Consider the following 212,716-nt stretch of genomic DNA (forward strand, 5'->3'; position numbering starts at 1 on the left):
TACCAACTGAGAAATCAGCCAGGTAAGAAAATTCTAATAATGAGGAAGGTCATGGAATGTATGTGGGGTGTATCTCAAAGAATAACAGTAAGGGATTAATTCACTTTTTTGCATGGAGACAATTGTCCATATACATTTTACTTACCGAAACTTTCAAGCAGTGACTGTGTATAAGTACATGCAGTCTGCACTGTAATGGTTTAAGAATAGTGTTGGCTTCTCTTGTTTTACTTGTTTAACTTAGAGAAGATAGAAAATTACTAATTTTATTAGGTGAATTTTTTAGTTAAAAGCCTGGTTAAAGACTTAATGCAATTTCTTTTCTGTATGGAATACTATGTATGAATGCATTTCCAGAAGGGATTAAATCTCTTCTTTTTACTGAAGTAATGACTCTTTAAAAATTGACTTTCAGGGCAGAAGGTGCAAGAAACAAAATGTGAAAGGGAATAAAAGTATCCCTGCCATGGGTGGTGGGGAGTGAAGACAGTGAGTTTTCACACAAAGCTGAGTATTTTAAGCAAGAAGTCGGTGGAGTAAGAAATAGAATTCCTAAATGAGATCACTCTCTTCCACTGAACTGCAAGGAGAAAAGATATTTCAATGGCACAGATACATGGGATGGCGTGCCCTCAAAGACTGTGCATTTGCACTGGCCATAAAAGGAGCTTTGGTAGCTAGCTCAGGTTTAGTTACCAGTGGAACTTTCTGTGGGAACAGGTAAGTCAGAAAATGAAAAAGCAGAACAGATTCTGCAAGCCAACAGTGAGGAATGCTGCTGGGATCTGGTATTAGAAGTAATGCCTATGGATGCTCAAGAGTCAGAGGTTTTCTGCTTTTTTCTTTGTGGCTGGCAAATGCAGTGTAGCATTCGTAGTGTAGCAGTTCTCCTAGGAAGACTGCTCAAACTCTTCTGAAGCCTAGAAACCATCTGATTTAATTTATAACCTCATTTTTTTATGACTAGTTTTTGTGTATTTTTTCTTGTACAAACTTCGGTTCTTTACCTTATTTTCAACAGCTACTTTTCCTCCACAGATTTTATACCCATTTTCTGAGTTAGAATATTTTCTCCTAGATTTAACTTTGTTTGCTTAAATCAATTCAGTTCCTCTAGACTCAGACTGCAAGTTCTTAATTTCTTTTACCATCTTAGTATCCCTTATTGCTCTGTGTTCCAGTCTGAGCTTTTTTTATAAAACAGATTCAACACTGTTTCTAAAGATCCTTTCACCAAGTTCCATTACAATGGCATTAACAGTCTTCATCTCTTTTGGAAGCTCCTCAGCTACTACATTCTAGGATTACATTTGTTTTTCACATTTGGGGATTGTTGTCACCATGTAATTGAATAAATCAACCAATTTTTAAGCCATTACTTTTATTTTCAGCTGATGATTTTGCAGCTTTCTGCAGGATTTGAGCATATAATTGTGCAGTTTGCACTCATAAAAAAAAATCCACTTTTAAAGAAAATAAATATTTATAGTATGTGGTCTCTATATTTTGGTCCCCTTCCTCTTCCTCTTTTACAAAGTAGTTTTTGAATCTAATATTGAATTTGAAACATACTTCACAGAGAGTTGTGGTTTGAAAATAATTAATTGATATGAACAATTTCTGTTCCTGCTTGTAGTCTCTGTGCTCAGTAGTTTTTTTGCATGTTTTCAGACATGTATCAGCTGTAGCAAGTCGTGACTGCAGTTACTGCACTGGTATTTGAGCTCTGGCTTATTCCCTTGGTTACATTCAGGCATATCTTGCTGGATGACAGGGAATCTTGCCTTCTTACATCAGCTATCACTGAAAACCAAGTATTTAGGTACTCCCTCATTTACCTAGAACAAGAGAATAAATGGGTATCTTGTAAGAAAATTTTGCCTGAGAGCTAAAATGTTAAGTAATCACTTAAAGAAATATGAAAGTACCCTCTTGGTGCCCCAAAATCAGTGTGCAAAAATTTCCAGGCAATAAAGCTGCAATGTGTTCTCAAAAACAGCTCACTCAGGAACTGCATCCACCCAGAGATGGCATTTGCACCCTGTTTGGCTAATTCTGTAAACTAGTAGTACATTTATGTAGGAGATTTTTTTTTCTCTGTTATTTTTACATTTTGAATGTAAAAGACATTTTATAAAACAGTAGGCGAGATGTTTGCCAGTAACAAAAGATGAGATCATTTCTTACTGGCACAAAGAAATGGGGAATATGAAGAATTTGTTAACATGGAGAGTAAGGCAATTGGAAATTTTTTTTACAATCTCAAAGTTGCAGCCAGAAGGTGCAAGCAATTTTTCATGTATATTTTTCCTCACATTATTATAGAGGAGGGTGTAAATTATTACTGTTGAAGCAGAACAGTAACACCCATTGTAAAAAAAATCGTAGAGGCTTATGTAAAATAAAAAAGGTCAATCATACCAGCTAGTCCTTCTGTTAAATAGCAGTTTAGCCGATCAGCTTCATAGTCAGTTTGTCAGACAGGCTGAAAATCAGCAGAAAACAATATAATACTATCTTATAATATATATATATAATATAATTTGTCAATTTGCTTTTATTATTCATTAGCTTGCCTTTCATGGACAATTTACATATTTTTGGCATTCCCAAAACAAACTGAAGTCTTGTGGCTTTGATGTAAAGGATTTAACAATGCTTTTATTTAATTTTGTATCAGTACGAAGGTACCGCTAAGGTGCCTGGAGTTCTTAACAAACATTTTTATGCATCTTATTTTCTGGTAATCTAGTGTTGTTTGTTGTTGTGTTTTGGTTTTTTTCTGTGTTTGTTTTAACTGGGGAGTAGTGCTTTGTGGAAAGGAAGGGTTTCAGCTCAAGAGGTGATGTACATGAGAATGTAAAATGAAGCAGAGGACATGATGAATCTCTTGATGTCTTTAAGCAAGATTTTATGGAAAACAATGTTTAAAACCTAATCTTCAGAACGAAAAAGGCTACTGATTTTTCACTCAGTCTCTGATTTCTGTATTATGATCTCCTACTTACCTCTTGTTTTCTGAGTAATTGCTGCTTCAAATAATGACAGATTATTTACAGTGAGGATTTTTCAGGCATGGACATTGTGCAATACACTCTCTTGGGCCTAGAAATTAAGAAACAGAAAAGGCAACTTTTCAAATGGGACTTGATTCAAGGGGCAGAGGTGTGGAAGGGTGCTCATGGGTGTCTGGCAAAGAAAGAGTTACTCAAAAGGCTTGAAAGAAAATAAGGAAGGACAATATTTTGGTTAATGAGTGATAGATTGACAATATCTGCAGTTATTTTCTGAACAATGACAGTAACAGAGATTCTGCTGCTCATTTTTAGAAATGGCTTCCAGATGGGATTCATGTTTTACAGTCCAAGATTGAATGTGATTTAATCAGTTTCTATCAATAAAAATATAATATTTCAGAATATGAACTGTGTTGCTAGACTTTTCTCTACTTGTAGATAGCCATTTATTCCCTTTTGTTAATTTTCATGTTTACTACAGAATTTTTGAAGATTTTTAAGTGTAATTTGAAAGAAATTATCAATCTGGTGTAATAACTAGGTGACTGTAACTGTGTCATAGTAATATTCTGAATACTAGGTTAGAAGACTGAGGTGTTGGAAGATACAGCAAATTCATTCATTTGTTTTCTTTGTAGCACTGGAAAAAAAAAACCAAAACAGGTCAAGTTATAAGGAGCCTTAAGATGGTGGTATGCTGCTTCAGTGAAACTTAGGTTGTTTTTCCTGGGTTTGTAATTCTTTAATGGGGAATAATTACATTCAAAGATTTTACTTTTTAATCCCTACACTATCTTTTTGCATCGTTAACTTCAATTCCCTGTTCATGTAACATTTTGCCTTGAAATTTCTGAAAAAAAATATGTGTGCCTAATAATACTGAAAGAGAAAGCTTTGGAGAAAGCTATTCTGAAGCAGGTTTTTCTAAGTATATGAATAAATTTGGGTTTTAAAATGCTGATTTTTACAGGTGGGGTCACTAAAGTATTGACTCAATGACCCACCTTAATTTGTTCATGAACTGGTGCAACGCTTACACACAGAATGCATTAATGGCTAATTCTCTTTATTTTTACAATTGATCCTTCCCTGAAAAAAAACAAAACAATATATTTTGCCTGTATTTTTCCAGGGAGAAAGAATATCTTTGACTTTTGATGTACAGATAAAATGCTTTTCCTAGAACTAGTTAATTGTTCTTTAATAGTTTAGCAATTTAGTATCAATGGAAACTACACAGTGTCTTTTAAAACTTGCTCATTGGTGAGTTGAATTGTCTTTGTGAGTGGATTATAACTACAAAGTTAATACAGTTTCTGTGCAGCAATCAGAAGGATATAGCAACCTCTTCATGCTTCAGTGTGAATCAGGCATTTTAATATACACTATAAAAATCAATGGAACTTCAGCAGTGATACTTTTCTCCAAAGTACTAGAGATTCAATTAAAACAAATCAAAACAAGAATATGTACCCAAAACAGTGTGTGCCAAGTATAATGGAGTAAGTAATAAACCTGCAAATTACTCTAAGTTAGGTGTATCCAGAAACACTTCCCACCTTTGCAATTTTGAAAGGAATTCAACTTTCTGGCAGGTAAAAATAAAAATTGAGACTTATTTTTAAATGCATGCAGAAAAATTGCTAGCTATACTTCTTAGTTATAGGTTTAGCTTATGGTGCTAGACATGAAATAATTTGATATTAAAAGCAATACTACGGATAGTGTGTCTTGCACTGTATTTGAGAATAGCGTTTTTAGCTTTCAAACATAAAACCTTTGCAAGTGAATGCTACTGATGTGCTCAAATGCCTTTTGCTTTCTCAGTAGTTTCTATAAATTGCCTCCTTTTTCAAGGGGAAAAAGGGAAAAAGGATTGGGCTGTTTGTTTTGTGGTGGGAGTGTGAAAAGGAGATTGTTTTAAAATTAGAAATAGAATGTCATAAGTAATCTCCAGTCATGAATTTCTTTTCCTAGAGAAAAAAATGAGAGGTATTGATGGAAAGTATTTTGGACTGTAATGTGCGGGTATTAATCGGGAGAGGGAGTTTGACTCTTTCTTGAAGAGTGGATTCTTGCACAAGGTGTGAATATGAACACAAAAATTCACTACATAGTTAGAAAGTTAAAATACTTCATTACTCAGATCCCAGTTATTACTGTGTTATTACCCCATCTCCTTAGGTAATCACCACTAATAATTCTGGATACTTCCCTGCATGGTTTTTACAAAACTAACATAAAAATAAAGGTAAAAAAGAAGATGTATCATTTTCCCCTGTTACATAATTAGAAAGAAAGCCAAGACTGACATCAGGGCGTTTTCTCTTTTTTGTAGGTCATTTCAAGGCAGAAATTCAAGCACCTTGGAGCAATCACTGGTTTTGAAGAGACTGCTTCTATCATTTATGGTGGTATGGTAATATTATATGGGAAAATGTGAAATTGTGAGAGAAGTGGAGATCAGAATAAAGCCAGATCGCTACAGGGTTTGAGCAGCAATTGGCTGTAAAATTAATATGAAGCAACAGTTGGATGTTGCAAGGTTGAGCATTAATCCCAGTAGTGCCTGGTAGAAAAATAATGTATTTATCTAAATTTCTGCTTCATAGTGATTGCACTGTGTGAGCTATTAAACAAAGCAGAATAAAAACCCAACTCTAAGTCCACAGAATATGTTTGATGAATATGACATCTTCACTCAACTTGGATGAAAACAAAGTCCTGCATAGATGAGAACAGGGATTATAGCTCCATTCCAAAATCTTTTACAGTAGAGCTTCAATTTGGGGAGGAAAGTTGCCTTTTTATCAGAATTATTTTTATTGAGAGAAGCAGAAATGCGTGTTGCATATACATGTCTTTTTGCATAGCGTACATTCTGATACAGTTCATTCAGCCAATTTTCTGGTATTGTTCTCAAGATCTGTGCCATGGATATTAGAGTCCTCCATATGGGTACATTTTTCCTCTGATTATTTCCGTTTCTCTTTCTGGTAATAACTGTATACATTCAAGTATTTTCATTTAAATTTAGGATCATTAAGGTTCTCATATAGGATCTGGAGCTCTGCCACAGTTAAGTAGTTAGTTATTTTATTGTAGAAGACTTGCATGTAGCTCTTACATCTTTATATTTTAGCTCAAGCAGAGACAGAGATTAAAATTATCTAGTTTTTAAAATTTTTACTTTTCTATCCAATTTATGCATAAATTAATATTTCAGCTTATTACAAGAGGTGTTGATTTTCAGCAAGCCTTCAGCTCTGAATGTAAAATTTGGGGGCTGAAGCAGGCCACCTTTTCAGAATGCATGTATATGTACTCTGTTCAGATTTGGGAAGAATAACATTGAATAGTTTGAACGTCATTTTTTCCTGGAATATCAAGTTAGCATTGTACTACTTTTGTATTGAAAAGGTTGCTGATTACGATGCCAAAAGCCTGTCTTACTAGAAAGCTTGAAATAATTTCTGAGAGATGAAGAGGGATTCTGCCCCTCCTGCAAAATTGTATATGGCAAGACTTTAGTATCTGCACCCACTGTCAATCCAATAGGTGGATTTCTGTCATTGATTTCATGGGAGAAAGGATTTGGTCTATCAACAATACAGGCAATAAAAGTTCATTTTTCCAGAGTATTTTAAAAAATGTAGGTCCTGTGACATTCTAAAACATACCTTAGTTATATTAATGACATTTTTCTTCTGCGATTTCAGTGTGAAAGCTTTGTGATCTGTTAGGATTTTGGTAAAGCCTTTCATGCTGGAAACAAGGATGCCAAAGTTCAGTAGAAATTAGACTTAAGAATCTGAATAAATCTACTTCCAATTAGCAGTTTGCTAGTGCTGTCAGTAAATAAATAAAATAAATAATAAAAGCATATTTGACTATGGCAAGCCTAAACTCATATGCTTTAGTGATTCGTGTATTGTAGTCTTTTGATATTCTGGTTCTGTAACACCACTGAATTTTAAGCAGTGACATTTAAGAATTAAAAATGTTTTATGCCATTAAAATGAATAAGTGCAGAGTAAAATTTGGGGATCTGAATCTGCACATCTTTATGCATGCAGTCTTTTGCATCTACTACTAGCTGTGCTGTAGTGTACTGCACAGTAAGTCCAATGTAGAAATCAGTGCCAGAGCTGGCTCATGGACTGGGAGCAGGGTAGCCTATTTGTGCAGTGCTTTGTCAAAGCTAATTTACTTTGCTAAAAACCAGGGTAAATTAGACAGTGTGCAGCATTAAGCAATGTGGTTAAACTACTTCCAGTTACCCGAGCTGGCTCCTTTTGAGCTGCTCTGGGTATCACTCCACAGCACCATGTTCTGCAGCACAGATAGGCCCTGACTAAAACTGATGTGTGTGAAATTTTATTCATGTAAAGAAGGATTGATGAATCATACCCATCCTCTCTTCTGCAGAAATTCAGTCCTCAAATACAGGCAGAATGTACAACTAAGCATGTTTTCAAATAACTGCAGTATAACTGTCATTCCATTTGACCTCAGAAATGTGATTCTCTGGGTAAACACAGAAAATGGAGGCCACAACTGATTGTAATTAAATATAAGTAGCTAAGCACAGATCTGTGGTATAAATAGATGTGTTACGGCTGACAGTTAAAGTTTGAGTTCAGTTTACGTGTGAGCCTTTGCATTACTCATGTAAATCAATGTTCTCACTTACAAGAGAAACCTCATAATTTACCACTACCCATAAAGTAGCCTTGCTGTAATCAATAGTGATTCCTATATGGAATTACTGTGCAGAGCAACGTTTCTTCCATCCATATCCTCAGTATGATTACTGTATGGTTTGGCACCATGACAGAAGAATATTCAGTGAGCTCAGTAGTTTTCTGCGTGGAAGGACTTAGTTGTCCTAATTTGGTACAAAAATTCCATTCAGTTTAAAGTAAGCAAAACTGGAATTAAATACTCCACATGGGGAAGGACTGAGTAGAATCTTCAGGGGGGCAAATTGTTTGCAATCTCACTCTACTGAGACTTTACAATTAAACATAGCTTTATTTTATTCTCTGTAGAAGTAGATTACAGTAATTAGAAATACTTGATGTTGTGTGCTATACTGGTAAGTGTGAAGGATGATCTGGTGATATCCACATAATTATATATGCTATGTTTGAGACTGAGAGCAGACAAAATACATCTCAAAACATTTTACAGCTTTCAGATTCTGTGAACATGCTGCACTGCACACACAGATATGCTGTACTCAGCTCTTGAGTCTGCCTAACAGGATTGGTGAGTTTGGAGGGGTTTCTGAACCCCCTCTACTTCTTTTTGGAGCCTGGGGGTGCCTGTGTGGCTGTGGGGCTCTAAGGCACTTTCCAAGGCTTCTCATGGAGCCCCAGTCCCTGTCCAGTGGAATTTATTTCTATAAAACATGCTGAAGCTTTGCACAGTCAGGCGGTGACTCTGGAGCATGCAGGAACCCAGGTCCACTCTAAGGTCACCACTTTACTGGATGACTCCACAAGGTCATGGGCAATTGCTAAGTACTCACGAGCCCAGGACGAGTGAGATCCATCCTGGAAGCAGCCAGTGGTGTCAGTAAGTGGTAGGTGTGCTCAGGGCATCTGGACTGCCTCAAGGAACCAAGTCCAGACTTGTCTTTTAGTGGGGTTAAAAGAAGCTGAAGGTAGAAATTGAGAGTTTGATGTACTTACAGATACCTGAGCTTTGAACTTAGCAGACTGACAGGACCAAAACAATGGAGCCAAGTGAATTCAGATTTTACTGTCAGCAAAGCAGAGGTTTTCTGAATCACTTTTGTGGATTTGGATTGCCTGAATTCCACTTTTGGTGCCTTGCATGTAGCCTGAGTGTATAATCTGTGTTCCAACAAAAATACAGGTTACATCTCAGATAAACAAAATTTAGAAAATAGCTGAGTTTCCACTGTAGTATGGAAGTAGTAGCAGTATGTAGTATGTAGTGTTTCTGATTACTAAAGCAAAAAAAAAAATCCTATAATTTTCTAGTCACCTATGTAACTAACACCTCTGGTGGAATGGAGCATACTTCTTCCAGTTACATAAAACAGGCACTCCCAAATGTATTGCTTTAAAAATCTGTGATTAACCAGTGAGGGAATAGAAGAATTTTCTAATAAAATACGGTGAATATGCAAAATAAATAGCACTCCTAAAGAGCAAATTGTAATTGTCCTTGGCACTGGATTACAACATCAAGGAATGACAATATCTAAGCTGACAAAACTACAGTACAGAACATGCTTTTTTGTTCTCATTGTTCCATTTCACATATGCCTTTGCCCATCTTAATAGAGGGATGGCTTCCATACAAAATTCATTTTTTCAAGTAATGAAAATGTAATGATGCATAAGATTCGCAAAACAAACCATCATGCTTTATTTTGTGTGTAAGCAAAAGAGTAACTCTTCACTTCAAGAAGTATCTTCCCATAAAGTCTCCTATTGTCCTTTTCAACTTTTAACAAAAGAGCAGTGTAGTATTTTTATTCCTTTTAGCTGTACTGTAAGCTTTTGTTTTGCACCTTAAAACTACGGGGAAAACACAAGCTACAGAATTTCTAGTTTTGCATATGGCCAGTAAAAGCTTACAGGTATTCACAGTATTGCTTTAATAGGGACTTCTTCAGGGACTGCTCAGTGATGCAATAACATTTCCATTTAAAAAGATAACGATAGACAAGTGCTAAACAGTAACTTTACTACTTCTCAGCTTAGCAGATATACCTGAAACCCAGCAATTGCTCACAAATACTGCACTTGTATTTAACTAGAAACATAACTCTTATTTTAGATACAAAAAAAGACAAGTTGAAGAAGGACAAACCCCTTCAAGCTGTTCTTCAGCCACACAAAGCTTTATCTTTGTAATTGCTGTCTCCGCTTTGCTTGCCTGCCTTGTTAGGATGGAAAGTGCCTGCTTTCTCAGTGTTGAGCACAGCACAGCTCCCACTGCCTACAGCTTGCAGCAGCACTTCTACCAAATTACACTCCTCCGTACCAAGCACCACAAAAAACGGAGTTAACAACCATGTGTGCAAAGTGACTCCTATCACACAGGGAATCTGTGGCAAAGGCAGGGATACAATTTGGTTCTCCAGAGCTGCACTCATGCTTTAATCATGAAAACATGTTCTCTTCTCTGCAGTTGTCTGCTTCATTCACTGTGTCCTTCCAACAGCTGCAACAAAGTACAGGTTGTACAGAGCACATTCACTTTTATTATGTGTGATTCGTCCTCCAGCACAGGTCCTTTCTGTGCGCTACACAACACAGGAGGCCATGGAACACTCCTGCTCAAAGGAATCACACAGAGGAACAGATCCCTCTGCCTCCCCATTGGCGTAATCCACCAGGGTCCTTGTCCTTTTTCTGCCTCTTCTGCCACCAGGAGAGTTGGGTGCATGGGAGTGATGGGATTCCTGATCCAATTACTGAGTGTAATCAGGCCCGACTGCAGCTGCAGTGAGCGGCAGGATCAGGGAAAACTGTTTTGAACGCCAGTAGCCCCAGGGCTGGAGCGTGCCCAGATGTTTCATGGAATGGCTCTGGCAGACCAGTCACACACAGGTGTTTATTGGCTTGAAGTAAAAGTCAGCAATACCAGGAATAATTCATCCACAACTTGGCTCTTCAAACAGAACAGGAACGAGCACAACGTGCAAATCTAAACAGCAGATAAAGGCGGCTCTTAGCTGACACAGACACACACACACGCTTCACCCATGGAGCTGCTTGTGGGATGAACTTCTTATTTTCCTGGAACTAACCCATTTTAGGTATGAAAACTGATTATGCATATTGTGAAAGGCATGCAGCCAAGCAACTGTACAACTCTTTTTTTCACTAATATCTATCATTTTTAGGAACAAAGCATGCTGCTGCTAAATGCAAGTACAAGTCTGCTTAGACACATGATTGACAATTTACTTTCTCTTCATGTTTAAAAGCTATTCCAAAGCAAAACAGACCTAACCAGATCAGAAGTAGCATTGTGTACTTAGCTTAAATATACTGATTTTCATACTAAAATTACCTTGAAGTGCAAAGACTTGCTGTATGTGGCAAATCAAAGGACAAATGTAAGAAACTATCGCAGAGAGGTTCACTACTCCGCACAGCAAAAGCTCTGCTCAGCCTCTCCGTGACCTGGGCTCCACACAATTTATTGGTTATCTTTAATAAAGCAAAATCCAAGTGCCTTTTCTGTTTTGTTACTTCCATTTTAACACCAGCAGTAGCAGACAGACAGGCAAAATTTAGTTTTAGCCTGGGAGCTAAAAGAAATACTTGTAACATACATATGTACTGTTACAGTCTGACTTATAAATGCTTAGTAGTAAAGTCAGCAGGAATTGAGCACTAAAACTGGAGAGGAGTAAATGGAAAGAGATCCTGCTGCATTTGCAGACTCGTGGTAATAAGGAAAGCACTCCTGCTCTTGGAAACTTGTCATGTAAGTGAGTAAGGGGAGAGGTCAGGCAGTGACAGGCTGCTCTGCCAGCCTGAAATGGGGGTTGCACCAAATCTAAAAAAACGAAAACATGCATTTAACTTAAAATGAATGCTATTAAAACAAATTATACCCATCATTCAGAAATGTAATCTGAAAGTACCGTAACTCCTGGCTTCTGTTCAGATGATATCTGGCAGTGTGCTGTGTATCATCCACAAAGTATCTTCCTGAATCCCCAGCACTCTGGCTTCAGGAACCGCTCTAAATCTCACCAAATTCTGATGATTCTGATGTCATTTTCTAAGCATTAAGTATTCTTGCAAGTGACATCAATCATGATTCAACCTGGCCTCTCTTGCCGTATATGACAAAGGCTTCTATTTTTAATTTTTCAGACAAATACAGCTTGTATAACTTGTTTTTGTTTTTTTTGCCAAAAATATGTCAGTTCAGATCTTGCTATTCTAAGCATATTCTGTTCTTTTGGGATACTTGTCAGCTGGCCTATTTATATCAGGTTCGTAAGAAATTAAATGTTTTTCTAGAAGCAAAATAAAAGACTTGAAGAACAGAGCTTCCACCTTGCATTATTAATAGAATTTGTGAAAATCTGTGGTTATATTGTCAAGAAGTACAGAGACTAATTGCCCAGAGCCAACAATTCACTCAGCATGGTGGTTAAAGTGCATAAATGGATAAAAATGATTTGTATTAGTGCCTGTAGTCTCTTGTAAATGTCAAATACTTTCTTGACATTCTAAAACCCAGGCTGTACAGTGAAAGTGGGAGAGTAGCATTTCGTATTAGTTTAAAAATGTATAAAACTGATTATTACCCCTTCTAGCACTCAGTATTTCACTGCTTCATGGAGACCTTAGATGCTGATTGTAACTGGCTCTACTCTTTCAACTCATCATGGCTCTAATTTTTCTTCCAACAGAGCAGAGAATATTTTACCTGAGATAAGTAAGATTTTACCTCCTGTGAAAGAAGATACTTAAAGAGGTTCCCCACAACCAGATTTCCCACTTGGAGAAAGTTGCAAATGCTCATTTCCCCTATTTCCCATGCATGGCAGTCTTGCCATTCCTGTGAACTTCCTGTTCCTCTTCTGTAAATCCCCATCCCATGCATTTATCTCCATGTATGTCAGTACAGACACTTCAGCTTTATACTGTTCACTTTAATCACCTTGCAGGGTTCAAAGGACACCTGAACATATACCCATCTCCCAGTCTTTAAACACTCACTGAAAGTTCTAGTATAAAGGATTTATGATGTTTCCTTGGATCAAAACATTTGTGTCCTTACCATACGTCCGACTTTACTTTTTTACTCTTCTAAAGTAGAACAATCCACAGGTGTAATTGAACTGACAGAAATGTATTTTTTTATAATAGATCACTTATATTTTGTACAACTGACATTTTACTCACTGTTCTCATTAGTACCCACATTAATTTCCAAAGAATTGTGAAATTAAATCATTAAAAAACTACCAGCTGCACAAGTCTTCTGAAGCCTCTGAGTCTGTCTTACACATTACAAAAACATGCAAGGCTGAGGGCTTAGAGATAGTCTTAAGAAAAAAAAAAAATAATTGAAAAGGAATATCCAGGTGTTTTTTTAACTGCAAAATACAATAAAGTAAAGTTCGGAAAGTATTACACACAAATATAACAAAAACCCCAAGATACGCCATTTACAAGTTGAGCTGTACAGTGCTGTGCCTTTGTGTGAGCTGAAATCAATAAAGCAGACAGAGCTCACTCAACAGGGTTTGTGAACTTGCGACAGCTCCGAATGTACAAATGTACAACTGGCAGCTTACAGGCTGCTGAGCAACACTAGAAAATCTTAAGAAGAAGGTTAACTAAGGTTAATTTTTCTGAAACACTGTTTTGTAGATTTCAGTAATAATTGCCTAAAGTGACAGCAATTAATTTCTGCCTCCTTTTGAGAACACTTGGGAAATGACTTAAAAGCGTGTAGATTTATCATGACCACACTGTAGGTGTAAAATAAATGAAATGCTGAAAGGACAGCTGAGCAGCAAAGGCCAGGGCCATCTAAAGCAGTCCCACAATTTCCATTAAATAATTTAGACAAAGAGTCAATAGATTTATCAGACACACATATTTACTACCACATTTGATGGGACTCTGATGCATTTGCATTGAAGTCTGCTCCCAGATACTAATCCAAAGATAATAACCAGACAGCTCTCACACATTTGATTACTTGCTGAAATATTTATCATCTTTCCTGATTGCATCTTATCTCAAAGCCAGACCCCGAGCTCAGGGAAGTAATCAGCTTGGTTCCTGAGTAAGAGCTGCCAACCCCATTTTGAGGAGTGTTACAGAAGTCGGAGACCACACATGAAACGAGGCACTAAGATTCAACTGTAAAAGTCAGCAAGACCTGGCATTAGATTACAAGGTCTTGAGAGCAAAGGCATTCATTTCCCAGGCACAGAAAGACAAGAGGTAAAACTCTGATACTGTTAAAATAAAAATGAAACTTTTCTAACTTCACTTGCACTGCATGTTTATTGTGTTCATCCACTGCCCTCTCATCTGTGCCATGCTGTTAAACTGCAGGAACAATCCTGTGCGCTCAAATGGTACAGATGAAAGTCATTTGAGGCTAACTACAGGAGGAGTTCCTACTATCTCTCCTTTAGGGATTGAAGTGGTGTCAGCTCTCTGCTGGTATTTCACCCTCGTCCCAAGCACATGATAGAGAAAGCAGCAGCAGCGATTAGGTACTCACAGTGAAGCAATCCAGACTAAGCACTTTCCAATAGCACAAAATGAGGCAATTTACCAGGAAGAAAGGGAGTTGCATTAGCATGAAAAAATTCTAAGTTATTCACAAGATGCTAAGAGAGAAGAAAGAATCATCAATCCTGAGCACTGGAACCATGAGGATCCATAAGGATTTTACATGACGCTCATGACCCCAAGCCAAGTAACCACTGCTGTAAGCGGAGCTGAGAGGGGAGCAGAGCAGTAGCACCGGCTCCCTGCAGAGCTCGCTCAGATTTAGAGAGAATCTGGCCTCTTGCGTCTTCCACTTACACTTTGTGACAGACAAATTAGCATAGCTGGGAGCAACCCAGGAGTTCTTACAGAAAATCTGAGCATGAGTGTCTCACCGTGGGTACTTAAATGGGGTTGCAGGGACAATAACAAACACCAAATGTATAAATGCACCACATTCTGCCAGTGGCAGCAGAGTTAATACCAGCCATCACCACCCCTCTGGTACAAAGTAGGTGAACGTGAAGGAGGCTCAGGATTAAAAGTTCAACCACCTTGTCAGCGATACACAGACACTTCAACCACACCCGTCTCGGGACTTGTTGGACTCGAACACACTCTCAGGTGTAGGCAGGTTCTAATACCACTTTCAGAAGATGATTTCTCGAGACCACAAAGAGCTCCATTCAGTGACACTGTGAAGGGGAAGCACATGCAGCGTCTGCCATGAGGCAGTCAAGAACTACACACTGGAATGTGTTACCTGACACAGGGGTAACGCAACTGCACCCTGCTAAGTGCGGCTAAGTGAAGGGCCCAGAGGTGGTGACAGCCTCTTCTTGTAGTGCAGAGGGAGTGAATGACACCTTGCTGCTCAAATCATCTTCCCATGCTGTTTTCACCCATAGGTTGCTCATTTTTGTGCAGACTTGGAGACTTGCCGGTGTTCAGAGTCCAGCAGTGTCCCAGCTTCTTCCTTCCAACAGTTCCTGGCTAGCCTCTCCTTTCTGCTTCACATTGCCTTTGTTAAACTATTGGCCCCTGACATGGAGAGGCTTTTTGAGAAGACTGGTTAGGAAGAAAGGAAACGAGATTAAACAGAATAGGTCACTTGAGAACACTTGCAGAAATTTTGTCTTTATTTGCTTGGTCTGGTAGCTCTGGAAGATAGGAACTCCCCATGTTTTATGATTACATTTATATAACAAATAAAGTCTTTAATTACAGCAGCCCATGCTTTCAAGGAGGCAGTAGGGAAGCCAAAGAAAAACAGAAGACTTTGCAGTCAAGTAATAATGTCTGATAATCAGAAGTGTCACATAACCCTCTGAAAATTAAAAATGGAATAATAAAATATTTTCCTCATTTACTTAGTTACCGTGTAATCTTATCAGGGATACCATCCCTCATTTCAAACACTGGTGTTACCTATGGCAGTCTCTCCTGTGGCAAAGAGTGGCACCTCCTGCTTTGCTTGGAACAGCTTCCCTGCAGCTCCCCCGCCGTGCTGCAGCATCCCCCGAGCCCACACGCTGGCTGACACTCATGGAGAGCGCGGTGTCAGGAGCAGGGTACGAATGGAGTTGGATTTTTGAAGGGAAAATAGAATTTGATACTTCAGTTCCCACAGGGTACCACCACAGAGACTATTTTCTGTAAAATGAAACCAGTGGAGTGATGTTTTACACCACAGTATCACATAAAAGGCAAGACAGTTGGCCCAGTGATACTCCTACACAGACAAATTCCTGTGTCTCTGGACAGGTTCACATTTCTTTATCTGGCAAGCATAAAATTGTAGTCTGTGTGCAAAGTGGCTTTTTTATTTAAGGAACAATTAAGCCAATCCCACAAGATTTCATGTTTAACTAGGTTTGTAGTGAACAAGTTTGTAGTCTGCATTCAATCAAGCTTTTTTGACTTTCAGAAAATAGGGGCAAACCAGTATATAAGAAATGTAAAATTCTAAGTTTCCTGAGATGTGTGAGTCCTGCTGGAGTAAAACTATATATCTATTTGCTAAAACTTTGGTATTCCAGAAGTAGACTTCTTTAGTCTGCCCTTAATCTTCCAATTATGCAATATAAACCTGCATTTTTCATTAAAATAAACCAGTGTGCACTAAAGCACTTGATAAATATATAACAATATGTACATGTGCACACATGCTTAGTAAAAGCTGCTGTTGGCTTGAAGGTAACATCAGTTCCACTCATGACAAGATGCAGGCTCTTGGCCTTCAAAGTCTCACCTACTCAAAAGTGTGGTCAGGCTGTGCTTTTTTCGCTGTGGTTTGAGCTAGGGTTGAATCCAGCTGTGGCCAATGATGATCTGAATTCAATGAAGTCAAGAGAAGACAATAATTCAGATTCAGTTCTGGTTTTTGACAAAACAATGGTTCAAATCAATCTTTGGTTTTGGTTCTACTTCCTGCTTAACAGCTTTGTAAAGAAAAACATCTGGAATAATAACGCAGCAGGGCCAATAAGTGAGGCTGCTCTTTCATACTGTCCAGATAGCACCAATAATAACAAAGCCTTCAAGCCAGTTTTCAACAACAATGGAAAAACCACAACCAAACAAGAAAACTCATTTTGTTTTTTACAGTCAGCAGTGGCCAGGACTGCACGTGGGACTTGGAGGATTCCTGCCTCCATTGGCACCAGGCAGGGAAATGGGCCAAGACCAGCCCTGCTGTTCTGGCTCTGCAGGAAGGCGGCACAGCCCATACACACGCCTGATTCTCTCCTGCAGTCAAGTTGGCTGCACGGCTGCCAGGGCCAGGCTTCTGTGAGCCCTCAGCAGTGCCTGGGCACTACCCAGCATGGGCTGAAGCCCTGCCAGGGAGCTCCAACCACCTGATCCTCCTGTGAGATGCTGAATCTTAGATCTGACAGCCCCCTTAGGCCAACACTGCCTCTGTGCCAGCTGGTAGGACGAGCTGCGCCCAGTGCATCTCCTTACACCTTCCCACTGCTTTGCCATCTCTCCCACTTCTTTTAGTGAGCTCCTCTGAACCTGGAACTACATCTTTGCTCCACTTTCATTTAGTGCATGAAACATGCCAGCCTCCAGAAGCTGCATCAAAGTAGGTTTAGTGGGGAAGTATAAACCATACAGAGCATGCAAAGCTCTGTAGAGTGGTCTCAACCCATGCTCACATCTGGCCAACTGCCTCACCATGCATGTCAGCCTTGATAGTGCAACATGACTAAAGTTAAGACCAATTTTTTATAGTTAGCTAAAAACAAGCCACTAATGGAAGTCTAGGAAAGGAAGAGGACACACCAGAGGAAACAACCACAGGTCAGAGAAAACAAGCAGAACTGCTGCCAATGGCCATTGCCTTAAACAAGAGCCCCTGAAGCCAACACTGGCTGCATAAAATTTACAATTGCTCCTGGTCTTTTTTACCACACGCTGCTTTCATGCATCAAACAGGCCACAGGGACCTCTCAGAGCAATTCTGTTTTCAAGGGACAAAACACTGTTCAGGTGTTCTCCATCTGGAAAAAACACTAGCTCTTCACTTCTGTTTCAGGAACATACCACCCCTGTGTCCATTGGGAAGGAGGTAAAAAATGTCCTTGTATCAAATTTTTGATGTCTGTTTTTCAAGATCAGTTAATTGTCCCTTTTCTCCCCCTTATATGACTGAATTACTAAATTGAAACTGTACAAGGGGGAAGAGGAAAACAAAGAATGAAATTGCCAATGACTAAACACAGGTTTGGTAATTTTGAGTTAGAGCTGTGATTGCTGTACTCTTGTTGTAAAAGTTAATGAAGTTAGAAGAAAGTAAAGCAGCATCTTGGCCAACATCACCAGGATCTGGAGTACTCCTCCTTCTGAATACATTTCAGCTCCATAATTTGGACAATTTTAGCTTTGTTTACCAATGAAGATTTACTGGTGCTTATTTGTATTTACCAAGGAAGGAACAGAAACCACAGCACATTTGCAGCCAGGTCTCTGCCCTCCTGTTCACTGATTTACTAAACCGAAGATGCATTTGTAACATTCCTAGTCCATCTCTGCCATGACCACAGACCCTCCCTTTAAAACACATACCCAAAGTTTTTATGAGGCATTGTATAATCCTACAGAAAGCTTTTAATATCTTTGTTAAAACACAAATCTAAATTTCACTTAAGAATTATCAGATTCCTTCTGGTTTTTTTTTTAGCATATTTAAGTTCTGAATATTAACACAGCAACAGAAAAGAGATCTAATTACAAAAGGAATTTTGACCTAATTTTCTCTATTTCTTATCAACAGGTTTTCAGATACTGTTTGAGCCATTTGAACCCTCTTGAAAATTCTGAGGATATTTTTCTCCACATATTGAAATGTGTAGCTGGCAGCTTCTGCCACTGAGTCCTTAAAAAATTTGTTTAAACAGACGTAAGTGTACAATTGAAACAGAAGCAAAACAAAGTCTAAATAATCAAACAGATTTACCTTCTTTGTTCAAATGTTGGATTTCAGCTACAGAAAATACCATAGTATTTTATTATAGAGAGGTAAAATCATTCCATAGAGTCTTCCAAATATCCAACTTGTATTTCAGACAGAGGTATCAAGAAAGGAAAATTCTCCAGCTGTCTAGAACTCCAAATTCTCTCATTTGTACTGCCATTTAACATAGGACAAAATTTAAGACCAGATGTTAACTGTTTCCAAATGTTTTTGTGTGTTTTTCTGCTGAAACCTTTAACTGTTATCTATCACCAGAATTCATAAACAACAAATACACCTACAGTCTCCCTTTAATTTTGTGTTCAGACATTTTTCTGTTGAATGCTTGGTATCACACATTAATCATGGTAATATATGATAAATACTTAATGACTGAGAGCAGGAGGATCTTGGGCAAATTTCAAGTACAAATGACTTTAAGCACTAATACACAGAAATCCTGTGGGGAAATGACTGTAGAGAGAGCAGTAGCAAAAATAGACTAGATTTAACTTCAAATCTCTGAAGAAACTACTCATCCTTTGAAACAATCTCACAAAAGCTCAATATGAGCTTTACCAAAGAAAAAATTCTCCACACACAGTAGAAACCTGAACTGAAGTACATGTGGGAAATGCAGAGTAGTGCACTGAAACAAAACAGAAGGTGCTTAAAAGTTTTCTCTCTAACCCTAGTATGTGTTAGGCTTTTTTTTTTTTTTTTTTTCCTGGAAAAGGCATAACACAGAGCAAAAAGTAACTGAGTTCAAGCATTACTTTCTTTGAGTCCTACAAATGAGCACAATCTCCCATGGGACTTGTGCGTGGCCTAGAAGCTTATGTGTCTGGTGAAACACTCCGAGTCAACAACTCGGATAACACTCCGAGACTTTGCAAGCCAAGATAAGATGATATTTCAGTTTGATCCACTGATTTAAGTTTTCCCCTCAGAAATAAAATGTTTCATTATGGGGTGGGCTACAGGAAAGGGTAAACATCAATTCTGAAGAAGAGTTTGACAAAAATGAAATAGTAGGAGCTGTTATCCTTGTTCTAGGGTGCTTTGGTTTTCCATTTAAGATAATTGGAGCATTAAAGTTAATAGAGTCCCATGAAATAACTTATTACTTAGGCATTTTACCTTTTAAAGTAATTTTGCTCATCTTGAGAAAAGAAGGCTCTGAGGAGACCTTACAGCACCTAAAGGGGCTACAGGAAAGCTGGAGAGGGACTTTTTACAAGTCAGTGTAGCAATAGAACAAGGGGGAATGGCTTTAAGATGAAGGATGGTGGGTTTAGATTAGGTATTAGGAAGAAATTCATTACTGTGAGGGAGGTAAGACACTGAAACAGGCTGTCCAGAGATGATGTAGATGCCCCATACCTGGCAGAATTCAAGGCCAGGCTGGATGGGGCCCAGAGTAACCTCGTCTAGTGAGTGATTCTGACAATTCCAGGGGGTTGGAACGAGATGATCTTTGAGGTCCCTTCCAATGCAAACCATTCTATGAGTCTATGATACGTTATGGTGCAATTTACAATAAAGAAAAGAACACCTTCAGTGGTATATCAATAATTTATTGTGTTGCATAAGAAGGTATGATCAGATTTCAGGTAAGACATCAACCAAGGACCTGATGGTGAATTCAAGTATAGAGCTTGGTACAATATTAAAAAATACTACCCTTTGTTTGATTACAGCAAACAGCTAGAACACAATAAAAACATATGGACTTGACTGTCAAAACATACGTTTGTCTAAAAAACCCACACAGCACAACTTGAATATGTGGAATATTGGAAACATGCTTAGTTATCTTCCTTCCCAAATTCTTATGAGTCAAAGGAACAATCCACCCCCCTGTTCCCCTTGGTATCCCAGAACAGTTCAGCACACAGGCTCAGCATGCACCCTGATAAGCAGGCTCCTGTCCCATTGAAACTGTTTGACTAAGACATTTTTTTCTGCCTACTACTGTCATCTCTGCCTGCCCATGGAGGGCTTTGATTTTTAGCTTTTAAAGCTAACTGATGTAATATTGTTGATTTTTAAAGAGCAATTTAGTAATGTAATTAAAAACATTTCTGACTTGTCGAAGACTGTGCACGTTTTACTCTGTTGTTTGGATCTATGTTTTTGAGATTCCCTTTCTTATGCAGGTGTTACTATTCAGGAATTAGCTCCTGGCTCAGAGACAGGGCAGGCAGCCATTGGTCTGGGATACTCCTGCCAGGATGTGCCGCGGATCAGAGGGTCAGTGTCTCTGGGAATGCAGCAGAGCACCACGCTGCTTACTGCTGCCCAGGACAGCAGAGCTGTGCACAAGATCCTCCCAGACCACACCGACCCAGGAATGGGAATTAAATTAATTTCAAAAAGGCAGGAAAACAGCCTGCAGGACCACCAGAACGGTCTGTACCAGGGATTTTGCAGATTATTCTAGTGTCTACTTCACAAAGAGAAAAGCAGGTCCCTTATGCAAGCGTGACTGTAGCCCCAGACTGTGGTGTTCCAAGACAGCCCAGGTTAGAAGCAATGTTAATAGTGTTTTAGTGAGGACTAAAGCCCCTCCTGTTGGCAATGGCCAGATCCTGAGAGATGCTGTGTGTCCTCTCCATTTCAAGAGATGGTGAAGGCATTTGGCATCTCGCAGGCAAAGGCAAACTGGCCTGCTAAATTCCATATCCCCTGAGAAATAGTTTGATTTTCAGTAATTAAAAAAAAAAGAGAAAATGTTTTCTTAACTCAGATAATCTCTATGCAATTAATTTAATAAACAAATTCCTATTTATGTTACAAACAAGTTTAAGTCTGCCAGAAAAATGGTGAAATTTGACAGAAGTTACAGTAGAGCTGTTCAAGCAGAGCACGTATCCATCCTGGGATTCAGTACATCTGTAACTCTTGCATAAACATTTCCAGACTCCCAGGGATTTTGCTGTTGTTTCTTGCATTTCATTTGTTTTATAAGACTCTAAACTAAATGCAATGGCCCACAGATTAAATACATATTTAGAATAAAACTGCAAAACCTCATGGCTTTTTCAGCATATGAACTGAAATAAAATATTTACATGGAATGTTGAGCTCCATTTACAGAGACTGTTTCAAATTACAGACATAGTAATCTCTTTAATAAATGATCACATTGACAAGAAATTTAAAAACTTAACATCCCTTTTCAACCCTTTCATAAATATATAAAGTTTCACTAAATTATTTTTTCTTTAAACAAGAGAGCTATATTCTCTTTACAGATTAACATGAAATAATGGTTTCCTGTTTGAATGCCACAGATGGGATGATCTGAAGTCAGCAAGCTCCTATACACATTCTGTACTTACAAGACATATTCACAACACAACACACAGGTGTTACTTGGTCTTTACATATGTACTCATTTCCTGCATATCAGTAGTAAGTAAAGAAAAATACCAAATTATCTATATTAAAAATACATCCTCTAATATACATTTGCATACACTGACACATCAAATCTTAAAATGGGGTTTCCAACTATCTGACGAGTGACAAGGATGTTTTTTTACAGTGAACTCTACAGCATTTTGTTTTTGAGTGGAGACAAAATACATGTTACACTACTAAAAAGTATCACTACATACTCAACAATAAAAAGAATTAATCTCTTTCAACTACTTCTCAGATGTCCAAGCTTTCCTCACTGTTTGAAAATTTCTGATGAGAAAATTGTTCTAAAGTGTGCCAAAAATATTTAAAATCAATTTAAAGGGGGAAAAAATTATTCTCTACTTTGTTGCTATTCATATCACTTTGCCACTGATTTTAAAGAAGTTTAATCCCAAAGACTTTGAAGTTATACACACACTAACTCACATTTTTTCCTATTTAAATAATTATTCCCATGACTTTCCTTTGTTGTGCCATAGAGCATGCATGAAAGTATTTTCAATCCATGCATGCTCGCAGCTGAGTGGTTCACTATTAAGCCACTGAATACATCTTTCTTTCCATGATTATGTAATTGCAAAGGAATACTTAAGTCAGTCTGTACATGTAAGACAAAGTTCACATCTAGAAATGTAAAAACACATTGATACATAATTAAAACTGTGGTGTCTTCCTCATAAAAATGTTGGTCATTTTTCAGTTCTCTCAAGCACTTAAAGGGCAATAACTTCCAAGTGCTGATGTGCTCTTTTATAGGAACAGTTATGTTTAAAACCACTGAAATGCTGATCTCCAACATCAATTTGTATCTTCTGCAAACTCTGTGTTAAAAACACTCACCTTGGAAACACACAGATGATGATAAAGAGGTGTTTGGCAGTTTTGCTGTACTAGTATTAGCTCACTTTATGGAGCACAGTAGATCTCTGGTTTAATCTGACTGTTCTGCCCCCAAAACGTGGGCAGCAGAATTGAAGACGTGAGAAAACAAGACCAGTTTCAAGTGCATGAAGAGTATACCTGCTGCTCAGTAGAGTTAAAAGCCCTCCTCCCAAGAAAATGGCCATCGGGTAAAGCCTAACCATGCCCAAGGTTTAGATGCTGATACAACAGCAGAGGTTTTGTCTACTTAAAACGTTACTATGAGTGTAGCCAGCTGACAGGAACCCAGAAGGTCTCGGTCTCCAACCTGTCAAAAGTTGTTTTAAGCTCACTGTAAGCTGTAGCGAGGTCATCGTTGACTATCACCTTGTCAAAAAGGTGGCCATACTGGCTCTCCATCACATGGGCAGATTTAATCATTTCGTGAAAATCTTCTTCCTAGTAAGAACAGTGCAATAAAAATCAGTGCACAGCCAGTCCACAGCAACACCGCGTGAACTCTTTCTGTATTAAACATGGTCTAATTGCTTATTGCTTATCTCATCAGGAGATGGAAACTCTACTTCTAATTAAAAAAAAATAGAGATTACCATTACAAGTGATCTCAGAGAGTATTCTGATGAGTTGGCTCAGCTCAATAGGCAATTCTTTCATCTCTCCCTTTGTAGTGACACACTTAGTCACTGCATGGTAATTAAGGAGACATTTTCTGTTAGTAGCACCAGTAGAAAATGTTTTAGCTGTTTACTTTGATGATATATTTAAAGTTTCATTATGTTAATCTCAGCTTGCTATTAGCACACCATGAATTACAGCACTTTTTCTTTTAAGAGCTATGCAGGAGTCATCATTCTATGCCTTGTTTGATCTGGCTTAGTGGATTTCTCTTCATGTTTGGGGACGGAACAAATACTAGCAATTTGTTTTAATGACTTTGAGAGATGAAACCTGTCCTAATTGAGCAATGGCCTGAAGGCTGCTCTTAAGAAGAAACTCCTCTTTTTATATACCAGAAATCAACATTTTCTTATAGAATGTTATTTCCAATCTATTCCAAACACACATTCTACACAGATACAGTCTGTGATTATATCCCTGACTCACTTGGAAACAAAACCTAAAAAAATCTTAACACCTGAATGAGGGAAAAATGATACACACTGTAAATACATATAAACAGTCAGATAAACAGATGATCAACTTTGCTGTAGATTCAATTAAAATATGATTTCATTATATTTCATTATATTTCATTATATTACAAGGAAGCAAGTGTGCTAATATCGGGCAATCTAATTTTTTTTCTGATTACTGACAAAAACCAGCATTTGTTCCTTGCTTAACTATCTCTTCTTCTTTCTTACAATGTTAATTTTCCTGTAGCATTTAAAAGATCCTCTATTTCACTTATCCACAAATATGGGTTTTTTATTAAAATAGCATTTACTTTTTCAATTAGTTCTTTATATTTGCATTTTCTGCTAAATTTAGGCCCCTTAATACAGCTGATAAAACAAATACATTCTTATGTTTGAAGAGAAACATCTAAGCCCAGGTGCAAATTTTTAAAAGAAAATCAACAGCATTATCTCTCATAAAGATATGCCTGCACTGTGGGGGTTCTTTAATGACAAAAAGTCAGAGGACCATGGAAACTGTAAATACCCATGAGCATATCAAACAATGAAAACACCTCAGTAAGTGTGTAATGTGAGAGATGTTGAGAAACAGCAAGATGCTCGTGTAAACCCTGACAAGGGCTGTCAATAAGAACCAGTGACCACCTTTATTTTCAAGGTAAACAGCTGCCAGAAAACTCTTAACAGGTTCTTATGCTTTACCATGTCTAATTATACTTACTGTAAAGGGTTTTGCAGTTCCCTTATCGTCTTTACTTGAAATAATCTTGGCATTTTTTCTGGTTTCTCTCAAACGGTCAAGTGATGGAGGTTTTATAAATATAACAAATGGTTTAAACTCATATGTCCGCAAGTGTTTCACTGTCTGGGAAGAGGAAAGATTTTAATTAATTAGTTTATTTTGCACAACGGAATTTACTGTAATAAAAGAAACTCCCCACTGACCAGGATAAACCCATACAGCATTTCTAGGCAGGTATTTTTCATTTATTGGCATCCTGCTCTGCTGACCAGCATTGTTTCATGTAGGGAGAATTTTCAGAATAGAAAGAAAACCCTTTCTCCAAGGGTGACCACTGGTCTTGATTTGCACATGGCTGCTGGTAAACCCCATGAAGTCTGGCAAAACTTGAGTTGTGCACATCAGTACCACTGCAGCAAGAGGATGGAGGGGAACAGCAGGTATTCAGGGGAGAAGGAGGAAAAATTCAACCCATTTTAGAAAGAATAACCCTTTCTGTACCCATGGAAATTAGCAGAAAGAGGTGTCTGTGATACTTGTTCACAAAACGTCAATGATTTTTCTCTTCAGTACTGTGCGCCCACCACGCAATTCCCTGCCCTTCATTTTTCCCAAGTGAGCTGTGTGGTGTTAGAGGCAGGTGTATGATTCAGTTGCAGCAGAGGGTGGTAGCATGGATGGTCAGAAGCTTTCTATCCTCTCCACACTGCCATGGTCCATGGGAAAATCCCATGTTGGAGAGTGGAATCCCAGAATGGTTCACAAGCTTGGGTCCCCAAGAGAATTTAGTGCATTGCAGGAACACAGGCCTTTGTGAGACAGGCAATGGTCTCATCAGCTCCCACTCTCCCCTGGCAGGGGCTATGGCTTCCCCAGCCACTCCTCTGCCAGTGCAGGCCCTGCCCTGTTCCCAGGGCACAGCCCCACATCCGAAACTGCCCCAGGAGCTGCGCACAAGCTGCCAGTGTTCAGAAGCCATATGCTGGCCACCCTTGGAGAAGAGATGGCTTGGCTGGGTTTAAACAAACTAGTCCAGCTCCTAGAAGCACTGTGGTTATTAGGAGCAAAAAAAATTCCCAGTGGAGCTATTCATCAGGGTTAAGAGACAAGGTCAGTGCAAGAAAAAAATGGTTTAGAGAGAAATATTCTTAACAGTTATCCAGCCAACATCACATTTAGTGCATCCCTTGACTCATGTCCACCCTGCATGGAAACCCTCGGCATGAACAGTCTAGTGAAATGTGAGAGAGAGAGTTGCTGGACTCAGTGATAACTCAAAACTATTCTGAAATTAAAGTTTCAGAGACAATATCTTGCCCAAACTAACAGAAAGATAAATGGAAATATAGGAGCATTTTAATTAAATTTTGGTATTATGCTGCAGGCTTCCAATTCCCTTATTTATTGGCTGTATATTTATCTCCTTACAGAAAGTCTTGCTGAGATGAAGGTAGCCAGCAAACCCACTCAACAGTCATTCAGTGTGGGATAAAGTACACTTTTTAGAAATATTTTTTTCCCAGAATTCCAATATGAAGTATATGAAGTACAAGAGTTCAGAAGACATGCTTACTTACATGAGGTTGCACATCCAACAAACAAACTTTGTTTTTAGCTAGAACTGATCGAACAGAGTCTAAACTTGTACCATAGTAGTTGTTCTTATACTCGCCATACTCGATAAACCTGTGGCAGAAGGTGAAAACAACTGGAGTAATTTCCATTTTCTCCAGAAAAAAAAGCTTACCAGATTGCTTTATAAGATTTAATTCAGGAGCAAAAATATTTTACTTTACATGAGAGTTCTACCATGCTTTATAAAGGAAATGCTGTCAAGTACTTCAGCATGTCAATTTTAAGAAATCTTCTACTTCACCGCTTTCAAATCAGTAACACCTGCTTGTATTACAGTTAAAGAGAAAAAAGCACTGTAGTCCAACAGCCCACTAATGTTTTCCATCACCTCTTTTTCTGAACTAATGCAATGCAATAAAACAGTGGATAAGCTAAACAATAGAAACTACTGAAATTTCATTGCACACTACAGTATATCCATATTCTGTGTCTCAGAAGAGGAGTGATGACGGTGCTGGTGGAACCAAGGCGGCTGGTTATTTGCTATAAAAGTACAAGCACTATTTGCCAGAAAAGCAAAGCACAGTTTGAAGTTTCAATAAAACCCACAGCTTTGTGTCTAATACACTTTTGCCCTCTGAAACTGGGGCAGAATTTCAAGCTACACAATTTTACAGTCTGCCGGAGAGCATGATGCTACCATTGTCTCTTCATTTTGGTTTACTTTTTGGAGGGTGTACAGGCGGGGGGCTTCACTGTAGATCTCTAAATTCAAAAGCAGAGGAAGTGCCTGGCCTGAAAGAGAGCAGAACTATGCAAACATTGACTCAGGCACGTCTGCAGCACTTCCACACCCCCTCCTTCCCTAGAGCTGCAATGCTTTACTGCTAAGACAGAAGATGCTCTATTAAAAGAATGCTTCCCCATCCTAAGCACCTATAATTTCAGTGTCTCCTTGAGGAGCTGAGGTACTGAAACTACTTGTAAGCTTAGAAACAGTTGTGTTTGCACATCCTGCTTTTTTTTCACTCTGTGTTTTTCCCCAGCTGCTTATATAACAAAATGTAATTTTAATACATCTTCAAATCACTGCAACTTATATCCACTTTGACTTATTATCTAAAATAACAACCAGCCACATTTTATAATAAACCATTGTTTTAGCTGCAGTTCTAGTTAAAAATCTCTTCAACATACTTGTTATTCTGTACGTCTGTCTCAAACAAGTGCTTGGAAATGAAAATGTATTCAACACCATCACTTTCTTGGCTTCTCCTTGGACGGGTAGTGTCTGCAGTTTCATCATATGAAAAAAAATAAAAAGGAAAATATGCACAAAACAATATAATGCAAACCAGTTTAGGAAAAACTAAAAGCACAAACTCTGTGCAATACTAAGCATAGCACTTCCCTCACTTCTAAAGTACATAAGGCTGTTCTGGATCTGGTAAGCAGCACACAAGCACATGACAGGATTGAGCTTTAAATGCATACAGGAAAAGCAGGAAAAAACCTATTGGACAAGTATCAGATTATCATTTTTTATTAACTAGTGGAAAAATCCAATAAAAGTAGGACAGCCGAATAATAAAAGGAACAGCAGTCCATAACAATTACCCCAGCCTTGCCTCTTGTTAAACTTATTAGCATATGAGACCATAAAGGGAAACAAAGCACACTATCCTGATTTATAAAATACTATGTTCATTAACAGCTCTTGTAGCTATGGTATGTGAAGCATGGTAATAACAAAATGGGGTGTGAACTTTATGTTTTAGTGCTTTTCTTTATCTGGTGATCAAAGTAGAATTCTGTTTTCTTTCAGTAGCCTTGTATTATTCACACTTCTTACTTTCCCCCAAGTAGGTATAAGGGTTTTGCTTATAAATGAAACTTATGATTAATGAACCCATTAAAACATCCTATTTCGAACAAGTTGAATACTACAGCATCATGTATTCTCAATCACATATGGATGTGCAAAACCTGCTTGCAGAAACACAGTCTTAAATGCCATTTGATGTATCACTCTTCTTCTTAGGCTGACACAATGAGGAACATTTCCAAGACAGGAACCTCAGTTCTCTCTCCAAGTCCTGACTTACTGAATTTCAAGGAGAGGGATTCCTTTACATGTTTGTTTTAACTTATAACCTCAAATTTGGAAGAGAAAAGAGAAAAGGCAGCTTGATCAATACTGGCAACTTTCAGAGAAATATTTTTGGGCAAAAGTATATTGCATATACTTCAAAGTGTTAAATATTTTGGGAACATCTAGCTTTTTTGTTGTTGCTTTCAATACCCAGTTGAAGCGAATATATGCAAAAGAAATGACTTGCCAAACTAAATGCATTAATTTTTCTACTTAGCAAATTAATTCAAATATATAAACACATCACAGAGTATCTGCACTTGCAAAAAGTCTGTGGCAGAATCTCCCAAATTCAGAATGTTGGAGGATCCTTAGAGAAGGTACAAGTAGAAAGCAAACCAAGAAATCAAAGTCTAAAACTGTTGAGTTCTCCATATTAAAGAAAACCCAGTAAAGTGTTGTAGAAGTTAATAGAGCACAATGTTACTCAATTTTACAAAAATCACACTACTTGGTCAGAGAGGGGAAAGAGGGAAAAACATCCCCAAATCAGCTCTTCTAAAGGTAATCAAAGGGATTTAATTAATTTATTCACTGGGCTAAACTGATTATCATCCATCTTCATTTTTCAGCCTAATAAAGGCCAGTTTGCTGAATGCAAGCACTGGTAACAGAGTGCATTTCACTTCTTTACAGCCAAATCCAGGGTGTTCTTCAGCTGAGTTTCATTTACTAAACCTCACTGACATCAATCATGCTAAACTTGTACTGAAAGTGTACTGCAATGCCTCTGAGCCAAAAAGCTCTATCTGCTTAATCAATGCTATTTAATACAGAACTGCAGCAGCACTTCTTAAAATTAGAAAAGTAATTTGGATGCCAAGCATGCATTTAGAGACCCAAATTTGAAAGTACCTTAAAGGTAATACAAAGGCTAATAATGCAAGTATATATCATTAGAGAATAGAAGTGCATTTTTACTTACGTGGCACTGTTACCCCGTAGTGCTGGGTATCACTGATTAGCAATTTCCGTTTAAGTTCATTCAGTCCAACCCCTACAGGACCTGAAAGAAAAAAACGGTCCTGTTTCCCAACAGCCAGTTGTCTCTTGTATTCAGATGCAAGTATGCTCCAAGCCAACATAGCCTATAGCTGTGACATTACTGCCTTTTAATCAATGATTTGGAAATGCCCATGGTTCCAGCCTCTCCTAGAATATACAGAGCTGACAAATTTCAGGGGATGCAGTTGGCAGTTACTCTTTTCTGACTTTATTACTGAGAAGAAAAAAGTTGTCAGCAAAGCTGACTTTTTTTATCTGCAGCAACTACCCGCCTCCATCTCAGCCCTACTACAAACCCCTGCATCCTAACATGCAGCTTTCCATAACAAAAACTGATCTGATTTGGCTGTTTATTTTGCCAGAATATGCCAACTTGCAAATTAGAGGACCCCAGATGGCATGTGCAAAGTGCCCCAAAAGCCTCTGCACTCTGTGTGCCAGTACAGCCTCACTCCATCCTGCTGCTGCATCCCTTGCCTGCACCAGATGCCCCTGGGGACAATTACTTCTACCTTCTCATGCCCTGGGAGCACTGCTCCTTCCAGCCCTTGATGCAGGCAGGAACACTGCCCAGCTCCTGGCTGCCTGTAGCTGTCACCATCCACCTTTTGACTGCATGAGGGTGGCATTGCATAAAGAAAGGAAGGAAAGGCAGCATTTGCCAGGTCACAACCCACTTGGGATGTTTGGATTTCTTTCTTTGTTGTTGATTTTCTTTTAAACTGTGCTTGTCTCCCGCCTGCTGTCTGAACGGGTCCAAAACAAATGTTTCCTTCTTCATGTGACTGCCAAAGAGAGACCACTCTTGGAAAGAGGATGGCAGGAAGAAACAAAGACTGCATGGAATTTTTTGACCCATCTCCTCCACCTCCACTTGAGTAGTGCTGTACTAGAAGCTACTGAGTAAGACATTCCTCTTGGCTTTCAAGTTGTCCCTAATTCTTAGCTGTTTGCCAGTGATGCCTTAGGTCTCTGTGAGGGCACTCTGTCCTGTGAGGTCTCAAAGGCTCCACAGGCACTTGCTGCCTGTCCCCAGGAGCCCTTCATGCAGAGTTCCAGCCTTGCCTGCCCACTTTGGTGACAGGGCCATGGTGCTGTGTGTGAAGGGAGCTCAGCTCTGCATGTTCTTATGTTTCTGACAGTGGAGAGCATTCATTTCTACAAAGCCAAGTGAACAGCAGAAGGCAAAGGAGAATGACTCATTGGAACCATATCCCAAATAATGCAGATATAATACCTGTGGTTTTAAGGAAAATTCTTGCACATCTAGTAAAAGTGACACATTTATATATGCAGTGCTTCTTAACAAAGAAATTTTAAACACTGTAAAAAGAACACCTAATAAACATTTCAATTAAATAGTGTTGTAACCACTACTTACTAGTCAGAGTCCAAAAACAGACTGATGCTTCAGTGCCTTCAGGTGCCTATCTGTAAAAATGATCATACACCCTGTCTGGAGTTGAAACACATGATGAAAAGCAAGTGCTTGCTACTTTGCTGCTACCCCCAGACTATGGTCCTGCTGTAAAATCTTAGGAGTTTCTACATTTAAACTTTCTAGGTGTTCACATCACTTAAACACACAACTACATTTCAAGTTCCATCTCTGACCTTCCTGTAAATTAATCTATCAGTATGTATAAATGTATATTTAATATGGTGTACAGCAGCCTCTACTGGTGCATGTCTGCAGAGGACAGCAATGTGTTATGTAGATAATGGCATTACTTTTGTTATAATTTAATTTTTTTTCCTTTTTATAATAGTTTAGCTATTTAAGGCAAATATGGACTTTTATAGGAAAAGTAATTACAACTCTTAATATAGCCTAGCAAAGTAAACCAAACCAAATGGAATTCAGTTTTTAAAAATCACTCTATTACTTTTAAGCAAAAAAATCTTTCCCATCAAATCCACACAAATATTATTTCCTTACTCTACATGATGTCAAATCAACAGTATGCTTTAAGCTTTATTCATATATATGAAGAGTTCAGGCTTCACTTCCTACAACACGTGCTTTGGAAACTTAGCTTAACTCTGTTTCCAGACCACAACTTCACTACTACTCTCTCCCTTTCCAGATTAACATTTAAAAATAATCTTTAAATTGAACTACTGAAAAGTGTAGATTCTTCTTTCGCAGTGCTGTCTTCACAGAGTTCTCATAACTGTAGCATATGGACATTGAAGGCTGATTCCAGCTCAGCAAAGCCATCCATTATGCAGATTTTTATACTGTCTCTCCCAAGTGTAATACTGTTCCCTTCTAAATATTACTTTCATTTTGATGCAGCAGAGAATGATGTCAGTTTTTAATAGTTATGAATCTGAACACCATTTGAACTCAAAAAGAGAATAAAGTGTCAAGTTTTAAAAGGATAATCCTGATTCTTATAGTCAAATATAAGGCATGCAGGATCCATGTCTGCAGTGTAGTTTTGGTTTACTATAAATCACTCCAGGCAGCAATATTTACAGTTATGCTGACAGATAGAGATACTTTGCTTACTTTTTAAAAGGAACATTTGTGCCGCTTGCTGTTGCATGTTAAGTCATGTTAATGGTCAAATCCTGCACAAGTGGACTGCAGTGCCTACCTCATTTTATTGAGAGACATCTGCAGAATTAAACTACCAATCACTAAAACTTGCATAAAATTTTGTACCACTTACACATGTCTGAAGAAAAACTGAAAAAACTGTAAGTTTAGGTCTTGGGAGGGTTAAGCCAACCAGCCATTCTTCAGCCATAGACACATAGTGAGCCCTTAGTAGTCTTTTGAAAAGAAAAGGAAAGTGATCTTTCAGAAAAGATTTTGTGAGTTAGATGACAATATCCCTGCTGGGATCACAAGAACCCAGCAGGAGCCATGCCTTGAGAGAGGCACTGTGGCTCAGTTTCTAGTACACTAAAATGCAATGCCTGCACATGCATGTCTGACTGCAGCTCAGTGTGGTAAGAAAGGAGAGCCTCATTATTTTGTCTCTGTACATTTTAACAAGCAGTGGAAGCATACTGTGAGATCTGCTGTTCACTGAAGTAGGATCAGTGAGTTCATACTGGTGTTCTCACGGCAAGGCTAGGCACTATGTTACATTCTATGTATTTGTTCCTGAACCTTGCTGACCTTCCCATGCCTTCAATCAGGAAGTTTTAATGAAGATAGTAATTACAGGTCTCTTTGTTCATTGTCTAGTTAGTTTACTAGAACTAGCATGGCCATAGTAGGCCATTTTCCTGCACTATTGCTGTAGATCAATTAAATCTCTGCAAGATACTATGAACATGTTAAAGCTAAGTCAATTAAAAGGGTCTTCCATTTCATCCTCTGCTCTGAAATAGATTTGGCCTCATCATAACTCCTCCACGATAAAACCAGAGGAGATGGATTTAAAAAAAAATAAAAATCTAGAGCAATACAACAAATAGAGAGGTTTCCAGTCCCAGATTCCTGTTCTTTGCAGTAGCAACAAGAAGCACGTCTTTGTGGGAAGTACCGACAGCCTCATTCAGAGACAGAGGCTTTTCTGATCATGTCAGACACCAATAACAACTTCTCCTTTATGGCTACACACCTCTGGTCTTTGCTTCCAACACTGCCCACGCTGGACAGAGGCATCACCATGGGTGACCACAGCACCTGAAAGGCTCTGTACACCTCCAGTGATCACACTGCATGCCCAGAACGTTCTGGGGGCAAGTCCTTATGGTTTGTTACTGACAACTTAGCTTTATTCTACCCCTCCAGAAAGCTCTGACTTAGCTGAAACTATGCCAGATAAAGTTACTGCATGTGGTACATTCATTCTAACTCTAAGGAAATAAAATTTATGCTACTCTGGCTCTGAAAATTAACTACAGCAGAAGAATTTGTGAGACTTTTCCCTCATTAATATAAATGAAAATTCTAAATAATACATGTCATATTAAAATATTCTACGTTTGTCTGATGGGGCTGTGAGGTATGTAGCACTTAGGATGCAAGCAATATTTGTGATCGAAGACTTTAAGGATTTCTTGTCAGTTTGGGAACAGTAAGTTACTAGAAGCAGACTGATGATATAATATTGGATAATTTTGTTTTTAGCAGATGCATCAGAATCCTAATAATTCAAAGCACACAAAAATGTCTGTATCATTGCTGCTTCAGATGATGTTATTTTAGCCCCAGGAATTTGCAGGGCTTTATTAATGAACTGACATCTGCAGACAAGGTAAAATCTTTGCAAACTGGTACATTGAGCTAAACCTGAAGAGTAGTGTGTATCACACAACAGGGCACTGCAATTACTGTGTGTGCAATGCGTGCTCTTTGAATTAGACTAGACCAACTCAAAATGAAGTGAAATTTGTGTCGAAGTTGTCAAACTGCCTCCCACTAAAAGAAAGGCAAACCCAAACCTAAATGTCCGCTTTTAAACAATAAATTACATATTTAGACCTAGCATAACACAACAGACATCTAGTACCTCCACCAATTACAGCTATAAATTAATTACATGTCGCTTTCTTTCCTGGTACTACTATATAAATTATATTTGATGTATTATATGGAACACTGCTACTGGCTCACAAAAAGCTTTTAAAATGTGTTTGCTTCTACTATACTTGTATTGCTTAGCTCTGCTAGTTTTTCCACATTTTGCCCAAGACATTTTTATGGTATTGGCCAGACTTAAGCTGCTCTTAATATCCAGAGAAAAAACATTAGAATTACTGAAGTCCGCAATAAATTTATGAATTGCTTTTGTTACTGAAAAAGCACTCTTTCTTCATTTGATTTATTACAATAAAAATCAAATGGAATCTCTAGGCATTCCTTAGATCAGACATATGCCATTTGTTATAAAAAGTCTACTTATCACACTTTTGCACTACACTCTGTTGATGTAACTGTAAAATCAACTCAACCATGTTATTACATGTTGTATATAACCCACAATCTCACAGTGATCACACTAGTAGGTGGCTGATTTTTAGTGCTGGAGAGTGACAAAACTGTTTATTAAAAACTCAATTTAATGTTCCCTTGGATATGAGCAATATAAAAACACAGCTACTCAACAGTTCCTAACAGTCCCTGACAGAGGGTCATATTTCTCTGCTCTGCTGCTTTCAGAATGGAGGAAATTTTACTAATGAAGCATTAGCCTATGTGTTACTGCCAAGGAAACAATAATCAATGAGACATTACTCACTTGTAGCAATGGTTACTCGTTGCTCATTGGTACTCCAACTGTTACCTTTGAAAAGCTTAAGATAATGTACTTTAAGATAATGTACTCTCTTTTTGGGAGACTGAAGCAATGCATTTTGATTATATAGTAAATGCTGTAAGGAAGCCTTGGCAGTGACAGATTCCAGAAGAACAGAAAGCTGACTAAGGATAATATGTTGAGTCTTCTGCAGCTATGCTTACATTCATCCATGGCCTACAGAGCTCCATCTTGTATCCACCTTTCTTAGTACTTGTCCATTTAGTTTTAATAACGCAGTAGGTGGTTTTGTTTCTTTCCACTTTTACTGTCTGTCTTCATTGATCTCAGATATTTATCATGGATTTTTTTTTATTTTTTTTTCCCACATACATATATTGATTGATCTCTAAGTGTGGAATATCAACATAATTCTTTTGAGTTTTAGTACAGCTTGACTGCCATGTTCAGACTTGTGAGCATGATAACTGTATTTTAATGTCATCTTCCCTTGGTTTAGGAAAGCTTTAAGCACAATCTCCTAAAGCAGACTGTCTAGACTGTCAGAACTTAGTGAAACTTGACGAGGACAAAGCTCTGCATTACAGGCTGAGGACTGACTGGCTGGATGACAAGGACCTTGTGGTTCAGGTGGGCAGAACTAAGCATGATTCCCCAGCCCTTGCTAGCAGCAATGAAGGGTAGCAGGAGACTGAGCTGTATTAGCAAGAGCCTGGTCCATAGATAGAGGGACTGATTCTTCCCCTTCACTGAGCACTTGCCAGTCTCTTGTGAGGAATACTCTGTCCACAATAAGCCCTGCACTAAAACACTGTTGATAAACTGGATCAAAGAGAACAGAGAGTTTTGAAGATGGTCAGGAGCTGAACCACATGACCTCTCCAAGAGACTGAGGGAATTGGGCTTGCCTAGGTTGGGGAAGAGATGTCTTCAGGGGGACCCACCAGTGTGGATGCTAGCTTTAGAGCAGGCTGCAGGCCCCATGGCCTCTCAGTCCTGCCTGAGAGCTAGCCTGGGAAATTCATAGGAGGATTTCAAAACAATCCTCAGAGACAGAAAACAACTGCCAGGTGCTGTTTGCCTGTCCTCTTGTTTTCCTTGCAAGAGAAGGTCAGGGGGTGTTGTGCCACTGACCAATGATGGTGATGTGTTGATTTACTGACCAATGGGAGTTTCCTTTCTGTACTTTCCATGTATCTGTCTATAAAACAGGCCTGAAGTAATAAACTAGGGAATTCTCCTGTTCTGACTCCCTTGAGAGTCTGTGTCGTTCTTTACGCCGTTCCTAATTAGAATGACACACCAGCACCCTTCTGACACTGAAAAGATGGACACCTCTTTGCTGAGGTGTGAGGTAAGACAGAGAAGACATGTTGGGAAGACAGGTTCACAAAGTTGCTGCCATCAGCAACCTGCTTGCAACCTGGTGTTAATCTTGCTCAGTGGGAGGCTGGACCAGGTGAACTCCTGAGATCCCTTCCAATCTAAATTACTTTCTAGTAAGCATTGTGATAACAAGCAGATCTCTGTTTTACCAGGTCAAAAATAAAGAAAACAACTTACCAACCAAAACAACAAGCCTGTATTTGTCACTAGGTTGTCGTCTATATTTTGCGACTTCTTCATAGGTTGGGATATCTGCTGTATCATACTGATCACTCTTCTTGCACTCATACATGGACTTGTTTGTTTTTTTATCTTTTCTGCTAAGACGAAAGCTTCTTCTAAAACCAGCTGCAGTAAGAAGAGGGTTTTTTTCAAAGTAAGAAAATAAGTCTTCTTAAAACATTCGAAAACAGTCTCTTCCAAACATTCAAGGATTGGAGCATGGAATAAAAAGTGTATTATATGTTTAATAAGCCAGGTCATTACAATGACATTTCCCATGTTTTTAAACTATATCAGGTACCTATTTAAATTGCAAAATTAATTGCAAAATTATCAATAAAAACATAACCTTTGCAACAACAAACTGCAAAATATAATTGCAATAACTCGTTAATATATTTAGATTATTTAGACAATTTGAATATCTTATAAATTGATATATATACACAAAGAAATAAATGAAAGCTGGAGTCTCATACCACCTCTAATGCATGTCTATTAAATCACCATGGCACACAGACATCAAATACAACATGGGATAGAAATACATCCGGTGGTTGAAAAGGTTAATGCAAATTAATTCCTTGAACAATTCTGTTGTCCTTAGCTCCATGCTGATAAGATATTTTAAAAGTGCACTAAACCTCTCCTAAGTATGTTTAAGTCAATCCAAGCACTCATGCTTAAATTACAAAATACTAGAAACATCTTAGACAATACAGTACCCATATTATGAAATTAAAAGTTAATATTGTTATTAAATCTATATTTATAATTGCATCTATTATGTGTGATATCTATTGTGCCTTCAAGAGAAGAATTGAAATTTCACATAGCTTTTAAGCACTCTCAAAGGAGAAAATCATAGGCATTTTCAAGCAGAATAGCACAAAAAAGTCCGTTTTATACTACATGTTAAAAACTAATTTATTCCTCTGTTAATGATTACCTTAAAGTTTTTCAAATAAATCCTTTATATTGCATTAGATTAAATTTTACTGGTAGCTCTACAACACCACTTTTTTCTATAAGGAAGTGTAAGAAAGATTGCAAAGTCTGCAAAGCTGATTTCACTATCTGATGGTAGTAGAGTAAAACAAGCTATACTTTAAATACTGGAAAAGTTGTTGGTTTTTTTCCCCAGAACACTTCATAGGACAGTAAATGTGTAAATTTTGGTAACCCCAGATTTTCAGCAACATGTTTCATATTCTTATAATCACACTTATGTTTAGGTGTTTGGGAAGTAATCATATTACAATTTCTTCTTCAAAGGTAATATCATGCAAGTTCAAGATTCAGTTCTGAAAATATTTTGCACCAGATCTGAAGAGAAATACCACAAGGTTTAGTTATAGGCTTAGCATTTTGCACACATACAGTTTAACTGAGCATAAATCATCACAGAACCTGGACCACAGAGGATGTTAACCAAGTTATTTAATTGATGTGAGCCCCTATACCTCTGGGAATCTACAACACAAGCATACACACAGAAGATGAAGAAAAATTTCTTTGAGAATACCATGATGTCAACCCATTTATATTCAAAATATGAATACGTAAACTGAAAATATATGACAAAGGAGAAGAGCTAGCATCCACGGAAAGGGCAGATGATATTTTTAAGATGTACAGAATAGTCTAGACTAAATAGGAGATGGGCTGGCATAGAAAAAAGATCAAAATATGAGATATGAAAACATAATGAAAGAGACAGGATTACATTATTTTATTATTTAAATAACACTAACATAGAAGTGAGTGCAGTCAGAAACAGAAATGTTCTACTGGAGAGCTTACACACCCACAATAGGGCCTGGGAGATCTTGCTGGCCCTATGGTGAAGTCCATCATGACACAAGGATGTTCTCTTGATCAGAACTATGCCTAAGTGTATAGACAGCTATATAAAGAAAAGTTAAAAGTAGCTTTACCAATACAGACTACAGACTTACAAGTTTCCTGAGGCTTCATTTAAAATGCTCCTGATTAAAAAAAACCCCAAAAACAACATAAAAATTTGCCCCAAACCCTGAAAATTATTCTGTTTGTTGCATTTTTTTTTCCTTTCTGATCACTTTATGGAAAACCAAAAAAATATAGAGAAAAAATAAAGAAAAATTCTTCACTGTTGACTACTAAATGGTTTACAAAATTAAGAGCTTTGTTACAAGACCAGGAATCCATGTGTCTGGAAAAGGTAAAAAGTAAAGATAATAATCAAATGAAGCTGCATCAATGGTCCCCATTGCAGTTTGGTGTTAACCTTACAATTAACAGCAGCTCCATGCCCCCTGATCAGCTGTCTCAAAATGCCATTACAACAGCTTCTCAACCTACACTTAAATGCTGAACAGTGCAATCTTTAGGAAAAGTATTTTTTCTGCAAAATCTTCCTATCAATTCAATCCCCACTTTTAGGTTTTGTAAGAACATTTGTAACTTGTTCTTCTTTTCTCCAACCAACTTATTCAGATCTCATTAGCAAACTATCAGGAGGTCAATTATTTAAGAATTTTCATTTCTTTAACTCCTTGAAAAAGGAGAATATATTTCTGCTCTGTCTTCAGGCTGATTTGTCCCTTGTCACATTTACAGGCTCCACAGAAAGCATAACAAAGACTCAAGTGATATGATTCCACTGCTAACATGTGTTTCCTTGAAAAAAGAATTGATATTCCTGACACTGAAAATCATTGGTAAAATGAAAATAGTAATATTGTCCTGTATATTAAGAAAGCTCAACAAGAAGTTCAACCAGAACTTAGACATTACAGAAAATAAAATATATTAATTAAAAAGAAAAAACCTGAGCTAAAGATAAAAACCAGAGCAAGCCTGACTTCTCTGCAGTGTGCTGGTGAAGATGCTCTGTAACACTACTGACTATTAAGTTTGTGATATGTGGTTTGCTTCACCAATTCATGACTATTGTCAATTTGAAAGTTTTTTAAACCATTCCTCAAAGTGCATCTGAAAAGCCACTTACAGAATCTCAAGAAGGTTTACTTTAGCATTCAAACCCAAGGTAAACATACAGTTCCGGGAGTTTGTTTCAAATATATCCAACACTTTTATGATACTGCTGCTGCATTCCTGAAATCATCTTCATTCTTCATCACTCACCATCTGCCATTATATGTCCTCGTATATATGGCTTAACTTCACTGTGACCTAGAAGCTGTTTTACAGAAATGCTAATAAATATTTTCTATTGAATGTCTGCATTTCTAATTGCATTTTATGTTGGGAACTATGGCCGTGCAAAAATATTAAGCTAACTGAAAGAATATTGTACATTTAAGGAATAAAAACATTTATGAAAAGGCAAAAAATATTCTACTAATGTTTGCACATTTTATTGTTATGAAAACCAAACCTCATATATATAAATTACCAATAGAGTATCATTAAAAATATAGTGATGATTGCTACAGAGAACCAAACCCAATACTAATATGCAATAGAAAAGATTTCTGTAAAATTATTTAGGTTAAAAGTAAATTTCTATAAAGAACAAAAGAAAAATGTATTGTTTGCCTAGAATATTTGATAATATAAACCTTGATAAATATGAAAGGAGCTGCAGACTATACTGTCTGTGGAATATAGGTATCAGCAGAGATTAACCTTAGTTGCCAAGTACACAGACTGTAAAATAAAAGGGGGAAATTCTGACATTAAAGCAACATAATCTCCTGAACTGAGAAGCTTGCACCAGTTTACTGGTTACAGCTGCACCACTAGAAGCTTACTGAACATGCAAACCCATAAACTACTGATGGAATGTAACAGATTTGGAGAAATAAGAGCAGGCTCTGGGAAGAAAATATTAAGAACAAATGTTCTCAAACTACTGATGTCTCCAAAACTTATACTTCTCAATATGAAATAAAAATAAAAAAATCATTACTAATAAACTTAATTAACGCCCAACAATCAAAGAGAAATCACTTTGATCTGTAAGAATGAAAAAAAACACCTAGCAGAAAAGTCTGATTATTCTTTTAACCATTAGCAGTGTAATTTAGTCATCTCAGAACATCCTTACACAGAGAAATCCACTGGGGCCTCACACAGAAATCCAAACTGAAAACAGGCACTGTGTGAACCTGCCTGCCTTGCAGTGTTTTAAAAGGATGAAGATGTAAATAGCTGTGCTCATTTATATTTAATGACATAATTCTGAAGAAGTAGATTGCAACTACGTTGTGTAAATTTCAGTCCAAATATACTAGTAAAACCAGAAAGTTAATTTCTCAAATTCAGATGGACTACACTAACAGGAAATAATAAAATATAAATTCATGCATGCTTCATAAATTCACAAGTAAGACTCCAGAATGCTATAAAGCACTTACATGCACTTTTGTTAATTTTCATTCATAAAATAAGTGCTTAAGTACATGTTTAAATTATACATGTTTTTCACAGAATTTAATTTCATCTTAGAATAAACAACTTATATTTAAATGTAAATGCATTTAAAACCACCCTTTGTGTTCATTTTGTATGAACATAGTATTTTTACTAGATATTTATGGATATTATTTTAAAAAAAAAAAAATTTTTTTTTTTTTTTTTACACTGGCTCATATACTGAGGATTTCTATTGTTATACAGGAACTACACAAACACAGAGCAGACTTTTTACTCTGTTTGCTTCTGGACTCATTCCCAGCTTGCACATTTAGACGGGGTTAATAAAAATTTAGATTATGTCTGGATTTTAAAGATGAAATTGAGAATAGTAAACAGATGATATTCATCTATATTTACTGTATGTTCATAAAGGTTCAAGCAATGTAACCAGAATTTAAACTTGGCAAAGGCAAACTCCTAATGTTTTCCTCAGCAGTTCCTCAGGAAATTACAGCAGAAACATACGATACCATACTGTGGCTTAAATATTAGAATTTGGTGAAAATAATTAAATTTATCTGAGTCACTTTAGAAGAGAGAGTTCAAAATAACAGCAATACAGCCTTGGATATAAAAGATTTGACTCCAAATGGTTCAGACATTCTGCCTTCTGAACACTCTTTTCCTGTGCTCTTCATGACCACCTTTTATGTGTCTGAAGTACATATCTTTTCAGAGAGGGTCAAGTGTTCACAGAGTAATCTGGTTCATGGATTGAAGTGCCAGAGCCATATATAGGGTTTGTGAAACAAGAAGACACTGGAGCACATGAGACAATTTGAATTGCATATCACTGTGTTCTGTTACTGCATACAAAAGAATGGTAACATCAACTTTCAAAAGCCTACCTGCTTGTTCTTAAGATAGGAACATTTTAAACGAATGAGTCTTAGTGAAGAGTTCCAAGGAACCTCTTATTTCTAAACCAAAAAGCTACTTATTCACAATGCGTGAATGTTCTTGTGTCCTTACCCCAAAACTGGTCCTAACATTAGTTTTTCTGCCTTCTGACTCTCCTGTCTGACATCTCATTCCAAAACCACATTCCCAGCATGAGATGGCTGAAGGTACCGCCTCTGGACAGCTGACAACATTGCAATACATGGAAGCTCTCAAGAAAGAAACCATTGCCTGAACTGCACTTAGCAATTCTGAATAATTTTTGTGAAGTTTTGCCTAACTAAACTACAACCCATCTTGATTTTTTGCTCTTTGCTTCTGGGACAACAGTAGCTTCTTTCTCAAGACACCTCCCTCATAAGATGGCCATGTCTTTTTGTTAATTATGGACCAAAATGTTTCAGTGAAGGCTAGAGCACCTAGAAAAGGTGGATTCTGTTTGTTCTCAAATAAAGCAGCATCCCACTAAGATCTGAGTGCAAAACCTTTATAGTCTCACCCTAAGAATTAATGCAGTATATATTTACACACAGAAAGAAAAGATGGGGGGGGGGGGAAATGTTGTTACTGTTTCAAAGAAATTTTTTGATAAGGAAAACGTATTTCATCTGGAATCACATCCAAATTATCATTTTCCAAACATACCAAATATTTCAATACAATTACAATCCAACATTAACTTAGTTGATTACTTAAAAAAGGTAAGAAGTCAATTTTCAGCATGATCACATAATCACAAGTTCCACAAGCACAGGATGGAATTATACCACACTAAGGTTTTGTGAAAAGGTCAAAATTTTTTCAATTATATACTCTGTGTGTACCTGATGTAGTTTATATACCACATTTAAAACCATTAAAGCACAATGTGAAAACAACTCCGATTTACAGTATTGGTCTAGGATGTTTCAGTGAGCCCACTGCCTTGGAAATACTAAAGTACTCTGACAAGTTTCTCCCCACTCCTCTTGTAGTAGGAGGATGAAAGTCTTGGGAAGAGGGCTGGTTGCCATAAAATCTGCTCCAGCCAGCCTTTGGCTGGCAGGAATTCTGGATAGTTTCAACTAAAATATTTTTACATAGGTTTCAAAATGGCACAAACTAAAAAGTTGAAACATATAATGGAACATTCACCTTTTTTAAATGTTACTTTTGTTTGAAATTTGGAATCTTGAGAATGAAGCCAAAGGACTCTTGCCCCTCCTCTTCCCTGTTCCCCTCAATGATACATTAAGCTCAGACTAGCTTTAAAGCTAAATTTAAGCTACTGAATTATTATGACTGATACTTTGTAATGTGGAAAAAAGAACTGGTGCCTGCAAATTTGCTCTCTATTCTCACTGAATCCTCCCAAAATGAATAGATAGACATGTACAAAGAAAAAATGCATACACAAAACTAGAATAAAACCTTGAGAATGTCTTTAAAAAATTACTCAAAATTTTCATGATACAGTAACCTTGTTGTTTCATTAAACACATAGCTTGCTTCATGTACTTTAAAAATTTTGACTTTAAAATCAAACCAGTATTTTAGTAGCCTATGTTTAACCAGGTAAAGGCATACACTACATAAACCCTTTATGTCAAATCCAATGAGCCATGTTTAAAACCTTAATATTCATGCATTTGTCATGCAGAGTAAGGACACTTGTATGCAGATTACCCCAAAAGCAAAGTGGACACAATAGCTCCAGGGATAAAAAAAGCTGAAAGGAAAAAAATTGTCTTTTGTAACCAATTGCTCACCTAGATAGGATCCACTGTTGTGACCAGCACATTCAGCATCTTCTGGACGAAGGGTAAAAGCATACAGAATAAGAGCCAAGAAATAAAGCAGAATAGTTAGAAGCCCAGCAAAAAATACAGAATAACTTATTTTAAAAATGACAACTGTACAAAGCATTAAAAAGCCTTTAATAAGCCATTTTCTTAAAATCATAAAACAATATTTATTGTTTTATATTTTAGCTGGAGATATTGGATTTTGCAGCATGCACACCGACCTTTTTGCCTTTTCAAGCAAAAGTTGTGATGACAACAAACATTCTAAAAAAATTCTAACACTGTATTATTTATGTTTTATCAGTTAATAGAAAATATGCGACTTAAAAGAAAGCAAAATGATTTGACGTAAATCAAGCTTTTTTGTATATAACTATACATTATCAGACTTTAGCTTTATGATTTGGCTCACTGGATTAGACAGAAAGGTTTTTGATCAAAAACACATCCTCTCATTTAATATAAAATAGCTATAATGTATATTTTTTACATGCCAGAGGCCCTCTGATCAAAAATATGAGCTACAATTTCTAATGCTTTTATAAACAAAAGCTTCTTAAGTAAAAGAAAGAAAAAAAAAACAAACAAAAAACCACAAGAGATCAACTGCTATTACTTTAACATACGCTGCAAACATAACAATAACCAGCTACACTCAGAAGGAAGCTCAGAGGGAAAACAGTAACGATACCACATAGACGAACCTTCTACCATCTCAGAGAAGCAGTCTGTCAGTATTAATTAGAAACGCAAGACCTCTCATGGCCATGTAATTAACTCGGAACCATTTCTCTCCATCCCAGCCCACCCAAGTGCTGCCAATATTATTCTGTCATACCGCTTTTCTATACATATCTTGCAGAAGTTCAAAAGAAAGGACTTTAAAACAACTGTTCAAATTACTCATCATCGAATGTTTCAACTAGCAATATTCTGGTATTTTTATCTACTTTAAAACAAGATTCAATGTATTTGGTGGCAATGTAAAAGCATCATATATATAACATCTCTTAGAAACACTGGACTATATTCAATTTAATTCTAAACATATGTTCTCTAAATAAAATTATTGGGCTATTCAGGGAAACTTTTATACATGTACCTTCAATTTCCTCTGAGAAGCACAAAGGAGAAATAGGAAAGGAAATCATTAAATGGAGTGAAAACACAACTTAAGAAGGAAAAGTTAAATTGAAGAAGAGAAATGCACCTACCACACTCAACCGCTTCCTCATCTTAGAACAGCCAAAAAGACAAAGCATTATTGTTTAATACTTCACAAATAGAAAAAAATTCAGGTATGTAAACTACTCTCAAATTCTCTTGAGAGCACCTATTATATCGAGGCATCATATACCAACATACCAGTAGTGAATTTAACTACACTCAGAAAAGGATGTAAAACAGCATTGAACTATGTACACATTAAACCTCCCATGTGTGATTATTCCACTATTTAATTTGGTAGAAATGACCTTACCCCGTTGTCGTGGAAGATCTCTTTGGTATTAAATACAAAGTTTGTTAACTCCAATTAATCAGTCTTAACCTAGAATTTCTAAGAATCACTCCCATGAACGTGATCTCAGTATTTTTCTGCACTTACAGTAACAGTTGGGACTGCCCTTCGAGTGGATTTTGAAAAGGTTTCTTGGTCATGGCTTTTTTTTTCTTTTTTTTTTTTTAAAGTCTACAATTGCGGCTGAAAACATGATGAAAAAATTCATATACTCTTGTAATATTTTCTCCGACATTATCCTAATATAATAGATCTACTTAGGACTTTCTCCTTACCTATAGGAACTCAATAATTTTCTGCTGCCTTGATATAGAAAACATACATTTTTGTAACCATCTTTGGGGTTATACAGAAAAGCAAGATAAATATAATGAATTTTTGTTCACAAAGATATTATACACTAAGGTTAAGATTTATAGAAAGATTTAACAACCTACTTCTCATTCAAATTTCCTTTAGAATGTGGACAAATAGGCCTAAAATATAATAATTTCAAACACTTTCCATGAAGCATGTATTTTCTCAGAATGTGAAAAATTATTCAAGAGCTAATAACTAATGTACAAAACCACATGGAAGAGCTCTTCCATTTCATATCATGAAATGGACATAAGAGTCTCTTCTGCAGGAAAAATACTATTCTGTACAATCATTTCTTGGTACCATTTTTCTTGAGGACTTACATTTTAAAATAATAATTTGAAGACTTTTCTGAATCTTATTTAAAGTTTATTTCTATGGTCAAAGCAACCATATAGTTTAAGTTGGCTGGGAAGTCCTCTAAGTTCTAACCAACTCCTTTGTTGATCACATCTGGTGCCTTAAAAGAATATAGACAGTTTTGTGAGTCAAAGGTGAAAGCATTGGATCCATTTTTCTCTCTTGACCTTAAAAAGCTCACAGTTATTGACAAATGGCCTAAAGATAGATCTAGAACGGCAGGCTGGCTTCCAGGTACTAACTTGTTTCTCCTTGTCTGTGATGTATGACAATTTTTTTTGTATTTCCATTTCCATGACTTTCAATAGACTGCAATGTATCTCTTGAAAACAAGTCACTAATGCTCAAGGCCAAGTCACATAAAGTTTTTAAAAAATTTTAGAAGTCTCCTGAATTCAACAAAGTTATTTGACTTAACTAATGAGTGTGCATTTTTAAATACTGTCTGGTATTTTAACACTGGTAACAGGTAAGCCCTCATTAATGAACATGAAAACCCAGACCAGGAGCAAAGGAGGTCGGTACGTACACATGGACAGAGGTCTGTATGGCTGTACACTTGCTCAACCCTTAACACTGCAGACCTCACAGGAGTCCTGCAGGTGTGGTAGATGGTGGAGTTACAGCATCAGGGCTGAGAACACACTGAAAGGAATCCAGGCTTCTGGGCTACCCTTGCCAGGAAAGGGAACACACTTATCCATAAATGAAAGACATTAGGATTCCCAAGTTAGTCAGCTGATCCCAGAAAGCACAAGCCAAAACGGCTACAAGCTGAGGTTTAATGTTGAGATAAAGGCATTCTGAACTTCTTATGTTCTGTTATAAATCTTCCTTCTCAATACTGCTCTTAACTTTCTTGGGCTACTCTTAAGGTTGAAAATAACAGTCCGTAATGAAAAGATCTTGGAAATCACAGGATTTTCATAGCTTAATGTAGCTATAAACAGTTATCAACATGTAGCTCCCCATCTGAAGTTTACAAGGAACTTTACCAGAGCTATTGCCTGTCCCTAGTAAAGTCAGAGGTTACTTGCCAGGAAACACTGTATTGTGATTCACTACTAAATACAACTCTGTGCATCTGAAGCAGCTGTATGCATGCAGCAAGTACGTGCCCAAAGCTCCAAAGTTTTGTGACATGAAAAACTGGGACCAATATAGTTTCACTAAACTCAAGTGGGCTAAGAATGGAAAGGTCCTCAGCTAGAAGGGACAAATTAAAGACTAGAAGAGATCAAAGACTAAAGAGGAGGAAATCTGATGGGAAGTAGGAAAACAAAAAACAGTAACAAAATGAAAAAAAAAAAAAAAACCCAAACCCCAAACCATAAGGCAACATGGAATATATAAAACACTGAGAAAAGAAGAAAAACAATCAATTAAATGTATTGTGGTAAGAAGGGAGAGGAAGTTCCAAAGAAAATAGTCGTGAAACAAGTTTATGAAATGACAAAAAAGCTGTAACAAGACAAATGGGAAAAAAGAAATAGGAAACACAAGCACAATGGAAGCTTAGGTGGTTTTATTCATTTTAGAAAGATTTCAGCGTAGCCAATAATGCTAAACTATAACAATGAAAACCAGTATCATATACACTGTGTTTTTGTATGTATTTTAACTGAAATGTAATCAAGATTTGGTTTTTGGGGGCCTCACCTAAATTATACTACGTAGGAAGCTCAAAAACAGGGCCACTTTCAGGAACATTCTCATCTCTTTGGAACGATTCAGCACCAGATTAAGATATTTAGCTTTTGTTGACTTTCTTTCAAAAATATTTCCACCAAGCCATTTTACTTAAATGCTTCTCATCTAAAATTTGACCCAGCAGCTCTGTTCTAGTTTCTTATCACAAACAAGTTGCATTATTTGTTAAACTATACTTTACTTTAGTAAACAAGAAATTGTGATGTACAGTGGTCGGCATTACAGTGACTATATTACACTCTTGATTTTTTAAGTGATTAACAGTCCCACATAGCAATCAATGTTTACCCTGTTTTTATGCTATGGAGTTTTGTAGATTGAATGATACATTATATTCATGGAACAGGAAATTTAAGATGTCCAAATTTAATTATTTCATAAAACCATCAGATAACAGTATCTCTATGAAGATAATTTGGAAAATGAAGAAGGATAGTCTTGCTGTGAAGGACAGATCCATTTCCAGTTCTGTCTCACGTGACCTTGATTCAAATGTCATCCAGCTTCAGTTTTCCTTAATTTCTCTGTGGTAGCAGGAAGTTAAGATTTGTAAGGACAGAAGACTTCTGAACAAAAATGCTAATATGCTAATTTAACTCTATAGGTCTGGCTTATTTTTTGTTTATACTCATAATTACCTGCAGGTGGGCAATCAAGTTTCAAATATGAACACAGAAAAATACTGAGAAGAAAGGCAGAGTTAAGACTGTGCAGCAATTATAAAAAGCAGAAGAATCATACCATAAATTTATCCTAAATGTTTGGTCTTCAAATATGAGTAGTACAAGGCATTTATTCTTTTAGCCTGTTTAAAAATTTTTCTTGGCAGAACATAATCTTCAATTCAAAAGACACTCAACTATGGGTAAACTGGGTTACATCTTGTTTGAATGAACACCATTTGGCTGCAGTTAAGTCTTTCCTCTTGCTCACACAATGCCAATCACATACTGTAAATCAAAATTGAAAGTAAAATGGATTTTAAGCCTTAGAAAAACAACATGGTGATGCCTTTATCACAGTAAGTATTTACATTTAGCATTAAGTACACAGAACAAATGTATTTTCATGGAAAAGACATCTCTGAACAACACTGTCATATATGCTACACATATATATTAAACTGTATACACAGGGTATGGATATACACATATAAATATGAACACAGTGCACAAGCTGACAGAGCTTGCAAGCTACACTAGTATAAAATATAAAGTTACCAGTAATTTTCATCAGAGACAACACATACATAACATAAGAATAAACACAGTAACCACTGTGAAAGCAAAATTATGCTGAAGGAATATAATTTCTTGCCTGATTATTTCAGTTCATATCAACTGCAGAAAAGTAAGTTATTTGGTTGTTACTCAAATAATTATTTTCCTTAAAAATACAGGTTATCACTTTTGCTTACAAATTAAAGTAAGTTACACGTGCATAAATGACCAAACCTGTTGGCAATATCTATTACAGTCAGAGCATGAGCAGTCTTTGTATTGAAGTTAACAGACTAGGAGCTACTAAACAAATAATTCTCCCCTCTACAGTCTCATGTCACTCCAATTTAGCCAACATGCAGCAACAGCAGAATTCACAGAGGCAGCACTGGCTGACGAGCTATCTAAGCTAAGATGACCATCTAAAGCCAGGAATGCTGTTAAGTATCACTGAGGAATACCAGGTGAGCAAGTTTCCATGGAGCTGGCATTGAGCAGTGGCTCACAAGCTCAGACAGATGAAAGCCAATTGCACATAGGCAGACACATCTACAGAATCTCCCTCTGTATCCCAGAGAGTTCCCTCACACCCACTCAGGTATATGGCTCATTCACCATTCCAGCACATGCAGGGTTAGTCCTACTCAAACAATCTCATGCAACTCTATTCCTTTACTTTCATTCCATTTTCCTACTTTTTTTCCTATGCAGATTGTTCTTACCGTTTTTTCCCCAGTATACCATTTCCCACAGTATTAATGTACAAAACTGCTTTTTGCTGAAAAGTCACTGCTGTTAAGTACGGAAAAGACAGCTGAAAATACTTCAGTGGTTTGTTACTCCTCCATCACTTCTGCACTAATCCTAAGCCTGGGAATTAACATATCAATCTCATCAGCAGGTCAGAACACCTAACAGCCACAACAGCAAAACAAATCAGGTCAGAGTTCCTGTCAGTAATTTTTGCATTCACCGTTTCAAAGACTTTTACAAGTCTATTTACAAAGTAAATATATTAGTATTTTATTTAAACAGAATCAACAAACAACTGAACCATTGCACAAATAGTGACTATAGCATTGCTCCTACATAAAACTGTTAATTGCATTAATCTAAGAATTTCAAAGCCCATCCTTTGTGGGGTTTTGCTTAATGGGCAGCTTTTACCCATACATTTTTCCATTGCCCTTGCTGCAATACTTTCTCATTTGCTTCACCCTCAATACAAAATTTCACTTCCTCTCTTTTCCCTTTATTTTTTTATTCCTACTTCTATATCTTCCTCTTGTCAGCACAGGCTCCACCTACATTGCCAGTTTTCTTCAACTTCAGTCCCAGATACCATCAAACTGTGTATCTTCTCCATTTGCACATGAGAAAGTGTGATTTCACTTACCTTTCAATATGGAGTATACACTGTTCTACCCCCTTCTCCAGTGTACACATGACATGTGAAATGTTTTTCATTTTAACGGGTACAATGTGAGAGTGATTCTGTTTTATCTTTCAAGAAAAGGGCTAAATACTGGCATAGGCATGTGTATTTACACATAGACACAATGGAACAGTTCACTTGGCTTGTAAAGTGAAAATAAAAATTGGCATTTCCATTAAAAGGATATAAAAATATCCTTTTAATAAGTTAGAACTAGATTGGGTTTGTTTATTTCAGTGCAAATAATTCTTGCAGAAAAAAGTTATGTAGAAAGTATTTTTTACTCTTTCCTCAATATGGGTATGCATACGATCATCACCAAAAAAGCCCACTTCTATTTTGCTTCCAAATGTATGATACACAAATATGTGCAAAGATTATTATGCATTGCTATGCTGAAAAGAGTGAAAAATTGAAAATAGGAAATATAAAGAAGGCTTCCCAAAAGTAATCCAATCTATCTTCTTTCAGGTTTTAAAACAACTTAATTATCAAAGCAATACCAGTTGTTGACTATTTCAGAGAGCTCTTTGTATAGATAAATATAACAGTCCTTTCCAGTTTCAGGACTGGCTTGAGAAGAAAGGAAAAAAAGAAGTTATAGGATACTTCTTGCATATTATATGATTTTAACTGATTTTTAGAATAATTTTCAAGTAGAAGGACACTACCACCCTGGAATCCCACCTAAGAAACCAGAGCTGACTCACATTTTTTGGGTATTCAGGAAAACAGAGTATTTTTTCTCAATTCTCCTTATTAAAAACAAAGGTATATATCAAGGTTTGTCCCTCATTACAAAACATGGGCTTTGTGGAATTAGTTGACTGGATAGAGCCGACCAGCATCCATGACTACATGCCATGAGTCAAGAAAGCTTCCTGGTGCAACTCCCAGTCGTGTCAGGAAAGGGACTTCTCTCAGCAGCTCTCCTGAAGTCAACAGGTTTTCATCTCTTTTGGAAGCCATAAAAATATCAACTGGCAAATTGCCCATTTTTCTCCAAACTGCTAATAAAATTCAGGTCACATGACTGGATGATCCCATCCACTGCAATAGCAAGCAGCCTCTCAATATACAGCAAGTTCAGGATGATCTACAAAACATGTCTCCCCCACATAATTACCCTTCCAAGCACTGGAAAACCCTATATTAAGATGAAGGATTAAAAAAAAAAACCCTGAAGAAATCAAGCATTATCAATTTCCCACCTTCATACAGGGCTAAAAAACCTGTAAAATACAACCCAGCAGTTCTTTCCAATTTTTTGTTCTCTATGTCACGTTGCTTACACGTTCCTGTGTCAGAATGCTGCTTGTTCAGCTGAGCAATGCATGATTTTCCAGCATCTCTCAGTTTCGGCAAGATGATTGCTATACACAAATACAGATATGGCCTCCATATCTCACAGCTTCACTGCTATGCTTAGTAACACAAAAAAATGCTGATTAATTTTATAAAGATCATAAAGGTGCAGAGTTTCCCAGCAGAATTCTGAAAATCCAAGCAAGGGGTAGATTCTCCTGAGAGCAATTTAAGCAACATCCTAGACACAAGGTTTTTTTCTACTGCTGAATTCTGATTTTTAAAATGTCTTCTCTATGAAGGATCTAAATCCCCTCCCAGCACTAAAAACATGCTTAGTCTTTGAATGAAGGGATAAATTGCTACTCAGAACAGCATTTCCCCTGTTCCCATGAAAATCTGGCAGACATAGCAGCAGACTGTCTTAAGAAAAAAGGAAGAGAGAGAATGATAAACCTACATTACTCTGCAGTCTTTCCTCCTTCAAGAGGCACCACTGCCTTCTAGATGGTTTTTAGTTGGGACTTTGTTCAAAGAAATTCCAAGAGAGAACAGTAATAGGCATACTGCTTGACCTTCATGCTCTGTCATGTTTTAAAGGCAAGAGGAGGAAGAGGGAAACTCTTCTCCTTGTTCAAGCTAGTTAAGGCAGTCAGTGGGAAAAGCAGAGACAACAGCAGACATTGTACTCTGGGTCTTCTTTGGGCTGTAATTTTGGCAATTCCCAATCAAGTTCAGGCTGCCTATTTGGAAGGGGGAGATGCATCTTGTAAAACCTTTCACTTGAAGGTCACTAGAAAGATGCAGTCCATTATAAAAGGATTCATGCGGTGTTGCTGCAGCAGCTGATTTACCTCTTCAAAAGCACCAGTGCCACCTTAATTGAAGGCTCTTGTTGAATGTATTATCCAGATTCAAGAACAGTGGGCAGAGAGAAATAGCTATACCCTGGGATCAGACACTTTTCCAAAACTGGGGCAGAGCAACTTGACCTAGAACCTAGAAAAACAACAGATTTACTACAAGCTGGAGAAACTCCTCTTGTTTCTAAGATCTATGTAAATAGAAAAGCTGTAGTGTAATTTTAAGGTCTGTTACTGTAATTACAAAGCTAATCAAGGGCTTTGGAGTTAACAATAGCATTAAGAAACACAATCAAAGTGAAATGGAATGAAAGATAGAAAATGCAGATTATCAGAAAAGTAACAGTTATTGTCAAGCTTCAGAACACAACAATCATAGCAAGAAGTTAGGAAAATTGCAACAGAAACACTGGTGAGGAGTTTTAAAGTTAAAAGCATTTAGTTTGGCACGTAGTGTGCCAGCATCCACTGTTTGCCATGGTAGCCATACTTCTTTCATTGTTAGATAATGAAAGGTGGTTGGAAATATTAGAACACTTTCTGAATACTTCTAGTTGAATTCGGAATCATGTTTGTATTCCAGATTTAGATCCTACTGTAGTGTGATAGTTTCTTACATTGCTCACTTTGTTATGAGTCTGAACAACTGAAAGAAATAACAGGTCAAGTAAAATATGCAATGATACTTAAAACAGATGTTGATGTAAATTCCAGTAAAGAGAAAATACTTGTTTCAAGGTATGTGCTTTCTTAGAGGTTATTTTTCTTATATTGTGCAACTACCATATTTAAAAACAGAGACTATTAAGGATGAGTTTGTTTAAAAAACAGTATTAAGTGATTCTGTGAATGTATCAATGAACTGAATGTTAGACAGCCTTTTAAAAAACAGTTTTAAAAAATTCTGCTCCTTCATGGGACACAAAAAAATAACAAGTATATGGGGAAGAGAGGGGAAGACTATCAGACCTTTTTCCTTACTCTCAACATAAATTTCAGTGTTGATGCAGTCCAAATTACATAAACTGTTGAGTCAATTCTGTACTGTTTCAACAGAAAAAGAATACTCCTCAACCTTTGAAACATTACATATCAAAATATTAATTTGGCCCAGTACTTCAAAAACAAAGTCAGAGGGCTAGGGATGTTTCTAGCTGCTTTTAAAGCTTTTTATTACATTATTTATATTTATTTTCCTACTGATACAATGGACTCAAGAAGCTGTTGTGCCTGGGAAAAATGCATCCTGTAGTTGAAACAAACTGCTGTTTTACAAGGTTAGAGATGTGGAGTATTATTTCTATTCCAGATTAACAGACTTACATGATTTTCTGTTGGAAATTTTCAGGGGCTGAACCTGCACTTCTGGTCTTCTTAATGCAAATCTCCTATAAAATGGGAGGTGGTGGGGAAAAGACACAAACTCCTCAGTTTTCACTGCAAATTTGGGATTAATAAAGACTCAATATAATGAGAATATTGCAAAATATCCAGAAGATTTTATAAGAAATTAGCTTAAACAATGCAATCTATTAACAATCTAAAAAAATTAAATCTTGCCTGAAAGTTTTATAAGCTCTCCAAAACCTGCTGCAGTTCTTATTCCTGCATAGTACATCAGTGAATGCAGATACTGATGTGCTATTTTCCATATGTTTTTTCTTTCAGTCTGGATCAGTGTTATCCTATCAGTTTTTGTCATTAATTCTAGCTAGAGAAATATGGAAATCCAGAGTATTTCAGCAATATGTTTCCAAGTTCAGTTGTCCTGCTTCAAATGCACATTCATTGTACCCATGTAATCTATGAGCATTACACATGCCAACTATGCTAACTTAAAAACTCAGAAAGAAGCCTCATCTCTTACTGCAAAAAATAACGGAATTATGCTTCTCAGTAGCTCACCTCTCCTGGAAATGCTTTGAAGGGATCAAGCCTGCTCTGGGATTGGCGTCACCTTCATGTTTGGCTTGCCACCAGGTTGCATCATCCTGGCTCATGATCTGAAGGATATCTCCTTTTCTGAAAGCAAGTCCAGCTTCTTTACAAGGAATTGCTTTATCTTCATTAGGATCATAATCAAATAAGGCTCTGATAAACATCTGAAACAAGCAGTGTTTGATCTTTAGAATCAAATATGAAATGCAATCCAAAGGTATCTTCTTTTTCTGTTTCTACTGTTCAAAACCATTGAACTAAATAACATAGATATTTACTGCTGCAAAACATCTTTATGGATGTCCAGCATGGGAAATTCATATGGGAATGTTCAACTCATTGCTTCTGCAACTACAATCTCAATGGAGCCAAGGCCCTGTGACTCAAGGCAAGCAGGACTTTGCAGGTGTATGGTGTGCCCATATGAGGAACAGAAGAGAAAATACTGTTGAACGAAGTAACTATCAAGTGTCTTCTACCTAGTGAACAATGGAAGAAGTACTTGGAACCAAGCCAGGTCCTTGCAGAAGGTGGAAGATTACCTGCACAGCTGAGAGTTAAGGCTCAAGAACCATGTTATACCCACTCATAAATTCAGCACCTGTATATTGAAGTGTACAACGTGCTATATACTGTCATGTTACAAACACTGAGTCCACAAATATAAATCACATTCTTGGTACTGTCATCCAAGTGAAAAATACATATCCTCAGCATAACAGTTAATGTGATGGCTTCTGAAATAGTCTTGCTTACCTTGCCTTCCTTCATTGGCATCTCTTCCTTCACACTGGGTATAATTTTAAATGTAATGGCTCCTTGAGACTGAGCCTGGTGAACATTAGAAAAGAAAATACACCGAGAATTAAGCTATACGATTCCAAGAAATCTTAGATTTCTTATAAATTTTTAGAAGATAAAGAAATCCAAATGAACTTAAAAGAATATAATGAACCTATCCTCTCCCAAACATGATCTCTAGAGTTTGACAGCTTCGCTTAACCACACTTTGTATTACAAAAATTAAAATACCCACTTGAAATGCTTGGGTTTATTTGTTTCTTGGTGGGGCAGATGAACTGTTAAAAACTGGGACCTGCATAGTTCAGAGGTCCCACTCCTGTACTGAAGGCAGGAGAAAATGCTACAGCTTAAATGAATGCATATTAGAAGCAATTCTGGACTCCTGGCACAGTTTGGACATCCCTGGAAAAATAGAACTAACATTTCATTTTTCAAAAAAAAAAATTATAGAAAAATTCAAACAGGCTTGTGCCATATTTATCATACAGTGCTATTGGGGGGATTTATTCGCTTGGCAACTTTAAGAAAGCAGAAAAGAAAAACATATTTGAATAGACTATGTGTACTAAATGGAAAAAAAACCTCTGCTATAAATTTTAAAACAAGTTAGCCATCATCAACCACCTCATCCATTCATCTTTCCCTATATCCCACTTTAAAGTGTGTCTGGCTGCATTTTACTTATTAACCACAGTATATATTCCCACTGCCTCAGTGACATTTTGCTATTGAAGGAAGTGCTAATCAGTTGGAAGCTATGCTACTATTGCATGCAGCTGACAAGTTTCATAAAACGAGTAGAGTGCAACAGACAGCCAACAATTTAAGCAAAATGGAAACAGGCCTGTCCACTACTAAGTGAGACATTCTTCTGCTGGCATGTCTGCAATCCAAGGCTCACTGTTTGACAGGCAGCAGCCAAAGTCTTATTTCACCCACCGTAGGACTGGAATCAATAATTTTGTTACTTTCGAAAAAAGCTCTAACTAGCTTTTGATGTTTATACTGTACCTTAAAAAGGTAAATGGGGAAATTGTTCACACCTTTTCTAGTGGTATTTTGTTTCTAGACATTTTAAAATATTAATTTTTGAAGGAAACTATGGTTCTGCAGGGAACGTGAAACCATAAAGCAAGAATGCATATCAGCAGGCTAACACTTGAATGATCTTGGTTACTGAACCAAAACTGTGAGACAGCTGCCCAATTCAGCAGGACAGCAAGGGATTTATGTATAGAGAAATGCCTACAGCATGAATGACGGAGCTGTAGACCCTCATCAACGTCTTTGATGTAAAAATATTAAATATTTCTGAAAAAGTCTAAATTACTAGATTTGCAATAATGTTTCAGTAATGAGAAATTGGGCTAGCTTTAGAGACTGTACAGTTCAGAAGAGCACAGACAGAATAATATATATGGCTATATACTGTAAATCTATGTCATACAAAATCTTCATATACCAGTTATACAGTCTATCTAGTACCTCTGTTATTAATTGTCACATGGAGTGACATGTATTAATGAATACATTTAAAATAGTTTGAATTCAACAGGTCATGGTGGGCCTTAAAAACTGTAGATTATAAACTGAAGTCTGCAACATTCTGCAACATATTTATGGCAATATTACAGTCTTTAACTCTTTACAAGTAATCTATGATTGCATATATATGTAACGCATAGAAAATCACTCTATGAGAAAGATTTGTAAATGATGGCACTGGAAGAAAAGCCATTATAGTAGAATATACTTTTTCTAAGAAATACAGTAGAAATTATAAGTCTCATTACTTTTCCTTGACTCTCCTAAATTTTAAAATTTTTGGTATTTACCAAAATGTGTATTATTTCTTCAGGCTTTTTATCATCTACAGGAATCCCATTGACTTCCCTCAGTTCATCACCAACATGAATAAGCCCTACAGAAGAAAAAGAGAAGTTGTGAAATTGTAGCTATGTATTACAAAAAAAACTGCCATTACCATTCAGCTTGTTTCTCCCTTGTTCATATACATTTAGCTCCAATTTTCATACACTTTAAGCTCTAATTTAGAAACAGGAATACATGGTGAACATAACAGGTACTGTCCTCTCAGCCAAATTTGATAAATTGGTTGGTGAACTTACCTCCCTATCTTCTTTCTAAAAATTAGTACCACCTTCTCTACAACTTCTCCAGACTTTCATGCAGATGTTTGAAAAATATTCTGTGCCAATTCTTTTTCCACTCTTTTCTTACTGCTATATAGCTGCAAGTAGTTTAAAGAGCACTGAGGCTGGAAGTGCTAATTTGTGGTACAAATGCTTGCTAATCTGTCTGTGTATCTATCTATCTATCTATCTATCTATCTATCTATCTATCCATCCATCCATCCATCCATCCATCCATCATCTCTCTCTCTCCCTCATTACTCCATTACTGCATCTCAGAGTGAAATACAGCTGTCTGAGATTTTCTTCAGTGAAAAGAGACACCTTAATGTATGATTCAAGACTTCTTGCTAAAGTTTTTGCAGACGCTGAGCATCCCAAAGTAAACAAGGATGTGCTGTTATTTTGAGAACTACCACCTGAAACTCCAAATGGATGTCCTAATATAAAATGATGTCAGCACCCCGAGTTCCTCCATCAGCAGGTTGGCATATGCCATCAAGGTGTGACTCTTGGGGTGTCTGGCACAGGGACAGGAGTAGGACTTGATGATCTTGATGGGTCCCTTCCAACTGAGCATATTCTATGATTTATAAACAGATGTCATCAATTGGAAACAAACCATGACATATTAAAAAACTGCTCTGTATCCACTAACTCAAAGATACCTTGCTGCAACTGAACTGGGGAAAAAAAAATCAGCATACTTTCAGCAATACTGAAATATCACTTTGGAAAACTGACCAGAGGCCAAATACTTCTGTTTGTGATAGTAGTGTATTTAATTTCTACAAAATATACCATTTTATCTCATCTATTTGTGAGTTCTTGAATGGCTAGTGCCAAACACCTTACCACTTCTATCTGCAGCTCCTCCACGCATTATCCTGGCCACCACAATTGCACCAGTATGTTCATCCCTTTTAATAGTAGCTCCCTTGGGTAAAAAAAAAAAAAAAAAGAAAAAAGAAAGTTATCTGGTTAATCTCAGCATAATTTTAATACACTGCACTAAAAAACATTTGCTACATAAAACTGCAAAAAGCTGACGTATTAGTATGTGATTAAGCCAGAAATGATACTTGCTTATGAAAAGAATATACAAAATATATTGCTCTATTTCTGTCTATTTCTGTCTTCCTAAAACGTGTCTTCTTTTTCAATCAGAAGTAGCTCATGCATTCTATGAGTACACAGGTTTAAAGAAAAAAGGACAATGATGGAAAAAGTTTACTTTTCATAATTGCTGCACTTTATGCTCAGAACTGGCTGTGCACCTTTTTCCTTTACAGTATGATCAATAAAAAAAATACACATTTGAGAAGTGCCCCTGAATGTTGGGGCTCACCTCACACTCACAGGACAGAAATGCAGAGGAAGGGAACATTTCCCGAGTTAGTCATGGCTGTTTTCATACATCACACATAGACAGCACAAGGCACTGAGGTAAAATGGCTTTGTGTAAATTTCCAGTGAACAGCTGTCCAGATGAGAAAAATGCCTTTGTAACAAGAACTGTCACTGAAAAGAAGCACAAGGTGATGGGGAAGCAGCAGGCAGCAGCAGTGCCAAGTGAGAAGGGATGTGGAGGTGCAGAGCTGCTGCCTCAAAGGCAGTGACAGTCCTTTCAGGCAAAACTGGAGGGGAGAGGGAGGAAATGCTGTCCCTGTTCTGGGAGACAGAACAACAATGGGGATTTTAACCAGGTAAGTCATACTGCATGATCCAAAAAGGTCACTTGATCCAGTATTTTTAAAAAACAACAGAAAAAAACCACATGCCTTGTCTATCAGGTTTTTAACTGCATATGGTTATTTTCCCATATTAATCTAATTACTTACCTGCAATAGCTCTAACTTTGTTAATCAACAGAGATATTAAGGACTCTGTCAGGCAAGCCAACTTTCTGAGAATATTTTCATATTCCATATAAACATATTTACATATTTACAGTTAGTGAATGAACAGTATTACTTCACCTCTGAGTGCTACGTGCACTCTGCCATCACTGGTTAAAATTTCCTTCTATCAGAGAAGAGTTGTGCTTCTCTGCAGTAAGGTACATAAGTACTTTTTAAGGAAGTTCTTTGAATGATGTAATGGCTTTTATAGCTACCTTGCTATATTTGTTTAGAATAAACATGAACATTATATTTATCAGTACTTCAATTTTTAAGTTTTTCATGAACCTAAAGTTGAAAATTGTACGAATAACAGAGCTGAGATTTTTCTACGGTTAGCAATTTCACTGACTGTAAATAAACTTGTTTCCCTCTACCTCTAAGATGGAAATATAGCACAAGTCACAAAGACAAAAAAGGGGAGATTAATTTATATTTTTATATGCAAGTTGCATTTATTGCAAATAGAGAAAAATTAAAACAGTCACCATTCACTTTTGGCTGGAACTTCAACAGCAGTCATCACTCCAAAGCAAAATTGATGTGCTATGTTTGTGCATTTCATTTTACATTCTAAATTTATGCATATGAAATTCTATCTATAAGTAAACTAATTCTGCAATTTGCCAGCCTTATTCTTACGTAATGTTTATTATGCAATTATATCAGCATACACTTGTTTGCATTACAGTTTTGAATTAGTCTGAGAGTTTCAAAAATACACATTTAGCTGCAGCTAATCTCACTTTAAAAACTAATTACTAGACTTCTGTGCAGAAAAAACTGTACACCATTACAAATATATGAAACAGCCTTAACCTCCCTAACTTATATCTCAATATTAAGTTATGACCTTGCAGCAACAGCTACTAATTTGAAGTTCATAATAATAATACCTGGAATGTTTTAACTATTTTAAAGTAAAAAGGATTTTTTTCTGAATATATCCATCCAAAAGAAAATAAAGCAGCATTAGGATGCTAGAGGCAAATATAAATACAGGACATTTCCACTATACTGTCCATACAAAACAGGCTCTCCTAATTAATCAAGGAAAAAGCCCTCATCAAAAAGGCTTTATGCCTTTTACCTACAAGTCAACACCATGAAATGCCACCAAATTCAAAAGGCAAGCAATGACTGACTGGCTTCCCCTGTGATCATCCACTACCCCTGATGCCTGGGAAGTGTTACTTCACTTTGCCAGGATTTTTAGACAGATGCTAGAAAAAAATCAGTGTGCAAAGACCACACTATTGACCCAGACAGCATCTGTATGTAACAATAAGGCTCCTGTCCAAGTGGAACTTCATGCTCTTTGTGATTATTACTACTGGCACAAAATGAATTTTCCTACCACAGATTAACTGAAAGATGGCTCCACAAACATAACAGATAAATTGGAATTTTCATACAAAGGACAAAAACAAGCTCAAAATGGCAGGAAAATTATTTAACCAAAGTTTGCTCACTGTCAGTATCTCCTCTGTGGTAAACCCAAACTGAATAGGCAGGTCCATGAAAAACACTACTTGAGTTTATGTATTTGTACCTTTAGTACACAAATGAAAAAAGGGGTTCTATAAATTCCACTTTCCTCCCAATTTAGAACTCTTAAATCATCAAATCCACAAAAAAGTGGATTTCTTTTTGAATACCTGAAGAGCTGATTTTCTGAAAAAGCAGCTTCTCTTGCACTGCTGCCAGCCCCGCTTAAACTACGAGGTATATATAATCTGGCAAGAAATTCTCCTTATATGATGTTCAGCTCCAGTACTTTCAGTTACATGTGCAGTGCAGCTCCTCATTTAGGGCTTTGAAAATGGAAGAAGGTTAGACTGGACCTTGAGAGCTGGAAAATATTTTCGGTGTTGTGAGCCAAAAGTGTAAGTTACCCTAAATGAGACGTATACAGATGTAATAGCATAGCTCAGTTTAAAATACTTCTAAAGGGAAAAATAAGGAGTTTGGGAGCCATATGGTGATCAGACTGAGAAAATGCTTAAAGGTATACCATACAAAAGCACTAAAAATAATACAAGCTCCTCCAGCATGGCTCTTTCACTGTTTTTTAGTTGCTTTTTTCCCCCCTGTTTTTAATGTAGTACCACGCATGGGGAAGCATTGCTTAGGGTTTCACAATGTGAGCTTTATTAGTTCATCCATTTATCTGCTGGTTCCAGGCATTTTAAGTCTGTATTTTTAAGGAAAGAAAATCTAGCCTGTAAAATAAATAACTAATAAGAGAATTTGAAACATCAGTAATATTGTTGCATATCTCTCTGTTAAACAAAAGCACATGCAGATGATAAATGCAAATAAATACTTCAATAAACCTTATTTTAATTAATTCTCTATTGAAAGTGCAAATACAAGTATCAGTTACCTATCTTACAGTGAGGAGTTATTTAAAAGTTGATGTCCACTTATATGTAGACTATAGCTAACCCTACATCCAAATTAATCCAAAAAAAGCTAGGTTCATCCACTGTTGTGAACTGAACTACAGGGACTAAGAGTGTGAGGTAAGTGAAAGCTGTTGCATCTGCATGGACAGAATGCAATAAATGTCTCCTTTAAGTCACTAAAATTAATTTCAACCAAGTTCAGCTAGGAAATCACAATACATGGTTCAATTTAGGTGTCCAGGCTACTTCTGTAGCTACTTCTTTTCATTAAGTCAGGAAACTTAAACAGACGGCATGGGTCATTCTCTGGAGCTGACTATTTTTCTCTTGTCTATAGACATGGCATGACATAAAGGTTAGTTTTCAAATGACCAGACCTATGTGAAATGTGTTTTTGTGACAAAGAAACAACCATCCTAATGTGAAGAAGCATCCTATTCAGAGTAATAGCTGTAACAAACCTGGAGCATTACATTTGGAAGCTGGAAGTAGTAGGAGGCCAGGCACTGAACCGCTGTAGTTATTCATCTCGGACATCAGGAATGTTAACTAGGAACAGGGCTGTGGATCAAAAAGCCTTGGAGAGGTAGGCATAAGTTAAAACTCTCCAAGCTCTCTGATAAAAAACCCAATCATGGTCAGGTGAATTTTGGATTGTCCCTGAAAAGAGATGTTTCTACTTCTCTTTATGTAAGGTTCAGAGATGTTCCAAATTTCTTTGTTAATACAAAACATCCTAAAACAATTTCACCTTGCTTAAGGGAGATCCTGTTGGAATAACATTTGCTAACAGACCATTAAAAATGCCCCAAGCCCAATACTGCAGAAGGATTAACAAAAAGTTTAAAACACCTCTCAAAAAACTGGGGGAAAGTTCAGCACCGACTTCTGAATTGATGAAATCTGGCAATCAGAAGGCCCTCCTACAACCATGTGTTTCTTTCTCTTTTGAAATGATTACTCCTGGGAACTCAGGCTTCATTAATACATGATTAACCCCAGCTAAGAACACTTGTGAGGTGCTTAACTCGGAGAAAAGCATGAACAGGAGCACAAGAGGAAACGTGATGCAGTTTTATGTAAAAATGGTCACTAGGTTTATTCCAAAGAAGTTAACAGTGCCTAATAGCTTCACAGTGAATACTGTTGAAAGTCATCCAAAGGAAATGCAATTCAGAATGTCCAGAGTGTGCAACTGATGTAAAGCTCGTGGCTTTGCAGGAAAACAATCTCTACTGCTTGGGTACAAATAGAATATGAGCCTGTGTCTGGAGTGGAAGAAAAGTTCAAAGAGCTCAGTATCTTCAAGTCAAGAAATGAGACAATCTCTGCTCCAGTAGAAATATCGTATAGTACCTCCAATCTCAAGCTCAGTCACTTCTAAAAGTAGAATCCTGATATAATGTTGCACATGGAAGTCAGACTTTTTGACTGGAGAAGAGTGAATGGATTAACAAAACAAGTAGAGACTCTTTTATCTCTACTAAGAATATCCAAGACTCCAGAGCAAGCACTGAAGGAAAAGACATTAAAAAGACATGGAAATAAATAGTAAATGAAATTATAATTAGTTTAGTAAACATAGATCATGGTATATCTTCCTTTAGTAAAATAACTTTGAGAAGCATAAACACAGTAGATCTAACATACATAGTATAAGCCTGTCTCCAGTTACTCTGCCATGCCATATGTAGGTAAGACCTTATCTGAATTACTATCCATGTTTCTTCTCATCCCCACCTAAGGGGAAACCATCTAGAGAAGACAAAGACACAAATAATAGGTTTTTTATGTACTGTGGTGATGGTGTCATAATAAGTCACTATAAATCTGACACAAAGAAATTAATGTTTGACGTGAACATGAATTATGTTAAAATGCATTGACAGTGTATTATGGAAGAGGAAGAGGACACTATATTCTTTGAACTCTTCTTGGAGAACAAGTAACAGGGCTCACAAGTTCTTCTCTAACAAAAATAAAACATCAAGATAGGCACAGGATCTGGAAAGATTACAAATACAGTTTTCCTACACAGACAAAGTAAAACTTTAGATATGCCAGAGATTCCACATATCCAGTTAGTCTGCTCCAGTGCTGGACTTTCCAACAAATGGACCACTTGTATTAATTCTTAGTCTGCATGTCCCAGGGCTGTACCTTGTGACCACTGCTCTGTGTTTTAGCATCTTTTACTTCTGAGGAGTTTGACTTAATTGTCCTTGTGAGCTCCCTATCCCTCCCTACTTGTACGCAGCAGTTAGCCCACCCTTTGCCTCTTCCTAATAAGAGATCAATGACAGATTCAATTTTAAGGCTAGTTTCACTTTGGTAAATAAACAAAGCTGTCTTAAACTAGAGAAATTAATTTGCTCACATGTTTTATATTTTCCATGGCTGCTGTCATTTCTAGTAAAAGATCTAAACCCCTGCTCTTTTACCTCTGTAATACAAGAGTTGTATCAAGTGTGGTGTTAAGAGAGTGTACAGGTTTTGGCAGGGTTAATTTCCTTCATGGTAGCTCCTATGGTGCTTTGTTTTAGATTTGTGATGAAAACAGTGCTGATAACACATGGATAATTTAACTATTGCTGAGCAGTGCTTACACACTGTCTAGGCTTTTCTGCTCATCACCCCACAGGTGAGGAGGCTGAGGATGCACAAGGAGCTGGGAGTGGACAGGACTGGGACAGCCAACCCCAAGTGATCAGAGGAATATCCTACACCATGTGCTGTCATGCTCAGCAACGAAACTGAGGGAACAAACAGGAAGAGGGGAATGTGTGGAATGATGGGTTTTGTCTTCTCAAGAAACAATTACAAGTGATGGAGCCCTGCTGTCCTGGGAATGGCTAAACACCTGCCTGCCCAGGGGAAGTGGTTAATGAATTCCTTATTTCACTTTGCTTGCATATGCAGCTTTTGCTTTACCTATTGAACTGTCTGTCTCAACCCATGAGTTTTCTCATGTTCATCCTTCCGACTCTCTCCCCCATCCCACTGGGGAAAATGAGTGGGTGGCTGTGTGGGGCCGAACTGCAGGCTGGGCTTAAATAGACACACAGGTATCTGGAAGAGCTCAATGTCCCACTGGAGTGAGGAGGCAAGAGTGGAATCTGAGGAACAGTCCAAGGATAACCTTTAGCTTAAGCAACTGTTTTCTTTAGGAGAGCTTAAAATCTAAAAAGCCAATATACAATGTATATATTTCATATAAGTTTTCAGAAAATATCTGAGTTTCATTTTACAATTTATTATTATGCAATCCATTTTGAGATACTATTAACTTAAGGCATTGAACAACTACATCTTAGTAATGATTAATGTTTGGAATATCAAACTATGTAAGTTAAGATTTTATTAAGCTTTTTCTGACAAATAAAAAAAAAGGTGTTATAATTAACACTAAAAATAGGCTCCTCAATTAGACTTCATTTCATACTGTATGTTCAAATCTCCACATACCTTTTGGAAAGAATAATCTTTCTGATACTAAATCCTAAAGCAAGCTTGTTTTCTTTCTCAAATAATTTCTTTGATAAAAAAATACAAAAATCTCAAAGTTGTTATTCAAATATTTGAGGAAAAAAATATTTAGTATGCTAAAACAACATAGTAACTTTCCATATGGTCAAACTTGCAATTGTGCCCATGGGTACCTACAGTGAGTCAATAAGAAAACTCATTTCTTGTTTATTTATGCCAGAAATCCATCAAGAATTAGAGTGATAGTAAGATACCTACTGTGGAACAAACTATCCCTGTATGTCTAACAGAAGTAGGCAGCTCTCTCCCACTGTCATTTCAAGTACAGAATGATGACCTTCTCAAATAAGTTTGCAGGTATTTCTCCAGGATTGTTGTCCATTAAAACAAATATTTAGCATAACATTAAAAAAAAGCTCTTACTGGTTTGCAGGACAGAAAGAACATAGTTAAATTTTATACAAGATGACTCCCACTCTACAGCAAATAAAAAGAACCAAATCAGTAAAGCATTTTAATATTCTTGTAATACAACCTAGGTTTAGTCCTTTCATTTTTCCAGATATCCCCATGAAGATATTAACTTTCTAGTATTCATAATGCAAAGTACAACAACAGACATTTTAAATTTGCCCAGATTTCAATTCAAGTATTTTAAAATATGTTTTCATGCTTTCTTTTCAGTTTATTGAAAGGTCATGTTTTTTTACATGAATGCTAACAGGCACAGTTCAAAACACAGGTCAAGATTTCTTTGGGGATTCATTCTCTGTCTAACATCTTAAAGTAAGTTCATGATTTGAATTCAAGATAAAAGACAAATATATATTATGATCTAAATGCTCAGACTGGCCCACATATATAATGCTTAAACACCATGATAATCATTCACCGATGATGATTATTCATTTCATATGCTTTACTAATAAGGAATGGAAGTCACAAGTGTATTACTTAATGTTATGAATAACCATGTGTAATATCTGTCTATCCATGTTTCAAGCTAATATCACCCATTTGTGTTCATAATAAGCACTCCCCACCCTGCATGCAAACACAAAACCCCAAACCAAAAGACAGGGTTACCTACCAATGGTTCCCGGTTTTTGACGAGCCTAATTATTTTAACTGAATCTTCTTCTTCATCTATATCATCAGGCATGGGGGGCAAGACAGGATCATAGTTCTTCTGAGCAACAGTATCATGTACAGACAGCAAAGCCTGGAAACATTAATAGTCAGTATATTATTTAGCATTGGAAAAGTTTAAGAAAGGGACAGCAGAGGATATTATTCATACCCTGACTCTACTACTGTGATACAAGTAGATTAAATATAATTCTTGTATACAATTTTATTTCATTTCAAACTGATGAAACAACTCCATAAAGAACATGTTTCCATATATATAATGTATGCAACTAGTAAATAGTGGATGGAGAACTGTGTCTTCATACACGCAAAACATCCACATGCCTTGCATGCTAGCTTGAAATTATAAGAACTATGAACAGGAGAAAACCTTAGTGTCCAAAAATAAGTAAATAACTATACTTGTAATATAAAGTATAAAATTTATTTGATACAGTAGGCAGTCCTATGAAACAAATAAACAAAATAAGCACTTCCCAAGACTTCTGTTCAAGCACAGAATATATAACATGAAGCTGTTGTCCAACCATTCCCTTCACAGGAGCTCTGAAAACTTACCTGGTTACTGGATTCCTTTCATGTGAGCCTCAAATTATCTTAGGAATTTTTAATTTATTATGGAATTCATAACCGAGATTGAGGAACATACTACTGAAGAAATTTGCTTTAGGCAGGAGCTTATCAAACACCTGTTGCACCTCTTTCTTTCCTCTTTTCCTTCTCTATTGCTTCACCTATTTCTGCATAGCTTGAAAAATATATTTTTCAAAGAAAAGCCTAACAAAGATTGACAAAAGGTTCCATCTTAATATTAAAATAATTTATGAACTTTCAGGAAATAAGAATCCTGAAAGGCAAAGGAAATTAGAAAGCTCATTCTCCTAAGGCTCAAAAAAAAAGCTCAGTGATAAAATTCAGAGTTTTTTCTAGATACAGAACTCCTAAAGTTCTTTTCTATTTTGAAAAGTCTTTTTAATACCTGTACATTGGTAAAAAATGGTTAAGTAATGCTTCAGCTTTTGTAGTGAAAACTGTACATTGTACCACAAATAACATCAACAGCCGTATGTATAATCCTATCTACTGCTTTGTTGCTTCTGTTTTCAAGTAGCTTCCTCTCAATAAGTGACTATTTAACAGCCTTTCTAAATAAAGGACAGAAAATGGCTATATTTCTCTGATGCCAGTTAACTTGCTACTTAGTAATACATGGCCAATATTTAACTGAGTACAGGAATTACCAGAAACTCTATGTTCTCAAGGACAATACAACTGTTTTTAAAAAGCATGACACTTTCATTATGCTGTTTACTGAACGGAGGAAACTTTTAACAACAAAAAATTTCCAGACAATGCTACAAGCTACCATGTCAAAAGCTGAAGGCAAAGAACATATGGTAATCTTCAAATTCTGAAGTGTAAATTTAAACTTCAACAAAACAAACAAACACACAGGAAGATCATGATAAATTACTATTGTTTTACTAATCTTTATACACATGGTACAGTTTAATAAAAACACTTTAACACATTAATTATGTCTGGTTTTTTTCCCAATACACAGTTATGAATTTACACTACTTACCAACAGAAATTATCATCTCCCTTCAATAAACTATCAATTTTACTTTGGATACGAGCTAAAAACCTCAGGGTAGCAATTATGGATCCTCCTGGAAATGTTTATTGTGATGCATTACATATGTAAAAGCCATGCAATCACATGCAGTCCTCTAAGATGTATATGAAATATCAAAGATACACTAAAACAAAAGGAGTGTTTGCTTTTACTTCAGGCTACCTACAGTTAAGACTTCTAAAACTAGTCTTCTGCAATTACATTTTTCCACATAAAGCTAGGGCATATTCATGGACTGGTTCAATTTAATGAGGTTCTATATTGCAGTTTAAAAACAACCAGGCAAATAGAGAAAACAGATGAAAATGATATAAAGCACCATTTCCAGAGTAAAAGGCAGACATTTAAAACACGTTTAAAAGAACCTACCCTTGACAATGGAACTTGCAAAACCAATTCTGTCCACTTCTACACTGAATTATGCCACCAGTGTTAATAAGACACTTCCCTGATCAGGCTAGATCAGGCTCCTGGACACTACATACAGAACAACGATGCATCCTAAGTGCTACAAACCAATACCAATCAATGTCTTTTCTTCACTTCAACTTCACAGCAGCTAGAATGTATCAACTCATTCCTTTCTTCTCCCAAAAAACATATTAAACCACAATGTACTACAGTTAGCAATATACAATATTTTCCTCAAACTCCAGCACTACTTCATCTTGGTGCAAAGATACATATTTCAGATAAGAGCAGGAATGCCAGAAACGATGTGTCTTTTCTCAGTTAAGCTTTCAGAAGAGCTTCTGTCATCACAAACTTGTTTATGATACATGGTGAACATGCTAATTTCTTTCTTTCTTGTCTTCTACGGCTACTTCTTTTAAGACACTACTCTCTGTCTACTGCAGCTGCTCTGAAATAGCAATCAGCAAAGACTGGGCAATAACTAATTTGCAAACAAAACTTAAAAAGCCATTTTGATTTCACTTAACACGTTCAACTCTAAGTGATCACTCTGTCCTTGAGAGCCCTTCTGTATGTTTTGAACACAAGAAGAAACTGCTGTATGCACAGATCTTCAGTAGAATCTTTGTACCATTCAACTAATATAGTCTAAAAAACTATGTGTGACTAGATGTGTATAGAGGTTAGGACTTTTTTTAAAAAATAAACAAATTGCAAGTGCCAAGAAATAAAACTTGGATCCTAAGATGAACAAGATTTACCCAGAATAATTGTGCAGCAAATGCATGAGGCAATGCTAAGATAGCAATGCTCTCTTTTTGTATATAAGAAGTGAAGAACTTATTAATTTCCATGATACTCATTTCTTAACTCTCACAGGAAACTGCAAGAAGGACATACACATTTTTTTTTTTTAGTTCTTTGGTTTTGTTTTCAAATACACAGCTCTTCAGAACTATGTACATAGGATCCAAGATTTGGGTCATGTATATTTAAGCACCTCGGGAGAAAAAGATTTTATTTCAGCTCTAAGTTCTATGCTTATGATTCACTAATGTAAACATGGTCTGTATTTAGAACTTGAAAGAAGGTATGATTCAAACTCTTGCACTACCTAAATATAAATATTGATGTTCAGCTAAATTCTTAGACATGATCTAGTTGGAAATGAATACTTTCATTGGACCTCTGAAATGTCTAATAACTAGTGCTGTATTTTTTGTATTTTAACTATCACTGATCATTTCACAGTTTATAAATTGAAATTTTACACTATCAACTTACATGAAGAAAATCTGACACTGGAAATGCTGTAAGTTCCTTTTCTTAAACTGTTCTGAAACTTTAAATGTTTATTTAAACTGAGAATGTTATTAATGAAAACAATTCTACATTTTGAAAAATGTGTATCACTTAACCAGACTAATTATATTTTTGCTCTTATAAAACAAAGATAAATTTCATATTATTTTTTGCTTCTCTTTTTATTTTGAGATCTCTAAGAGTAAAAATACACCAGTAGCCCCAGATTCATGATCACAGCTCCTTTTGTTTTTAAATTCTCATTATTAAAAAAAAGTGTCCACCTAAGCTTTATTTTTCATAGATGCTTTGTGTTCAGTAGTCTAGAAAAGCATTTTAGAAAACGGTAAGTTAAAGAAGTGAAACAGAATGGATGAATAAACAAGCAGCCTCTTAATAGTACTTGGAAAAAAACATAATTTGAAATTAAAGTAGTGGATAGTCATCAACAGAAACGTTTTAGCGACTCAAACCAACCTTCAGGAGAGCCAACAGCTGCACCAAGGGTGCGACACTGCCAACCCAGCAGCTGGCAACCCTGCCTGTGGAGCACATTACTGCCCTAGCAGCACAGTCAGCAAAATGGAACAAAATGGCCCATGACTGCGCTGTCCCAGTGCACAGCTTGGATCATTAGCACCAGCCACCTTCTCTGGCAGTTCAGCTTGAACTCCGTCAGGTGAGACACAGACATTTTCCCACCTCTTTGCTATGCCATAGTGCCAGTACCTGCCACTGAGGCTGGCATAGAAAAGTTTCACTTGAGGAGAAAACTAACTTTATCAGCAACCACAGCAACGTGCCCCTGAACTCACCTGGCAGAGCTCGTCCTCCAGAGAGCTCTAGCTATATTATGCTTTCCTTTGAGATAAAGTTACAGGAGAAATAAAAAAAGGATGAAAATGATGGTGGAGAAAATTATTCAAGATTGGCAAGATTAATTTATGAGTAACTTGCATAAAATTAGAATGTGAGTGATGTCATCCAGCAACAGATACCAAAGAAGAAAAGCTGAAAGAGCTGGGAGAAGACTGAACCACTGAAAGAAAGACCATCAAGAGCATCAGATTGGAAGGAGAAGCACAGAAGTCACAAAAGCCAAACATAAAAGAATTTACAAAACGATTAAACCAGCAGAAAGCTGAAGCACTATGGTGATGGCATACAGACTCTAGCCACTGTATGGGGTAAAGCAGCCACCACAAATCAACTGCATATGACAATCTCTTCACCATCAACTCTGCCTGCTAATGGACTATGTGCAGCCCTAACAGTGATACAAGGGTTAACAAGGGAACAAAAAGGCAGGTGAGAACAGGCATCTCAATCAGCAGATAAGGACAATCACATTAGTTGAACTCTCCATCTTGGCTGAAGTTTGAAGTATAATCCAGAAGCAGAAGCAAGCAATAAAAGTACAGGCAGGAGAAAGTTGTGCTGCTGAAGTGGCCAGAGGATAGCTAGAGTAAGAGCAAAAAATATTTTTTACAAGCTACAGTAATCACATACCTATCAAGCAGAGAAGTAGTATTATTCTTTTGATGCTGCACTGATCTAATCACTTTCCAAGAAAAATCTAGGATGTACAAAATTCCCAAGTTAAATATATAGAGTACATAATGTTAAAAAAAACCAGCTAACTTCCAGTTAAATCAGTTTGCTTTTGCCACTGAGGATCACTCACACTATTCAATCAATATAAGCAAAAACCTTTGACAGAGACAGTAAAAAAAAATTAAATAAAGTCCTTTAACTCAAGCATAATTTTATGTTCATATTCAGGAAACCAGGGGGTGTACTAAGTAAGAGGTAAAATATTTGGGCTAATTTACTTCCTGACATCCTTCAAATGATATATTTTCCTATATATCCTTTATGAAATATGCAGAAATTAGACATCATATGAGAAAACAGCAGTTACATATGTACAAAACAGAAAATAACATTCCATGCTTGCAAGTGTACTTGCATGCTTGTATCTGTACTTAAACTAGAATTGCCCTCTAGTTTAAGCTTGTCCAGCTGGCAATTAAATCCCTTTCTCTTCCAGTCTTTGATGCAGCTGGGTCACAGCAGTGGTTCAAAATAATAACACATACTCTGTATATGTGTGGTTTTGACTTCTTAATATCTATCATAGACTAATGATCTTAGCACAGCAACATCTCAGTTGGATCGATATTCAGTATATATTACTTCTTCCTCTTTACTGTGGTGGACTTTATTCATGACTATGTGAACTTCCTTTCACAAAAGGGTAATTTCCTTGCCTGAAAATGCTATTTCTTGATTTCAGATTCACCAGTCTGAACTGATGGGTTTACCTGCAGCTGGTAGCCAGACGGCAACAGCCAACAGAAAAATGAACTTTCTGATTCTTCAGACCCCCGCTTCCTCTGGCTCAATGTTCAGAGCCCCTGGAGATGCTTCCCAAGTCAAACTGTTCTCAATGTTCTCAGAAACACGCACTCCGTCCATCCATGTCATCTGGTAAAGGTGTTAATACCCTTCCAGATGAGAGCCCTATATTTTCCCTCAGTTGTGGATAACAGCAAAAAAGACTCCAATTTTAAATCAATAGTGAAGAATTTGAACAGTCTGTTTTATGCTAAGATAGCAATGCTATTTACATCCACAACATGATTCATGTAGCTAAACTGTCCTTGAAGCTCTAAGCCCTGTTTAAGGGCTTAACTTCCAAGAGTACAAATAGACCGTTTTCAGAATGGAAAATGCCGAGACAGCAGCACTGTTTCAATATCTTGGCAATCCTTAATCAATTTCTTTTTTGAGAAAGTGGCAGCTTCCCAAGAATATTAAGTGTCTACAGTGGTAACATGTACCTTTTCTTGGTTTAAAACCATCCAAAGGCACCTCAAAGAAATAATATCAAAATATAAAGAAAGTAAAAGCTGAGGATGCACTTGCCTCTTGTAAAAGTGTCTCTAGGAATGACGCAGCCTTCATTTGACATAAACATCATGTCTGAAGTCCTCAAAAGAAAAAAATCTATTGATCCAAAAGGTGAAAAGAATCTGAATAAACTTAATTCCTTTGGAAAATAATAACATATATTCATGTATGATAAGGAGGTCTTAAATTCAGCTATAGAGTACTCATACTAGATGGGAACCTAAGCAAAAATGAAGTAGAAAAGAGAAGACTGTTGAATGGAGAGCTCAAACACAATATGGTCCATCAAACACAAAGGAAAAACACCACTGAAGGAAAAAGCTGACATCTAAAAAGCTGACATCTAAAAAAAGGGACTACTTGCTTTATATTGTGCTGTTTCTCCATTTACTTGTCCATTTCCTGTAGATGAATGGAATTACTACTTGAAAGGGATGTGATTTTATCTGTCATGACCTTTTCCTCCTCCTAAATTACCGGCTTTAGCAACGTTGCCGACTTTTATGTTCTGTATCTGAATGCTGTAGTTACATGCATGCAATTCAACATTCTTAGGTGGATGAGAGTTGGTTCCCTCATGTTGGAAAGTTTGTATATACAACCAAAGAATTTCTTTGATTTGTTTTTCAGATTTTATATTTTCTGCTGCCAACCTGCCTGGCTTCACTTTTGTTTATGTTATCTATCACTTTGTTTATTTTATGTTGGCTGCTAGTGAGCATTCTCATATCCATACGTCTAAGATCGACAGACAAGTTTTGCACTGGACATGAGCCAAGTTATCACCAGATGGACCTGAGAGCATTTCCAGAGTAACATGATGATTGTTACTTAAATATATTCATGCACTAAATTCATTCACCTCCTTTCAACCATTTTGTCTCTGTGCTTCTAATATGTTGTATATTGTTATATGTCAGTTCCTACAACAATAAGAGTGTGACACAACTGCTTTCTGATTTTCTCTGCTTGACAGATGTGAAAAATCAAGGCTTTTCTTGCTGTTTTTAAAAGGACTATTTTGCCATTACATTTTTGTTTTACTTACTCCATCCCAGTAACATGAACATTCCAAAAATAAAGACAGCAACATATTTTCCCAGCTCTCCTTACCCAAAAGAGTTTTCTTTATAATTTTTTTTTTTTTTAATTATGGGTGCAAACATAAATGGAAATCAGAAGTCAAGGTCTAAAGCTGAAAGAGTTACAAATAAAATATATTTTTCCTGCAACTTGTTGCTGAAATATGTGATGGATAGATGCCCAAAGTGGCAAAAAGTTTAAAGAAACGGAACACTGGGCAGAAGGATTTCAGTCATCTGCCAAAAGTCTCCCAGCACTGTCCCTCTGCCCCAACTTCACGGCTGGGATGCCCAGAACATCTATGGGCTATCTATCCATCAACCAACGTCATCAAGCCATCAATACTGTGGTCCTTGCTGATTGTTGCAGTCATTTGCATCTATTATTCATTGGAAAAAATAAGTATTTCGATCTCCCTTCTGATACTTCACAGCATGCCATCAAAAATCAAACACATTCTTGTAGGTTTACATATTAATGGTATCTGATTTTGCAAGTAAGGATTACGTAGGTAACTTTTCAGTTGACATATGAAGTTCATAGTACTACAGTTCACCATATTAATAAATCTAAAATGTTTGTAAAATCTCTTCACATACAAGCACAATTCCTACAAGTCCTAGCAATACATCTTGCAGACCACTGATGAGTAAATAGTTAAATATTGTGGGAAATTATGCTTCCTAAAAAGGTACTATAGTTTGTTTTAGCATTTGTAAGCATAAATATTTCATGAAGAGGAGAACAGTCTCCCAGGACAGGTGCAAAAGTAGAAAAAATTTGTACATCTGGAAAGACAGGTCTCTAACAATGACTAGGCCAAAAGGTCCCCCGAGTTCCTAGGATCCAGTAGCATCTCAAATGTGGCTCAGATCTTAGCGGACCTGAAATTTGTATTTGAGTTTGAAATTTGAAATTTGTATTTGAGTTCTTCAGATACAAAACCTGAACAGTTGTTCAGGCAAATCCCAACCATTTCCAGTGGAAAATGTTGACTTTGCAGAAAATACATAGCTTAGTGAAAAAGCCCTGACGGAAAATCTTCAGCAGGTCTAATTACAAAGGAAATGTTGGAAAGAAGACAAAGTTTTGATTAACTTTATTTTTATTTAATTACATGCTACATGAAATGCTTCATGAACTTTTCAAAGCAAAAAAATGGATTTTGTTTTATATTTTTATAGCTCAATATTTTCTTTCTGCTGATAAAGACTCAAAATGTATGCTTCTTTAACAGAACAAGCCACACTTTGATCTGGATGATGGTAGCAGCAGTTGTTCATGAAAAAAAGGGTAGAATTTACAAACTTCCCAGTAAATACAAGAAAAACAGAACAGGTCAGACAATGTTAAAAGTATGCTTCATGTTCAAAGAAGCACTATTTCTTTTTTTAAAGGAACCTAATCAAATACAGGAAGCATGTATATGAAGAACAAAGTGCCCTGGCTTCATTATCTGCAGTTTTAGTTTTGCTTAACTCATGGTTCTACTCTGAAGGAAAGTCAAATAAGTGAAATTAGATGAAAATATTTACAAATGTAAAGTATTTTGTGCAACTGAAAGTCAAGTGTACCACAAATGAAGTGCAAGTAAAACAGCAAGTGTAAATCATGCAATTCGCTAGTGTATGCATCTTTGCCATTTGAAAGCAATTAAACCCCCCACCCCCCCAAATTAAAACAAAGAATGTGTATTTTGTATGAAAGTAACATTCAGTCATACAACAGTCATACAAGCACAAATAATCTTGAAGATAGCTTCCAAAATTCTGTTCATTCTATGGTAATGAAAGACAAGAAAAATACTATTTGTCCACCTCTTGCTCTCTCTATGGCTATAGGTACAGTGCCCCAAAGTGACCCAAATACTTTACATTCTTGTGCACCATGAGGCACTGAATTCATTCTCAGTCCTGCTGGTGCCCTTTTTTAGGTACCTGGTTTATGTTTCAAACTAGCAGCTGGCAAACCTTCCAGCACACATAAACAGAAGTTTAAACTCCTCTGAAACAGGCAGAACCACGATTGGAAACGCTTTGTTTCCTCTAAGTCATAAAGGTATAAAGATTCTTCAGAGTAGTTTTAGCACAGTGGCACTAACTTTTGAAATAATTATTGTTCTGCCCATTACACAAATGACCACAAAGGACATACTTTATATAATTAAAAACACACTTAATATACCCTAATAGAGATTTACTTCAATGGTAAAAAGTGATTATTTTGATATGTAATGAGCACAAATGTAATTGCTGTTATAAAGACCAAGTTAAACGTTATTTAGATCTGAATAATATGTCCCAAGTCTGTCTCAAAGTTAGTATAATTGGGATAACATTGTTCAATGGACTAAGAGATGGTTCATTCTTTAACAGTCTTTTTTGTTTACAGCTACAGCAATAAAGTAAGTGCCTAGAATGTTAATTCCTATAGTAATTTGTTTCTGTTTTTAAAATAATTTTAAAAATAAATAACAATTATGCTCTTCTGTTATGGCACCATCATAAAAAGAACAGAGCTTTTTCCAGCTTGTTAGAAAAGGAACTAAACCTAGTTATTCAAGACAGTTTTAAATTAAATGTGGAAGAAAATTTGGAAGCTTTAAAGTCTTTCATTCTTAGCTTGATCATCTGACATTTGTACATCCCCTTTCTTATAGTGTTCCTTACTAGAGCTCTGTCCTGTTGCTGACAGAGTTACTCTGGTGACCACTTCACTTCTTCCCATTTCCATCCCTAATAACAGGTAAGACCACTTGGCTAACTTGCTTGTGACACGTTCATTAAATAACCAAAATTAAATTCCCTTTTAGGTGTATTTTGTATTAGCATCTTTAATCTTAGTCTTCCAATTATATGTTCAAATTTACACAACTGCACAACAATGAAATAAATTTTGTCTATAGAGAATTAAAAAAAAAAAAAGCTTAGTGCTCTCACAGCAATACTTCCAAACTCATAAAAAACCCACATTTCTATACAGACACCTCTCTCAATTGCACTGGCACCTACCTGATGCATAATTCTTAAAATTTTTCAGAATTCTGTACAACTCTCCTCTTTAAAGACATTCCTTTTTGCTGTCACATAAGTTCCTTTAATTTTGCCAAATTATAAACCACTAAAGCTGAGAATACTCATTTCTTTATGCTATTCATACTTTGTACAAAAGCATCCACAGAAGTGTCCTCTCTTAAATCAGAAATACCATTTTTCATGTATATCCCAGCTATATTTTCTAATCTTCATGTTAAAAAGCAGCTTAAGAGTTTAACATGTCAAAGTTAAAACGATGGTAAATAACCACGACTAAATATATTGTAACTTATTGTTGTGTTTGTGTGTGAGGTGCATGGGCATTTTGTTTAGTTGGTTTTATTAAATTGCAATAAAATGTATACCTTGAAGACACAAAACTTATAGATATATATATTCATGGTCAGGTCAGGCCAGCCTGCAGGCAGTGCTGTGTAGCTCTGGTCGCAATGGTGTTTGGACCTAAGCGAGGACATATTTGGGTGATTTAAAACACCAGTAGATCAGGCTTGAGTCCACCTGCTCAGCTCTCTGCAAATGTATTTCAGATTTCTGGAAGTGCAGTTTCTGTATCATGAAATGTCTGGAGGTGAAGCCATATGAGGAGTGGATGAGGTCACTTGGTCAGTTCAGCCTGGAAGAGACTGAGGGGAGACCTCAGTGAAGACAACAGCTTCCGCATGAGGGGAAGAGGAGAGACAGACACCGATCTCATCTCTGTGGTGACCAGTGATAGGATCTGAGGGAATGGCCTGAAGGTGTGTCAGGGCATATTTAGGTTGGATGCCAGAGGGTGGTGGGGCACTGGAACAGGCTCCCCATGGAAGTGGTCACAGCACCAAGCCTGACAGTTCAATGCATTTGGTCAATGCTCTCAGGCTCATGGTGTGATTATTTGGGTGTCCCATTCAGGAGCAGGAGTTGAACTTTGATGATCCTTGTGGGTCCATTTCAACTCAGGTTATTCTATACTTGTATTTCAAAAAGCTAATTTTTGGTCTGCTTAGCATTCAACTGGATTTAGGTTCTAGGGTATGGAAATACTATTCTGTTTCTTGATATCTTTAATAAGGTAAAGTAAGATTAAAGAATGCAAACCCTAAGTCCTTATTCAGTGCTGGAAATTAAAAATAATAAGTGTGGCTGGCCTGTGTCCACAGGGCTACACAATTATATTTTAAATCCAGAACGCAAATGAAATGTCTAACACACAGTTAAACAAATCCACTTGATTTCCCAGGGCTGCATGCTCTGTTCTACTTCCAGAGTTCTGTGTTCATCAGAAAAGATAAACCACAATCATTATTAGTTCATTTAATTATGGTAAGTGATGCCACATTTGAGAGCAGGAAAAGAAATACCACTCTGTAATCGGATATTTCAAGCAGTTTTTAAGACTAGAAATGCCCAATTTATTTTTCTTTTCAAAAGAAAATGCACCTGACAAAACCTTGGAATTACTTCTGGGACATTTCGAAAATCTCAGGTCTGATAAATATAACTGCCTCAGAGAAACTACTTTCTTCTTTACAAAACTTCTCTGTAGATGAAGATGACAAGCACCACAAACTTGTCAAAGTTTTGCTCATCAGATGCAAGCACTCAAATATATCCAACAAAAGAATTTTGTAATACAGAATTAAAATATAGAAATATTTATCTAATTAGACATGATTAGAAACCTCTCCTAGCCTTTTCTGACTTGTTAACCAAACCTGTAAAGCTATAAATACATTGCTACACCTGTCCCCTTACACCATCAGACTTGTGGAGGCAGTGATGTAGTACAGTAAACTAATCCTTAGCATCCTTCACCATGCCATGAACATTAGAGCTGTTGGAAAGTGGAAGCTCTTCTGGTTCCAGCTAACACTGCAGTTATAAATCTGGTCAGAAAAGGAAAGTTTCCCCTGCAAAGTAATGTACAGCCACCTTAAGTCAATCCCAAATTAAGCCATATATGTTTTTACATAAAGTCTATAGAACATCATTGGAAAAGATAGATCAGTTATCCCAAGTAATTGCAAGTGTGTGAAAAAGAGCTGCTCTAGCCACCATTTTATCCCAGGAACCTAGAACAAAACCAAGAAACTCTATAGCCATAAACCTAATAGCAAAGGGGTAGAAAAGCTTACGCAATGTACGGCATAAACTCAGACACAACTGAAGAGACTGTGACACCTCTGGGGAGGAACTGGAAGTATTGAATCCCAGAAACATCCTTCCTTTCCTTTTCTGTCCAAGAGAAAGCTGGGGAGATCAAGAGAAGAATCTCAACAACAGCCTCTGACTGAATGCAGTACAGTCACCTGGCCAATGTAATGGAGGAGGAAGCAGTGATAATTTACCATCACTCTGAGGCATGTTTGCCATGACATGGCAGGGGGAGAAGATAATGGACAAGCAAAATACCTAGCATTCCATCAGCTCTTACTCCTACATCACACAAACACCTGCAAGTTGCAACACAAACACCTGCAAGGCGCCTGCAGGGCAGGGAATCCTGTGACTTGTGCAGGATTAGGCAGTTGGCCATACAAAGGGCTTGGTACCCTGCAGCTGGTCATCTCCCCCTGCAACCAAGAAAGACATTTGCCAAGTTACCGCAGTTGTTCAATCACATTAACTACTCTGAGGGGAAGGCACTTGTTTCCTTGAAATCCCACTAAGATTATCACATTGCCTTTCACTGCTACCAAGGAACAGACAGTGAGAGTGAGTGCGTGAGGGAATGAGTGAGAAAAAGCAAGAAAAGCAGAGGGGGAGATGCAAATTGTTGTGGAAAATGCATTGTCTTCAGACTCAACCCACCAAAGCTTCAGAAGTATGAAGCACATGTGGGCAGTCACTAAGAAAACACCCAGGGAGAAGCCTAGGATCTCTGCAATTTCCTGCACTAACAATTCCTCTTCTAATATGCCATTGATATTACTTACCCCTTCAAATTAAAACACCTTGTGACTTTTCAAGCTATGGAAAAAGCATCAGTGCAAAAATCATCAAAAAGCAGGTGTAACCAATCTTTAAAATTTTGTAGCACTGTGAAGATACCATAGTTTCTCAGGTTTTGAGATCATTATTTATACTTAAGATAAAAGAACTACTGTCTTTAAATGACCTCCTTTCCACTCTGCAGTTTTCATTTTAACTTATCAACTGCTGCACTTAACTACCACTTCAATATGTGTCTAAAGCACTAAGGTCTTCTTTCTCTTAACAATGGAAAAATAATATCATGTGCATCAACAATGATACATAGTGGAGGTTCTGACTGGATATAATGAAACAGTTTTCAGTAGGAGGGTAATTAGGAATTGGAAGAGGCCACACAGAGTATTTGCAGAATGTCTGCTCCCAGGCATTTATTTCCGAAACCTGATGGAAGAAAGCCCTCAGCAACCTGCTGTGAACTCAGCGTTGACCCTACTTCGAGCAGCCCATTGAGCAAGACAACCTCCATCCAGCCTCAGTGGTTCAGTAGACTACTGTCAGATAAAATGTATCTCAAAAACACCACAGAGAACCCCAGGAGTTTTACAAAAAGTTTTCAAAATTAGATGTTTTTAATAACATTATCTGCCATGAATTTTGTCCCCAGTACCAGGCTGCACTCCTTATGCATGAGGCACTTGAATCAATGATCCATGACTGACAACTTTTTTAGTTTGATTACTTTTTTAGTAAAAGCACAGTTGTAACAAACTTATGAGGCACATGCATTAAAAGATAGCAAAGTAAATTAGCCACTTTTTAAAATATCCTTTGCAAATAAATTATTCCTTTTATAAGTACAAGAAATAGCATAGTAATTTATATACAACATTAACTGTGTTTCCTCATCACCGGTATTTCTGATTAACACTGCATACACTCTTACACAGTACTTGTTAACAAGTCCACTCACACCCCAAGGAAGCAGATGCACACACCCATGCAGAACAAACTTTGCAGGTGCAACTCATCCTCACCTTGAGATTGGGTTTTGCAAGGAGTTTCAACAGCTCTCTGATCTCACTGCTCAGTGGTTTGCTCTGCAGCTCCTCAGCCAGCTGGGTGGGAGATTGAATCAACACAAAGACCATTAGCAAAGCGTTGTTTTACCCAGTGCATCAGTGACAACCCAGAATCTATCTTGTTCAAGGTTATTGCTTTCCAGGATGTTCAAACAGAAGCCAGTATGAAGGAAAACACCATCAATCACCGCGCTTCTGTTTCTAGCCCTCAGTGGACCAGATTTAAGCCAGGCCTTTTGGCTCAGTTTAACACAAGTAATCATTTCTGGCAAGGGTGCAGCCAGATCACATTCTGATTTATAGCAAAGGGGGCAAATCCCAGCACTTCATTTAAGTGAATGGTCTTTTGCGTGCAGACAAAGAACTGCTTGTAAAAATGACTGGATCAAACTTTGACACTGTCTATAAAAAACAGTTTCGAATGAGGTGGTGAAATCCACACTGCTTCCAAAAACCCACAGTAGCTGTGCTGTTTAGGACTGGGATAAAAAAGCAAAGTGCCCCTACAGTGCAAGCAATCTGAACCTTTTATTATGTTTACACATACACTGGAAGGAGCTTGTTAAACATGAAGCGAGTTAATCATAATATAATTTATAACAGGTCATCAGCAATTCAAGCCTGTAAAATGCACAAACTATGTCCTAACAACAAGATCAGTAATTTATGTTTGGTTATACTACAAAACTGTGGTGGTGAACAATAGAGCAGCAGTTTAACTGTTAATCCCATGGCTATTTGGCTCACATCTTGGGTTTTTCTTATCATGCCATTCTCAACTAATTTGGACTCAAGAGGCATATTTTACTGCAGGATTTTAGACTCAAACTATTTTTCCAGAAGAAGGAAAAGCTAAAATGCATTTCAAAACACTGAACTTTGGTTTAAAATTCTGAAGCCACATGGCTCATAATGCAAAACATGATTTCAGATAATCACTCATTTTCTTTGCATTAAATCAGTATCATAAAAATGTCTCAGAGAAAGATTGGCTGTTTGCAGCAAATAATATTATTTGTCTAACCTAATTTTAAATTTGTACTTTCATTTTGTATACATTTTCAAGATAAATGGATCAATGTATATTTTGCATAATTACATATAATGGAAAATCTATTTGAAGAATCCATTATAGACATCAGACATAGTTTGAATACCTTTTTTTCTTTTAACCTTCAAATTAAACAGAGTATTAAAAATTCATCACCTACCACCCCACAGACTTCTAACTATAATTCATAGCTAAGAACGTCCAGCAAGTACCTCACTGCTACTATTAACAATATTTAATTAATACTGGTTTGAATACCAGTATTAATTAAAAGATTAATACTGGTAAATAGTAAAAGATTAGAAAACAGTCTCTGTAGGAAAGGTCAGAATGAAATATTTCTAGACACAAAGCCAAATATTGAGGTAATCTGACTGCAACTGAGTCTGCATGTTGGAAAAGCCCTGCAAAGCTGAAAATATTCTGTTATAGGAATGACAGCAGGTCTATGCCATGGGTTATGCTTGGTTCTCTTTTCATTCTTTAGATTATACTGCTCATCATTGGAGAATAAAATCTATTCATTCATGTTTCACTGATGGAGACAAGCAGCCACCCTGCAGAATGACCATTTCAGCATTTCTCTCTCAGATGAATTGTGCACACGTATTAACACCAGCAGAACTGGTGTTTGCTTTGGTGGTACAAATGCAAATGTACATACATATGGTTTAGAACAGTGAGAAAAAATACTTCATTACTGCTTTAACAGACATTTTAATCTTATAATTTAGAAAATATTTTTCAGAGATAAAATAATTTAAAACTTGTTTTCGTTCATGTGATTTATATTATTTTCCAAATATTTTCACTGACGTTTTAGGCACCTTTAATATCTTGTGACAGAAGAGGAGGAAAACAAAGATTGAAAGACAAGGTTTTGTCATGTTTTCAGTCATGTTTACCACCTCAGCTGGTTCAGACTGGATTTTTATTTGTTATTGTTGTTGTCACTGTTGTTGTTGATAAAGAGCTGAGATTTGAAACAGCAGCAGTACATGGCATACTCGGGACACACTGACACCATGCAATCTCCTCCTATGCTAAAGACTGCAGGAAAAGCTGTCTGAAAACCTCTGTGGTCTCTTGAGGGAACATTTCAACCAGCTCTTTATGAAAAGCTGCCACTGAAGAGAGGGGAAGAAGGAGAAGGCCAGACATGGAGTGAGGCTGGCAAGGTGGGGAGCACCAGGGACTGGTCTTTAAAGCTTCTGGAGAAAGTTACAAAACTTCTTTTGACAGAACAGTCTTTCTATCAGAACAGTCTATCCTGCCAGTGATATTGTTGTGGTTTAGGAATGGTATTCTCCAATTTAGCACTCCCACTAAAACCATGCACCATCTTTCCTTCCCTCTCCAACTGGAGGCACAAAATACACGATCACAGGATGAGGCAAGAACAATTTACTGGAAATGGCAATGAGATAAGACAATGTACTATACTGTATGTATATACTAATAATAAAATAAGTAATACTAATAAAAATAAGTAATAGCAAAGATATTAGTAACAAAAGGTATAAGAAAATAAATTATTCATATGAAAAACTCCCTGATAATAGACAATACCAGATGGGTCTCTCCACCCCCTCTTCTTGATTGGAACAAAACCTTTCTTCCTGGAAGCGATTCCCTTTCACGAACTCTGAACTGACTAGAGGTGGTATGGAATAACCTCCATGTCCTAACCATACCCTCTCCCAACTAATGCAGAAAATTAGCCCTGTCCTGGCTGGAACCAGGAGAGATATTTAGATAATTTGCATGAAATCATTGAGCCCTAAGTCAGACACAGCTGTTCCAAAATAAGAGGTAAACAGAATGTCTGATGGGAAATTCAGCCTAAAAGTCCCTGGGGGAGGGGAGAGGAGAGAGAAGGTATGGCAGCTGGGAATATGAAAATGTTTAGAAAAGCCTTGCAAAAATTGTTACTTCCAAAACTGCTTTAAAAAGTAACACAAGAGTAAGAATACACTCCTTCAACAGATTTATTATAGCAGCACGTCAGATTTGAGTTTTAAATCAAGCAGGAAATATCTAGTTGCTAATAAGAATATTCCTTCTTTAACTATAGAAAAGTTACTATCAGTAAGAAGAGAAAACATTAATTTGAAGCCTATTGAAATGAAAGTGTGTTTAATAACACAAACATGGTCTTAAATCCCTGAAGTTGACAACCAGTCAGACAAACATGCCAAAAAATGAATGGCACTTTAAACCTGAAACTTCATGAGTTTGAGAGTTACAAGGCCTACTGCATGTAATTTTGCTTCCTCAGAATTTGCTGATAGCTACCAAAACATGAAAAATCCTGCAGTGTGCTAGCCTGACTTCAGCCACCAAAGGACATCCTTACCCTTTCAGACAGTGCCCATAAAAGCTGTAGTTCACCTCCACATAATTAATGAAGAAGCAACAAGAGCATCTATTAAAAAGAAGCTAGGTAGATGCCTAGACACAATCATGTCCCAACATGTACACTTAAAATACTACCATACGTACATAATAATACATTCACAGGGTTAAAAGCCCCAACCAGCCTCAACTGAGGCATGACAGAGTACTTCAATCTGGAGATTTCCAAAACTATACATTTTAAATGGTCTGAACAAAGAATGAGATTGCTCAGAATTTCTGAAAGTATCAAAAACTAAGTTTTGCATCCAAAAATAAGAAATTATTTTTAGTTAGAATTTTAGACCAGAGATATAACACAAATATTAGCAAGGATTATTAATATGTCAGCAAAAACTTAATGAAGAGACTTTCAACCAGCTTTCTAATTTTCAAAATTACTATCAATACTATTCAAAGCTATGCGAAGGTTAAAAAATGTTACTAATGTATGCCTGATGTCAAGGCTAATGTATTATTATAGTTGGTATATTACAGGATACAGCTGTCCTCCTACTGAAACATGATGAAATGATGAAATTACCGTGTATCCTTTTTTCAATAGTCTTCAAATAAGTTTAATTTAGTTTTTTGTTAAAATGCTACCAATCTCAATTCACAACATTTAATCATTTGTAAAATTTAAAAACCAAAATCTATTATTTATATAAATAGATAATTGATATTTTAAAACATCTATAAAATATGTGAAGTTTCAAACATGCTGTATTTGAAATGGATCCTAATACATATTGCCTTTTCCAAAAAGCAACCTGACATCATCAATTGCAACGAAGATTTCTGGATTTCACCTAAACCACAGTTTATTAAACATTTCTGTGTTCTGGCCTGCCTCAGGTTCAGTCATAGTTTATACAGGTGTGTTCACAATTCATCTGAATCCTAGAATTAACCAAATAGCAAGAAACGGCAGGTTGGATTTTTTTTCTTTAAAATAAAAATTATAGTAACAGGAAATTAACTACTCCATCAATGCTGACCACTTTTACAATTTATTTTTTGGTTATGAAGGTAATTTGGAAAGCTCCAATATCAATAAATCACTACCGTAGTTTCTCTTAAATAGTTTTGATATTTTTTCAACAAGCCTTCATCCTAGGCATTTCATATGTTTAGTTTCTGTAATATTATTTGTCATTTCTCATGTTCTGTCAGCAGTGCCACTATCTCATCTGTCTTTATTTTTCCAAAGCATTCCTCTTGTCTGTGATTTTCTCAAAACACTAATAGTTGACAGCTTTTCCCCTCCCAGCAGAGTTCGAACCTGTAATTTTTATTGCTTAGTTACTAAAGCAGAACAAGAGGCTACCTAGATGCAATGTTTTTTAACATGCAAGTGAATAAAAATCAAAGTAATATCAACAACAAGCTCAGTGATGACAGAAGCTTTGGAAACCTTTGCAGCTTCTTATGATTTCAGCTCAGAAGATTATATTCATATGTTTGCCCTATGAAGAATTCTGCTTGCAGACAGTTTTTTGGTAGACTTGGTACCAATGATCTCAGCAGGGGACACTTACATCATCTGCCAAGGCTGCTGCACCATGGAGAATGGGCATCGGGTTCTGTTTTTCATAATAATGCAGTTTTTCATGAATCTGGAAGACAATAGAACAAAGTGATAAGTTTATTTAGCAGCATGAGAAATGGTACAAAATAACTGTTGAGTCTGTTGACTGTAACTAAACATCCTTACAGTAACCTGCAGGCAGCAATCAAGTAAATGCAATTCATCATCATCCTCTGTTGAAGTGCTAAGAATATGAAATCAGATGGAAAAAATGCTCAGTATGCAGACCAACCCACAGAAAAACTAAACATTTGTGATTTTTCTCTCCTGGCTTTCTCTGTCCATATTTCTAACATATTGCTTCAAGTATCAATTACATTTTATATTGCTGCTGAAAACACAAAGCATAAAGTGTTTATTCCCAAGATGGATATAAAAACCCCTGTAAATTATGATTTATGAAGTGAAATAATAGCCTGCCACCCACATCCTGACAGACAACTTGACGGAGCGGCTGCTGTCATTAAAATAATTCAGAAACAAGGGCAAAGCAGTGCTAATATGAATTCTAACACATTTGAAAGAAAGAGGCACTCCTTCAGCAAGTTAAGGTTTTTAATGAATAATTATCAACATTAAAGATGCACTGTACTTTGGTTCTTCCAAAAAGGGTAAGGATACATCATTATTTAAACACCACCCTGTTCCCTCCTCCACAAGTTATGCATTTCAAAATTTAGATTTTTTTCCAGTATGAATGCTTTTAAGACCCAAAGTATTTTAAGACTTCTAACAAGTTTCTTTGTAGCTATTTCAGAATAGCATAAAAGACTATATTAAGCATTTAACTTTATTTATTTATAATATTATTTTCCTGAAGATACTTAGATATACAAATATCAATTAAAATCTAAAAACAGAAGACAACAGTAGTCTGAACTAATGCAAATGTACCTCATTCTTAGATTTTGTGCTTGAGTTCTGCTGCTCTGAAGGAGGCATGAACTCCAGATGGTTGGAGGAGTTGCAGAAGGAGCTAAATTGGGGACTTCTGTGCTCGGCAAGGAGGGGAAAATGAGGTCTGGCGAGGCTGTGGGGTGCAGAACTTGGCTGGGGACTCCCTCATGTCCTTGGGAAACAGGATCCCCAGCGATACTCTACCACTCCCCAGCATACTACTGGGGGAGGAGTGGGACAGATCCCAAACAGCAGGGACATATTTAAAGAGCAACCAAACCATTCTTCACACACTGAAACTGTTCAGAGTTGACCAGATCATCTCCATTTTACACCAAGTGTTCCCTCCAGCATTCCCCCCTTCTCCCACATTTGCTCTTCTCTGCTTACTACTCCCCCAGCAGCACTCCCCTCACTGCCTAGGACTTGTTCCCTCCTTAATTTAGAGGTCATTCTTTAAACCCTCTCTTTTTAATTTACACTGAACTTTCACAAATACGTCCAGAACAGGGTAATGCCATGTCAGTGACACTTGTGCTTGCCATTTTTCCTGTCTTCTGCTGTGCTTCATAACCCTAAGTCCACATCTGTTTTTCCTCATTTAGACTGTATGTTCTTCGAAGTAAAAAGCATGCTAATACACTATGGCATAGTAAGATCTAAGTCTTGACTGATTCCTTCATCATTTCTGCTATCTTAACAGGATTATTTCAGTATGTCATTGGTTAAAGGATACTGAAGTTGTGACATATCATGGTGAAGCATGAAGGCACTACAGTCGCTTAATTTATAAATTGTAAAATAATTTGTTCTCATCTGTAAACTACATGGAAAGCACTACTGTCTCCAGAACATGAATCTGAATTTTACATCGCTTATGTAGACATTGTTTACTCAGCAATTACTTAGACTAATTCATACTTGATTTCATAAAACTCTAATAAGTGACCAGACAACTTCGTATTTCTAGCTCACAAAGCAGAGAAGGCTAAACAAAACAAGGAGTTGCAGCTCCCCAAGTTTGGCAGAAATTTGTGATTTACTTGAACTGTTAACTTGAATAACTAAAAGACATAGTAAATCAAAAAGTCTCAAAACCATCATTTTTTGATTGCTTCAAGAACATCTTGATTTTATCCAGATTGTGCTTCTGTCAGCTCTGTGGTCAGAAGCAACTGCTCATGTTATCCCCTAGTTTCTCAAAGAAAATAGAAGTGCCACTGCTGATTAAGCTACTTTTATCCTGGACAACCTGTACATATCTTTACCACTGAAATTAATAAAAGGAAAAATGAAAAAGTCAACCAAACAAAAAAATGTGGTGACATCCTTGCTTAACCCGTCTTTGAGAAAAACGTTATGCAATTGTAAATTTATGCAACAAAAAAATAGGTTTTCAAGAAGTGGCACAGTGTAACCTGAAATAGTTATTGGCTCTATAGCCAGAAATGGCAAAAATGACTGAAAACGAATTTTTATTTTCCTAAGAGGGGATATTAGATTCCAGTTAAGCATTTAGGGACAATCATTAAAGTTTTATATGATTATGGAGGAGTTGTAGAGTAACTGCCTAACCAAAAAAGCAGAAGCTGAACAAGTAAGCAGGAAAATTTAACTGCTACTAGACAGTTCTAGATACTGGATTTTGTTACATCAGGTTGAAAATTTTATTAATTTACCATACTAGTACAATGAGTGACTCTAGGGATAAACATTTCATGGTCTGTGGTAACAGACACTGCAACCTCAGCACACTTCCATTTGAGATGCAATACAGAGTGGGGTTTTTCTCCCAAATATCTGATTTTATTTGACAGTAGTTTGCCTTTGTAGTTGATTCTATTTTTAAAATCAAATCATTAGACGACATCTGTCTTTCACATCTTTGTAATTTAAAGGATATACCTATGGAAATTAAAAACCACTGGTCTGTGCATAAAGATGCAATCAGTGTGCAATACAGGGATTACCTTTCATATTAGTATAAAATTACCGCATGCATCATAAAAACAGTTACCTCACACCTCTAATTTCTGGATCAGTAATATATCATTAATGCATGCAGCACTTCTATATAATATATTCCTGAATGCAATAAGAGAGGAGATTTAGCTCCGCTCCACTGATAAAGCAAAAATTTCAGTGAGACAAAAATGCACTTTGAGGAAACTCCTTCCCTCCTTGTGTTTAAAAATGTAAGCCAAGATGATTTGTTCCACAATTTCCCCCACAGATCACAGCACTGCTGACTGGCCTCTCATTCTTCATGTTGTATTTTTAGGCCTTTTTGGAAGACAAGCACAGCACTTGCCTTTTCCTACTCACTGGGCACTAGGTCATCTCTGCTGTCTTTCAAAAATGACAGAGCACATTTGCAAGCTCACCTGGTAGCCTTTGAATTTGCCAGACTTCAGGGCAATAAATGACTGCATTTATGACAAACACCTTTAGAAAAACTACTGTGCAAGCAGCCACATGCTTTGGTAACCTCTACACATGCTGTCTTTCAGTTCATTATTTTCCCAAATATGATTTTTTTACATCATGCTAATAATACATGCACACCAAGCACTGCATTTCCAAATTTCAATTCCTATACAAGTAGAATTTGAAATTTGAATACCTAGATTAAGTGAATACATTGATGATAATGAATAATGTCAAGTAGCCAAACACAGAAATGAAAAGCAAAACAGGACAAGGTGGTACAAATACTTTCCCCCTTTATAAACATCACTCAGTGAAATTAAACTGTAACAGAAGTTAAAACCACCCTGGAACACTTTGAGAGAAGTATGAGGGGATTCAAAAGTAGAAACGAGAGCATTCACCAGCTCAAGGTAAGATGTATCATATTTGCAGCCATTTGTTTGAGCTTCAATCTAAAGAATTATATTTAATACAAAAGGCAACTTTAGCTTACATCGAGACGTGATACCAGATGTCCAGTAACTTTAATACCATTGCCTTGTCTCTACTAGAAACTTGTAAAACGTATGGAAAATATAGGACTGTACATCTGTTTTAAGTTCTTCTGACATTTACATGTAAAGCCTCAATACTGAAAATGTCTTCACAGATGAGACCAAGTCTGTTAAAGCAAGAATTATATATTGTAAATAAAACATAAAAAGCTGTTCTGCTGAACAGATGACTAAATTGTGGGATGCTTTTTTTGGTTTTTTTTATGACTACCTATTCTTTTCACTGTAGAGTAAGAACTTCTATGAGGTTCTGCAAAAACTGACAATCTACTCTGAAGTTATGCCCCAAGAGGGAAAAATAATCATTTGCAAATTTATACAATTTTTGGCACACTTGTAAGCCAGAAAAATTGTTTCTGGATTTTCCCAGAGACTGAATTAAGTTTTCTATAATAAAGCAGAGTAGTGTCCTCAGCCTGGACTGTTTCAAAACCCAAGAGGAGCTTTCTAAGACAGAAAAATAAAAATCTCAAACAAAGGGTCCTACAAAACAAGCTTAATTTCTCCTTTTAGTTTTCTAAATTTTCATGTACAGTTCTAATATAATATGATTAAAAATAAATCAGGGGAGGGGGATAAGCATGCACCAAAGGTGACAAAGAGATAACAAGACAAACTTAGTCTTTTTAACTGAACAGTTGGCATAGGAAAAGAATAAGTGTATGTAAGAGTACAATATGCAAACACCCAAAAAGCACTGCCCATCAGTGAGCCAAATCAGCACATAAAAGACAAGAAATATCATACATATCATGTGAAAATGTTCTGCCGACACACAAGGATGTCACCAACTACTCAGACATGTCAACACCTCTGGATAAGAGCTTTTTTTATGGTAATGACACCTTCCCAACAGGAGGTGCTGAAGAGGATCTTATGAGTATGTGAGTATTTGCACTGACCATCATTCTGGGGCAGACACAATTCTGGGCCAGAGTGCTTCTCCTTTTGAGAAACATCAGAAGATCATACCCTCTTATGAGTTATATAAACATTCCCTTACTTGGGTTTTATTTTATGAGATGAAATATCACTCAGCATAAAGATAGCATACCTGCAAAATTTGTTTTATCACCACATCGTATACATTTCTGGGGTTTTCCTCTGGACTAGTCTTGCCTGCTGAATACCCATTAGCAGCTAATCTGCTTGTTTAGTTTCAGCAGGAAAGAACCCCTTTCATATACTGGACTGCTGATGTAAAACCAAAGCAGAAGTTGAGAAGATGAGAAATTGCTTTAAAAAAAGCAGTAGTGATCTGAACTACAATGTCAATATAAACACACACACAAAGCATCAAGATGTGTCTAAAGTACAGGCATTGAGTATATTGTAGAAAGTCCATAGCAGTTGGCAGAACATCTCCGCTAACTGCTCTCTTCATTGTATTTTTCATCATACATGACAGCAAGAGTGTCTGAAATCAAAGCACTGACAAAAGCCATGCAGCCACTGTATTTATTGGATTAGTCACTTACATGGATGCATAATGGAAGACTCATGTACACAGAGAAGCTGTTAACTGCCCACCAAAGTTTCAGATTGATGTACATTTGCAAAAAATTATTTCATTCCATTAGTGGCACCCCTACAAAGTAGTACTGCTACAAAAAAGAGCATCTATACATGAAGAAGCCACAGCAGATTAAGAGAGTGGGAAAAGAAAGTAAAAGAAAAACTGTTGAGGGAGGAGTAAGTGCAAGTTTTGGCTTAATCTGCAATTTGTGTTCTGCATCTGAAATATCTGAAGCAAGAGAAAACATTCCAAGGCACTCATGGCCATAAAAGACATGTTTGTGAATAGTTCCAACATTAACACAGTGAGATTTCAATATAAGAATTAAGAGTTTTCATTTGATCACTAACAGTATGACCTTAACTCTGGGATTTAGACTCTTGGAGTTCACTGTCTAAATTTATTAACAACTTAGGAGTGAAGGTAAAATAAATAAGCAAGAATGAAAAAAAAGAAATGATGGGCTATAATTAAACAAAAGAAAATTACTATTAAAATCATTCAGAAATGATAATTACATACCATCATCTCTGCTGAAAGAGAATACATATTTTTCTTGATGTAGAATTTAAATTAAGAGATGGTTTAATTCACTTCCTTTCTCCTTCCAGAACCATACTGTACCATATGAAAGTAACAGAAAAGGTAGCCAACTCTTTGATTTATCTTCATCACTCAGTGGTGGCCTGTAAGTCTATTTGCACAGGACAAAAATACAGACTGAATGCAAAACTACTAATTTGTTCACAAGCCTTCCTATCGTCCTTATTGTTGCAGCTTTGGTACACTAAGGAACTTAAATACATTAAAAACTCTGCAGTACTATGGCATGATGAACACAAGGTGTAGGAAAACTTAGAACACATACAGCCTTTAAATCACATTCTAGTCATACCAACTGAACTGCAGTTAGAGACAGAATACTGATAAGAAATGCACTTACTGATAAGAAATTAGCATTATGTATTTTAGAAAACAGAAACAAAATGGAAATTAATAAATCATAGGTAACTATTCGAAGTTTGCAATGAGCATTTCAATCCCCATAGTAACATTAAATTGCCTCAAATATAGAATAAGTGATTGCAGAAAGGCCTCTGAGAGAATGTTACAAGAACCAAAGCAAGCCTCTGGCGGCTTAAAAACAGATATCCAGAGATCTTGATTCTAGCCCAATTTGCCACAGCAAAAAGTTTTAGCACAACAGACGAGCAATTCTTCTTTAAGCCTTTTTGCAAAAAGCAGAAGCATGAATTTCCTAACAATTCAAATGCAGGCTAATGGCAAGGAAATATTTCTGCCTGAATAGCTGGAAGTTAGAAGAAATTCAGAACTTGGCAGATAACCCTAATGAAAGAACTAAAAACTTGCACTAAATAACGAATTAAAATTTTCTTTATTGGAATAGCATGAAATCACTAATAAATCAGAAAACCTTCAGACTGTCTGGTATTATCTGTTGAAGTGGGTTTGGCTGGGACAGAGGTCATTTTCTTCATAGCAGCCTGCATAGTACTGTGTTGTAGATCCATGACCAAAACCGTGCTGGTAACAGAGCAAGCCTTTACCTATTGTTGGACAGTGCTTGTGCAGTATCAAGGCCACCTCTGAACTTGCTCTGTGCCCTGCAGGGAATAGGCTGGGGGTGGCCAAGAGTCTGGGAGGGGACACAGCTGGAACAGCTGACTGTTCTTCCAAAGCAGCTACTGTTTGGAGACCGGATGGGCACTGGTCATCTGGTGGTGGTGACTCCTTCTGCAGCATTTGTTTCTTCCCCTCATAACCACCTGGAACAAGGAAATAACCAACAAGGCATCTAAATTCTTGGACAGAAATCCAAGCTCCTTAGCTGGAGCCTTACCTCATCTGCTGCTAACAAGTGTTTGAGGAGTTGACAAGGGTTGACTTTTTGAGGAGTGGACAAGGGTTGTAACTGGAGATTTTAATACAGTTTCAAAAATGAGGCCTAAGACTGAACTTGATGGGACTTTGTTAATTTCTGTCACCTTAAAACATTATATCCATTGAAGATTAAACCCACTCATGTTAACACTGAAGGGAACATTAGAGGTACCACAGGAAAAGAGAAGCCTGTATCCACGGTCCTGAAGTTGCAAAAAACGTCAGTTCAGTTTTGTGCTACAGCAAAACACATGAACAAAAGAAACCTCCAACACTCTTTTTATGTGTCATATGTGTACTTTATGTAAGTCCATTATCTGAAAAGAGACAACAATTAAACATGCCTATCAGGACCAAAGTGCTCTGAGGTTACCAAAATTTCTGCAGCTGTGTTAAAAGAACGCAAACCAATCTCCAAGTGCAGAATCACAGAATGGTTTGACCTTTAAAGATCATTTAGTCTATACCCTTTGCCATGGGCAGGGGTACCTTTCACTGTACTGAGTTGCTCAGAGTCTTATTCAACCTGACACTGAACACTTACGAGAAAGGGCATCCACAGCTTCTCTGTTTCAGCGTGTTACCACCCCCATTATAAAAAATTTCTTCCTTCTGTTCAATCTAAATCTACACTAGCACTGCTCAGCCCTTAAAGATAAGGTTGCCAAGAGTCCAGGATGTGCTGGATGACACTTCAAAACTGTCCTTTACCCAGCAATCAGAATGACCCATATTCAAAACATAATTCCTCCAGAAATTTCTAACCACATTGCATTTTCAGAACTGTATGCACATTTATATTAATTTTCTAAGTTAAAAAATGTGGCAAGTGATCACATTTATAAGGACATTTTTCTTGCCACATTATGTTTTGAAAAAACTGTACAATGATGTGCTATCAATAGATGTACAAAGTTACATTATTTTAAATCAGGTGTGATCAGTGCAAATCAGCAGTGGTGCTTGGAAGGGTTGCAGCTCCAAATCAGACTCTCAGCAAATGTTGCTTGGAATTTGATACAGCCAGAACATGGTTATGAATTGCTCAGATGTGCACCAGAGGTGTAACAATGGAAGTGTCCAGTTAACAGTGATAGCAAGTATCATGTGATTATTACAAATTATAAAACTAAAGCAAATAGAAGAAGCATAGCATGCTATAAATGAAAGAAAGGAACCTTTGAGGGGAAAGAAGGCAACTTTTGTCAACTGGCAAAATCAAATTATGTATTGATTTTGTTAGGGATAAAAATGAGGCTTGCTAAAAATTCCAGACATATGGATTATTAATCTTTCCAGTCAAATAACTTGTTTTTATCGTCTAGCCAGAAATCTCAAGACAGAAGGAATGCCTCTGCACAGTGAAGTAAATTGTATAGTAAAATCCTATTCTCCCTGAATTTATTTTTTTTTAAATCTGTGGTTTCAGGGTTCTCTTGTCAATCATTTGACACTGTGCCTCATTACATAATTTGTCCTTCACCCTTGATTCACCTTGATGAGCTGGGCAGGATCTGAGGAAGATGATGAAGACAGAGAAAATGAAATGCTTCAGGAAGAACAGCAGTATTCCAGAGTTTATTTGAGGCAGTCTCACAGATGTAGCAGCTCTGAGACTAACCTGACACAGCCATGAGGGCATTGTCAGATTTGATTTTGTCCTAACAAGAACTAAGCAGGTCTGTAAGGATCCATCTCTTGAATTTTATTGTAAAATGAAAAAGCATCTCTTCTACTCTTTTTTGAGAAAAACCAAGACAGACATTAGGTGAGCAACTGATGAATCTGGTGATCCTGCACTTGCTTCTCTGTGCCATATATACTGTGTTCTTAAATTTCAGCTCCCCATCACATTTGTTTTTATTAGAAAAAGTACTTCACTATCTGTGAAATACCTCCTATTGACACCGTTAACAAACATGTCCTTCCTGAACAATGGGACATACCTGCAGACCTGTGCCTCAGAGCTATGTCCTGTAATATTTCTAATTTAGAATTTCCTGTCTTCATGCTAGTATCACCAAAGAATATGAGGAAAAAATTAATAAACACCTCCACTATGCCCACCTTGACTTCCCTTTATCTGAAAACCAAGGAGAGGCTTTAAAACTGAGGCCCATTAACCCAGCACTGCCAAGTCCACCACTAAACCATGTCCCCAAGTGCCACACCTACACACATTTTAAATACCTCAGGGATGATGATTCAACCACCTTACTGGGCAGCCTGGTCCAGTGCTGGAGACCACCCTTCCAGTAAAGAATTTTTTTCTAAAATCCCATCTAAACCTTGCCTGGTTTAACCTGAGGCCATTTCCTCTTGTCCTATTGCTTGATACTTGGGAGAACAGACTGTCCCCAACTGGCTACAACCTACTTTCAGGTAGTTGTAGAGAGCAGTAAGGTCTTCCCTGAGCCTCCTTTTCTCCAGGCTAAATTCCCTCAGCACCCTCAGCTGCTCCTCATCAGATTTGTGCTCCAGACCCTTCACCAGCTTTGCTGACCTTCTGTGGACATGCTCAAGCACCTCAATGTCCCTCCTGATTTGAGGACCCTAGTGCTGAATATAGAATTTGAGGTGCAGTCTCAGCAGTGCCAAGTACCAGGGGATGGTCACTGCCCTGGTCCTGATGAGCACACTATTGCTGATACAGGACAGGATGCCATTGGCCTTCTTGGCCACCTACATAGACACATTCAGCTGATGTCCACCAGCACCCTCTGGTCCTTTTCTGCCAGGCAGTTTTCCAGCCACTCTTTCCCCAGCCTGCAGCACTGCAGGAGCTGTTGTGACCCTTGATGCCCTTGTCCAGATCATTGACAAAGATATTAAATGCAACTGGCCCCAATACCAAGTCCTAGGGAACACCACTGGTGACCAGGTGGATGTAACTCCACTCACCAACACTTGCTGGGCACAGCCAGCCCAACAATTTTTTGCCCAGCAAAGAGCACACCCATCCAAGCCAAGAGAATGCTGTGGGAAGTCACATCAAAGGTTTTACTCGTGTCCAGGTAGACACATCCACATTCTTTCCCTCATCCAATAAGCAGGTCTCCTTGTCACAGAAGGAGATCAAATTGGTCAAGCAGGATCTGCCATTCCTAAACCCATGCTGGTTGGGCCTGATCCCCTGGGTTGTCCTGTAACTGCCATGTGGTGGCACACAAGACAATCAGCTTCACGACCTTCCTAGGATCTGAGGTCAGGCTAATAGGTCTATAGTTTCCTGGATCCTCCTTCCAATCCCTCTTATAGATGGGCGTCACAATTGCTGACTTTCAGTCAACTGGGACCACTCCAGTTAGCCAGGGCTGCTAGCAAATGACAGAAAGGGGCTTTGTGAGCAGTTCTGCCAGCTCCCTCAGTACTTTTGGGTAGATCCCCCCTGGCCCCATAGACTGGTGTGTGTCTAAATGGTGCAGTAGGTCACTCACCACTTCCTCCTGGATTACAGGCCACCATTCCGATTGCTGTGCATGTCTTCCAGAACAGGGGCTGGGTACCCACACAACTGGTCTTACAGTTAAAGACTGAGGCAAAGACGGCATTAAGTACTTCAGCCTTTTCCTTGTTCTTTGTCAGTATGTTTTTCCCCACACCCACTAAAGGATGGCAATTCTCCTTCTCCATTTGTTGCTAAAAGGAGGTAATATGGTAATAGCATTTGCTATTTTATTTTTGCTATGGTAAGCAAAACAGATTAAATACTGGCTACAAACCCAGTTATTCATGCAGAGTTTCTAAAAATGTTTATTTTACTTGAAAAAAAATTCACTTTGAATTCATTGTTCCTTATACAACAAAATAAAGGTCCTATTATATGAGATTTCACAGACTTCATTCAAATGGGCCTTTTTTTGTCAGTAATAAGGAAAGGTTTTGATGACTTTGCTTATAGGAAAAGGGTCCCTAGATAGACAGAGGAAGTTCAGACCAAAGCTAAACAAGTTGCACTTGCTCCAAAATAAATTTCCCTGCCCCTTTAGAGCCAAACAGTCTACATGGCTACTGTATACAGTATTTTCAAAATTGTTTTTCTGTACTTTTAACCCCAATTCCAAAGGAAGGAGCATCAGAACAATTCCAAATTTGAATGAAGCTCTCTTATGTGAGCTAAGGACATGAGGTTCTTGAACAGAAAGAACAGAACAACATCAGACTTTTTTCCCTTTGAAACATGCAGTTTTCAAACAGCAGTCTATGGATGCTGAGAGATCCCTACAATTTTAATGCATTACCATTCATAAATACATTTTCAAATAAGATCTGAGGAGTAAACCCATCATGTCCCAGTCTGAATAGTACAAGTCAGAATTTGATAAAAGTATAACAATTCTCTTCACCCAAAAGCACACACAGACCTGTGTAAACGCATGTTAAAAATGGTAAAAGTTTGAGGGAAATATTTCATTAGAGCAATACTGAACTCAGGATTCCAGGTCTCAAATTGCTCTTTCCAGTTTATGGCCCTTCTGTCTACACACTCCCACTTTGATGCTCACTCTTCCTCCCCTCAGTATTACTACTTTAATAGAAACACTTTTAAACTGAAGCATTCAGATTTAAATGGAAGACAGGATTTGAGGTGGGCCCACATAAGTGTCTATTTCTCTCTCTTCCTAGGGTCAAAATCAGGGTTCACCATTCACCGTACAAGATACCAAATCTTTAACTAAAAATTCTGACTCAACTCTCAAGAAACTTTGTGCAGTATTGCAGACACAGCAAACTGAAGCACACATACAGCAAAATTCTCAAAGTCATATATGTGAGACTGCAAAGTTAAATGATAACAGTACTCAGAATTATAAACATTTTTTATCCAAAGATTTAAAAGCACATTACCAAGGGAACTAAGCATCAGTTTCCTCATCACCAAAAGGAAGACCATGACTAATCACAGACATAAAGTGTACTTGATTTCCAAACCAATACCACTAAAAGGACATCTCTTTAGAAAAAAGTACTGCAAGCATACAATTTTTTGGTATTACAATTACCGATAGTGACATACGTATGACCAACTGTAATATTTGTTTATATGTCAAATATATCAGAAAATCTTTGCTTCTAAGTTAATTTTAAAATATATTTTTATTTAAAGAATACTTAATGCAAGCAAGAATGAAGTTGTAACTCCCACTGAAGCCCTTCAGTTTTGAGGAAGAGTACACAGAAAAGCTGCACAGTTGTAATGAAAGAGATATGGAAACAACATTTACTGCAATAATCCAACAACTGTTTATATTATTCTAAATAAAAAACTTGATGAAAAACATTTAATTCAAGCAATAATGAACTAAAAATTAGTTCAAGTAAAAATTCTAAAATAAAAATGAAATATTTCAAATAAAAATTATCAGAAAAAGACATACACATCTTTATTATTTCAATCCTACATTGGAAAATAAACTTTGGGTTTTGTTTTTTCTTTAAGGACACCTTTCATTTTTTCGCAATTAAATATTTCCTTTTTAGGTATCACCTGATTGTGTCTAAGTAATGCAACAAAGACTTGCAAAATGTATGCCTAACAAATTTGAGTTACTATGTATAACAACATAGTAATATAATAATTTATCTAAAACATCAGAAATTAAAAACTTCAAGTCTTGGTATTGGTCAGATTTTTAAAAATCTAAAAGTTTATATGTATATAAAGTATATATTTATATTTAAGAAATAGAAAAGTTTCCTGAGCAAACCTTTTTTAAACAGTGCAAATATGTTACTGTTTTCTTCCCAAATTTGCCCTAAACCAGGACAATAGCAAAAGTGTTTCTCCCTTTGAGGTCTAGTATTTTAAAGATCTTTATGAATTTGAGAGGAAGAGTTTTTCCTTAGAAAAATCAGAAAAATAAAATCATTCTTTTATCCTGAATATCAGGTTTGAATACCTAAAAAAAATATAAATTCTAAAATAAATAAGCATAATTATACTGATAAGTATGAATGGAAAAAGGAAGGAAACAAAAATGGAGATGGTGCTGAAATGTAAAGAACAAAGATCACAACAACAGCTGACTGCACTGTAGAATCTATCATTATCTGAAATCCTCCTAAGCAGAAAACATACCAGCAACAACGCTCATCTGGAAAAATGGCAATCACGAACACTTCATGACTGGTGATCAAGTCTGATTATCTGATTCAGCAACTTTAAAAAACCCAAACCAATATTCCATTATTTCCTAGTGCTTTATGCCTGTATGTTGATTAGAAAAGAAAGAGCCATAAGGTGAATTCAAACAAAAATTTACAATACTTTCTGTGCCAATACCAATACCCATTCATGTTACATTACTCCCAAAGTTCAAATTAGAAAACTGAACAGGTAACTTGATAAGAAAATGGAGATAGCATGTCGAAAAAAATTAAATTAAATTAATACTTTTCCAAATAAAAAGGTAACAGGACAGGTTTTAAATTAACAACTGTATGGTCCTGCTTTGTCAAATAAATACAGTCAAAGAAGAAACTTTAACATGAGACAGAACTGAGAGATTAGAATTGTCTTTGGAAATCTGCAAAGAAAGTGTAGAAACACTGTGCAATAAGAGCAGGTCCCCAGTTCACTGCTAGCAAACTTCCTTAAAGACTAAGTTTAAGATTTAATTTAGAGGCTAGAAACAAAACAAAAATGTGCCTAGATTTAATACTTACCTCAATAATGCCTCAAATGTCTCAATGCTTTCTTTCAGAGAACACCTACACTTATATAAACATTAAAAGGATCTAATTCTCCCACAAATGTTTTTACCTGTAAAAGTTCTGATGTGTAAATTTAATTTCTTCTGATACTATTGCTTTTAAACATCAAATTCAAACTGATGTTATTTTTATGTCATTACACAGAACAAAATTTTGAGACTTTTTTCCAAAAGCAAGTGACTTCCACTGTTCTGTCAAGAATACAAACCCAAAGGAAAGAACTTTCCTAACCCTGCTCACTGAGTAAACACAATTCTAACAGGTACAACAGCTAAACTACTCGTTTGATTGTCAGATGGTTGCTTTTTTCAGCAAGCTCCATTCCCTGCAGAATTAAGATCCTAGAGAAATGCCAGTTAAATATTAATAGAAGAAAACAGGATTTTCTGCATACAGGCTAAGACACTTTGGTATAGAATCGGGCTTTTCCAGTTTTACTATTCAACCAGGGACTGCCAACTTTAAATCACAAAGAGTTTGGTTTATTTCTGCTTAGTACAGTAAACATCATCCTTACAGTCTGTACTCAATGCAAGTTAGTCCAAGACTGAATTCAATTCAGGTTCCCTGAAGAGATCCCTTCTGCGCAGCTCAGTGTTACAGAATTAACCCATTCAAAACCCAAACTTCATTCACATGGATACGGACATCTGTGCACAGAGCTAAAATTAAATTCATATATATATATATATAAATATACACAGACATACATTTATCAATTAGCACCATCTAGTGGGGTCAGTACAATTTATGCGATGTGAGAAACATGCAGCTCACTTTCTGCTTTTTCTACATCCTATGCAACATGCCATGATACAGCATAGGTCACATAACCAAAAAAACTTGGATGCAAAGACAAAAATCAACAACAACAACACCACAAAAACCAAATAATTCACAACATTATGCTTTTCCCTTATAAATTACATTTTAAGAAAAACACTGAGATTGAAAGCTTTATGTCCACATACATGAAAATTTACAGACAGGAATAAAACCCCTGACCTTTTAGGCATTCATACACATGCAAAACACAATTACAATTTAATTACTATTGCCTCACGAAAAATCTGCCACTTTTTAAAAGAAGATACTCTGAAGTATCAAATAAAGCAGAAATCCCTTTTACTGAAGGCCTCCATCATCAGAGCAAAATTCTGTTGTAAACACAACTTTTGTTAAAACTGCACCGAAGTCCCACAAACACTGGATCCCAATCCAAAACCCTAATAAAATAACAGAGTAAATACTTTTTAAATATTCACAATAATTAATTTAAAAGAGGTTAACTATAAACAGATACTAAGGAGTAACCTTAAGCATTAATGCAGTTTCTCAAATATGAAATCTAGAAATTGATTTTTAGTTAATTCTGTACTTAAAACTGCAGGAGACTTAAGTCACAGAAATAAACAGTGCTGAAGAACTTCAAATGTAAAAGCCATCAGAGGTATACTCCCCCATACATCAACCTTAGGCAAGACAGACAAAGAAAAGCAGCTGCGTGTGAAGGTGCTTAAATGTACCAAGCAAAGTCTCTACCAGGCTTTGCCAACAAGTAAGGGAGCTAAAAACATTGCCATTCCCATCTCCCTATGCCTACATACGGTCTATGTTAAAAACCCAAGCAAAATCAAACAGGAAACAATTAATCACAAACATTATGTTCATACTGAAGACTATTAGGACAAGTCACCACTGTAAAGTTAAACATTAAATGTTCCTTAATGAAATCATGGCCATGAAAGCAAAGAACGCCTATGAAGACATGCTTTGCATTCAAGTCTTCCCTAGTTTCTAAAAGAGGCGATTGATCACAAAGCTTTCCAAGCAGATCACAACATAACTAACAGACCTTGGACAATGTGGGACAGATACAGAGTCCCTTTTTTTTTCTGGGAATAATGGTAAAAGTAGGTGAAGAAAAATTGAAAAATGTGGAGAAAATGTGTAAATAGTGGGGCAAAGTTAAGATCAATAAAAACCAGTAATAGAAAACTTGCAGTGAGTACTTCAGAAGGCACAGAATATGAGAAGAGGAGCTGCTGAGGCCTGCACACTGCAGCCAGGGGCCAGGCTACAATTTAAACTGCATGGAAATCAAAACAAAGAGATTCTAATAAATCAATTAATACCAACAAGCAAGATTTATAGCAACAATTTTAAAAAGACATGAAGACAGCACCTTAATTTTACTTAAAAGGATACAGAAATGTGTTAGGAGTAAAATGTCCTAAGTAAGTTCAACCAGAAAATTACAACAGTGTTAAAGGACAGAACTAATTCTCAACCTTCCCTGTAGGGGACGGAGAAACACTAACACTTAAGTGCAATGTGTGCTGTGGGATAAAGAAAAATATGAAAAATAATGACAAAATATTGGAAGAAAATTGCAGTAATTTAGAAGAGATTTACTGCCATTTCCCCATACCTTTTCAGACCACTGCACTTCAAGTTCTGCACTAAATCATCTAAACATACAAACCTGTTTCACAGGAAGCTTCAAATCAAAGCAAACATATTAATTTATTTTTATATTGGAACGGGTAACACGAATGTATTTGCACAGGTGTACAAAATTACAGCCACACTATATCTTTAAATATTGGAAAGCTGGTAGAAAACAGCAGAAACTGCCCAACGAGGAGACAAGAGTAACAAAGATAAGGGAGTTGCATTGATACTCCTACCATTAAAAAAAAAAAAATGGGATAAATTTAGCAATTTCATTCAGGTAATAAGGAGCTATAAATACACAGACCAGCAACACAAAATTATCAACTGTTGAAATGCTAAAATATTTCCTGACAGTTTCCAACCTGGAACTGTTCCCCAGCTCCAGTTCCCTTTTTCCAATAGGATTCAACCAAAACATTAGCTAACATGACCTAGCCTGGTTTACACTGCATTTGAATATGAAACCAGTAAAAATTTAAATAATATCAAGAGTATCATTATCCAGCATGTTTTGTTTTACATTTTTATGCCATGAATCGTAACATTAACAGAACCAAAAGGCAACAAATTTCCTTTTCTATTGTGCAAAAATGCCAATTTACCCTTGATAGAACAAGCTCAAAAATAATGATCCAGCTTAAGCCACTTGAGTTCCCCCACCTCAATCAAAATACAGTTAAGTACTTTAACCATAGCCATCTTTAAAAGATCAGCCTCAAGTGTATGAGAGGTCACTCTTGCCTACATTACTAAATCACTGGAAAAGCTGAAGTGAAAACTGGGATGACACGCTCACAGAGAAGCCATAACAGAATAGTTATGAAGGGGTAACAAATGTACACAACACAAAGGGAATTAAAGAGCTTTCATACATTAAAAATTCATTTAGCAATAAAAAATAAATATAAATTAATCCAGTTCTAATAAGTTAAAGGACCAATATACATATTCCAAAAACATAGAGAGAAAGAGCAGAAGCAGGACAGAACACGGGATCAAGCTACACATAGGTGTTCCTCTATAGTTTCCTGATACACCACAAAAGGAAAATATTGCTTCCCCTTTGAGAGAAGATAATAAAACTTAGATTGGTGAAAAGGGTATGCTTCCAAATGAAAGCACATAGGCACACAATTACAAAAGCTTTGTTGCTTGGCATTTGCTAGGGTATGATTTGCAGTTAGCCTTTAATGATACACTAAACTTCAGTATGATCAGCTTAGTATTTCAGATGCCAATTAACATGATGACAATTATGGGTTACTTTTTTCCTAGAATGTTTGAAACTTGGAAATTCAAAATTCCACCCTGATTTATGGTTTGATCCTGATTAAAGCTGTGTATGTCTGCAGTGTCATTATTGGATTATTTAAACACAAAATCTCAACAAAAACTGTTCTTTTCCATGAAACCCAATCTGTAAAGCACATTAAAATTGAAAATACTTTATGAAGATGATATCCATAGTAAATATAAAGCAGTACTCAAGGCTATCCCATACATAATCCCTAGCATTTATAGCAGGCAGGACTGGGGTGTTTTTTAATTCTTACTATCAAAATAATTGAGGTACTCATGTTTGTGAAAAACTGAAATACTGTAATTACCATGTGCAGGTTGTGATTGCTAGCAAAAGCCAACGAGAAAAGTTGGGAAGAGATAGGGAGACAATACAGATTTAATTTCCAACAGACAAAGACTCTTTACCCTCGATGCTCTCCACTCTGTAAACATCATGTTCTTCATAGGGTCACACTATACCTGAGCCACTGGGGCAGAAAAGTCAGTGGCTCCAAGATTCAAAATCTCCTCCTCTGGGAAGCAATGATTTCATGTTAGTGCTCTATGAAACAGAGTGAAAGAGAAAGGCAGCACGACCGAAATCAGAGGGAAAACAACCTAAAATTGAAGGAGAGAGCATGAAGTGCCAACTTAGCATTAACATTCTCTGAAACAAACAGCTCTGAAGCGCTGGCTAGCAGAAGGATCAAGAGGGTTATGCTGATGCATCTAGTAGAGTGTGAATTATAGATAATGAAATTTTTATAAAGCAACAGAATTCAGAAGTCCAAATAGCTTATTATGTCATCGATAATAACATTGTTGGGTATATGTCTCTCTGTGTGAGACCCCAGTCCAGAAAATTATGAAAAGAGTATGTTTGTATTTCCCTAATGGCGTAGCCAGCAAATAAGAGGAGACCCTTATCTGGAAGGACTTAACAGTCTTAACCTGTGGCTGGGTAAAGATCTTGGGGCACAGGCATGGCTATTTAGCTGGACTCAACACCTGTGGTGCTATTTGAGGAATCTACAAACATGGTTCTGTTTAGAAATCTAGAGAGCAGCAAGGTGTGTGTTGTCAGCAGTGCCTTCATTAGCTGGAGATGAGAAACAGGACCAGGCTGTACTTTTTTTTCATATGAGCACCACTGGTGCTTGTGCTGGCTGAAGCACTGCTCTGCCTGTGGTAGCCTTTCTGGTCAATTGACTACTGGTGCAGGTGCTCAGCAGTGGCTGCATCCATCTCTTAGTGCACATCTGCAGCCAAGACAGAGGTGTCTTCCTGTCCTGGTATTTGCTACACTTGGCAAATCTCAAAATACCTTCAATTCCAGCACTGATGGACTATCAGCTAGTTTGCATCTAATGAAATAGTTTAACTTTGCAAACACATGAAAGCAGTGTAGCACACTAGGCAAAAGAAATGTTTCCCCTAGGAACATATATAGCCATGTTAACATGGCATACAAATATTTCCTCTTCCTACACTCACGGTCTTAATTTTCCTGAGACAAGGAATTAATCCAAGCTTTATTTAGTAGACAAGAAATAGAAGAAGCCTGCAGACATACATGGGAGAACACACAGAGGAAAAAACTGGTTTTAAGAGTGGGGGAAGACAGAAAATACCCGGCCACGGGCACCAGTGTTTTTTGAAAACAAAACCAAGACAGCTCTAACTTTAGACCACACAATGACACCACAGGAATAAGAAAGATTTTTTTTTTTACACCACTGATACCTCAGAGTGGTTCAGGTGATCAAGAAAGCATGAAGCCCTTTCCTCTGTAGCACAGAAACAGACTATGTCACCATACTGGAGATGTTATGCCAGAGTGAAACTGCACATTTAGGTTTTGCTATTGTATTGAAGACACAGTTAAGTTACAGCAATTGCCCATAATAAATTACTCATCCTTGGCTTGCTGTCAAGGTTTTGCATGGCCTGCAAAACCAGGTTGTTGTTGGGGGGGTGGTCCACAGAAGTGGCTTCTGTAAGAAGCTGCTAGAAGCTTTCACAATGTCCAGCAGAACCAATCCCCAATGGCTCCAAAGATGGACATGACACTGGCTAAGGCTAGACCAATGAGAAATGGTGGTAACGCCTCAGTGTTAACATATTTAAGAAGAAATCAAAACAAAGGTTGTGGCACAGTATTAATTCCATCCAGAGAAGAGCAGGATTAAAAACATTTGAGAAGGACAACCATGCAGACACCATGGTCAGTAGAGAATGAGGGAGAGGAGGTGCCCTAGGTGTTGGAATCCAGATTCTTCTGCAGGCTGTGGTGAGGACCATGGTGTCCACCTGAACACAGCTGTGCTCCTGTAGCCCATGGAGATCCATGGGAGATGCAGAGATCCATCCACAGCCTGTGGAGAAGCCCATACTGGAGCAGGTGGATGCCTGGAGGAGGCTGTGGTCCAGTAGGAGACCTGTGGAAAGAGCAGCCCCTTCTCCCAGGCTGGAGCAGGCAGCTTGGAGGACTGCACCCCATGGAAGAGTGACCATGCTGCAGCAGTTTGACAGGGAACTGTTACCTGTGGGATGGATTCATATTGCAGCAATTCACAAACAGTTGTTGCTCATGAAATGGACTCACGCTAGAGAAGTTCACAGAGAACTTTCTCCCATGGGAGGGACCCCATGGTTCAGTAAGGGAACAACTCTTCTCCCCGAGCAGCAGGAGAAGCCTTGGCCGATGAAGTGACCATAATCCCATTCACCATCTCCTTGTGCCACTGGGGTAGGAGGTAGAGCTGAGAAGGAGGGAGGAGCGGGAAGATGTTTTTAAGGGCTTACTTTACTTCTCATTATCCTTCTCTAATTTTGTTGGCAATAAATTCACGTTGTATCTCTAAGTGGAGGGTGATCTCTCCTGGTCCTTATCTCAATCCATGAACTGTTTGCTAAATTTTCTCTCCTCTGTCCAACTGCAGAGGAGTGAGTGAACAGCTTTCATAGGTCCCTGACATCTGGCCAAAGTCAACCCATGACACTTGAACAGGAAGTAAGCTTTATTCTTTGCATGCTCTGAAATCTTATTTATACAGCGCCTAACTGGTTAATCTGCAGTGACTGTGCACCAGGTGGACAGTACTGGTATGTTAAGCACTTACATGGTGCAGCTCTCAACATAACCTATGTTTGAAGTGAACTTCACTGACACCACTGCACAGGCAAGGAGAGCACTGGGTTCTACAAAGATACACAGAAATGGCTGTTAGAGAAAACCACCTGTGGTTAATAGAACACTGCTATGCAAACAGTGCCATATGAAGTCTAAAGGAATAGTGCACACCTACCATACTATGGTGTTCTCTTCTTCCCATGCTTCAATAAGGAGGAAAAGAGTTAAAACAGAGAACTGAAAAAAAGGGTTGGCTTTGGTTTGGGTTCTTTTAAGTGCTTAGAGCAACACAGAAGAACAAAGAAAAAAGATTAGTAAAACCCATGCTTGCATTCCTATATTTCATACCCAGGAAAGACAGAGAATATGCATGTAACATAGCAAATATTAGTGAACACTACAAATGAACTTCACGAGAATTAGAAGGAGAAAAGATACAATCAAGACTTCCAAAAAAAAGAAGGAAAGCTAATATAAGCAGTAACAAAACCTGCTGGTAGGAAACACTGGCAAGCATTTTTTCTGGATCTTAAAAGTACAATTTTTATTAAATCTTATTGTATCAGTTTCCATGCTTCAGAGAGATTTTATAACTATCACATCCCATCCTTCTTAACTCTTACAATGTTTTCACACTGCAGAAGTTGGTTTGGGTAGTTATGACTTGCTGTTCTTAAAAGGAAAATAGTCCAAGACAGTAACAAAAAAATTGTTTTAAACACTCCTTCACATGTTCTGCCACAAAACTTCTGATCCAAGGAAAAAGAACACTGTAGAAAAACAGTTTAAAATTACATTATCCTTGGATGTCTTGGATTTATCAGACTATTAGTGAGCAGCTTATGAGACCTTTCATTAGTCTCAGTATCATAGACAAAAAATGTATCACTTTGGTTAAGTAAATACTGCACAAGCTTTGTAAGACAAGAAAAATCTGGGCACGAGCATAGATTTTGGTTCTAAAAGCTCTCTTTGAACTGCTGTACCAGTTTGGTCACCAGGCTGGTACACTGCCCCCTTGGTAACAATGAAATTACAAACTATTTATCTTAGAAGGATTGATTTTCTTATTTTATGTCCAGTACATTTTGGCTGAATTTCTGCTACTCTTTGGAGGTTTCCCAGCAGAAACTTTAAATCAATTACCACTGATCCAAAAAAAAGCCTCTGTCTGGACTTTAACCTAAACCAAAGTTTTTTCACATTCCAAAGCACTGATTTATTCACAAGCTCAATACTCAAAGACAAACACTTCACACCTCTGATTTAATAAGCTTATCTGCTTTATTTTTCATTTTAAAAGTTTGTTGGTACACCCACCTGTAGAGACTTCTGATATCAACCTAATTTCTACAGCTTTTATGAGGCTAAATTGTCAACAAGACAATTTGATCCTTTTTGGATGTGATCTTCAGTTTTTTATTATTTTTAACGAAGTGGGTTGATAGAGAAGTTGATGACAGGAACAGGACTTCCTCAGAAAAATCTAGATGAAAAGTTGCAAGTGCCTATTACTAAACACATTAGCAGCTCTGATGTAGAAACTGAAATGATTAGACACCAAATGTCTGAACTCCTGAAAAAGAAGTTAACACTAGATGTTCAGTTAAATTTCTACCAAAAATACGAAATAAAAATACATGAAAAAGACCCCACAAAAGAAGTATTTACCAGAGGAGAACTCATTCAACAGACTTCGCGTAAAAGGACAAAATGATTATTTATGTCCACCAGTCATCTACTTCCTAGAAAATTACATACTAGCTACAATTGTAACAAATATTTGTAGTTGAACCATCACATGGAATCCACCTTTCACAACTGCATTATTCCATCTGCTTGGCCCTAACTTGCATTCTTCTACAAATGAGGCTATACCATCTAAAGCTATGCCTAAATAAATAGGAGGTGCATTTTTTACTTAATTGAAGGCAAAAACAAGCACAGGTATGTATGAGTGAACACACATGGAAAAACAACTTTGTCTTTACTTAGAGAAGAAACATGGAAGGTTGGGGGATTTAGCTATTATTTCAAAAGGAATCCATTTTTATTTTTGTCCAGTTATTACCTGATTAGAAATTGATATTGATAGTTATTACCTGCATTTTTATATCACAAAAACAGAAACAAGTCAAAGCGTTCAACACACACAGAGTGACCAGAAAACCTGAATCTCAACAAGAGAAACAATCATTTGCTCAATGCCTGGCTGCTAGCTACCTTTTTTCCTAATGTTTTCATGGAAGCAATATCAGCCTGAATAAAGTAAAGATCCTGTACTATTTTCTATAAAACCTCAATTGCTTTATTTTGATTAATCTGATCACTGTTCCTATGGAAATTAAGTTTAAAGGCAGCTGACTCCCTCCAGCTAAGAGTGATCTCTTTACCTAAAGATTTCAGTTGCTGGCAATTGAGCAAGTCTCAAAAAATCCCTTTGGCTTCAAAAGTAACACTTTATGTGGCATTTCATGAGGAGTAACACCTTGTATTACACTTCTTTAAAGTTTAATAATTTTGATGGAAGCAAAATGACTCATTGCTTCAGTGGTAATTACTCCAAATACAAATGCAAATTACTGTCAGTCATCAAGAGGCTTTCTTGTAGAGCATTATTTTCCCAATAATTTTCAGCTTTAGGTAAGTAGAAAGCATGTAGCAAGTTTGTATTTTGGTATATTAATTAGACCATTACCTACAAATACTTTGGATGAGATGAGCACTGAAATTCTAGCATGCTGCCATATATATTCTGTACATAAAACCCAAGAAGGAAGCTCCAAAAATTAAAGAAATCAACCTTACTCTCCAGAAAATTAGAAAAATAATGAGAAAAAGTCTTTAATTTCTTCCATGCAACTTTAATACATCTTTGCAGATTCAGTATCCTAATACTGTCACATACACCCCACTACCTACTGCTAGGTAGCTCTTTAGAGTTGGAAACGGTATTGTGTTTTACCAACAGGAATTAAGGCAAGACTGAACCAAACCTATTTCAACAAGAGACTTTCACTGAACAAGGACATCATTACAAAAACTGAGATTTCCTCAGTCTCTGATGATCTGGATTTAAAGAATGACAAATAACTGCCACCTATTATCTAATTCATCATTATTGATGACTTCAACTATAGTAAATTCCTTCTCCACTTGCCAGAAATAGCAAAAGTTTCCACACCAGCACAATGGACCACATCTGTGCACTGTTTGGACAGTCTGCATTACAAGAGTGATCGCTTTACTTCTGCTGTGAGGAGGCTGTGCTTGCTTTCTGTGACTGAAGGATGTAAACTATAAAATATGAATCAAGCTTGCTTGATTCTCTTTTGAAGTATGAAGAATAATTAAATTTCATTGGCCATGAATTGTTACTGGCTATCAACCACCTCCTCCACATTCACACTTCCTCCTCCTGACACCCAGGTGGGAAATCCTTACTCACACTTGCCTTTCCCTTCATTTTTCCTATCTCCAAGGCAAACAGCACTTCAGACCTCCACATGAATTTAAAGAACTGCAGCCTATTCCCTTTACTGGGGAGGGACAGCTTTTTAAAAATAAATATGATTGAGAACTCAGCACTAAAGAACCTTAAGGACTTCAAATATCAAAGAGGCATTTTTCTGACTGAGCAATCAGTTTCAATGATTCCACCCACTTCAAGGTGGTCCATACATCTCTCCAACGCTCCAGTGCTTTCCCCCCAAACCACAACCCTCTGTTAGATAAACTGAGGTTAGGTACAAAACCCCAGTCTCTTTCTCTTCTAGTGCATATTCCAGGTTTGCAGTTCTTGAGTAATGGAGCTCCTCTAAGCCCCTTCTGAGGCAGCTGGTTTTGTCTGCCCACAACTCTCACCATTGCCTTAACAGGTACAAATATATTAGCCACCAAAATCCCCTCGCAAACAAACCCTGCTCTCTTCCTCTTCTATATGATTAATAGAAAAAAAAAAAAAAAAGTCTTGAGACATGCAGAAATAGACAAATTGAACAATAAATTATGAAGATTGTATTAATATTACTTCTAGAGAAATTATATATGAAGAACAAAGTAATGGGAAAACAAAAAAGTTTTGAATTTTCAGCAAGAAGTATTTAAATGTCAGTTTCAAACTTGAACTGCAGAAGTAGTCAACATACTCCATCATCAGCCTTCCATGCCAGAAAGCCAGCTCTATTTCAGTATGATCACCAACCTTCATTTTTTTATTGTGTCATGCTCAGATCTTATACTACCTAATACATTCTCCTCAGCCACCATCTACTTTTCAGGCACACTCAGACATCATTCCCTCCATCTATGGATCATCCCCACCAAAAATACCAAACAACACATTCAGAACAATCAGTTGATTGATATCACAACTGATATAATCGGAAGTCCATTCTCTCTACATTCTTATGGGAAGATCCAAATCTTTGGATGCCTGAGCTTGTGACTGGGCAGGAGCATGCGCCATTTGGATACACAACACGGGAGGTGAATGCACATGATATGGGCGGCACATACCTGGAGTTGGCTGCAGAACAGCTGACATATCACAGGGTAAGGGAAAGCTGCACCACGTGAGCTTTCACAAATGCCAAAATAACCTGCACATCTCTTCCCATGGACAGTTAATGGACTGAAGATTTAGTGCATCATCTGCAGGTAGTTGATTTTATCACTAAAGATGTATCAAATCAATCCCTTTTGCTTTGCCTTAGTCAACTTAGTTTTTGTAAATACTATCATTATTTTTTTCATTGCCAAAAATGGAACCTCAGAATACTGAAACCATCAACATTTACATATTGAAAAATCTGAGTATTCACACTGAAAATTTCCTATGCCTATACCACAATGACTATAAAATTTGGGCTCTGTAATCATGTAATTCAATTTAGACACCAAAGAAATTTCACCAGGATATACCTGACTAGTTTATTTTTGATATTTTTTTAGCAATTTACATGGTCAAACTCTAGCACATAGAAAATATACTTTCTTAAATCATATCCAGGTGAAACTGAGAAAATTTGCACAAATTAAGGTTTTGCAGGGCCAGATATCAAAATACTATGCAGTTACAATAAAATCAGACTTGATTCACCAAATATTCCTTACTTTTGCAGTAGGTTGCTTTTTTCCCCTAGTGTAACATATAGCTTTTTGAATGTACAAACTCTTCCCTATCAAGAGAAAGTGCAATGCCACTTGCTGCAGCTTCTTTTTTATAATGGAAAGTACAGTATTGAGTTGGCCAAAAACAAACTGCAATCGGTTATGAAATACTTTGGTAGCTGTGCAACAGAAAAGTTTACTCAATTCTTGAGCATTACATCCACAACCAGAAATGTTTAAGGCAACCATGTGAGTGGAAGCTTCATCCTGGAGCTAAACAGACAAACAGTAAAATGTGTCTGGTGCACTAACAGCAAACAAACACACATGGAAATTCTTGCCGCTCCTCTAAAAATAATCCAAAGGAGTAGTTAGAGCACATTAGGTTTTTATCCTTTCTAAAAAATATCCAAGCTGAGCACATGTACTATTTCAGGTATCAGCTACGTCAATGCTTGTAATTAACCTGAAGGATCTTTCCCTCAGGTTTCTATCCTATAAATCTCTACAGAATAAATGTGATCTCTGCTATATAAAAAGGAAGGAGGCAGCTGAAGATTTTTGGTAAAATCTGAGAGTCATGTAAGAAGACAACGAAGTACCAAATTAAGAGAAGCAGAAACAAAAACACTATCCAGAACCAGTTTTCCCTTCTGTCAACAGTTGTAGGTTCTCTCTTCTTTATTTTACTTTGTTGTCCTGGGGTGACTAAAAATCTAAACTAAAATCTAATCAACAGAGTCTTTTGTGAAGAAATGGGACAGCAAGAACAGTTGCATCAGTGTTTGCTGGTTTCAGTAACTACAATAGGAATGTACTGTAGGGAACAATCCAGTATTTGCAGGGGAATGGATTGGATGATCTAATACAACTTTTCCATTTCTGACTTCTTAGAACAGCTTAGGCTAATCCAAGTTCTCAAAGAGAATTCTGTTCAACAATACTGAATGAAGAGAACTCCAAGACAAAGTTTGGGGCTTTTTTTTTCTGTTATTTTTTTCTTTTCAGTATTGAGAGCCAGAATAGCAAACCACGTGCTATAGTATACAACCATGAAGAAAAAGCTATAGTAATTAAATACCCATAAAACTTAGAATATCTGTAGATATAAAAAGTGGAAAGTTCCTTTTATACTTCAGTCTTTCAAAAATTTTGGAGCATTTTATCCATTTCTTAACCTTGGAAAAAGCTCTTTTATAATATCTGAAATTATTAAGCAGTAAGTTAAGAAGATCAGTGTAGAATTTTTTATTAAGCAATACATTAAAATAGAGAAATATCAGTGCTAATTGGTAATACACCCATGCTCATTTTCTTCCTACACTGCCACATACCAGGATCGCAACATCCTTGGCTCAAAGCTAGTGCACATTTTTTCCTTCCTTTTTCTTTTTTTATTACAAAATATGTGTCATCATTCTCTGTCTGCAGAATTAAAAACATTTGTCTTTGCAAGTACAGTTGCTTTTAAGAAGTTACTGTTAGGAAAAACAATCTCTCACATAAGACACCAGAACTCAGAAAGAAAGATTTTGCCCTCCTGAAGTCTTGCATCAGGGGAAAAAGGGGTTTGTTCTTCTGCTCTTAAAGGTTTCTTCCAAAAAGGCAAGGGACTGTCTTCTCTGAAACTTGAAAGGACACTGAACAATCCTTCTAAAAATGCATTAAAGATCAAACAAATAGCATGAGTTTCACATACAGTTAAGCCCATCTTGAAGCAGGTATATGAACATTTCAAAAGCTCTTCATACCTTACTTCATATACCAAAACTCCACAGGAACCAAGGTGAGGTTTGATAGCCTGTGACATGCACTGGGTCAGACCAGATACTCTTAATATTTGTCTCAATTCTTGTAATTAAAAACTTTTCGTCTCAAATGAAATTAATATATTGTACTAAAGAAGGGCAACTAGTGAACACTAAAGATGTCATTTTGAGATTTCAAGAATGACATCTATTTTAAGATAGGGTGAGGCTTAAGAGGACATTAAAAGAAGCTTCAACAGGGTCAAAGTTACGTGTAAGTTTAATATTTGGACCTACAGAGCACAAGATAAATAATGAAGATGGTTAGAATATTTCAGTGCCTTCTTGTTGAAATTGCAATCAAGTGACCATTCACTGATCCCCTTTCTCTTCTTTCTTTTCTGCTACAGTAAGTCAAATCCACCCCGCAGAAACAAAAACATGGTAACCAGGGCATGCAACCAGGACAGCCACTAGGAAAGCCAACTGCTCCAAACTGAGAGCATACTTCAAGTGAGTAAACCAGTTAACTACTGTCTTCTTTTGGAATGAGGGGCAAAAGGCAGTAAGTGAAGGAATTTGAAAAAGTTTGGGTTTTGCCTTGAGAAAAAAATTAGAGCAAATGTTGAAGTGTCAATGTTTCACAGATCCACACTCATTTTCTAGCCAGCCTTCTTGAATTCCCAAACCAGAAAGGAAACTAATTTAGCAGCTGACCTAACATTTTGCTTAGATGCAAACCACTGTCAGCCTACATCAGAGAGATGACTGGTATTCCTCTTACAGTGATCTTCTGAGCCACCTGCACAGACAGCTGCAGCAAAGCCGCAAGGAGTCTGGGAGCCACAGCACTTCAGAAATGTTGATGGAATTCTTTAGGCAAGCAAGTATTGCCAAGCACGGTTCCACTGTTAGTTGCTTTTGCATATAAAATGCCTAAGAACATTTATGTCCACTTTTATATGTAAATTCTCAAATATTTTGAAGAGTATCACCAAGCATTTGACCAAGTATCAACATTATTACATCTTTTTCCAGAATAAAATAGCTGAAAAAAATGGGAAAATGTGATTCTTTCAAACCTATTTAGAAATAATCCCAGTTTTAAGCTTCCTCAGCAATTGACAAGGGTAACAAATTCTGCACAAGTCTGGATATATTCATGACAAGGGTTAATACCATCTACTGACTCATTTCAGACCTCAGAATTTCCTCCCAGCTTGAATTAGCTCTGTACTGGGTACTGAAGACATACTTACTGTTGTGTAGGAGTGGAATATTTTTAACCAGCTGATTGGTCCCATTTTTCAGCTCTACACAATTTTAAGATTATTGGGATAGCTCTGTGTACTCCCACAGCATGCTTAGATTTCTTGTTGCTGATCATTTTTGTAGCATAATATTTTACTCAAGTATTCATCCAATTTATTTTAGGCTGTACTTTAGTCCAGCATATTTCTGAGCAAAACACAATATTAAATGGAGACAAGCCAATAAAAGAAACAGCTTACTAGAATTTCAGTTGACTTTGTTAAAGGAAATTATTTTAAATTAATGTGGCTACTGAACTCTTGCCATACTTGACCTCAGAAAATATATTCCTTCTAATTTTTGCTGTGAACGTTTATTTATTTAAGCTAAACTCCAGGTCTTGAATGTTGACCATAAAGAAGTGTCAGATTTCCTGCTACTATTTCGTACTCTTTTTTTCTAAACAAGGGCAAATAACACATGTTTGTTGCATTAGCATTACACTGCCAAAACAACACTCTTAAATGAAGTCATCTATGTATTTTTGGTAAAATCTTATTTAACAACTTCCACCCTGCCAGAAACAGAGTTAAAACAAGGCTGTTTTGTTTTCACTGAGCAACAGCTTGGTCACTGGTTTACTAGATGGCGCTCAAAACATTTTTCCATATGCTCTTCTCAAAGAAAATCTGACTTAAATGTGGTTTACCTTCATCAGTGAATGAAGGCTTTTTTCACCAAACATATCCCAGAGGAAGGTCAGGTCTTCCTGGCTGTCCACATGTGGCTGCAGCTGGGCTGGCAATGCAGCCAGCAGCTCGTACAGACCTATAAAATGAAAATAAAACACAAAGTGTAATCTAGGGTGATCTCATTAATTTCACTTAACAGTTCTGTGTAATTGGCTGCCTGGAGCATGTCATTTTAACTGAAGAGGGAGACTGGAGTATCCAGCACAACGTTAACTTGTAGAACCAAAAGGAACATTAAGAAAAAATTACTAAGAAAAAAGTATTAGCAGTGTACTTTTTACCTTGTCACAGTTGTCAAAGTTCTACATCCATATATATTTACACAACGTTATGCAGAAAATTCATAAAAGGTTTTGAGAAAAGGACAAACCCAGAAAAAAAAACCATACATTCCTTTGCTTAATCGTTATTCCATTTCCCTTGATGTTAGCCAAAGAGTGAAATGAGTCATGAATAGGAAAAACTTCCTTAAAAGAACAGAAACTGGATAGGGTGGTCCATTAGAAAAAGGTTTGTGGTTTTTATAAATATTTCTTGCTAATATATTGCTTAATATTTTTTTCAATCCTGTGTTCAGCAAGGATCCACAGCAATACAAAAGCACCTTCTCTGTTTTGCAGGATTAAACTTTTAAAAACAAAACTAACACAGTTTTCCCAGACACACATGCACACAGAAATATTTCAGTAACATTTTTAATTTGCAGGTATTTGAGATTCTCTCTAGGGCTAAAGAAATTGCTGTTCTCGGTTTTTTGTAGCACACCCCAGCAGCGGTCTCTGAGGGGCAGACAGTAGCACACTGTTCCACAGTAGTGTACGGCATAAAATATCCATCGTGCACACAGGCCATCAAAGTGCTGTCCAAGAAATGTAGCAACAGTGTTTGCAGCAGTCCTCTTTAGGGAGGTAACCTGGCATGAGTTGATATCAATTCATAGCACATGTTTAGTTTTCCAGTGGGATTACTTGGGGTAAAAAGGACAAAATGCCTTTTTCTCCTGTCTGCTGTCTACAAAAACACCAACAATCTCCCGGGATCCAAGATACACGGTCCTGTTATTATTTTTAGTCAGAGTAAGTGCTGCTGTTCTTCACAAGAATGGATTTATACAACATATTCTACTGGTAAAAGAGCACTGTTGTACAATACAGGTTACTTATTGTTATTATGCTTATTATCTCCCTAAAACTTATGATTTAGAATATTTATTAGTAAGCATAATTTAGCAACCTTTTCAGGCAGTACATATCCCTTTCAACAGCACCTTTGGGTTCTGATTATTTACATTTTCTTCTTTTTGCTGCCTCTTAGTAAAATATTCTTGGATAAAAAAATTCTTCCCAGATACATTCTTTTTCTGCTCCAAGCATTTTTTGGTGGTTCACATTCATTTCTCTCAGAATTCTGCTTTTATTTAAATCTGTTCTTGTTTCTGCTTCAGAAACACTGCAGAAAAAAAGATACAACTCAAACCACTACAAATTTGCAGACAGAAAGAAAGACCATCAAGCTTTGCCTAGCAAGATATAATCACCGATTGAGCAGACAGCCAGAGAAAAGATGTCTGAGCAGGACTTGTGGCTCCAATTTCCCAGATTATTAGAACTTCAGAACTTAGCAAAAATGGTTGTTTTATCACACAATTTATGAAAACAATTAATTTCGAAAATTAAAATATTTCTTTATTTTTTCATTTAGGAAATTTAAAAAATTCTTTACACTTGGCCACTTTTGTTACTGTAAATATATTTACCTCAAAACAACCTTAAGGCTGTCAGAAAATTGAATAGAAATTTTCAATGTCAGCTTGCACTGTGGCATAACTGCTTAGCAACAATTCCTGTGTGTCATTCAGAAGAAAGAAAACAGTAAGTTCAGCCACTTGCTTCAAATAAAAGGCATGTAACAGAGTAAGCTTTCTTTTCCTTGATCCATCAGATCTGCTTAAATTCCACATGCAATCAACTATAAAACTATTCTCTCCTTGTAACTTGTTCCTCAATGCTTTGATAATCAAATCCCTAGTGAAAAATAAAATGAAAGTTTGTATTTCCTGATGGATTAACTATTAGTGACACAAGGGGAAACTGAGTCTGCCCATAATGAGACTTTGTTTTTACACACAAAACTCCCAGAGAAAAACCCTGCCTGCCAGCACTCCAGGAGTGCCGAACCCTGCAGGTGCTTACACACATGAAGATTTCACATCCAGCTCAAAAGTTTCTGTGAGCTTTACTTATTTATGTAGCCCCTGAATTGCCCCTTCCAGGAAAATGGGAGCCTATGTTCCTAGTGCACTACTCCAGGTTCAACAGCAATGCACCTAATCTGTGCAACTCCCCTGGGGAAGTGGAGACAATTAGACAGGTGCTGACTGATTTTATCCAATATCATAGCCATGCTTCTAGTTCTTCCCTGCTTTGGCTCTAGAATCCAGTGTTTATAGCTTTCAGCCAGAAGGAAATGAGAATCCGGCCCTTCTCCATAGTGGAAACTGAGGACTGTGCCATGCAGCGTGCTAGAGGACACCATGCTCTTGCTCTACAGACACCTACCGAAACTATGCAGACAGGAATTAAAAAACCAGTTCCATCAAGGAACTAAGTAAAAATCAGGCAGAAGGAGGACTTAGTGTATTAACCTGGGGAGAACAGAAGACAAAGATCTAAAATATTATTTACATTTCAATTTTCTTTTTTAAATTAAATTTGTGTGATTAAAGATCACCTGACTCAGCTCCAGAAGTTAATAGAGAAGAAGGTGGTAGTACCTGCAAGAGTTTACTTTTTCTCTTGCTCCTTCTTGTTCTGTCTGTGGTGCGCAGTATCACGGAATCAAAATTTTCAGATGGACATTCTGATTTCTATATATTAAGAAATAAAGTGTGTGGATCTTCTACCTCCAAGTAAAACATGAATTTTACTTGCATCTAAATTACATTAAATGTGTTGATGTTATTCATTGCACTATGAAGAAACAGTGAAAATGGCAGCTGGCATATGACTTTACCAGCACATGACATGTTGAAGAAAGTGTTTCTGTGATGTGGATAGAGACACAATAATTTGTCAAGTTATTGTAAACTGGTAATGGCAATGTAAACTGGTAATGAAGTTGACACGTCTATATTGGCAGCTACTCACTGGACTAATTTTACTTACCAAATCTGAACAACTGTCACATGCATCTTTTCTACTCTTGAAGAGTAGTAGCTCAAATTCCCACAGCCCTGTAAGATCTCACTGTACAGAGATGCTGCCATGCAGCAACAGAATAATCTGAATTTCCTAGTAGAGTGCTTCAGATCAATTTCAAACCTCTTGCAAAACTTCTACGTAGGATCTCAGGTGGTTCTAGAAGTCAGAGACAAAGGCCATGGAAAAAAGCCCAAGTTTAAGTACTGCCAGGCTGTTAAAATCAGATTTTTTTTTTAACTGTCACAGCAGCAATTATGTAGTCTGAAGGGATGCTACACTAAACACTTTTGATTACTTCTAAAACCAAAAATTAACTTTCCAAAAGCTCATAGTGATATCCCCTAACATACAGATTGTTTGGCAAATTAAAAAGGCATATTCATTGCATAAGACCCAGAGTGAGATGTATCAGCACCCACAAGCTGAATGCCACCACTGCCTGCCAGGCCTTAAATGTGCTTTTGGTCTCAATTTTGATTTTTCTCTTGAAGTCCCACCTTCTTGAGTCATATGGCATGCATGGACCTCACACTTATTTGAAAGCTGTCCACAATATAAATAAACACAACAAGCTTTTAAAAAAATGTATCTAGAAGTTGCTTTAAAAAAAATAAAAAGAAAAGCCAAGAAAAAAATCCTTTCATTTTTAATGCCTCATGTTGGCACTACTGTGTGGAGTGTCCTACAAAAAAAAAAAAAAAATCCGTTTTTATTATACACTTTCTATTCTACTTAGGTTCTTGATTTTTTTTTTTTTGGTCTAGTTTGCCTAAAATTAACCAGCATTTATATTCAAAAGGAATCATGCACCCCTAGGAATTAACTAGTATGAAAACACTTTAGGTGTCAAAATTCAGTAAAGTAAGCATGACTTACACAAGAAAAACTAGTTTATTTTGATTTTTAAAAGTAGATAATTTCTTCCCAGAAGACCTAAGCATACATTAAAAAAAAAAAACAAACCACAAACTAACAATGTGATTAAACATGAAGATGCAAGACAATTACGCAATTTTAAGAGGGGAAGTAAGTCTGGTCATTCCTACAGCTCACGGGGGAGGAACCCCAACACCTATCACAATGTAACCACACCTAAAAGGGTAAAAGATAAATTTCAACTTGTTCTTTCAACACACTTAAGCAGTTACTGTCTGCAGATCATCTTCAGCTTTTTCTAAACTTAATTAATACAATTTAGTTTTATTTGATCTGAAGACCAAAATGTAGAATAATGCTAATTCCAATTTACAAATGTGTACAGTAGATTTGCACACGCAATTGGATTTAAGAGTAAGAAGCAATGGAAACCTTTCAAATCAGAAGCAACGGGACATATAAGATTTTTCCAGTTTTAGAAAATTGCTTCCTTTGTAGTATTATATTCTACAGAAGACTGCTTGTTCCTAGGAGGAGAATAAATGGCTAAGCAATTGATGAAACTGTTCTCGTACTGAACCACTCACACTGCAGATTCCAGATGCTCTACATTCTTGACATCAGAATGGAAAAATTTACTGTTAGTCTAGAGAAATTTAATATCACCATTCTTGTCATATCCTTCATAGCTTCATTATTAGGACAAGTCTGTGGAAGCTATAAACTAGTGCTAAATGATAAAAAATATGGTCTCTGCGTTCCATCACTCTTGCATATTACAAGAAAACAACAACTTTGTTTTGGTTAGCATAAAGAAAGAAATGGAAACATGGATGTGCCTTTGCTTTCATATGCTAATTAATTTCCTGAATTAGCATTCTGAACAATGATGCCAGGCTTCGAATCTAGAATTTTTACAGCAACTGAGCGATAATAAACACTAAAGAACATATATCTAAAGGCCCAGAACAACACTGTAAAAATTTATTGTGTTAATAAAATGGGACAAACCAACCTTTAAATTTTCCACTTTGTCAAAGGTAAAATAATCAGCACCATTTGCTGCCATTTATAACAAGCTAACATTTTTTCACATTTGAACTGTACTTCACAGTTCCACAAAGGCTCAGACATTTGCCTTACACACATGCAAACAGCATTGCAGTAGAAACACTCATTCTGACATCTTTGCTGTTGAATAACAAAATCAGTCACTAACACCACATACTGAAAATTATATCATTCTGGAATTTGAGATTAGTATTTATGCACAGGTTCAAATAAAAACATACACGGTCTGTCTGCATATTAGGATGGACACTGCACTGTTGTATCAGACTCCAGCTGTAAAAAGCTCCCTATGTGCTCAAATTTATCTGCTACAAATAATTCTTTTTTTATATTCTCTTAAGTAATTCTACTGAATACATGGGCTTGCTGATGCTACAAAATGTTAAAGAGTAACAATTTTTCTCTGCAGAGCCAGACGGATTAACTCACTCCACCTTTTTTAAACTTTACACCTTTTTTAAATTTTACAGTTTAGTGTTTCTACAAAAAAAAAAAAAAAAAAAAGTCATTTGCAAAGTACAGAACACTGAGTAACTACATAATCACGACATGCAAGTGATCAGCATCTTGGGAAAAATATCAGTTTTGATTTATTTCCTAATTCACAAAAAAAAGTAAAATGCTGAATTCTTACAGATGGCAGAGCAATGAAAATATCAATGTTGTATATTTTTTCTAACAAAAATTTTTTTTTTGCTGTAAGTGTCCTCAAAGAACAAGACTGCATATTCATAAGGGCAATAGTATTTTAACGTAAAAGTTGTACCTAATCTTTATTCCTCCAAACTACAGTAAATTTGTTAGCCCACCTTAAAACAATGTTATGACAGAAAATGTTGAATGAGTAATCATTTAAACCCATCACTTTTAAAAATATTATTTCCTTCAAAATGGAAAAGTCTTTAGTTTTGGAACTTGGCTCCTGGAGCTAAAGAATACGCAGTTGTTTGAAACAGTTATTGGTCTTTTAGGATTTGTCTCAACATGTGTATTTCAGATTTAACATACCACATACCGTTAACATTGTGATGCAAGTTAGAGTTGATCTCTATTTGCATCCATACAGAGCAAGACTTCCTGCAAAGTTCCTGCTTGTGTGGCTCATCAAAGCTGTTTCAAAATCGAACCCCCTCAAAAATGTAGTTACTAGACACTGCGTCAACATGGATATTTTCAAAGTTCATAAAATGTACTTTTATGACTATTCAAAAGTCCACCTATTATCTGCAAGAATAACACATACATAAAACTGATTTAAAGTGACCCATCAAGGACAAATTAACAAGCAGCTTGTGGAAAACTCATACAAAAATCTGATTTTAAAAAAAGAAAAAAATCTTGTCTCCTCCAATGAAGCCTGCATACTATGGCACCTTGAATAACCTTGACTAGTTGACTGGTCCTTTTCATAGACATCAGCTTGGCAAGTATTTAGTATTTCTATCTAGATCTTCATCAGCCTTAGATGAGGCAATATCAAGTACCTGGCAGGCAGTCAGCAAAGAACTCATTCCAGCACTAAGAAGGCACCGGGCACACTGGCCATATTTTAACCCTTTAGTCACAGTTTACAAGGTTATAAGAGACTTGGCACTGGGGAGGGGCAGTAGGGACTACTAAACACTAGCATTTTACATCTGCAAAAGGAAGACACAATATCTCATTAAGAGCCTGAATAAAGACTTCTAACATAAATCATAAACAGAAAACAACACTATTTTCAAATCAGTTGGGTCTAAGAATAATGGAAACACTGTTTGTGTTTGTGTATTTCATACAGGATATATCTGTCATGAGAGTAGAAGAAAACATCTGTGGTCCAGTAATAATAGTAAGTCCTGGTCTAGTTAAAGGTGTCCCTGCCCACAGCATGGAGTTTGAAGTTAGATGACCTTTAAGGTCCCTTTCAGCCCAAACCATTCCTTGATCCTACATCATCACCTTATTTTGAAAGCAAGTTTAGGAAAGTAAACTATTTGAAATAATTAAATTATTTCATGTTTATCGGTAACAACTAATATGTTGCTTTGATGCGTTCTTTGTGTGTGTTGGGTTTTTTTCTTAAACCAATGTGTTATTAAAAAGAAAAAATCAATTTTGAGCCCCTGTATTTCACAACAGGCATCTAACAGCTAGCAGGGAAGCTTCTCATTACCTCTTAATAGTAATAAATTGCCTTCTGATTAACAGGTTTAGTTCTTTTAAATCAGCCAGGATGTTACATGATATTGGGCTGAGAAGCCACAGAACCTTCCATCTGACACTAAATGCACACAGTATGTAAGCTCTGCTGGCTAACCTGGATGCTGGCACAGCTACACTTGAGGGGGACAGCACAGCAGTGTGCTCTCAGCAAAGGACACCTGGCATCACTAGAACTGTCAACCACTTGTGTAACTACAGTGTTTGCAGAGCCATATGTAATGGAGCCTCTGCTTAGAAACAGTATAGGCTATTGTACATTCAAATTTACTACAAAACTACACACTGCTCACCAAAAAAAAAAAAAAAAAAAAGGGGGGTAAAATTGTTTCAGCTAACAGACCATTTGAATTTAAATGTGTCCAAAAACTGTAGCAGTTTTAAAGAGTTTACCATCAGTAAATATACTTGCACACATTTTCTGATTTCATACTACTCAATCAGTCTAGCATAATATAAAATATTAACACGAAACAGAACATTTTGGAGAAATTTCATTTCACTTCAGATGAATTTTCCAAGTCACCATAAATATGTTGATACCAAAATAAATACCCTTTCCAACACCAGCAAGTTGTATTTTTAAAAATTCAATCAGATTATAATTAAAGCTAACCATACATCTCACACGTTCCCAAATCTTCAAAATTAATGTTATCCTAAGAGCCATTTAATGCCTCTGGCAGATGGAAATGGGGAGAAATCAAGAATGCAAGGATAAAATATTGGCTCTATTTATTAATTCAGTATGAATTTTGCCTCGGCTGTCATATCTATTTTCATGAATATCTGGCCATACCTATGCATTTCAACATGCTTATGAATTAAAGAAGCTTTGAAATTGTGATGCAGACAGAGCATTTACATACTACACTTGCTGCAGCACACCTATACCTGAAGTTGTAACCAAGAGTGTAAAGCAGGTAAGTGAAGGCTTTCCCTCTGCTCTGTTTCCACCACAGGACGCCAGTGAGGAAGCAAAGGCAGTTTGGAGCAGGAACCAATGACCCTGCAAGCCTTTGCCCTGGCAGCCTCCAATGGAAGAACAACTCCCAGAAAACTTTCCTTCGCTGCTCTCCTAAATTCCCTTTCTCTTCATCTCGTAACAATGAGATGGCCAGATCTTTGGCCACCATTTTATGTTGCTGCATTCTTTAAATAGGCTGTAAAAATAGACCTCTCTGATTTCTATCTCACTCCGAATCCTGAAAACTGGGTTAAAAGGCTAAAATTAAAATTTTAGCACTTCAGAATAATTTGTCCTTCTTCCACTATACATGCTTCTGATGCCCTCCTTTCAGCTCAACCAACTACTCAGCTTTTTTGATGTATTAATACTTTTTTCTCCACCTTTTTATTCTTTTTATTATCAAATCCTCTTACAAAACATCATGTTGAAACTGACAAGCTGATCAAAATGCATTAATACAGTAGTAAATAAAGAGAAGACATCTATATGAAAACAATAAAAGCAAGAGAGCTTCTTTTTATGTTCAGGTGACTGTAAAATCATCTTTGAAATTCCCATTGCTTGCAGTGGTCTCTGACTACTGGGAAGTCAATCCAAATGAACTATCCTAGCAAAATATTTCTACCAGCATTCAGCATATCCACACCAACAGCATGCAGCTTCAGAGGTCGAGATGAATTCTGAAGAATCACAAAATACACTACCATAAATGCATTTTGGCAAAATTCCTAACATTTAGAACAGATTTCACATATCTATTTAGTATTAATACAAAACATATGAAAACATGAAAGCAAGGAATATTTAAAGGCCATGTGAACTTAAAATTTGGTTAGTAACAAATGTGGGGTTTTTTTTAATTACAAACCTAGCATGTATTCAGTTTTGTAGTCTTGTAATACTGAGAAAACTGCACTATCTGGCACAGTGCTTGCTCCTTTATGTGCTGAAGGAGAAACAAACATAAGCCCTGACACATTTTCTCTTTCTATAATTTACGATATTCAAATCCAAGAACTGCTTCTGACTTTCACTGTATATAAGTAATCTCACACAGTTTTACTTGGTGCCTAAACTTGGCCCATAAATGTGATTTTCCTGCTGACAACACATGAAATGAAAACATGAAATCTGCTTTGCACATTTATGCACTGGTTTTTGAGAACAAACAGAAAAACATTTTAAGATTGTCAGTTAAGCAACCTTGATAGAGCATTGGGAGGGAAGAAATCTGAAACAAGTTTATGATGTTTTTCACATTAAGACAACACTTAAAGCATAATGATGTCATCTTGGCTCCACCAGAAGTCAGCAACAAAGCTGCCATCTACTACTGTGAAGCTAGAACTGCAATTTTGCACCTTCCTAAATATTCCAGATAAGTGAATGCCAGATCTCACATATTTGCTTTACCTGCAAAAATGCAAGTCTTCTTGCTCTGTCTTCAAAAAATTGTTTGATGGGCTTGCACACAGAGAGCAAGCAGACTTTTGCAACACAAACTGTTGAAAGCTTCTGAGCCAGCCCAAGGCATGAGCTCAGCCTTCCATTCATGCTGGTTGCTTTAAGATAATTTTGACTTGACACTGACCATAAACTTTAAGGGTCACACAGGTGTTATACACAATGAGCAGATTTTCAATTATTATTATATAAAAATAGGTTTTCTATAAGGAGTGGAAGAGAAAGAAGCGTCTGCACATCCTTTGTCCGCTGTCTATAGGTTAGTGAAGCCAGATCAATCTGGTAAGGTATAAGATTAAATTAAAAATCACTGTATCAGTCTGAATAAATTAAAACAAACATTTTTTAAAAAGATTGAAAATAGTGTAGCCATGATTTTGATTTAACATAGCTTAAAGCCTGATAAATGCCCCTCAAAACAGATTTAAGAGGCATGGCTTATGTTCAGAAGACACAGGTTTAAACATGGTAGGGCAAAAGCAGGTATATAAAGAATGTATATGAAGAAAGCAGCTGCAAGTACATGGTGCCACTTCTAATAAAGGCTGTTGACGAAGTAAAAGCATGGTAAAATGAACACAGGTAAACATTTAGTACACCCCATCATGAACACTATCCTACTTTTAACAGTGATCTGATACTTCAGACTACATTAAAAAAATTAATAATTAATGTTCCCATATTGGTGACTGAATGTCCAGTGGCCAGTGACATGGCAACTTTCATTATTCACAGATGATGCACTTCTATTTATGAGTTCTCATGGAATTCTTTCATTTGTTTTTAAATCCAGGTTTATTTTTATTTCACCCAGCATCTAACAGATATAAAAACAGGTTGGGCTGCATTTTGTCTGACTGTATTTCCAAAAGAGTTTTAGTAAATAGACTGAACAGGATTATGTCCAGACCCTAAAGATCCATTAAGTGACTTGCCAAGTCCTCAGTGCCCCAGACAGAGCAGTTTCAACTCGTGTCACATGTCACAATACCAGTCTGTGCAGGCAGGGGGAGAGGAAGACTGGCTTACCCACACAGAAAGAACAGAGGTAGGAAAAATTTTATGCAGATCACTATTTTTTTAATCTAAGAGTGAGAGTAACAGCAGAAAAACAGGACTCCAGTGAGAAACTACCTGTATTATAGCCAGGGTAGAAAGCACAGTTTGATGTAACCATCCCAAAAATACTTAAGTGCATATCAGCCCCATTAGGAAGTATTGTAAAGAAAGTGGAAGAAAAAAAAAAAATCTCTTTTCACTCCAAATGCAAATTTTTATTTAGAGAAACAACTTATAACTTGAAGCAGAAAAAAAAAGGACTTAACAAGCAGTATTATCTAACAGCAAGATATTAAGGGCATGTATTACGTTTTACTCTAAATTTCATTGAACAGTGAAAACACTTGAGTTTTAACATAGATCTTAATTATTAAAGGTATGTTTGCATCATCATATGGATTAAACAGCGCAGTAAAACACACTTAGAGGCATTCTAACACACGATATTTCAAAATTAGGATTATTTTCTACTTTTTGAAGCCTTTCTCTTTTTTTTCAGAAAGTATGTCCATGACTATTACTTTTGGACACATTAACAATCTTTAAAAATAAACATGCAATAATTAAAAAAAAATTAAGGCAGGTTTTAAAAAGACACAAAAGGGTGTATGATAAAGAAAGTAAAGGTCCAGAGTGAAAAATCAGCTCAGAGTAGACCCTGACACATCTTCCAAAAATCAGCTTTAGCACACTGAACACCTTCAACTCACTTATTTTCATGTGGAGAGGGAGAGAAAAGAAAGGTATGCAGAGATAGGGCTTGGCAAAGTCATAGTCAAATCCCTTAAATACAGGAATAGGGAGACAAAAAAGCATATAAAACCAAACAACTCTCCTTCCCCATGGCAACAAATAAACAGACGCACACCCTAATTGTAAAGATTATGTGTGGGGAAAACAAAATCACTGCCCTGTACAGTCTACTAAAAATAAGAATCAAATGCAGTTCCTTATATACATACGTACACACATATTTTTTCATTCCTAACTTGAAACCTCCCTCCTAATTTTCCAAATCCTGCTGCTAATTCTTGTGCATTAAACTATGTGGCACAGGGGTGGAAAGCAGGGATCTTTGTATTGCAACCTCAGCTGGATCACCCTCTTCTAACTAACACTCTCAAGCAAAAATACTAACTTTAGTTATCCCAAACAGAGGGACAAAAATACTGTCAGAGAGGGAGAATGTCAGAATAACAAGATGAAATTTAACCTTTGAATATAACCTAATATTGCCACAAAGAAGGTGAAAACTATGGAAAGCTACATATCTGCAATCCCACTGCCAGCAGTCAGTGACAGGAACTGGGCTCTGACGTGGAAGGCAAGTGAAGGAACAGAACTTGAGACAGTATTTTTCTTCTCCTAATTTGTTACAGAGTTGTCAAAACTAAATAGTCTGTGTTCAGAAATAACTCCACTGATAACTGTAACTCACAGAGGGGATAGTCTAGACTGCTGCAAATATTAAGGCATGCATGATATCATCATGGTTTTTTTTTCCCCCCTCTTCCTCCTTTTTCAAGTTAACAAATTCTTCAGACCCATCTATAATACATATTTGAAACTGTTCTTTTTAGGAGGTCGGGGATGGTGGGATTTAGGAAGGGAAGAAAGTGGTGGTGATACTTTTCAAAATTAATATATTTTACCTGTGATGTTTCATGTATCTAAATTAACTTCAGGGAGAAAAGGTTATTTTTTAAGTCTTAAATTAAAAATCTGGTGAGACCGTAATTAATTATCTTACTTGAAATACAGACTCAACAAATAAGATGTGGAGGAAACACGGCCCCTCCTTGGCCTGCGTACCTGTGTCACTTCCAGATCCAGTTGATAACGCTGGCATGATTTAGTCTGTAGAGTGTCACGCAGAAACCTCAAAGCAGCACTGAAGCCAGAAGGCAGAAGTTTATTTCAGTTTAACTGCTTGCAGCCAAGTTGTCCACAAAGATTTATGTTATCTCACAGCTTCTCCTAGAAGGAACAGAAACAGAATTTTACAATTAAGAACATTGTTAAACTGTATACTACTACAGCTAACCAAATCCAATAATTATCATGAAATAGCCTTTTATTTAAGATGCTCAAAACCAAGTGCTAGGCATTTATTTATGACTATTAAGGTGAAACAAGTTTTGTTTTCTTCAGTCTAGCCTATAATCTCATTCTCCATTTAGAATAATTTAACACATTTCTCTAGAATTACACTCTAACTCCAGCACGTCAGGAATTTTAGAAATAAAGTCTAGGGGTATTTTATTAAAACTGTGAATAATTGAGGTCATTCAAATTTTGCTACTACTTAACTCAGAAAATAAAACTGCTTACTAGAATGGTAATTTATTCAGTGTGTCTATTTAACCTCTTTTCAATTGTTTTCTGGTCATGGAAGATTTTTATTTGTAATCTGGAAATATAATCTAAATTTTAACTGAAGCTGTAAAAAGTAAGACTGGAGCTAATACTTCTAAGGTAAATAGCAGTTTGATTTGTGGAGTTGATGAAGCCATTACCATGTAAGGAATTTTTCTGTGATTTGTTAAAACAAAGTCAGTAGTTTTTTAACACATTATTTTGTAATAATTGTACAGGTCTACTGATAGTAAATCTTGGGTCTTTTTTTAACCACTTTTTGAGAAAAATTCAGAATACATGTAACAAAAATTTTAATTAATTTCAAATATAAGTGAAAATACTTGCATTCAAGTATGTAAAAATATGAAACTGGAACACAAATATACATAAAGAAATTCCAAGTTAAGACAGCAAATGTCTACTTAGAGCGGGGCAAGGACTGATGTGTTTGCAGGGAGAAGGAAGGGAGAGAGGGAAATAGAAGCTACCGGAAAATAAGGATTTTTTTTCCCAGATTTCAGTAAACAAAAGGATCCTTGAAGAAAGAAAGCAGCATAGTTCTGCTTTAGCAAATGAAAATAAACAAATAGAAGTGCATTTTGTCGCTGCTATTGCTGGTTTGTTTTTTGTTGGTTTTTTTTTAAACACATTCATATTAATCAGAATGACTTTTGAAGTCATGTTGGCTCTCAAAGTGCGTATTTTGGACCCATTTTAACTTGGCAGCAGTCTTGTGGAAGAGTGATATACAGGTGCTGTAAACAGCGTATGCTGTTCAAAATTTTGTTTTTCACTGAAAAAAATCTCCACATGGCTAAAAATATCGCAGCATACTAAGGGCCATCCACAAGGTTTTGTTTAATAAGTTTTAAAGCAATTATTAGATATAAGTTGGTTGTTACCTTGTCCCCAGGCATAAGTCTACAGTTTAAATAGTCTGGCAGCTTTTTTTAAGTATGCAGGTTTTTTATGCCCTCTAGGCATTTACCCAGTGAATCTGGGTGGTTTTGTTAAAAAGGCAAATACAGCAGAAGTCACCTCCCTGGACAACTTCTCCTATAATGAAAAGAATGAAATAAAAGCCTAAAAGCTTATCTATTAAGATTGTTTAGGAGTTTAGGATTTTTTTTTAGTTATAAAAGTTTGTGAAGAAAGTAAGTCTTCAGTAAAAAAAAAACAGCTTTAAAAATATACATTTTGACATTTATCAAATCAGCACAAAAGTCCATTAACTTAAAATTTAAAGCATGGATAAGGAAATTAAATATTCCAGAGTGAAAGCTCATCTTATGATGACAGGAGCTGTAAAACATCTATATGCAAAGCTAGCCAGGGTGCAGTTTAAAAGAGGGAAAAAAAGACATCATAGCCAAGGACACATTGTACCAATTAAGAAGGAACATATTCACTTTACATTAATTCTGCTTGTTTTCTGTTCAACACATAAAGGAGGAGTCCTGTCCCAAACTCAGTGACAGTCCCCAGAGCAAGCACACCACAGCAGCCGTATGAAGAATGGAGGCATTTTTACTTTAACGTGTGTAACAAACTGGTTAAAACAAAATTATTGATTACTAATGAAATATCTTAGATTTATATGCATCTTAAAGTATTTTCATCTATTAAAAAGGAAAAAAAAAACAAACAAAAAAAACCCCAAAACCAACCAAAGAAGGCATTCGCATTATAAACACATTATATTATTAATCAGAAATTCAGGTTCCTTAAAAAGAGTTTACTGCAAAACGCAGAAAATCTTGTTGATCTACGTACATGCGATGTATTTCAACTCCACCAGTTTCTTTATTTTTTTTTATTTCACAGTAAATCATTCAGTACAAAAAAATTCAAGCTCCTCATTATTTAAGAAACTTATATACAACATAAAGTTATTCCCCCCAGATCCTAAATACATATTAATGAAAAATAAATGACCTGATGAAATCCTTACCAGTAAAATGCTTAATATTTTTCTGGAATGGGATAGGGATTTTTTTTTTCCTAACGTGCAAATTAAGCTACATTTTTGCAGTGATGATGCTATTTTCTTTGGCTCACTTTATTTAAAATGCTTTGGAAGTTTTTGCCGGAGCCCAGCCATAGGCATTGCTGACTGCTGTATGGAATCGATTTGCTGCAACACAGAAATACCAGCTGTTACAGTATGTCCTGAGAGGGATTACCGAATATTCCTAAATTGAAGTTCAATCCATCTTTCCATAAAAATTAGGAGCCAGGGCCAGGAACGCAACAGCAGTATCAAGTGCACCTGAGGCATTTACAATACCCAGCAGGACTGTTACAACCAGCCTTTAAAAAGGGCTTATTTTTGAAATTTCATTATTCCAGTTGTACCTTGCTTCTATAGATCGCACCGTATCAGGTTCTGCTGGCAGCCGCCGTGTGGAAACAGCGACGCCCGCCCGGCCCCTCACGGCTGCTCCCGCCCGGCCCCTCAGGCCCCTCACGGCTCCCGCCTGACCCCTGGCGGCCGCCGGAGGCACCGCGCCCGCCCGCGCTCCCCACACGCCACGGGCAGGAGCTCCTCGCGAGGCCACGCGCCTTCCTCTGCTTCTGCTTTTAATCATTTAAATAAAAACGTAAATAATGGATTAAAATGAAATTTTAATTGTGTCTGCCTGTGTTTATCTGCATAATGAAAGACATCTCTATTTTAAGGCGTTCTGGTTGAACGGCAGGTATTGAGGAAAAAAAATAAGGGGAAAAAATGTAAGTCTCGCCTGTAAGAAGCACAGAAATGCTCCCCTGTCTTGCAACAGCTCCCACACACTGATGGCCATGAAGCCAGACACAGTTCTGGTCACCTTCACCACCAAGGTCATTACAGTGACACGACTCACCAGGGTGGCACACACCCCAGTTACACAAGGCCAGGAGCGGGGCAGAAGCCTCCCCGAAGCACCTTCCAAAACGGTGAAATTCTAGAATTACAGCTCTCCAAGGGAACCATTTTTCCACATATCCCACAAGTAAGAGAGGCCCCTTAGCAGAGGATGAAGGGATAAATCTTGTTCCCAATCACTCACATTGTTAATACAAGACTGGCAGGAATGGGGAGAGGTCGGGCAGGTAAAGCAAGCAGGTGGGAGGCAGATGGAGAGTGCCAAGATGAATGGCCTTCCATGTGATTTCAACTTTAGTAGCTTTTTTCTAGCATCCTCTATTGCTTTTGAATTGAAGTGACTCCATCAGTCACACATACACTTTATTTCAGTCAAGTTCATATTTTGAGAAAAGATGAGGTAGAAAAGCTGCTTCAAATTTGTACTTATAGCAAGCACCATGCAGTTGGAGACAGAACACATGAAGTCTTGGTTCTACCTCAGACTTCCCACACAAACCTCAATAAATTCTGTAATGTTTATTTATGAAAGGGTATTTTACAAGTTACTCAATATTTTGGCACTTTGATGAATATAAATTGATTTTCTTCACATTTGAAAAGCAGACTGAAGACTTTTGATTAATTTATGACAGATAAAACAGTAAAAAGTATGAACATAGCAATGCTATAAATCAGGAGATGGGCAGGCTGGGGATGGGACACATAAACCCAGGTTGTTTGATACAAGAAACACTCAACCTATTTTCTAAAGGATGCTACAATTATGACGACTATAACCTTGATTTCCAGGACTAAACCAGAATGTCTGCAAATGGCATTCAAAGTACCAGATAGAGATTTCATGCAGAGACAGGAAATTTGACAGCCAGTCAGTCTTGTATTCATTATGGGGCCTCAAGTAATTGAGTGACTACAGACATGTATACAAGACTCCAAAACCCAGTGAGCACAGGAAATTGCCATGGAAGGTTTTCTAGACTGGGAGAGGTAAATCTGTTTCAGTAGACAAAATCTGAATTGAAAATGGTGGTTGACTCTTTTGGAAGCTGTCGTGTAATGGGATCTAGTGAATTCTTAAACTCTTCTGAAGAAGGTTTCACCTCCTTAATCACGCGGTCTCCAACAGGCTACTGGAACTCGCTTGTGGCTCCTGACAGGCTTCCAAAGCTGCTCAGCCACCCCTACAGGCAGTACATACTTGCTGGCAACAGGAACCTTCAAAAACTCTTCAATGTGAATTAGTGCATAGAGGACATGTGCACAAACATGATGGGTCTTCAAAGATGCTGCAGAAGCAAGAAGCTACCTCTGACTCACTCAGTTGTGTGTGTAATGAAAATTAAAACAATCGCAAAAATCTCTCTGTATGAAGTCCACTTAAAAACCCCAGAATATCTAAGGCAACTACCAAATGTTATAAACTAATACACCAACACAGAAAACATGGACTGTCCCAAACTGAAAAAACCAACAGCTGCCTTCACTAACTTTCTCATGGTCTTGTCATCCTATCAGTCCTCAGCCATAAGAAGAATTAAAGGCTTCTGTATGTTCTTCTGTATAATGTTCTATCAGTGTTCTCCATTTTATTTAGGTTACACCATAGATATGTTAGAAAGAGCCTCACATTGTGAAAAGACTTTGAGAGCAGTAGATAATAATTTAGACACTCTTAAGCATCCACTGAAAATGTGTAACTGCTTAATATTTAATTGATACATGTGTGGTTACATCTTTAACAGCAGTATGGAAAAAAAGTACTTCTAAAATAATTTTATCTTGTAGTGTGACATCTATTTCCATGGCTCAAATCTGCCAGTGAAGTCAGTATATCAAGACAGAGATCTCTCTGGTTTTTACTTATGGAAAAATTTTTACAGATGAAAAGAAAAAAAAAAAGAGATTATCTGAATGATAAAATCCTTGACCACAAGAAATAAAAGGAGAGAGTATTTAAAAATCCATGTACTGAAAAACTAAGACCCCATCAGTCTATGTGGTGGTCATTTCCAGCAGTTTGATCAACACCAGAATGAAGTAAGGCTGATTTCCAGTGACTGGCCCTCCCGATTGGTGTCTAGGCTACATGTTTGTACTTTACGATTTTATTCTCTTCCTCTTCAAGGATGTGCTCCCACTAGAAACTTCCCCCGCTGGATCGTTAACAGAAAATATAGAACTTAAATCACTACCTGACCACACATTTCCAAACACATGCCAGAAGCTCATATACGGAGGAGATTCTCTCTCTTGTTTGACTCAGTTTGTTCAAAGTGCTCAGAAGACAGGCAGGAAAAGGAAAAGAGCACAGCGTAAAATTTTCTTCCTTCACAACTTCAGCAATAAACAGATTTCTCCTTCCAATAAGAGTAATCCTGCATCACTGGAAAAATCTCCTTAGCTAAACAACTCCAGTAGCAACACTGAAACTGGTATCACAATTTTCTTTTTTCAGACCGTTTCCCCAATACTCCTTCAACTGGAGTGGGACCAGTTATCTAGATACCGCTGTTATCTAAACCCTCTCTAAATACAATTGTGAAATACATTCTTTCAATGAGTCAATACAACATAGAAAAAACAGGAAAAAATATTAAGATATTAAAAAGTTGGTAATATTGTTATTAATTTATATATTATGATGTATTATAAATTAAGTTTTAGACAGTTCCTTGCAGCCTGAAAACACTGCCATGCTAAATGTGAAATATGTTCAATAAGTAGCAACGTTAAAACAGAGGCAAGGCTCTTTGCACCCTGCACCTTCCCTGTCTTTAACAGAAAAACCCCTATGTGAGTTCTGTCCAGACTTAGATTTTTAATGTCAGTGTTTGAATTGAACACGTTCCTTTAAATGCATGAAAACATTCCTTTAAATAAACACACTAAAGCTACCAGTTTAATTTTAAACAGCATCACTGTTGTAGATGTCCAATACCCTTAGACAGATCCAATTTTCTGCAAATGAAATGTACCAACTGACAGAATAATATTAGTTTAATATACTAGTTTAATAAAGCTATTCATTAAAATGTGACCTAAACTATGTCTCAGATCAAAGGTTGCTCTTTCAGTTTGAGTTACTGGTTTGGGCACACTTTTAACACTTTTCCCCTAGCTGCAAACCATTCCTTTCCTTGGAAAATAGCTGTCAGCAGGTACCACAGCCTCTCCATTAATTATCTGCACAAATAGTTTTGTTCTGGCATGGTTTCCTGACAGTCTTTGAAAAATGTAAGTAACTACAGTAAATTACAAACCTTACTGACCCCCAACATACTGAAAAAAATGTCCATTTTTCTATAAATGAGAGTTCAGCAAAACCTACTGCAATGAGTCATCCAATAACCTCAACACTCCCTAACAAACAATTAAAAATGTTTTGCACCAAGGGGCTCTGCAACTCCAATTTTAGAAATATACTTCATATTTTAATAGAATTATAATGCAGTTTGATCCCACATTTACAAAAGTGGATGGGAAATCTGTTGTAGAAATAAAACCAGGATTAAGGAGATCCTAAATAAATATCTAATTGACTTAAATAGTTTAGCCACATATTAGCGCCACCAGCATTATTTACGTCATAGTCCAACAAAACATGTATGCATCAATTCTCAGGTCTGTTAAACAGCCATATCCAAAAACCATCCCCACAATCATATAAATATTCAAATTATTATTTCAAGCTCAGAAATATCTCCTCCAATGTCAGAATGTTATTTTTCAAACTCAAAATTTTTAACACCTCTAGAGCCAAATAAGGCATAGATATTTTACAATGCTTCCAAGTTTTATTACAGAACTTTTATCACTCCTTCTCTCTCAGATTAACTAATCTTCTGAATACTTCTCCTTTGTTCAGCATAATTTTTCATAATACTCTTTCTGCCAAAATGTGATGCTTTTTTTTATAGAGGGTGAGTAAAGGAAATAGATAAATTAATAATTAACCATGGGATTTTTTTTCTGAGAGCAAAATCAGAATAAACCTCACTTTCTTAACACGTTTTTATAAAAAAAAGAACCAACCCACTACAATAATTTTCATTTAAATCAGTTTCAGATTGCTTTTTTCAATGTCAAGTTTTAAATTTCAGTGAGCAATCTGGACAGTACACCTTTAGCTCAGTTTTGAAAAATATTTTCACTTATTAGGTGGTAAATTTATTAGCTGCATCTTGAGCATAAGTAACAAAACCATTCCTTAAGTATACACAAGCCTAGTAAAAACAGAGTACTGTGCATGGACACACAGCTAATCAGAGGAAGTTTGTGTTTGACTTTCACCAGTTTACAAGCTTTGAAAACTAAATTTTTCTATGATTTAAGTTTGTAGAAAAAAAGAAAGGTGAAGGTGAATGCCAATCAATGACACATTCCAGTGCCTTTGCACTGCTGGTACATCAAGCACACCAGACACTTCTTGCAGTCTTCTGTCTTCTCTGAAAGTTCCCAGCAACCATCCTTCATTCTCCAATTCCATCTAACTTCCAGATGCCACTGAAAAATCTCTCTTCTTGCTGCATACCCTCCCCTCTTCCTTCTCGGCAAACTCTGGCAGTACCATTGCATCAAAGCCACTGTATGACTTGTCACCCAGCACATACCTCCTCCCATTTTTATTTTCATTCTCTTCCTTTTCTCCATTTCCCTCTTTCCAGGAGAGAAGCTTCCCCCTCTCAGGCCCTGCTGTCCAAATTCCACCTAGCAGTTTCTTGCTTCACATCTAAATCCATTTTACCTTTTCCTTTCAGAGACTGCTGTACTCACTGTTCTTGTGATGAATCCAAGAACCTCCAGTAATCAACTTGGCCTTTACCCCCTCTACTTATAAATATTCCCATCTTCTGACATTTTACTTTCCTCATAGTTTTCACTTTCTCACATCTCCATTTCCACTCCCACCCCACTGACCTTTCACACCATTGTTTACATGTGAAAATGTGAATGACTCTCACATCATTGCTTTCTAAACCTAGAGTCAGTTTCTGAATCTATTTTTAACCAGCAAATCCTTGCTTTACTACTCTCCAAATATCTCCTTTAAGGCTCTTCCCTTTCTTCTAGAACATGGATTAGCCGAGTTCAAACAGGCAGGAAGCCTAAAGCGCGTGGCACATGTTAGCAGTTACGGACAGGAACATCCACATAGGAAGAAGATCTGTCTGCCTGCAGCTCTGTACCACCTCCAGGATGGAATCACCCTCAAAGCAGGACTTTCCTGTGTCTTCAGTTACTTACAGGCAACTGCAATGCTCCAAAAATTTTGGAACCAATAGCACATACAGCTTCCAGAATGATACATTAGAATTCAAATGAGATAAGAGTCCATCTTTAAGTTTAATTTGCTCTATGAGTCAAGTCACTCAGCACACTTAAGTTATGTGCAAATTTAATTAGCAAAAAAGATATCATGTGGAATTAATTCAAAGTTCGGTCTTGCCAACTTATATAGCCCAAGTAATAGTCCCATATTAATCAGAGTGGCTCTGAGATTCAAGTCATATTTCCAAGATTAAAAACCACTTAATTCAAATCTGAGATACTGCTGGATGAAGAGTCAGGTTTAAGGCAAGGGTAAACTGTATGTCAAGTTCACACCGCAGTGAAGACAAGCTCTCAGATTTCACCTCATCTGGCCAAAAAAAGCATATTCAATCTTTATGAGGAAAATAATTTCAAATTATAAAAGGTCAATAAACACAATAATAGAACTAAACTTGGCAGTGCTACCTACATGAAGACTTTATTTTTTCTGTTTTCCTTGTTTAACTCACAGCTTAATACATCGCTTTAAGTCTTAAATGCATACCAGGAAAACACAGGATATGCAAGCTAATGTTGCTGTTGGAAACTTGATGTTTGCATTTCCTGGATTTTGGAATTTTAACTAGGTGAACAATACTGCATTGATTCTATTCTGGCATTTGCTAGAAATACCGAAGGGTTTTTTTTCTTTTTTTTTCTTGCCTGAAACTGTATAAATCAGAGTTAAACAATTTGATAGTGAACCTTTGGCGTTTTTTATTATTTTTTGGTCCTCTCCAACTTAAATATCTTGCAGTTTACTGGGAAATTACAAAGGTGCTAAATGAAGCAGTAAGCACACCTATGCCAACAAGTGTAGCTAAATTAAACTGTATAAACATCTTTAAAAAATGTAATGCTTAGCAAAATAAAATATTGTGAATACACAAGCTTTGATGATGCAATGCAGAACTATTATATAGTAAAATGTTTCCTTGATCTATCATTGAAAATTCCCTAATAGCACTGAAGAAGTTAATACAGGACTGTGCACTGTTCCCACGCATGTCATATACTCCCCCTCATACTCCTCTAACTCTGTGTAACCAGAGGTCAATCTTCCCTCTGAACCGAAAAGCTAAAAATACCTAGAAGTCAAAAAAATCAGAAAAGTGGCAGTTCAGCCAAGTGAAGCTACTTCAGGTACAAAAACTGTAGTCACTTCAAAGTAACTGGTCTCTTTCAGTACATACGGATGTGTGCTCCTTGCATTAGTATCCTTAAGATGGTAAGACATGAAACAGAACAGGGGCTAGGGCTAATCTGGCACTCTTGGCTCCTATTTTGATAGATGATGTAAGGGTACAACACAGAGTGATGAGTTAAATACATGTTTTAACCAACCTGCGTTCTCAGAATTCAGAAATTAATTATTGGGGTTTTTGCTTGGTTTGGTTTTTTTTAAATTGCTAAGGTAAGAGGTATGTCTCCAGTGCTACCTTTTCAAGTCAGGTTCCCACCCTTGAGAATGATGTTGCATAAAAGACCTTACCAAATTTAAGTATCTACAAGATCATCTAATTTCTCTGAGGATTTGCAACTTTAAAGAGGCAATGAAAGGAGAATGATTGAATAAACAAACAGCGAGGAAGCCTCCTCTCTCCTACTGCTTTCTAGATGGATGGAAGGGGAGGAAAGAAGTCACAATATATGCATCAACTGTAAAGCTTTTTAATTTATTTTTTTTTAATTTCTGTTTTCTAAACTTATGATGATTTACAGGCCTTTGTACAAAGCGACTATCAAGGACTCAAATTACTCTTAACAGCTATGAAAAGCACAGGTGGAGCTTAACGAAGGGACATACTGAGTTTGTAACTTAAGGGTACATTAAATGCTGCTGTCATGACCATTTCAGCATTAGCACACTGACAAGAGAGGACATCTGCTGCCTATGGGGGTACAGAGCCAGGTGACAGAAACACAGATACTGCACTTGAAGCAGAATCCAAATGGGCATCAAAACCATTTTTTACCATGACCTTCAAGATACCAGAAAAATATCTCTACAGGTAAGTATTCAAAATAAGGTATTTTTTTTTAATGTGATAAATTGAAAACGTTCCCAGAAACTTGCACTTTGCATTGCTCTAAGCCAGGAGAGGGAGCTCCTGCACTTTTCAAGTAAGTCAACCCAGATTTCATCTTGTCTTTGAAAATAAAGCAGTTCTCTTCATCTCATGCCATGCACAGGTCTGCATTTGACTGATTAAGAAGAAGAATCTAATACAAAAAATTTATGATATATAATGCTCTAATTATATGTACCCAATATTGTTAACCAAAAAATTTGTTAAATTTTTTTTATTTCCCCTCCTTATGAAAGTGATCGTTTTCACATTACATAAACAACATTACTGAAATAACTACCTGCAAATTGTTTAAGAAGAGAAATTACATTATTTATAAACACTAACACAGTAAGTACAAAACCCACTGGATTTCCTAACAGCAAAGGGTGTTCTTCATATTTTTAAGCTGAATAAGCTAGAATTACAAGAAATGAGGGACTGCATTTTGGTAATTTTAAGGAAGTTAGGAAACTGGAGAAATTCCAACTAAAACAAGTATTTGGAATTTATTACTGCAGAATGTTGCCACAGTTGCATTTTGTCAATCCATCTTTTAATGAAGGCGATTGTTATGAAGAAGGGTGATTGTTTTTTAAAATATTTCAATCTAGAATAGCTGTTAATAAAGTGCTTATTTTTCTCCTTATCTAATCAGAATAAATGAAAAAATATTTCGAAGATTTTGTGGTCTGTTTCTATACTATAAAGGCAGTATTTACTCAAAATAAGAGCAGATGACCAAAAAGTGAGAGGGGACAAAACACAAGTTTTCACAGTGTGCTCCATCAGAACATATTCATTATACCAGAATCATCGCTGTAACATTTACCAGTAACATTTTCTATGTTGAGAGAATATTCATGGAATAAAACTGATTATTAGGTATTCAAAACTTAGCACTGTGGCAAATTTCTAAATTACTTTTCTTCAAACTACACACACATAGTGAAATGCCTGGTTTACTATCTGAACACCTTAATCCTGGAGATAACTTGTGTTTCTCGCTCAGTTAAAATGTCCAAGACTGAGCCAGCCCTCATTTTTATTTCGAACTCTTGTAAAGAATGTCTGAGAAATTTTTACCCATTGAAAGAAGTCAATCTCTGAAAACTCCTCACTAGAAAGCACATGCTAGTTTCAAGAGGAAAAGTGTCAAAAAAGTAAGACATAATTTGGTGTATATAGGAAATCATGTATTTGCCTCTCCCCAATGGTTTAAGTTCCAGATAAGCATTTGTTTCCCAATTCACATACCTTTCATCTATTTTCATCAAAATTCTCAGCCTTCCAGGTTCCCTGACCAATGCTTTGATATATATCAACTTTGATATATGGTTTCATTTTCTATATGGTAAAAGTTCTGACAACATTCTGTGTTTCTTTTCAAAGGAAATGAAGCTTCTGCTTCATAATTTCTTCCGCTCCTTACTGATGACTGTATTAGCATTTCTCACACAGCTCTCAGCTTAATCAGAAATATAAAACCTAACATCATCATATTCCAGCAACCAATTAGCCATCTGGTCTATGTAACTCCTCATTTGACAACCGTAATATTCTTGAACTAATGCTCTGTGCTTGAAAACAGAATTGATTGATGGCAAAATCTATTCATCAATGAAATCTGGCCTCATGATATAGAAAAATGATGCTTAAAATTTTCCCTTTGCGTCTTCTATGACCTTCAGCTAGGGTGGTGAAGGGGGAGAGAAAGAAAAGTCATAAAGATCAAAAGAAGGGCAAAAGCAGCAGTAACATTTGCTGCCAAATTTCACATCACTGTCAGCTTTTACAGTATAGCAATATAATTATGTAGTATAAATTTCATGCAGTTTCATAACTACTCTTCTCTCACTCATCGGTAAGCTTCAGATTTGTGGAAAATATTAGAGTATAACTATTTTTCATGGTATATTATTTGCCAAAATATCACTGTCACAGCTCATTTCAGGTATGGCAGTATGATTAAAGAATAATAAGGGGGCTTTGACATGTAACTTAATTTTCACAAATAGTGTAATTGTTACTCATAACATTATAAACTAGCTAAAATAGACATTAGGCCCTGGAAATTAATTCCCTAGAAGTTATTAAGTGGATACTGGAAGACATTTCATCATTATGTAGCTCACCAGTTTGAAACAAAACAAAATACCACCTTTCAACTGAAGGGAACATAGCCAGCAACAGCCACAGGGAGCGGCAAGGAAATGGAAGCATGTAAGCTCTCTGGAAGAGTTTTTCAGTGTGGCCTAAATTCTTGAATCCAACATCCCAGTGGAAGAAACAACTGAACACAGAGAACAATAACAGACATCCAGTCATCTTTATTGTTAGGCAAATGGACCAAAACTTTAGAGATTCAAATTAATTTTTCAAAAGGAAATTTCTCTTTGTTTAAATGTCAAGCACACATTAAGGGAAGGAAAAAAAAAAAGTATTTTCTTTTGAAATAACTGTTTTAAATGTTGTTACTCAAGACGTTCCCAAAGCCCAAGCTGTGCTTCAAGTCAGCTCCACTAGTCACCAAAGTCTCCTCTGCCCTGCCCCTACCTAGCTGATAAAATAAGGTGGCAGAGAGAAGAAAAAAACCTCTTTTCACACTGTTGTCTAGTGTGAAAACAAGTAGAAATAAGAGACTCATGACACAGCTTGTAGGTACAAATGCTGCTCACTAAACAACCTTTATTCCTAAATACCACATCACACTATTTCAAGCAGAGAGTGTACACAGAAACAAACAGTTTAATGATAATAACCAAATTTAAAACAAACAAGGCCCACCCCAGGGGATAATCACAAGTAAGTAGATGTAAATAATGAAATAGAGCATTTCTGAAGACCAGTAGAGTGTGCTTCTGTGATCAATACATATCTTACATATTGTCACAAAAGAAGATGACTAAGAGTTGCTAATCTTCTTCCTCTTCTGGCCACTCACAAAACCCCTTCAGGCCCTCATGAACTACAAACTTACTGAAAAAATAATCAAAACTAGAACCTCTGGGTTAGAAAGCAATATCAAAATCAGAGCACTGATAGGTGATTTTTAAAAAAAATCTCTTGTTCTGCTGAATAATACAGAATAACCACAGTGGGCATGCCCAGCCTCTAACCTCCCCACAGCCACAGGCAAGAGGAAGGAACAAAAGGGTTTACAGAATACCTGCCTCACCAAACACTGTGTGATAACGCTATCAGCTTCAATACAAAAGCCATCAGATCAGTAGCATGTCAGACATCAATTACTAATAATGTCACAGGCATTTGTGGAACAGTTATCAATGTGCAAATGCACAAGTATTTGAAAAATAAATTACTGCTGTATGAAGGGGATCTTAAAAACAAGGGGGGATGGCAGTGCCTATAAAATTAACAAAGCCTCTAGCTGTAGATAACTCTGAATAAAGTAATAAAATATACCAATTAGGCACTCACTAAGTTCTTCAAACCATGAAAAGCATGAAAATGTGCTGTTCTACAGTGGATACAGATGCAAACAGGTTGAGCTTGAGCTAGCCACCCTAGCTAACACTCTCCTCCCTTCGCTTTTTGGGACCTAACTAGTTTGACAAGCCACCAGTATCAGCTGGTCAGCTTGATTCCTGCAGCCAGATGCCAGTAGTGACCAGCCCAACCACCATCTCTTGTAGCAGACACACCAGAAAGCAGCCACCCTGCTGTACACAACCAAGCCACTTCTTGGAAGTGGCTCAGCAGGCCAGTCTGCAATAAGCAGTTCTGCATGTTTCACTGTTCTTATCTTTCACCCCCAAATAAACCCACCCTTGCCTGTGGGTTTAAGGCAATTTGCAAAATAGTCGTTATGTGTGCAAAGGGGAAGAGAAGGGTATGATGCTAATGGGGAAAAACATTGCCCTGGAACTCACTGAGAGCTAAAGGAGTCCCTGAAAATGCAAGCAAGTATGACCAAATAAAGAATTCGCTATCAGTATTCCAAACCTTGATGAAGACACTTGCAATATCTAATCTCATCACCATAAAAGCTAGCTTAGAAGTGGAAGGTGGCTCCTCCTATGAAAACCTGGCAAGTATACCTTGAAACAATCTATGTTCTGTGCTAGCACTGAGTTACCTTTCATCTAAATCCACGTTTTACAGTTGTAAGTAGTAATTCTCTGTCTTCACACTGCCCAAAATATGGCCCATCTCAATCATTGTACGGACAACCCATGCTCACTGAGTACTCCATTTATCTTTAATGTCTTACATATTGACCTTATTTGCTGCAAACTAGCCAGGTGCAGCTCTGAAGACAGGATGACCTTTTGTTGATTCTGCATTTATACACCACTTGCTCAATATACTAAAATATATTGAAACATTGTAAATTAATTCTCACTTAAAAAAAATATATAAAAGTAAGTGTATTTCAAAAAGATACCTGTTATTGTAAGTACATAATCATGGCCCAAAGTGACAAAAGGTAAGAACCTATAAAAATATTCATCCAATAGAATTGTCTAAATTTTAAATTCTAACAATAGAATATATTAAAATTGGTTGTAATGGACAGATTTTTCTGAGGTACTACCCTGGACAATATCACGGCCTTTTTACAAATGCAGAGAATACTTCCCTGATTTCAAATTACTCAACTAGTTCAATTCTAAAACTAGCCTAAAATACAAGTGACTGAGTAGAACTTCATCACAGGAATGGTTGTTTTCATTTTCTTTTTTACAAATGAAAATGTAAGCATGACAGGAATATCTGCTTGTTGAATTGTCTCTAAAGATGGAAAATTTGATGTATTCCACTAAATTATCATGAAGGCTAGTATTTAATTTTTTAATGAAATTATATTCATATTTACTAATAAGTGTTATCACAGGAATGTGCATCTGAATTTTAATTGAAATATAAAATTATTAAATTCTTTATACTTTCAATTCAAAAATTACTTACTGGCTACTTCTACCGAAATTAAGAGCAAAAATATTATTATATTAAAAAAATAACAGTTTCCCATTGTTCTTATCAGTAAAAGTTTAAAAAATAAGAAAATTTACATTAAGCTATCCAACTGCTTATATAAAACATATGATAGTACATTGTACAGTTTTGTAAGAAAAAAAATGTAATTAACTAAAAGGAAGGAATGTCTTAAGAAAAGGTCAAGATGTTTCAGGGCAAATATGAATCTAGAAATTCATTTTCAAGTAAATGCTAACAAATTGTTGTAAAATCTGGTTATTACAAAACAATTTGTCTTATATAAGTTCTCTGTACTATAGTGTAGTTTTACAGTCTTCAAACATTTTCAAAATACGCAAGAGATCATCACCGTACTTAATCCGCAAATTTGAAGAGAAGGCACAGATAGGCTTAGGGCAGGAGCGTCAATTAATCTGTAGAGCCCTTTTTGAGATGATCTAACATTTAAGGGCAGTTTAATGAACACCTGTATCTGCAACGCCACAGTTATGATGAACTTAATCCCCTGTGGAACAGAGAGAGAGGATATCTGGAAAGCTTCCAGATGCATACTGGAAATTCCAACTCAAGTATATATATTTAGCAACATCTCTTGAAAAATTTTAATTACCTAGAAACACTAATTAAAATGTGATTAAACTCACTAGAACACCCCAGCTGCAGAGGCAAGAGCATGATGTAGCTCTCCATTCCAATTTCCAATGCCATAATGATTGCTGACCTTCCCTTTCCCTCAACCTTTCGCTTGCCATAGCTGTAATAACCTAGCCTTACTGCAGTCTTACAACTTTGAGAATAACTGAGATTGAGACATCTGTTCAAAGAGCATCTTGTGTCACATGGGACCAACAAAACATCTATACAAAATTACCTCAATAAAGCTGTAAGTGCAAATCTCAGAACTGCTCCATTTTACAGCACCTGAAAACTATTATTCTGATATTCTTTCAAATTTGATTGTGAAGAAAAAGCTTCCCTTGATTACAAAATCAGTCTTAATACAAAATCCACACACATTATCATGGCAAGTGATCAACAGCTCCATGGCTCAGGAGCTGAACAAACTGGGGCTTTCTGAAACCCTGCACAAAGCCTTGTGGCCAGTGCTCAGTAAGCAGCAGCAATCATTTACCACCATGCACAGAGGTGCACAGCAAGAGGGCACAACACTTGGACCACACAAAAACTGGCACTACTGGCTCTGCTACACATCCTTAAGAGCCTTCTCAGCTCATATGTTTTTGGCAGGCCATGGATGCAAAACCAGCTCAGCAGAATACATGAAACACACCATCATCTGAAACATAAAAAGATAGCATTTCCCTGGCCCACTCCTAAACAATACACAGATATTCCAAAACCTTAGTGTGTCTCAGTCTCCACAGCTCTGCTTGCACTAGAAAGGAAACTTTCCAAACTCAAGGAGAAAATGCAATTTTTTTTCTTTTATTTCCAGGAGAAAAGACACAAATCAGCCTAACACCAAAGGCAGAGGGAGATCTATATCAATGTTTGTTTAGGCACAATAAACTGTGCTGCCTTGCTTGTTCTCCTCACTTTCAAGAAACCACGTCTTCTTTAAAATGCCAGCTCAGAAAAAACTAAGCATGGACAATCAGCAAAAAGAATGTCACATGTAAAGTCATGAAAGGACCAAAAAATACAAGGTGAAACTTGCTCTTATTAATCTGCAGGAGTGCTGGGCAGCTGCCAAGTTAGTTAATTCAAATACACAAACAAGTTAATGATGACCTGAGGGAGCGACACTGGATTTACACATCGAAAAAAACACTGCGCGGGAAAATATTAAGAAACTGAATGTACTCTCTATATGCTATTATGTGTACTCTATATATAATTTTTTCAAAAGTGCTTTAATTCAACAGATGGAACCATGTACCAAACAGAGAAGCAGAGGCTCCCCAAGGAATCCTATTGCAGTCCCCATTCCCATAGCAGGATTGCAACAGAAACTTCAAAGAAGTAAAACGAAGATGTCCCCTGGTTGTCAGTGCTTTTGGAATATCCTATTAGGCACCTTCTAGGGACCAAAATGCCTTATTGTGTTCAGCAAATTCACATGATCTAAAGAAGACATACTTTATTTTTTAAATTATCAGAGTGTAACAGAGAGACAAAACCATGACTTGTTCCGAGTTTCCATTCAAGCTGTAGTTTCCATATTTTAATACTAACAGCAGAAGCTTGAATTCTCTAAAAAGGAAGGAAACATACTTGTTCATTCCTGGCTTCAAAGATGCATATGAAAGCAATTTTTTTTTCCAATCACTGATGTTAAGTAAAAAAATACTGTCAGCCTCTCTGAGAAGAGTGAAATTGTCCACATTCTTAAAATGCTTTCAAAGGTAACTGCGGGAGAAATAAAAGGCATCACTTCTAGTTTCACAAGTAGACAGATCAGTTTGCATCCTAAAGATGGGATCAGACTACTCATATAAACATGGGACAGAAACATCTAAAAGTCTACTGACAAAACGCTTCCTAAAATAATTGTACCATATTCCCGTTTAAAGTAATTCTATATTACATTTTTTCTATTTTAAATAATTCTCTAGAAGCATCACAAAAAAGAACAAATATCTTGATACTTTGCCCCCCCGCCCCAAAAATGGTAACCCTTCCCAGTTATCAGAAATATCTGGTATGAACAGAATCACTGTATGTCTTTTGCTCCTACACTCAACCACATTCATATGTTCCACTGCATTTTTATTTCATTTTGAAGAGTAGAATGAAAACAGAATTGATGGTTGTTTATTATAAATTATCTCCCCACTAAGCCAACAACCCTTCTGCTGAATCAGGATGTTGCCCTGAAAATTAAACCTTCTGATCTCGTTTTCATAGTTTCTAGCCACTTTCCCAGGAGAGTAACTATAAACATAGATGTGTATACATTCTTTCCAAGTAGTAACCTAACTATCCAATCCCTGGTTATTGTCAAAAATCTATAAATACTAGAGTCACAAAATAAAATCATCCTTTTCCTTATTATACATTGAACCGTGTCCATGTAAATCATTCCATGTCCTACAGCGACATCAGGAATTTCAAAATTCAGCTGCAATAAGAGATTCCTACACGGCATTGAGGACAAGCTGCTCAAAAAGAGCTTCATTTTTCTGTCAATACAGTGTTTATGTCACAGGACAATCTCAAATATACTCAAAAATAAATAAACATTTTACATGCTGAATGATCACCCTTACAAAACAGACATTAATTACTGAAATCTCCTTTTTTCCTTCTCACTGCTATGCCAAGCATTAAAATACTCCTTTGCTCAATTTAAGGGATATGTCTTTAACACATAGGCATATTCCAGTATTTTGAGGGCTGTAACTTGGCTTAGTACCTTAGAAGCAGCTGTCCCAATCTTCTGTATTTCATGTAATTCATGTAATGATATAACAAACTTTACTTTAGCAGTTGATAGGAGCACCATAAAATGTTCTAAGATCCTAAAAAGGTACACCTAATGACCACACCAGGCTTCTCAACACTTTCTAAATGTTTTCATCCATGTAGTTTTATTTAATTGTGCAGAGAGACTCAGCTGTCATGCAGAGGTCAAGTTCATTTGCCACAAATCAGTGGTGGTATAATTGGCCTGTAGGAATGAAAATTTCTTAAAACAATACTTAAAATATTATTTTCGTGAGTGCAAGACACCCACATTGTCTGTTTATGCATTTGTTAGCCATCAACAAGTCAGAATCATAGCAAATAAAAACAATTACCGGTCTTGCCTAGGAACCACCTGTCCCGATTACCATCACACAGTGTGTACAGAAGAAAGGCTGAACAAAACCTTGTCACCTTCTTGCACACTCTACAGCTGTCTTTCCAGTCCTACCAGAACAAATTGAAACCCAGTGATAACAGAATTTCCCATTCCACGTGGAAATGCTTGATCTCAATTGTTCTGTGATCACTTTGATGTGATACTTTATGGAAAAGGAAGTTTAGAAAAATAAAGCACCTGGGAAAGTAACTGACTCATATTTTAGTATAAAATTTTCAATACCTAGCACTTATTTTCAGTCACTTAAGTTTCTACTAATCCAGAATGTATCTGCAATCATTGCCACCACTGCTCTCGGTTTTGGTGCTTTTTGATCCACTTGTGAATAATGTGCATGAAGATGGAGAGTCAGCTGTGCATCCTCAACATGAAAGCAAATCATTGATAATCTAAAATTGTCTGGTGACCCAAGGCCACCAATTCACTTTTCCCCACTGCTAGCAAAGGCATGACACCACATTCCTGCTCTTCAGCCAACTTTGAAGAGAAGATAAAAACAGTAACTAAGGAAACACCCCAAACCACTCAATATTTAGCCACAGTGACAGTCCACCAAGTACAGAATTCTATCTTCAGGAGAGGCAGCACAGAGTATCTACTACACACTGAAGATGACACAAGTAAAAATTATTTCCTCCCCATCAATCAGCAGCACAGCAGCCACCTGGTCAGACTGGACCTGGACTATCACCACTAACACTGACAGATTTGTAAAGCTCTTGCTTAACCCATTTTTTTGTTTTGACTTTTCAAGGTTGTGAAAATAAGTTCTATAAGTTATGTAAAGTGTAAAGCACTTTTTTTGCATTGTGTTCAGTACCCCAAAATCTCAAAATGGTGAATAAATCATTTTCTATTAATTTCTTCCCAGTATTTATAATCATCTTTCATGTCCTCCTTCAAGCACCTTATTTCAAATCAAAATTCGTTTCTTTACCTTTTTTTTTTCTAAATGGAGAAGCCACTTCATGACATTCCCCGTTACCTTTTTATTATAGTGGCTAAATATCCCAGATTTAAAATTACATCAGTCCAAGAAAAGAAGCAAATGTTCAAGCATTTACAAAATTTTGGTGGGAAGTAATTTTGCCCAGGATTTAGGAAACAGGCTGTAGATTTTTTGTTTTCTATTCTGCCTGTACAGAAGCTAAGAAACATCAGAATATTTCAGCAAGTATGTAGGAGGCAGGGCCCAACCTGCCCATACACAATAACTGGGTCACAGAATTCAACGCCCATCTCGTCATAAGACTTTCAGCGGGTGAAGGAACAGGGACACATGCTCTACTTCTGATTACAAAATGCTTCATCTCTTTTGTCTTTCTTCATTAGGGAAAAACAATGAATCTACAGCCTTACCACCCTGCTGCAGGTATTCTGGCCTCTGTTTTTTAAGACAAGCATTCTCCTGTCACCCAAACCTCAAAAGTGGACATTTCCTTCATAATGCAATTCCAAAACAAGCTTTCATAGTAATGTATGTCAAAACATTTCGTAAAGACTAAGATGTGCATATACACATTTTTCTGGGCTTATCCCAGACAAAAGTGAAACAAAACCAGCAGCAGGATGAGAGATGGCATCACATTACCAAGTGAAGTAACTCCAAACTACATATGAAAGTGCAGAAAAACTGTGATGTGAATAATAACATACATCAGCTCTGAAACAAACATGTAAATCCCCACTACTTTAGTATTATGTTTGAGCAGAGATGTCTGTTTTCCCTGACACATCTGTTGAATACGGCAAAGAAAATGCAAGATCTTTACCTGTAGCTTGTGAACACTCTAGAATGCAAGAGCCAAGTTCATTTATTACAGAATGCTGTTTCTCCAGAGTACTTTTTATTCATGTCATAACAAGGAAATTATTATTTTGAAACAAACCAAGTTCTCACACACATAACATCTATCTAACTTAAGACCCTAGAGCTACCATTTGACATCTTCTATGACTCGATCTTCTCGAGTGTGGCCCGGCTAGCTCAGTGATGAGGTTTCTCTTCACTCGAGTTTCGAGCCAGCATATGTTTGTGGGGTTCACTGATTTTCTTCAAGAATTCAAGTCTATAGAGCGAGTAAAGAAATCAGGGGGGGACTCTCTCTCTGGTTTGCATTCCACAGTTTATTACTGTGAAGGGGAATCCAAAGGATGAGAGACCAAGGATTTGGGGTTTGGGGGGGTCTCTTTTAACAGGGTTTTCTCGGAGGGAGGGAACATCAGAGAGAGAACCAATTATTTTTCTCAGTTAGTACATCTTGCAAACTTTCTACAAATCAAGGTTACACACGCCAAGATAAAAAACAACAGACACCAACTTCTTCAAATGCCCACAAAGGTGTGGGAGTATTCTATACAGAGGGGCAGAGGGGAGAGAGGGGGGGCCTGGTTTCCTGGCAACACAGGGGGGAAAGAAAGGGAAGGCAAGGTAAGCATGCCCTCTCAGCTTCCATAGTTTAGAGGCATTCTGGGACAGGAAAAAGTTTACAAACTTCCGAGGAGGAATGAAGAGTACTCTTCCCACAACCCCGTGCTTTCCTGGGCTAATGAATCTTCAAGCAGCTGGAAATGCCAGCGGGGACCTCTCTTTAATCTATACGGCCTCTCGCCGTGGGGCTGAGGAGAGAAACTTCAGTAACCATGGTAACTTGACGCCAGGTAAACAGGAGAAAGAGAAGCTGGGGGGGAATTACAACTAAAAGATGGGAAAAGATACATTTCAGGCTATCAACTACAACATCTCCCCCTAATTTTTTCCAAAAGAAGGAAGGGAACTTGGTTTTACTTCTTCAAACCAAGGGGAAGGGGTTTGGGGTGTATTGGGATTTGGGAATTCCACAGCATTTATCTGAGGTGCAGGAGAAAATTAACTTGGTGGTGGTGGTAACACCAACGTTGCAAAACAGAAAACACAATCAAAACAACAACAACAATTGCAAAAAACCCTAAAAACAGTACGGAAAACAGAAGACAGCCATCCCGAAAATCCCCATCCTGAGAAAATGTTTACAAAACTGTTATACTGAGGATGGTTTCTTCTTAAAATACAGGTAAACAAGAACAAAAACCATTAGCTAAATTTCATCAATAAACAGATTCAACAGTGGAAAGTCAGGTAGAATGGAGAATCTGGATTTCCTTCTCCACCCAAATTCCTGTTTGTTTTTTGAACTTCTGCTACTGAAATAATCGGGGGGTCTTGTTGGGATGTTTTTCAATGTACGGTTTTACCCACCTCTGTGGGACCCACTGCAAACCCAGGGGTGTTGATACACAAGCGTATCCTCTTCCCCATGTCACTAATTTGTAAGGACCTTCAATTTTTCCACTCTCAGGGTCTCTCATCAGCACTGGTGGATGTTCCTTGAGCTTGTGTTTGCCATGAGGGGAGAAATGCTTAACCACTGGGGGGTTTTGATCTTCCATAGAACAGTTCAAAAAATTGAGAGTGAACAGGGCTTTGCATAATCTTTCCTGTGGTGTTAACTTTACTTTGTTTTTCCATTGATTTTTCAAAACTCTTTTGAGTGACTGGTGTGCTCTCTCTACTATTGCTTGACCTGCTGGAGAGTGGGGGATTCCTGTCTTGTGTCTCACTCCCCATTCCTGCAAAAATTCCTTAAACACTTTGGAAATATATGCTGGTCCATTATCTGTTTTAATTTCTTTAGGGATTCCTAGTACAGAAAAAAGCTTGCAACAGGTGCTTTGTGGCATGCACACCTTTTTCTCCTGCATGGGCTGAGGCAAAAATTGCTCCCGAGAAGGTATCAATGGATACATGTACATATTTTACCTGTCCAAATTCAGGGATGTGTGTTACATCAGTCTGCCATACTTCACAGCTTTTCAGTCCCCTTGGATTGACTCCAGCACCCAGGGATGGCAGAGCTGTGCGCTGACAGTGGGACATGTGGGCCACAATGGCTTTGGCTTGATCTCGTTTCAGATTAAACTGTCGAATCAAACCTGGTACATTCTGATGAAACAATTCATGGCTTAATTTTGCCTGTTGAAACAGGTCAGGGAGTCTGGCCAGTCCAACAGGGGCAGCAGCCAGGCAATCAGCTCTGTCATTCCCTTCTGCTATGAAACCAGGTAATTCCATGTGCGACCGGGTATGCATAACAAAATAGGGATGTTCTCGATGGGAAACTGCATAAATTAATTTTGAGAGCAATTCAAACAAAGTTCTGTTTGAGATCTCCTTGAGGACTGCATTTTCTGCTCTGGAAACTACTCCTGCTACATAAGCTGAATCAGTGACCAAATTGAATGGTTCTGAAAACCTCTCAAATGCTCTAACCACTGCTGCTAACTCAGCAATTTGAGGGGATCCTTCTACATAATCAACATCTGTTTCCCACTGCTGCGTCTGAGGATCCTTCCAGGTCATTACTGACCTTCGGATGCTCCAGAAGCATCAGTAAAAACAGTCAAAGCTTCAAGGGGCTTCTGACTCCTCTTATCTTTTGGTACCAAATTAAATTTTGAATTAAACAATTTGTGTGCAGGGGCATGAACTGAAATCTGCCCAGTAAAATTCTCCAGAGCAATTTGCAGGGTCTCTTGATTCCTCAAGAGGTGCTCATACATTTTCCTGGTCATCTTCACTGAGGGGGGTTCTTTCTCTGAGAGGCTTAGGGGCAAATGTATACATGAAAAAATCACAGCCAGCAAGTTCTCTCATTCTCAGCCTGGCTTTTCCAACCAGCTGGGCCATCAATTCCTGTGGCCTTGTAATATTTTTGGACCGATGGTGACTGAGAATGACCCACTCAATGATTATCAAATGGTCTTTCTGGTCCTTGTCCCACTGAAAAAATCAACCCCTGAAGGTGTGTGGCAATTTCCCCCATTACAATAAATTTGAAAGGCAGCTCTGGATGGCATCTATGTGCCTGTCTCTTCTCCATCATGCTGCTTACCTTCTCTAAAGCATCCCTGGCTTCTGGAGTCAGAGTCCTTGGAGCACTCAGCTCATCTCCCCCTTTCAATAAATTGAAAAGAGGGGCTAGGTCATCAGTGGCAATGCCTAGCCAAGGCCTAACCCAATTCAGTGTTCCACACAGAGAGTGCAAGTCGGCTAAGGTTTTGGGATTGGCTGTTAAAAGCTAATTTTTGAGGAACAATTGTTTTTGCAGTGATTTCCAGACCTAGGTTATTTCCAAGGAGGCATCTTTTGTACTTTTTCTTCCTGAAGGGTGAGTCTTGCAGTTGTTAAAACTTCGGTCACCCGGTCCAGTGTGGACCGGAGCAATTTTTCCTGGGGGGCACACACTAGCACATCATCCATATAATGCAGGATAATGGCTTCCCCACCTCAGCTCGCACAGGGGATAACAAGGCAGCAACATACCATTGGCAAATCACAGGTGTGAATTTTTCATCCCTTGGGGGAGGGATTTCCAATGAAACCTTCTCATTGGGGCTTCTCTGTTGAGGGAAGGCACAGAAAAAGCAAACCTGGGGGCAATCGATAGGGTCTAGAGGAATTTTGAAAAAGCAATCTTTGATGTCAATCACAGCCAATTCCCAATCTTGAGGAAGCATGGCAGGAGACGGCATCCCTGGTTGAAGAGGTCCCATGGCTACAATGACTTTGTTAATTTCTCGCAGATCATGAACTAATCTCCCACTTGTCTTTCCCTGGCTTTTTAATGACAAACACAGGGGAGTTCCAAGGGCTAAAAGTAGGTTCAATATTGCCTTGGGCCAATTGCTCATCTACTAACTCGTTTAGCGCCTTTAATTTCTCTTTACTCAGCGGCCACTGGGGTATCCAAATTGGGGAATCTGTGGTCCATTCTAGTTTTTGGGTCTGGCGCTTCTCAGTGGCCGCTATCAAAAATCCCGAGGTGTTTTCGGAATTTCAATGCGGACTCCCCATTGGGACATGACATCTCTTCCCCACAGGGGAACCTGGAAATCAGTGACAATGGGGCGAATAGATGCTATTTGCCCATCAGGTCCTTTAATCTGAATGGGTTCCTTTGATATCTTGGCCAATTGGGCTCCCCCTATACCTTGGATGTGGCTAACCATCGGTTGCAGTTCCCATTGTGGTGGCCATCTCCTTTCAGGGATGACAGTCACATCTGCTCCTGTGTCTATCATGCCTGTCATTCCATGCCTTCACTACCTTTTTTCAAATGGCATGAGATGATGGGTTTTGTTTTCTCCACTGCTTGAGCCCAGTAGCTCTGAGGTCCTACATCATCTACTGGGACCCCTGATGGAATGGAAATAGCTTGAGCAATTACCTGCCCTTGTGCCAGGTAGAATGGTGGGTTGATGCACCGTGCCAAAAGGATGAGTGCATCCAAGTCAGCTGAAATAGTGACAGGAGAAATTTCAATCTCTGGGGGTGTGGTTTTTTGTGTCCCCAATAACAAGAAACTTACAATTCAAGTCGGGGGGTCAGTTTTTCCCTCAGCGGGTCAACGGAAACAACCGTCCAGTGGCGAGACCTAAAAAATTGATCTTTCACAGTAAACAATTTGAGAGGTAATTTTGGCTTCCAAACCTCACAACCATGGTGTTATTTCGGTGGCAGAAGTCAGACCTGTGAGAAACGTCACATTTAAGAGTGTTTATCACATTCAATTTTCCCTCCCCCTGCGACTTCTTATTCTACTTGTGTCTCTGCGCGGAATAGACTCGCGCTGCGTATCTAGTTTTTTTGGTTCTGAGGACCCCCTCCCTTTTCCAAGTTTCTTTGCCCTTGCTTGTTAGGATATGGCACTTGGCAGAACTTTGCAAAATGTCCTGGCTGTCCACACCGATGACAGGTGAACGCTCCCTTCGGCTTTGCTGGCGATGGCAGAGTAGGTACAGTTGTGGCTGCAATCCTTCCTGGGGTTCTTTGGGAATCCTCAGTCCTTGGCATTGAAGTGCTGATTACATCCGTACACATCTCGATCAAAGTTGTCAAGGTCGGTGGTGGATCTTTCGGCAGCACCCGAATCAGTGCTTTGCAGGCTTCATTCGCATTCACTCGAGCCATTTCCAACAGCAAGTCAGAGTGCAGGGTGGTATTCTGCACTTGTCTTTCAATCTGTACCTTTAATCTATTCACAAAATCTACAAATCTTTCATCAGAACATTGTTTAACTTGAGCATAGGGAACAACAGATTCAGAAAGAGGAATATTGAAAAATGCTTTCTCTGCAGCCTTCTTTATTTTCTCTCTAACTCCTTTTGGCAAATTTTGGGCTTGGTCAATAGGTTCGCTCCAATCACCTTCACCACATAAATGATTCATGGTAATTATTTTACCCCTTTCATCTAAAGCTTCAAAATCACTGCTCAATAATTCTCCAAAAGGGTTTTCAACAATCTTTTCCAAGCCCCTTCCAGAGCAAATATTCTCCTGGGGATAGAAGGCAGGAAAACAAATCTTTCAAATATGGGGGACCAATTGGTTGGAGGAGAGGGTTGCCTTTAAAGACTTTTAAAAAATTGGCTTTCCTTTCCAAACTCTTTTGCTGCTTTGCATAATTCCATTTTCAATCGAAATGACATTGCATTCCCATTCTGGTAATGTTCCTCCCCTCCCATAAAGTTACAGGTGCTGCAAAGAAGGGCAGGCCTCTGTTCCTGGTTTGTCCCTTCACCCCCTCCCTTCACACTGTGTGAGCTGGAGGGAGTGACCTGGGAGCCAGCAGCAGAGAGAGGGCAGGCGGGGTTGCAGGGGGGGAAGGAGGGGTCAGGGGCGGGGTGCCTTGGGAGGGAGACACCCCTGAGGGGTGGGGCGGAGGCAGAGGAGGGAGGGTCTGGAGGACCAGGAGGGGGAGGTCTTGAGGAGGAAAGGGTTGAGGGGGGGAGGGGGCAACAAAGGGATTGTGGGAAGAAGAAGCAACCTGGGGGTTGACCATGTGCTCGCCACCATTTTGAAGTTCCTGGGCCCTTTGTGTAACACTTGGGGGGAGGCTCACCATGTGGTCTCCTCCATTTTTTGTACCCAAAAGACCACCAGGAACAAGAGGAGAGGGATATTGAGGGTAAAGAGGGGTAGGAGAGGGAGCTGGGATGGGTTTTAGGGAAAGGTTTCCAACAGCTTGGCCAGAGCTCCTGGAACAGGGGTGCTGAGAGGACTCCCCCAGCTTAGGGTAACAGGGTTGAGGTAAAGAAACAGGGTTATCAGGGTTAGGATTGGATAACCTTTTTTCTTCTTTTTCAATAAGGGTTAGTCTAATCAAAACAAACAAATGGATTACTTTCTCTGCTGAACTATCTCCAGCATTCACAGATTCAGTCAATTTTGTCCCCACTCTGTTCCAAAAGGAAACAGAAGTTACATCTGCAGGAGACACTTGAGGAAAATTTAAAAAAAAACCCAATTCACTAATTTTTTTCACTTTTTTCTTAGAAAACGGTTTCTCTCCAATTTTGCAAAATGCCAATCACTTGATTTAAAAATCCCCCTTTGTGCTACAGACAGTCTTGCACCCATCTCTGTGATCTCACCTGTGTCCGTCGCAGCTATTTCACCAACGGCTCCAAACTGCTCTGCATCCAGAAGTTTCACCTGGGATGGGACTCTTCTCTCACCCACTCCCTCTTCACCACTTCCCCCCTTTGGGGAAATTCAGTCTTCTGAATGCTCCTGCCGTTGTCTCGCTCTCAAAAGCAGCCCCTCGGTGCACAGGGGTTCTTGCTTTTCTCCCCAACACGTCTTCCACTTAGAACAGCGAAGAGACGCTTCTGGGGTAGATGTCGTCCCAGCGGTGGTCAGAATCTCACCTTCCGTGGTTCTTCTGTCCCCTTTGTTGAGGGACAGGCCAGCTCACGTTCTGGGCGTCATCTGACTCGATCTTCTCGAGTGTGGCCGGCTAGCTCAGTGATGAGGTTTCTCTTCACTCGAGTTTCGAGCCAGCATATGTTTGTGGGGTTCACTGATTTTCTTCAAGAATTCAAGTCTATAGAGCGAGTAAAGAAATCAGGGGGGGACTCTCTCTCTGGTTTGCATTCCACAGTTTATTACTGTGAAGGGGAATCCAAAGGATGAGAGACCAAGGATTTGGGGTTTGGGGGGGTCTCTTTTAACAGGGTTTTCTCGGAGGGAGGGAACATCAGAGAGAGAACCAATTATTTTTCTCAGTTAGTACATCTTGCAAACTTTCTACAAATCAAGGTTACACACGCCAAGATAAAAAACAACAGACACCAACTTCTTCAAATGCCCACAAAGGTGTGGGAGTATTCTATACAGAGGGGCAGAGGGGAGAGAGGGGGGGCCTGGTTTCCTGGCAACACAGGGGGGAAAAGAAAGGGAAGGCAAGGTAAGCATGCCCTCTCAGCTTCCATAGTTTAGAGGCATTCTGGGACAGGAAAAAGTTACAAACTTCCGTGTAGGAAAGAAGAGTTCTGTTCTTCCAAACCCCTGCCTTTCCTGGGCTAAGAAACTTCAAGCAGCTGGAAATGCCAGCGGGGTCCTCTCTTTACTCTATCCGGCCTCTCGCCGTGGGGCTGAGGAGAGAAACTTCAGTAACCATGGTAACTTGACGCCAGGTAAACAGGAGAAAGAGAAGCTGGGGGGGAATTACAACTAAAAGATGGGAAAAGATACATTTCAGGCTATCAACTACAACACTTCTATAATGTTTCTCTAATGTTTCTATAATGTTTTTCCTATTTAGGAAAGCATATTTTACTAAGTTCACATATTAAACCACAACTCTCGGTCACATAAAGCCCTTTAAATTCAATACCTCCTTAAGCTAGTCATTGTAAGTTGCACATTACAATCACTTCTTAACTGACCTAGAAATAAATACAATATTGACAAAAGTGCTAAGAAACACATTTAAGACTGCAAATTCCTAATGGGAAGCAGAGGAAACCAAGAGATAAAGAATTCAGAATACTCATTAAAATGAAAAATGCCTTCTGCAATTACTCAATAGGAAGCTGAATTAGTCTATTCACTGAAATTAGCAAATTGAGTTTGCCTTCTTTTCTCTGAATTCTATTAATATACAGACATTGAGATACAAAGTAAGTCTGCACATGCACTTGGATCCATTTTCATTCTGTTTTGAAATGGAATGTCTTGCCATTGCCAATTTATTAATAGAGACACAGACTACTTCTGCCTTTCTATAGATGCATCTTCTCTCATCTGTCCCACATACTTACCTATGTTACATTTGTCACCAATTCCTGTATAAATTGGTAGAAGTTTATACACACTAAAAAAAAATTAAGAACCAGATGTTTGGGGTTTTTTTACACGACTGTTCAAATGCAAATTAGAATACTCCTGCGTTTGGTTTTTGCTTTGTTTCTTGGGCCTCGTATAATCCTAGTTTCTAGTACAATCATGTCTTTGTTTATTTTCTCTACACCTGATCAACCTCCCCATTTCAAAAAAAGCAAGTTCATTTCAATTTGGAAGTGGTCTTCTATGTAAGAAAACATTCAGGCACTTAAGTCCTTAAGCACCTGTAACTAACACTGCAGCTTGTGACTTTAGATCCCAACAGCAAAGATTTGGGTTGGAAGCATTGTGCATTTGGCCAACAGTTTCAAGACGGCTCCTTCAGAATGTTGCTTGTGATTAAGATCTAATTCAAGGCTAACAAATTACACAACACCACCTGTAAAAAGCGAAAAGAGTTTTAACTGCAGCTATGAAATTAAGGTATGTCTGCAAATCACAGTGCAAGGTTACTTGGAATCCAAAGCAGCGGCATGCTCCGAGCAGTCAGAACATAATCACCCAGCTCTGTGCCCTGACCGATGGACTGCTGCACACACCAGATGCAGACACCTCCACTCAGCACCGTACTGCAGAAAACAAGTCACCACTAAGCTGCAGTCAAGCTGCCTTTTGGTTTAGGGTACTCTGTGATAGAAAGCTTCAAGATGCTCTCAGGAAGATCTGAAGGCAGTCACTAAGGGCTGACTGAGCCCCTATGTATCAGCAGATGACTGGTGACTTAATGACAGGCAGGACAGGAGCAGCCAAGGGAAGGACTTTGAAGGGAGGTATAGCACTCTGTATAGAACTCACCTAGAAAGAGGGATTCTGCAGAATAAACAAAAGAATTATATGATAAAAATCAACAGTCTTGGAAATTCTTTGCAGTAGAATTCTGTTTCAGAGAGAAGCGCAACCAGATCCTGTGTATTACAAGAACAGAGAATACACTGCAGAAATTGACAAAAGAGATTATGCCGTATTATTCCATAATTCCACTACAGATAGTACTACAGGATTTTAAATGACTAAGACTTAAATATAGCCTTGACATGATGCTGGATCTGGAAAACACTTTCCTGTTTATGAGCTCAAGTGAGGGACAAAACAATGGTATCATTCACAGAAAATCATTAAAAGACATAAAAAGAATTTTTGAAATGGTAATGATATTATGTTATGAATACTATTATTCAAGAAAGCAAGCTTTTTAAAATTACAAGTTAAATGTTTCAAATAATTTACTTGAAAACTACAAATAATACTAACAAAATACTTTCCAATGCAACTTAACACTATTTTTTAAATTTTCACAGTATATATTCAGACATCGAAAGCAATGAAAAATTTCCTTTAGATTTTTGTAATTGTTGCAATTGCAGTTTTAACTAGTGACACTATGTCAGAATAATTAATCTTAAAATGGCAATGTATGAAAACCTGTCTTGAACAAATGATTGTGCAATCTGCATCTGAAATGCATAAAAGGGTGAAACTGCTAGTGATGATCCAGGAAAACAACACACAAATAATTTAGCCTTTCTAAATTAAACTTAGGTTTGTGCACAAAAATATAATTATAATTATTAGTATTATTATTACTAGTATTATTTTTTAGCTTTTCATTGAGCTTAACCACATGGTAGATATAAAACAAGGGGTTTTACTGCCCTCTAAACAAACTACAATCCATGACTTTATTTTTTCTGTACCCCAACAGATCAACTAATGCAATGCTTTCATTTCCTACTGTCACCAGTGAGTGAGCAACTGAAAAAATAGGAAGAGGAAGCCCTTCCATTAAAATAATCTTAAAATAGTATCTGTCCAAAAATATCCAGTTCAATTTAAAAAAAATCCTAGTGTGTGTTGCCTTCAAGTAATGATTTATTGAGGAGGATGCCTCTGTAGCTTCTAAGTTGGGACTGACATTTAAACAAGACACACCCAGGCACAAGTATATCAAACTGGAGTAAGCCTGGTTTTCCAAGAAGACAAGAAAGGTACTTCTATCATCACAAAATCTGGAAGGTAGGTTTTTCCTACTCCATTAATTCCACTGAAAGCAACGCACATTCACAAGAAATTCTAAAACAATGTTCTTCAACTGAAAACACTAGTTCTCCTGCATTTTTCCTGATAGATTCTTTTTTCAGTGCTTTTCATTATGGATATTAGGAGATGAAAGTATTGAACTGTCATATCAAGGAATACAACCAGCTCTCCCCAGACAACAACCTCCACAGTTAGTCTTTTGGAGAATGTCATGTAAATCACATTTCTCAGTGCAAGGTAGACATTGCCCAATTTCTTTAAGATCCCGTTGGATCTCTTGGTTCTTGACAAATAGCTACTTTCCCATCCAAGGAGCCATACAACATTCATTCTGAGCAGCAATAGAGAGGATTCTCTTTCCCAGTCATCTCCTTGCTGAAATCTTAATAAAGGTATTATCACCTTCTTGTCCCCACGTCTTTCTTCCCACTAGAAACAGAACAGTGCTTAGATGATCACTATCCTTTATCTACCACTCTTAAGAGAAATTCAGTTATAGAGTCCAGAATGATCTTTTTTACAATGTATTCTTTAGTCTTAAAAAAAAAACATTATTTTGAGACAGTATCCTGAAAGACACCTATGGTAGTAGAAAAACAACTGTGCATCAAATAGCATTACCCTTCTTTACCCATAGCAGTAACATCCACAATACAAGTGCTCACTGCTTTTAGTAATTCAGTGCTACCCAAAAGTAGAACTGAACCCAGAACACTTAGCAACATTCACTGGTTGAAGCAGGAAGAAATCTGTGTTTTACAAATTTTACTTTGTACTCCAGAGTACCAGAACAAATGATTGTTGGCTGCATAATGCAAGCCTTAGCCTAATGTTCATACTTACATCTGCTATTCTTCAGATGTCAGACTGAAGAGGAACACCAATAAGCTACACAACTCCGCTAAAGCTGATGTAAATGCAAATGAGAATCAGCCAACATGCAGAGAAATAACAAGCTTCTGAAAAAACCACTTATCTCAGAAACAAAGATGCTGTTCCTGTGTTTCACGTTATTTCTTAAAAGCATTTGAACTCAGTATCAGCAAATACCAGCTCATGAAAGAGGATCTAAGTAAAAAGGTGTGTGTTAACATTGTAACACTGCTTTCTAACTTCTAAATAAAACTGAAGTACAACACCACCACTTGTAATATTTAATTCAGCAGGAAATCTAAATCTCCTATCACCAAAACCTCTTTATCCTCAACATTACAGTAACTTCATTTATTCTTAATATTAACAGGTGCTGTTTTAATTCAGTGCCAGAGACAGGATAGGACATAAGCATAATATTACATTTGGAAACATGAGTGAAATTTGGCAGAAGCTGCCATGTTGAGGTATCTCAGACACTGCACATATGCTCCTTGCTGTGAACTGTGCCAGCTATGAAAACTAAACTACTTTAAGGTAAGATGTCTTGCAGATCAGATGTACAGACTGCCCTTTCTTCATATTCCACACAATGCAGGACACTAAAACCAATCCCAGAATGGCTGTCTGGGCACACATTGTTTCCTTCTGCTTTACAACCAATCCCAAAAGTGTCCAATCATACCAGTGTTCAACATGTTTTTTTAATGAATTCTGCTTCATAGCATGCAGGAATTGTATTTGTAAAGAACTCACCCATGCATGAAGGAAACCATTGTCTTACACTGAGAAACACAAAAGATTTAGCAGGCTGAAGCTAAAAAGCAGCAGTTAGCATAACTATTTTATTTTTTTTCACTGGGCAAAGCTAAGCAACTCCTTAAGAGACAAGGTTGACTCAAAGTCATTCTATGACAACTTTGCCCAGGTAGAAGCCTAACTTTTATCACACAGGGAACCAAAACAACACAGAAAAATGCAAAGAAAAAATTTTGAATTATTTTGAAGTTTAACAGTAAGTTTCCCAGCTAGGTTACCCTCTTCTAAGGTCTCCCATTCACTGTAATCTTGCCTTCTTTAACTAAGCAGCATAGGAGGCTTTTTGCAAAAGCATTACGTCACCACTTAGAAACAAAAAAAAAATTATTTAACTTTGCAAGTAAATTCACACTTGGGTTTTGTCTTTTATTTATTTTAAACCATAACAGCTATAAATTCCTGTTTGTTTTCCTGAATCAGGAATCAAAATCACAATGTCTGTCTTTGAAAAAAAAGATACATACATGGGGTTTTTTTTAAAGAAAAGGGTAACAGGGGAAAACAAAAATAAAGCCCTGAATTGAAACAACTCAAATTTCATGCCTAGAAGTGATATGATCAATGATGGCCATTACTATTCCATTTCCTTATTACAGCATCTCAAGTTATTACAGCATCTCGGTCAAACATTAAGTAGGAAACAGTACTCAAACAACTGCTAAAAATACTCCATTAGAATAAAAACAGATTGTTTAGATGGTGATACTCCTTGCTCTCCAGATGCAGAATTTGCTTTCCTGGAAAAGCAAGAAGAACTGAATCTATGCTTCAAGAGAACACCTGACACATCAGCCTGCAGGATACTTTGCACAGGACTGCCATATCCTCCCTGAGGAAGTTGACCGTGGCACTTGGGGACACTGTTTTGAGGGGAGCACAGTGGTGCTGGGTTAATGGTTGCACTTGATGATCACAGAGGTCTTTTCCAAGCTTAACGATTTGATGATTCTACAACACAGTCAGAAATGCATGTTGATGGACTCCAGACAGTGGGCAAGAAGTCTAAATCTGCAGAGTGGTGATAAGATCCCCTACCTACACACAAACCACTGGCTTATGGCACTCTGGGAAGAGAAAAATGTGGAGTTGAAATCCCTCAGGTTGAGAAGGACTCAGGAACAAGGTCTCCTACTTCTTGGTCTCACCAGCTAATTTTAACTGCTAGACTACTAGATATAAGATAGGTACTAAAAGCATCTTCCTAAGAGAAAACTGCAGAAAGGGGTATAGGATTTATTTTCTGATAAAAGTAAGGGTCACATGAATGTCTACAGTATACCCTGGTTTCCTACCAACCAATTTCACTGTACCAGTGAAACACGTTACAGATTTCAAATTCTAATCAGGAAATCAGAATCTCATCATCATATGGTCCTCAGATACCTGCCTTCATCCTTTCTTAGCCGGGAGCCTGATTGTTATGAGCTGCAGTGTTGAACATTACAAGGCTTATGTTCTTCGTCAAAACCTGGGACATAAAAACTTCCACTGCACTTTAAACAGTACTTGCCTTATGTTTTCCAACACAACAGCCTTTAGGATTTTAAATGGGAAGAAATTAGGTCAGGTTTTCCTACTGAAGCTTTTTAATTTTTTTTCTTAAAATTTTGCTGCTAAATTCTGAAAAATATATCTGCCTTTACACCTTCCATTAATATCTTTCAAATATAAATGTCTGAAGAGCATACTGATTTACTGAGAGCCTTACAAGTAGCAAGTGTCTATAAATATTAGTCATAAAAATATTTAAACATAATTCCAGATTTTTATTCCTTTGTAACAGGTCTGATTTATCTTTCACATAGCACATATTTTAGCAGTAAGTCATTAAAAATGCGCAAAGAATTCGTCTGTGCACAGATCAGCCACAGAATACTGATCTGAACATTTAACAGCCTAAGGAAAAACACAAAAAACACAAAATGGAACCCACGCACTTGAGACAATCAAACATCTGCCTGCCTTTCAACACCACTTTCATAGAATGGATTGTCTCTATTCCTAAATCAGAGGATATACCATGAGTCCCTACTGTTTGAACAATCTTGCCATTCAAGGACAATTTTCAGAAAGTGTAAAATACAAAATTTTTATCTGTGTTTCTGTTGGTGCACTGCAATAACAAGGAAGCTACTATTCACTTCTTTTATCAACAATAGTACAAAGAATAAGACACACCCTTTTCAGGAACTGGAAAAACCTGCTACGTGAAAGCTGAAAAGTCTCCAACTACCCATTCCTTCATTTTGCTCTACTTTCCACAGAACTGAGGGAGGCTGCAAGGACTTGGCCTTAGCCTAACAAAAATAAAGCTGAGCAGAAAAGCAAGGGCTGTGTATAAAAACCCTGAAATCATTATAAAACAGTAAGAAAAATCTATTTAAAAGGACAATCTTGGCACAAGATAGCTACCAACTGATGATGAATAAATTTAGGTTGAACACTGTAAGCAGCTTCATGATGTTGAGGAATTTAGCACTGGAAGAGGCTTCTAATTAAAATAGTGAGGGGAAAAGGCTCGGCTGCTTTTAAGGCAGCACTCCATATGTCTATGTCTGTATGACATAAAGCCTACAAGAGCATGAAAATAAACTTGATGAATAGGCAGGTCTTTTCCTGTCCCATGTTCCTAAGAGAACAATAACTGTCAAGCAAATAACATCATTCTGATACAACTCCAAGATATAACCATCTGTCAGGTAATACCCCAGAATAATTATACCACAGAAAGCAAAACCAGATTATTAATACCACAGCAGGACAAACTTTGCCAAGAATAAACTTCACAGAGTATCTTTTCATAAACGTCTTAGACCCATAACCTCACTTCTCATAATTTCATGTGGCCTCTGCAGAAAGCACACCTCTCATGCAGCACTCACAAATCTGAAAGAGCTCAGGTTATTTGGTCTCCACGCAACCAGGCAGTCCTATGATCTGCACCCCAAGCATTCTGCACACACACAGCAGATCATCTTACCCCAAACAATATGACATCTAATATGCTCAACAGGCTCTTTATTTTCTATAACCCTTACTATCTTCATCTCAGGCAGGAGGAGTCAGAAACAGCTTTGCTGTTGAAAAGTTCAAATCACCCCTTTTGCCTTCATATCATTAACCAGAAAAACTACAGCAATCATGAAGGTCTAAGACAATTGGTTAGACAGAACAGCCGCAGAAATAGTAGTCGCATTCTATTAGACTTCATAACTTGAAAAAGCAGACAGTCTTTCAGGCATACCAGCCTTTCAATTTGTTTGACATCTGCAGATCTATCCCTATCCCTTGCAAAACTGTTGTGGTTGAACCCATTAAAAGTTTTTCAGAACAAGAATAAAACTTGCATCTGAGCCATACAGTTTCTGTAAATTAATCTCAATCTGTATTTTTCTTAGCTTTATTCTCCTAGCGAAGCATAGAGCATGGTAGCTGCAAGACAGCATTACAGTCCATTTTCAGTTTGTTTATATCATACCACAGCATTTTCCTACCATTTTAGTTCATCTGCTTATAATAGAATACCAGTGCTTTTTAACCCTGTCATCCAAACAGCATAAACTCTTATTCACTATGAGAGGAGAGCCTACAGATCTGATTTACAGAATATTCTAGACATGTGACTGCATAATTCAGAAAGGTTTGAAAAAAGGTATGCTGCAAGATACCACAAAAGACCTCCCAATTAGCCCCTGCTGAGAATAAACAGACACATTTTACTTGACCTACCCTACTAACCTCAGCAAGCTAAAGGTCCTTAACAGCAGATGCCAAGCTCAAATGACTACTTTCACATCTTTGTTGCAACTCCACATCAAGTCTTTGATCCTTTCTCATCTGGAAGTACCAAAGGATTTCTGCTTCTTGGCCTCTATATAGCCTCCTCATAATCCACCAGCTGATCGTCCTTGTACCATGAAGTGGGAATACCCATCTCAACTTCAGCTGCATTTCTCTCCATCACATACAGAAAAGGATATATTGGATACTGCTATGATAAATTTCAGGTAACTGTTTGTAGATTGTTTTGATTATTTTGCCAGTGTTAGATTACAAAATACAGAACTACTACAAAATCATATGTATAGCCTCTGACAAATTTTGACATTCAGCAGTCTGATACAAAAGTAAACAAACTGGAGGATGAAATCTGCTTGAACTGGTTTTCATTTCTCTAAATATTACAAGATTGTAAATACACAAATTTCTTAAAGTATAATTCATTTTTACAGAAACTTACCTTAAAGTGGAATAAAGTTACCAAGAATATTCTGTATCACAAAAGGTCATTCCCTTAAAGCAAGCATTAAAAAAGGCAACTGAACTCTTCAGAAACACTGGAAGTACTGCAAAGCATATAAAAGGAAAAGCTGTCTATACAAATCTAACTTACAGCACCCACAAAATACGCAGATATTAAGAACTGCACCCATCTCAAAATACTCTTGCTCTGTGTCTTCTGCTTCTTCCAAAACTGCACCCACAAACAATTTACAGAATCCCCTTTCAGATATTCTGATTAGTCTCCTACACTCACTCCTGATGAGTTTCCAGGCAGCCTGAATTATTTTGCTATGTCACTGCAATGACAGCACAGGAATGCTGTGTCCCAAGTAGTGCAGCCATATTTTAGTACATTATTTTGAAACAATACTTTCTGAAATACTGTCTTGGAAATATGACTGGGGATCTCAGGAATAGTTGTTTATGCTAGGCTTCAAGCTGATAGTCACAAAAACTTGTAGTTTTTATTGTCAAGGTTCTTCTTTCTTCATTTATATTTAATTCCAAGATTGCAAAATTATGCAGGACATTCTGGGAGCTGGTACAATCCTGTGCCAAGTCATAAGCCAAAGACTCCCATGAAAATAGGTCAGATCAGGAACTCTCTGATAAGACATCAGCAAGAGAGAAAGAAATCTACCTCATATTGACTGCCAGAACACAGCCCAGTTTAGCTACAGGGAAGAAACGTCTCAGCATCAGTTAAGAACTACCACAAGGAGAAGTCCAAACTAGCCTGACAATACTGCTTGTTCTCTCTTCAGCATTGTCTAACAAAGAACAGGAAACAGAGAACAAACACTATGGCCCATGACAGTGCGACTTACTGACTGGGAACCACTGACCTAGGCTGTGGTAGCACTATATCAATTCATGTCAGTACTGAAGCCAGCTCCTCATCTGGTGATCTGAATAGCTCATCCCCTGACCCTTTAGAAATAGGCTTTTATTTAAAGTTTTTACCACCCATCTTTTGTTACAAGATTCCTGTAGGATCCAGTGGATTAGCTGAGCTTTTCCTTTAGCATTACTATTTCCAGGACTACTTCTCCGTTCCTTTCCAGCAGAAGTTCAAAAAAACTTCTCCTGAAATGAGCTGATTCTACTAAAAGACTGGCAAGCATCTGACATTTTTCTTTCTGCAGCTCATCACTCTTTCTGGCTTTTTCCCTGGCCTGAGAAAGGTTTCACTGAAGAGGAAGGTGGGGAAGACTCATTAGTGAGAGAGGTTTGATGCAACAATCATCTGAAACTCAAGGTCAGGTATTTCCCTTGGCAACAGCTGCAGATGCACACATATACCCACACATTCGGTCTCCTTGCAGGGAGGACTGTCTTATACTTAAACATATACATCATGAAAGAATTTTTTGTACAGCAGACATGCATATGAGCAAGAGTTTATGCACAGAAACATCCAACCCCCTTGAAAAAAGATTATCTAACTACACAGAAGAGAAAATATGTAGTTTCCCATGTGTTTGTAACTTCTAGTTTATAGATTTGTGAGTGGATCTGCAACATGTAAACACTGGATTTTGGATTACCTTTCCTATTATAACACAGTAAAAAATATCACAAGATTTAGCATGAGGTAATTAGACATTAGGCTTTTGGTCAGGCTGTGGCTTGTTCTCCATTGGGAAGGCAGGCTATGTGTGCGTGTCACACACACCCATATCAAATCTCATATCTCTAGTCAAGCATTCCAGTGGCATCTTGGCATACTACTCAAGAATGAGTTTTCAAGAAGAAAAGGTCATATTATTACTTACTAGTTCAGAACAATATATTATTTAATGCCTCTAAAAAGCATTCCAAGAACTACAGAGAGATCTATTTCTTTCTAAAGGCAACAGAATATATACATAGGAAGATAGATATTCTCCTAATTTCCTCTATTCAGGACATGATATAAGGAACAACAGTAGAGAGACATTACCAGTTTTTAAAGCAGAATCAAAACCTAGCCCTGCTTGAGAGAAGAAGGTGGTGCCAATATGCTTCTGATTCCTGTGAGATGGCCAGCACATGGGTTGTAAGGCCCACACTAATTGGAGGGCACAAAGGGAAAGTTTAGCCCTTTATGTGCTGTCCTCTCAAATGCACACCTAAAAATAAGAGAAACAGCATTTGAATTTGACCTGCCAGTGAATGAGAAGCACCCCAGTGCAAGGACAGGGATGAAGATGTCTGGCCTCTGTAGTGAGGACACTGCCCTTGTAGCCTGGGAACCAGGAGCAACAGAAGTGTGCTGGAATCCTGCAGACAGACTGCAGCAACTCCAACCATGCCTGTGCAGGCACTGGAAGAAAGACACACTCTTATTTTTATCCCACTGCTGAGTGACCTTATGAGCTGCAAATTAGCAGCTAAACAAATGTCAAACCATAAGTATCACACACAAGAAAAGATTTGCTTTTAGACAATTGAGGATAAATAAATTTATTACTTAGATCTTTACAATGTGGGAAAATGTAAGAAATCTCCATTAAAACATAGGTGCTCTGACACAGTAGAAACTATTCATACAAACACACTGAACAGACACAAAAGGTCCAATTACTTCTTACTTCCCTGTTACTGTGGTCTGTTAGTGTTAGAACATGTTAATGGGCATGCATGTTTTCTTGTCAGGAATCTGGAGATACTCCATTTATATTACCAAGATGATTTTTTTATAGAATCATAGAATGGTTTGTGTTGGAAGGGACCTTAGAGTCACCTAGTTCCAACTCCACTGCTGTGGGCAGGGACACTCCCCACTCCATGAGGTTATTTAAAACCTCATTTGACCCACCCTTGAACACTGCCAGGGATGAGGCATTCACAACTTTTGTTTTTTCTTCCTGAAGTACCCGCCATCCCAATTGAACAGCTTGTGAAAATGTACAGCACACCTCCTGGCACTACATGTCACTCTAGACTTTCACCTGTGATGACAGCAGGTTTGTTTTTATAAGCTGTAGTGTTTTGATAAGTAATGCATGTGTCTATTAAACTGATACATACATTTTAAATATTAATGCTATATCAAAGCTAAATGAAAGCTTTAGAGAAGACAGAGTAAGTGATTTAATAAGGTGGGACATTTAACCCCCTGATGTAAGTTAGCAGCGCTTAAAATGGTGAGCTCAGTCCTTGGATAAAGAAACAAGAATACGTCTTGTTTTCTTTCAAGTGTAATTGCTATTACCCATAAGAAGTCAAAACAGCTATCTGGAATTCATTAAATAGTGTGGTAAATCTGAAAGTCTGAGGAGTAAAATACAAATTCAACATGAATGAAATGACATTTACTCAACAGCCATCACCAATTACACATGTCCACCTACACAATAAAGATACAAAATTAAACACTGTGTTACAATTGCTATCTGACTCTATTCACAGAGCAGTTAAACAGAGTATTTACCTAAACCTATCTTCCTACAGGATGCTTTAGTTCTGGACCATAAGAAAAAGCTACAACCTTTGGTTTGTTGAGGAAGAAGTGAACCACTGGCTATAGAGTTACTGGGTTGAGATGACCCATCTTCATATTACACATCTACATATTACACTTATGTTTCTCTGTGCTTTTTTTCAGTCATTTAAGGTAATAATAACCAACTAGAACTGATTTGGGTCACACACACACCCCAGACAATTCTTCTCTACATAGGAAAAGGAAAAGAGCATTTGGAAAAATTTCTTACATTCCCTTGGTATTCTATGACTTATTAAATATAATTAGTTGATGCCAGCTTCTACTGTGAGAAAAGGTTACTGAGTTTGCAAGCCTTTCCTAACAGGTATTTCCTAACACTCCTGCACTTTGGAGGACTGTGTGGGCTAGGCTTTTCAAAATCCAAATATCTGTCATATTAATGCCTCCACATGACTTTTTAAATCAGGTATCTATAAAGAAGTATGTTTTACAACTCTGCTAGAATATCTTTCTGTACCTAAAATATTTGAACTCCTCTTCAACAGCCATGTCTGCTGAAGAGTCTTCTTTTCAGAAAAATTTCTGTATTGGTTTCTCTTCCCATCCCAAGCTTTTTTCCTTTGGAAATCAAAGTACTTCATAGTCTTCATGTATCAATGTGAACAAGTTTAATAAAAGGCCCTAATGAGAAGAACTCTTCATTATCTTCATTAAGTAACAAATGCATATGTCATGAAATCAGGAGTTAAGATAATGTTTAATACAGTACATAGTGTTAGAAAAGTGTCCGTAACTTCTGACACAAAAGCCTTCACAGCTGGCACAATGAAGTTTTCAACTTTTCTCCAGTTGTCAATCTGGTCATTTGACTCCCAGTAAGTCACTTGTAACATGTCCCTTTTAACTTCCATCCTCCAGTAACTGCCTTCCCTTTGTGAATCCTTCCCTTCGTTGCACTCACAGCAGAACTCTGCATATCCAACTGCCCAGGAAGACATTTTCCTTCACTGTTGCAGTCCAGAAAAATCTGCTATTTCCAATGCAGTTTCTCCCTCAGACTGGCTGACAGCATGCCCACCATCAGCATCTCCCAATATCTCTAAACACATGCAGACAACAACAGTATTCAACCACCTGCATTTGCAAGTCGCAGCCATGGTTCTAAACAAAGCAAAACATCTGTGTTTTCTGCACTTGATACAAAAATGTGTTTGCTGGACAACTGACCTCTACCTTGCCTCAGTACTCAGCTGCTGCACATGATTTTTGCTCTCTATTTTTCAGAAAAATTATTTAAATCATCAAGATTTCTTGAAGCCAGCCAGTCTTCCCTGGGAAGCACCTAGGGTGTCTCGCCAGGTCCCACAGTGCAGACACATGACTCTCACAGCAGTCAGATGAGGGACCAAAGGCACCCTTCAGCATTTGGCTCAAAGCATGCCATTCACAGTTTTATCCTCTGAGGTTTGCTTGCCATTTCGATACCCTTGCTCAGACTGGTGGAGGCAGCTGGAAGATGGTCCAAGTCACTGTCTGTATCATATTTCAAACACTCCACAAGCTTTCGAAGCAGGGAGTCATGCACTGCAGCTCAAGCAGGGCCCTTTCAGGCTTGTTGGGCTGTAGTACTTGTAGTACCATTTCAATACCAAGACAAAGTTTCCAGCACATATAATTTTGATATTATTAAAGTCACATATTTGGATCCTTGGAGAAGTAACCAATCTTTGAATAAGAAGCCTGCAAGCTCTGTGATACAGACTGGATGTTCCCACCCCCATAGGGAATTAAATACTGGGACTGAAGTTACAGGTTAGCTCGATGTGTACTGGAGGTAACACAGATTTACTGAATCAGTTAACCTTGGAGACTAGGCAGCAAAAGGCTCCTTTCAGGGTCTTTGGGTTTCCCAGAGGGCAAGGGAGCAGCAGCAGTGCAAGGACAGGGTGTGCCCCAGGCGAGGCAGCTAACAAAGGGCTGCTGTGTGTCCTGGTGGGAGCAGCACTAACTGCCTCGGGCTGGTAGGAGGGGAAAGCATTAAGGAAGGAGCAAGGATTTTTAGATATGATTTAGAGTAGAGATTTCACACCTTCGTTAAGCTTTAGCCTTCATTCTCCTTGATTAAGTAGCAAGCTGCTCAATGAGCAGTTGGTTTGGATCACTTCTCCAGCCTTGCTAGCTTCAAGATGATGCAGCTCTGGCGTTCCCCTTTCCACATGCCCATTCCACTTACAATGCCATCCTAACACAGAACTGTGTTCACAGCTTCCCAAATGACCCACACTACAATGAGATAATTAACTGCTCATGAACAGCTATTCATTGAAAACGTCTATCACAGTTATCTGTTAAGCCACTGAAAATCTTCATTACTGTATCTGTCAAATCTCTGAAGAAATTCAGGACTTTCTTTAGATTCAGAATAAGACCAGATTTAGTTCTTGTTTTCCAGCTCTCCTGGGCCGTGATAAGTAAGCAAGGCTTTTTATCAGCTTAACTTGTAAGGTGTTTTCTAAAACCACAAAAAAAACCCTCTCCATATGCCAGTTGAAGTTTCTGATTCGGTCACATCGATGTGTGAAATAAATATACTTCACTCTCATGTATAATTAGCAATGTCAAGTCTGTTTCTTTAGATAGCATTCATGGCATATTGTCTGTGAAACACCAGCTCTGCATTTCATATCTGAAACTACATTGTTCCTCTCAGAATAGCTTCACTAGCCAAACCAAGCTTAATCTACCAAACATAATACATTATGAAAGCAATAAAGGTTTTCTATGTTCTTTTTATAAATGGACATGTGTGTTTTCAAATTCTGAGACACAATTATTAGATCTGATAAATCAGTAAAACTGAAGCAGTTTTACTCTAGGCCTAAACTTGCTACACTTATAATGCAACACGTTTCAAAGTCAGTCATCATTAACTGTTGGCTGTATTTGCAATACTTTCCTATTTTTTCAAAACTTCTCCTATCATACATGATGAAATAATATAAGAAAATGTAGTCATTCTTGACTCAAAAAAGAGGCTGTCTTTACAAGCCAATAAAGTAGTACATAGTTAGACAACACACAACACTTATACCACATAATGGTACACTTTGACAAGTTTACTTATTAACAGTAAGCACAATAGGAAATTATTCTTGGTCTTTAATACTGATTTACACACATCTATTTATTGCTCAGGACAGCAGAAAGCGGGCAACAGCCTAATTCAGTATCAGAAAACAATGAGCAAGAGTCATCACAAGGGAGTCTTACCTGGATACTGTTTTCACTTCAACAGCAGCATAAGATAATGCATTTTGCAGACTGCCAAACTAAGAGTCAATGGAATCTGAAAGAAAAGGGAAAAGCTAATAGTAATACGACATTCTAGTCAGTATTGGAAATACTACATACTTGCATTTTTTTCATTCTAAATCTTAGGAGAATAAATTTAAAGTAGTTAACTTCTAAATATCTGATTTTCTATGAAGCCCTAAAGAAACTGATGACTGACAAGAGAAGTCAAAACACTTATTTTAGCTAGGAGAATTGGTCTTAAAATTATAATTTAACAAAATAATTATTTCAAAATGGGTACAGGTAAGCTTTATCTAATATATAAACATCTGTAAGACTTCAGACATATAATCCCATTTTATACATGAACAATATGCAAATTCTGGTACAAAATTTTAGGTGTAAGCCTTCTACCACTGCACTGAATGTGCCCACATTAAAAATCCCTTAAGTACTTGTGACTTCCTGCCTATAGTAAAGATGCTCATTTCTTTGCTTCATGACAGCCAATTACTCTGCTTTGAAAGTCAGCAATAACCTCCAGACCATAACTGGCTGTGCACACCAACATCCAACAAATGTCTATTGTGCACTGCCTACTCCTCCTAAAAACAAATCATCTTTTCTTCAGAGCTTACAACTGTGAGATAAGATTGATTCTAGCCATGATTCATAATGTAGATTGATAAAACATTTTCAGGACAAAAATCTAGAGTCCCAAAGACTAGTCTGCTTAATGATACTGCTTAAGAACACGTTAGCCTACCAAACTGGGAGGGAAATACAAGTTGTGTTCTTTGGTAGTTAAGCATAACAAAAGCAGCTATTCAAGAACATCAAAATTTTGGACATATTCAGCCTTATTTTTTATTTCTGATATGTTTCCCCTAAATGCAAGACTGCCAGCTAAAATACAGAGCATGTCAATGTATCTATTATCTATTACTGTCTTTGAAAACTCATTTGTCAAAGAACTTTACTTAACACCTCATGGTAATGCTCAAAAATGATTCAGTAAAATACAAAAATATGGCATCAGAGCTGTTCTCAGACCTGCCATATGGCCAACATGATATGGGACAGAGCTAGTGGTCTGGGCTGTGAAGGGCTTTTAAGGATACTGCAGTGTAAAAGTTATTTGAAGTGTATTAAGTAATGTTTGCGCCCCGTCTATTTCTGTAATACAGGGCAAGGTACTGTATTAGATAAGTATATGATATCACTTGTGATAGAAATGTTGACAATCTACTAAAAGCAGGTTTAAATAAATTCAGCTATATTACTGTACTTCTAAGACTAAAATTAGGAGGACACAATTTAATATACTCCACGTTTTCTTTAACAAACAACAACCAGCAGCAAGCAGGAGATGAGCTCAGGAAGAATATACACACCATAGCCTAGGATTAAACTGCATTAGCACAACTATGTGGGAAGCTTTCATCACTCCTACACATAATTCATGTGGTTCTAGATGGTCAAACTTGCTTAACTCACTGCAGCAACTTTCCAAAACATACTCTAGAAGGCAACTAACAGACACTTTGCTAGCAGCAAGACTGGATTTTTTTTCCTGCTTTCACTCATTATCATAGCAAGTTGCACAGTAAAACTTCACAAAGAAGAACCAGTTTGGAGGGAAGATGCTACTGAACAAGTTTTTATAGATCCCTTCTGTTCCCTTCGACATGGTAGAGATAAACGAAAGGCTCATGGGTGGCCCAGGTGCTTGCACACAAAAAAGGAAGATTCAGGGCATGAAAGCAGAACTAAGGCTGGAGTTTCAGTGAAAGGCAACACTGCAACATCATAAAATGGGAGTTGCAGCAGATTTAACATTATCTTTGTGAGAAGCACAGTATTTCTATAAGGCACTCAGGAAAGGACTGGAAGTTGCCACTTATAAAACATACTTGTGACCATTTCCTATCAGGTGTTGGGGTGTTAACAAAAATGCAAATAAACTTCCAAAGCAATAGTACATTCCTTACCCTGCTTTTTCTGTACCTGGTATTGACTTTTATACTGTACTCTTAAAAACTTCCAGCTCTGACACCTGCCTAATTTAAAATTTAACTTCCTAATGATGTGCTCCTACACAGAAAACATTTTATTACAAACACAAAAACGCAATACTAACTCAGGTTCAAGGTCCATCTGACACAGTATCCTGTTTCTAATAAGTACTGATAGAGGATGCATGGAGAACAAGAACAGAGTAAACATACAGCAACCATTCCTTGATGTACTTTGCCAGCTGACAGCAATCTGCAGCTCTGGGATTTCCCGTCTCCTTTTAAGTGTACATATGTAAATATAAACATATTCACAATAAAGTCCAAACCTAGTCAATGTCTGAAATAATTTAAATCACCTCCTCAGCATTTAGGTTACTGGTTTACTCCTTTCCATACAGATGAATAAACTGGCACAGTTGAAACCGATGACTCTCATTCACTCATTTCCTAGCTCTGCACAATTAAATCACAAACTCTAAATTAACTGTTGCTTTAAGATAGCTTTTAAAAGGTACTTGCAGTCACACACCCTGAATGCAAAAAATCTTAATCCAAACAGTGACATCTAGCAAAATCCTAATGTTAGTTCTAAGTGAGATTATAGATTTGATCATCCACATCAATTAAGGACAAAGAATACTTTCAGTAAGTGAATAACCTAGTAGCAAATTAAGTAAAATATTTCTATAAATATGGCCAAGATACAACATCCCTGCATAAAAGGGACCTGATAATGGATGATAATACCTCATACAAAAATTCTAATTACTGTATTTTAAAATGAATACCTACATGTGTTCAAACAACATGCCTCAGGAAAATGGGGCTCTTGAGCTAAGTTAACTTAAAATAAGAACACTAGGTCTCATCCAGAAAACCTAACCGTAAAAAACAAATTCTGAATTCAACTACCAAAGACAACCATGAGGTCTAATGATGTCGATCACCACTGTCCAGACTGTTCAATCTTCTTCAACAGGAAGAATTCTGTTGCTGGGTGATATGGTTTAGTGCTTTAAGTGTTACAGTTGTTGTTTAAGTGTTGATGGGTTCATGGTTGGACTTGATCTTAAAGATCTCTCCCAACTTTGCCAATTCTATAATCATTGAAAGCTATTTCCCCTGAAGTTATTCAACAGTTTATTTAGAGGGAAGAAAGCAAAGATATGGCAAGTTGTTTAAGAAATCAAATCAATTAAAAAGCTCTGGAAGCAGAGAAAGGCAGGTTGTTATAAACACAGGCTAAACAGACCGAAGCTAGGAATTCAGAAGTGAAAGCACACAAGCAGCATACAAAAGCCCCTACTGCTCTTCCCTGCTCCTTCCTCAAATATCATCTACCTTCTCCACACGCAACGCGCCAAATTAATACCCATTTATTGCTCCACACAGATTAAATGTAGGCATTAACAGGAGCTGGCCTCACAGGTGAATTAAGTTATTACCAGCCAATTCAGAAAAACGCCTCCTGTTCCCGATACCCCATAAACTGAAGTTGATAGGTCCCCAGAGCCCGGCTGCGCAGCCCGGTGTCCCTTAATGGCTCAGTCACATCCATTACTTGTCAGAACGAGCTCTGCGCAACGAATCCCGGCAGCCCGGCAGGTTTCAAAAGCCGGAGCACTCGCCGTGATTAGATCCACCGTGGGCTCCCCCGCCCGCTCCCGCACGGCCGCCGCTGCCCGCGGGGGGGTCTCGGGGACGCGGCGCTGCCCGCACGGAGCCGCCCGCCCCAGGGAGCCCCGCGGGCAGGGAGCGACTCCCGGGGGGCTCCTCGGGGAGGCGGGGAACGGGGGCCATTCCGGAACCGGCGCCCTCCCGGGACCGAGCGGCCACAGCCAGGCACCTGCCGCATCCCCTCGCTCGCCCGCCGACCCCTCCCGCGGGAAATCCCTCCGGCGCACCGCAGCCCCTCGAGCGCCTCGGAGCCCCCCGCCGCGACTCTCGCCAGCTCGCGGACCCCGGCGGGGCCGAGGCTCGTACCTGTGGCCCGGCCTGACGCGGGGGCGCGGCTCACCTCGGTCTACTCGCGGCTCCTCTCGCCTCGGCTCCGCATCGCCGCCGCCGAGCTGGGCCGGGCCGGGCGCGCCGCGCGCCGCCCACAGGGGCGGGGCCCGAGGAGCCCAACGGCCGCGCGCCCCCGGCCCGCCCGCTCTCAGGGCCCGCGCGCCATTGGCTGGCGGTGGGAGGGGCCTTGCGGAGCCGGGCCGCCATTGGCCCGCGGCGGAGGCGGGGCCCGCCCGCGGGGGGCGCGCGACGCCGTGTGGCGGGGCTGGGCCGCGGGTCCCGCGCCGGGAGCCCGCGTGGATGAGCCCAAATCACTCAGGGATGAGCCCAAATCACTCAGGGATGAGCCCCCCCTCACCCAGGGATGAGCCCCCCTCACCCAGGGATGAGCCCCATTCAGGGATGAGCCCCCTCACGGCGCACCGAGCGCGGGCCGCAAGACGCCCGCGGGGTCCGCCACCGGGGCTGCCAAAAATTGATTACGGCTCCTCAGGAAGGCGAATGCAGAGCTCTTTACACAGTTGCCATTTGTGCTGTTAAGTTTCTTCCTATTTTTGTTTATTTATTATGCCAATGTATTTCAAGTCTTTGAGTTGGAGCACCTTTGTATGCACATATTTTCCTCTCTAGAAATTTGTTAAAACTGCTGGATATATGAACTCGCATCTTGTTTGGACGTTTTTAGCAGTAGAACCCTCAGACCTTGCAGGCAGAGGTTGCAAATCATCGGTCAGAGCTGCGCGCAGGGGAACAGCAGTGATCTGCAGCAGCTGTTTGTCCAAGCGCAGAAAGCAGTAGTGGCAAAGCTAATTAATTCATTTGTCAGCTCCGTGCCTTCTGTTTAGTGCACATGCTAGCAGTGGACCACATTATTTCACAGCATTCCAACTATTTTTTGGTAATGCGACAATGTTCTTCAAATGTTTATTAAAAATATCCTTAAAAGGTTCGGTGGAAAAAGAATACTTCGGTTTGCTTCTCCTACTGGGTTTTGTTTCCTCTTGTTCTGTTTCACTCTGAATGCCCAATGGTAAACCAGACGCGATCCCTGAGGTCCCTGAGGTCCGTGTGCCCCTGCTGTGCTCCCAGCCCTGATGTGGGACCTCCCGGTGCTGCGGGGACGGGGGACACCGCGTTGCTCCAGGTAGGAGCCAGGGGGATGAGCAGGACAAGTAAGGCTATTGGTATGTGCTTGAGAGATGGACAGGGCTTGACAGCTGGCAAGCTGGATGGCTTCCCCAAAAGAAGAGGCTGCAGTCCTACCTGTGTGTTAATGACGAGACTTTACTCGTTCAGTGAATCTATTCTTACTGGGTTTGCTTTTAAAATAATAAAATATGCTAAGGATTCTTTCTTTTCCAAGCAGAGGAATATACTGGTATTATAAATATGTGTGTTTGCAGCAGCAGTGCTGTCCAACTTCCACACAACTCAGTATTTAGTGCACTGGAGTGCCAGCCTGCAGAAGTGCTCCCTAGTCTACAGCATGCTGTAATGATGCTAGTTGCTGGCTAATCTGCAAAATATGTCATTACAGGTGGTTTTGGACAGCTGTAATTCTCCTGCACTGAGAGGGGCCTTTCAGCATTGTCTTCAATCAGCATTTTGAATGAAGCGCTTAATTGTGCCAAAAATTCATTGCAATACGTAAGCAGTTCCAGAGGACTAGTTTGTTACAGTTTCCTCTCATGTCTTGTATTACTAGACATATGGTTCTGTAGTGTATAATGCAACTACTCACATTCAGCTTCCTTTGACATTTGTTCCTATTCAGTTTAAAATTGCAGTATTCAGAACACTACATGATTACAGGATTTCATTATGTTGTCAATCATTTTTTGTTTAGATGAGCAAATCATTAACAATTACTTCCCTTTTATCCATATCTTCAAAGACAGGACATGGTCCTTCCTTTTGTGATCCATCAGCAGCTGAAGCGTTCCTGAAAGGAAACCTGTTGAACATACATGGTTAGATTTTGAATAAGTTATTCTCAAAGCTAGTAGAGTAATTACAGTGCCTAGAAAAGCTAGACACATCAAATGTAGCTCAGTTCCTGGATGAATACATATTTTTCGTGGGATGTGAGATCACATTTTAAATATTCATCTCACTGTCCTTTTAAAGAAATGTTTTACAAGATTAAACAAATGCCATGCTAATAACTTCCTTCTTGTTATGCTGAGTGCCACCCAAGTACTTTTTCATATCTTAAGACTTAACCTCATTTGGAAAATTAATAAAAAAATTAATAGTTCTGAGTTCTGATACTTTATATGCAGACTTTTAATTGCAGTCCGGCTGTTGTTAGAGAAGTTTAAATTCCCCGGGATGAAAGTGCTGACAGACACTAAACAACCAAACTCCACAACGCAGCTTCCAGCAGAAAGATGAATTGCCATTGTGCCCATCCATGTATTATCCTTCCTTTCCTATTGTAGAGTTTGGCTAGAGTTAGTTGAGCCCTCTATTGGTTTTGAAAAAGGGCGTATTCTCCACAAATCCAAAGCAAAGTAGCTCCTGTAAGCTGAACATTCACTAATAGCAAATGTAATGAAACTAAGGAGACAATGAAGAACTTCCCACAGGTCAGTGCTTTTTCCAAATCCAGGGGCTTTTCTTCATCTTCAAAGAACTTCTTTTGGCATGACTTTGGTTAGGAACTCTGAAAATCATAAAGATGGTTTTCAGATGGTTCAGATGCTGGTTAAGCATCTGGAAATCATTAAATCAGTCCAAACCTGAAAGTCTAAGAACCAGACTAGAAAAAAATGTTTTGGGAGGTAAATTTAGGTAAGTTGGATGACCTGCTCCTTTTTATTTCTTCCCAGAGATTTTTCTGGTGGAAAATGACAGAAAGAAATGAGACACTTAAGAAGTTGTTGAGACACACTGATCCCCAAAACACTTTAGATATTTAGATGTCTGGGGTATTTTCTTCTGTCTTGCTGACATGGCTGGAAATCTGCAAAGGCAAAATCCTACATCTCTGTCAGGGGGATGCAACAGTAGAATAACATCTGAGGTGGTACCATGTCTGCATATCACTGTACACATTCCACCCACAGAATCATCCTTGTTGCCTCTAAAGATTTAGCCCATCACAAGGTGTTGGCATCTCTCTTTTCAGTTGCTAGGTTGTTGTTATAAGGCAGTTAAAAACATATTAAATACTTTCCTAAAATTATTTTTCCATGCAGGCAATTGCTGTATTTGGCACAAAGATATTTATACAATCATTAATGGGAAGTGAAACTGAGCCAGTTTCTCTTCAAAATGTGGCCAGCCCTACAGGACAACTTCAAAACTCCTGCTTCTAGTATGTTTAGTTGTGTGTGTTTAGAAACTGCTTTGGTGTTATTCACCTCCTGACACTGACACTTTTGCTGTGCATAGCTGAGATTCTTGCATAATTTAACGGACCCATCTCAGGTGTCTCCCACTCTGTTCCCAGTGTTCAAGCTGTGTTCTCTGGATTGTGGCACACAGTTTGTGGTACATTACATTTACTGAAGAGTTTCTCTGGATTGTGGCACACAGTTTGTGGTACATTACATTTACTGAAGAGTTTCTCTGGATTGTGGCACACAGTTTGTGGTACATTACATTTACTGAAGAGTTTCTCTGGATTGTGGCACACAGTTTGTGGTACATTACATTTACTGAAGAGTTTACCAGACTTGCTTATTTAGAAAAAATTCTAGAAAACAGCTTTGGTGGGGTTTTTTTTCAATCACATCTATTTGATTTGCTCCAAAAATACTTACAACAGCTGTCTCCAGCCAAGTTTGTTTCCTTGATTTTTCCCTGATATGAATATGTAAATAATATTCTATTTTTCATCTCAAATTCCAACACTGTTGGTGCAAGTGAAATAAATAGTCATCGACATCTTTTTTTTCTGTTGCATTTTAAATACTTGCTTATTTTTTTGTGTTACTGTTTTATCTTCATAGTATTCCAGCAGATAGGCTTGTGGATAGCACAAAGGACTGCCTGAGTGGAACTGGAACCAGCAAAATATCTGTTTCAGTCATTGCAGACTGAGGATACTGGAAAATATAATGTTTCAGTCATTACAAATCAAGGATACTGGAAAATATGTTCAAATGGTTTCATTTATTACAGGCATATTTAGTTTGTTTTCTCACTTTTTCCTATTATAATTGCAAAACCTTCTGAAGTTTTTTTGTTCAGCAATACTCTGAAGTATTGCTATCTAGGCGTAGTAAATGAATCATGCAAATTATTTTATTGAAAGAACACGCACATTCATGTGTACACATTATTTGCCTGGTCTTCCTATTACAGATGCAACTTGTAGTAATATCCTAGTTTGTTAAAGCAAAAAAATTGCTCTAGAGATTACAGATTTCTGACTGATAGAGTAGAAATCTGTCATGCTTGTGTAGGGCATGTGGAGCTTGAATACAGTAATATGAATATTAATAGATAATATATATATATTACATTATATATAGAAATATAATTTATATTCAATAATAGATCTTGAAATATGTTGAACATTATTTTTTTGTTGGTTTAGGTTGAGAATTTTTTCTAGCTTCCCATAAGGTAATTTTACTTTGTTCTTTCATTATATTTATGTAAGTCTAAATACATAATTTTTTTCCCTTCACCTTGTAAAATTTTTCTGTCTATAGCATTAGTCATGGAATGCTAGGTTGGAAGGGACCTGAAGGATCATCTGGTCCAACCTTTCTTGGCAAAAGCATCATCCAGACCAGATGGTCCAGCACCCTGCCCAGACTAATCTTAAATATGTCCAAAGTTGGGAAATCTACCCCTTTTTCAGGAGATTATTCCAGTGGTTGGTTGTTCTTGTAAAAAATATTACTCTTGTGTCCAATCAGAATCTGTGCAGATGTAACTTGTACTTAATACCCTTTGTCTTTTCCATGTGTCTCATTTTAAAAATTGACTCTTCATCTTCTTCGTAGCCACCCCTTAAATACTAGAACCATTACCTCCATCAGGTCTCTCTTAAGCCTTCTTATCTCAAGGCTGAGCAAACCCAGTCATCTCAGCCTTTCCTAAAGTGGCAGGCTTTGAGCCCTGGGATCGTCTTTGTGGCCCTTCTCTGGACCCTCTCCAGCTGCCCACCTATTTTTTGTGTAGCAGGGACAAAAACTGAATTCACTATTCCAGGTGTAGTCTGGCAAGTGCTGAGTAGAGTGGGATAATAACAACTTTATCTCTGCTGGTGATGCCTCTGTTGATTCAGCCCAGGATCCTGTTGGCTTCTTTGCTGCAGTGGCAGACTGTGCATTCATATTTAACTGCTTGTCCACCTGAGCCAGGTTCCTTCCTACAGAGCTTCTCCCCAGCAGCCAGTAGACCCCAACCTGTTCTGCACTCATGGATTATACTTTCCCAGGTGCAAGACTTTACACTTGTCCTTCTTAACTTCACAAGGTTCTTGGTAGCTCACTCTTCCAGCCTATCCAGGTCTTCCTGCAGGGTGGCTCTTTATCCTGAAGTGTCCAGTCTCCCACTCAGTTTAGGGAAGCAAAATTCATCAGGGTGCACTATCATCCAGATTGCTTTTGAAGATATTAAACAATGCTGGGCCCAATATTGATCCCTGGGAGGCCCCACCTGTGTCAGGTTGCCAGTTTGAAAAGGAGTTGTTTGTCACCCTGCTCTGGGTGCAGTCTCTCAGCCAGCTCCCCACTCACCATGTGGACCCTTGTCAAGACCATAACACCTCGGTTCTCTAGGAGGAGCCTGATGGAAACTGTATTGAGAGCCTTGGAGAAAGGCATGTAGATAATGTCTACTACTCATCCCACTGAACAGGTTACTTTGTTGTAGTAGGTGATCATGGTAAACATGGTTTACCCTTAGTGAACACATGCCGGCTTTTCCTAACTACATGCTTCGTCCGATAGCCCCAGGATTCGTTGCATAATTTTCCCAGAAACTGAAGTATGACTGATGGCCTATAATTTCCTGGAGCTTCCTTTAAGCCTTTCATATAAATGGGTGTAACATTAGTCTTCTGGGTTGCCCTAGTCTCCACAACTTCACAAAGCTTGTGGAGAGTGGCCTCAAAAAAACATGAACCAGCTCCTTACGCCCTTGGGTGGATATTGTCAGGCTTCATTGATTTGTAGGGATCAAGTTCCTGTAGAGTTCATCCACCAACTCTTCATTCACTGATGGTGGGTCTGTGTTCACATCAATCTGGATTTTTGTTCCCAAGGCCTAGGGCCCAATAGTGCTGGTAAAGAGAGATGAAGAAAGCCTTGAACCTTTGAAGTATTGTTGGTGACTAATACACCTCTCCTGTTTAACTCTGGGCCAGTATTTCCCTTCTGTTTCTGCTTGTTGATTACACACCTGAAGAACACTTCCTTGTGGTTTTTGACATCTCTGGCCCATTTCAGCTCAAGCTTTTGCTTTTCTGACTGTATCTCTGCATGCCCTGGTAGTTCTCAATGAGTACTCATTCATTTTTCTGTCTCTGATACAGGTCTCTTTTAGTTTTGAGCAGACACACAAGCTCTGAATTAAGCCAAGTGGGTCTTTTGCTCCACCTACTTTCCTTGCCTTTAAAGGGGATGAATATTTTGTCCTTCCAGGAGAGCATTCTTGAAAAATTCCCTGTGCTCACTAACTCCTTTATCCTCCATGGAATCCCTCCCACCTGAGCTCTGAGTGAGCTATGATCTTCTATGATCTCTATGATCTCTTTGTCTAAGTACTAACCTTCAGTGTACTCAGCCAGGACTCAGTGTTTTTCTGTGGGACCACCTTTAGGATTTCTAGTATATGATAATTTCTCCTCGAGATCCACCTATCATAGAGGTACACACCTTCAGATATGACCTTTTTATTCTGCATGCTTGGTGAGCTTACCATGAATGTTTTTGTTGTGCATAAGCTGTTTTGAATATTTGTGCAATTTTGATAAATAACCAAGCTCAATTTTGTCCCTACTCCATATATGTCTTGTTCTTCTTGCTCAGTGTTAAAGTTTTCCTTACTGCAAACCATGCCGAAATCCTTTCTGCCATTCATACCACCAAGTTCTCACTTATGAAGTAGAAACTAAATGAAGTGATTGAGCAGAAATATAACAATTTGTCTCATAACAATTTACCTGTCAGGTTTACACTTCAAATTTTGTTTCACTTTGAATCTTTTCCTGGATGTCTTCATCAGAGACTTATTTCCAAACCATACTAGATAAGCTGTTCTCATATATATATATATATATATATATATATATATATATATATAAACTTGGCCAATCATGAGGCTACTGTCCAATTTGCTGAGCTTTGCAAAACATCCATTGATGCTACTCCATCCAGCTTGAGAAGTTCTATCAGAGCCTTCTTCAACTTGGAGTCTGCCTGCTCTGAAAAGTTACATTTATTAGGTTATTATATTAATTGTTAATGCTATTTCAGGTTTAATGGTTGCTGGTTTTCAATTCACAAAATTCAATAGATTTTTGTGTAATTCCTCATTGCATGATCAGTGCCTGGCCATCCCTTGTTTTTCTTACTAGAATTTTACATGCTTTATCAGTCCTAGTTTGCTGTTAAAATACTTCCATTATTGGCATCCAGAAACCAAACTTCTCCTCAGAGTTTTGCTGCCATCTCCTGATCCCTGGCACACCTACTGGTACCTTATGTAATATTCCTTAAGGGTTTGGATTTGCTCAACTAAGCCACCTACCACCACCAAACTGCACTGTACCAAAAGCAGTCATGTCCTTCATACTTCCTTAATGTTAATATTATATTTTAAAATGGTATTTGGAGAGGAGAAAATATGAAGTAGTTTGCAATACTTCAAAACTAGGGTATATTTATGAGTTAAATGCTGATGCAAAAGCTTCTTACAAAACAACTTCAGGATTTGTGGAGGAGTTGTGAAAGAATTAAAGACATAATGAATGCAAAGTTTAGAATGTATCATCCCTAATTAAGCTTCCACTTTACTTCGCTGAACTCCTGGGAGGGTGAACTGTTTGCATCACAGGATACTTAAAATGTCACTGCTTTCTTTATCTTTCCTGGCAGTTACAGAAAAATACTATTATTAATGAATTTGGATGTGGCTGCAAGCCAAGAATGTGCTGTTTCATGAGTGTGATCCTGCATCTGCAGGATTTTAGTCTTCCCCTCACAGACTGAAGAAAAGTCAGATGCTAAGAGATCAAAGCCAGAAGCTGGGGAATGAGACCTACTGTGTTTTTGAATGGCAGGCAGAAGAAGCATGAAGAAAATAGAATATAGTCAGATAAACAGTTATCATTTCATTTTAATTCGCTATCTGATTGCCTGATCTCATTTGCCTACATTTTCTCCACAAAGCCCTGTCTAATCCTCCCCAGTGCTAAGGCAAGGAGCAGTTTGCTGCTCCATTCCCTTTGGGCTGTGCATGGAACTGAACAGAAAACAGATCTCCCTTTAGTAAATCCTAAATTATCATCATGTACAGCTGATGTACTGACCTAAACTTTTAGGCAATGCATTAGAAAAGAGGCCACTGCTCAGGTACAGACATGATACCAAGACTAACAGTAATTATGCAAATGCAGTCCCACAAAAGCACATTAACCGATAAAGATATGGGAGCCAGATGCAATTTTTCATAAATTGGCATATACTTGTGGCATGTTTTGAGTTTTAAATTCTCTCATGGAATGACTGATGCTGAGTGCTTCTGGCAAACAGTCTATCCCAGAGGGAAAGAGGGTTGCTGTGGAGCTAACTTCGCCCTCTCAGTTCACAGATCTTGCTATGCATGTGGCTGCAAACAGGGGAATATCAGAACAGGAGTCACAGTGCCTGAGAATTGTGTCACCTGCACTTGTGCATTTACTGAGTAGCAGAGAGAATTTTCTAGACTGAAAAATGAGTATCTATTACTGATAAATAATGTAAGATGAAAGATGCTATTATCTATCTAGCTGTTAGCAGTCATTATTAAGCATACTTGTTCTCTATCAGATAGTTAAACTACTCTTTATTAGGCTTGTGTGACAAAAACTGAGAGCCGTGTACTCCTCCAGATGTACTACCAGGAAAGACACCAGAATTTAATATAAATTTTCCTCCAGGACCCAGCAAGATCTACACCTTTCTCTTGCACCTAAAAATGTATGGAAAACCTACCCTTAATATCAGGATTGCACCCAGCTATACTGTTCGTAGTCTTCACCAAAGTGCCTCAACAGCATAAGATTTGAAGTTTCCTGGTAACTGCCAGATACTTAAAGTCTATGCTCATTCATTGTCTCTGGATGACTCAAGCACAGGCAAATTCCTTGCAGGCAATAGTGAGATTGGTCTCAGATTTACCTCTTCCTAAGCAGAAGTGGAGATACTTTCAGTTCAGGCTGCAGCAAAGCTCACATCCAGAAAAAAGTGGGCCTTCTGGATAAATCCAGTGGCAAACCATTCTTCCTTCCTGGGAGAAGCAGCTGTTGCTTCTCAGCTTTCCTAGAACTCCACTCTATGCTTGGGCACAAGCTCCTGCCTGTGAAAGGCGATTTAGACCCAACAGGACCATAAGCCGCTCAGGATCAGCAGAAATAGGGACCATGAGTCTGACCAGAGCTGGTGAATGCCACCCTCCTCTGTGCTCACACTCCTCTCTGCCTGCTCTGGAAAAGGCTGAATTGGGAGCTGTACTCTTTCTGCAAGTAGAAGATAAGTGCTTTCTGAATCTGACTGAGAGAAAGGCAAGTGGCTGTAGCTTAGAGCTGTCATTTTGTCTGAGAGTGGTGGTCTTTTCAAGTCAACATTTTTACCTCCCTAGGCTGGATAACAGATTGTGGCTCTTTGGTTTCTATTTTTGCTTATCTCATCTAGAGTGAATTGTAAGCAGGCTGGCTGTGCTTGCTGCCTGCCAGCACAAGCCAGCCAATCTAGTGCAAAATCTCATTATAAGTCTTTATTTTCAACTCACTTAAACTGTAGTACTGTCCAGGTCTGCCAGAAATGCTGCCCTGTCTCTATAGGGGATTGGTCTTTCCTGCCTGTCTTTCCTCAATACCTTTATCCCCATTCTGCTCCTTTTTTTTTGGTGTATGTATGTGCACATATAAGGGAGAGATGGGAGGAGGGAACAGCTCCTAAGAGACAAACATGCATTTCTCTCCCTAAGCTGAAAACCTATTTAAATCTGCTTGATGGGAATCAGCCCTTCAGCTGCTTCCCAACACATGCACAAGGTAGGGTGAGCAGCTCTGCTGAGTTTTTAAAGAGCCCATGCAGCCTGTTACACAGGGTTTGACATTTCCAGTGCAGGACACAGCTTTCAGCTGCTTGTGCTAGACTACCCTGATTCACACTGGGAAAGTTGATACTGGTTGTCTGCATCACATGGGTATTTTACTTGTCTGGGGAAAATACCAACCAAAGGGTTTAGTAATTTCTGAAATTAAATTTAGGAAGGGTATATTGGTTTTCAATAGAAAAAAAATGCACTTTTAATGGAGAAAGTTTGTTTTGAAATTGAGCAAAGAAGGCCTTTGTCAGATGCTTTTTCATGCCCCAAAGAAAATCTAATCTCATTTGCCCAAATTTTAGGATATTTCAAATCTCAGTTTATGGAGAGACTTGCTACTGCTTAAGGGTTAAGGTTGTCCCAGAGCAAGCTTTTGACTCTCACAGTTACAGTCCTGTTTGTGCATCATTCCCACAGTTCAAATAAGGCTCTCCATCCCCTCTCAGCTCCTGGCCTGGACATGCACTCTCTGTACAAAGCCACTATACATGGTGCAACCCAAGATTACACGATGGAGACAGAATTTCCCAATAATGCTGCCACATGATGAGCCAGAGTCAAGCAGCAGATGGAGAGCAGGGACACTTTCCTGCACTTTCAGTGACCTCTGTTGGCATCTAGGCAACGTGAAGGAAGAAACTGCCTGATTCAGAGGCAAGCAGTACAAGAGAGATCTGAGGCCTTCTTGTGGAGAACCAGCAGGCTGAACTGGAAGTAGGAGCATGTGGGATGAAAACTGGTACTTGCAGAGAGGGCAAAAACTCGGGATTGGCAGGACAGGAATACTGTTTTGAAGCCATTAGAGAAAATTGCAATTAGCAGAGACTGAAGATCCAGAAGAATACTAGAGCTGTAGGCTGAAGAGGTGAATGCAAGATGGGGGAAAAATCTGCTCAAAAAACTGAGACACAAGAAAAGAAAACTGATAGAGAAGTTGGTTTGAAAAGAGGAGTTTTGAGAATGCAGTCCCAGGAAAGACACTGGCCCTAGAAACCAGGGTTGTTGGCAAGTGGACAGAGCAAGCAGTCCCAGATGAGAGAGAGCCAAGACAAAGAGTCTTGAGGGAGTTCAGAATACCTGGGCAAGGAGATGTGGAATAAAGGCTTGGCTTGGAGTTTGAATACAAAGGCTTGTTTTTAATGAGCATTGAGGAACAAAACAAAAAAGGCAACAGTTGCAACAAAACAAAGAATAGCCAAATTATCATCTTGTCAAAGACCTGTAAATGTATACTCTGAGAAGACAAGAGGGAGCCCAGGACATGAGCAGCTGCCTTGTTTGGACACAGGATTGTGTCACAGGACACCCTTGCACTACTTGCATGCTGAACTGGCCACTGCCAGAGGGCACCATGCTATGCCCACTCAACTGGCTCTAGCAGGGATGTGGGAGCCCAGGGTGGGTAGGTTTGCTGACTGTGGCTACTTCTGGAAGCAACACTGTTGCAGGCAGGCCAAGTCAAGAATGTCACTTGCTATGTGTGCATCTTTTCAAGGGTGGACCCTCTAGATCTTTTAATGTGATTTTTACTTGCTCTCCGCTTCCCACCACTTGATGGTCAGGCTGTTGGCTGCATTCTGACTCCAGACAATAGGAGCAGAGATTCTGGTGATGTCAAGTAACAATATGGCTTTTAATGATTTTAATCTATCAATCATATTAATTATGGCAAGATAAAAATGGTGAAATCTGCTGTAGATTAAATGTATTCTAGTATTCATCAAATTAATAGTAGATAATGTTTTTTGTACTTAGCACTGCTTTCTTAAATAGGTCCTTGTACTTCTTTTGGAAATAGTTCCTGATCTTCCTCCTCTGATCAAGGTGTATGGGCATAACTGTGAGTGTTCAAGGTGGGTTGATCTTCTTACTTGGGGTTGTGTTTAACAAAAACTCCAGCTATCTTGAGGTGTGCAGAAAGTTGTAATGCCACACATTACAACAGGTCCATGCATGGTGCTGGTCTTAATTTCTCTCTGCAGCAACATGTCATTGTTTGGGTAGAGACAATCAAAGTCACTTAGGATCAACCAGGTTCCATCAGCATTTAAGAGTCTATATGGCATTTTCTAGGTGATGACCAGATATGTTTAATAAGGCTGGTGTTAGCACAGACCACTGTAGGAATCACTCTTTGGAGCTCTGGGCATGACACAGCCCACTGAAAATGTTTACCACAGAATAACACTTCAATTGCCATTGATACTCTTTGAGAAAGGATGATGGAAGGCTTCATCCATGGACTGATATAACCCTGATAAGATGGTACCAGGGGTTACTCTGAGCTGAAATCAGCTACCTTTCTTTCATTCTTTTGACAGTCCTTTTTAACATAGTGATTGGAATGGCATAGGTGTTTTGTTCCAGCTGGAAATCTGATAAAATGTCCCTCTTGAGACCTTACCAGGCCATGCTGTGGATGGCACCTGTCCTTTCAGGAGGGCTGGCTCCAGACTTTGGTGGCTGCAGCTCAGGAGAGCACTGGGCAGTGCTGTTGAAGTGACACCTTTGTTGTCACTAGCTTTTTACCATATTGTGGGCATCCAGCCCTGCAGCATCAAATGGGTGTGGACATGAACAAACATGGATAACACTTCTTTTCCAGTTTCTGTAGCACTTGCAGCACTACATTATAAAACCTACATACTAAGCTAGATTAAAAATATCCCCTAATTTCAGTTTGTGATTTTTACGATCTCTTTCCTGGTAATACTTAATGCTACATATCACTTTGTATGTTCAAAGCACAGTTTCTGCTATAGTTATCTTCAGCATGTCTACAAATCAAATCCTAGGTTATCAAGTCAGCACCCAAAACAAAAGATAGGAAACTAAGGAGTAGCACAATAAGAACTCCTCTGCTGAAACCTTCTAGCAGAAGCAGACTCCATTACCCCAGTGACAGAGCTCTGCTACCATAATTGTAAAGCAATTCTATTTCTTCATGCCTGTGTCATCATTCGCCATTCATTTGCCATCTTCTGCAAGAATGGGAACAAGGGTCTGGCAGATAACAGATACTTCTGGTTCAGAAATTGTTTCATACCCACACCAGACCCAAAAAATAAATATGCAATGTTGTAAGCAAAAACTATGCTAAAAGTTAGAATTACAAAATTAGCTTTGCCAAGTTTTAGTGGTTGATTGTGCAATATTAGTACTGTTGGAATGTATTTTTTTCTGAATACAGATCCATTTATGTGTTCTACCTGTTTGGCAGCTCACAGTTTTTCTCCTCACAGCAGGTGCTGAATAAAAATTATAGGAGATAAGAAAAACTGGGAAGTTACTTTGGACTAGTCCATGCAGGCAGCTAGAACAATACCACTTCACTACCATTTAGAATGAGAAAGGCCAATAGAAAGGGTTCAAAGACATTTTTGCAGACAAACTTCTGTAAGCAATTATGTTCGGATAAGCATAGGCCTACACATACGCTGTTCTATAAGAAACATGATAGTCCCTCTGTAAAAGGCTTCTGCACCAAAAATATGATTTGGTTTTATAAAAAATATCTGAAAAGTAGACAAAGTAAGTGATTGACTTTTCTTCAATTTGATGATCCATGTGTAGCTCTGGAAATACCATAGCTAATCTTGCAGCAAATAATGTGGTAGGTTCTACCGCTGAACAGACCAGAGAGAAAGAGAGGCGTGACTGACTGGTTCCAGGTTGTTTATGCTGTACATGTGTCAGCACTTTGTGTGCAGTCTGTGTCACTGTGTGCAGGTGGCCTTTAGTATATGCTGTGTAAGGTACTATCTTGGGGAGTTTCAGCTTTTTGCCCACTGATCGAGTGGGAGCTTAGAACCACTCTGAAGCACTCTCCAGACACAGCATCAGAACTGCAGTGCTACTAAATACACAAATAAAATGCTAAAATATTGAGGGAAAACTTGTGGGCCAAGTCTGCTGCTTACTAAACCTGTTTGTGTTTCTAGACACCAGCAAAAGGTGATGAAAAGGACTCTTCTATTATAAAAAAACCAACCCAGCCTGTTTGTGATATGCAATATTATTTCCCTTCAAAATCAGGTTGGCAATGTCTCTTTAATGTGCAGCACTATGAACTTAAAAGAAATTTCATTATCAGCCTTCCTAGCCTTAAGCACTTCATCAAGTATTCCATGACTGCTGGCTTGCAGATGCTGCAGTTAAGGTGCTGGGTGGTGGGGTTTTGTTTGTGTTCCCTTAGGTCTTTTTCTTGTTTTTGTATGTGGCTATAAATATCTTACTCTTGAGAAAAGACATGAAAGTACTTACATAGACATTAATTAGACACCATATGATTTTTTTTCTCAAATTCTGGAGTCACAAAGCATAACTTTTAATTACCCATTTTTGTTTGGGGAATAGTAGTTTCTTCTTCAGGCATATATCAAGATGATAAGAAACACGTATAATTTCTTCTCCAGGATTCTTGATTTCCCCTGGCCAACTTTTAATAAATAAGAAAACATTAATGCCTGAATCAGAGTAATGCACCCCTGAGTAAAAGTTCCAGTTCTTCTGTTGTGGGTCTCAGCATAGTGCATCTGTTGTGTAATGTTCACAAAGATACTTGAGATAGAGATCAAAAATGAGTATAGCTCATTTCAGTTAATTCCTTAATATCTGAATTAAAGACAGAAAACTTAATTCCAATGTAGTCCTATACAACCAGCTAGGTAAGTAACTTCTAAAATATTTTAAAATCTTTTCCTGCCCAAAAATAATTGGTAAATGAAACCATATCACTGAGTTTAGACTACATCCAGAGAATATTACATGCTCATGCTGTATATCCAGGCACAAAGGAGAAGACTCATTTTTGCACAATCGAAGCATGTGAGTTTAGGCTGACTGGTGTGGTATTTTGGGGAGGTAGCTTTCATTGCAGTAGAAGCTCGTAATGATCCACTGGTGTCAGAAACAGCTAAAAACTGCTGAGACAGCTTTCAGACAGATGATCCATTGAAGCCATGATTCACTGTTTGCAGTACTTCAGACTTCAAAACTACTTCTTGCAGTTCTGCTCCCATCAGCAAGCAGGAAACAAATGCAGGGTACAGGACTGTATATAAGGACTGCACTCCACAGCTGCAGAACCTCCACTGTTCTGAAGCTTTTGAAATAGCTGTGCGGAGGAGGAGGATTTTGCAGAGACATCTGAAGGTATCCTAATAACTTTTAGCTTTTGATGTGCTTGGGTTAACCCAATTCAGATTCTCAGTACATACAAAATATTAGGAGAGCTTTTAATGTTTAGTTTCTTTTCTTCTCTTTTTCTTTTCCTCTGATTGGTTTTTGTTTTTTTTTCTTTCTGCTTAGTTTCCAAAGAATCAAGGCTTAGATGTCTGTGTCTTCCAATAATTATTTGATTTGTTACCAAGTTTGAATTAAAATTGACTCAGGTCTCAAATATATTTGAATTTACTCAGAGGTGAGTTCAATTTTGTGAAAACAGGCACAAAATTGTGAAGAGAAGAAAGAAATCAAAATTGGTGACCTCACACTGAAAAACTACAAGAGCTCAGCTCTTATTAGGTGTCAGGGAGTCTGTTTAGGGGAGAGAGCAATGTCTGTCAGCACCCAAACCATTATAAAAGCTTCCATCAAAATTCTGTATGGATAAAAAATAGGGAATCACAGTACAGATACTTGGTGTAGAGAGTGTAGTTGTACCATTGCTATTTCTTTGTCCAGTGTGAAAGCAGGGAAGAGCCATTACATTTGACTTGTGCTCTCTTTTCTTTCCACTTTGTGCCGTCCCAATGTCCCCCAAGCTTCATCTCAGAAATTTAATTCCTGTCTTCCAACTAACACAAGAGAAGTTTATGAATTCAGATTTGAATTTTGTGTATTTGCCATCCAAACCAGCATTTCAACTACCCCCTGCCTGCTCTGCCAAATACATACTGCAAAAAAGCTGTCCTGTGGTCAGCTATTTTAATTTTATATTTGCTATTTTAATTTTTGCTATTTGCTATTTTAATTTGATTGCAGATGTTCCTGCACTCCCCTAAGGCTGGCTGTCTCTTTCACACTTGGCTTTCATTTGCTTTTCCAGCCTGTATCCATATCAGGAAGACATTTGTCTGAATTAGTGGCACACCCATCCTATGACCATAAATTGGCATTCTCACTAGTTCTTAAATTAAAAGTTCTTTCTTTCTCATAAATATTCTAAGCCTGCTTTTATAAGCTTTACATTTTTATAGAAATATAACTCTGGATTGTGATGAATGGCTTTTGGGGTCCTTAGCACATAATGATCTGGCTGTCATAAAACCTGAAAGAAGAGTATTTATAGCAATATTTTGAAGTTAGAAATTACTACTATTAACAATCCCAGATTAGTAAAAATATGGTTTAATCTGAAGGACCACTGCGTCTTGACAGTGAATGTCATACAAATGACTCCATTTTAAGCTGCTTTAGCGATCAGAGGATAAACTGCTGGGGTCAGAGAGAGAACTGGTGGTCACTCAGTGCCCACTCTGTTTTTCCTCTTTCTAATTTTGCAAATGATGTGAGAGCAGATCTGGAATGCTGGAGAGGTATGATGAATACATGGATGATTGTGGAAGTGCTGGCCACTCTAGTCACAGATGTCTGTCTTTGGGAAAGGCCAACATTCAAAGCCATATTAAAGGCATCTCAGTGAGTATTTGAATTTACAAGGCATTAAGGGACAGTATGTCCCACCTGTGAAGAAAGAGCAAGAACACCACTGACCAAGTGGCTGTTTTCAGGTGCAGAGTCATATTTTTATGGAAGTATAGGGCCAGTCACCCATTTCCCAATTTATTTATTTTTTAATATGGCTAGTTGAAAGTCCAAGTCTTCCATGACTGAAACTGAGCTTGAGCCATGCTTTTCAAAACTGCTATTTTAAAAGCTCTGTCAGTGCTCCTGTCAGATCTTGTCAGCTGATCCCTGTCAGCAAAGAAAACTATCTTATCCTATGGCACATGTGTTGGTCATGGACTGTGGGTACAGTGACCACAGGCCCTCTGATCACTCTCTTCCATCCAGCATCTCTTTTGCTACATTCCTGTCTTGCACCAGCTGTGCTATATCACCATCTTTCACTTCTCATTCCAACCTTCTTCCCTTGCCCCATGCTCTCTGTCCGGACACCTCTCCCTCTCCAGCCTGTTCCTTCCTTGGGTGATTATTTCTTCTGGATTTTCCCAAAGCAGCCACAGGGTCCAAAGTAGTAAATGAGAACCTTGCTGAAGGAAACCACCTCAATCAGCTCCACATTAGCACAGAATCACTGAAGGCAGGATCTTTGAAACACCAAGTTATGAAACTCTATCAAGACCAAACTGATCTTGCTAAGGCTCATAATTCATCCAGGGTGAGTTGGATTTCCAGGGTGGCTAAAGCACTCCTGCCAAATTTCATGCTTTTTCTCCGAAGTATGGGACCTTTGGGACTGTCTAAAGTTGAGGTTGCCATTCTTTTTAATGCGAGAGAAACTTATACTTGTTGAAGAGCAAAAGCATTTTGGCTGACATTTTTATATACAGTCTGAGACAATTCTTGATACAAGCACACATGCATCACACGTATCCAGCCTTAGGCAGACACCTGCCTTGGAAAATGTGAGCCTTGGTGGCTGAAGACTGACAATGGCATCAGCAATGGAAAATGTGGTGTAATAGCAGGAACTGTTAGGCAGCATTTAACAGGTGAGTTTTCCCAATGCCACCCTAAATTATCCCTCCACTGCAAAGCTTTTAAAAGATTTAATGAAGTTATTTGTTCTTTGCAGTAACTTTCCTCTTTAAAACCTCTGGCGTGCTCTTGTTGATATAAAATAACGATTTACGGAAATAGAGGAAGTTGAAATCCCACCCATCCTTTTCTCTCCTGGTTTATTTATTTTCCATGTGAGATTAATGAGTTTCCTGCAACAGGGCTGGATCCGCTCACACATTGTGCAGATAAGTTAATATTTATTTCCTTTTCCAAAGGTGAGCAGACACCTTTGTGTTCCCTGGTTTTTAGAAGGGGAGAGTATGTCAAACAACACTTAAATCAACCATCCTAAATTATAAAATGCCAGCTTTACATTGCTGGCTGGAGTTAAGACTGGTAAATCAGGGTAAGCTGTACTGCTGGATACTAACATAGAAGCTTATTTTAACTGGCTTAATTTTTTTTACCAGTAGATACTTTGGAAAGAGCACACCTACCTATTTAAGGAATTTTCTTTAGTTTAGTGCCTGTCTGGTGTCAGGCTCCACTGCTGTGTGCAGTGAAGCTCACAGAAGCTGGTTTCCTATGGATTTCTCTCCCACATCCCCTTACCCTCCCAGTTCCTTCCTGCAGCCCAGTGCCATTGCTCCTTTCTACGACATCTCCAGGTGCCTGGGGATCCCCTCCGGCAGACTGGAGGCATCCTGGTGCAGCTACACTCGATGGAGCCCCCTCTCCAGTGGGTGCTGTTCCTTTTGTCCAGCTGGGGAGGCCAGGCATTCATCTCTCCTGGACACAGCTGCCAGGTTTCACTTTCGGACTTTCTCTGTCACATGCCAGGAAGTGGACAAGTGGCAGGAGGAAGGCTGGGGAGATGTGATGGGCAGATGGTGTGAGCTCCTGGGTTAAAAGGAGCTCCTTATTGCCAGGGTGAAAGAGATGAGAAATACTGTGTGTGACTTGGTTCAAGAGGCAAAGGATATTTGTACTGTTATTTAAATTCTTCTCTCAGGGTCAGCTTCAGGGTGCCACTTACAGCTCCTTCCTCTCTCTCTCTAGTCACTCTTAATAGCCAAGGAGAAAAATAACCATTTTCTTCATGTATGATTCTAAATTTTCTATTTTAAAAGGTAAGCTGGACAAGTAATATGAAAAAGTTACAGCTGTCTTAGGCCCCTGAGTTTCTAACTCCCTGCTGGAAGTGTGAATCGGGGCAGTGCAGCAGCAGCTGGTGGAGCTGTGCCAGGGTAAACGAGGGGAACTATTCCAACCATGTGTGCAAACTCCACCAGAGATTTACTCACCTTCTGAAACCAAAGAGCTGAAACTTCATTCCAGTTTCACTTAGCTGCCAAGGCTGAAGTTCAGTAATTCATATTTTTACATTAATAAATAATGAAACAGCTATACCAGAGCAGGGAAGGCTTTGATTAAGCATTTTATAGCAAGTAAAAGGAAAACATTGAATCTTGTGCTCAGGACCTGGCAGCTACAAGAAGCAGGAATGCCTTGGTTCAAACATGTTTGTATTAAAAAAAAAAAAAAAAAGGGAAAAAAAGACCTAGGGAGTTTCTTTCCTATGATTTTACAGGCAGTACAATAAGCCTGGCATTTCAATAAAGTGACTGTCACAGATACAGCCTTCATTGTGTTCCCACTGCCACAGATAAAGAATAAGAGAGCCTCTGACTCACAGCATCAGAGGAACATGTCCCTAATCTGACACCCCAGTCTCAGTCAGAATGAATTTTTCAAGACATGTGCTAACTGCAATTGAGAATTTCAGAGCATGTAACAGGCAGGCAGTGTTACTACTGCATTACCTGTAAACCTTGTACTTCAGAAGCCAGTGCTTGAAAAGCAGACCTGCTGTTCTGAGCAGTATGAGGACTAAATGTTGCATTAAATACCCTCACAGAGAGCATTCTGCACGGTCCAAGGGTTCCCTGGATCTCAATCCTTCCACTCCACTAGAGGCAGTGGCAGTTCTGGAGCTCACACTTTGCACCCCGCTGAAAAGGGGCCTCTTCCCTCAGTAACAGGCAGGAGGAAATCACAACAGGACAACTCATTTCCCATTTGCTGTTTTTAAAAGAAAATAAAGCATAAATGAGTGCAGAAGTTCAAAGAGAGGACTGTAAAGTCTTTCAGAATTACCCTGAGGCTCCCAGGAAGAATAAGGTTTGACAGGGCTCATAGTTTTATGAAGTCAGGCAGAGACTAAAAAAGATGAAAGTCTGTCATGCCTCCTTTTCTCTTTTCCATACACATCAGTAGCACATGAATGAGAATGAACGGAGTGGCTCAAGAATGTCGCTGCCACCGAGGTACAGGTTGGGAGAGGATTTCTCAGTGACAGAAAGTCTTTTTTTGCAATACACCATCCAAATTCCAGAGATACAACAGTGCTCCATAAAGGAGGTTTTACCTATTTCCACCATAACAAGTTGTTTAGAGTTTTCCTCCTTAATTATGTTTTTTTTGAGATAAGTTCTCAGGCATTTTATTTTTAAGATTTGAGAGTTGCAAATGAAGATTGATGCGACCTAGAAAATCTATTCGCTCATTTTACATCTGGTCTCAGACTTTGTTTTTAGTAACCTGAAAATTTTCATTAACTGTTCTTGAAACGGTAACAGTGGGCTGTGAGCAGAGCCCACAAGCAACAGGAGGGGGATGCAGTCTGTGAAAAATGAACTCAGGTCAGGAACTGGTGAACTTTGGTTGCTGAAGACTTTATATATTCTTATGAGACTAGTCCCCATACGCCTTTTGTCTTTAGATTACACTGCCACCTCAGTGACTACCAGACCTCTTTTGCTTTGGGATTACACTTAGCTAAATGCCTAATTTATGGACTACAGAATGGCTCCATTACATTTCCTCTCCTCCTAGCCACATCACTCTTGGACTTGTACTGACATAGTTTCAGAAAGAGATGGACTTTGTTCCCTTCTCTCCTAATTTTGCAGCCTACTGACTTACAGTCATTGGAACTGTTGACTTAGTTTTTTTCAGTTGAGAAGGGAATTAAAGTGGTGGCTTATTTCCAGAGCAAGAGCCCCAGCCTCTAGGCTGTTACACAAACCTGCATGGGTTGAAATGAAAGTTGCCACAATTGCTGCTATCTTAGGTAGGAAGGAAGCATGGAGCTGCTCAGTTTGGCAAGGTGGCTGCATTTCTGGACAAGTATGGTAATTAAAGTTTGGATACAAATGATGCTCAGGTGCCCATAAAGTCAGGCACATAAACAGGCTTTTTGTGATTGGTCTATTGGGCTGAGGCATTACAATTTCTCCCGGGGTTTGCTTCAAGCATTTTACAGCTTTTTCTTGGACCTCTCCCACTAAGGTTGTCCTGCCACCCAAGTAGTGAGCCTGAGAGTCCTCTCTGCCACTGCAAACAAGACTGAGTAGTTCAGGCTACGACTGTAACACCTTCCTGCAGTAGCATGCCAGTGCTCAGGGCTGGAAGCCTGCTCGGCCATGACCATCTGATGATAGTGGTACTGGTAGCTGCTCTTTCCACATTTCCAACCACCAGATTTGATGACATGTCAGAAACAGGTGTCAATGTTCATTGTCCCTGGAACAATCTCTAGGAAGAAGGACCAAGAGAGACTTTTTATCCCTGAAAGGACAAAACTGAAGGTACATTATGGGAATAGAAAGTAATTGCAAAGATAATAGCTCCACCTTGGTATAGGATTTCTATCCTATTAATCCAAAACTTCCTGAGGTCCTCTAAATGCTGGATGCTAGGATCTCATGCTTTTGTGTACTTCATCTTTACAGACAAGCAGAAAAAGGAATTTTTCAAATTACAATTTGTGAAGTTTCTTATCCTTTCTAGATCTGTGGCAATATATATCAAGGTTTATGCAAGGAATGTTTTATATTATGGTCAGTAGGCAAAATTATTCCTAAGAATATATGATGAGATTATTGTGGTGTGGAGACTGGCAGGTATATAGCTGTAAAACATTGGCAAGGAAGTGCTAAAGCAGGACTTCAGTGCGAAATATGATTTGATTCCCTGTGAACTTAGATTCCCCTAGCTATGTTCTATACTTACTGTCATGGACTCATATCACAGGAACAAAAAAAGAAAAAATAAAGTTAAGGAGGAAACAGTGGAAGTGGAAAGAATACTATAAATTCTCAGAAGTGACCAGAAGAGAAAAGAAGAAAACCCCTCTTCCTTTCAATTGGTGCTTCTTTAGAGATGCTGCTTTAGAAGTAAAATGCTTTTAACAGAAATTTGATAATTGCCAACATCCCTTGAAGGTCCTTTCCACTAGCTTCAAAGCCAAAAAGTAAATTGAAGACTCATATTTGTCAAGAGCTGATATTTATCTTGAGCTCATTTGACATGATCAGGCTGGAGCTCCATCAAATGCTATTCCAGTGTGGCTACACACAAGCTGTAAGAGCTTTCATAAACAGCTAGGAAACATGGGCAGTCCTGACCAGTCACTGAAGCCAATTTTTGTTGTGTGCAGACCCTGCTTACCTGGAAAGAAGTAGGGCATGACACCATACCTGCCACTGGAAGACACATCCCCTTCTCTCTATCTATCAGTTCCCAAATATGACCATTTGACTCATCATCAAAACATTACTCATCAGAAGTTGGCCACATCCTCAAAACACCAAGCTTCTCATTTGTGAAAAAGGAAATTAAATACTGGTGTAATTTACCTTTTTTAAAAAAAAAAGAAAGCAAAGGCCTACCCAAAGCAGGATCTAGCTGGAGTTTAGCTAGCTCTGGTTCCTGTCCTGCTAGATCCTTTCCCAGGTTCCGGTAGTGCTACACATTTTGCTCCGGGTGCAGTGTACAGTTGCAGGCTCAACACATCATTGAACACAATGTGCTGGGCAGCTTTTGCCAGCGGGGAGTGTGATTCACATGCTTAGAAGCAGAAAGAAATATTTCCCTCTCCTAACTACTGTAATAGATTTTCCTGATTTAGGCAACAAAGAAAAAATAAGCTCTGCAGATGTTATGAGCAAACACTGACCGCTTCCTCTTTGAATTCCCATTGTCATTTTGCCCAAGTGCTGCTTTCTTGCTTCTGGTGGCAATCACACACTTACCTTAACCACTAGGTGAGTATCAGACAAGAAACCACCCACCTCAAGGGTCACATCTACACCAGCAGTTTATTCTGCAGTTTATTCAGTTTATTCTGCAGTGGGACACAATGAGATCTGACAGCTCAAGAGATGAAGCCTTGGGTCCCGTGGCAGGGAATCCGTGTGCTACAGCTGGGAGGTATGGGAGCTGCCTGGGGTTGAAGCATGCACAGCCCCTTTCTGCTGAGCAGGTCACTCTGTTCAACCTCATACACCACACACCGCTGATCAACACATCAGAAGACCCATCCAGTTTTGCAGTAGAGATACAGCAGAGGTGGAAGTTTGTGGCTTAGCTGCAAACATCTGTAAAGGTGTTTCACCTGTCTAAGATACAACTGGACAGGTCAGTGAGAACAGGATGAGGATTAGGACTGCTTGCCAGTTGCCTTGGGAAAAATGTTTGTGTCTGTGTGTGCTACAGCGGGTCACATGCAATATGAAGGAAGAGCTTTCTGGCAAGTGAACACTAGTTTGCAATTTACAACTCCACAAAGGACAGCAGTGCTCAGTTTTGTGTGAACATCAGTCAAAGAAGCCACAGCACTAAGGGATCAAGGCTGGCACAAGAACATCTTGGAAACCTCCCTTCCCCCTGGAACTAGGCTGCCTGTAGGAAGAAACCCTGAACCTACAAAAAGGCTGATCTGCAAACCCTCAAGAGGCCTTGAGAGCAACCATGTGGAACCATGAACTCACCATCTTGGTAGCCAGAGGACAGACGCAGCAAGTCTAGAACATTCTGTGTAAGTTGGGACATGCATCTGAGTCCAGACAGACTGCTTCTGTGCAGTGGCCCTTCGCCCACAAGCTTCTGTCCTCTGGTGTGATCCCCCAAAGGTGCTTGTAGCCAGATCTGCAGTGTAGGCTCCACCAATCCAGTATTTATGAACTGGCTCAGTATTCTGTTTACCTTCTGATGATCTACCCCTGTTCTTGCTGACTGGAACCTGTAGGTTGTGTTCTTGTAGCCATTTTCACAGCCACTGCTATGGCTGATTATGAAGCTTCCCAGGGGAGGAAGAGGAAGGTGGTGATGGTTTCTGGGACCAGCTCTGGGGACAGCTTGTTCTCTCTCCAATCCATGCAGGCTACTGCACTGCATCTCTGGCTTGTTGTTGATAAGGATTTGAGGGATGCCACACAGCTCCTTGAGGATGTCGTTAAAGATGACTCTAAGCTAGCACAGCTGGTCTCTATTTGTTCAGTAGGAAAAATAACAAAAGAAGACAAGATATAACAGGTAGAGGAATCTCAAATGAAAAAAAATCCTGGACCTGCAGAAAAAGACCATCCATTTAGCAAGACAAGATACTGCAGTCAGGCTGTCTGTGGGTTTAAAACCTGATTTGAATCCTGCTTTTTCACTGTCATCAGTCAGCAGGAGGAACAAAACAGCTAGGGGCCAAAGCAAGGATTAGATTGTGAAAGGATTTTAGCTGTCTCCACATACAGGCAGGAACCCATCAGGACTTTACAAGTTTCTGTGCAGTAGAAACCAATTTTACTGAGCTGCTGAACACCTTCAGGATTAGGCCATGAGTGATCCTAAAGCCATATGCAGTACTATAGGAACTGAGTTGTAAAAGATTAACATTTACAATGTGTGTTCCCTGATCCCAGAAACAGCAAGGAAAGTGTCAAATCAGGAAGGTCAGAGGAATCCCAGATGGCAAAGGAATCTGCAGGGTGCAGAGGGAAGTTGTGCTGCTCTGCCAAGCAGGAGCAGCTTGCTGCTCTGCCCTCATATGTACCTCAAACTCACCATTTGCTTATTATAAACAATGTTCAGTCAAATGTGTCATTCAGAAGAGAAGAATTTGATCTACTTGCAGTAATGATTTGTCACTTGAGAGGTGTCGGAATTCCTCCCTGAATTCATGTTTTACCAGTCAATCAGTGACACTTCTGCCACAAGAATATTTCTCTTACTTCTTAACAGAACTTGTCACTGGCAAGTTACATCTTTAAACCATCTTGTGTGTATTTTAACACTGTAAGTGAAAAAGTAGTCATTTACTTCACAGTGTTCACTTTGAATGACTTAAGCATCACAATAAAGGATTTACAAAAAACATGTGTTTTATTGCCCACAAAATCGGAGTATTTTTCCCCTGGGAGCAGAGGATGATGGACTGAGAGATGCTTTTGACAGCTGTATGTGCTGAATCGCTCTTCAGAGGAGCCAGGTCTATGCATCGACTCTAGAGGGAAGCAAAGCCAAACAGGCTTCCCAGTTAGCCTTTTCCCTTGGATCCCCGTGTTTGGGTGGGACGGATACAGCCCTGCTGCACGCTCTGCCCTTCCATTCCCCCTTTCTGTTTAAAGGTCGCAGGAATTCTGCCCTCCCAGGAGTGTCCTAAATTAAATTTCTTACAGCATGATGGGGTGAAAATTCCAAAAATGTAGATAGTCATAAGCATGAGCTCCAGCAAAGGCTGTTTTGAAATGTTTCACGCTTATTTTCCCAAATCCAGGACCGCCCCCTCCTGGCGGTCCGGGCGAGCTGCCCGGGCCGGGCCAAAGCGCTCAAAGAGCGCCGGGGCATTTCTGCCTACCCGGGATGCACCGAACGCTGAGACCTCCCTGCCGAATCTCCATGGCTCCCCTTACAGACATACTGAGTTTTAGAATTAAATGCCGGTGGAGGCAGAAACACAGCGCGAGTGACAAAATGAATTGTTTAATCTGCCTGCTTGGTAGCAGATAAACGGCAAATCAGATTTTATCTCTTCTTAGTGAAGTGGAAATTATGGGGATGAACAAACTCCTAAAAATAACAGAATAGCTAAAAGCTCTGCTTTCTCTAGAGCAAATGTAGCCCTTTGGGAAAGTGCAACAAATACCATCTGTGTTTCCAAAACTCCAAAGTTAATTTGTTGCAGACATCCCCGTATTTACTGAAAATGGACATATTTTGTGTAGCAGAACAACATCTTGCAGTGATGAAACATAACCCAAATACTCCCATCCAATTAACTCTAAAGGGGGATTTACCTGAAAAAGCTCAATTTGAAAGATCATTTTGTTTAAATCAGCCATCAAACCTATCTGTTGGGGGTTTTAAAGTTAGTTTCATACACATACTGACAGCTGCTCACGGAGGAAGCTGAGAGGGGAAACTGTGAAGGAGTTACGACATTTATGACAGATATCTTCTTCAAATTATCAGACAAGAAGCGTAACTTACAAATAGCTAACACCTTGGTGAGATTTCTTCAGAATGGACAACTCTACAGGCTTTCCTGACAATCTGTTCTTTTCACCGTCACTTTCAAGCACTTCTGCTGCTTGTAGTTCATGTTTAGTGTAAGGGAGAATTTAAAAGATATGCTTTTGCATCAAAATGTTTAACTGGAATTAAAATAATTGAGTATAATTTTGAGACTGGAATTAAAAGAATTCAGAATATAATTTTGAGATGATGTAAATGAGTGTTTGCTTTAAAACAGCGTATCTGATGGGAAGCCAAGGGAACCCAGCACAGTAATTCAGCTGACAGCAGCTAAGCATCTTTGTTTTAAACTATGGCTGGAATTGGGCCATGAAATACAGAATACAGATGGAAATGTGGATCTGAATTTCTCCAGTGTTTAGTGTGCAGTTTGGGTCTGTTGCAAAGACAAGTTTGGAGCTAGATTTTAATCTAACTTTTTTGAAGCATAGTGGGTCCCCAAATGTTACCCTGCAAAATTCAAAAAGGGAGGCAGCACATGGAAAGCTGAGGCACTGTGGTGCTGTGATTTTATATTTCACTGCAAATATTTAATATGTCTGTTTTTATCTCTACTGCTTGGACTCTGAATGACTGAGAGCTCATTCAAGTATCAACTGCTCCTGTGGCAGAAAAAATCCCCTTGAAGAGTTGTTACTTCACTTTTTTCCCCATACAATTGGGTTATGAGAATGCAGAAAATGTGGAGTCATTTGGGCAAGCAATGATGCAAACACAAAGAAGCAAGCCCTGCAAGGCAGTGCCGTGGCAGAAGGGATGACAAAGCCAGGCACTGTCACTGCTGAGACGGGTTCAGTGCAGAAAAATGTTTCTGGAATGCATATGTGAGTCCTTGTCCCTGGCTCTTTGTGAGCTTAAATCAATACTCCCAATAAGCTGAAACAAAATAAAACATGCATTCATGGGAGCATTGCCATTCAAGTGCACACATTTCCCAGTTAAAATGAAGGTCAGTCATAAATTACATCTCTGATTCCCTCAGGATTTCTCTTTCTTGCTCTGTTTTGGCAGTTTAAGACCCCTTTGATATTTGAGCAAGGCCTTTCCCTTTGCACATCTGATCTTGATTATGGTTTATGGCAATGGTAATTCGTTACCTCCCCAAGGCAGCAGTTCTGAGAAGGAGAGTACAGTATGATTGTTTAGGAGAGAGGCACACTGTACACTGTTCTAACCATTTCTCCATTTTATAGCTGTGTCTCTTCCCCACAGATTGCCCTTGCACACAGCAACACCATGAGCTCCTCCCATGGGAATGCCCCACATCCATCAGAGAAATCACTGTATTTCTGGAGGCACAAAAAATCAGGTTGCATACCTACCAATCAAAACAGTGACTTCTGAGCAATAAAGTTGTGGTTTGGATACATTTTTAGATGGTGTTTTGTGGTGAACACAGACTAATGAGGTATCAACAAGCACCGAAGTTCTTCCAGCTGTAAAGGTCTCAGGGGTTGCCCTTCCCACCTCTCTTGTTTTACAAAATGAAGAGGAATGTTCTTGCTTAGTTTTTGGAATGCAAGTCTATGAAAGAGGGGTATATTTCTTCATGGATCAACTTTGTGGCAGCCAAAAATACACTGAGGCTTTGCATGAGGGAATGGGATGAATGAAACTGGAGTTTGCACTGCTGTTCTGTGTATGCAAAATACAGAGGCAAATGCTCCAGTTTAAAGAGTATTGAGAGCATTTGAGACGACATGAAGGTAGCAGAACATGTTGGATGCTTATGTACTTTTTCCTGTGGGTGATATGAAGCATTTTGAGGTGATTACAATTGCAGTAAGATTTTTCATGTCAGTTTTTAACATACACTTCATTCTTTTATTGCTTTCACTTCCCTGGCTTGGTACTACTGGCAGTTCCTTGGGTTCATTGAGGATTTTCAGAGTTAGCAATGTGAGAGGCCATTGTACATGCCTTTAGCACCATCAAAATGCTCCTGGATAAAATACACTCTTATAGACTTGGGGGATGATTACAAAATTACTTAATTGCCCTTCAGGCACTATAAATACCACCCTGTTAGTGAAGACAAGTGATAGGCACATTTCTTTCATAAAAGGTGACTGCAAATACTGCACTGGCAAGTGCAGGCAGCTGGCAAGTTTTGCAAGCTTGGTCCTGGTGCCTGGTAGAAACATAACAGGCAGAATTGTTAACGATATTTTATTTTTTGTTTGCTCATGTAATAAATTTTTAAAAGATTAAATGTGTTTTTAAATAGGCCCATGTACATTTTAAATGGGACTTCTGAAGTGCAGCAGGACTTCCCAGGGACACACTGTATCTTGCCATGAAGATACCAAGGAAATGTGATGAACAGATATTCAGAACATTTTCCCTGGAAGAAGGAAATTTCCTAACTCATCATACATAAGCCTTTCTTAGAAGTAATGCAAAACTTCCACAGAGCAGGAGAGGAACAAAGCCCTACCAGCTCTTGCTGTTCCAGTGACACAGCAAACTGGCTTGAGGAGTCCTTTAGAAGCCAAAACTCACACTAGTTAACACTAAGGAAGGATCCCTCTCCTCTAATTACTTTAATTAGGCTTCTAATATTAACTTGGAACATACAACTTGTGAAGAATATCACATGAAGGAAGAAAGTGTTTATTGCATGTGTTTGTCCATTTTCACTGATATTAAAGGTCAAAGAGATGGGGGCCCTCCATTCCGAGCTGGCAGGGAGGCCCCGCACTGCACTGCCAGCAGCTGGGTGGGTGCCCAGCCTCCCGTGGGGAACACTGTATTAGGAAAGCTCTCCTTCACTGTGCCACTCTCTCATAAATCAGCCTAATTACTTTAATGAGGAGAGCTGCATCCCTCTGCTGCAAGCCCTGCTGGTTTACAGAGAGGGGGAAGTAAATAAAAAGGAACAATGTTGGCTGCTGCTGCAGGAGGGACACAGGGAGGGAGAACAATAGTTTTGAGTCTCCTCCCTGCCACCACTCCGTTAGGAAAGGAGATGGCTTTGTGCACACCCCTGGAATTATTCCAGATCAGGACTGAAATCAGACGCGGGGCTTGGCAGCATCTGCTGAAGGAAAAAGCACAGAGAACAGAGGATAGAGGTATGTTATTTTGCAGGCTCTGAGAGAATGTTGCCACGGAAAGAAAAAGGATGGGATACAAGGCTTGCAACGTCTGTCTGAGCAACCAACACGCTATAAATATTGACCTGAGCTCTAATAACAGGATCAAGTCTTTACACCTTTAGATTTTTTTTAGAATAAAGGCAGATTTTACTTTTTGTCTCTTAAAAATACGTGTTTTTGCTCTTCTTGCTTTGTATATTAGCATTTTTTTTTCAATTGCAGAAATTAGAAACTTGTTTTTGAGTAATGAAATCTTAGATTATTTACTACATGAATCTTGGAGCTGAGGGTTTAAGCAAACCACAAAGATCCCCATGAAAACAGGAGAGCCAAAATTATGTGCAGCCCTACTCACTGTTGTCTATATTTCTGTCATGTTTCCTCTATTGTCTCCTCTTTATGATGACTGAAACAAATCATTCAGGTCTAGATTGCATATTATGACACCCACAAAGCCTCCTTGCTATTGTTTGGGTCAAATTAAAAGCAAAAATAATTGTGGAATGGCATAAAAATTCATGTTTATTTTGCCAAGCTTTCAATTATTTCTATTGTGATAAATTTTCCATGTTAGATACAAAATGTATATGTTTTAACAAAAAAAAATATTAAAATTATACAATTTGGGCAGTTTTTCTGATGTTCTCCTCTTGGAAAAATTCCTCTGGATGTTGTCAGTTGCTTATTCTCTCTTGATCAGAGTTCGTTTTATTAAAATATCTTCATCCTGCCCTTTATACAGCATACTTACTTCTATCTTTAGCTTCAGTCTGATAAATTGTTCCATTCCTAAATCACATCCTCAGTCTTCAGCTAGATGTTGTGATCATAGTTTTGGCCTTTCAAGACTCCAAAGCAAGCTCTGCAAGTACTACAAACCCCTTCTGTTCAGTCATCTTCCCATTTACCTTTCCTGCATTCACCTGCAGTAAATAAATACATTGCGATGCAAGGAGATCCCTTGGAGCCTTTTTCAGCCCAGAAATTGCTTGTTCCTCTAAGATTCCTGATTCTGGGAAGCATCATGTCAGGTTGATAGTTCTTCTGGCAGAAGACAGGCCATGTATTGATGCTGCATGCTCTCCCTCCCTGGAGTCAGCAGTCCCTCCTTCCCCTGCCATCCCACATGGCTTCCAGCTTTTGCTTGCCTGGAAGCTCCAGAATTCTGTCTCCAAACCACACCTTGTCCCCTGACACCCGCAGATCACACTGAGGCTGGACTAGAAGGGGCTTCCTTGGCAGTTCTGAGAAATGGCTGTGGAAAGCTGGGTGTAGTTGCTAAAGGTACTAAGAGAGGAATTTAAGAACACTTTACAGAAAGCCAGTTATGTCCTACAGCCACAGATTATGGGTGCCTTTCTTAGAGCCGTCACTGCATCTGACTTTACTGAAGTGTAACACAGCGTGAAATTTTTAACAACGGGACTTTGACTGTGACCAGCTTCAGGCACTGAAAAAGATACACATCAGGCCAAGCACGAAGTGTGAGACTGCTGTTAAATCATGAAAAATATTTAGAATTATTTATATTGGCATTTCTGAGCCTTTCTACTTGCTTTTGCACTTTCAGCCTTTTCTTTACAAGAAACAGAAATGTAACTTCAGAGGGTAGGGGGAAGAAAGACAAAGAAAATGCCCTGTTTTCAGGAGCTAGGCCTTTGAGAAATGCATGCAGAATCCTGAATCTTAAAAAGCAGAGCAACAGCAAGCAGAGCACAAGACCCACTAATTTTTAGTGAGTCTTGTGGCATAAAATCCTTGGGCACCTATTAAATACTAATTAATATCTCAAAACTCATTCCAGAATTTTAAAGTATTTTTTGTTACCTTCTTTGCTCTTATACAGGCCACAGCACAAGAATCCAAAGTTTACATTTTGAAATCAAATAACACTGCACAACTACTTTAGTTAGTTTAAGAGGATTTGTGCTCCTGCTAATGAGATTTTTTTAACTTCAAGTTACATCATAGCTTCCCAATGTAAGAATCCCAGTGCAGTAGATATATAGCATCAAGTATCTCAGGCACCTACTATTTATTTAAAAGACACTTGTGGCACTTAGGGACATGGTTTAGTGATGGGCTTGGCAGTTCTGGGTTAATGGTTCTTAATGGGAAGTTCTTTCCAATGTAAATGGTTCTATAGTTTTTGATACCTCTTTAGAACTTTTGGCTGTGCTCTCTCACCACACAAGCAGATGCAGAAGTTATTTTACACAAAGGCAAGTTCCATGTAAGGCAATATGCAAGTTTTAATTTAAATTTGCAAAGTCAAGTTATACTTCCCGATGTTTGGCTGCTTCTGAATTTGCCAACACCTGAAACTATAAAATACTTATCAGCTACTGCAAGTTCAAAGTCATCTTAATGTCTGAGAACCAAGCCCCACTCCAGCTATATGTGTGGTAACATATGTAGTAATACATGGCATAGTAAGCAATGGAAAAAAACTTTTACTTAAGAGTTATAGGTAAATTTAATACCTATCTAAGTAACAACATATTTATATAAGTAATATATAATATGTCTATATACTGTACATACAATATAAGTAACAATGTATACTGCTTTATTAAGTTTATCTAAAATAAGAAAAGGAATATTAGACTGAACAGATCTGAGACCAAAAATCCATGTTTTGGACAAGCAATACTTGCATCCAAGAAACTGCACATAGGAGTGAAGTCACGTAAGTATAAAAGGTCTGCAATGACAAGCAAACACAACATTTTGTTGTTTCCCTTTTCCTTGCAATGGCTGCTTGCTTTTAGAATTTGAATTATGAAAATTTTTTGAAGAAAAAAGTAAATAAAGCTCCCATGGAGCGGCTTTAACTGTCTCCTATGTGAAACTAGCTTTTCTTGAAGCAAATTATCCCATTTATTATTATTCAAAAGAAAATTCTTGTCTTACTTAGCCCAGTAATGATGTAGGACGGAGCAAGTTAAAAGAAAGAAAAGCCCTCTCACTTGCTACTCTTGGAGGCAACCCCGTTTGATTCAGACCACGGCCGGCAGTTTTGTCCTTTTGTGCTTTTCCTTGTCTTTGATGGAGGCCAATACAAGATACTGCCCTACCCCAGGTTTTTTCACTGCATTATCAAAAGTTTGCTCTTTCTTTGTCGGAAATGAAATGATGCATTCTAATAAAACATCATCTGATCTGGAGGAGCCACTCAGTCACCAAGACTTTGATATCAGTAAATAAAAATGCAAACCTTTATGCAAACCAGCAGGACTTTAGCCAGAGTGAAAATAACTGAGTTACTGTCCTTGTTCAAAAACTATTTGCGTTCACTCATCCCAGACAGAGGAAAATCCAATTGTTCCCTAAAACATTGTAAAAATCTGTGCAGACACTGTTGGTACCCAGAGACTTCACAGCATGCAGACTTTTAATTGCCTCTCCTTCCCCTCTGCACAAAAAGGCATCTGCAATGTTTATCTCTAGCACATCTTAGTTGGGAATAGATTAGGCTGTAAAATAGAGTAGGATTGCAAAGAAAATTGCTGAATACATGCAATGCCTTGAAGTAAGTTTTTCCGAGTAGCATTACTGTGCCATACTCCACTCTGTCTTAGCATGTATTTATTAATCTGCAATACGGGTCACACTCAGAGCTTTGAAGAAGACACAGGTGACCTATAACAGCTTCCTCAATGAGATCATTATCTGCAAGATTCAGCACTCTACTCCTTTTCCCAATTTTTTCTCAAACACAGAGCAAACATTTCTGGAACAAACTCACATCACTCTGGACACAGCCTTAATACTAATTAAATTACAGCATCTCATACAGACCTTTTTCTGCAGAAGATTATATTATTTATCCTCGATGACAGACAAAATAAACTTCTGTTCTTTAATCTCCATAGCATATCAGGAAAATTCCCATCCATCCATTGCTTTGACCTACACCCTTTTTTTGAATGAAATTTTTTTGAAGTTAATGAAACTCAGATCAGGTGATTGTTATTTCTCTGGAATATAATATTATCACCCCATCCAACCATAACTTTTGGGGAACTATCAAATTGAATGTAATCTCTTTATCTTGCAATTTTTCCAAGTGTGCCAGAACATGTCTGGACAGTATCAAGATGCTGAAAGCATCTCTGATCCACCACATGTCAGAAGAGAAGCATGTTTCTGGTCAGCAGCTTGGGATAACTAAAAACATGGTAAGCAAGGAGCTGGGAAATAGAGGCAACAAAAGCTGTAGCAGGAGAAAGATGAGGATGGTGCTACAAATGATGGCTTATGTGGAAGCAAGACTGTGAAGACTACTGAAAAAACAGCGTACACAACCTCATGCAAGTTGTTAATGTCCAACTTGTTTAAATTGTATTTTCTAATGGCAGATAATACTGAAGTATTAGAGAGCTTTCTACCAAGAACTCTCTATACTTATGAAAATGCTGAGTATACTTATATATACATTTTAATGTATGAGTATGTATATATATGTATACATGAATATACGAATACTGCTGTCAGGTGCCATCTGTCCTAGGTTAAAGTAGTTCTTAATCCAAATTCATACATTCTTTTCACTATAGAGGAGCCCCATCCATCCAGATATCTAAGAGTTCTTCACTGCCATACTACTTCCATCCATTAGCCCAAAAAACAAGCTGTGGTGGAATATGGCTGCCTCACAACCTGCTGCTGTTATATGTGCTTTGTATGCTGTTACAGATGAATTAGAATTCAGACCTCCCACTACTTTTAAGCATCAAGGAGCCTCCATGCCTAAAAAACCTGGTGGTCTTACATGGACTAGGATAAGTAATAAGCAACCTGATAAAACAATAGGATCTATAAAGGCAAGGTATCTGAAAAAGGTTAGGCTTTTAAAGGTAATTAATTAGCAACTAGCATTAAAAGTTCTTTCTGTTCCTGGGCCCCACCTCCTACAGTCAGGTCCCAAAGGACCAGCTTGGAAAGAGCAGGCCTGGGAAGTGAGAGCAGCTGCTCAGGAGTTGGGATACCTTGTCATACGGGGTCTATCAAAGGAGAAAGGAGTAACACATTTAAACATCATCATCATGCTGCATGCAATGTGGAGGAAGCAACAGCAAAGAAGTGTGCCTCTATCTATCCCTTCCCCCAACACACAGGTTGAGAATGCATAATCCTGTCTGTTTATGTCAAAACACCAAACAAGACATGAATCTCTGGGAACCAGTCCAAGTCAGAGCATTCAACTGAAGCTGAAAAAGCAAAGCCTCCATTCCCAGATATGTCCCTTATTTGGGGCAGATTACTACTGAGTGTTACTGTCAATCAAGGGGATAAAGATATTAACGTTCTCTGTAAGGTACTATGTGATCAGTTCATTGGAAGCACTTGTTTATATATCCTATATAAATATATATTTATATATGCATCATTTTTAAACACTTTTAAAAACAAAACCAGCATGGCATAAAACTGAATCTTGTTTCAGTTAAATTGTTGTACAGGTAGTTTCCTTGTAACATTCTCAAAGAAAACATTCTACATGCACACCATGAATGTGTATGGCAGAGTGCCATGGGAGGCCTCAGTGGAATACTTCATTAAAAAACAAACAAACAGAAAACCGAAAGCACATTCCAAACTGAGCAAGCAATACTTCGTGCAAATAATTTAAACTAAGAGGAGCCACAAAGTTTGCAACTTGACTGAAGGATTAAGACTGCATTTGACTTGTACTACACAGTGAATACCAACAACTTAAAGGCTTGTGGGCTTCAGTGGAACTTGGGCATCCGTATTTTTGCTCACAGGTACTTGAACAACCTGAATCTAAAGCAAGAACACTTTAGGCTTCAGAGAAAAAACACTAAACAGTACAGGATTTTAAATAAAAAGCCTTCTTATGGGGTTATAATTCCCTGAGTTTAAAGAACAGGAAGAGGTCACACTTTTCTAACAAGTCAAGTGACTCCAGAGTGCATCAGATTTCCTAAGTGTGTGCACAGGGCCAACTGCTTCTTGGCAGGGTAAACCAACCCTCACTGAGCCCAGTTCTGCAGCAGCTATGCTGCTTCCAGCTGCACCTGAGAGCCTGTGTTTAAAGATAACCTGGCTGCAATCAGGTATCACATTCCTTGTGACTGACAGCATGGATTGGGTTTTCCTTTTTTCAGCTTGCTTCAGTGACCCTTACAACAGAGAATTATGACCATTCTAAAAAGTTCATTTGAATTGTCTCACATCACTTTACCATGGACAAGGATAACAAGGATGCTTCTTTCTTTCCAGATGGCGGCCTCTACTAAAAAGGCAGCTCATCTTTCACCCCACATTCCCTGCAACAGAGTATCCATTCCACTCATGCTAGCAACAATACTTAAGGAAAAATCAGTATTCTACAGCAAAGAGCATCTTGGGTTCATGAGTTACAGCAATTAATCTCACAACAAGGCAGTGAGCAGCACAAACGTCTAGCAGGATTTCTATTACTGAACAACTGCAAAAATATAAGAATTACTGCCAATTTTTTGTTTTAAACACCTGACAGTGTATGATTCAGCCCTGAATACTAACTATATTAAAAAAAAACTTCAAAAAACAAACTCTCATGCTGATATTCAACTTAAAGTGCTCTTTCTGTGCAAGGAAGAAGGTTTTTAAAAAGTGTAAGCTTGCAGAATATGAAGAGGATTTTGTGTCAGGAATTGACAGACATGCCTGATCAG

General features: G+C 38.0%; 1 protein-coding gene across 4 annotated transcripts; it reads right to left on the reverse strand.

Annotated features, from left to right (window-relative positions):
* Positions 1 to 20,280: 20,280 nt before the first annotated feature.
* On the reverse strand, positions 20,281 to 176,682 carry MPP7 (MAGUK p55 scaffold protein 7). Of its 4 annotated transcripts, XM_088058400.1 has the most exons (19): positions 176,575 to 176,664; positions 172,550 to 172,625; positions 128,033 to 128,197; positions 115,336 to 115,454; positions 85,582 to 85,659; positions 80,551 to 80,631; positions 66,135 to 66,266; positions 58,105 to 58,186; positions 56,932 to 57,017; positions 55,049 to 55,123; positions 54,260 to 54,456; positions 53,678 to 53,742; positions 43,547 to 43,585; positions 36,429 to 36,599; positions 29,564 to 29,644; positions 27,684 to 27,777; positions 26,489 to 26,597; positions 24,891 to 25,034; positions 20,281 to 23,468 (listed from the first exon to the last, which is right to left on the reverse strand). In XM_088058400.1, the coding sequence occupies exons 3-19, from the start codon at positions 128,067 to 128,069 to the stop codon at positions 23,289 to 23,291; spliced, it is 1,770 nt and encodes a 589-aa protein (XP_087914526.1). In that variant the 5' UTR covers positions 128,070 to 128,197; positions 172,550 to 172,625; positions 176,575 to 176,664; the 3' UTR covers positions 20,281 to 23,288. The 4 variants fall into 4 exon arrangements, with proteins under 4 accessions (XP_087914526.1, XP_014104259.1, XP_005518766.1 ...); XM_014248784.2 differs by lacking the exon at positions 43,547 to 43,585 and having other exon boundaries at positions 176,609 to 176,682; XM_005518709.3 differs by lacking the exon at positions 43,547 to 43,585.
* Positions 176,683 to 212,716: the final 36,034 nt, after the last annotated feature.

This window comes from Pseudopodoces humilis, chromosome 1, assembly GCF_049639895.1.
Source record: "Pseudopodoces humilis isolate 2021_Gansu_Grassland_sample_001 chromosome 1, ASM4963989v1, whole genome shotgun sequence".
Lineage (NCBI taxonomy): Eukaryota > Metazoa > Chordata > Aves > Passeriformes > Paridae > Pseudopodoces > Pseudopodoces humilis.

Coding starts and splice junctions, on each gene's coding strand:
- MPP7 (XM_088058400.1), bottom strand. CDS start 128,069: ATGCCAGCGTTATCAACTGGATCTGGAAGTGACACAG. Junction 66,267..80,550: donor TTGCAAAACCCAATCTCAAG/GTGAGGATGAGT, acceptor TAATGTTTCCAG/GCTTTGCTGTCTGTACATGA. Junction 29,645..36,428: donor CAGGCTTGTTGTTTTGGTTG/GTAAGTTGTTTT, acceptor TTTTTCTTTCAG/GTCCTGTAGGGGTTGGACTG.